The sequence below is a fragment of the Salvelinus alpinus genome, chromosome 1, assembly GCF_045679555.1.
Source record: "Salvelinus alpinus chromosome 1, SLU_Salpinus.1, whole genome shotgun sequence".
In the NCBI taxonomy this organism is placed as follows: Eukaryota; Metazoa; Chordata; class Actinopteri; order Salmoniformes; family Salmonidae; genus Salvelinus; species Salvelinus alpinus.
The window spans coordinates 56,710,888-56,966,255 of NC_092086.1; the positions used below are offsets into that span (position 1 = coordinate 56,710,888).

General features: G+C 42.9%; 6 protein-coding genes and 1 long non-coding RNA gene across 18 annotated transcripts in view; 4 read left to right on the forward strand and 3 right to left on the reverse strand.

The window, feature by feature from the left end:
* Positions 1-11,261, reverse strand: part of LOC139581388 (26S proteasome non-ATPase regulatory subunit 11) — a 15,346-nt gene extending 4,085 nt beyond the window's left edge. Inside the window, exons 1-8 of the mRNA XM_071411107.1 lie at positions 11,102-11,261; positions 4,677-4,778; positions 2,472-2,668; positions 2,079-2,136; positions 1,635-1,829; positions 1,083-1,227; positions 754-877; positions 407-532 (exon numbers count right to left, since the gene is read on the reverse strand). Coding sequence (XP_071267208.1) covers positions 407-532; positions 754-877; positions 1,083-1,227; positions 1,635-1,829; positions 2,079-2,136; positions 2,472-2,668; positions 4,677-4,778; positions 11,102-11,192 — 1,038 coding nt within the window. The 5' untranslated portion in view covers positions 11,193-11,261. The remainder of the gene's footprint in view (positions 1-406; positions 533-753; positions 878-1,082; positions 1,228-1,634; positions 1,830-2,078; positions 2,137-2,471; positions 2,669-4,676; positions 4,779-11,101) is intronic.
* An 11,508-nt stretch (positions 11,262-22,769) lies between these two features.
* LOC139581397 (putative nuclease HARBI1) lies at positions 22,770-26,482 on the reverse strand. Of its 9 annotated transcripts, XM_071411192.1 has the most exons (10): positions 26,104-26,482; positions 25,754-25,824; positions 25,490-25,666; positions 25,338-25,399; positions 25,169-25,255; positions 25,040-25,081; positions 24,798-24,971; positions 24,683-24,718; positions 24,030-24,584; positions 23,635-23,748 (listed from the first exon to the last, which is right to left on the reverse strand). In XM_071411192.1, the coding sequence occupies exons 1-8, from the start codon at positions 26,259-26,261 to the stop codon at positions 24,683-24,685; spliced, it is 807 nt and encodes a 268-aa protein (XP_071267293.1). In that variant the 5' UTR covers positions 26,262-26,482; the 3' UTR covers positions 23,635-23,748; positions 24,030-24,584. The 9 variants fall into 9 exon arrangements, with proteins under 9 accessions (XP_071267239.1, XP_071267274.1, XP_071267258.1 ...); XM_071411183.1 differs by having other exon boundaries at positions 24,030-24,971; XM_071411138.1 differs by adding exons at positions 22,770-23,542; positions 23,845-23,960 and having other exon boundaries at positions 23,637-23,748; positions 24,030-25,081; positions 25,169-25,399; positions 25,490-25,824.
* Positions 26,483-27,608: 1,126 nt separating this feature from the next.
* LOC139581436 (cyclin-dependent kinase 5 activator 1-like) lies at positions 27,609-33,107 on the forward strand. The gene is made up of 2 exons (XM_071411198.1): positions 27,609-28,011; positions 29,167-33,107. Exon 2 carries the CDS (start codon positions 29,287-29,289, stop codon positions 30,226-30,228), a length of 942 nt encoding a protein of 313 aa, XP_071267299.1. The 5' UTR covers positions 27,609-28,011; positions 29,167-29,286; the 3' UTR covers positions 30,229-33,107.
* A 1,516-nt stretch (positions 33,108-34,623) lies between these two features.
* On the forward strand, positions 34,624-65,168 carry LOC139581441 (vesicle-fusing ATPase-like). 2 transcript variants are annotated; one of them, XM_071411218.1, is made up of 22 exons: positions 34,638-34,792; positions 47,469-47,554; positions 53,366-53,465; positions 53,668-53,707; positions 53,951-54,117; positions 54,360-54,467; positions 54,783-54,858; positions 57,830-57,985; positions 58,234-58,433; positions 59,088-59,253; positions 59,431-59,505; positions 59,661-59,848; positions 60,037-60,132; positions 60,289-60,445; positions 60,577-60,710; positions 61,083-61,149; positions 61,393-61,472; positions 61,641-61,775; positions 61,988-62,101; positions 62,328-62,383; positions 62,840-62,883; positions 64,053-65,168. In XM_071411218.1, the coding sequence occupies exons 1-21, from the start codon at positions 34,781-34,783 to the stop codon at positions 62,868-62,870; spliced, it is 2,244 nt and encodes a 747-aa protein (XP_071267319.1). In that variant the 5' UTR covers positions 34,638-34,780; the 3' UTR covers positions 62,871-62,883; positions 64,053-65,168. The 2 variants fall into 2 exon arrangements, with proteins under 2 accessions (XP_071267313.1, XP_071267319.1); XM_071411212.1 differs by lacking the exon at positions 62,840-62,883 and having other exon boundaries at positions 34,624-34,792.
* A 7,871-nt stretch (positions 65,169-73,039) lies between these two features.
* On the forward strand, positions 73,040-207,112 carry LOC139581451 (thyroid hormone receptor alpha). 3 transcript variants are annotated; one of them, XM_071411232.1, is made up of 10 exons: positions 73,040-73,342; positions 139,534-139,971; positions 157,066-157,350; positions 167,292-167,353; positions 169,798-169,919; positions 170,367-170,514; positions 170,644-170,849; positions 179,610-179,756; positions 180,500-180,758; positions 181,053-184,830. In XM_071411232.1, the coding sequence occupies exons 3-10, from the start codon at positions 157,295-157,297 to the stop codon at positions 181,301-181,303; spliced, it is 1,251 nt and encodes a 416-aa protein (XP_071267333.1). In that variant the 5' UTR covers positions 73,040-73,342; positions 139,534-139,971; positions 157,066-157,294; the 3' UTR covers positions 181,304-184,830. The 3 variants fall into 3 exon arrangements, with proteins under 3 accessions (XP_071267333.1, XP_071267350.1, XP_071267342.1); XM_071411249.1 differs by lacking the exons at positions 73,040-73,342; positions 139,534-139,971; positions 157,066-157,350 and adding exons at positions 165,633-165,735; positions 199,662-199,676; positions 206,272-207,112 and having other exon boundaries at positions 181,053-181,297; XM_071411241.1 differs by lacking the exons at positions 73,040-73,342; positions 139,534-139,971; positions 157,066-157,350 and adding an exon at positions 165,633-165,735.
* Positions 207,113-216,500: 9,388 nt separating this feature from the next.
* prl (prolactin) lies at positions 216,501-219,591 on the reverse strand. Its single transcript, XM_071411257.1, has 5 exons — positions 219,496-219,591; positions 219,293-219,405; positions 218,087-218,194; positions 217,372-217,554; positions 216,501-217,211 (listed from the first exon to the last, which is right to left on the reverse strand). Exons 1-5 carry the CDS (start codon positions 219,533-219,535, stop codon positions 217,023-217,025), a joined length of 633 nt encoding a protein of 210 aa, XP_071267358.1. The 5' UTR covers positions 219,536-219,591; the 3' UTR covers positions 216,501-217,022.
* A 19,720-nt stretch (positions 219,592-239,311) lies between these two features.
* On the forward strand, positions 239,312-248,929 carry LOC139581475 (uncharacterized). Its single transcript, XR_011676224.1, has 3 exons — positions 239,312-239,475; positions 247,928-248,035; positions 248,653-248,929. It is a non-coding gene; the product is annotated as an uncharacterized lncRNA (long non-coding RNA).
* The last annotated feature ends 6,439 nt before the right edge of the window (positions 248,930-255,368 follow it).

Consider the following 255,368-nt stretch of genomic DNA (forward strand, 5'->3'; position numbering starts at 1 on the left):
TGACCTATAGACCTTTATATTTATACAGTCCTTACCAGTGCTCTTGCTGTGCTAATGTATTGGATTCATGCTATGCTAATTTTGTACAGCCTATTCATTACTGCTTATCTTACAGATCCACATCCTTCCCAATACTATTCCCTGTCTGCTGTGAGTGTGTACAGCAATAAAGTTCCCTTGTGTGTAACTGAGGTTGCCTCATTCCCCTCTTACCGGGGGAGGTGCTAGCGGGTGACAGATCAGCCCAAACGGAGTCGCTCTCTTTCAAGCATACTACTTAAAAACACAGAAATTCGGGTTTTTACAGACTTCACGAATTCTTAAGGAATTTTACAAGAACAAACACCTAGTCCTGGACTGGAAAGCATGCCCCCACCCTCCACAAAACGCTCAGCTGTAAGCTCACCTGTACCCTGGAGAATGGCTCGATGACACGGATGAGGTTCTGTTCAAGCAGGTTGTCATAGAGCGTGGTCAAGTGTGTGCTTATGATGGGGTCATCTCTCAACTCACCTCTGTACTCTGTCAGGGCCTGGAGAGGGGGGGAGGTAGAGGTGAGAAATGGGTAAAATAGAATGATATAGATGGGAGGGGAGAAAGTAAAGATGTAGCAAAAGAGGGGGATATAAATAGAGGAAGAGTAAAACAGGTGTTGAGGAAACAACAATAGGGGCTAAACAACGCAAGGGATAAAAACAGCATCTGTTCATCGATGTTATTCAGTGCTATTCAGTTCACTCAACATGCCCTTACCTTTTCAAAATCCTCCAGCGACCGGTTCTTGCTGGCTTGCGCCACGCATTTCAGAGAGTCTGTCTGTCTCCCGGCGTGCCGCAGGGCTAGCTTTCCACTGACGAGACCCTGGACCTCCTCAGGACTACAACAAGACAACAGGTTACTCATCCAAGACATCAACTTTCCTCTAAAGCTCTTATCATCCACACATAACCAACTCCATAACTAACTGTTGTGCTGCATATTTACTCAAATTCCAAAGTTGTATATTGCGTAAGTATAATATAGTGATTACACATCGATCATGATAACACACAACATAAAGAGTTGAGCGCTCAGCTGCTTACAGGTTGAGCATGATTTTGCAGAGCAGCATGTATTTGAGAGAGGTGATCGCTCTGGGGTGGTCGATGGAGTCGTAGCCTTCGAAGGCCTCGTAGAAGTAAGAGTAGGCCGTCTTCCAGTCCTTCTCCTCTGCTGCGTGGATGATCCCTGTAGGAGGTTGAGGTTATCAACCAGGGATACTCAAATCTGGACCTCAAATCCTGTTGCAATGCTGATTGTCATTCTTGCTCTCTAATCAGGGACTGATTTAGACCCAGGGCATCAGATGAGTACAATGAGGTAAAAATTTTAATCAGATGTACAACTGGACTTAATAGCTCAACAACACAGCATGGCCACCTCTGCTCGACCAGAAAACGCCGTCGAGTTAGGATCCAGGCCTTTATGCTTGGTGGATGTGGAAGAGCTGGCTGATGCCCTACCACTGTAAAATGCTTTAAAATGACAGATAAAATGTTCAAAAATTTAAAATGGCAGAGGTCGCTCCTACACAGTGGACATACGACTGAACTAGTGGTGGGTGTTGTAGGGGAAGAGGATGGAGGGTAGCAGACCTGACTGCATGTCCAGGGCGGCCTGTAGCTTGGGCGGGCAGTAGATGCCGTTGGCGGTGGTGCGTGCAGAGGTGAGGGCGGCACGGGCCTTGGGCAGGTTGCTGAGGCCGTGGTACGTCTTACTCTCCAGCAGCTGCACCTCCACCAGCAGGGCCTTGTCATCCATCTTCTTCAGCTCCTGGAGTAGCTGGGTGCCTGTGGGAGAGAGGGATGGAAGGAGGAAGAGAGGGAGAGAGACATGAATGAGTACACCAAGCCAGAGTTGGCACATATGCAGGGAATTTTTTTAAGTACTTTAATTGGGACTGGTCAACTGAAGTGTATAAAACGGAGTTAACATGTATCTGATGTGCACCTATTAGGAATGCCAACTGTAATCATATTCAGCTCTTTTTGCTGTGATTAATATTTCCAGTTTCTATACAAACAAGCAAATCAACGCACCTAGATGAAGCGCCTCCTGATACCGCTTTGTGTCAAAATACAGAGAGATGAGACGAGCCTGGAGAGAGAGAGAGAGAGTAGACAAAGGATACCACCACCTCTGGAACCATCTTTAACATAAAATGGACCTCTGGTGGTGATGACTGAGAAAAATATCAAAATTGTTCAATTGGAATTTCAACTTAATTCCCAAATTGAAATGTGTCATCAAGATCCACCAATGGCCCTTGCAGCAAAGGCTGCAGCACTACATACAGCGAAATAGACTCAAGAACCCTAAGACGGGCTTGATCTCCATCCACTGTAAACCATCTAGTGAGGCAAACCAAACCCCTCATGTCAGTGCCTCCCCCTCAGCTCCCTTCCAGTGGGGTCCCCTCTCCCACTACTCACCTCCAGGGCCTGTCTGAGGAATGTCCTCTTCTCAGCCTTGGCCCACTCGATGCACTCCAGACACAGCTCCACCTCCTGGCCTGTAGCTGCCTCCATGTCCAGAAACAGGTCCAGTAGCGAGCGCACCAGCCGCGCCGCCTTGGCCTTGCTGATGGAATTCAGGAATGGCCGAACATACTTCAGGAGACCGCCCAGCTCTGAGGGACACAGACAGCAGGTTGGAGGGGGATCAGTTTAAGCAAGCCAAGGTGAGGAGCAGAAAACCTAATGTTGATCACAACGACTAGGTATTTGGGATGCAAGGTGATTTGTAGATCAGTAATTCTGGGCAGTCCGCATGCAATGTAATCAATCTCAAACTTGCGCACAGTCAAGGAGAAACTCGTCACCGTCACTCTCACCAACATTATAGAAAAAGTTCATTGTCACAGCATTTGTCAGCAATTTAGTACGCTTCGCGTTTTGTTTCCTAGCCATACTGAAGATCATGACAACACTAGTCAGTATTAGTGTTGGACGGTATACTGGTACCACAGTTAGTATCATGGTACCAAAACATCATGATACCAACCTTTTACAATACCGTAGTACCATTTCATATGATACTACTGACTTTTTCAGCCCTACCGATCGAAAGAACCTGCTGGCGCCTGTTATAAAATGTTTATAAAAGTCAGCTTTGTTAATAAAATCAGTTGAATTGAAGCAACAGCCACTAGTCTCTTGTATGGGCAGGTCTAATAATATCCACTTCAATTTCATGCGCACATCACGTGTGGCAGCTGTAATCAGCCAGCACCATCCCCTAGACCCTACCGGCCCTCACTCACCTGCTTCTCTCCGCCCGCTTTTCACTCACATCTATTCCTCCATCAGTTTTTTTTGTTATAGAATTTCACCGTGATAGCGAGCAGAGATGCAGACCCAGACCCTGATGAGTCTTCTGTTAGATCGGTACATTTATTACATTGGAGCAGCGCGCAAAGCGAGCAATGTTGATATCATTTCATCGCCTGTTGTAACCAAGAGCACAGACCAGTCCGAGTAGACTTTGCAAGTTCACTGTCATGCAGCCTCAGTGTCAGAGAGGGGGAATGTAGCACCGCTTCGCGACAGGCATGCTTGCAGCTTTACAGCAAAGAAAAGGCTCGTCTCTAGCCTAAACAGTTAAAAAAATACGACCCATATTACTAGAGATGTCTTTTTTCCTTTCTAACGGGATTTGCCGAGATTTTATATAATTTCACAAACCATGTCACGGGCCGTTCTAATCTAATCCCAGGTCGCAAATTATTGATTTGATAACAAACAACGTTCAGTAATGTTACCTAAATAGCTAACAACCTGGTAACTTGACAGTAGGTTTAGGAAAATTGGATTGGCACAGGAAGAAAAAGGGTCTGCTACTCATGAAATGTGCATCAAAAAAGGTAGGACACATATAGGCCTAATGTAAGCCTAAACTACATCAAAAATCTATTTATTTTTGGTGCTCCTTAAAATCGGTTTGGTGCCTAATGTTTTAAAAGTTGGGAGTAGTGTCTATGTGTGTGTTTGTGAGTGAGGGACACAGTGTGTGAGGAAGGGAGGGATTGTGTGTGTCAGTGTTAACTGAAGAGTAGAGGTTTCATGCAGTGTTTTCCCCTTACTGACACAATGACATGCAGATCATTATGTATGTATATCCCAGGAGGTTGGTGGCACCTTAATTGGGGAGGACGGGCTCGTGAAAATGGCTGGAGCGGAATGGTATCAAACACATGGTTTCAATGTGTTTGATGCCATTCCATTTGCGACTTCCCAGCCATCATTATGAGCCATCCTCCCTTCAGCAGCCTCCACTGATGTATAATCCTTCCTCCCATTCCTCCAGCCAAATCACAGGTAGGGCTTTGCAAATCAGCCATTCTATGCAGTATTATATTATACACCGAACAGTGCGAAGTTAAATTCAAATGTGTTGTATTGAGTAGAAGTGTGAATTTCAGTGACAGGTTTTTGGGGGACGGGGCTAACAGGATGCTAGGCCACAGATTTTATTTCACCATGGTATTGCGATACTACTCGGTATCGTGATACTTGGTATTGTATTGTTTGCAAAATGTTGGTATCGTGACAAGCCTAGTAAGCATAATTCGCTAGTAGAGGTGATGTGTCTACTCAATGTGCACTTATCCAGCTGAAATCGGAGGAAGGATATGTCACCTGCAGCCTGGCCCGTCTTAGCCAGCAGACCACCCAGCTCCAGGATGCTCTGCTCTTTGACACGCACTGCCTCCTCATCGCTCTCCTGGATGTCCCGCTTTACTGGAACAAAAAATTGAAAAATTGTTGACAACCTTTTACACGTAGACCTAGCTTCATAGATGGCAACATCTAGGCTATATGTGAGAGAGAAAAATAATCAGTTGTCAAATCAGTGGGGATGCTAATCTATAAATCACTGCTTTCAGTTGACAGCTAGCTGGGGAAATCATCCCTGGGTCCAACATTGGACCTAGTTCACTAGCAGTCAATGTAACAAAGGCTCAGCCACTATCTGTGGAGCTTCTGCTGTCAATAATTTCAGTAATGTTCGCAAGCTATCTGGCTAACTTTAGCTAGCTATATAAGGTTAGAAAAGGGCATTTGTCAGATAGCCATCACATTCGCTAACATTTAGCCAGATTTTTTTTTATTTATACAGGTTTTTCTCATTGAGATAATATCTCTTTTCCAAGAGAGACCTGGTCCAATAGCAGCAGGGGGTACAACGTTTCAGACAAAACAATTTACATACACTAACACAACATTAAATAAAACACACATTACAACAAAAACACGAAAGTCTTGACTAAAAACAGCTGTCCTAAAGACAATTACACTCTTCTATGATATATACAACAATCAAGTGTTTAAACTCCAACGAAACTAGATCAAATATTTAAATAAAATGTGTAAATCAAAAGAAACTAAAAGAAAAAAGCATTTAGCTAGCTAGATGATTCAAATGTTATACATTCCGCTACAGTAAAAGGTTGGAAATGCCTTTTACTTAGATTAACACAGCTGAGCCGGCGTGAGATATGGCTTGGAAAACGTACCTCAATCAAGGGATATAAATGGCATTGTACTCAGAATTATCCCACCTACTACATAAGACTGAACGCCTGCTAATTTTAAGTAAACTGACATTTTTGTCCTAATGCTAGCTAACAGTAGCCACGAAATAATGCATTTTAGCCTATTCTTTAGTTGAAATTACCAGTCAATGTAGCGCGAGAGCTTCTGACACCGCTCAAGCAGCTTTAATAAGCCCAATCAATTTTCAACAATTCTAAAGACAATTTGTGTAAAATATATAGAATTTAAAAAACGTTAAAAACTGGCCACGATTAAACATTTTTTTCTCAAATTCTCTCTCAACTGGTAATTGAAGTACGCTTCCCATTCAAGTGCATGGCAACTAGGCAGGCTTCAGTGCGTCACACACCACTTCAATGAGCTGGAGGCAGTATGCATTTCGAAAGCATACTTAATTGTTTGAAGCCAGAACGTTTCACGACATGAGGCATGTCTTACCTTGCTTCAACGTAGCCTAGCCAAAATCCAACCAAATGTGCAGGCAATCATTTTATAAAGACTTCCATATGCCATTGAAACCAATAGCCTTTTTATTTTATGTTCTATTGGTTTTCAAATCAAATCCTTGTCCAGTAGCCAAAGGCCAATGGTATAAAGTACTTAAGTAGTACTTTAAAGTATTTTTACTTAAGTAGTTTTTTAGGGCATTTAACTTTTACTAAACTACATTCCTAAAGAAAATCACGTACTTTTTACTCCATGCATTTTCCCTGACACCCTAAAGTACTCGTTACTTAGCAGGACATGAAATTGGTCCAATTTACACACTTGAAAAGAACACATGATCATCCCTACTACATCTGGCAGACTCATTTGTAAATGATGTCTGAGTGTACCCCTGACCTTAACTTGAGTAACTTTCTATTAAAAAGGTATCTATACCAAAGTACGACAATTGCATTTTTTTTTTACACCACTGCCAAAGACACCTTCCTAGTCATAAACTCATAAAAATAAATGTATTCTCACTGTCAACTGCGTTTATTTTCAGCAAACTTAACATGTCTAAATATTTGTATGAACATAAGATTCAACACACATGTGACTAACAGAAATGGAATAATGTGTCCCTGAACAAAGGGGGGGGACAAAATCAAAAGTAAGTCAGTACCTGGTGTGGCCACCAGCTGCATTAAGTACTGCAGTGCATCTCCTCCTCATGGACTGCACCAGATTTGCCAGTTCTTGCTGTGAGATGGTGGAAGAGTGGGGTAACAAGGCAACAAAAAGTTCCCAGACATTTCTGGGGGGAATGGCCCTAACCCTCACCCTGCGATCCAACAGGTCCCAGACGTGCTCAATGATATTGAGATTCGGGCTCTTCGCTGGCCATAGCAGAACACTGACATTCCTGTCTTGCAGGAAATCACGCACAGAACAAGCAGTATGGCTGGTGGCATTGTCATGCTGGAGGGTCATGTCAGGATGAGCCTGCAAGAAGGGTACCACATGAGGGAGGATATCTTCCCTGTAACGCACAGCGTTGACAACAAGCTAAGTCAGATGATGCTGTGACACAGCGCCCCAGACCATGACGGACCCTCCACCTCCAAATTGATCCCGCTCCAGAGTACAGGCCTCGGTGTAACTCTCATTCCTTTGACGATAAATGCGAATCCGACCATCACCCCTGGTGAGACAAAACCGCGACTCGTCAGTGAAGAGCACTTTTTGCCAGTCCCGTCTGGTCCGTTGACGGTGGGTTTGTGCCCATAGGCAACGTTGTTGCCGGTGATGTCTGGTGAGTACCAGCCTTACAACAGGCCTACAAGCCCTCAGTCCAGCCTCTCTCAGCCTATTGCGGACAGTCTGAGCACTGATGGAGGGATTGCGCGTTTCTGGTGTAACTCGGGCTGTTGTTGCCGCCATCCTGTACCTGTCCTGCAGGTGTGATGTTCAGATGTACCGATCCTGTGCAGGTGTTGTTACACGTGGTCTGCCACTGCGAGGACGATCAGCTGTCCGTCCTGTCTCCCTGTCTTAGGCGTCTCACAGTTTGGACTTTGCAATTTATTGCCCTGGCCACATCTGCTGTCCTCATGCCTCCTTGCAGCATGCCTAAGGCACGTTCACGCAGGGACCCTGGGCATCTTTCTTTTGGTGTTTTTCAGAGTCAGTAGACAGGCCTCTTTAGTGTCTTAGGTTTTCATAACAGTGACCTTAATTGCCTACTGTCTGTAAGCTGTTAGGGTCTTAACGACCGTTCATCAGGTGCATTCTCATTAATTGTTTATGGTTCATTGACCAAGCATGGGAAACTGTTTAAACCCTTTACAATGAAGATCTGTGAAGTTATTTGGATTTTTACGAATTATCTTTGAAAGACAGGGTCGTTTCTTTTTTTGCTGAGTTTATTAGCCACCAATGCTAGTTGTTGCATAGGCCTATTTAGAGGATATCTACATATCTGTCACATGAAACCGCACACAATGCTATTTTCCCGCTAATTGCACTATGGAACATACGGTTCAATGCAGTGTCTTAGAGTAGGCCTAGACTACAGGAAATATCAGAGCCTACATTTCTTCACACAGGAAAAAGTAGGCCCTTTATAAACATTTCATGCAATTCTACGCCCCTTTAACGGGACATTTGCAATATGACGTCCACCTAACTTGGAGAAAATCACTGTCCAAAAACAAACAAAATAGGCACTGACTCAATGATAAAGAATATGGCCTATGTTCTCCGCTGATGCATTTAATAAAGTTTAGAATTTTGGTAACTAAGACTGATTGGAGACCCCTTGACTTTTTCCACATTTTGCTACATTACAGCATTATTCTAAAATTTATTAAATTGTTTCCCCCCCTCAGTCTACACACAATACCCCATAATGACAAAGCAGAAACAGGTTTTTAGAAATTTAAATATCACATTTACTTAAGTATTCAGACCCTTTACTCAGTAAAGAAGCACCTTTGGCAGCGATTAGAGCCTTGTGTATGGCACTACAAGCTTGGCACAACTGTATTTGGGGAGTTTCTCCCATGGGCTCCCAAGTGGTGCAGAGGTCTAAGGCACTAAATGTCAGTGCTAGAGGTGTCACTACAGACCCTGGTTCGATTCCAGGCTGTATCACAACCGGCAGTGATTGGGAGTCCCATAGGGCGGCGCACAATTGGCCCAGCGTCATCCGGGTTAGGCCAGGGAAAGCAGTTATTGTAAATAATAATTTGTTCTTAAATGATTTGCCTAGTTACAAAAAAATTGGATGGGGCGCATCGCTGCACAGCCATTTCCAGGTCTCTCCAGAGATGTTCGATCGGGTTCAAGTCCGGGCTCTGGCTTGGCCACTCAAGGACATTCAGAGACTTGTCCCGAAGCTACTCATGTGTTGTCTTGGCTTTGTGCTTAGAGTCATTATCCTGTTGGAAGGTGAACCTTCGCCCCAGTCAGAAGTCCTGAGCGCTCTGGAGCAGGTTTTCAATCAAGGATCTCCCAGTACTTTACTCCGTTCATCTTGCCCTCGATCCTGACTAGTCTCCCAGTACCTGCCGCTGAAAAACATCCCCACAGCATGATGTGGCCACCACCATGCTTCACCGTAGGGATGGTGCCAGGTTTCCTACAGACGTGACACTTGGCATTCAGGCGAAATAGTTCAATATTGGTTTCATCAAACCAGAGAATCTTGTTTTTCATGGTCAGAGTCCTTTAGGTTCCTTTGGCAAACTCCAAGAGGGCTGTCATATGCCTTTTACTGAAGAGTGGCTTCCGTCTGGCCACTCTACCATAAAGTTCTGATTGGTGGAGTGCTGCAGAGATGGTTGTCCTTCTGGAAGCTTCTCCCATCTCCACAGAAGAACTATGGAGCTCTGTCAGAGTGACCATTGTGTTCTTGGTCACCTCCCTGACCAAGGCCCTTCTCCCCCGATTGCTCAGTTTGGCCGGGTGGCCAGCTCTAGGAAGTCTTTGTCATTCCAAACTTATTCCGTTTAAGAATGATGGAGGCCACTATGTTCTTGGGGACATCCAATGCTGCAGACATGTTTTGGTACCTTTCCCCATATCTGTGCCTCGACACAATCCTGTCTTGGAGCTCTGCGGACAATTCCATCTACAGTCTGAAGGTACAAACTCTGCCTTCTTGGCGGGTTTGGTGGGAGCAAATCAAGTGCCCTATAGGCCTACCACTGGCCAATCGGACGGCTCAGATTACCGTGTTTGCAGTAACTTAGCAGGCGTAAAATAAAGCTACAACAAAGTTGATACTGAGAGATTTCAAAACCATGACTAGAGACTCAACGAATACAACAAAGATTGAGTTCAGTTTAAAAGTTTTTACTAACACTTTCTATTCAAAACTTTTATAAGCAATAAAATGTGCATTCTCCCTACTTCCATTCACACTACAACCAGCACTGCAGTTGCAATGAATGAGTAGGAAAGTGTATCGATAGGCTTGCATTGTTATTATTAGGGGCTTAAGAATTTTTTTTATATCAAGGAATATTTCACTTTCTCTGGTCATAGGAGTAACAACATGAATGTGTGCGGTGCGACTCAAGTTCAGCCATCAGCAGGAAGACAGTGACCCTTTTTGGTCAGTGGCAGTGGAGAGCGGAGGGATGTTGAGGCAGACCCTCACTCTGTTGCCTTCTCCCTCCTGAGACTGACCATCAGAAACAGGCACCATCAGCCCAGTAACACTGAAAAAAAGGTCATTCTTTAAATGTATGCTCTCTCAGCTGTGCTTCAGGAGTAGTACAACTGATATATTACCAGTCTTAATCATATAGCCTCTCGATTTTTTTATTTTTTATATAATTTAAAAAAACTGGTCTGAGAAGAACAGTGTATTGGCAGGGCAATTCAAGTAAAGCCAAAATGCCTTGATAATGTTTAGGTCCTATAGCCTACTGCACATAGTTAAAAACAAAAAACATTAGGTAGATGTGTATATTTATAAAATACTTAATAGGTACATTTTGCATAGGCTAACTTTTTTAAAGTCATGTAAAAAAAATCTGAGCGGTAGATCTCGGCAGGAATTTTGACTCAAAGTGATCTTGACCCAGAAAATGTTGTTGACCACTACTATAGTCCACACGGGTCTGTGTAGCAGGCGTCCCTATTCTCACACCCCAAATCCCGGTCTGGTCTGTCGAGTCTGCTTCGGAAGCGTTCCCGAAAGTCCCACGATGTTGTGTCGATGGGTATAAGGTTGGAATCACTTCTGTCTGTGTCCGAATCTTCTACCATTTAGCTAGCTAGCTAGTTATTAATGCAATGCGCAAGCAAAAGGGTAGCTAACTAACGTTACCTAACTAATTGCACATAGCATGTTAGCTACTGGTCTCCCTGCTGCTGACTCACTGTGACCAATGGGGATAGGCCGGTAGCCCGGTACGGTCATTGAGCTAGAGAGTACGGTAGCTAGCAAGCTACTACTAGCTAAATTAGCTAGCTAACTGTTCTAACCCATGGACAGGGACTGTTTTAGCGATAATCTACACGTCCGAGACACTTGGATACTACAAGTTACGTTGCAGCTATATACTTACCTATTGAATGTAAAATATCGATAGATGCATTCCGGTCTGAACTGAGAAGAGACTGGGCTCTTTGAAACTCAGCCACTGCCGCGGCTGCCATCTTGCCTCCTCTCAATGACAGCTTGTTTCCGGTCTGTCAATCAACGTTCCTCTTCTTTTCCTTTGAAGTTAAATGGTGGTTGCCGCCACCTACTGGACTGGAATATGTAGCCTATGTTTCACAGACAGAGAAGGAACCTTGGTACCCACTAATGTTGTCTCCTAGGCTAGCAGACTGGTTTCACGAGGCTAGTTATCGCCCTAAAATAAAAAACTAAATGTAAACCTCCTAACACAGGTTCTCATTGATCTGGGCGCTACAATTCACTTGAAAGGCAAGGGACTCTGGGAAATATGCAAATACAGCTTTACACTAAGCAATGTGTTAATTTATTACTGAAAAGTGTGGACCCTATAGACACTGGACCTGTGTTAAATTTAACAATCTCGGTGTAGATTTAACACTAGCGAATTGTCTGTGTAGTTTAAGAGCGTTGGGCGTTTCCTATGATTTTCAGAGACAAAGGAAGGAACAAACCCCGATTACATTGTTTAATTGACTCCAATTAACTCTTCCCCATGTCGTTGCTGTGAATAAGAATGTGTCCTCAGTCAACTTACCTGGGAAAATACGGGTTAAATAAAATCCAAAAGCTGAAGAACATACACACTTCCAGGTATTTTCCGCAGGCGCTGGAGTTGTAGGCGAACTCATGGAAAACAGAAAGGAAAATGCAGCACGCTGCTCATGCTCCCAGGTGATATTTATTTACAACAACGTTTCAACCCTTATGTCTTCATCAGGCATCCATATCCCAGGTGGGGGTGGAAGGTCCTAAATATATAGGGCCAGTACTCAGTGACATCACTTCCTGAAACAGGAGTTAAAAAATATATAACATAGTTTCACAATATTAATATGTATCAAAATATATGACCATATGTAACAGTATAACTTTAAACCGTCCCCTCGCCCCGACACGGGCGCGAACCAGGGACCTTCTGCACACATCAACAACTGACACCCACGAAGCGTCGTTAACCATCGCTCCACAAAAGCCGCGGCCCTTGCAGAGCAAGGGGCAACACTACATATTGGTTTCAGAGCAAGTGACGTAACTGATTGAAATGCTACTAGCGCGTACCCGCTAACTAGCTAGCCATTTCACATCCGTTACACTCACCCCCCTTTCAACCTCCTCCTTTTCCGCAGCAACCAGTGATCCGGGTCAACAGCATCAATGTAACAGTATAACTTTACGTCGTCCCCTCGCCCCGACACGGGCGCGAACCAGGGACCCTCTGCACACATCAACAACGGTCGCCCACGAAGCATCGTTACCCATCGCTCCACAAAGGCCACGGCCCTTGCAGAGCAAGGGGCAACACTACATATTGGTTTCAGAGCAAGTGACGTAACTGATTGAAATGCTACTAGCGCGTACCCGCTAACTAGCTAGCCATTTCACATCCGTTACACATACACAGGGAATATGATCAATATTTACAGTAATATACATACAATATTAAATTAGGATGAAAAAACACAATTTGGACATATTGAAACTATAAAAATGGTTTCAAGTCAAACTCCTCGTTAAAGCAAAGAAGAGAGTTGTTGAGCCTGTGGATCCAGAAAGATTCCCTTTGAAGAAGTTTCCTCTCAATGTCCCCTCCCCTGCGTGACATCTTGACTATTTCTACTATTTCTAACTAATAGGATGTCCACCTTGTATAAAATGAACAGCAACCTGCTTATTTGTCTCACCTGTCCGTATATGGCTGCGGTGCTCACTGATCCGTGTCTTAAGGCTTCTACGGGTTGTCCTGGGATGTTTTTTTTGTTACTTACAACCTCATGCTAATCACATTAGCCTACGTTACCTCAACCGTCCCGCGGGGGGACACCGATCCCGTAGAGGTTTAAGGCTTCTACGGGTTTTCCCTATGTAAGACAGACCACAAGGACATTTCAACATGTAAATAACATTGGTGGACATGCAGGTAATCAGGCTCTTGATGTTAAATCTTTGTCCTGTGCAGGAGTGGGTAAATGAGCTGCATTTGAACGTGAAGCTGCATTGATAAAAAAATAAAGACTTCACACTACTAGTATAAAACAAAATTGGTTTTGGAAAAACAGACAACAACAAATGGGACAATATACACAATAACAGAACATAAAACATATTGCACATTGCTGAGGTCCAGAATGGGTAAATGACAAGTGCTGTTTATGCTTATGCTGCATTCATAACCAAGTGGGAGGTGGGAATTTACCCGTTGTGAAGTCATAAATACCAGTTGGATGCATTCACGTGCTTTGAACTTGTTGAGAAACGCAGATTTGCTAATGGCTAACATTTGCTTAAACCGTGAACTAAAAGTACAACTATCATGCTTTTAAACAAATTTTAGTGTTCAAAAACCATATTAATAGATTGCTTTTTATAAATTATGTTTTGTTGTTGCATTTATCTGTCGAAAATGCTGTTATCGATGTAATTTCCTTAGTAGGTGATGTCAGAGGTCAGCATGTGGGATAAGTGGGAGTTCAGGATGATCGACGAGTTTCCCACTAGTAATTACCAATTCAAGTGGATTTTTCCCAGTCATATGTGGTAAATTTCAGAAGGAATGTAGAAGGAATAATTAAAGTATTAAACATAAGTCCAATTAGGTTGGACTGGGAGAGAGAGAAATGTGTGTGCCTAAGAAAATACCGAAGAACAATTAAACTGTGTTTGAACCGACCTGGCTAGGACTGAGAAACTTATGATGACAGGGAGTACTTCTCAAGGTTCCCCTAATCTCGGGGGAATGGAACTGTCGGCTGGGTAGTGATACACAGTGGTGAGAACTATGGAGAAGGATACAACTCACCTACTGTTTGTGTGTATGTGTCACGATCGTGTGGAGGAGAGACGGACCAAAACGCAGCATGTGGAAAATAAGCCATCTTCTTTTATTTTACTACGAAGATGAACATGAAACGAAACACTATTACAAACTATACAAAACCAACAAACATTCCCCATGTCACACCCTGACCTAACCAAAATAATTAAGAAAACAAAGAATACTAAGGCCAGGGCGTGACAGTATGTATGTGCGTAGGATACCTACTGTTTGTGTGTATGTATGTGTGTAGGATATCTACTGTTTGCGTGAAGGTATGTGCGTAAGGAGCCAGTATAAAATTGATGTTTTTGTACAATGGAGTAGAACGTTCTCTGAATAAACTGTACTAACCTTTTGCATAAATCTGAGTCTTTGCCTAATTATTATTATACCCATGGTCTTAAAAACCTCGGGGATTGGTCAAAGCTATTGATTCATAGTTATTATCATTGGGATTGAAAATTCTCGAGACAGCTTTGTCCTTCGAGACGGATTTCAATACCTGTTTTCTGTCATCCCATGGGAGCGCCGAAAACCATGCACGGACGGATCAGAGATCCGTAAGTTAAAGACCTGACCTCTGGAAATTGAGTTTCCATTTCAGGCCGGTGGCAAACTGGTACGCGACAGAAAACGGTGACGAAATCCAACCAACATTGAATTGTCAGCTGCAAGATAAGGTCAGTGATCTTTATTCATTAGTTTGGGGTTAAATTCTAAACTTACTAAAAATGGACTTAGAATGGACTGGATTAAATTCCTATAAAGCATTGGTCAAGATAAATGTGAGGGAGGATTTTAACTGTAAAACTAACAGTAAGTAAGATTTGTATCGGGTTTACCGTCCATATAATCTAATGTAGAGAAAGTTTAAGACAAAAGTATATATGTTAGTGTTGGCAGCACTGGGTCACAGATCTAAGTAAGACATTTCGAAGTAAGTATCTAACAGTAAGACCTAAAAGTAAAACTGGTTGAAATACAGTAGCCGGAAAACGTAATATAGAAGGCAAAATCAAGTAAAGTAAGTTACGTTAGTCTAGGACTAACGGGAGAAAGTGAGATTTAAGTATAATAACAGATTATAGAAACACACACATAGATTGTGAGAATTGGAGCTAATATTGAGACCTAAACGATAACTGGTCAATAATATATTAGGCGGAAAACGTAATGTAGAAGGCGAAATATAATAATAAAAATTATAAGAAAGTAGGTCAGGGACATAATTTGTATGAATATAGATCGCCTGTCGAAATGAATTTTTATAGAGGATAGTCGAGATCTACCGGAGGCGCGCAAAATAGGTCTGATTATTCCAAACAGGAGGAAGGAGGTTACACCCATAGAAAGTGAGAATACATATTATAAAATAAATGTAGTAATTGAGTAAGTACACATAGATTGTGAGAATAAGCATAACAGTAATTGAATAAACATGGGTGGTAAATCCTCAAAGGAGGTCCCGGAATTAACCAGGGACAAGAGGTATATGCAGTCTGAGGATAAGAGGAATGTGTATTATGGTCCGAAATGGAGAAAGAAATACGGGTGTATGGGGCGTCTAGATGTGGACAAGCTGGAGGTTATAATAAAACAGATGAATGAAACCTGTGGTAATAACATCCAGAGACAACAAGCAGAAGGTTTGGATACAGCCAGGGTGTGGCTGTCAGAGGCCCGGAAAAGAGTAGAAGGTAATAATAAAAGAGCAAGTGAAAAGAAGGAAGAGCCAAGTAGGATTAGAGAGAGAGAGCAAAGTATTCAGGAAGAAACAATGAAAGATAGATTGAGAACAAGGGAAAGAGAGAGAGAGAGAGAGAGAAAGATATGAACACGAACAGAGAGAGCAAGCCATAGCCAGGGAGGAAGGAAGAGCCAGAACCAAGAGAGTGCTGAGGGAGGTTCAATCAGATTGGGAAGAGGATCAGTGTCCTCTCATAGAGCTTCCTAATCCTAGGGCAGGTGAAGCTGACCAATCGGAAACCTTACAAGTGTATCGACCCTGGACTCAGAGAGATGTAGCAAGAGCAGTTGAGGGAATAGTACATCCCAAAACAGGAATAGAAGGGTTTAGGAGAGATATGGAGGGACTGACCGAGAGTTTTAAACTAAATACAGGAGAATTGGAAAGGGCTGTCCGACAGATATTGGGGAAAGACTGGGCAGCAGTGAGGGGAGCCTGGGTTCCAGGGCAAGGAGGAGAACCAGTTTTACCATGGGCAGGAGATGGGGATTATGCAGACAAATTGACACAGCTCTGTAATAACCTTAGGGACTATTACCATAGACATGCAGACTTTTCAAAGATACATGAGTGTAAACAAGGGGATGGGGAAACTGTTAGCCAGTATTTAGAGAGACTGAGAGACCTGTTCAATGCTAATAGTGGACTGGGAGATCCTAGACAGGGAGACGACGGACCTTACCACCAACAGTTAAAAATAGCCTTCTTGAGTGGTATGAAGCCTGAAATTTGCCAAATCATAAAAGAGACTCTGATAGGGTGGGGAACAGCCACATTAGCCGAAGTAAAGAGGTATGCTATACATCATGAGCATAATGGTAAGGAAAAGAAAAGTAAGAAAGAACAAACAGGAGCAGAATATTTGATCGCCACTCTTGGGGAAATTGCAGGAAAGAGCAGGAAAGATTTTAAAAAGAAAGGGGGAAACAGGGAGAGTAGAAAGTGGATAGAACCCGAGGACAGAAAGTGCTACAACTGCAATAAAACAGGCCACATGGCAGAGGATTGTAAGGCCCCACCAAGGAACAGTAGACAGAGACAGTTTAGGGATAGACAGAAGAGGGAACGTAGGCGAATGAGAGAGCGAGAGGAGTCTGAGGATGAGGAAGAACAGGCATGACTAGATGAGGGGAATGACAGGGAGGATTCAGAGGACACAGAAAGGAGGACAGGATTTGGCAACCTTATTGAGAAAGTGGATAGAGGTAGAGAAAGGGAGAAAGTCGAGAAAAGTGGACAGTCAAGAGAAAGGGGGAGATAGATGCTTTAACTGTCACAAACCGGGTCATTTAATGATCGGAGGGAGTACAATGGAATTATCATTATTATTAGGTTTTGTTTGTAGTCAACGTTTGGGTTTCTGAATCGGTGTAGTATAATGAAATGCTGACCAAGAGGTTGTGTGTTTTTTTTCTGGGAAAGGGAGTGCTTCATTGTCTCTCTTTGGAATGATATCTTAAAGGGGTACACACACACATGATATTTTAGAAGTTTTATTTTCTGATTTTTAATTAAACATGTGAATTCTTTTGATAAGGGAATGTTCTGGGAACCTGGGATACAACATGTAGAAAATGTTTGACGTTTTTTCTTTAATTTGTCTAATATAGTAAGAAACACTTCTTTGAAAGGGTGATATAACTTTTGACCTCTATCATAGCTCTCCTGTGTGGTCTGATCAGCCTCATGGGAGGGCCATTTGGATAATGAATTTAAAGTCATTTGTAATACTGATTTTAATGTAATTTGTGTAATTGATAATTATGATGGAGTTTATAGTTCTTTGACATATTTGCAATTTGAACCAATAAGAAGAAAGAAAGTGTCACGTTTGTCGTAATATGGAAGAGAGGAAGACCAAGGCGCAGCGTGAAGTGAATACATTCTTCTATTCATTTAAGAAGAAACACTAACCAAACTAATACAAAACAACAAAACGAACGTGACGCTATATATAACAGTGCAGACACAGGCAACTAACACATAGACAATCACCCACAACCCACAATGACAAAACAGGCTACCTAAATATGGTTCCCAATCAGAGACAACGACTAACACCTGCCTCTGATTGAGAACCATATCAGGCCAAACACAGAAACAGACAAACTAGACATACAACATAGAATGCCCACTCAGATCACACCCTGACCAAACAAAACATATAAACATACAAAGCAAACTATGGTCAGGGCGTGACAGTAAGAGCATAACCTTTGACTAAGGGTAGACTTCCTTTAGTCTCTCTTCCTATGGCCATAAGGGTACAATATTTTTTATTTGTGGAGGGTTTCAGAGTAGTAATTCTGATCTGATTATGTTATTTGAAACTTTGTTTTATCTTTAGTAGTAGGATTTTTTTTTTTACAATACTCTCATGGAGAATTATGGGATAGAAATGGGGTGAAGGTGGGTTTATAAAAAACTGTCATAAGGTTATTTTGAAACCCCCACTATTTTGGCTTAAGTAATGGTTAGTAATCTAGCAAAGTTTTATTTTCCCTTCGGTAATTAGCTGTTGTTGTATGCAGTGTAAGAAATGTAATACAACAAGGCTGTGAAATTGATATAATAGTATTATTATATTTTGTTGTTGAACAAGGTTATAAAGTTAGCAAGAATAAGTTTAATAATGGTAGACTTATGTTAAGTATTTAGAACATATTCTAAGCCAACAGGACAGGGATATATGACATCTGTGGTGATTCAGGATCATTGAGAGTATATATCGTAGAGTATTGTAACGAATGTCGTCTGGAGAAGGAGAAGAGGACCAAAATGCAGCGTGGTAAGTGTTCATGATAAATAATTTAATCAAAACTGAACACTACACAAAATAACAACGAGGAAAAAACGAAACAGTTCTGCAAGGTGAACATACACCAAACAGAAAACAACTACCCACAAACACAAGTGGAAAAACAGGCTACCTAAGTATGGCTCTCAATCAGAGACAACGATAGACAGCTGCCTCTGATTGAGAACCATACCGGGCCAAACACATAGAAACAGAAAACCTAGACCTACAGCATAGAATACCCACCCACATCACACCCTGACCAAACTAAAAATAGAAACATACAAAGCAATCTACGATCAGGGCGTGGCAGTACCCCCCCGGCCGCAAAACCTGAACCAATAGGGGAGGGTCTGGGTGGGCATTTCACCGCGGAGGCAGCTCTGGTGCGGGACGTAGACCCCACTCCACCTTAGTCTTGGCCCCCTTATGTAGCGCCTCTGGAGTGGCGACCCTCGCCGCCGACCCCGGACTGGGGACCCTTACAACGGACCCCGAATAGGAGGGACAGGCGGGAGGCTCTGGCAGTGCCGGACAGGCGGGAGGCTCTGGCAGCGCCGGACAGGCGGGAGGCTCTGGCAGCGCCGGACAGGCGGGAGACTCTGGCTGCTCCGGACAGGAGGGAGACTCTGGCTGCTCCGGACAGGAGGGAGACTCTGGCTGCTCCGGACAGGAGGGAGTCGCTGGCTGCTCCGGACAGGAGGGGGTCGCTGGAGGCTCCGGACTGGAGGGCGTCGCTGGAGGCTCCGGACTGGAGGGCGACGCTGGAGGCTCCGGACTAGAGGGCGTCGCTAGATGCTCCGGACTAGAGGGCGTCGCTGGAGGCTCCGGACTAGAGGGCATCGCTGGAGGCTCTGGACTAGAGGGCGTCGCTGGAGGCTCCGGACTAGAGGGCGTCGCTGGAGGCTTCGTGCCATGGATCATCACTGAAGGCTTCGTGCCATGGATCATCACTGGAGGCTTCGTGCCATGGATCATCACTGGAGGCTTCGTGCCATGGATCATCACTGGAGGCTTCGTGCCATGGATCATCACTGGAGGCTTCGTGCCTTGGATCATCACTGGAGGCTTCGTGCCATGGATCATCACTGGAGGCTTCGTGCCATGGATCATCACTGGAGGCTTCGTGCCATGGATCATCACTGGAGGCTTCTTGCCATGGATCTTCACTGGAGGCTTCGTGCCATGGATCATCACTGGAGGCTTCTTGCCATGGATCATCACTGGAGGCTTCGTGCCATGGATCATCACTGGAGGCTTCGGGCCATGGATCATCACTGGAGGCTTGGCTCTGGGAGAAGGCACAGGACTCACCAGGCTGGGGAGACATGCAGGAGGGTTAGGGCTTAGCACAGGCACAGAACTCACCAGGCTGGGGAGACATGCAGGAGGCCTTGTCCTTGACCGAGGCACCGGATGCACTGGACCGTGGAGGCGCACTGGCGGTCTCGAGCGCAGAGCTAGCACAACTCGTCCTGGCTGGATACCCCCTGTAGCCCGGCAAGTGCGAGGAGTTGGAGCAGGCCGCACTGGGCTGTGCTGGCAAACCGTGGACACCGTGCGTAGGGCTGGCGCAGGATAACCCGGTCCGAGGAGACGCACTGGAGGCCTAGAGAGCAGGGCTGGCACACTCCGTCCTGGCTCGATGGATGCGAGGAGCTGCGATGTAACGTACCAGGCTATGAACACGTACTGGAGACACCTTTAGCTCCACCGCATAGCGCGATGCCTGACCAGTACGACGCTCGCCACGGTAAGCACGGGGAGTTGGCTCAGGTCTCCTACCTGACTCCGCCAATCTCCCCATGTGCCCCCCCCAAAAAAGAAATCTGGGGCTGCCTCTCGGGCTTCTTTGCCAGCCGTGTTCGTGTCACCAACTCCATTCTCCGGTATCCCTCCTCGCACTGTTCCAGAGAATCCCAGGCGGGCTCCGGCACTCTCCCTGGGTCGACCGACCACCTTTCTATCTCCTCCCAGGTTGTCTCATAGTCCACATAGTGCTGCTCACCTGTCCAGGAGTCCTTTTCACCACGGTGCTTGGTCCTTTGGTGGTGTGTGGTTCTACAACATAGAATACCCACCCACATCACACCCTGAAAAATAGAAACATACAAAGCAATCTACGGTCAGGGTGTGACAAGTATATATAGTATACATCAAGATAAACTTTATCAACTAGGTAATAATCTTAGAGATTACTACCATAGACACATTGATTTTTCTAAAAAATCCATGAGTGCAGACAGGGAGACAGTGAGACATTTAGTAAATATTTGGAAACAACCCATATTTGATACTGACTGTTATAAGAAAGAGCGACAGACAGATAGTAGAAAAGGCAGACGGAGAAGGGCTCCCCCGCCCTGTGCTGGGCCCTAAGGTGACCTTGATGGTTTGGGAGTATTAGGAGGAGGGGGGGGGGGGCAGGAAGTGAGCAAGATAGAGAGAGAGCAGAAGGAATTTGAGGAGAATGAGAGGGAGAGACTGGGAGTGATACGAAGGTTAGAATCTCATAATAAGCCAGGATTGAGAGAAGATAGAAGTGACACAGAATAGTTAGATGCCGATGAGAAGATACCCCAATTCCCACTCATAACCTTACCCAACCCCAGAGCTGGGTACGGAGCATAACCAGACACGATAGAAGTCTATAGGGCATGGACACAGAGGGATGAGGCAAGGGCGTAGCAATGGAAAATTCTTGTGACATGGTTACTGAAACATTTTACTTGTTAAGACTGTGATATGTTGTTGTTTATCTACCTTAGTTGAATGCATTGCCACTCTGGATAAGAGTGTCTGCTAAATTACCAAAATGTAAATGTATATGTGAAAATGAACAACTGCAAAGCACACTGGGTATTTTCATTGGCCTTGTTACAAGCAGAGCTTATTAGAGTAATACTCAGCATGCTTTGCCATGATTCATTTTTACATATACTGTACATGTATATTTAGTTCATTTAGCAGATGCTCTTATCACACCATAGGGCCATCATCATTTTGATACCAATGTAGAGGGAAAGGGGGCCACAAAATTGTGAACAACTATAAAGAAATGGTATAGAAAAGTATTTTGTATTTTGAAAATACAAATTACAGCTTTCAAAAGTATCTTGTTACAAAATACATTGGACTGTAGTTCAGCCCAGTGTAATACAACTGTCACGTTCCTGACCTGTTTTCTGTTGTTTTTGTATGTGTTTAGTCGGTCAGGGCGTGAGTTGGGGTGGGCATTCTATGTTATGTGTATCTATGTTAGTTAATGGGTTACCTGATATGGTTCTCAATTAGAGGCAGGTGTAATTCATTTCCTCTGATTGAGAACCATATTAAGGTAGGATGTTCTCACTGTTTGTTTGTGGGTGATTGTCTTCCGTGTCTGTGTTTGTCGCGCCACACGGGACTGTTTCGGTTTGTGTAGTCTATTCCTGTTCTGCGTGTTTATGTAAGTTTTTCCAGTTCAGGGGCCTGTTGCACAAAACTAGGATAAGGGATTAAGCCAGGATATCTTGGTGATCCTGGCTCAATTGATCCGTAATCCGGTTGCACTAAAGATGGATAGGGGGCAGGAGGATATGTTATGGTATAAATTACCATGGAGATTTATTCTGTGGAGCTAGCCTGCTCCAGACCAGGCTAAATTCCAGGATCTATTTAATCTCATCCCTAATGTCAGTCAGCAGTCACCACAAATGGAAACCAATAGTTATTTCACTGCTCACTATACATTGTTATCACATATAACTAGACCCACTGTTATTATTTAAACGTTTGTGATCATTAATTTCAATGATTTTGGATAAAAAATGATTTTTAGATGATGTTGCTATCATTAGATAATTTACAGTTTCCCATAGACTATAAGGCTATATATAAAATGATAGAATATTAGGGCCACAGAGGGGAAAAAAACACAAGTCATAATATTGTAACCAGTTGTTTTAAAGGAGGACAGTTGTTAAAATGACAGATGTGGGGCATTTCGTGAAATTGTACTTCAGTATGGTTTCATAAACAAAGACATGCTGATGTGCCAGAATATTAAGTATCACATTGTCATAAGTATCAAAACTGTAAAAACAATATGTAGCTTTTCTGCAGAAAGAACCAGCCTCATAAATTTATGACTTTATCCTTTTTCTTCAGTGTGGCCCTAGTACTCTGTCATATAAACAAATACACATTCCATATGAATATAAAAACACAATGTGTAACATTATGTTCCTTTATTGAATAAGGACAAAACAAAGCAGGTAAACCATCAGCTCCTTTCGAAACTGAAGTCACAGTGACTCTACAAGATGGAAAGCACAGAATCCAAGCATATTATACAAAATGATACATACACATTCAAAGGTCTGTATATAACACACCCTGCATGTCTGCACACTAAAATAAATGCAGGACAAATCCATACACATCAACTGAACAGACAAATGAATGGATGCAGTAGCCTCCCTGCAGCCTTGTATTACACACAGTATACCGCACAAACATCATAAGAGGCCAAATTCGTCAAAAAACGAACCCAAAAAAAAACAAATTCCTCTGCCACCGCAGGACATATTTAACCAAAATTGAAAGCACACATACTAACTAAAATAATTCAACGCATATTGGTCCCTCAGCAGCCGACCACTGTCGTCATCAGGGAAGATTGCCGGATTGTCCCAGTCCATGGCTGGTGGCACTCTGGGGGCCCTCTCCTTCCTCAGGCAGGCCACATTGTGGAGGACAGCACAAGCCACGGTAATATCACATGCCCTAACAGGGCTGACCCTTAATTTGTGAAGGCAGTGAAAGCGTGCCTTCAGGAGGCCAAAGGTCATTTCAACTCTGGCCCTGGTCCTGGCATGGGCATGGTTGTAGGCCTGCTGTGCTTCCTGGGGGTCTGTGAAAGGTGTCAGGAGAAAAGGCTGGCAGCCATACCCCCTGTCTCCCAGCAACACACCAGAGAATTCACCTGTCAACACAAAATCTCATCATTACTACCTCATAAACACAGTGATATTCTTGACACAGCCATGATGGTTATAAATAGGGGTTGTGTGGCTTACCTTGTGATAGGCACTGATAGATTTCAGAGGCCCGAAAGATTCTGGAGTCATGGACTGAGCCAGGCCATTTTGCCACAACATTGCTGATCACACAGTCAGCATTGCAGACCATCTGAAATCATAAGATGAGGAATATTACACCAATCAATGCACATCACTGGCAATGCAGAGTGTTCGTCAATGGACAATATCAAAAAGTTATGTTCACCTGAACATTAATGCTGTGAAAGGATTTCCTATTCACAAAATCGGCCTCATGGGCACCTGAGGGGGCTTTTATCCTTATGTGTGTGCAGTCCACTGCACCAATGACATTGGGGAAACCTGTCACACAAAGTAATGAGTATCCTACTATGTGTTAACAGTTGTCCTGTAATTTGTAGATCCTCTTACCTGCAATCCTATAGAACTCCTCTTTGATGTCACAGAGTCTTCTGTGGCCAGGGAAGGAGATGAAGACATCTGCTAATGCTTTGATAGCCAGACACACACTCCTTATTGTGCGGCAAATTGTGGCCTTGTTCAGCTGTTCTGCATCCCCCACTGAGTACAGGAAGGCTCCACTAGCAAAAAAGCGCAAGGCCACACAAACCATTTGCTCCACACTCAGTGCATGGCTCCGTGCAGTGCGGTGCTTAATCCTGGGACCCAGTAGTCTGCATAGATACCTGATGCCATCTGCAGAAAACCTGTATCTTTCATATAGATGGTCATCAGGGAAGGCCAGTGGGTCCAACCGGTCCCTGAAGACCCTTTCTCGCCTGAAGGCTCTCCTCAGCACAAGTGCTTCTTCATCCACCACATCTCGCACGAATGGGCATGCCATTGTCAGAGCAGAAAGGAACACACAATTTTGGGCCTTCATATAGGCTAGTGGCCACACCTGGTGCTGGGGGGGTGGGCAAAAGAGGGCGATGCCTTATAACGATGACTTGGTTGTACTGATTGCTGGGAAAATAAAAAAAACCTTAGAAAGATGCCACCGTCCTGTGTGCTCACAATAAGAGCTCATATGTCATGGCTCACTTGACTTTACGAGAATATACCTAATTTTTATTTTGAGCTGTGTCATCTTCTTGGAGCTGGGGGAGGAAAGAAAAATAATGATTAATACATTTGTGTTACAGTTAGCATACAGTGTACATTGAAGGCATATCTCACCTCCCTCTCAAGTTTTTTTATTTCAAGGTCCAGTTTCCTAATTGTCCTCTTTTTTATTTCGGACTCCAGTGCAAGATTTTCCATCTTTTTCTTCTTGTACTGAATGTCTATGTCTGCCAGTTCTATTTGGCGCCGGAGGTGGTTGCCATACAACTTTCTGATAGCTTGTGAGCTCTGTGAACACAATACAATTAGCGCAGCTGGAATTTGGCAGGATGTGGTGTCCTTTTATTAATACGCACTATGTTGCCAGGCTGGTTTTCCCACTGTATAGCATCTGGGTCCTGTAAAAGAAATTAGATTTTTTGATTTTGATGAGGACTCCTCACCATTGTAGAGTAAATAGTACTTTCACAGTCTTAACATGATACCTCATGCCTTCTGGAATCCAGAGAGATGGTCTCCTCCTCATCATCGTCTCCATCATGTGCTGTTGCTGCTGCACTGGGGCCTTCACCCTATCACATTTAATCGGATTCATATTGAAGCTAGTAGACAAGACATGCCAGGCCTACAGTATGCCTTTGATGGAGTACTCACTGGATCAGCATCGTCTGGTGCTTGTGCTGGTGGCTCTAACAGGAACACAGTGCTGCCAGACACTGCAAGGCAATAGGTAAACCAAAGTCAGACAGTCCAAATTGATTCAATATGAATGTGGTTGTATCCCATGTAGAGATGGAAGGACATACCTTGAATGAAGCGGGTGGCATCTTGGGAGGAACCTATGCTCGTCTCTTTCCCCCCAGGGATCCCCTCTAAGACGGGCCTGCCTTTATTTAGCTCCAAGGCCATGTCCTCTGCTGGGGTAAGGTCAGCCTTTGGTGACCCACCACCCGTGCCTTGTCTGTGGGTATTCTTTTTCACTGCTAAAACAGTACAGACAATGTGTGAGCAGGCACCTTCTGGGTACAATATATGCTTGTGCTTTGTTAAATATTAGTCAGGGACCATACCATTCTGCAGAATGTTCTTGTATTTGATTTTGACCTGCTGCCATGTCCGTTTTGGCCCGTTCATGTTTAATCTACACACACACACACATTTAATGGAGTCACACTGCAAAAAATTACTTGGTATTTTTGTCTTGTTTTCAGTAAAAATATCAAAAAATTTATCATAGCTTTATACAGTGTGATGGAGTTACTTTACACAATTTCACTCATATCTGCAGTGCATTTCAATTAAAAATTTAACCGTTTCATAATTACAGTACAACTGCATTTTTGGAGATGTGAATTAAATATTTGAATTGTAATTGTGATGTTTCAGCGGAGCGGTGAGTGTGTAATTGTGCACTACTTACGCATTCAGGCGGTCTGCAATACTTTGCCACGCTTTTTCTCTTTGCTTTATCACTGTGGCGGTGTTGCCTTTCTTCTTAATTATATCTTTTACCTCCTCGTATGCCTCCATGAGGATTTGTGCTTCCGACGGGGAAAAGTACGCGGCTCTAGTTGCCATGGTAAATCAGTTAATCTGTGATCTGTGGCGGGGTCTATTTGAGTGAGCCGTGAGCGCGCACCTATCCAGGATTGGTTTCACCTGGCTTAATGAATCCGTGTCTGCTCATCCTGGCTTGGTCTTTGTGCAACCAATTAAGCCTGGACGCACATGTTTTGGCTTCATTGAGCTCAGCTGAGTCATTTATCCCGGATGTCTTAATTCTACTTTTGTGCAACAGGCCCCAGGACTGTCTACGTCGTTTTGTTATTTTGTTAATTATCAAGTGGAGTTCGTTTTCGTCTTGTTCAATAAATTCATCATGTCTTCATTACCCGTTGCGTCTTGGTCCAATCTCTCTCCTCAAGACGATCGTTACAACAACATACAAAATACTCAGAAATAATTCAAATACTTATTTCAAATCTATATAACATAAATACTTCCCATCTCTGATCGTAGATCAATAACCAAACATCAACAACCCAACCTGGCTCTGACAAAGGATTGTGAAGTGACCCAACTGCTGGCTCAAAATAACCCAACATATGTGTTCTGTTCAATATCTACCCAAATTGAATTGTTTTTAACCCAGCAATTTTTTGGTCCATCACCCAACCATGCGGACACATGTTAGAGATAGCTGCCCGATGAAACACAAACATAATTCCATAATTGAGCATGCATTGGAGAGATTAAAGGAAAAAGCTAATGGCCTAAATAAATGACGGTGTATAGTGCTCTTTATTCCCTTGTAATGGGGACAATGTCTAAATTATCCTTTTTGACTAAGGATTTCAAGTGTAGTCTATTCCGCAATGTTAAAACCCCCTGTCCACCGGACATGCACGATGCAGAATTTCAGAATAAGTTACAAACGCATGTTTATCTACAATATATAGGCCTACGGAGAATCCTGATCTGCCAATGGGGTTTGAGTTTACATGAGGGTATCCAACTAGTTTGTATGGCATAACTGTATTGGTTGTCAGTGGAGTGAAGGGCACCTCTGGATACAGCGGATTCAGCACCATGGACCGAGCACCCAGCGGTTGGCTACCCACACATCCACAGACAATACTGTTTCTAGCGCTACGATTGCGAGAGCGACATAGCAGAAACAGCAGCCTACAGCGTGGACCAATAGGATGGCTGCATATCAGGTTCACAGCCAACCCGAATATCTGCAGATGCCTGCATCAAAGCGTCGAGATTTTTGCTGGGTTGCTTATTATGGATAAGCCCTCTATTTTTAGAATCTGTAGTATACATTTTATCGTTTAATTTTCAATGTTTAAATCTTCCTTTTCTTCTTTCTCGACTTTCCCTACGGCGTGTTTGAGAGAAACACCCCCCTCTGTCTGCTTCGTCGCGAGGACTGCGATAACAGCCGTGCTATTGATTTTTGCTCTTCAATGGAATACATTTTTATTCTAATAGCGAGTGTTGGCAATACATTTCGCATCTGCTGTGTACCGGTATTGCCCTCTATGAGAAAGAGACTATTCCATTACTCTTAGCTGAAGATTGAGACAACACACATAGACACAACAAGAACCGGGAAACGTTCATTCATAGAGCCTTGTCTTGCTCCTAGATACCCCAGGACCGTGGACAGCGCTTGTGCCAGTGGCCGCAGCTCGGTGTGAAAAAAATCTATTAGGCCTATCGGTTAATCACAATCATAACATTATACTCAAGAATTGACTAAAAGTAAAGATTACAAGCCGTGATTCTATATGGATTAAACCAGAAGACTATTGATTTGAAGGTAAGACATTGTGACGTTATGAGCAGTTGTTATTCTGCCGCTTGTGTCACCATCATTATCAAGTGATTTAATCAACATGCTACAAACAATACAGTATATTCGGTTTCTTTATCATTGCACTGTATTTGTCTTTATTGGGCACAATTAAGAAACCATTCCATATCTTGGTAACGGAGAGTGGAAATGTCTTCAATAATGGGTCATGTGTCATCAATAAACAATATTTATCGATATCCCAAATAAAAAATATGTAACATCAACAACTATAACATCTATATCTATATCAAAGCTGTCTTGTGCTAAAGTGGATGGTGTTTTCATTCAAGGCTTCCATTTTGAAGCTAAGATGGATGCTTGTGCACATTTCTTTATCATGCTTCGGTGGCCCTATCTCGCTCCTTATATAAAATTCATAGTAATGATGTAATGTTTTGCCTGGTTAGATTCATTCAAATTTGCATTCGAAATTAGAGATATGGAACATAATCCATCTTATAAATTATATTATTAACATCACGATTGAAATGAATATTAAAACCAATCCTAATTTCAAAATTGTATAGTGAATGCTGCGAGATTTGGCCGTTATGAAGGGGCTGTCTCTGAGGGGTTTTATATAGTCCCAAGGTCTATTCATTCATCTGTGACTAACAAAAAAAACAACATGCAACTATGAATCTCCTGTAAACACAGGCTATTTAATAAACGTGATAATTATTCATAGCCCAATTAACACACATATAAGGAACTGATTGATTAATCTAAACCAAGCTGTAAAGGAATTTGATTTGGTTATAAGTTGGACATTTTTGATTATTTCGGTTTTAAAAGATAGGAAGTCAGATTTGCGTCTGATGTATATCAGCTCAACAAACTAAAAACCATGTGTTTGAAATGAACACGAAATATTAATACTATTCAAATGTAATATCTAATGTATCTAATGCCTTCCAAATAATACAAATTACTTTACCTCCTGCATTTTCCAAGATCAACAGTTGTTGTTTTAAATAACTGTTGAAAATGCATTCAGTAATCAATGTACAGCTCACCTTCAATACAATTGTCACCCAAATACCAAATGTATTACCATGCACAAAACGCTGCAGCATACATACTACTTTGTAATGCACTTTCTCTTTTGTTTATCGACAGGTACCATTTCCCCTCTCAGAGAACAAGCATCTTTGGTTCTTCCCATTAAAAACACTTTTGTCAGATCCCCCAGAGAAGAGAACCAACACTCCATCCATAACTCTCTCCCTCAGAGGAACCATGGGTACTGTACTGTCCCTCTCCCCCAGCTACCGGAAGGCGGCCCTGTTCGAGGATGGCCCGGCCACTGTGGGCCATTACACGGCCGTCCAGAACAGCAAAAACTCCAAGGACGCCAAGAGCCTCAAGCGCCAGTCCCTCATCAGTGTGTTGCCATGGAAACGCATTGTGGCAGTATCTGCCAAACGGAAAGGTTCCAAAAAGCTCCCGCCCGACGACGGGCAGAAGGTCAGCACTGAGCACACCATCACCAACAGCCAGAAGCTGAAGAAGTCCCAGTCCTGCGCCAACTTGTCCTCTTTCACCACGCAGGAACCCACCATAGCTGCCACCATCCCCACCTCCAAGACCGTCTCCAACGTGGCCGCAGCCACCAAGAAGAACTCGCTGACCGGTTCCACTGGGGGCCAGGCAACGAACGCGGGCACACCCAAGCGCGTGATCGTCCAGGCCTCCACCAGCGAGCTAATGCGTAGTTTGGGTGAGTTCCTGTGCCGGCGCTGCTACCGGCTGAAGCGCCTGTCGCCCACCGACCCAGTGCTGTGGCTGCGAAGCGTGGATCGCTCCCTCCTCCTCCAGGGCTGGCAGGACCAGGGCTTCATCACCCCGGCCAACGTGGTCTTCCTCTACATGCTGTGCCGTGATGTGGTCTCCTCCGAAGTGGCCAGCGAGAGGGAGCTGCAAGCCTCTCTGCTCACCTGCCTCTACCTGTCCTACTCCTATATGGGCAATGAGATCTCCTACCCACTCAAGCCCTTCCTGGTGGAGGCTGAGAAGGAGGCCTTTTGGGACCGCTGCCTGGAAATCATCAACCGCATGAGTGGCAAGATGCTACAGATCAACTCCGACCCGCACTACTTCACCCAGGTGTTCGCCGACCTCAAAAACGAGAGCAAGAAGGAGGAAGAGAAGACAAGGTTGTTGATAGGCCTCGACCGATAAGAGGAACCATGGGAAGATGGTAAAGGGAGGAACAGGGGAGAAGTGGGACGGGTGGGATGTGGATAGGGTCGGGGTGACACGCACGACTACAGAAAGAACACAAGTGTTGTCTGGTGTTCCCATCTTGTATTAGTAGGAAATTGATTTAGCTGGAGGCCCATAATGGCCAATCAGGAGGCTCTGGTGTCATATATCATGTTAACAAGGCCAGTGTTTGGGCATTATAGTACTTACAGACAATCACACAGATAAAATGACTGATAACCTTTATGTTGAGTGAACAGTAAAACACTGCCTTCAGGACATTTGATAACAGAGATGCAGCTTGGTCTAGGGCTGGACACATATTACATATTACTTCAACAGCAGCCAAACCTGACAAGATTACATTGATAGAAAATGATGACCCATCACAAACCCAAAACAGGTAACCAAATGTCAGTGACTTGAGTAAAAAGATGAATGGCTGAGTAAAAAACAGATACATTTTATGTGTCCAGATTCAGAGTCAAGAGAATCACTTTAGGGACTTCAGAAAGCTGTGAGGCCACTGCATCCCTTTTCCCCCTCTCCAAGCTGCATCGGCATCCTTACTGACCCTAAATATTAACACAGACAGTGGAAACACCAGACAACTTCACTGTAGTAGTCTGCTCGTGTACTGTACATACTTAGGGGGGGGACGAATAAACTATAAGAGAGTCATCAAAGCAACCAAAAGCAGAGCTAAGGAGAGGATCCGTGTGGATTCAACAAGGCAATGTGGGGGCACAAGAAACATCATGATTCCACTACGCATGAGATCACGTCCCATGTCATCACGTGTCCCCTCTAGTTCTCACGCCTTCACACGTCTTCACACGTCCTCTCACGTCTTCTCACGTCCTCATTTCCTAATGTCCTCCACACGACCACCAATTGCCAATGCCCCCTACCTCACCACCAACAATAGCCTGCCCAAGTCTACCCCCACAGCATTGCACTTCTTCCCACAACAAGCATGCCTGGTTTTATTTCACCATTTACAGATAAGAGTGGAACATTGCCAAACCTCATCCCCCACCACAGGCCTGATTTGTGTTTTGCTGCGGAGAGGAGGCTAGAAAGTGATATGGAATGCCAGTAGAACATACTGCTGAGTTGATTGACTTCCAAAACAACACTCGTCGAGAACTACAGGAGACTGTTATTGTGGCACTTCATGTGATGTGTCCACCTGCTTAGTTTCCATTGAGGACAGAACAAAATGGATTCTCCATTCAGTCATCACCCTTAAAGAGACGCTTCCCTCCCCACTGATGGTTATTTATGTAACGACTTGTGTTGACATGCATGTGTGCTTCTATGGGTTCCTAGCATGCTGCTTTGTGTTCGCACACCACGGCTACGTCCTAAGGGGCACCTTATTTCCTATGTAATGGGCTGCTCTGGCCAAAGGTAGTGCACTACATAGGGAATGGGATGTCATTTGGGACATAGCTCCACATTATTTTAGACTGAGAGTAGTATGCTGCAATGCTGCCCTTACCTTAAATAATTATGATATTATGATTACTGATTAAGTCTTCGTTTTGATGAAAACCCACCTCCTGCAAGGTTGGGATTTCGAGAGTCCTGTGCCATATCGTTCTGAAGATTAGGATTTATAAAAACAACAACCCAAGTCTTGGATCATCATGCAGAACAAGAAAGACTTCTTCATGCAATCATCCTATACATTTCATTAGTTATTATTATATTATTGTGTATGTATGTTGGAGATGACAGAGCCAGTGACTTGTGTTCTACCAATGTAACTCAATGGCCACATGTAACAAGAGAAATAGGAATTATCTGTCCATTTCAGAATCTCCACTGACTTGGCTACGTAGCTCTCAATTTAAACTGCCATTGATATTATCAACGGTCTCAAACCTAATGAAAAATATGCATATGAAAATCAGATTGCAAGAGCCTGCGTACATATTCTTCCTGTATGATGTGTTTAGGATGGATTGGACGGTAGATAGCTGATGTATAACTTTCAGATAAAATTGGAATTATAATTATCAAGACATTTTCTTTGCTGTTGCTGTTCAACTCAGCGAAGGGCAAGTCGCAAAGAACAGAGGGAAGGAAACAAATGTTTGGAATGGAAGACCCATCCATTTCGGAATGGAACACCCAGCCTGTTTGGAATGGAACACCCAGCCTGTTTGGAATGGAACACCCAGCCTGTTTGGAATGGAACACCCAGCTGTTTGGAATGGAAGACCCATCCATTTCGGAATGGAACACCCACCCTGTTTGGAATGGAACATCCAGCCTGTTTGGAATGGAACACCCACCCTGTTTGGAATGGAACATCCAGCCTGTTTGGAATGGAACACCCAGCCTGTTTGGAATGGAACACCCAGCCTGTTTGGAATGGAACACCCAGCCTGTTTGGAATGGAACACCCAGCTGTTTGGAATGGAACACTCAGCATGTTTGTAAAGGAACACCCAGACTGTTTGGAATAGAACATCCATCCTGTTTGGAATGGAACACTCAGTCTGTTTGGAATGGAACACAGCCTGGGACTCTATGGAACTCTATGGAGAGGGGTGAAGTTCACCCTGTATCCTCTTCTTTCTTTGACTAAGTCATAACTATGTGCCATGTTTTCACTTGCAACACAAACAAGACAACACATTTGTACAATACAAAGTTAATGGGGTTATTTAATTGTTTTCCTCCTTTTCATTTGTGAATCATATTGTGTGCAACTTTGTTGAACAATTAAAGTCAAAAAAGTGTTATTAGAGTAAAGATGAGGCAATCTGTGACTAATGTATGTGGATGTATGACTATGTATGTGAGTGAGACTTTATATTAAAAAATATACATTTGCAAGCCTTTTGAAATGTTCTGTTTCTTTGTGACTGATCTTGTGAATGAATGTTGAACATTGAGGCAATAGGAACTTCATCTTACACAGATAGGCTTGGTGGAATTTTCATTGTATTGGATAGACCAATCCTGTCCCAGGGACCTCACACTATAAATCCATCATGCAGACAGGCCAAATGCTTTCTACCTCCTAGCCATATAAAGCACTGTATAAACAATATGAGGGGGGAAATCCCTTCGTCTGTAGGCCTGTTGTTCTGCCCCTGAGCAAGGCAGTTAACCCACTGTTCCCCAGGGCCCCGAAGACGTGGATGTCGATTATGGCAGCCCCCCGCACCTCTCTGATTCAGAGGGGTTGGGTTAAATGCGGAAGACACATTTCAGTTGAATGCATTCAGTTGTACAACTGACTAGGTATCCCCCTTTCCCTTTCCATGGAAGCCCCCCCCGTAAAAGGAACTTCACTTCCCATGAGCCTGCGTTAGCCAGTCTAGCCACAATGAGGCAGTAGAGAGTTGCTGCTCATCATAAGGAATGCTGAGCAACTTGCAGCTTGGAGATTTGAGAGGATAGATACTGTATCTAAGTACGATCATGGACATTGCTTCACCTTTCCATATGATAGGCTGGATGGAATGTTGAATTAGAGAGGATTCGGTTGCTTAATATGTCTGCCAAACTATAGCCTATGTCTGCTGTGAGGCTGCTGAGGTAGCCTCTACTATCCATGGCAGGCCGACTTGAGATGACTACATTGCAGTCGAACTGCGGAGAATCACAGATCTCCAAATAACCTTGCCTTCCAAATAACTACTTACTATGTGATTAAGATGAGCAATTTTGCACCTTGTCTCGCTCAAAGGGAACCCCCTTAAAAACACTGAGAGCGCTTTGCCTTGCTCAAACGCTAATCTGCAGCCGGGTGGGCAACTGCAGTTCCGCATGGCCTTCTCTGAAGTGGTGGAGTGGTTAGGAGGAGCTGTCCACAGTTGGTGGTGCTGAACGGGCAGCCAGCTGTTTGTACGTGTGAGGACCGCTGTCCCTGGTCCTGACCAATGTAGATGCGCTGCCTGCAGAGCTGAAAGGAGCGCCGTCGCAAGATCCCACACACCCAGCACAGTTTAGAATCTAGATTCTAGCTGCTTATTCACAATTGCAGATCACAATATCAATCTATAAACTCCAATAGCTACATTGTGTGCGTAATTCGTTAGCACATATTATTTACTGGTAAGCTAGGCTACATACAATGTCACGTTTTGGTCATAGCTTGGTTTAATAAAAAGATTTTATTGAGAATACTCAACATTAAACAGAGAATAGGCTACATGGATAAGAGTGTGTGAGAGTGGGAGGAGGGACACACATGGGATCAGGAGGGAAGCCATTCCCTAAAATTGCCAGCCTATCGTGCAACGTGAGGGACGTTCATTGCAACGAGATCATTGACGAGGAAGAAGAACGTTAATCTAGGGCTTCCTCTGAATTCGGCCAATCAAAATCGAATGCGTTGTTCTCGTCGGTGTAGTGTGCAGTGCGTGAAGCGTTGGTTCCTCCTGCGCAGCTAGATAGGTAGGATACAGTCCATCTGCCTCTGCCGTCTCCGTCCGCTTTCAGTGCTGCCGACTGCCATATTAATTACCATTCAGAGCTGCACCTCTGAACATCACCAAACGCGAAGATGGCGGCCCGGGTAAGATATTTTATCTCGGTTGTTCAATATCTCCTTGTCAAAATAAACATTTTCTTTCGTTGTAAATAGAATACAATGCCGAGTGTGATGTATGGCTTCCAGATACGCGAAGGAAGGAGGTTGCCAGCTGTCAAATGGCAAGAATGTAGCTGCAGCAACGTCGCACCTGAATGTCAAGTTCGACGTCGGCTCTGCAATTTCAATGCAGAATGTTTTTTTACGCCCTGGCGTTCAGCTTGATAGGCACCCGCACAATCTGGTTTTGACGGGTCGCAGAAATAATTTATCTGTCTTGTAGAATCATCCTACAGTCAGCGCTAGGAAGCTTTAGGCCTCTACAGCTAGCCACTGCATTAGCTGAGTGAATCGGTTGAAGCTAATCCTGGATTTTACTTGCCCTTTAGCCGACAGGATGCTTAAAGGGGCAATTAAAACCTTTTTATAGGATATCTGTGCAAAAAGTGCTTGTAGTAATTTTGTGAAAAGCATATCACCGCAGCGCACGCAGGCTTCCTTGTCCATAGCACGACCTCCTTGTCCATAGCACGATTTATATACAGTAGCCTATGGCAGTTTTGTGAGTCCGGAGTATAATCTATGCTTTCTTGCATTAGCACAAAAATAGCTTTCTATCTAGATCATGGTTTTGCAAACCCCCTTTTTGTATGCCCACGGATCAATTTTCAAAAACATATATTTTTTGGGGGGAACTCAGTCAGGGTCAATTTACTGTTGAGAGTTAGAATGGTAGAAGAAACAAGGTGTAATTTCAACACGTGGTTGTGGATCATCAGCAGTTCCCTTGTTAGGTCTATGTCAGTCACTGACAGTCACTTCATTAGCCCGTGTCCGCTTTCATTCGTTTGGTAAATTAGTCTTACCAGCTATCTAAACGTGTAGTAATCATGGTCGAATTACCGACCTGGTCTCCCCATTGATTTTGTTAGTCACTCTCACTCAGATATCATTTTAAAAACTGCAAACATTTCTCTCCACTCCATGGCAAAATGTGTAGAATTGCACAAAATTACCTGTAAAACTGCTAATTTATCTCTCCGCCCCATTGCAAAATGAGTAGAATTGCAGGAAATTAACTCTAAAACTAAAAAGGTCCCCAAAAAATAACTTATGGCCACCATATTTCTTCTAGGCCTCCACCCCAATCAATATCGCCCTTCGCCTAATTAAGACGAAGCAGTGCATGACAAGCAACAATCTGTCGCCGATAGAGATGCATTCCAGCCAGGCAGCCACAACCTATAACAGGGGTAAACAGCCCTGCCGCAGGTATATATGCTATGCTCAACTTGAACAGACAGCACCTGGCTGATGCATTACGTAGGTTAGCTATGCCCTGCCTGGCCTGCTGATATGGACTGATGCCAGTGTGCTGACAAATTCCTATTGGAAATATCCTATATCACTGGATTTTAATCACAGGATGGAGCACAGTTTAGAGCTGGTCAACTGTCAAGTTATGCACCGCACCTTGTATGTACTGTATGTAGGCCCCTCACTAATGCTGATTGAAGCTCTTCTCCTGTCTCTCCCAGTGTAAAACCATGACATGTTGTGGAGATCTAAGCTTGCCCATTGAATTTACATAGCTCAAGGCGAAATTGTAATATAGGTGGGGCATAATAGCATGAGATTTTCAAATCAAGGCCTATTTCATTGGTTGATGTTGTTGCCCGCCTGCATTATTCAAACTTGTATCCAGAAGACAACATTGGCAATACCCCTCTGTGGTTTGAGAATAAGGACTGAAAACTGAAACCATGAGGAACACCTTTCCATTCTCAGTGGATTCTCTGTTGAAATATAGGCCTCTATATTTACAACAAGACAGCTTTGATTTGTCAGCAGGGTTTGCATCCAGCCAGGGCACCGTGGGCACACAGACAAGACCAGAAGTGCAATTTGTCAAAGTCGGACTAGAGCTATTGTGTTCTTTTTAAACATATCCGCCAGAGGTGTCTGTCACAAATTCCAGGGCCCTATGCACTGCTGAGTTACATGACAAGGCATTTTTTGGTTGAACAAAATATTTTCCCCTCCAGTGCTCTAGTATAATGGCCCTAATGAAATTACAAGACTGTATTGAACATGCAATCTTTACACTATGAAAATAACAGAAATTACATTCTTTAAGATAGTATTCTACTCTTTCTTGCCATTAAGTGTCAAGGCAATGATTAGCTGTTGTACATTAGTGTACTGGACTCAGCAGTTCGTTTCAGTCGACAGACTTGTTTAAGGCAGCTGATGATACATTTTTAGTCAGTCGCAAAGCATGAGTCAACTGTGTCCACTGGCATTGGTCTCCCTCCTTCCCTCGCCCTTGCAGAGTGCACTGCACATTGTTGCTGGGCCTAGGGTGTCAGAGCTGCCGAGAGGGACATAGACTGGTGGTGACGGTATCACAGACTGACAGCACACAGCGGACATTTTACAACAGAGGGAAATAGCCTACATGAATACCCCTTACAAAATGTTCTTACTAAGAGTGAAACATAAGAAAGGACGCAGATTCACTTTGAGCAGTCGACCTAGGGAATGTATACCGTAGATGGCTGTCAGAGAATGACCTTCGTTTGTGTATAGTACCAGTCAAAAGTTTGGACACACTACTTCAAGGGTTTTTCTTTATTTTTACTATTTTCTACATTTTAGAAAAATAGTGAAGACATCAAAACTATGAAATAACACATATGGAATCATGTAGTAACCAAAAAAGTGTTAAACAAATCAAAATACATTTTATATTTGAGATTCTTCAAAGTCGCCACCCTTTGCCTTAATGACAGCTTTGAACACGTGGGATTCTCTCAACCAGCTTCATAAGGTAGTCAGCTGTAATACATTTCAATTAACAGGTGTGCCTTGTTAAAAGTTCATTTGTGGAATTTCTTTCCTTCTTAATGCGTTTGAGCCAATCAGTTGTGTTGTGACAAGATATACAAAAGATAGCCATATTTGGTAAAAGACCAAGTCCATATTATGGCAAAAACAGCTCAAATAAGCAAAGACCCAGAGTTACCTCTGCTGCAGAGGATAAGTTCAATAGAGTTACCAGCCTCAGGAATTGCAATCCAAATAAATGCTTCACAGAGTTCAAGTAACAGACACATCTCAACATCAACTGTTCAGAGGAGACTGCATGACTCAGGCCTTCATGGTCGAATTGCTGCAAAGAAACTACTACTAAAGGACACAAATAAAAAGAAGAGACTTGCTTGGGCCAAGAAACAGGAGCAATGGATATTAGACCGGTAGATATCTGTCCTTTGATCTGCTGAGTCCAAATTTGAGATTTTTGGTTCCAACTGCCGTGTCTTTGTGAGACGCAGAGTAGGTGAACGGATGTTCTCCACATGTGTTGTTCCCACCATGAAGCATGGGGGTGTGATGGTGTGGGGGTGCTTTGCTGGTGACACTGTCAGTGATTTATTTCGAATTCAAGGCTGGAAACTATAGTGAGCCTTGCCTGGGCAATTGTAACGTGATGTCGAGGAGTACGCAACAAAAGTTAAGGTTTTCCCAACTCCCGCCCTGTTCACGCTCCCTCGCCCAACGGTTCCCGCCCACTTTGCTTCCCTACATTGAAAATGAATGGGGTTTCGTTATTTCAACACCCCCAACGTGCTAACTGGATTTCTGCCGTTAGGTTAGATCAGGGGTCTCCAACAGGATCGCTTGATTGGCAAGCTAGCTACCAGTACCTAGCTCGCCAATCAATTCTGAAAGTACAATACAAGCATTTTTTCATGTGTTCGATCGCAGACTGTCATAAACATAAAACTCCCGGCTACTATCCAATCAAAGTCATATTGACATTATCCCACCCCTGGTTAGCCACTATTGGCTTGAAAAGTCAAATGTAACACAATATCTGCAAATTAATTCCCAGCAATATTGCCCCCTGTCTGTCTGTTTGGTGTGCACGTTTGTCTATCACTCTCTATGTAGCCAGTTAGCGATGCTAATGATAGCCATCTTGTGAGTAGACAGACTTTCCCCCAAAACCTTCTCAATGCAAAGTAGGCTTACCTGACAGAACAACTGTATATCAGGATTATTTGTATCAATTGGGTGGCGATTGTTTTGCAAACTTTGCCATGACATGTGCTGCAGCAGTAGGTCTAACGGCAGAAACATTGCTAGACCTACAAATTCATCTCTTGCTAGATGCACAGTTTTAAAGGGAATTACACAAAGATGAGTTATTTTCAGACCTAGAAAATGATCTTCAGATGTGATTTAAGCATTGACATAAAAAAATGTCACGACATGTTTCATTTTTGAAAAGTAGCTTTAACCATGGGTTAGATACACACAGACCGCATAGACCACATGAGGAATGTACACAACACAACGACGAGAGAGAGGGATAGAGACTGTTTGTGAAAGTATGCCTAATCTACGTTGAAGAACTAGTAAAATGATAACTCTGCAGCATACTTAGGCAGGCTAGCCTAGCTTAGCTTAATAGGATGACTAAAGACAGTACAGTATGGAGAGAACAGAGAGAACATTGTCTGGCTGCTAGAGCAGAGATGAAATGATGACTTGAAGGAATACAAATAATAAAGTTATCAAATAAAAACTAAGTAATATACACAATTGAAATATTTTATTATTTCATAGTAATTTCCTATTTTATCTACCCAATGTCTACACAATGTGGACCTGACCGAGACAATGGAATATTTTAAATGTTTTGGCAATTCCCATAAAAAATCGCAAATTATTTTTTATGTCATTATTTTTTTATGCATTTAATATGAAAAAAGAAAACAGAAATCATAAAACTGGGATAATATTTTTCATAATCGAACCGAAACCGAACCAAGACCAGTTTAAATATAAAAAACATGAACCAGAGGAGGGTTTAATGATGAGAGCATTCTAGCTCTCCACAGGCCCTTTATAAAGAAAATGGGTAATTCATTTAGCTAGGCTTCTGGTAAACGAATTATCTCAGAACAGCGTAGTGTCAAACATCAAACATCTCCCTCGCTGTTAGTCACGTGTTCAGTAATACACAGCACTGTTGTATATGACATATAAATTGGTCTCATTTAATTATTCAGTCTGCAGCCATGTTTTTTTAACATCAGATATGTCACACAACAAAAACACTAGTCTCACTAATATTTCTATAGGCCTATGTTTTTATGATCTTATGCACCAGATATCTCTCTGCATATATTGAAAATGTTATAGCAACATGAGTTGTGTGTCTTTATAGCCATATCTCCGCGATGCGTCGTGCCTAAGAACAGCCCTTAGCCGTGGTATATTGGCTATATACCACACCCCCTCATGCCTTATTGCTGAATTATAGCCACATCTCTATATGTATATGTTATGTGCCTATATACACATATACATGTGTATGAGTGTACAGTGTGGGTGTCTGTGTAATCTCTGTGTTGGTGTAGGGTCTTCATCTGTGTGAGTGTTGAGCTGCAGCTATATTTAGAGAGAGTGCCACTATGTGCCGCGGGGGCATTGCAGTGGACCAGGCTTGAACAGTTCAATCACTCTTTTCATCAGACACACAATTCATCTGATAGTTGTGATGGGATTATGCTTAGACTGTACAAAACAAGAAGACCTCGTAGTTGAGTTGAGGTTTTCTCTCGGATTCTGAGCAGGGTGATGATCAGGGTGTTTTCTCTAGGACAAGAGCGACCTTCAGATGTGTCCTCTTGCCCTGCTGTGATGCGTTCACTCGCTAAGCAGTGGTGTGTTCCTCTATCTCTGCTGGAGGCGTCAAACAAAGAGCATGTGGCAGAATCAGCCAATGAGGACAAAGCAAAATATAACTCATGTGAGTTTAATTGTATTGGAATGTAACCAGAAGGCATAGACATCCTTGGTAGCAACATTTGCCTGATATATTTAGAAAAGCTTGAAGCTTCATTGCTGGCTGGACAGAGCAAAAAAAGGATATAAAAAAGTATAATAATCAAGTTACAATTATCTTTCACATTTGGCAGCTATATTGTGTCACTCAAAAATAGGACGGGAAATTCCCTACCGCACAACGTAGCCAAATTGCACAGAACAAATACAAGCGCATGACCTTTTTGAATCTTCATCTACAAAACATAACATACCCTGCAAGTGTGATGTGTCTGCATGGTCTCTCCCTGCCATTAAATCTCTCCAACTTCAATGTAATTACTTTCCAGTAGGGCAAGACAGCCAAGAACTAACTTAAAGTGATTTTTCTGAAACAGAAAAAGGAATTGGCTTTCAAACCTACCATATTAGCTCAAAGTCTTTAGCTGCTTCTGAATTCATAACACATACAGTTGAAGTCGGAAGTTAACATACACTTAGATTGCAGTCATTAAAACTCGTATTTCAACCACTCCACACATTTCTTGTTAACAAACTATAGTTTTGGCAAGTCGGTTAGGACATCTACTTTGTGCATGACACAAGTAATGTTTCCAACAATTGTTTACAGACAGATTATTTCACTTGTAATTCACTGTATCACAATTCCAGTGGTTCAGAAGTTTACATACACCAAGTTGACTGTGCCTTTAAACAGCTTGGAAAATTCCAGAAAAGTATGTCATGGCTTTAGAAGCTTCTGATAGGCTAATTGACATAATTTGAGTCAATTGGAGGTGTACCTGTGGATGTATTTCAAAGCCTACCTTCAAACTCAGTGCCTCTTTGCTTGACATCATGGGAAAATCTAAAGAAATCAGCCAAGACCTCAGAAAAAGAATTGTAGACCTCCACAAGTCTGGTTCATCATTGGGAGCAATTTCCAAACACCTGAAGGTACCACGCTCATCTGTACAAACAATAGTATGTAGGTATAAACACCATGGGACCACGCAGCCGTCATACCGCTCAGGAAGGAGACACGTTCTGTCTCCTAGAGATGAATGTACTTTGGTGCGAAAAGTGCAAAATCCCAGAACAACAGCAAAGTACCTTGTGAAGATGCTGGAGGAAACAGGTACAAACGTATCTATATCCACAGTAAAACAAGTCCTATATATCGAAATAACCTGAAAGGCTGCTCAGCAAGGAAGAAGCCACTGCTCCAAAACCACCATAAAAAAGCCAGACTACAGTTTGCAACTGCCCATGGGGACAAGGATTGTACTTTTTGGAGAAATGTCCTCTGGTCTGATGAAACGAAAATATAACTGTTTGGACATAATGACCATCGCTATGTTTGGAGGAAAAAGGGGGAGGCTTGCAAGTCGAAGAACAACATCCCAACCGTGAAGCACGGGGGTGGCAGCATCATGTTGTGGGGGTGCTTTGCTGCAGGAGGGACTGGTGCACTTCACAAAATAGATGGCATCATGAGGTAGGAAAATTATGTGTATATATTGAAGCAACATCTCAAGACATCAGTCAGGAAGTTAAAGCTTGGTCGCAAATGGGTCTTCCAAATGGACAATGACCCCAAGCATACTTCCAAAGCTGTGTCAAAATGGCTTAAGGACAACAAAGTCAAGATATTGGAGTGGCCATCACAAAGCTCTGACCTCAATCCTATAGAAAATGTGTGGGCAGAACTGAAAAAGCGTGTGCGAGCAAGGAGGCCAACAAACCTGACTCAGTTACACCAGCTCTGTCAGGAGGAATGGGCCAAAATTCCCCCAACTTATTGTGGGAAGCTTGTGGAAGGCTACCTGAAACGTTTGACCCAAGTTCAACAATTTAAAGGCAATGCTACCAAATACTAATTGAGTATATGTAAACTTCTGACCCACTGGGAATGTGATGAAATAAATAAAAGCTGAAATAAATCATTCTCTCAACTATTATTCTGACGTTTCACATTCTTAAAATAACTTACCTAAAACAGGGGATTTTTACTAGGATTAAATGTCAGGAATTGTGAAAACTGAGTTTAAAAGTATTTGGCTAAGGTGTATGTAAACTTCCGACTTCAACTGTATCACTGTGCTGACTCTAAATGCCCTTCAAAATCTGACCTATGGCCTTCTTGTTGACTCGCTTACAATGGTTTCAAGTAAAGATTGGTGTAGGGAGAACTGATCCCAAATCAGTTTGTGAAATAGATTGTGTATGCACTTTTTTCTGGTGCTGTTATGGAAATAACTGATTTGTAGACATAGTATACTGGTAAGATTGTCAAACTACCATGGAAAAAGTAACGCCTCATTTTAAATTATTGCATAAATATTGTGGTTTTGTAAACATAAAATATAGGCCCGCAGGCATATATAGTATATTCACATACACTGAGTATACCAAACATTAGGAACACCTTCCTAATATTGAGTAGCACCCCCCATTTGTCCTCAGAACAAACTAAATTCATCAAGGCTGTCACGTTCCTGACCTATTGTTCCTTTTTCTGTTATTTATTTAGTTGGTCAGGGCGTGAGTTGGGGTGGGTTGTCTTTGTGTGTTTTGTCTAGTCTAGGGGTGTTGTATGTGTATGGGGTAGAGAAGAGTGAGGTTGTCTAGTTATGTCTATGGCTGCCTAGATTGGGTCTCAATCAGAGACAGCTGTCTTTCATTGTCTCTGATTGGGAGCCATATTTAAGGCTGCCATAGGCAGTAGGCTTTTGTGGGTAGTTGTCTATGTTGAATGTTTGTAGCCTGTGTGTGTGTGCACTACGTTTATAGCTTCTTTGTTGTTTTTGTATAGTTTGTATAAGTGTTTCGTTTCATGTTCATCTTCGTCGTTCTAATAAAAGAAGATGGCTTATTTTCCACATGCTGCGTTTTGGTCCGTCTCTCCTCCACACGATTGTGACAAAGGCATGGACTCTACAAGGTGTTGAAAGTGTTCAACAGGGATGCTGGCCCACGTTGACTCCAATGCTTCCCACAGTTATGTCAAGTTGTCTTGATGTCCTTTGGGTGGTAGACCATTCTTGATACATACAGAAAACTGTTGAGCGTGACAAACCCAGAAACTTCACAGTTCTTGACATAAACCGGAGCGCCTGGCACCTACTACCATACCCTTGTTCAAAGGCACTTATATCTTTTGTCTTGCCCATTCAACCTATGAATCGCACGTATACACAATCCGTGTCTCAATTGTCTCAAGGCTTAATAATCAATTCTTTAACCTTTCTCCTCCCCTTCGTCTACACTGGTTGTAGTGGATTTAACAAGTGACATCAGTAAGAGATCTTAGCCTTCATACTGGATTCACCTGGTCAGTCTATGTCATGGAAAGAGCAGGTGTCCATAATGTTTTCTATACTCAGTTTAATAATGTTTCTACTGTATACATCATTGGGTGAACCTGATGCACTAGCTGGCTATGAGCCATAGGTGAATGGCTCCTCCTACTGGCTGCATCCATACATATCGATCTCCAGCACAGACATCTCAGTGGATACCTCCCCCAGGACTCTAGCTGATGGAATATTGAAAAGGGATTCCTGAAATAAGGCAGGAGAAAAAGCCTGGAATATTCTGTCCTACGAGACTGCAGGGCTGGGCGGGGCATCAAGATTTAGGATTGTGTGCGGTGTGTATATACCGCAATCATAAGACGGATCACTGAACACCCTCTATTCTTAGTCCTGAATGCAGCATACTTCCACCAATGAGCCATTTGTAATATATGTTTTGAATACAGTCTTCAGGGTTTGTAGGGCGTGACAACTTTGAATCCAAATGGTGTCTCATTAAATGCCTTGAGTTCTGTTATGAATTAAGGTATTTAGTTAAGGGTTTAATTCTTACTACATTTTCAAAACCGTGTAATGTCTTGCTTGTTTGTGCATAATACAGCTCCTATTACCATTTTAATTAGCCATACATGACAGTAACCCTGGGGTTCCATCCATTCATCACATAAACTCAGCAAAAATACGAAAGATTTCTGCTCTCATGGAAATTCATATTAGTTCTCACATTAAGACAATATTTTCTGTTTACAATGTGAAGAATGAATCTCTTCCTTATGAATCTCTACATAAGACTGTTAAGCATATATGACTGACAAATGACAATACTACCAGATTTGGGGTATAGTTTATAGTAGACGCTTAGCTTGCTAAAAACTCACATTTCAAAAACAAGACTCTAGCCACAGACCAATTTATTTGGGCAGTGTAAATTCACTGACGTCAAAATGTCCACATGCTTTGGTGCAGTTCAGGACGGGAACAAAACTAAAGTGAGTGAAATGATAAGAATGACCCCAACTCTGCCCCGCTCTGCATACGCTTGCCACTTGCCACTGTCAAAGTGGAATTCCTTCGATTGTGAATCAATGCACCCGGTGCTGCTTCAGCTCTCTGACAGACAGTGGTCCTGGCTGTCTCAATTCTCTGTCTTATGTCCTCCTCTTCCCCTCCCTCTTTGCTTGCGTACGTTGGCCCCCAGGTCGTAATATTTTTCAAGGTATGTATGTAAGTCATTTCCTCATGTATGACCTCCCACGCCACCCGCTAAACGTCTAATAGCTTCATTGGACAGTCAGTCGGCTTTACTGAAAGTAGCTTTATCCGCCTCGTCAACTCCCAAGGTCTTACGAAAGCTCCCCCCCCTCTGCTGCCACTGCCGCCGCTCTCACCCCTGGTAGTGACTGTCTCAGGAGAAACCATATACATATGGTACATATCATCTGCCATTGCAGACCCATTGACGGAGTTGCAATGCAGAGAGGGAAGATGTTTGATTGAGTGCACAAACAACTCATTATCATCCATTACTCCTCCACTGCAGTTTCACTAAGAGTGTTTAGACCTACTCTTGAGCCGGGATCAAACAGAAAAGCTTTAGCCTATTTATTTGTCTTCTGGCTGAGCGAGCGCTGGCAGTATGGTAGATGAAGGGGTAAACTAGACTGCATGTGATGATTTTAGAAGTGGGGCAGGGCAGTGTGCCAGCACTGCAGTGCAATACGCACCTCTCTATAACTTGCCACAACCCAAGCATTCCCTTTGCTCCCAAACATTGCGACTCCCAACACCCGCTGCCCTTGCTCTTCGCTCTCCGCTCCCCAGCCGCCAGCGCTCGAATGTCAGACAAGCAAGCGTACATGGCAGGCATGTGTCTAGCTATGAGTGAGCTAAATCAGAGATGGCTATGGCATGCATATCTTCACAGGGTACGTTCACAACCAACGTATAGGATTGTATAAAATCTAACTGAAATGAATGGCGATTCGTCTCCTTGTTATGTCATCAATTAAATATTAAAGACCCAGACTAAGACCTCAAGACCCAGACTAAGACCACACCTTCTGACACCCAGACGAAGATGCAACCTATTTAGACCCAGACCTAACCAGTTGTTATTTTAGTCCAACTTGGCTCTGACAAGTGATGGACTTGCGTGTTATTTCACTCATACATGGCCATATAACTGACAAGATGGTCTTCAAAGATGCATCTTGACATCATGAGTTGAAAATCCACGAAGGCCGCGGTCTCATCATAGACCATGAGCCCGGACCCAGACCTCTGGCACTGTGGCCCAGACCAAGACTGTTTTTAAATTATCTAGACTAGTCTTGAGATAGGGGGTTCTTGGGTTCTCAATCTCCCCTGATTTGTCTTAAAAGCTGGAATAGGTATTGCATCATTATCCAGATCCCTTTCTGTCTTGACCTGAAAAGTGTATTTGTCGTCACAACAACCTTTTTGTAACATGGCCTTCTCTGGGATTTTTAATTGGAACAATAGGTTCTTGCTTTTTCTCAACTTTTCTCTTTTACCGAAAGTGTTTAGAGGTTTGTCTTGTGTACCAAAGGGAAGGCTCTGTACTGCATAGCGTCCTTGGTATGTTATGACAGTTCACAGGCGGTCTGGAAGCTATGCTCTTAGCAACAAACAAAGGTGACTCTAACCTTTTCACTCAGTGAATTGTGCGAGCAGAGCTATGGAAGAGAATGTCAATGCCGTAAATCCGTGCAATATTCTGACATAAGAATGTAGAAACTCGCCAACAAGAATTGTGTTTAGATAAGTTACCGCGACTAAGAAAGAAGTGTTCTTTTTGTTTTAATATTTTGTCTTTTGAATTTGTCTTTGGTTTCATTGTATTTTGTACGTCGTTCGTTCATTCGTTCATTCATTCGTTCACAGTTTTGTAACGACTGTAACAGATCCTGACAAATAAACTAACTAGCTAGCTGTATCTGCTGCTTGTTGCTGCTCTCTGGCGTTGTCTGTTTCAAGGCTGGATTATATATGCATTTGACTATCTTGTGATGTTGGACAAACATTGCTGTTGCCTATGAGTTGAAGTATGTTGAATTTGCAGAGAAACTAAACATGATCAATGTTCCACCCAAAGAAATGCTGTGACATATCTACAGTATACTGTTGCATTGCTACAAAGTTGAATGGTTCATTATTTACCCAAACACCATAGTGTGAACTACCAGAATTTAACTGGATGTTTCTTAATGATTTTTGATGAAAGTCAAGAGGTCATCATGGGTGTGTCTCCTGGTTGTTTCTTAGCCTCAGTCTCAACAAGGAAACCCAAGTTGCTTGATGATGCTACTAAATGTAAAATTAGTTTTCCTTTGGGAAATGGAAAGGAAATGCTGCATCACCACTCATCTACTAGAGTAATATCTCCCCTTCAACTTATCCCACTTCCTTCTTCCCTCCTCTTCTCTCTGTTTGTCTATCTTTTCCTCTCTCTCTCTCTCTCTCTTCTTTCTTTCTGTTCTCCACTGCAGACGATGCAAGCGGCACGATGCCCGACAGATGACCTGTCGTTGACAAACTGTGCTGTGGTGAGCGAGAAGGATCTGCAGTCTGGACAGTGAGTAATCACACTATACAGTGTAGCCCTCTGTAGTCTGGAAAATCACACTACATCAGGGTTCCCCAACTGGAAGTTTTCTGAGCTTTTTTAAATATCTTTTTTTCCACATAAAAGACTGTAAAAACACCAGAAAACCAGCTCCAAGTGATTTTCAATTTGGAAATCTGTTCCCAAGTATTCCTACGCATAATAGAGAGACACGTGAATGGATACAAATGTAAGCAACGTTTGAAATGATTATATTTTAGTCAAATATTATATATTTTTGGGCTTCTTGCGGTCAATTTGCAGTCTACAAATTGTAATGTTCCGGGCCCCCAAACGATCCGCTCAAGATAAAATCAGCCCATGGCTGAATCTAGTTGATGATCCCTGGTCTACGTGCTATAGTCTGGTGTAGCGTTTACCACTTGGGACCTCACATGCCTTACAATAATGTATGTACGAGCCCTGTTTGAGCACAGTTTTGGCCACTCTGTCTTTGCTTCTCTGCACTGTCACACTATCTTCCCAATGTACCGTCAATATATTTGTTTAAATATCAAAGGAGATCAGGTGTTTGAAAATGTTGAAAATTGTGCCTTAGCATTTATTTCAGTGTTCTCCCTAGATTTATTCTTACTTTAGGTGGAGTCCAGGGAGCAGATAGGTGTGGCTAATGTTGCCTAAGTAACAACAGGAGAAACGCTGTTCACATCGACTCTGTAAGGGCATTTACAAATAAGACATTGAAAAAGAGCACAGGTCCTTGCCGTGTATTGATATGACGTACTGAGATAGGACGTCACCACGTCAGTAAAGGAATGTGAGGGATTACACGGATAGTGATGGAGTAAAGACATGAGTCTGGTTGATTTAATTCAGTATAATATTTTAAATTAGCACGAGTTGTAAGTATACGATTGAACAATTGCGACAAGGATAACGTTTGAAAACGATAGTTAAATCTGAAAAGTGAGTTAGTGTCGTCGAGATGGAAAACACTGTGCCAAAGTTTGACAGCTAACGTTACAGTGAGCCTGCTACACTAGGTGGTTGATGGCGTTTGAGATGTTCGCGGGTGGTAAAGGATTACTGTCCGGTGACGCTGATCCGGTTACAAAACAACGGAGGAGAGCTTTGTTTCTACGTCATGCTGGGACAGATGTGCAGGACATTTTCTTCACACTCGCAGACACCGGAGAACCAACGGACTACGTCATGCTTCGAACACATCGACAGTGTCTTGCGCAAAATAGAACGCAGCATCATCTGGATATGTGTGCAACAAAAGTTCCACATTCACCACCTGCTACCATTTCTGTCAAGCCGTCCACGCATACAGTTTGAAGCATACGTTCGGTAAATCCAAGGTATGCACCACACCGAATGTACTGCAACTGCAACTGCAACGCTGCAAGGCAAACGCAGAGTTTCATAGGAAATGAATAATTCTGGCGTACCAAAAATGCAAATACACTGTCGGTGTGACTGTCGGTGTGTTCGAAGCGTCAGGGCTGTGGTTGCGTTAAACGCATACTTCGTGCCACAGGTGAACACAGCGTTCGCGTAACAGGGTTGGTTATGTTTCCACTTGCCTCTAAAGAAATGTGTATTTGATTTTATACATGTGTGGGTATATGGTACCTGTTAGGGATTGAGGGGCTTTCTGGGCTGTCGATGGCAAAATCTGTAGCATGAAGACAACTGTGTTAGCCGTGGCTTATGTGGAGCGATGGGTAACGATGCTTCGTGGGCGACCGTTGTTGATGTGTGCAGAGGGTCCCTGGTTCGCGCCCGTGTCGGGGCGAGGGGACGCCGTAAAGTTATACTGTTACATTCGCGAGACAGACATTTTATCAACTGACACAGAAAACTGGTGAGACAGTTCAGCAATTTGTTACTCGTCTTAGACAAGCAGCTAAAGACTTTGCTGGAGATAAGGACAATCAAATTATAGATGCCGTACTTAGCAAGTGTAATACTGAATATGTGCGACGAAAACTATTGGAGGAGGGCCCTCGGCTAACATTAGCACAATGTGAAATAATTGAAGTGCAAATGGCCGCCATGCATGTGAGTACAGATGCTAAAGATAATGAGACCTGTGCATCATGTTTACAAAAAGGATAGGAAATATCACAAAAATGGGCTGAGACAGAATGCAGAAGGAAAAGGCCAGCAAATGAGAACTGTAACTGACAGCATCCCGTTCTCAGTGGGAGGGGTCAGTTTATTCATGCTAATTGACTCTGGGGCCACGAGTGATATAGTAGATGAGAGCACATGGGAAATGTTGAAAGCCAAGGAAATAAAGTGCCGTTCATCACCGGACTGATAAAAAGCTATATGCATACTCATCAAGCGAGCCATTATCAGTAAAAGCGGTTTTCACATGCCAAATAAAGATAGGCAAGCACAGCACACAGGCTGAGTCCACATAGTTCACTGTGACATGTGGATGCAGAGTACCATTGCTAGGTAAAGAGACTGTCATTAAATTGGGTGTGCTAGAAGTGGGTGTTGACATAGCAGCAGTGACAGATGTAAAAACTCAGATAAAACGGCGATACCCCAGGTTGTTTGAAGGGGTGGCTAAGCTAAACACAAAGCAGATCGACCTACATGTTGATCAAATGTGACACCAGTAGCACAGGCCGTTCGGTGTGGACCATTCCACCTGAGAGAAGCTGTGGAGAAAAGATGGAGGAACCACAAAACATGGACTTAATGGAGAGTGGAAGGTGCCACACCACGGGTGAATCCGGTAGTGGCGGTGCCACACCATGGGTGAATACGGTAGTGGCGGTGCCACACCGTGGGTGAATCCGGTAGTGGTGGTGCCACACCGTGGGTGAATCCGGTAGTGGTGGTGCCAAAACCGGATGGTGACATAAGACTGTGTCTAGACATGAGACAAGCGAACACAGCAATCATTTGTGGCAGGTACCCAATCCCCACAGTAGGTGAACTTTTGCAAGGCATGAATGGGCCTGTCATGTTCAGTAAACTGGATATTAAATGGGGCTATCATCAATTGGAGTCGAGAGGCATAGCGACGTTTGCAATGCATAATGGGATATACTAATATAAAAGACTCATATTTGGAGTTTCTTTGGGGAGTGAGCAGTATCAACATGAAATCGCAACACCACTGGCAGGCATCGAGGGGGTGGAAAACATCGGATGGCATCATCGTCCACGCCCCAGACAAGGAGACCCATGACCAGCGGCTACATGCTCTCAACTCAGAGAAATGTCAGTTCAACATGGACAAATTGGTGTTTATGGGCATGTTCCTCTCACAGAAAGGCGTAAGGCCCACAGCTGAAAGAGTGAGAGCAGTGGTCGAGGCCAGGGAGCCTGAGACGGCATCAGAGGTTCCTAGCTTTCTAGGTTCAGTGGGCTGGGGCAGTAGGTTTATTGCCCAGTTCTCTACACTCTCAGAGCCTCTGCGGAAGTTGACCAAGAAGGAAACAACATTCCACTTCGGACAGGAAACAGGAAAAGGCATTTCAGACGTTAAAAGAGTAACTGGCTGAAGCCGCGACACTCGCATACTTTGACAAAGACGCGCCCACAAAAGTAATAGCAGATGCAGGACCAGTGGGCCTAGGAGCTGTTCTTGTGCAAGAACAACAAGGATAAATGGTTCCAGTCTGTTATGTGAGCAAGAGTTTGTCAGAGGGTGAACGTAGATATTCACGAACTGAACGTGAGGCCCTTGCATTGGTTTGGGCTTGTGAAAGGCTTCACCCGTGTGTTGACACGGCAGGGAACTTGATCTAGTGACTGACCACGAGGCGTTAGAGGCTATTTACAGTCCTCGCTCAAAGCCATGCGCTCGCATCGAACGGTGGGTGCTGAGACTCCGACCCTATGACTTTCGAGTTGTCCACATACCGGGGGAAAAACAACATCGCTGACCCTCTGTCTCGTCTAATTGGGAAGACTGCAGTGAAAGACTCACACGCACATAGAGCAGAGGACGATGTAAGATTTGCGGCTGTGAACGCAACTCCAAATGCAATGACCACAAGGGAAGTGGAGGAAGCATCAGCTGCAGATGAAGAGCAAAGAGAAGTGAGAGATGCTATTCAGAATGGGTGTTATGAGACACGCCAGGCATTTGCACCCATAGAAAATGAACTGTGTGCAATCGGACAATTAGTCCCATGGGGAAAGCTTCCAGATATAGCGGAGTGACCCGGAGGCACGGGACAATGATGTCGACCAGAAAGGTAGATCCAAGATCGATGCAGACAGCCGTCGCAGAGCCAAACCCTCCGACGTGTACGTAGGAGATGAGGTTCTCCTAAAACAGGAGAAAACAGACAAGTCCACAACAACTTTCAACAAGATACCACACACTGTGGTCAATAAAAAGGGAAACTGTGGTTGTTCAATCTCCAACTGGGGCCAGGTATTCAAGGAATACAACATTCGCTGAAGAGGTACGTATTTGAGGAGCCGGATCCACAATCAAAGGACCACACACAACTGAAAGAGACTGTGGAGCAGAGTCCTAATCTGGGACGGTACATAGAATCCAAACCAGAGACCATCTGTGAGGGATCACCACAAAGATCACAGACACCCAAGCGAGTCAGACCTCACAGACAAATTAAACTGCCACAGAAGTTAACAGACTTTGTAATTAAATAATGATCCTGTACTGAAAGGGGTAAAGAAAACCAGTATAAACTGAAAAATGACAAATATAAATGGACTAATGCGAAGACTCTGAATGTTTGAGTTATGTTGTGAAAAAAAAAAGGTGCAGAATGTTTTGTTACCAAAAAATTAAGAAAAGTCCATTAGGAGAACAGAAATAATAAGACATTGAACAGATTTCAGTTGTTTATTAATAACATAAAAGTTGCTATACAGATATAGAATAAGTGCTGTTGTGTATGTCAGGTTGACATTGAAGTTCATATCCAAGTAAAGGGGGATGTTGTGTATTGATGTGACGTACTGAGATACGACGTCACCACGTCAGTAAAGGAATGTGAGGGGTTACACGGACAGTGATGGAGAATAGACATGTTGACGTTTACCTCTGAGTCTGGTTGATTTAATTCCGTATAATATCTTAATTTAACACGAGTTGTAAATATAAGATTGAACAGTCCTAGCATTGAACCTTGCGGTACTCCATATTATAACTAGCTGTTGAATAATAAATAGGAATCAATAAATAGTTGAATTCAATAGCAGCTTTTCCCACCTGATCTCTCTTTGTCTCTTTTCTGCTCATTGTTAGGGACCACACAGAGTATAATCTCTTGCTAATTTGAGATCAGTCCTCTAGCCATGGAATCCTCTTGGTTCTCAAAGGGGGAAGGGAGGGAGTGTTGTTTAGGAACATGTTGTTGATTTGGACCTATAGCCCTGCCACCTACCCTCTCCTCTATTCCTGGGAAATGTTGGATTGATTTCTTTCCTCCATGGCTGTTCTACCCAAAATGAAATATAAATATGTTGTTTTGAGCACTATAGTCACTCCGTTACAGTAGGATTTTGACTGAGATTGGCATCTCCTCTGTTTCCTCTCTGCAAAACTAGTACACAGCTATCTAAATATGTGTATTAATTTTTTTTATTGTCATATAATTAGTGCACGGTTTTTGCTGTGAAGGTACTGTTTTTTTGGGGATTTCATACTACAAACTATACTCTATAATCATCATTCTAAAAAATTGTTAGCAGAATAGCTGTTAGGTGAAAAAAAAAAGTATTTGTAAATATGATGTTCTATTGAGGTCATGCCGTTGCCTGCATATATGGAACAGATGTCCACAAGTCTCTCTAACCCTCTCTCTACAGACATGTGACTGTGAAGACTACGCCAACTCACAAGTTTGTGTTCACCACAAAAACCCACCACGCCATAGTCCCTGGCACTATCGCTTTCAGTCTGCCACAGGTAAAACACACACCTAGTCCAGATCTGTATATTATACTGAATGTTCAATCTATTGTACAGTATATACCCATAGATCTATTTCTAATCTTAACTAATTTCTCCAAAACTACAATTCTAATATTTGATAGCATACATGTCCCTCTTCTCTCTGCTTCCCTGCAATTATTGGCTGACTTATCTCTCTTCTCTCTCTCTCTCTCAGAGGAAATGGGCCGGTCTGTCCATTGGACAGGAGGTGGAAGGTAATTCACTCCATTTCATTAATGAGTCTGAGGAAAAGAAAACTATGACCACAGCGCAAAGATACTGCCTCGTTTACACTGCACCCTGCACAGTCCCTAATACACTGTACCGTCACACCTTGACCACAGCCCATAGCTCACCTTAACATTCAGTACCTATTTCATTTGACAGTACAGTATTTCTGCGAGTACAAATTATACAGTCTTAGATACATATCTGACATGAGTCCTCTCCCCTCATAGTGGCCAACTACAACTTTGACAAGTCCCAGCAGTGCATCGGTGCCATGACTATAGAGATTGACTTCCTCCAGAAGAAGAGCACGGACACCAGCCCCTACGACTCAGACAAGATGGCCAGCGAGTTCATCCAGCAGTTCAACAACCAGGCCTTCTCTGTCACCCAGCAGGTCAGTCAGAACAACAAACAGTCCAGCCGGTCACAACTCTTCACACTTTTCCTGCACATTTCCCTTCCCTGGAACAACAAGGAAAAAGACTGGTGGCTTAAATCAATCAAATGCTTTTAGATGTGGGTAGGAGTGCAAACTTGGGAGAATTGGGATGTAACCTCACACAGCCTTCCTCTCTCTTCTCATCCTCCTCCTTTCTTCTATCATTCTTCCTGTCGTCGCCCCCCCCCCCCCCACAGTTGGTGTTTAGTTTCTGCGACAAGCTCTTTGGGCTGGTGATCAAAGACATTGAGGCCATGGACGCCAGCATCCTCAAGGGAGAGCCAGCATCAGGCAAGAAGCAGAAGGTACCCAGAGTTACCATTGTCCTACTGCTGTAACAACTCAACCCTTCATGATATGGGCCCCCGTCGGAATTACCCCCCTTCCTTGAAGTAATCCATGATTAGAAATGACTGGACAGGTGAATGCCAAGTGGTGGAGCCCTTGCTTTCACCTGCACCTTCATTTTGAACGGGGTCTCTATTTGACGAGGGACCGTGCTGCTAGGGTGCTGGTCGAAGTCCAAAAGGAACTCTGCAGAATTGTACGAGTTTATTTGGAACAGTTATTTGTAATAACCAGTAGTTAGTAATAATTCCAACAATTCCTGTTTTCCTTAGATTGACATTGGCCTGCTGGTGGGGAACAGCCAGGTGGTTTTCGAGAAAGCAGAGAGCTCCTCCCTCACGTTAGTTGGTAAGTTACAGAGGAGTCCATACAGAATACAGGTAGATTATGTAGGAGCTACAGTACCAGTCAAAAGTTTGGACTCACCTACTCATTCAAGGGTTTTTCTTTATTTGTACTATTTTCTACATTGTAGAATAATAGTGAAGACTTCCAAACTAGATCACCTAACCGACTTGCCAAAACTATTGTTTGTTAACTCTGTTACATTTCTGGAGTGGTTGAAAAACAAGTTTTACTGACTCCAACCAAAGTGTACGTAAACTTCCTACTTCAACTGTATGTGATATTTAAGTTTTAAATTTTTTGTAAATTTGCACATTTCTAAAAACCTGTTTTTGCTTTGTCATTATGGGGTATTGTGTGTAGATTGATGAGGGGGGAAACGATTTAATACATTTTAGAATAAGGCTGTAATGTAATAAAATGTGGGAAAAGTCAAAGGGTCTGAATACTTACCGAATGCACTGATAACACTCTTTCTGTGTCCATGGGAGAGCCTATCTTCTGCACCATTAACTACCTTGAACTACAGTGGACTATGTACGAACTGGAAAAAACATATCCATTTATTGTAGTATGGAACTTTATTAAAGGAAATCTGAGGAAAACACTTCTGAAATTCTATCGACACATCTGTGCTTCAAACACAACACGGACCCTGGATCATTGCTACTCTCCCTTCCGGGATGGCTACAAGGCCCTCCCCGCCCTCCCTTCGGCCAATCAGATCACACCTCCATTCTGCTCCTCCCCACCTATCGGCAGGAACCTAAACAGGAAGCTCCCCATGGTAAGGACTGTTCAACGTTTGTCTGACCAATCGCAATCTATGCTTCAAGATTGTTTTGATCATGCGGACTGTGAAATGTTCTGGGTCGCCTCTGAGAATAGTATCAACGAATACACTGACTCGGTGACTGGGTTCATCAGGAAGTGCATAGAGGATGTTTTTTCCTACTGTGGCGATTAGAACGTATCCAAAAAACATGGATAGGTGGAAGTATTCTTGCAAAACTGAAAGCGCAAACCACTGCATTAAACCATGGCAAAGTGACTGGGAACATGGACGTGTACAAGCAGACCAACTACTACCTCCGTAAAGCAATCACAGAGGCAAAACAATAGCACAGCTAGATAGTGGAGTTGCAATTCAACGGCTCAGACACGAGACAAATGTGTCAGGGACTCCAGACAATCATGGATTATGAAGGGACACCGAAACCTCACTCTCAGACGAGCCAAACACCTTCTTCGCCCGTTTGGAGGAAAACAACATCGAGCTGCCGACACGGGCACCTCTGTACCCAAGAAAGCAAAGGTAACTGAACTAAATGACTAAAGGACTTTGAGAGGCTAGTTAAGGACCATATTACCTCCACCTTACCCTAGAATCACTATCATTTGCATATCGCCGCAACAGATCCACGGACAATGTAATCGCCATTGCATTGCACTGCACACTGCCCTATCTCACCTGGACAAGAGAAATACCTATGTAATGATGCTGTTCATCAACTACAACTCAGCATTCAACATCATAGTGCTCTACAAGCACATCATTAAGGTTACACCCGTGTTTCTCCCTGTGCAACTGGGTCCTGGACTTCCTGAAGGGGCCGACCCCAAATGGTGAAGGTAGGCAACAACACCTCTGCCATGCTGCCATCCTCAACACGGGGTCCCAACAGGCGTGCATGCTCAGCCCCTCCTGTACTCCCTGTTCACCCATTACTGCGTGGCCACACACGTCTACAACTCAATCATCAAGTTTCATGATGACACAACATTGGTAGGCCTGATTACCAACAACGATGAGACAGCCTACAGGGGGAGATGAGCGCCCTGGCAGAGTGGTGCCAGGAAAATAACCTGTCCCTTAACGTCAAGAAAACGAAGGAGCTGATTGTGGATTACAGAAAACAGCAGAGAGAGCACGGCCCCATCCTCACCGACGGGGTTGCAGTAGATGGGGTTAAAAGCTTCAAGTTTCTCATCGTGCACATCACTGAAAACCTGAAATGGTACATTCACACAGACATCGTGGTGATGAATGCAAACGGCGCCTCTTCAACCTCAGGAGGCTGAAGAAATTAAGATTCGCCCCTAAGACCGTCACAAATTTCTATAGATGCACCATTGAGAGCATCCTGTCAGGCTGTATCACCGCCTGGAAGGGCAATTGCACTGTCCGCAACGCATCGCTCCGGGCACACTGCCTGCCTTCCAGGTCATCTACAGCACCCGGTGTCACAGGGAGGCCAGCCACCCTAGCCACGGCTTGTTCACCTCGCTACCATCTAGAAGGCGGAGACAGTACAGCTGCATCAAATTTGGGACCGAGAGACTGAGAAACAGCTCCTATCTCTAGGCCATCAGACTGTTTAACAGTCACCACTAGCCTTAGTCACTGTTCTAGCCAACTACCACCCGGTACCCTACTCTGCACCTTAGAGGCTGCTGCCATATATACATACAGTAGATAGTCATTGGACACTGATCGGTTTAATAATGTTTACATACTGTTTTACCCACTTTATATGTATATACTGTATTGTAGTCATGTCTCATTCTATATAACTACTGCTGTACACACTCTTTCTATTCATATATATTCCGGTCTCTGACTTTGCTCGTTCTGATATTTCTTAATTTCTTTATTTCTCTGGATTATGTGTGTGTCGTTCTTTTTTCATTGTCACTGCTAGGTACTACTGCACTGTTGGAGCTAGTAACACAAGCATTTACCTGCGCCTGCTATACCATCTACAAATGTGTCTACGCAAGCAATAAACTTGGATTCGATTTGTCAAAATAAACATTTAGACAAAGTTGACCAAGATTGATCAAATCCTTCAAGCACGGGGAAATAACCAGTCTTTATCCATTGTTACACTTTTTTTTCATTGTACAGTCTGTTTGAGTATTGTTTATAATGCATTTTAAATAAAGTTGTGTTTGATTCCTCTCTGCCCACTAGGCAAGGCCAAGACCAAAGAGCAGCGCCAGTCCATCATCAACCCGGACTGGAACTTTGAGCGCATGGGCATTGGTGGTCTGGACAAGGAGTTCTCCGACATCTTCCGCCGAGCCTTCGCCTCTCGTGTCTTCCCTCCTGACATTGTGGAACAGATGGGTAAGGCTCCCCACTCCTTCGTCTTAGTTAGATCATGCAGTACTACCTACAGTTGCGGGCACAACAAAGTAAGGTCGAGCCGCGGTATTGGCAGAACAATTGCCGCATTGGATGTGCAACATGGCGCCTCTCGGTGCCTCCTAGTGATAATTTGTCACAAACTAAATTGTCTGTGTACACAACTGGAGCATGCTGTGCATTCAAATATTCAGAGGTCTATAGACAGTCGTTGTTCCATTGACACCCAGGTTGTAAGCACGTGAAGGGAATCCTTCTCTTCGGGCCTCCTGGTTGTGGAAAGACTCTGATGGCCAGGCAGATTGGCAAGATGCTCAACTCCCGCGAGCCCAAGATCGTCAACGGCCCTGAGATCCTCAACAAGTTTGTGGGAGAGTCTGAGGCCAACATCCGCAAGCTCTTCGCAGATGCAGAAGAGGAGCAGAAGAGGGTGAGTGGCCAGCCACCATCTTTTATTTGATGACCAGAAGTAATTAATCAAACTAAAAAATCCATCCACGGCCTCCTGGGTGGCGCAGCGGTCTAAGGCACTGCATCGCAGTGCTCGAGGCGTCACTACAGACCCGGGTTCGATCCCAGGCTGTGTCACAGCTGGCCGTGACTGGGAGACCGATGAGGCGGCGCACAGTTGGCCCAGCACCGTCCGGGTTAGGGGAGGGTTTGGTAGGCTGGGATGTCCTTGTCCCATCGTGCTCTAGCGACTCCTTGTGGCAGGCAGGGCGCCTGCAAGCTGACCTCGGTCACCAGTTGTACACTGTTTCCTCCGATACATTGGTGCGGCTGGCTTACGGGTTAAGCGAGCAGTGTGTCAAGAAGCAGTGCGGCTTGGCAGGGTCGGGTTTCGAAGGATGCATGGCTCTCGACCTTCGTCTCTCCCGATTTCTTACGGAAGTTGCAGCGATGGGACAAGATTGTAACTACCAATTTGAATATCACAAAATTGAGGAGAAAAAGGGGTAAAAAAAATATCCATCCAAGAGGTTAAAATCACAAACAAATGTTATACGTACATGCATGACTGACTGTCTCCCTCTCTTTCTCTTCATCCACTCATCCCACTCACCCCTTTCTCCTCTCGTCCTAGCTGGGTGCTAACAGTGGTCTGCACATAATCATCTTTGATGAGCTGGATGCCATCTGTAAGCAGAGAGGTACTGGGCAGGGCAGTACAGGAGTCCACGACACGGTGGTCAACCAGCTGCTGTCCAAGATAGACGGAGTAGAGCAGCTCAACAACATCTTGGTCATAGGTAGGTGGTAGTACACTCTTCTATAACATACTGGTCATAGATGGTTAGATTTGAGGTATAGATACCAATCTTACCTTAAGCCTCTCATAGCACTAGAGATGAATGCATGACTCTGGTTTAACTAGTAACCCTATCTTTAATTTTGCATCCCCATTTCTCTCTTTCTCTTTCCCACAGGGATGACCAACAGGCCTGACCTGATAGATGATGCGCTGATGAGGCCTGGCAGGTTTGAGGTCAAGATGGAGATCGGTAAGAATCCCACATGTTCTCTGTGCCTTTTTTGTTATCTCCTGGCTTGTTTCTTTTCATATGTTTCCGCCACCCTTTATTGTATTATTGTAGTGACTTCTCTCCCTCCCTGAATGCATTTTTACCACTTTCTTCCTTCCCTCCCTCCCTCTCAGGTCTTCCGGATGAGAAGGGGCGTGTTCAGATTCTCAACATTCACACTAATAAGATGCGTGACTTCGGCCTGCTGGCTCCTGATGTGGACGTGAAGGAGCTGGCTGCCGGAACTAAGAACTACAGTGGTGCTGAACTGGAGGGGCTGGTCAGAGCTGCCCAATCAACAGCCATGAACCGCCACATTAAGGTTAGAGTCCAACCAATCAACAAACATGAACATCCATGATACGGTTAGACTATCCAGTTGACACCTTTGAACACCCATGACATGGTTAGACCACCCCTTAGCAAGGTGCTTTTAGGGGCTAACTCTGTCCTTTAAGTCTACTGTATACCACAGTCAGATCAGACTGCTATTTCTTTCTGTGTGTCCAGGCCACAGCCACAGTGGAGGTGGACACAGAGAGAGCCGAGAAGCTGCAGGTCACCAGAAGCGACTTCATGGGCTCCCTGAACAACGACATTAAACCAGTAGGTATCTCTCTACTATATGTGTATTTCCGAAGGACAGTAGGCAAAGTGAATAGTGTCATTTGAGATTGACCCTGAGACTATCATTCCAATCCTGAAAAGTTCTGCCCGCTCCCCCTCTTCTTTATCCTCCTCCTCCCCCTCTTCCTCCCCCAGGCATTTGGTTCCAACCAGGAGGACTACGCCAGCTACATCATGAACGGCATCATCAAGTGGGGCGACCCGGTGACCTGTGTGCTGGATGACGGGGAGCTGCTGGTGCAGCAGACCAAGAACAGCGACCGCACACCGCTGGTGGCCGTGCTACTGGAGGGTAGGCCTGACCACACACACACACACACACACACACACACACACACTTAAGCGCACACACACAGTTGAATAACAGCCCCCCCCCCCCCACTCTCTCTCTAACAGTCTTTATTTGTCCATCTGTCCTCTTAGGACCCCCTCACAGTGGGAAGACGGCCCTGGCTGCCCAAATCTCGGAGAGCTCAGAGTTCCCCTTCATCAAGATCTGTTCCCCGGACAAGATGATCGGTTTCTCCGAAAACTCCAAGTGCCTGGCTATCAAGAAGGTGGGTGTGAAGCCCGGCACCATGAACGAAAGATAGATACCTACACACTGTTGAATGCTCCTGCAGTTTTATGAAGTGTTTTGACCCCAATGTCTTTGTAAGGCTGGCACCATGCCCATAGAAAGAGATGCTGTGCCAGAATCTGGTCGAATGGTAGACTAGTTGTAGCATTGCTGACTCTGGACCACGATTTGCCCCATCGAGTTAGGGGTTCGATCCCTGGGTCTCTTTACTAGCAACTTCTCCGCCCTTTTCCTATCTGACAATAAAAACTAAGAGCAGGAGAAAGAGATTATTACCAATACTTCCTGTATGGTATTATTATGCAGTCTTGTTGTGTCATTTAACTCTGTATCCCCTGCCTTCCCTCAGATCTTCGAGGATGCCTACAAGTCTCAGCTGAGCTGTGTGGTGGTGGATGACATTGAGCGTCTCCTAGGTGATTCTCAAACCTCCTCATTCCGCTGAAACCTCATTCTCCATTTAGTCTAGCGGACCTCCCCGATCCGTCTCTAGTGGAGCAACAAACTCGTATCTCTCTTTTTAAAACTTTCCAGTGAGGCCGCAGATAAACTAAGCACTGCGTCTAAAGCCAAGGCCCGGTCTTAAAGGAATCAGCGGCAACACTAGTGGGTCCGGTCCGAAGTACTGTTCTGATTTCTTTGTGCTCCACTCCTTTTAGACTACGTCCCCATTGGACCTCGCTTCTCCAACATGGTTCTCCAGGCCCTGCTGGTGCTGCTGAAGAAGACTCCTCCGAAAGTGAGTGTTCACTGTTCAGTACAACGCTGGCATGGCTGCATTACCTAATGCAGGTGTTGCGTTATGCTAATGTGTTTATTGACGCCAGCCTGTGTGTGTGTGCGTAGAAGTGTGTGCATGTGCATGTAACGTGTGTGTAACTCTGTCTGTGCTTTACTCTGCCTACAGGGCCGTAAGCTGTTGATCATCGGAACCACCAGCCGTAAGGAGGTGCTGCAGGAGATGGAGATGCTGGACGCCTTCAGTACCACCATCCACGTCCCCAACATCTCTACTGGAGAACACCTGGTGGAAGCCCTAGAGGTGTACACACACACACACACACACACACACACACACACACACACACACACACACACACACACACACACACACACACACACACACACACACACACACACAAACAAACAAGTGAACACACACAATATACATATTGATGAAGAGTTTCAGTAGTTAATGCTGCTGTCTTGTCTTGTGTGCCATGTGTTTACTCATTGACATTGTATCCATTGCAGCTACTGGGAAGCTTCACGGACGCAGAGCGGGTCACCATCGGCCAGCACGTCAAGGGAAAGAGGGTCTGGATTGGCATCAAGAAGCTCCTGATGCTCATCGAAATGTCTCTGCAGGTCAGTGGCAGTCAGCGCTCCTCCTCCTCCTCCTCATCTTTCAGCTGCAGAACAGTCGACCACAAGTGTCATCCAGTAGCTATGGTCGCCAGAAAGGTTTCGTGCCTCAAGAAGTGGCGCAAATGGTTTTCCACGGTAGAGCCTGCGTAATGCCACATTTGCACTGTCAAAGTGTCAAAGCACTGGTGTTAATATTTGGTTCCCTGCTTTTTTTTTTCTCCTCCAGATGGATGTGGAGTACAGAGTCACTAAGTTCCTGCAGCTTCTTAGAGACGAGGGGGCGTGAGTACTCCCCAACCCCTCCCGGCCTTTCCCACCCACGCAATCACCCTCACCCTGCCTGCATGCGACTCAATCACAGCCACCCAACCGCTTCCTTTCTTTGACTTTATAACCCTGCTTTCCTCCCCTGCGTATCCATTATTACATTTCTATCTCTGTGAATATTACAACAAGGATACACAACCACAGGCACAAGGCTAAAGTTTTTAAAAAAACACGATTTACTATATTACTAGTAGTATAACTAGTATAGTAGTAATACTAGTTTATCAGTATTACTTATTTGACTGACACAAATGGGATCCTATGAACATGAAACACTGTATCACGCTTGTTTATGTTCTGGAAGAGGGGTATGAATAAAGTTGTCACACTATCACTTTACCTGCCCGCTGGCTGCCAATGCAGTCAGAGTATCAGTCGTTGACCGGTGTGATCTCCTCTTGTCATCACCAGGTTGGATGACGCCAACCACATCCGAATTTAAGCTGTCGCTGAGGGTAAGGGCACCAGTAGAGGCTACGGGGCTAGCTACGAGGCTAGCTACCCAGACATTTAACTAGCTTCCCTAGCTACCTCCTCTAGCTTTAGGGAATAGCTTCCCTCATTCAGCTTCATTTCAATGATACCAACGTTTTTTCTAGAAGCCCCTGCTAACACTTCTGAGATCGTTCCTGTGTCTATTTACCTTTACAAGAAATACCCTCTGGTCGACTTGTGCTGTGAGCGACCAAATTCTACATCACATCACCCAATGACATATCAAGCATATGCAGTTGCGGTCAAATATATCAGTTTATGGAAACTGATTTAACACTTGTCATTAAAGATAGCTATTGTTTAGGTGAACTGACATCAGCTGTCCAGACATTTTCTAACATCTCTTATGTCATTATAATGACCGCGTTATGAGGTTGTTACGGAAGACTTATATGCATGACGTACCTGCCTACTCCTGTGCATCAATCATGTCTATGTAATAGAAACATTACATAAGACTACCTTATCATCATTCCCTCCCTATGTCATATGACCTACCATGACGTATTGTCCAGATGCTGCTTTGACCCTACTGTGATAGTCTCTGACAAGTTACACCGCTTATTACATATCAGTGGTGCATAGCCTCAGTCCTCAAGCCCCTTGAGCTACAGACTGACTTCTACCTGGGAATCGGTGACGTTGAGTACCAGGGAGAAACAAAAGCAGCAAGACTGTGGAAGAACGTTAGTTCTTCCACAGTTGTGCACCCCTGTCCTAGATTGCTGTTTTTTTGGGGGGGGGGGTTTCGGGAAGTTTCTCTTTACGAATAGTTCTGAAGCATTTTTGCCAGATTTGATGAAAGCTAGCCGACAAGATGAAGAAGTCTTTGCTTTCCTTTTGAATAGACATTCTACGCAATTACCGTATATTAGAAAGGTCATTTAAAGTGCTAAAATTACTGTTAACCATAATGGTGAACCATATATTTCTTTCTTCTTGTTTTATAGCATATTAAGTCCTGTTCAACATTTTGTTTCTGTCATTTTGTTGTTGTTGTGGAAGTACATGCTGTAGTACAGTCGAATGTGGTTTACGATATGTCATGTGTTTAAGGTGGGGGACACTGGTAAATCATTGTCACCTGAATCCGTTTTATCTTCATCTCTCTACATGTCTGTCTCTCCAGTGAACGCACCGACCGCAATGACCGCAGCTACAAGTTCGACTAGAGCTGAAGGAGCGTCTGACCAAGAGACAAAAGGAGGAGAGGAGGACGTCCTCTGTTCGCCATCCATTCTCATCCAACCAATCGGAGAGGGAGAAGAAGTCGCCCCCTCTCACCCACGCATGTTTCAGTGGCAACTGCTGTCATCATCCATCCACCCGACACGATCGACATATCACGTCACAGAAACCTATTGAAAATCGTACCGTTCCAATATGTTATCTGTATGAAACGCAATATGGATTGCAAAGTGCTGTCTTGTGCATTGTGCGTATATTTAGCCATGTATGTTTTAGCTTTCTGTATTTCCAGTACTGTGTATCTGTCTCGCTATCTATATTTATGCAGACCAGTAGATATATCAGTCTTGAAAACATGATATATGTATTATATATACACATAGATTCGTATGAAGCGCAAGTCATCGCAACTATTTGAATATTCAGATGATAACATAGACACTGTAGTGGAAGTGAGAAGTGTCGTTTTGGGTGTAAATGTATTTCCCTCCACCCCTATGTTATTTATTTTCTGTACATAGTATATATAAAATACAGTATATCATGAATTATTTCAAATCATTCTATTTGACTATTATTGATTAATATATATATATCAGTATTGTTGTTTATCTCACTCCAAACTTGAAGATTGTGGTGTTGGATTATAACTTGGTTGTAGTCTGTCTAATATAGATACCGTGTGTGTACGAGACCAGTGTTAAACAATTCAACACTTTTGAAATGGTATATGTAACAAAGAAACCTTTATTACTTATCAAATCAGCTCTACGTGTGACTGTGATTTGAATATTTTTTGTGTGCATGTGTGTGTATGAACAAGCATTGCTTCTGTGTATGCCTGTAAGAGTGAAGTGTGTTTTGTCTGTGCGTAAGTACAGTATGTGTGTGTAATTTAATCCAAATTTTACCAGTCTGTTGTTGTGATGCATTTGTTAATTTATTGCTTTATGTGAACAGTGCTTGTTGTCAAAAGCTATTTTTCTGTTCTGTGAATTGACCAACATGCAGATGTATTATTGCAATTAAAGCACAGATACACAAGGTTAAAACAACACCTACCTCTAGTCTCCATTTTTGGTTTAGTTGTTTGTGTGAAGAAGGTTAGTTGTCAAACCAGCTCGAGCTGTACAGTGCTGTTAGCAGTTGATGTTAATCTTCAATAACGCAGACCCCAAAGCTAGTCAGGGGGAGGAAAATAAGTTTATTCAAAGAGGACAAATCAACGCTTGGACGTAGATGGTAAATGGTCATTTCTTCCCTGTCCTCTGTGATTCTCTCCAGTGGTTCTGACAGTCTGCCTGTAGTGAGGAATTCTTCTTCCGTTCCACTGGTTGATAAGGACTTCTCTAATGAACATTTCACCGGTAATCTTGTATCATGTCAAGTACAGTCCTTAGATTAAGGTATATTGCTTCAGCTTCAGACAGTAGATTCTCACAACCTGTAACTAAAGAAACAAAAAAGTGAAAGTAACATGTCCAGGTTTCAAGAGAAATGTATATTTAACATAGATTTCCCTAAGTAAGCATGTCCCAATTTTCAGGAAAACGTTGGACATTTCACCGAGATATCCCTAATACGATGACTGAAGTGTACAACATAGAAGCTTATCAGGTTCCGATCATCTTACTATGCCTCTTCACCCGAGACTGGCCCCCGATTGCTTATCAATCAGTTCTTTGTGCTCCAGGCTCTGCTTTGTCATCAAAATGGACAGCCTTGCAATGAGTGACATGTATCCATCGTGATTTTCCCTGGACCTTTACTGCTGACATCGTTATGAGCAAAACTTGATAAGGACCTTCCTGTTTTGGCCCTAATGTGTCTGTTACATTTTTTTTTTACCATCACCCACTGTCCTGATACTACGTCACGTCTACCCTCGGGGGTTATTCCCCACGCCTCTTTTACTTGCCTTTCTGCTTTCCCTACTGCATTAGAGAGTTGTATGCAATAGGTAAGCATTGTGTCACTCATAAAGTGAATGTCTGCTTTTCTCAAATCTAACGTGCCTGTCACTATCACATTGCCTTCCTCACACCCCCCTCTACAATGCTTGAACCGTCTGTGTATGAGATAGACTCAGGGTTTTCCAACGGATGACTCTTAATAAACCCATCAGAGAGCTGGTCCAAAACCAACTCACAACAGTCGTGTTCAAGTAATGTGGTATCTGGAGGAAGCATCAGATTAGCTGGATTACATGGCGTGCCATGATGCATGATGTTAGGAGCCTCCAACACAGTTGACCATTTGTTCCAACGAGCAGCTGTGACCTGTGCAGCTCGATTCATTGTCAAAAGAGTATGAACGACATGTCGGCAGAATCTTTAATCACTACGTTAGTAGCGTCCATAGCTTCCTTGCTAATGGGACGTTGTTTTGTGCAAGGTGGGGCAACACCTGTCAAGCATGCTGGTTCCATATCCAAAGTTCCACACTCATCTTTCTTCGTAGTCCAAATAGCATGGTTCTGAACTGTAGATCCCCGGAGTTGTCTAATTTGCCACGTCACCTTCCCTTCAGAAATGTTCAGTGTAGAGTCAAGTTGCGTGATAACATCAAGGCCTAAAATAGGTTGTTCAAATGAGCCTATCCACATCCCTGCATCAATCTTCATTGGACCAATAGAAATTGATAATGATTTGGTCTGTTTCATATCTGTCTCTGTCTCCCCCCACTCCTGTTGCTCTCATCTCTCCCCAATTGGTGGTTGCATTGATCAAACCCTAGAGATAGGCATCCCGTTAGCGGGACACCAGCCGACAACATCCGGGGAAATTGGAGGGAGCGCGACTCAAATGAATATTAAACATTCATGAACATACAGGTATCTTATATAATTTAAAAGCTTAAATTCTTGTTAATTTAACTGCGTTGTCCGATTTCAAAATATTTTTCAACCAGCACAGGCTTCATAAAATCACAAATAGCGATTAAATAAATCACTTACTTTTGAAGATCTTCCTCTGTTTGCAATCCCAAGGGTCACAGCTACAACATGAATGGTCGATTTGTTAGATAAAATAGTTCTTTATATCCCAAAACGTCTGTTTAGTTGACGCCATCGATTTCAGTAATCCACTCATTCAACATGCAGACAAAGGAGTCCAAAAAGCTACAGCTAAACTTCGTCCAAACAATTCAAACAACGTTTCTATTTCATCCGCAGGTACTCTAAAATGTAAATAAACTATAATATTTCATACGGGAAGTAGTATGTTCAATAGGAAAGCAAAATTAGTATGGCACGCCCTCTCCCTCGCGCGCCAAAAGACTGATATTGTTCCGGTGCTCTTCTCACCAAAACTCCAAATACTTGTTCATTTTTTCAAACAACAAGCCTGAAACCTTGAATAAAGACTGTTGACATCTAGTTGAGGCCATAGGAATTGCAATCTGGGAGACAGATTTACATAGGTTTCCATAATTAGAGCCTGGGACCTCAAACAACAAATTCTGGTTGGATGTTCTTCGGATTTTCGCCTGCCATATCAATTCTGTTATAGTCTCAGAAATTATTGAAACAGTTTTAGAAACTTCAAAGTGTTTTCTATCCAATGCTACCAAGTACATGCATATCCTGCCTTCTGGGCCTGAGTAACAGTCAGTTTACTTTGGGCACATCAGTCAGGCGGAAATTCAGGAAACTAGACCCTATCTCTAATTAAGGAAAACATGTATGGCTCTCCATCCATCGGCCACATCTTGCTCTTCACCACCCACAGCTCTATAAACCTTTTCTTCAAGTATACCATGTTCACGGTTGTTCAAAACAAAGGCTAATAACTGGAACCCATCATAATTGTAGAGTTTTGTAGAGTTTCTTATAACACTTCAAATGGTCTCATGTTTTCATGCCCACGTCTCGTGGACGTTTCAACATTTTTGACCATTCATCCTACTGTTTTGGAGATGCTGATTTATGCGTGATTACTGTCACTGGAGGTTTGTCTTTACTTCCTTTTACAACCTGTGTTCTGGTTGGCCTAAGACATCATTCATCACCACTATCAGTATCTGTTGACTCAAAGCCAGGCAGTGCTGACCAGATGCTTGAAACCTGATCATCTTGCGCAACTCAGCCTGAAGGTAGATTGGGGGAGCAAAGGGTCCACAGGTGAGGGTCAAGTCTGCCACCCTTGCCTCCTGTAATTGTTGAATTTCACCTTTCTGTCAGGTTTTGGCCAGGACTGTTCTGTTTTTTTGTCACTAGATGTCCCCATTGCACCTTTTTTGTACCTTTTGTTTTTCCCTTGCTCTAATTATTGTTTGCACCTGTATGTCGTTCCCTTGTTAGTATTTAATCCCTGTGTGTTCCTCAGTTCCTTGCTCAGTGTTTGTATGTTAGCACCCAGCCCCAGCCCAAGCCTTGTTGTGAACATATATTTTTCTCTTGTTGGATTTTCCAGAGGTTCTCTGGTTTTGTTCTTTTGTATTTTGGATTAGTCTTTTGAGGTTTGTTTTTCCCTTGCTGTTTTTACCACTTTGTGGATTTTCTTTGTATTTTGGAAGATATCTATTTTTTATTAAACCACCATCTCTAGTACTGCTGTGTCTGCCTCATCTTCTGGGTTCTGCCGATTTAGTGACTGTTTCTCGCACCGGGTCCTGACACTTTCAAGGTTTTTATCTGTTCACCAAGATCTTTCATACTATCTTTATCTTCTTTTTTTACCTTTATTTAACTAGGAAAGTCAGTTAGGAACAAATTCTCATTTTCAATGACAGCCTAGGAACAGTGGGTTAACTGCCTTGTTCAGGGGCAGAACGACATATTTGTACCTTGTCAGCTCAGGGATTTGATCTTGCAACCTTTCGGTTACTAATCCAACGCTCTAACCACTAGGCTACGCTGCCAGACACTGCAATGTCCTATCACGGTTATCAAGACAGAATTTCTCATCCCTCTTCCTTACTTCAGCTAATATCGTTAAAGACCGTCTTGTTTTTGTCAACTAGTTAGACGTTCTCTGTATTTTCCCCCAAGCTTTTTGTATATCAGACAGATTTCATATTCCATCTTTGTCAACAATGATGGAATATTTATTTATCTCTTGCCTACACTTCTCTACTTTGAAATGATTCTTTATATCAATAGACAGGGAATTTAAAATCTCTTTCATGCTCCCATCCGGAGGAGCTGTTACGCCCTTCTCCAGAATGGTTTTCTCACTTAACAATGGCATTACATTAACTTAAAAAGTTGTATAATATATATCTATATGTTTATATATTTATTTAACCCCAAAAGACAACCTCTTGAGGACTCAAACCTCCTATCTATAGATCACAAATTGTTTCTGTAGGGCCTGGTTACCCATAAAACTTGTGTTCACTTCAAAAGCTTGTTGAAAGCTTACATTACCCACACGTGTAAAAATTGCTACTTATCTAGCAACTCACTTCTATGCAACAAGAAGGTTTCACAAAAATGACTCTAACCTTTTAATTGAGGACTTGAACCCCTATAATAGAGATTTAACAAACAGAACAAAGGACTTGAACCTTATAACAGAACAAAGGACTTGAACCTTATACATCACAGATATGTATCACTCATTGCACACACTCATTTTAACCTGATTTGCTTCTTTTAAAATGATATTGGTCTAGACTCACTCAGCATTTATGCCATCAATCAGGAGATTAAGAGTTGACTCCCAAAGTGGGTTGCGCTCAGCCTTCTCTCTTTCTTCTGGATCAACACACAGTTGATGAGTTTTCTTGTTGTTGTTCACGACCAATTCATCCGGGTCACGGCACCAAGTGTTAGCAGTTGATGTCACTCTACAATAACACAGACCCCAAAGCAAATCAGGGGGAGGAAAATAGGTTTATTCAAAGGGGACAAATCATGCTTGGAAGTAGATGGTAGATGGTCATTTCTTCCCTGTCCTCAGTGATTCTCTCCTGTGATTCTCTCCTGTGATTCTCTCCAGTGATTCTCTCCAGTGATTCTCTCCAGTGATTCTCTCCAGTGATTCTCTCCACAGAACAAAGGGACAGAATGTAGTTTAATATCCTGCCCTAGCCTGTGGTTGACCAATTAGAATTCCTTGCAATAAAACTGGGCCAATGGCAAAATAACAAGTATCCTATTCTAGGTTCAATGTATAAACAATTTGAACCAATGAGAACTTGCCATGTAGCTATGAGTCCTGGACTGAAATTCCTCCCATGTCTCTGACCCATTGATCAATAATTATTACAGAAAAAACACTATTTCCATTGATTCTTAGTACTCTATTGACCCCTCGTCCTCTGCGTTGTGTATTTATCTTCAAAATATTCTTACAGTGCCTTCAGAAAGTATTCACACCTCTTGACTTTTTCCACATTTTGTTGTGTTACAGCCTGAATTTAAAATGGATTAAATTGAGTTTTTGTGTCACTGGCCTACACCAAATACCCCATAATGTCAAAGGGGAATTATGTTTTTTTTTTTTTTTTTTTTTTTTTACAAATTAATAAAAAATGAAAAGCTTGAGTCAATAAGTATTCAATACCTTTATTACGGCAAACCTAAATAAGTTCAGGAGTAATTTTGTTTCTTATTAACAAGTCACATAATAAATTGGATAGAATAAAACTGTGCACAATAATAGTGTTTAAAAAGTCATCTACTGGTAGAAGGGTAAGAAAAAACAGACATTGATTATCCCTTTGCGCATGGTGAAGTTATACATTACACTTTGGATGGTGTAACAATACACCCAGTCACTACAAAGATACAGGTGTCCTTCCTTACTCAGTTGCCGGAGAGCATGGAAACCACTCAGGAATTTCACCATGAGGCCAATGGTGACTTTAAAACAGTTACATGGTTTAATGGCATTGATAAGAGAAAACTGATGGCTCAACAACATTGTAGTTACTCCACAATACTAACCTAAATGACAGAGTGAAAAGATGGAAGCCTGTACAGAACAAAAATATTTCAAAACATGCATCCTGTTTGCAACAAGGCACTAAAGTAATACTGTAAAAAATGTGGCAATGAAATTAACTTTATGTCCTAAATACAAAGTGTTATGTTTAGGGAAAATCCAATAGAACCCTGAGTACCACTCTCCCTATTTTCAAGCTGCATAATGTTATGGGTATGCTTGTTAACATTAAGGACTAGGGAGTTTTTCAGGATAAAAAATTAACTGAATAAAGCTAAGCACAGGTAAAACCTTAGAGGAAAACCTGGTTCAGTCTGCTTTCCACCAGACACTGGGAGAGGATTTCACCTTTCAGCAGGACATAACCTAAACACAAGGCCAAATCTACGCTGGAGTTGCTTACAAAGAAACCAGTGAATTTTCCTGAGTGACCGAGTTACAGTTTTGACTTAAATCTGCTTGAAAATCTGAGGCAAGGCCTGAAAATGGTTGTCTAACAATGATCAACAACCAATTTGACCGAGCTTGAAGAATTTTGAGAAGAATAATGGGCAAATTTTGTACAATGCAGGTGTGGAAAGCTCTTAGAGACTTACCCAGAAAGACTCTCAGCTGTAATCGCTGCCAGCTACCAGGTCTCAGAACATACCTACCAGCTGGGCAGTAAGTAAATTAAATCTTGCTATATGCATTTGTTTGTGTAATAACTGGGTATTTGTGATAGGTTCTTCGATGTTTCATAGTTCTCTCACTACATACTACACAACAAGACCCATACATTCCAATGAGTTCCACATTCAGCAACGTTGACAACTTGTAAGAGAGGATACAGTTGAAGTCAAGACCTAGGCCGGGATTCAATCCGACAACATGTTGTTGACAATGCAACTTTTAAAGGCAATGTTCCCACATTCGCAGGGAGGTCTCATTCACGCTGCATATGTCGGCTCAATCGGAAATTGCCTTTTAAAACCGCATTGTCAACAACCTGCAGACGGTTGCTACAATGTTTACATTGTTGTACTGTACAATATACATTGTCCCAAATGTTTGTGTGAAGGTAATCTCTTCCCAATAACCGTAACTGAGATTAAACAAACATTTGGATATTGTCAAATTTAAACAAAGTACTGACACAAATAAACACCCCAAACTTTCACAGCACAGTTTAGCCTACACATGACCTTCAGGGACAAAGCACTCATCTGGAGAGGTGTACACTGCAAGGGCATGATTTTATGCCATTTTAAATGTGCCCCACTAATAAAGGTCCTTTTAGAAACACTGACCAACTTTTTCTTTCCTACCCTGTCACACTTTTGTTTAAAGGCAGTCAAAAACGTGATATTTCTGTGTTTTATATATATTTCCACAATTGTGAAAATTATGATAATACCCTTTTAGTGTAAGAGCTGTTTGGAAAGACCACCTGAAATTGCAGCCTGTTTTGGTGGGATGGAGTTTTGGCCCACCCTGGTGACATCACCAGGCATTGAATTAGTTAATACACCAATAAGAAAGAGAGATCCAAATCTCTCAGCCAATAACAGCTAATTAGTTTCAATTCCCACCTCCCCACTCAGACCACTCCCAAGACAGTCCTAGCAAAATTCTTGCTTGAAAATTTGCTCTTTGCTAAGAAGCTATTTTTGTTTCTTGTTGACTAGTTTAATAAAACATTTTTTTTTACAGTAATGTACATAATTGTTACTCAGAAATTATTTGATTTTGAGATAAAACGGCTGCAGGGTTTCCCGAACTCTGTCCAGGGGGGCCCCCTGGGTACATATTTCAAATAGCCAACTCATCACCAAACCTTGATTATTTTAATTAGCTGTGTAGCGCGAGGGCAAAAACCAAAACGTGTACCTGGGGGGCAGGACCGAGTTTGGGAAACCCTGCTCTATAGGGTTGACCTATAGCTATAGGGTTGAACTGCAGCTTTAACATTGCCCTATAGAGAGCGGTAGACATTTCGATAAAACTCTCTTGGCTGCACACTGCACGCACCCATACTTTAAAGGGGAGGGGCCTATGTAGTATTGCTGTCTGTTACATTTCCCAGTCGTGGCAGTGGAACGTGCTAATATTTCCAGAGTGGAAAGCTCGAGTATTAAGCGCTCATTTACTCCGTTTCTGAAATGGTCTGCTCAACGCAGCATGTTTACAGATGGCTGGTTAACATTTGACGTCTGATAAGTTCTAAACTGCGCTGTGCGTTAAATTCCTAACGGTGAGCTATCGTACGACTACCGCCGGTAGCCAGGGACTCTGGTTGGATTTGACACTTGTATCCGTCCGACTGTCACGGAGAAGGCACCTATTCGTCTGCGGCAAGGTGAGTGCTGCTGTCCTCATGTCAACTCGAGCTGTAAAGCCCATACGAATGGTGTCCGTTCATTACTATTACTCCATTTCTTAGTAGCAAGGTCGGTCTGTGCAGTCAGACATAATCTGGAATGCGAGGCAACACTTTGCTAACACAGTTTGGCCTCGTTTTGTAGCCATGTGAATTGAGCTCTTAATCACTTGGTAGCAATGCAACTTGCGTAGCCACTGTAACATTGTGAAACTGTTTTGTTACAGGGGGCGTGTGATCTTGCCATAGCCGTAATGAGAGTTTTAGAAGCCTAGTTATTTTTGATGCAGTACTTTTCATATTAATGTCTTCCCAGTGAAATGTGTTTCTGGTTTGCGCGGTCAAAGTAAACATTCCTTTGGAATGACATCCGTAGTTTTGGTATTTTATTAGGATCCCCATTAGTTGTTGCAAAAGCAGCAGCTACTCTTCCTGGGGTCCACATGAAACATTACATATTACAGAACATTAATAGACAAGAACAGCTCAAGGATAGAACTACATTTAAAAAAAAGTTTTGCACGTTCACAACAGCCATTGGGGTTGTTATGAACGTGGAAAGCCCAGGTACTCATATAAGAACAATGTTAGCCTACACGAACTGCCCCCCCCCCCCCCAAAATAAAATTTATATTATTCACGTGTCTATTATTAGCGTAACTAGAGGCCTATAATAGCTTACAAAAAGGCCTATGTGGAATTATAGGCATATAGCCTAAATCTCTCTAGCCTACATTTCTAAGTTAATTTAGCCACGTTGATTGTCATATGGTTCCTTTCAGTGAAGGCTCCTCAGTGGAGTGAGAGGACTATCCTCAGTGAATTTCATAAATATTGGAACATTTAAAAAGAGGGATGTTATGTTAGCTTGCTGGCAATGTCTATCCAACACTAGAACTCTTCCAAGTCAAGGTAAGCTTTTGGTTTTATATGTTTTTTTGCCACCGGAGGCCTGCCCTAAGTGTACACTATACTGCATGATTGTAACGGGTTTACTAGCGTTAGTGTCAGTAGATATGTTGACTATGAGGTGACCATGATGTAGTCTGTGCCTAGCGGTTAGCAGTCATGATAGTTTGGCTTGGAAAGGTTTTTTCGCCTGGTCACAGAGAGCTGATGTGTTTTGCACTGAAGTCCACAAGTGAAGGGAAAAGGTGAGAGAAGGAGAGCATGTAGATAGTTGCCAGAAGGAATTATATGTATATACAAGGAGCAAAGTGATCATGCTGTTTTTACATGGCTGCTATGAAAGTGAACTGTGTTTGACTAACGTTGTAAACTTTAATTCATGGACTAGGTTGTAGCAACCCCATGACGGGTACAGGGAAAATTCGAATATCACGCAGTAGCCTAAACCTATCAATGTTACAATGAGCTGGGTGAATGGAAAAGGAATGACAGTCATCCAATTTGCTGTAATAGAAGTAAGGCCATGCTCATTTGAAAAATACATCCTCCTCCCACATCTTAAATGGCACCGACCGCCACTGGTTTCTTTAAATATTTGCTAGTTCCCCAAACACTGAATAGCCAGCCCACAGTTATTGTTCTGCAAAAACACTGTTCAAAGGTAAATTACACTGCCAATAAGTAAGGCTATAATTCACCTTGTAGGGTTATAGTTTGTACAGCTTATAAAACATCTAAGAAATTACTGTCCATTGGAACTTTTCCAAGTAGCCTATATAGGTCTACTATCACAAAAAATACATTTCTGATCAAATGTTATCCTACTCTTTATAGTAGAAAAAAAACAACGATTTTCTCTTTGAATTGAAAGAATATGACTTTGAATGAGTATCCTATTATTTAAATGAATGAGTTTTTGTTTTTATTGGACTAACCAGTGGGAAATGAAAGAGTTCAGTTGTTGTCCCAATAGTCTGCATTCATTGCACCAGTTATGTCAGAAGCTACAAGGCAGCAGGTTAACCCTGTCTGCTCAGGTCAACACTGCACCACCAATGCATAACTTTAGCCCGATATGTCGCGCATGGCAGTTCATCAACTGAGAAAAAATATAAAAATATTTACACAATAGTGTGAGATTGAGGCCCACAATTCGGAATGCCCCCCCCCCTACCCCTCAAACATCCTATATGTTCCTGCATGAATGCCCCACCCCTCGAGCATGCCATCTTCATGCTTGTGTGACAGTTTTGATATTTCGGGTTTCCCCTGATTGTCTATGCGGTTAAAATGTGTGTCAAAAGGGAAATAATAGTATTATCAGAGTTTTTCGGGAAGGAGGACACTGTCCTAGCTAGCTACCTATCCCGCCTGCTGTGTACCGGAGTCCTAGCTAGCTAACATAGTATCCTTTGCTCCCGCCTGCCGGACACCTGCTCTCGCTGTCGTTAACAGAATTGCGGGAAAGCAGTGCCCAACAGGCAGGGGTAAAATACACTGTCTACCGGTATCCTAGCCAGCTAGCTACCTTTGTCGCCTCATCTTCTTCTGTGGGGTTTATCGGCGGTTGGCATGCAACGTTATAGTGCATTACCACCACCTACTATACTGGAGTGCCCTGCCTCCCACCTGTGTACTGGAGTCCCTTGCTTAAAAATGGACCAATAGAAGTATAAATTGCCCACATGCAGGAGTACCCCAAATTGTAGGCCATAATTACACCCTTCTCAGTTTATATGCATGGTATAGCCGCTATAGACAGGGAACAAGGTGTAATAAACGGTAATGACTTCATATAGAGTGTAGTGCCTATGTTATAAATAGTATTGGTTTCAAATCTATTTTTAAATTACCTTTTTTTTCTTCTCATAGTCGTCCATTTGGGAGCGATTGACCGTTAAATCATCATATTAACCCGACCCTAAACAGGGACATTGACCTATTTCAAATTTGTTACCATGGTGATCTTATAAATAAGCCTTTCTGGCTGTTTTAAAGGCAATGCCCCATTTTTAGACCTTGACTTCCAGACATGATTGCAAACACAAGCCTCTGACAAAGTTCTAGTATGCTAGGGGTTCCTGTAGACTTCTGGTAATTGCGTTAGCGCTAGTTAGCATTTCCTTGTGAAACTACCTCTTAATAACTTACTTCATACTGGACGTGGATACATAGAAATGGTATCCATACGTTCATCTGACTCTTGTTAATTATATACAGGGCTTCATTGCCAAAATCCAGAACTATCCCTTTAAGGCTGGATCAGTAATAACTCTGAGGACTGGCATTGTTTTGAGGGAAAGCCAAGGCAGGCAAATGGGGAAACCCCCACATCAGTGTTGTGATGGGACGGAGGACTTAACAAGCTGGGAGGGCCGTCAGGCGTGGCCCACGTGAGAAAGTGGCCTGTCTGCCCGGGGAAGACATTAAAAGACGCAGTCAGCCGCTCCACCACTAGCAGTGCTATAGGAGCTGAGGGCCAATTCTCTAGCTCTCTTTCTCCTCTGAAGGATACACTTGATCGCTCCACTCCTCATGGATTTAAAATTGAATGGCTGGCGAAAGAAGCATGGTGAAAATAAATTCTCATCATGCTTACACAGATCCAATGCTGTCCAGCTTCTCATGTACAGGGTGAACACAGGGACAACTGATCCCAAATCTGTTGTTTTGCATGGAAAGTAATTGGAGTGGAGGAAATCTCTTGATTGGGTAAACCCTGTTTTCCCCGCTCGGCTTGCCCAGCTTATATCGATTCAAGCCAGGTCATCAGAGTTAAAGGAGTTGTTCACTATTTTACAACTTGATGTTAGATGGTTCCTCACTCTGAAAGTAGTCTATGGGCCAGGGGAAACTGAAATCCATAGTTCGGTTCTCTTTAAACAGTCATTACAAACTTCAGCTAACTTTAGCCACCTCTAGCTAAAAATCAATGGAAGTGAGGTAAGCATGTTTAAAAAAATAAAATAAAATGTAATGTCCAAATCACCTGAAATCAACTCTATGTTTGATGTTACTTAAAGCTGCAATATGTAACTTTTTGGGCATCTCGACCAAATTTCCCATTTGAGTGATGTCAGAATTCGCTCACTGTCCCAAAATGTATTGTTATGCAACAGGACAGTTGTATGTATTTATAAAATTTTTATTTAACGCGTCAATTCAGTTAAGAACAGATTCTTATTTACAATGACGGCCTACTGGGGTACAGTGGGTTAACTGCCTTGTTCAGGGGCTGAAGGACAGATTTTTACCTTGTCAGCTCGTGGATTCGTTAACCTGGGCTGCCCTCAAATCAAGGCACTGCCTGCTAATTATCTATAGATTATGTATTAACTTGTCAACCACTAGCAGTGCTATAGGAGCTGAGGGCCAATTCTCTAGCTCTCTTTCTCCTCTGAAGGATACACTTGATCGCTCCACTCCTCATGGATTTAAAATTGAATGGCTGGCGAAAGAAGCATGGTGAAAATAAATTCTCATCATGCTTACACAGATCCAATGCTGTCCAGCTTCTCATGTACAGGGTGAACACAGGGACAACTGATCCCAAATCTGTTGTTTTGCATGGAAAGTAATTGGAGTGGAGGAAATCTCTTGATTGGGTAAACCCTGTTTTCCCCGCTCGGCTTGCCCAGCTTATATCGATTCAAGCCAGGTCATCAGAGTTAAAGGAGTTGTTCACTATTTTACAACTTGATGTTAGATGGTTCCTCACTCTGAAAGTAGTCTATGGGCCAGGGGAAACTGAAATCCATAGTTCGGTTCTCTTTAAACAGTCATTACAAACTTCAGCTAACTTTAGCCACCTCTAGCTAAAAATCAATGGAAGTGAGGTAAGCATGTTTAAAAAAATAAAATAAAATGTAATGTCCAAATCACCTGAAATCAACTCTATGTTTGATGTTACTTAAAGCTGCAATATGTAACTTTTTGGGCATCTCGACCAAATTTCCCATTTGAGTGATGTCAGAATTCGCTCACTGTCCCAAAATGTATTGTTATGCAACAGGACAGTTGTATGTATTTATAAAATTTTTATTTAACGCGTCAATTCAGTTAAGAACAGATTCTTATTTACAATGACGGCCTACTGGGGTACAGTGGGTTAACTGCCTTGTTCAGGGGCTGAAGGACAGATTTTTACCTTGTCAGCTCGTGGATTCGTTAACCTGGGCTGCCCTCAAATCAAGGCACTGCCTGCTAATTATCTATAGATTATGTATTAACTTGTCAATTTTATATGATTTTCGAACAACCGTTTGAAATGAGGTGCATTCCGTCTCACTAATTCACATAGAAGTAGCCTATTTCACTGTGGCGGACATTTTTACGTTTGAGGCATGTTATGCTAATGTAAGGCAAGGAATAGCTAGATGAGCCGGACAAACTTCTCTCTTCGATGAGAGCTCAAGCACTCCCCCAGTGTTACCTCAGGCCAAGTTTGCAGACATTTGCACATCTCCAGTTAGGACAACCTGGCCGAACTTTCCACCCAGACGCATTTTCCGGCTAGCGCCTGCGTTGTCTTCATTGTTGTTTTCCTTACTAATATTTACTGTGTGCGTTCTTATTAAAGTGCCTTATTACCTTTATCGTAATACAGTTTATGTATATCGTGTTATGTCTTTTTCTATTGTAGCCCCCCTGTATTTGTGTATGGAGCATAATGTATTCTGCGTCTATTCCTTTATAACCGTGGACACGCGAGGTACTGATTTTCATAATGGTGTTATGCTCAATTGTGCTTATCTAGTTACATTTTTCTATTACTTCTGTAAAACATTGCTAATGGTGTCAAATAAGTATTTAGCTTGTGTCGTATCCTTTTGAAGCTGCCCTGGCCCTATCATGACCATTGCGTTGGCCTGTGTATTAACTTAGCTTCTTTAGCATAGCTCTGCCCGGCCCTCTTGTGGAGCGCTTCAGTCATGTTACTTCATTGTAACAGTGTATTATTGCTATATCCTGATTTTTATTCTAATGACTAATACATTCTCTTTATTCTGTACTTTCAGAAACCACACACACACACAGTATTGAATATAACTTGCCAACATCATAGTTGGAACTGGACATATTTCTTCCCTGAAATTGATGACTGCTTTTGCGTGCTAGCAACATACTGTTTGGAGAGGGATGAGGGAGAGGAGAGGCTTAATATGACTGCTTGTGTTGGCTCCGTCTACTCCGTTAGCGCTAGGACTAATGTAGCCTACGTTTCCCGATTTGGATGAGAATTGTGTTATGCTGTTGCTACTTCTGTGAATGTCTAAACATTGCATCCAAAAGTAAGCTGACTCTCATTGAGGACATCACTTTGTACATTTTGCACAACGCTTGTGAGGGGGGAAAAAAGTGGCCAGCTCAAACGCTGACTGTTGCGTCGATTGTAACTAGACGTTCTAATCACTGCAGGCACCACAGTAGAATGATCACACTTGTGTGTTCGTACGCGTTAAAGTGGAAATGACAAACTTTTAGAAACCTTTTATAACCTTCAACAAGATACAAGTTTGCATTTTCTGTTGTGCAGGAAACATCCTAAAACTACAGGATGATCACATTTTAAGATGCGGTAGCTGTGCCTCTGTTCTCCACAGGGCTTGGTATAGCTGAGCCTGGCTGTCACTGTCCCAGAGTGCTCAGTGGTGTAAATGCATGGCTCTTCTCCTCTCCTCTCTTGTGGAGGATTAGTGGGGCCTGTCTGTCGCAGATGGCTGATTAGTATAGGCCTCCTCCTGGAGCTGTTCCCACAAACAGGCCCTTGGCTCTCTCTGCCTTGCTGCAGTCACTGTGATGTAACTCCAAGATGCACGTATGCATCAGGCAGCACTCACACACAAATGATCTTTATCATGTTTGGGTCTTTTTGATTGTTGATTTCTATTTTCTGGTTATGTTTTCTGAAGCCGAGCTGAACAAACAAGACATAATCATTCAAATGAGCTCTCTGCAGCGTGTAGCCTAGTAGATGGATGATTTGGTTGATGTGATTAATGGTAAAAGGATATTCCCAATCAGCAGATGCAGGACCAACAGTACTGTGTCCCTGGACACCGATAATGAAGGGGCAAACCTCCACTAATGTCGCCGTGTAATGGCTTCACTTCCTGTTTAGGGTGGGGTGAACACCTGATTGGTCAGCGGCAGGGCTGTACATTTCTCAAAGCTTTAAATTGATGCATAGCAGTAAAATGTGCACAAGAGCCAAGCAGCCACTCTTGACTCCATTCCAAGGAATAAGGTGAGTCTTTTTTTTTTTTTTTCATGGCGCAGATGAAAAATTGTTATTCTGAAGCTGTAGCCTATTGTTTTGTTTAAATGTGTATGGATTTTTTGAAGTTTCTGCACACAAGGGCGTTGGCTATGCATTGAGTTTGGCCAAAATTGTGGGTGTTTTAAAATCGTTTACCTCATATTTACTACCCAAAGACGAGGAGGGTTAACTGTTTTGATGTGTGTGTGTGTGTTCAAGCTCATTTGTGTGTGGAAATATGTTTACCACAGAATGACAGCAGTAAGCAACATTCCATCCTGAATTATGTTTTGTTTAAGAGCCTGTTCTGGCAATGTACAAGATGTTGGACCCTGGGAAACGACAGCATGCTCCCTCACACGACATGTACAGTACCAGTCAAAAGGTTGGACACACCTACTCATTCAATGTGTTTTCTTTATTTAAATTTTTTCTACGTTGTAGAATAATAGTGAAAACATCATGATTCCATGTGTTATTTCATAGTTTTGAAGTAACCAAAAAAGTGTTAAACCAAAGGAAAATCAATTTTATATGAGATAATTCAAAGTAGCCACCCTTTGTCTTGATGACAGCTTTGCACACTTGTGGCATTCTCTCCACCAGCTTAACTTGAAAAGGTTTTACAACAGTCATGAAGGAGTTCCCACGTATGCTGAGCACTTGTTGGCTGCTTTTCCTTCAATCTGCGTTCCAACTCATCCCAAACCATCTCAATTGGGTTGAGGTCGGGTGATTGTGGAGGGCAGGTCATCTGATGCAGCACTCCATCACTGTCCTTCTTTCTCAAATAGCCCTTGCACAGCCTGGAGGTGTGTTGGGTCATCTTCCTGAGCGGTATGATGGCTGCGTGGTCCCATGGAGTTTATACTTGCGTACTATTGTTTGTACAGATGAACGTGGTACCTTCAGGCGTTTGGAAATTTCTCCCAAGGATGAACCAGACATGTGGAGGTCTACAATTTTTTTTCTGAGGTCTTGGCTGATTTCTTTAGATTTTCCCATGATGTCAAGCAAAGAGGCACTGAGTTTGAAGGTAGGCCTTGAAATACATCCACAGGTACACCTCCAATTGACTCAAATTATGTAAATTAGCTTATCAGAAGCTTCTAAAGCCATGACATCATTTTCGGGAATTTTCCAAGCTGTTTAAAGGCACAGTCAACTTAGTGTATGTAAACTTCTGACCCACTGGAATTGTGATACAGTGAAATAATGTCTGTAAACAATTGTTGGAAAAATTACTTGTCATGCACAAAGTAGATGTCCTAACCGACTTGCCAAAACTATAGTTTGTTAATTAACAAGACATTTGTGGAGTGGTTGAAAAATGAGTTTTAATGACTCCAACATAAGTGTATGTAAACGTTTGACTTCATACATACATACATACATACCGTACCAGTCAAAAGTCTGGACACACCAAGTTATTCAATGGTTTCGTTATTTTACTTTTTTCTACATTGTAGAATAATAGTGATGACATCAAAACTATGGAATAACACATGGAATCATGTAGTAACCAAAAAACTATTAAACAAATCAAAATATGTTTGAGATTCTTCAAAGTAGCCACCCTTTGCCTTGACAGCTTTGCACACTCTTGGCATTCTGTCAAACAGCCTCAAGAGGTAGTCAGCTGGAATGCATTTCAATTAACTTCTCTAGGGTATGTGGGACGGTAGCGTCCCACCTCGTCAACAGCCAGTGAAACTGCAGGGCGCCAAATTCAAAACAGAAATCCCATAATTGAAATTCCTCAAACATACAAGTATTTTACACCATTTTAAAGATACACTTGTTGTAAATCCAGCCAAAGTGTCCGATTTCAAAAAGGTTTTACGACGAAAGCACACTATGTTAGGTATGAGCCAAGTCACAAAAAGACAGCCATTTTTCCAGCCAAAGAGAGGAGTAACAAAAAGCAGAAATAGAGAAAATTAATCACTAACCTTTGATGATCTTCATCAGATGACACTCATAGGACTTCATGTTACACAATACATGTATGTTTTGTTCGGTAAAGTTCATATTTATATCCAAAAATCTGAGTTTAGGCGGGACGCTACTGTCTCACTTGGCAAAAAGCCAGAGAAAATGCAGAGCGCCAAATTCAAATGAATGACTATAAAAATCTAACTTTCATTAAATCACACATGAAAGATAACAAATTAAAGCTACACTGGTTGTGAATCCAGCCAACATGTCAGAATTCAAATAGGCTTTTCGGCGAAAGCAAACGATGATATTATCTGAGGATAGCACAATAGTAAACAAAGGCAGAGAAGCATATTTCAACCCTGCAGGCGCGACACAAAACGCAGAAATAAAAATATAATTCATGCCTTACCTTTGACGAGCTTCTGTTGTTGGCACTCCAATATGTCCCATAAACATCACAAATGATCTTTTTGTTCGATTATTTCCGTCGATATATATCCAAAATGTCAATTTACATCAGAGGGTTTTCTATCCAAATCTACTAATAATATGCATATCTTATCTTCTGGGGATGAGTAGCTGGCAGTTGAATTTGGGCATGCTTTTCATCCAAAATTCCGAATGCTGCCCCCTACCCTAGAGAAGTTAACAGGTGTGCCTTGTTAAAAGTTAATTTGTGGAATTTCTTTCCTTAATGGGTTTGAGCCAAGTGTTGTGACAAGGTATACAGAAGATAGCCCTATTTTGTAAAATACAAAGTCCATATTATGGCAAGAAGGCTCAAATAAGCGAAGAGAAATGACAGTCCATCTACTTTAAGACATGAAGTTCAGTGAATTCAGTCAGTAATGATGGACTGTTGTTTCTCTTTGCTTATTTGAGCTGTTCTTGCCATAATATGAACTTGGTCATATATTTTCACTTTGTCATTATGTGATCTTGTGTGTAGATCTATTTAATAAATCTATTTAATCCATTTTGAATCCAGGCTCTAACACAACAAAATGTGGAACAAGTCAAGGGGTTTGAATACTTTCTGAAGGTCCTCTGTAATAGCCTACTGATCATCAACAATTTCATAGGAGCATCACTCCAGCATGTCACGCCTGTATGGAAGGACATCATTATAGGCACTGCTCTTAGTTTGAGAATATAAATAACATCAATGCGAATGGGTCTAATTTGTGATCACGGATGTTTTTAAAAGTAGTATTTTTAGTCACCTTCTGTGATCAGGATTATATATTTTTTTTGCTGTCAGGACGCATCTCTTAACCTCTTTGGGCTAGGAGGCAGTATTTTGACGTCTGGATGAAAAGCATGCCCAAAGTAAACAGCCTGTTACTCAGGCCCAGAATCTAGGATATGCATATAATTAGATTTGTAGATTTGTATAGAAAACACTCTAAAGTTTCTTAAACTGTTAAAATAATGTCTGTGAGTATAACAGAACTGATATGGCAGGTGAAAATCTGAGGACAAACCATCCCCCCCCAAAAGAAATTCAGCCTACCACTGTTTCCAATGGTTGTCATTTTTAATATGAGGTGAAACCTCACAGATTGCAGTTCCTAGGGCTTCCACTAGATGTCAACAGTCTTTAGAAAGAGTTTCAGGCTTGTTTTTGGAAAAATGAGCTAGAATTTGTAGTTTTTCTAAGTGGCTCCCATTTTGGCTGTAGTGTTTTCATGCGCGTGGATGAGAGCGCGTTCTTTGTTGTTTATCTCCGGTAAAGACAATAACGATTCTCCTTCTTACATTTGATCGGTTATTTACGTATTAGGGTACCTGAGGTTTGATTTATAAATGTTGTTTGACTTGTTTGGAGAAGTTTATTGGTAACGTTTGGGATTAATTTTGTATGCATTTTGAAGGAGGGAAACCGGTGGATTATTGAATGAAGCGCGCCAGCTAAACCGAGTTTTTGGGGATATAAAGGACTTTTTTAAACAAAAGGACCATTTGGGATGTAGCTGGGACCTTTTGGCGTACCAACAGAAGATCTTCAAAGGTAAGGCATTTATATTATCGCCATTTCTGACTTTCGTGGCGCACCTGCCTGGTTGAAAAATGTTTTTAATGCTTTTGTGTGCGGGGCGCTGTCCTCAGATAATCGTATGGTGGGCTTTCGACATAAAGCCTTTTTGAATTCCAACACAGCGGCTGGATTAACAAGAAGTTAAGCTTTATTTTGATGTATGACACTTGTATTTTCATGAAAGTTAAATATGACTTTCTGTAATTTGTATTTCGCGCTCTGCATTTTCACCGGATGTTGTCGAGTTGGGTCGCTAGCGGAACACCTGCGCCAGAACTCAGCTGCCAAGACGAAATTCAAAACAACTCAGTTGGCTAGTTCAGCTATCTGTCAAGAAATGGGCAGGTTGTTACTTGATCCTACTGCTACAATTGGTAGAGTGAGGCTGTAACTCAACTTCCTTTCATATCTCTCTCCATTGCGCATATCGCTTGTTGCTGTTTACTGCTACTAAGAGAAGTTGACCCCTGACCCCGCCCCCTCGTCAAGATTAGCTCAATGGTGATGATATTTGCTATCAAGCCATAAATGTGCATAACATCTAACAGAACGTGCATCATTTAAATATATTTTTCCCTACCTTCGCTCTCCTTGTTAGATATTGCACATTCCTGGCTGTTACGTTCCCCAGTTTCTGTGTTGTATTTGAGTGTGTGTGTTTCAGGAGATGGCTTCCTGGAAGCCTCCCCAACCAGCTGATTGGTCGACTCAATGGCTAATGGATGATTAGAGAGCTGACCCCGCCCCCTCGTCAAGATGCAGCTGTATCCAATTAGACTCCTGAAGCTATATAAAAGCCAGTGTTCTGTTCAGGAGGAAGAGGAGATTGAATATTTTGGAGAGATTAGAGAGAGAGAGATTTTTGCTGGAGAATTTGATTGTGATAAAGTGTTGGTTGTTTCTCAAAGAGATTTGGTATGTACTATGTAAGTTGTTGCTGAGGGAGCTGATTGGTTATGTCTGTTATGTGTTATAGGACGCACTGTTTTGATTATTGAAATTGATTGTTCTGTTTTATTTGTTCCCAGGGGGGAAGGAGAAGGCACTTTGGGAGTGCTTAGGCAAGAAGCCCGCGGGCATACATATACCCGTAGTATATTTACTGTCTAGGCACACTAGGTAAGACCTGGGCGGACCACCCCCTGTATTTTGGTTAGGGCACCCGGTGGTGCTAAGTTAGGTAAGTTAAGTGGATAGGCAGGTTAGATAGGAGAGGGGAAGCTTTGATATTTACTTTCTTTGCTTTGGTTCCGTCCATCCCCTTTTCCCCATATTACCGTGTAGGAAATAAATCCTAGTAAACGGTAAATTCTGCCTTTGTCGTCCTTTCTCCCACCTACAGTTCATACCTCTTTTGCTTCACGGGGAGTTGAGTTGCAGCAGGGTGTTGCGTTCCCTCTTCTCAGAGGCGTGCGTAACACTGGCTTGTTGAAAACGAACACTTCAATAAAACGACGTCAATAGTAATTGTTGATACATACCTTAGTCTTATTGGGCAGCAACATGAAAACTGTTGGAACCATGTCCCCCTCCTGCAACCTGTGAATGGTGTACACCTGGCTGAACAAAGGAGGGGTTGTCTTGAATGTTCATCTACAAACCGGTCCTTTTGAGTCGCACAGGTACTCCACGTTGCGTGTAGTTGTGAAGATCAGAATTATGTCTCGCCCGAGTTCAGAGAGGGATGTAGGTACAGGGGGTGCCGTGTTCTTTTGTCGATGCTTCTGCAACATCTTCCTGTTCTTCAGAGAGGGCCTTTCTCCCCAAATAGACGCAGGAAGCCATGTGTACCACAGTCCACAACTTGGTTGGTTTCTTCCTGGGTCTCCAGGCTTCTCTCTTTCAGGTCATTCATCACCTTTCAGATCAGAATCAGAGCGTTGTCCGGGGTGTGGTTGTGTTCTCCAGTGAGGGTTCTGCGACCTCATCATTCGAAAGCATATCTGGTGCGCTTCCAGAAGGATTTATTTGTGAACTGTCGGTGTAGCCTTCATGCGCCAGAATATTTTTTCCATGCGCAGAGAGCAGCGTACATTTGCATTCATTCTGTTAAATTTCTTAAAATAGCTTACAGTATACTCCTTCTTGTGCAATGTATAGCATACTGTACTGTTTGTCTGCCTGTCTTGGTGAGAATCTTAAGTTAATCAAATACTAAAATAGTATTTTTTGTTTGTTTGTGTGCTTATTATTTTACCTTTCAAGTATGACAGAACTAGAACAGTCTCCCGGTCATCATGGGAAAGTAAAATGTTAATACTTTTGAATAACATTTGACTTATCATATGAAATCAAACACTGTTCGATCCTTGTATTAATGGCAGTGTTTGCCTATCAATATAATAAGCATTTATCTGTGAAATTAGACATTGAACTTGAACCGTTTCAACAATCCTCAATGGCTTCAACTGAGTGTCCTTTCCAGCCAGGGTTGGGCATCACTTTGAAACATTCCAATGTTATAGTCTTGTGAATCTCTTATGCACATTTCTTATTGAAAGTGGGGACAAATGGGAGAGATGGAGTGATACTGATAATTTAAAAAAAAATATATATTCTCATTCATTTTATAAAGACACGAGGTAAGTATACTTACACGAGGTAAGTATATAATAGTTTTAAAAGATGCCCTTGCCTTAAAGTTGCTCCTCGGATAGAAACAAATGTTATTCTGTTCTTTTGAAATAGCCAGAATATTCCACATCATAATGAGACTAAATAAAACGACACAGGCAGAGTTGCAAAGAAAAAGCCAAATCTCAGACTGGCAAATAAAAAGAAAAGATTAAGACGGGCAAAAGAACAGACACCGGACAGTTCGCCTCTTCACTGTTGACGTTGAGACTGGTGTTTTATGGGTACTATTTAATGAAGCTACCAGTTGAGGACTTGAGGCGTCTGTTTCTCAAACTAGACACACTAATGTACTTGTCCTCTTGCTCAGTTGTGCACTGGGTCCTCCCACTCCTCTTTCTATTCTGGTTCGAGCCAGTTTGTGCTGTTCTGTGAAGGGAGTAGTACACAGCGTTGTAGAAAATCTTCAGTTTCTTGGCAATTTCTGGCATGGAATAGCCTTAATTTCTCAGAACAAGAATAGACTGAGTTTCAGAAGAAAGTTCTTTGTTTCTGGACATTTTGAACCTGTAATCGAACCCACAAATGCTGATGCTCCAGATACTCAACTAGTCTATAGAAGGACAGTTTTATTGCTTCTTTAATCAGGGCAACAGTTTTCAGCTGTGCTAACATCATCGCAAAAGGGTTTTCTAATGATGAATTAGCCTTTTAAAATGATAAACTTGGTTTAGCTAACACAACGTGCTATTGGAACACAGGAGTGATGGTTGATGATAATGGGCCTCTGTATGCCTATGTAGATATTCCATAAAAAATCTGCCGTTTCCAGCTACAATAGTCATTTACAACATTAACAATGTCTACAGTGTATTTCTGATCAATTTGATGTTATTTTAATGGACAAAAAATGTGCTTTTCTTTCAAAAACAATGACATTTCTAAGTGACCCCAAACTTTTGAACGGTGGTGTACATGTCGGCTGTTTTGCTCTAGAACGCCCACAATACTGAGCAAACATAATAAACGCAACATGCACAATTTCAATGATTTTACTGTTAGTTCATATAAGGAAATCAGTCATTTAAAATAAAATGGCCTTAATCTATGGCCCACCCACTGGGTAGCCAGGCCCAGCCAATCAAAATTAGTTTTTCCCCACAAAGGGATTGTATTACATACAGAAATACACCTCTGTTTCATCAGCTGTCTGGGTGGCTGGTCTCAGATGATTGCTCAGGTGAAGAATCCAGATGTGGAGGTCCTGGGCTGGTGTGGTTGTGAGACCGGTTGGACGTACTGTCAAATTCTCTAAAATGACAATGGAGGCGGCTTATGGTAGAGATATTAACATTAAATTATCTGGCAACAGCTCTGGTGGACATTCCTGCAGTCAACATGTTTACTTGAGACATTTGTGGCATTTAGACTGCACATTTTAGAGTGCTTTTATTGTACCCAGCACAAGGTGCACCTGTTTAATGTTGTTTAATCTGTCAGGGGGTGGATTAGCTTGGCAAAGGAGAAATGCTCACTAACAGGGATGTAAACAAATTTGTGCCCAAAATTTGAGAGAAATATGCTTTTGTGATGGAAAATGTCTGGGCTCTTTATTTCAGCTCATGCAACATGTAAACAACACATGTCGCTTTTTGTTTAGTGTATATACTGAATTCGGAAAGTATTCATTCCCTTTCCCTTTGTCCACATTATGTTACGTTTCTGCTTTATTCTAAAATGGATTTAAATACATGTTTTTCCTCATCAATCTATACACAATACCCCATAATGGCAAAGTGAATACGGGTTTTTAGAAATTTGTGCACATTTTTAAATAAAAATATATATGAAATTTTGCATAAGTATTCAGACCCTTTACTCAGTACTTTGTTGACGCACCTCGAAAGGCTACTGCAATGACTCGTGGCACAACAGCTGCTTCATGAAAACTCATAATGTAAGCATTAGCTGGTAGCAGTAGCTTACTATCTAGATTTTGTTGAAAGAGTCAATGTGCATGTGTGTGTGTGTGTGTAGGGAGCTGTTTGTTAGCAACATCATTTCAGTGACTGGCTCAGCTGGCAAGGTAATGGACAAGTTTATGCTAGCTTTCATGCCTATAGTCAAACTTCAGAAATACTGTTTATTGAAGCACAGTAATCCTTAGCTAGGTTTAAAATGGGGAAAATAAGACTTCCTCACCAACAAAACATGAGTGACACAGCCTGTGTATTGTTTTAGCTTAGATACATTTTGACTGTTTTAAGGGAGCATACGAAGTCACCTAGGTAAACATTTCAAATGTTAGACTGCGCATTTGTAGCTGAACCAGGGATACTTTAAGGAATCTGTGGCCGGACTTCTTCTTTTGCTCTAGCCCATTACTCTTTGCAAGATACGAGACCGATCAGTGCAGGCAGAATCGTTTCACTGTCTGACGTAAGACAATGTAATATAAGTGTGGCGCAGCGGGTGGCGAGTGGCTCCCCGTCTAATGCATCGCATCTCAGTGCTGGAGGCATCACTACAGACCCTGGTTAGATCCCGGGCTTTATCACAACCGGCAATGATCGGGTGTCCATAGGGCGGCGCACGATTAGCCCAACGTCGTCCGGGTTAGGGGAGGGTTTGGCCGGGGTAGGCTGTCATTGTAAAATAAGAATTTGTTCTTAACTGACTTGTCTAGTTAAAAAATAAAGTTATATAAATACACTGAGTGTACTAACATTAAGATCACCTGCTCTTTCCATGACATAGACTGACCAGGGGAATCAGTGATCCCTTATTGATGTCACTTGTTAAATCCACTTCAATCAGAGTAGATGAATGGGAGGAGACAGGTTAAACAAGGATTTTTAAACCTTGAGACATGGATTGTGTATGTGTACCATTCAGAGGGTAAATGGGAAAGGCAAAATGTAAGTGCCTTTGAACTAGAGGTCGACCGATTAATCGGAATGGCCGATTTTAATTAGGGCCGATTTCAAGTTTTCTTAACAATCGGTAATCGTCATTTTTGGATGCCGATTATGGCCAGTTACATTGCACTCCACGAAGAGACTGCGTGGCAGTCTGACTACCTATTACGTGAGTGCAGCAAGGAGCCACGGTAAGTTGCTAGCTAGCATTAAACTTATCTGATAAAAAAACAATCAATCTTAACATAATCACTAGTTAACTACACATGGGTCATGATATTACTAGTTTATCTAGCTTGTCCTGCGTTGCATATAATCGATGCGGTGCCTGTTAATTTATCATCGGATCACAGCCTACTTCGCCAAACAGGTGATTTAACAAGCGCAATTGTGAAAAAAGCACTGTCGTGGCACCAATGTGTACCTAACCATGAACATCAATGCCTAAAATCAATAAACAAGTATATATGTTTAAACCTGCATATTTAGTTAATATTGCCTGCTAACATGAATTTCTTTGAACTAGGGAAATTGTCACTTATCTTGCGTTCTGTGCAAGCAGAGTCAGGGTATATGCAGCAGTTTGGGCCGCCTGGCTCGTTGCGAACTGTGTGAAGACCATTTCTTCCTAACGAAGACTAATTCATTTGCAAGAATTTTACATATTTATGACATAACATTGAAGGTTGTGCAATGTAACAGCAATATTTAGACTTAGGGTTGCCACCCGTTCGATAAAATACGGGATGGTTCCGTATTTCACTGAAAGAATAAACGTTTTATTTTCAAAATTATAGTTTCCGGATTTGACCATATTAATGACCTAACGCTCGTATTTCTGTGTGTTTTTATTAATATGATTAAGTCTATGATTTGATAGAGCAGTCTGACTGAGCAGTGGTAGGCAGCAGCATGCTCGTAAGCATTCATTCAAACAGCACTTTACTGCGTTTTGCCTGCAGCTCTTAGCAATGCTTTAGCCACAGCGCTGTTTGACTTCATGCCTATCAACTGCCGAGATTAGACTGGCAATACTATAGTGCCTATAAGAACATCCAATAGTCATAGGTATATGAAATACAAATGGTATAGAGAGAAATAGTCCTATAATAACTACAACCTAAAACTTCTTAACTGGGAATATTGAAGACTCATGTTAAAAGGAACCACCAGCTTTCATATGTTCTCATGTTCTGAGCAAGGAACGTAAACGGTAGCTTTTTTTACATGGCACATATTGCACTTTTACTTTCTTCTCCAACACTGTTTTTGCATTATTTAAACCAAATTGAATGTGTTTATTAATTTGAGACTAAATTGATTTTATTGATGTATTATATTAAGTTCAAATAAGTGTTCATTCATTATTGTTGTAATTGTCATTATTACAAATATATATATCTTGGCCGATTGTAATTGGTTTCGGATTTTTTTTGGTCCTCCAATAATCGGTATCGGCGTTGAAAAATCCTGTTCGGTCGACCTCTAGTAAAAATGCATGTTGTGAGTATGGATGTGGGTATGCAGATCCGCGAGCAACTGCGGCCCCTCATGACGAGTTTGCGCTTGAGTGCAGGCGGGTGTTTCCAAGTGTGTGTGCGTACGTACTGTATGTGTGTCGTTGTCCACAAACTGCAGAGGAGGAACTTGGTTTGTTGAAACCCCCAACATCATTACAACATTCCTGCTGGTCATTTTCAATCCCAGTTACACAGTAATATGGTATTCCATTATCCACTCATATGGCTTGAATTACAGCATAGAGATTTGCCTTGAATTTCAATGTGTTCTTGATCTATTTAGTACTAGTACCAGCCAATGTGTACACACATCACTCATAAAGACAGACATGATAATGATGGTACCAGCATACTAACAATCAACTAAGTCAAATGTGTTCTTGAACCAACAGATTGACAAACCAACAGATTTAGCCTTTTTTAGGGAATGAATCTGTATATTTTCCTTTTTCGGGAGGTGGGTGTGTTAATTGGTTGTTGATGTGGTGTTTAGTTACCCCCATAGACAACAACTATCACTCTTGAACCTAATGAAAAAGCACCATCTGAAAATAATAAATGATCCATCAATGTGTGTGTATAGTTGCCCTAAAAGCCACAAACCATATCTTTTCCTGCCATTTTAATGGTCACTTCAATTTGATTCTGAAGAGTGGGTCTATAAACTAGCCTATGCTTTATGTGCTTAGTAGGAATGTCATACCCTATCATAACACCAAATCTTTAGGTTGTAGGATATTACGCCGTTGTTTTGAGTCTTTTGCAAGCGAATAATGTATAGGCCTTTTCAAATACGGTTTCAAAATAGCATGCCGATCTAATGTCAGTCCTTGCATCACTCGCTCAGTCTACAAATTTGAGGGTCGTTCTATTTCCCAGCAATGTAGCCTAGCTCATTCTGTTTCAAACCAAGTGGTGGGGGCTGCTGGCTGCATTTGGACTGAAACACAGACTACAGATTGGAGCTTTAAATAATGACACAGTAATGAGCCCTGTCCCTGTGTATTTTCGCTGAATTAGAGAGTAGGTCTACATGTTGGACCTTCGCCCAATGCTTTGACAATCAGATCATTTGGGGAGACCACTAGACATTTTTTTCAAACACTCCATTCTGTTTTCTTTATCAAACTGCATGATTGACAGGTCAGAGTGTCTATTACAACACAGAAGGCGAACCCACATTCCTTGCCCACAGTTCCTTGTCACAAGGAACAAGCATTGGACATTTCCTTTCTCTGTGACATCACCGACATGTCCATGTGCCCATTGTCTTACGAGACACATCAGATATTGCACGGATCTATCTCACAAAGGGTAATGGGATTGATCAAAAGTTGTCCAGCTACAATGCGCTGCCATAACATTAGAAAATATTACCTAGGTGACATTGTCTGCTGAATGCCATTCCTGCCTCAACTGTCTGAATTAATCCATGCTAAAAGTAAGTCAATGTTGAAGTTTTTTGGGGAGGACATTTTAGTCGCCACCTTTTTCCATCTAGCTAATCAAGGATTCTTCTTCATTGAGCAGTGTTTCTGAAATTTGACTTGCTGAGCCAGTCACTGAAATAATCTTTGACTGAACAATGCTGCTAACCAACCAGCTACCTACTTAGTGCTGCACACGCAATGTTGAATCTTCCAACAAAAGCTAGCCAGCAAGCTACTGTAGTTAGTAGTGCTAATGCTTACATTATTATGAGGTTTTATGAAGCGGCTGTTCTTCTGCCACAAGTCATTGCAGTAGTCTCCCAAGTCAACTGCTTTGCTCAGCTGACCCAATGATATGATCACGAAGAAACATGCTGATCTACGGACTGAATTCTGTTAACAGTTAGTTCCTCTTAATTGTGTCCAACTTCAGGGTAATTTTAAACAAGCTAAGCAAGCTTTTTATGTCATTGTTGGAAGAGCTAGCTGACTAGCTATAAAAAGCATCTGAAAAGATTTGGCATGTGCCATCACATCCTCATAACGTTCTACATGCCAAATCTTTTCAGATGCTTTTTATAGCTAGTCAGCTAGCTCTTCCAACAATGACATAAAAAGCTTGCTTAAAATTACCCTGAAGTTGTAGACACAATTTAAGAGGAACTAACTGTTGCGTCAGGGCTTGGTACATCACTAGGGCCGAGCTCCCTGCCATCCAGAACCTCTATACCAGGCGGTGTCAGAGGAAGGCCCTAAAAAATGTTGAAGAATCCAGCCCCCCAAGTCACATGCAGTAGGCATGGCAAGCGGTACGATGCACCAAGTCTAGAACCAACAGGCCCTGAACAGCTTCTACACGTAAGCCATAAGACTGCCAAATAGTTATAGCTACCCGGACTATCTGCATTGACCTCTTTGCAACAAAAAGACTCATTGGACTCATCACATATGCTGTATTGTATTAAGTTAAAAAAAAGTGTTCATTCAGTATTGTTGCAATTGTCAATATTACAAATATATATATTTCTTAATCGGCCGAATTTAATCGGTATCAGCTTTTTTTGGTCCTTCAATCGTTATCGCCGTTGAAAAATCATAATCGGTCAACCTCTAGTAAAAACATAGCCAAATTGATTGTATGGGGGTATAATTGATTTATTAATGCATACAATTGCTGTCTCCAAAAAAAATTGATATAAAAAATGTCTAATGGAATGATATTTAATTCAAAAGATGCCCAACGATTGAACAGAGCATTAGCTGAGTTTATCTGTTTGGCTCAAGTGCAATTCTGTGACTTTGGCTAATATGCCTTTTTTTGCCGTGGTATTGTTTTCGGTATCGGGATACTAAACCTGTTACCGAAGTAAAAATTCTGGTATCACGACAGCACTACTCCTATGAACTTCACGTTGCAGCTCATGGGTCCTTTTTTTAGATGGAAATGCCCTTATCCAGTTTTCACCCCCCAGCTCAGTGCACATGAAGGTGATATGAGGCTACTTTAGGTCATTAAAATGCAGCCGTGGTACCACTACCAGTGTTTTGTGCTCTATGGTGGGATAGGACAACCCTGTAATAAGATGCAGTTACACAGTGCAAGGTTTTCCTTTGGGCTGGCTGGTGAAGTGAGTCCGCTTCCCCATCTTTATAGCTACTGCTCTATATCTGAGTAGTTACATTTAGGGGCTCACGAGATGGACTGAACTCACCTCCGCTGCCAAGTGAGTGGCGTTTTTGAGGTTGTTATCGCGTCATAAACGGTCGGATGACCTCGTGCAAACCCAGGACACGTTTACCGCTGTCCCAGCAGGACTCGTTGTCTGGATTAGTTATTCTGTTAGCTAAATAGGCCTATATATTCTCTGTTTGACAAGTGTCATTTACATAAAGTACTGGATGCTGCTGAGAACCGATAGCTTACGATGTGAGATTCTAATGGCTTTAGTTATTGTACTTTCTGCATGGCGCCACTGGTAACGTCTGTCTGGTTTCGAGAACACGTTGAGCGGTCAGTTGACGAATCTTCTGAATGAGCCACTTTTGTACATTTTGTTCGGAATAAGATGTTCCATAGTAGTTTCCGGGATGTTCAGCAAATTGCCAGAAATGAAATGATAGTTGACATGTTTCTGGAAAACTATGTATCTCTCCATTGTAAATGCTTCCTCGCTCTTTTCCCTTCCCTCGCGGCAATGGCAGCCAAAATTGGATCCGCATGTCCTCCTGCCTACACACAAAGAAGGGACAAATACTCCAATATCCTGGTGAACTAACCACCTCCCCCCCCCCCCCCCCCTTCCCTCGGGCTAGAGGAGATGAGACATTACTCTTTGTGAAGCTAAAACGTATCATAGATCATAAGGAGGTTTTAAATACAAGAACGTTTTGTTGAAGCTAATCAAAGGAATTGTGGTCGGGCCATCTGGAGATAGCCCAATCAGCAAGGGGCTATTTTGATCTATGCTTTCAGGCACACTTTGTTACTTGATGTAATCAAGTCATATGCACTTCATTTAACTGTATTTTCTTCTTCTGGACAGAAGTAATTTGTCATTATGGAGGCATGTGGCGTTTCTTATATACGTTTATTTGGTCAGTGTGATGGGGTCAGTAAAATGGTGCTCCATGTAGTTGGGTGTCAAAGTTGGTAGGTTAGGCTATTTGTTGCTGCATGTGTAGCTACGTTTTTGGGCTTTGTGCTTTTTTGTCCATTTCAGACTTGTGAGACACGTCAAACCGACTGAAATGTGGCACTGTCTTTTGGAACGAATATACCAATGTTTTACACTGTTCAGTTACAAATGGATAGGGCCGAAATCTAACCTAAAACTAATTTGTACTTTGAACATTCACAAACGCATCTTTACACTCTGATGCTAGGCCGTGTCATGCAGTGTCCATATGAATTTGACATGGGCTTTAATGGTTTTAAGTCATCTGGTTTGAGACATTTCTTTGTCCCGCTCCTGCCTGCACCCTCAGCTTTTCATACCGCACCCGCTCCTGCTGGCTTTTCTCTCCGACTCCCACCTGCTCCTTCAAGAACTGGTCCCGAAACCAACCGCAGTCCCGCAATGTTATTTTAGGCGTATGTGACACAGCTCACTTCGGCCATGTCCATGGTCCCAGCAATTTTGCACCCTATAGGCAAAATCAAAATGCGCAACAATAACCTAAGAAATGGGCCCATTATATTAGGCTTGGCTATATCAGTATTACTGGACTATATCAGCCAATAGGCTAGACATACAGTAGTTTGAATAGAGTACAGTTGGAGAGAGCGTGGACGGACACTTCTTTTTAGCTACCTTTTTGCATAGTCTACCTTTTTTTTAAGGAGCGTGACGATTTTCAGACTGAGACAAATATGGGTGATCAATATTTATTTCTATGCAATGTAGTCTATAGCCTAATCACATTTGGGAAGTTAATTTAATTGAAACGATAACTGCCCCGTGCTTCTCCGCCCATGCATAGCTATAGCCTACTCTATTTAATTGAGACCACATGCGCACCTGATCTCGCATGCCAAACTAGGAGAGGAGAGGTATGGCTACTGAACTTAAAGCAGCATGAATGCTGAGGGCAGACACTTGCACTTTCTCTTGAGCTATGTTTTGCATATAGGATATAGCGTAAATCTTAGGAGCCGGACGATTTGCAGGCAGTGGGTTTATTGAAAAGGAATAGGCGCAACACTTGCTTACCAATGTATGCGCATTGCACATTTTTCCTGTTCAATGGTCACACTTTTTTTGTGCACCTCGACTCATGTTGGTTCAGCGCCCTCCACTTCTTTCCGTTATCGCTATTTATTTACAGACACTCAAGTAAACTATAGCCTAATCATATTGAAGTTAATTTCCTTGGAACGATATCTGCCACGTGATTCTCTGCCCATGCATAGGCAGCCTACTCGATTTCATTGAGACCACAAATTTTACCTCGCACATCCAACTCGGAGAGGTAGGCTACTAGACTTGAAGCAGTGAATTCTACGGTGTGTGAATAATGCAACAAAGGTGTACTTTTAATACAATAGGTAGGCAAACGCATACAAAGCAGAACGATGACAGTTTCTACTCCCCCAAAAATGCATCCTAAAGTTGTCTCTGACCACCCACTCCTGCAGTATGAAAAATGACATCCATGCTGCGATCTCTGTTTGGAGCCGCAGGTCCAGCAGATGCCCTCTAGTGTGAACCCCATGGAGGTCCAAGGTCAGGATCCACTACTGTTGCCACCCAGACTGAGACTGTGGTGAGGAGCAGGGCATGTGCACAGAGGCCCTCTAGTGTGATCCTAATGGAGGTCTGAGGTCAGGATCCACTTCTGTTGCCACCGAGACCGATACTGTGGTGAGGAGCAGGGCAGGTGCACAGAGGGAGGGACACACTCCAACACGTGCGTGCGTGCACACACACACACACACACCAACCCATCTACTTCTGTCTGGAGCAGGATTCTGTAAGCAGGATTCTGTCTCACTCCTCACTCAGGAACGGGTACACTGCATGGTATCACCTTTCATTATCCCCCCCCACTACACACACATTCCACCACTACCAATAGTAACAAAATAACAGACGACTCCTCCCATGTGCTCAACTCAGTTTGTTCTCATTCGGGAATGTGCAATAGTGGATTGTGAAATGTATGTGTGGCCTTCGTGTGTGTTGGTACAAACGGTCATCAAAGTTGTTAAAAGGTTCTAAAAACAATTCTAAGAAATGCAACTGTTGGACAATGGATGAATACACTCCAAACATTTTTACTGGCACGGACAAATAATGAATGGTTTTCAAGTATTCAAATTATTGCCAAGTTGCACTTTTTTATGCACACATATTTTCTAATGGTATCTTTTAAAAATATTTTGTGTTAAAATAAGTAATTTTATGTGCCTTTATTAGCATAAATACACTGGATGTATTTTCATTGGGGCGGCAAGGTAGCCTAGTGGTTAGAGCGTTGGACTAGTACCGAAAGGTTGCAAGTTCAAATCCCCGAGCTGACAAGGTACAAATCTGTCGTTCTGCCCCTGAACAGGCAGTTAACCCGCTGTTCCTAGGCTGTCATTGAAAATAAGAATTTGTTCTTAACTGACTTGCCTAGTTAAATAAAGGTTAAAAAAAAACTTATATATGAAAAAAATATATATATGAATAGATTAACATAAAGGGGTGTTACAGTGTTTTGCAAACACCAAAAACTTGCTCTGTCTAGGCCTAACCTGCACTCACCTGCGCTGTCTAGACTGACTCATTTAATTGATGTTGTCACGTTCTGTTCCATAATGCGATTTGTTAATCTGAGGGCATCCTGCTATTTACACAATCAATATGCTTGGCTCTAGATTACACCTACGTTACGTTGTTTGCGAGTTCAGACATAATATCACTATAATCCGAAGTTTCTTTCGTTTCAGCGTATCTAATTTGTAAACTTTTCCATTGTATTAAAATAGTACTTTTTTCAATTCCACAAAAAATGAACACCCAACAAAACAAAGTTATTTTTTTCTCTCTTTATTGTCGATGAGGCATTAAATCACAGACGAGGCGTTCTTATTGATTCAACGGAAAGACAATGTATTCCATTTAGCCCATTTCAGCCATTACCTGGATGTGTTTGACAGGTCCATTAAAAACATTTCCGCAGTCGTAACATTAACTGGGAAAAAAAATTTATGGGAACATGCAAGAGTATGAAAGAGTCGCTGGAGTAAAATGAACGCAATCAATCAAGTGAGATGTAAGTGACAAGGTTTTGCGCCCCTCAAACACAAGAAATAGAGGCGGAAAAATACATTCTCAGATGAGGGGGCATGCGCTTTACTAATGTTGGTGAATATGTCCTAATGTGTAAGCTGTTATCTTTACTTGCTGATAACTATACTTTTACATAGCCTCAGAAGAACACCTATTGGCTGATGAAATGATGCACGTAGCAGGATATAGGCCTGCCATAGGGCAACAGCAGAGGTAGTACATAATTCACAAATTATTTGTTAGAAGTTTACTCTTTTCTTTCTTCATTTGTCATCTAGCAGACGCTCTTATCCAGAGCGACCTTACAGGAGCAATTAGGGTTTTGTCTTGCTCAAGGACACGTCGACAGATTTTTCACCTAGTTGGCTCGGGGATTTGAACCAGCGACCGTTCATTTACTGACCCAATTCTCTTAACGGTGGCTACCATCAAGGAGCCATTCAAACTGTTGGTTGGTTGGGTGACGGTTAACCAGCGAGCTCATTGTATCCTGGGTAGAGGTCGACCGATTAATCGGAATGGCCGATTTAATTAGGGCCGATTTCAAGTTTTCAGAACAATCGGTATTTTTGGACACCGATTTGCCTATTATTATTTTTTTTACACCTTTTATTTAACTAGGCAAGTCAATTAAGAACACATTCTTATTTTCAATGATGGCCTAGGAATGGTGGGTTAACTGCCTTGTTCAGGGGCAGAACGACAGATTTTTATCTTGTCAGCTCGGGGATTCGTTTTTGCAACCTTCCGGTTACGAGTCCAACGCTCTAACCACCTGCCTTACATTGCACTCCACGAGGAGAATGCGTGGCAGGCTGACTACCTATTACGTGAGTGCAGCAAGAAGCCAAGGTAAGTTGCTAGCTAGCATTAAAGGTATCTTATAAAAAAACAATCAATCTTAATATAATCACTAGTTAACTACACATGGTTGATGATATTACTAGTTTATCTAGCTTGTCCTGCGTTGCATATAATCGATGCGGTGCCCGTTAATTCATCATCGGATCACAGCCTACTTCGCCAAACAGGTGATTTAACAAGCGCATTCGTGAAAAAAGCACTGTCGTTGCACCAATGTGTACATAACCATGAACATCAATACCTAAAATCAATACACAAGTATATATTTTTAAACCTGCATATTTGGTTAATATTTCCTGCTAACATGAATTTCTTTGAACTAGGGAAATTGTCACTTCTCTTGCGTTCTGTGCAAGCAGTCAGGGTATATGCAGCAGTTTGGGCCGCCTGGCACATTGCGAACTGTGTGAAGTACATTTATTCCTAACAAAGGCCGTTAGGAATAAATGCCAGGATTGTACATAATTATGACATAACATTGAAGGTTGTACAATGTAACAGCAATATTTAGACTTAGGGATGCCATCAGTTAGATAAAATACGGAACGGTTCCGTATTTCACTGAAAGAATAAACGTTTTGTTTTCGAAATGATCGTTTCCGGATTCAACCATTTTATTGACCAAAGGCTCGTATTTCTGTGTGTTATGTTATAATTAAGTCTATGATTTGATAGAGCAGTCTGACTGAGCGGCTCGTAAGCATTCATTCAAACAGCACTTTCGTGCGTTTGCCAGCAGCTCTTCACAATGCTTCAAGCATTGCGCTGTTTATGACTTCAAGCCTATCAACTCCCGAGATTAGGCTGGTGTAAATGATGTGGAATGGCTAGTTAGTTAGCGGGGTGCGCGCTAATAGTGTTTCAAACGTCACTCGCTCTCAGACTTGGAGTAGTTGTTCCCCTTGCTCTGCATGGGTAACGCTGCTTCGAGGGTGGCTGTTGTCGATGTGTTCCTGGTTCGAGCTCAGGTAGGAGCGAGGAGAGGGACGGAAGCTATACTGTTACACTGGCAATACTAAAGTGCCTATAAGAACATCCAATAGTCAAAGGTATATGAAATACAAATCGTATAGAGAGAAATAGTCCTATAATAACTACAACCTAAAACTTCTTACCTGGGAATATTGAAGACTCATGTTAAAAGGAACCACCAGCTTTCATATGTTCTCATTTTCTGAGCAAGGAACTAAAATGTTTTTTACATGGCACAAATTGCACTTTTACTTTCTTCTCCAACACTTTGTTTTTGCATTATTTAAACCAAATTGAACATGTTTATTTATTTATTTCTGACTAATTTGATTTTATTGATGTATTATATTAAGTTCAAATAAGTGTTCATTCAGTATTGTTATTGTCATTATTACAAATAAAAAAAATGGCCGATTTAAAAAAAAATCGGTATCGGCTTTTTTTTGGTCCTCCAATAATCGATATCAGCATTGAAAAATCATAATCGGTCGACCTCTAATCCTGGGTATTAACATCGAGGTGCTGGTTGGCTGAACGCTCCACAAGGGTCAGCAGTATTTCTGTTCCTGTCCAATGGAGGTCATCCCAGGCGAGGTGTCGCTCATCTGTCCGGCTATCTGACCCACAGCGGCCATGTCGCTGGAGTTGGTAGCCATGGAGACGTTGATGTACATTCCGTTGAACATGGCTGCCCCCATCGTTGGTCTGTTGCTGCTGTGTGAACTTGGGCGGAGACTGCTGCGTACTGAACATAATCCCCTGCGGCAGCCAGCCGTTACTGTCAGGCGAGGCCTGGAAGGCGGTTTGCCCTGGCCCTGCTGTTGCATCGTGGGTGTGGGCCATCCTGGGGGACAGCAGGGGACTCTTGGGCATGGCCTGACCCACAAACCCTACGTCAGGCTGCTTGAGTTTACCTGAGTTTGGGAACTGAAAGGTACGTTTCTGCTGTATATAATGTGGGCTGACTACAGCCGCAAACTGTCCTGTGCCCCTCATCTCCCCCAGCATCATCTGGGAGGAGGAGGTAGACCCATGCATGGTGGGGGGAGAGAGGAGGGCAGGCTGGGGGAGAAGGGGCTAGTAGTAAGTCAATGTAAGGCTGAAATTGCACCTTATATAATGCACTACCTTTTGATACGGGCTCTGGTCAAAAGTAGTGCACTATATAGGGAATAGGATGCCATTTCGGACTCATTAAGTAACTCCCTGGGCCCGGTTTCCCAAAAGTTATGAAACGTAGGCTTATGAGTGTTTTAATGATGTATTGTTCCTACAACGGTCGTAGACGTACTATAGGCCAAATATGCCTTTCCAAAAACAAGACGCTGAGAGAATGTTCGCTATGTCTGGCGTTGGAGCATGTGTTGATTCCAGGGCTGTCAAATGATTAAAATAATGGATCGCGATTAATCACATTATTTTCTGTAGTTAATGCAATTTAATTTGCTCAAATTTGGCCCTAAATAAATAATTTTCCATTTTAAAATAGAAGTGCATTGAGTTACAGGCATACTTTGATTGTAATGGACAGAAACACAAAATAGTATATCATAATGTTTAACACAAAATCACTGTAACATACAGCTATTAACACTCCCAATGTTTAAGTAGGCTTATTCTCTCTTATGGATGTTCTTAAAGTTGAACACACACACACACACACACGCTCAAGTACTGTTAAAGCTTCAGGCACTATAAATGAGTGTTCTCCCAATTTATGATTGGAGGGTTGACTATTGGACAAAATAACTGAATCTATCGATACAAAGAGCTTTTAAACCTATCCAAAAATGTTATGAATTCCACAGAAGACAATAACAGATCAGCCAGGTGTGAGTTCATGTAAAATATTGTATAGTTATTAGATCTAGCCTACTTATCCATGTTCTTCAACATGAACTAGTCATAAACTGCTACTAGAATTGGGATAATCTACTTAAATCTTTTTACCTGAGATCTACAACATAATCTGTAGCTAAATGCAATGGATGTCCTGTGCTGCTTTTTAAAATCATTGTGAGAAATTTGAGTTGAATCGAGGCATTTAGACATGGCATTGCTACCCAAAACGAAAATGTTTGCAATGCCATGTCTAAATGCCTCGATTCAAACATTTTCGTTTTGGTTAGCTAGTTAGCATAACTACCTAGCTACTTCTGTGCAAATTACATGTTTGCTGTTACTAAAGAAACGCCTGGGAATGTGTTTATGGTTTAACTTTCTGCAAGGTTTCTTTCAAAAGTATTGTGGAAACCTGTGCGCATAGTGTAGAGAGAGAGACCGTGTTACAAGAGCACTGAGCTACAGTACCAGTCAAAAGTTTGGACACACCTACTCATTCAAGTGTTTTTCTTTATTTTTACTATTTTCTACATTGTAGAATAATAGTGAAGACATCAGAACTATGAAATGACACATATGGAATCATGTAGTAACCCAATTTTTTTTAATCCAAATATATTTAAGATTCTTCAAAGTAGCCACCCTTTGCCTTGACAGCTTTGCACACTCTTGGCATTCTCATTCTGACTGGTACTGTATATACCCGGTATGAACGGACAGCCAAGCGTGTTGTCACCTTAACAGTATTTTAACTTTGATACCAGGTTTAGTATCACGATTCTCAATACCATCACGATACTTAATACCAAAACGATACCACAGCAAACAAATAAGCCATGTTAATCGAAGTCACAGAATGGCACTTGATCCAGACAGAAACTTAGCTACTGCTCTGTTCAATTATTGGGCTTCTTTTGAGTTCAATATCATTACATTACATTTTTTTACGTCAACATTTTTCAGTTGGCCATGTGTGCATTAACAAATCAATTATACAGTCATACAATCAATTTGTTGTTTTTACCAAACTACATAACATAATTGTAAGCATTTATTTGAATGGTACATCTCTATCAATAAACTGGCTAAATGAAGATGTAGCCTAGGTCTATTCACAATACAGTTGAATGCATATTCAATAGTTTTTTTTGCATGCATTGAGTTATTGATCTTGTTTTGGCTGATATGATGGGGCTACAGATGGCATTCTGTTTCCCTTCCATTTGGGACTAAATTTATTGTACTGATCAACAACATTTGCATAGAAGATGCTTATTTTGTAAAAGTGCGGGCTGCCTCTTTAACCAGTAATGACGTCATTCACGAGGCAAAAGGACTATTTACAGACCGCCGGTTCGCTGAGGCAATAAAACATCTTTGGGAGACACGTGAGAGAGAGAGACCAATTTTAAAAGACCGAAACGGTTGCTGGTTCGAAACCCTAAACTGACTAGGTAAAATATCTGCTTCTGCCCTTGAGCAAAGCACTTAACCCTAATTGCTCCTGTAAGTCACTCTGGATTTTAAAAAATTATATAAAAAAAAAAAAAAAAGTCACACAGGATAAGATGGTCTGCCAAATGGCTTAAATGAAAATCAGCATTTTTGCGTTATGGTTGGTTATCACAAACAAAACACTATGAAAATCTGGGAAACCAGGCCTGCTATTCATAGTGGACTTTGAAAAGGCTTTTGATGAAGTACGACTGGAGTTTATATATAAATGCTTGGAACATTTCAATTTTTGAGAATCTCTTATAAAAATGGGTTATAATCATGTATAGTAACCCTAGGTGTAAAGTAGTAAATGATGACTGCTTTTAAACTGTCAAGAAGCGCAAAACAAGGTTGTCCACTATCGGCATATCTACAGTTGAAGTCTGAAGTTTACATACACTTATGTTGGAGTCTTTAAAACTCGTTTTTCAACCACTCCACAAATTTCTTGTTAACAAACTATAGTTTTGGCATGTCGGTTAGGACATTACTTTGTGCATGACACAAGTCATTTTTCCAACAATTGTTTACAGACAGATTATTTCACTTCTAATTCACTGTATCACAATTCCAGTGGGTCAGAAGTTTACATACACTAAGTTGACTGTGCCTTTAAACAGCTTGGAAAATTCCAGAAAATGATGTCATGGCTTTAGAAGCTTCCGATAGGCTAATTGACATAATTTGAGTCAATTGGAGGTGTACCTGTGGATGAATTTCGAGGCCTACCTTCAAACTCAGTGCCTCTTTGCTTGACATCATGGGAAAATCAAAAGAAATCAGCCAAGACCTCAGAAAAAAAATTGTAGACCTCCACAAGTCTGGTTCATCCTTGGGAGAAATTTTCAAAAGTTTAACAATTTTAAGACTATGCTACCAAATACTAATTGAGTGTATGTAAACTTCTGACCCACTGGGAATGTGATGAAAGAAATAAAAGCTGAAATAAATAATTCTCTCTCCTATTATTTCACATTCTTAAAATAAAGTGGTGATCCTAACAGACCTAAGACGGGGAATTGTTACTACGATTAAATGTCAGGAATCGTGAAAAACTGAGTTTAAATGTATTTGGCTAAGGTGTATGTAAACTTCTGACTTCAACTGTAGATTCTGAAATAATTGGAAAAGATTTTTGACGTACCGATTCCATGGCACATGGTTTATGAACTGATACACAAAACAACGCCGGATTCAAAACATATAATTGTTCAATTTAAAGAGTATAGAGTTCTTGCAACCAACAGAATGTTATTTGTATGGGGGATACAACCTTCCCAGCTCTGCAGATTTTGGTGCGAAGAGGCAGAATCATTTGTTTTGGTACTTTCCATATGTAGCTTGTTTTTGGTCCCAGGAATGGCTGAAGAATTGCAATATTTTCCTGGAGCTAACCCTGCAAATGATAAACTTGGATTAGCTAACAGTGTGCCATTGGAACACAGGAGTGATGGTTGCTGATAATGGGCCTCTGTACGCCTATGTAGATAAAAATGTGCTTTTCTTTCAAAAGCAAGGACATTTCTATGTGACCCCAAACTTTTGAATGTGTGTGTGATGGGAGATTGGAAGTGATGCAGACGATTACATTGTATTTTTTAGGGGTAGTTCAGCTTTAATATTGCAGATATATTGTAGCTTCCATCAAAGTACTATGGTAGTGAATTGATGTTAGTTTTAGCTGTAAGCTACCAAGAAAAGTTAGCCTACAATGCTGGAAGCTACCGTTAACCTTCTAGCAGTGTAGTGTTCTAACCTATATGGACATTGTTTTGCGAACAGTAATGAACCGTTTCAAAATGTCTACGTGCCTTGTTGCATTATTCTAGTGTGTTAACTTCTGTGAGGCATGAGTGGGGAGCTAACATGATACAGCTCAGACTCCCAGTGGAGGCTAGGTGGAGCAGGCACGGTGCTTTCGTGCCATATGGGGGGCATCGGCTGCGCTGATAGAATTTTTTCAAATGTATTTTTAAATATCGTTCCAAACCATGTTCTAGTCTTGAAAAAATACAGATGTTTCCGTATACCATACAACACTAACGTGTTGTGTGTTGCGCTTAAAATGGTCAGTAAGGTGAAAAGAATGGAGATGTGATTGATGGTGGCAATTTTTTTTATGCCGTTAGATTTAACGCATTATTAACACGTTAACTTTGACAGCCCTTGTTGATACTGATAGGATAGAAACAAAGGCAGCGCTGTACTCGGATCAGCTTTCTCTATTCAAATCTTTAACATTAGAAATAGCGGTTTTATCAAGTAGGCCTAGTCTTGAAGTCGTCTCCCTCACTTTCAGTCACTGGTCTATTTCATCCCTCCATGTTTCTCCCTTATGGGATTAACTTTAGTTAATCCCATAAGGACATGAACCCAACCAGACCGTTTGACTGAACTCTTAACCAGGAAAAACCTCTTAACTCCCTCCACAGTCATTATAGGTGCGTTCCCACTCCCTCCAAGTCTCTAGATTCTGTTTCCATTCAACACTGACCAAGGCTACGTCCCAAATGGCACTCTATTGCTTTGATAGTGCACTATAAATCAAACTTTATTGGTCACATACACATGGTTAGCAGTTGTTAATGCGAGTGTAGCGAAATGCTTGTGATTTTAGTTCCGACAGTGCAGTAATATCTAACAAGTAATCTAACAATTCCCCAACAACTACCTAATACACACACATCTAAAGGGGTGAATGAGAATATGTACATTATAAATATATGGATGAGCGACGGCCGAGCAGCATAGGCAAGGTGCGGTAGATGGTATAAAATACAGTACAGTGGTTCCTGCTTTAAAAGTTGTGAGCTTGTACCGCGGGACTTAGATGTACCCAGCGCCACGGCTTCATTGCTCCAGACCACCACAAGGGGGAGTTAGAGCACGCATTATGCGTTTGGGTACCAAGGTTTTTATATGACCAATCATATTGAGTGGTTCCAATGACGAATTTGAAGCGAGCCACCCATCCCTGGGGCTTTCTTCAACAAAGATGGCTGACAAAACATTACGGTGGAACCAAATGTAAGTAGTTATAATGTCATAAGCTAAGCAAAAAATTTACAATTGAGAGGAATATGTCAGTTAATGTGGAGACAAACGTTTGTGCATATTTTTTTGTCAAAGTTAATTTATGAAAATTGCTATTTATCAAGTTAGCTGACTAACTAACATTAGCTAGTGTTATGACAGGAGAATGAATTTGTAATTCGTGTTGTTTAATGTTTTTGGGACTCCTGAGAGAACCAGCAAACCAGCCTGTCATCTTGTGAAACAGTGGATGTAAAGATTCTAGCTAGCTAAAGCATGTACTGCAAATTGAATGTACAATTGTGTAAGCTTGCCTTGCAATGCAGCTGAATTAACATAGCTAGCTAACTATTTACTTGCTTATTGTGTAGTGGAGGATAAAAATAACTGTATGCCTATGGATGTGTAGCTAGCTACAGTATGTAGCTGATCTGTGTATGGACCCTAAAACATTAGGTTCTGAACTAATATACATACCAATCTATGAACCTCAGCTATCATAGTTGTTCTATCAACTTCAAGTCTGAATGGCATTTGGATAGAGCCTATGGATAGAGTAAAATATAATAACTTTATTGTGCCAGAGATGGAAGTCCTATATACATATACTGTAGTTATTACCACGCATGAGATTTCCACATTGTAGCCTGTACATTGAATATATTCACTGATCATGTATTCTTCCTTGGCAAATAAAGGTGCAGTTCAGGTATGAATCTCTGAAACATTATTTTTCAGTCATATCAAACGCCATTATTTGAATGATGCCATGTCTTGTAAACTCAGCAAAAAAAGAAACGTTCTCTCACTGTCAACTGCGTTTTTTATTTTCAGCAAACTTAACGTGTAAATATTGGTATGAACGTAACAAGATTCAACAACTGAGACATAAACTGAACAAGTTCCACAGACATATGACTAACAGAAATTGAATAATGTGTCCCTGAACAAAGGGGGGGATCAAAATCAAAAGTAACAGTCAGTATCTGGTGTGGCCACCAGCTGCATTAAATACTACAGTGCATCTCCTCCTCATGGACTGCACCAGATTTGCCAGTTCTTGCTGTGAGATGTTACCCCACACTTCCACCAAGGTAACTGCAAGTTCCAAGACATTTCTGGGGGGAATGGCCCTAGCCCTCACCCTCCGATCCAACAGGTCCCAGACGTGCTCAATGGGATTGAGATCCGGGCTCTTTGCTGGCCATGGCAGAACATTGACATTGCTGTCTTGCAGGAAATCACACACAGAACGAGCAGTATGGCTGGTGGAATTGTCATGCTGGAGGGTCATGTCAGGATGAGCCTGCAGGAAGGGTACAACATGAGGGAGGAGGATGTCTTCCCTGTAACGCACAGCATTGAGATTGCCTGCAATGACAGCAAGCTCAGTCCGATGATGCTGTGACACCGCCACAGACCATAATGGACCCTCCACCTCCAACCCCGGTGTCCTGGCTAAATTCCCAATCTGGCCCTTAACCATCACGGTCACCTAATAATCCCCAGTTCACAATTGGCTCATTCATCCCCCTCCTCTCCCCTGTAACTATTCCCCAGGTCGTTGCTGCAAATGAGAACGTGTTCTCAGTCAACTTACCTGGTAAAATAACGGTGAAATAAATAAATAAATAAATAAAATCGATCCCGCTCCAGAGTACAGGCCTCTTTGTAACGCTCATTCCTTTGACGATAAACGCGAATCCAACCATCACCCCTGGCGAGACAAAACCGCGACTCGTCAGTGAAGAGCACTTTTTGCCAGTCCTGTCTGGTCCAGCGACGGTGGGTTTGTGCCCATAGGCGACGTTGTTGCCGGTGATGTCTGGTGATTTAATGAATTACAGTGCTACCCTAATATTCTCTCAGTTCATCACAATTGTGGTGTCTCCTAACCAGCCTTGGGCCCCCAGTTGGCCCGAAGGTTATCTTAAGAGCGGGTTAGGTGGCAATGACGGGACTGAGTTCCTCTCTCACATCAAAACATACCTTCAGACGAGAGACCGATGGATTGAGAGAGAACATGATTAAGCCTGGTTTTTATTCTAACACGGTCAGTCATCATAATCATCAGGAGGTGAAATGCAAAACTGACCTTGGATCAGTAACTCTGGGACTTCTACATCGGTCAGTATTTCAATGTAAAGCATCTCTTTAATAATACTTCCTGTTGATCCGACCAAGGGACCTCTCACCTATGATCATGCTGTGCCCTCTGTCAGCCAGTTCAGATGCGGGAGGGGTTCACCAAAACAGCTGATATAACTTAGAGGTTTTAGGCGGGAGAGGGATGAAGTGAAGAAGAGAGACTGTTCTTGTGTGTGTGGTCTCACCTGGTGTCCACACTAAGTGGCTGCAGAGGACTTTATGCTGAAAAACAGACACATGAGGACAAACAATAGAAGATGTCCATGGCAGATACTGTATGTGACGCAGACACCTATCGGAGTGTACCTGAAACATTTAAATATAGATGGCTATGTGTCTCACCACTTGGTTATTGCAAGGCTAACCCACAGGGAAATCATGACTTGGCAGCAACCGATAGTCCAGTGAAAAGGGCTTTGTTTACGTGGTGTAAATCTGAAAATTAGCAGCTGACATCTTAAGTTATTTTAAATTAATACATGTGTGAAAGGTTCCATGTACAACAAGACAGGCAGCGGATGAAGAGAGAAAAGGAACACAGAACAGTTTAATTTCCTCTAGTTTTGGACACTTTTTCCAGCAATGAAGCTTCCACGGTCTGTTCCTCGGACAGTTCCTCGGACAGCTCCCTCAATCTAAAGCAGCAGATGTCATTTTCAAGCTTAACACCAGACTGGCATTGTGGTTGTTCATTGGGTGATGGGAAATATGCAATGATACCTGCACCATCTACACGTTGCAAAGACTCCCTAACTCTTTGACAGACATATTGTGTTTTCATCCTTCTGTAAAAAAAAGCTAACCGTTACACTGTCATGAAATATGATTATATATCGACTATGAAACAAATGACATGGCCTGCTTATGAGTTGCCATGAAAGAAAGTTTGATTAATTCAACTTAAAATGGCGTTTGTAGCTAAATGCTTTTGGTTAGCTTGAGAATAATAATTGCATGATTTATCATTCTACGTTGCATGTATGTAATATAGTAGAATGCTATGAACTGACACTGAATCGTAGGAGCTATGTAAAAGATGTCGGAAGAACGCCCAGTGCTGCTTACCTGAGATGCCATCATCACACGGTCCTTCTTCGTAGGTGTCCGCTATGACTTCCTTTGTGTCAGGAAAAAAGTTGCTTTCAGAACAATTATTTTTGATTGAAAAAGTTTTGCTCTCGACAAAGACACAAATGTGCCTCCATAGTATATAACAATTTGCCTGTGAATAACCACACCTTCATACAAATGTGTATGCAGAATTCTTGATGCACAACTGAAGATGCTGCCATATCCTGCCAGCACGCCCACAAGCGAGACACTCAGGCGCAGAAGGATGACGCTTGGAAGAGGGAAAAGAACGAGATTGGAACAACAACAATTTGTTGCAAGTTGGGGTGGGTCTAATAGCTGAACAATAGACTTCAACCTTTACCCCAATCACAGACCAGATTTTCCCTAACGACCAAGGGGTAGCTTGCTACTCAATGTAATAAAGTGATGACTTTTCAAAAAAGTTACCTTACACGTTATGTTGGCTGACAACTTGTTAGCTACGCTGTCCATACGAACCATATAGCATATTATTAGTATGTACCGGTATGTTAGCTAGCTACCTGATGTTAGAAGTTATACATCAAACTTGCCAGTGTATTAACTATAGGCTATCTAACTACCCAACATTTATTGAATTGATTATTCCCGTCATTCTTAGCTTAGCTTAATGGTATAGTTGTTGTGCGTTCTCAATGGACATTTGGGCAGTAACAGAAAAATTGCTGACAATTTAATGACGTGCCACAGAATTCTGCGGCAGCACACAAGGTGTACCGCTGTTGCGCCTTCACCACACTGTCTGTGTGGGTAGACCATTTCAGTTTGTCTGTGATGTGTACGCCGAGGAACTTAAAACTTTCCACTTTCTCCACTACTGTACATTCAATGTGGATTGGGGGGGGGGTGCTCCCCCTGCTGTTTCCTGAAGTCCACGATCATCTCCTTTGTTTTGTTGACGTTGAGTGTGAGGTTGTTTTCTTGACACTGCACTCCGAGTGCCCTCACCTCTTCCCTGTAGGCTGTTCGTCGTTGTTGGTAATCAAGCCCATTACTGTTGTCATCTGCAAACTTAATGATTGAGTTGGATTCGTGCATGGCCACGCAGTCATGGGTGAACAGGGAGTGCAGGAGGGGGTTGAGGACACACCCTTGTGGGGCCCCAGTGTTGAGGATCAGCGGAGTGGAGTTGTTTCCTACCTTCACCACTTGGGGAAGACCTGTCAAAGTCCAGGACCCAATTGCACAGGGCGGGGTTGAGACCCAGGGCCTCCAGCTTGATGATGAGCTTGGAGGGTACTATGGTGTTGAATGCTGAGCTGTAGTCAATGAACAGCATTCTTACATAGGTATTCCTCTTGTCCAGATGAGATGATGCAGTCGCCATCACACTGCCCCATCTGTGGACCTGTTGGGGTGGTATGCAAACTGAAGTGGGTAAGGTGGAGGTGATATGATCCATAACTAGCCTCTCAAAGCACTTCATGATGACAAGTGAGTGCTACGGGGTGGTAGTCATTTATAGGGTGATCTTTGCCTTCTTGGGTACAGGAACAATGGTGGCCATCTTGAAGCATGTGGGGACAGCAGACTGGGATAGGGAGCATTTGAATATGTCTGTAAACACACCAGCCAGCTGGTTTGCGCATGCTCTGAGGACGCAGCTAGGGATGCCGTCTGGGCCAGCAGCCTCGTGAGGGTTAACACTTTTAAATGTTTTACTCACGTCAGCCACAGAAAAGGAGGGGGGCGCGCAGTCCTTGTTAGAGGGCCGTGACTGTGGCACTGTATTATCCTCGAAGCGTGCAAAGAAGGTGTATAGTTTGTCTTGAAGCGTGATGTTGGTGTCCGTAACGTGGCTGGTTTTCTTTTTGCAGTCCGTGATTTCCTGTAGACCCTGCCACATACGTCTCGTGTCTGAGCCATTGAATTATGACTCCACTTTGTCCCTGTAGTTTAATCTGAGAAATTTAGATGAAGATTGCACTCAAATTGTCAATTTTTAAATGATAGGATTCATATAATATAGTACCTAACATTCAATTTGGACAAAACTTATTCTCTAACGGTGAGTTAGACAAGAAATTATTAGTCCATTTATAATTCTGGCTATAACAAAACAAAAATGTCTAAGTCAAGGGGTATCAATACTTTATGAAGGCACTGTAATTGTATGTGTAGGGTACAGACATGAGAATAAAGTCAGCTTAAACACTTATTGCACACGGAATCCTTGGAATTTATTGTGATTTGTTTTACTTATTTGCCGTAACAAAGGGGCTGAATACTTATTGACTCAAGACATTTCAGCTTTTTATTTTAAAAGTGTATATACAGTGGGGAGAACAAGTATTTGATACACTGCCGATTTTGCAGGTTTTCCTACTTACAAAGCATGTAGAGGTCTGTAATTTTTATCATAGGTACACTTCAACTATGAGAGACGGAATCTAAAACAAAAATCCAGAAAATCACATTGTATGATTTTTAAGTATTTAATTTGCATTTTATTGCATGACATAAGTATTTGATACATCAGAAAAGCAGAACTTAATATTTGGTACAGAAACCTTTGTTTGCAATTACAGAGATCATACGTTTCCTGTAGTTCTTGACCAGGTTTGCACACACTGCAGCAGGGATTTTGGCCCACTCCTCCATACAGACCTTCTCCAGATCCTTCAGGTTTCGGGGCTGTCGCTGGGCAATACGGAATTTCAGCTCCCTCCAAAGATTTTCTATTGGATTCAGGTCTGGAGACTGGCTAGACCACTCCAGGACCTTGAGATGCTTCTTACGGAGCCACTCCTTAGTTGCCCTGGCTGTGTGTTTCGGGTCGTTGTCATGCTGGAAGACCCAGCCACGACCCATCTTCAATGCTCTTACTGAGGGAAGGAGGTTGTTTGCCAAGATCTCGCGATACATGGCCCCATCCATCCTCCCCTCAATACGGTGCAGTCGTCCTGTCCCCTTTGCAGAAAAGCAGCCCCAAAGAATGATGTTTCCACCTCCATGCTTCACGTTTGGGATGGGTTCTTGGGGTTGTACTCATCCTTCTTCTTCCTCCAAACACAGCGAGTGGAGTTTAGACCAAAAAGTTATATTTTTGTCTCATCAGACCACATGACCTTCTCCCATTCCTCGTCTGGATCATCCAGATGGTCATTGGCAAACTTCAGACGGGCCTGGACATGCGCTGGCTTGAGCAGGGGGACCTTGCGTGCGCTGCAGGATTTTAATCCATGACGGCGTAGTGTGTTACTAATGGTTTTCTTTGAGACTGTGGTCCCAGCTCTCTTCAGGTCATTGACCAGGTCCTGCCGTGTAGTTCTGGGCTGATCCCTCACCTTCCTCATGATCATTGATGCCCCACGAGGTGATATCTTGCATGGAGCCCCAGACCGAGGGTGATTGACCGTCATCTTGAACTTCTTCCATTTTCTAATAATTGCGCCAACAGTTGTTGCCTTCTCACCAAGCTGCTTGCCTATTGTCCCGTAGCCCATCCCAGCCTTGTGCAGGTCTACAATTTTATCCCTGATGTCCTTACACAGCTCTCTGGTCTTGGCCATTGTGGAGAGGTTGGAGTCTGTTTGATTGAGTGTGTGGACAGGTGTCTTTTATACAGGTAACGAGTTCAAACAGGTGCAGTTAATACAGGTAATGAGTGGAGAACAGGAGGGCTTCTTAAAGAAAAACTAACAGGTCTGTGAGAGCCGGAATTCTTACTGGTTGGTAGGTGATCAAATACTTATGTCATGCAATAAAATGCAAATTAATTACTTAAAAATCATACAATGTGATTTTCTGGATTTTTGTTTTAGATTCCGTCTCTCACAGTTGAAGTGTACCTATGATAAAAATTACAGACCTCTACATGCTTTGTAAGTAGGAAAACCTGCAAAATCGGCAGTGTATCAAATACTTGTTCTCCCCACTGTATATATTTTTAAAGAAAAAATAAATAATTTGGTTTGACATAGGGTATTGTGGGTTGGCCAGTGACACCAAATCTGTTGAATCCCTTTTTAATTCAGTCTGTAGCACAACAAAATGTGGAAAGTCAAGGGGTGTGAATATTTTCTGAAGGCACTGTGTGTCGCTTATGCCTGGAACCGGCCCTGACCATGGAAACAAAGTCATGCCACCTAAGCAAAAGTGTTTATCATTCCGGTCATAGACGATTCAACGAGTCACGCTGGGTATATAGGTTGTCTTCCTCTTTTTGGGTTTGTTTATTTAAATTAATGACACCAAGCAGGAATGTTTTTCTTAGTTACTAGTCGGTCACTGTGTGAGCTGTGGCGAAAGGGACTGTAGCCCAGCTAACATATTTTGGTTCCCAGAATTTTCTGGGTATGTCAATTTTTTGATGTTGTGGGAATGTTCCCTGAATGGTTTCTAGTGATCTGGAGGCAGATGACCTCCACTTAAGTGCTGCGTTAGATCACAGGTTAAAGGTCAAAAGGGTATTTTTACCATGGAGACCAAGCCATCTAACTTTCCTCAACAACCTACTGTACTGTAGAAAAAAAATAAAATAAATCACCGTTATTTAATTAGGCAAGATGCCAGAGTCAAAGGTAAGGAAGTCAGACAGCTCGTTTTGTCTGGCCCGTACGATTAAATGTATATGAAAATGTCATGTATATTGCTATGAAATCTACTTGGTTGCGGTTTCTCTATTTTTCAATTGAAAGTTGAGCAACGGGTCAGTTGGGTTCAATGGTAAGGAGTCACAGTGAATCTGTGAGAGAGTTGTCCTGATCATAAACCTTATCATTAGGTTATAATACAATGCTTTATAAAACGGTCTATACAGGCATACCAGGGTAACATTTAAAATGTATAGTGCACAGTAAGTTGCAGGATAGGCTAACCTACATTTACTTTTAGGAGTAATCCGAAGTTGCCCTTAGGTGATCTAAGCTCAGTTCTTCTCCCTCTGAGGGATAAAGTGAGGAATTTAGTGAGTGTAATCTGATCCTAGATCTGTGCCTACGACTAGCCTAAATCCATCTTCTGCCAGGACAAGTGTAGAATGTATGACATAGCAGAGTATGATTTAATGAGAAGGTGGTCTATAAAAACAGTTAACCTCTAAAAGTCTAAACCGCGGGGGGGTACAAAAGTGACATATGGAATTGTTTTAAGAGATCATACCATGAATCATTTAGCTATTTGATTTAGAGTTTTAGGACCCCTTTAGGTGTCCAAAAAAGAAATACAAAAAAAAGATAGACCTTGGCCTTTACTACTATAGCCCATAGAAACGCATTGAATAATGCATATAAAAAAGCTCAGGAAATTGTTTAGTTTTTTTTGGACACATATAACCCCCTAATTCTTGTTGCCACAAAACTACCTCCATACTTCCATTCGCAGACGAGTCCCGTGACACTTGTGGGGTGTCGTAGAGCAAAACGGAGAACACTGTCGCGTTCGTGAGAGTTTCCACCACAGATGTGGAAGGCCGACATAGGCGGGTGCAGTGGATTGAGACGCAGCCCTTGCAACAAAAAAAAAGTAGTTTAAACTGACAGATTTTGATGGCAATTTTTTGACGCACGGGATAGACTGTTAAGGATTAAAGACTCTGGATAGCATTGAAGTTGTATCATCGATATACACTGCTCAAAAAAATAAAGGGAACACTAAAATAACACATCCTAGATCTGAATGAATGAAATATTCTTATTAAATACTTTTTTCTTTACATAGTTGAATGTGCTGACAACAAAATCACACAAAAATTATCAATGGAAATCAAATTTATCAACCCATGGAGGTCTGGATTTGGAGTCACACTCAAAATTAAAGTAGAAAACCGCACTACAGGCTGATCCAACTGATGTAATGTCCTTAAAACAAGTCAAAATGAGGCTCAGTAGTGTGTATGGCCTCCACGTGCCTGTATGACCTCCCTACAACGCCTGGGCATGCTCCTGATGAGGTGGCGGATGGTCTCCTGAGGGATCTCCTCCCAGACCTGGACTAAAGCATCCGCCAACTCCTGGACAGTCTGTGGTGCAACGTGGCGTTGGTGGATGGAGCGAGACATGATGTCCCAGATGTGCTCAATTGGATTCAGGTCTGGGGAACGGGCGGGCCAGTCCATAGCATCAATGCCTTCCTCTTGCAGGAACTGCTGACACACTCCAGCCACATGAGGTCTAGCATTGTCTTGCATTAGGAGGAACCCAGGGCCAACCGCACCAGCATATGGTCTCACAAGGGGTCTGAGGATCTCATCACAGTACCTAATGGCAGTCAGGCTACCTCTGACGAGCACATGGAGGGCTGCGCGGCCCCCCAAAGAAATGCCACCCCACACCATGACTGACCCACCGCCAAACCGGTCATGCTGGAGGATGTTGCAGGCAGCAGAACGTTCTCCACGGCGTCTCCAGACTCTGTCACGTCTGTCACATGTGCTCAGTGTGAATCTGCTTTCATCTGTGAAGAGCACAGTGGCGAATTTGCCAATCTTGGTGTTCTCTGGCAAATGCCAAACGTCCTGCACGGTGTTGGGCTGTAAGCACAACCCCACCGGTGGACGTCGGGCCCTCATACCACCCTCATGGAGTCTGTTTCTGACCGTTTGAGCAGACACATGCACATTTGTGGCCTGCTGGAGGTCATTTTACAGGGCTCTGGCAGTGCTCCTCCTTGCACAAAGGCGGAGGTAGCGGTCCTGCTGCTGGGTTGTTGCCCTCCTACGGCCTCCTCCATGTCCCCTGATGTACTGGCCTGTCTCCTGGTAGCGCCTCCATGCTCTGGACACTACGCTGACACACAGCAAACCTTCTTGCCACAGCTCTCATTGATGTGCCATCCTGGATGAGCTGCACTACCTGAGCCACTTGTGTGGGTTGTAGACTCCGTCTCATGCTACCACTAGAGTGAAAGCACTGCCAGGAAGCATAGGAACTGAGAAGTGGTCTGTGGTCACCACCTGCAGAACCACTCCTTTATTGGGGGTGTCTTGCTAATTGCCTATAATTTCCACCTGTTGTCTATTCCATTTGCACAACAGCATGTGAAATGTATTGTCAATCAGTGTTGCTTCCTAAGTGGACAGTTTGATTTCACAGAAGTGTGATTGACTTGGAGTTACATTGTGTTGTTTAAGTGTTCCCTTTATTTTTTTGAGCAGTGTATACACACACACCACGCAAATGGACACGGAGACACAGATATAAACATGCATGCGGACACGCACACTAGTGATGCATGGTCAGCTGTTTGTTCCGCCCGTAATTGCTAATAACCCAGCCGCAACTGCCCGACCTATATGTGATAAATTGAAAATGTGAGGTCCGCACCCGACCGTAACCCACTAATATAGTCAAAGATGGCATAAAAAAAATTGACAGGCAATTTTAGATATGCATATGTTTCTGCTTATAATTTCTTTACATTTTGGTAGGCTATTTGTTTGTCTAATTAGATACGCGCAGCTTCTCTTTTGTCATTACTCGTTACCCTTGAAGACTAAATAAACCCTTGCTCACCAGAATGTCACAAACACAAGCATTTCGCTACATCCGCAATAACATCTGCTAAATATGTGTATGTGACCAATAACATTTTATTTTATTTGCTAAATCGATTGAAGCATTCATTCAATCTGGTTGACATCAGTAAGGTTTGTTTTCTTTTCTCTTTCATCTCTGCTTCGCTCATGCAGCAAAGACTTTTAGGGACCGGGGTGAAAATGCAATAACTCAACCAAAACCAAAAAAACAGGAAATATTTTCAGTGTAAAATCACCAAATAACATCAGTTTCAACGGTTTGAAGGAAATTAAAATCTATCAAACGACCCAATTTTTTTAACGATTTCAGATTGTTTTGGATGCATATTTTATGTTTTGAAATACTACTATCAGCTGTTAAGATGCTGACAGAGCACCGCACATTCATTTTCTCAAGATGCTGAAAGAAACAAATCATATTTCTCTACTCCTGTTCCTGAGTCAATTCACATTTGGTGTATCATTTTACTGCAAGAAATGCTTAATTCTGCAGGGGTTAATATTATATTAGGCTATGTGAGAGGTTGTAAGACCTACAGTTCAGATTTCAGTTAGGCTACTATTCCATTTAACCCATCTGAACAGTACAGTTCCCTTGACGTGCAATTTTGAAGTCCCCAGTGCTGGCACTGCTATCATCCTATTTTGCCACTTCACCAAATATTTTCCAAATATTAGACTACTGTTCTGGCTTTCCCTTCTATTTATTTTCAGCTCTCCATTTCGCAGCTTTTTTCTTCTTGAATTAAACTCCGACATTGTCCTTTTTGACTCAGTGGATCAGTTCACTTTTTCTACCGAAGTTCCCAAATGCATTTAGCAATTGCCGTGTATTTGGTGCGCTACAGTTAGTGCATAGCCTAAGCTTACACTAACTGCACCATAATGATATTTTTGGCGTATTTAAAAAAATATATAATAATTATTTCATGGCCCTAAGCCCACCCGCCCTGTGGATATACCTGTGTTTCACTAGTGCACACACACACACACACACATGGACACATGCATGAACACACACTCACACACACATGCTCCTTCTCCTCCTTTCTCTTGTCTTCAGCTGGGCTTTTGGTTATGCTTAGTTGCCAATATTGTGTAACTAAAGGGTAGCCGAAAATGACAACAGCCCTCCCTCCTCCTGCGGTTGTTTTTGCCCGGTGCCCACTTGGACTATCGCCACAGCAGCCAAGGTCAATCACACATACCAGGCCCCTTGATGTGCCATCTGGGGCGACGTGTGTGTACTGTATGTTTTTGTGTGTGCGCACGGTGATGCTCTGTATTGACCATGGAGAGGCTTTGAAGCCACCGATTGGAAATATTGGCAGTCCTCCATAGGAATGAGTGGAATCCTACAGTTTTTCAAAATTACAAGTATTTGTTTTGTTGTGGTGGGGGACACTAAATTTAGTAATCTAAAAAAATATATTTTCAGGAATAAAAAAAAAAAGAAGTATATCTTAGATAAAATAATTTAGAAGTATTAAGGCAGGGATTATCAACTACATTTAGCCACGAGGCAATTTTTTTCTTGAATGGATAGTCGGGGGGCCAAAACATAATTACAAATAATTTGTGGACTGCAAATTGACTGCAAGAAGCCCAAACACACATAATATTTGACTGAAACATAATCATTTCAAACCGTGCTTACATTTTGTATACGATCACGTGTCTTTATATTATGTTTGGAAATATTGAACAGATTGCCTAAATTAAAATAACTTGCAGCTGGTGCTTTTATAGTCTCTTATGGCCGATAATAATACACACAACAACAACAACAAAAAATATACCAGTCAAAAGTTGACACACCTACTCATTCAAGGGTTTTACATTGTAGAATAGTGAAGTGATCAAAACTATGAAATAAGACATATGGAATCATGTAGTAACCAAAAAAGTGTTAAACAAATCAAAATATATTTGACATTCTTCAAAGTAGCCACCCTTTGCCTTGACAGCTTTGCACATTCAGGTGTCTGTAATATAATAAATGGGCAAAAACGAAATGTAGACATTAATAAATGCATTTCTATTGGTAATTTAAAAAAATACGTGGGGCGGTGTCAAGATGGAGGCACAGTGGCTTTACAGTACCCTTTACAGTACCCGCCCCCCCCCCCCCCGTTAGTGTGTGTATGTGTATATATATATATATATATATATATATATATATATATATATATATATATATATCATTGGTGTGTCGCTCTGCATCTTTCTCTTTGTGTGTGTCTCTTCTTTCCTCGTTTGCATAACACACCCGAGGCCACCCCCATTGAACTCCCTTATCGCCTCACCCATCTGCAAAGGCTTCGCACTCAGCAAACACTTTTATCAGTGACCTCTAATCCACTCGCTGAGTTAGTGTGTGTATGTACACGCTGTCTGCATCTCTTAGTGCCTCGGAAAGGACATTATGTACTCGTGTTCACCCCTCATAAATGTGTCAACCACTTCACTTTCTGTAGTGTAAATTCAGTGTAATTGTCCTTTTCTCCCTTTACACTACACCAGGGGTTCCCAAACTTTATTGCTTTTGACACACACCAGTTGAGGTGTCTATTGATTCGCGACCCACCATAATGGTTGAGTGGCGAAAGAAATGTACACAGACCAGAAATAAGTAGAAAATATAATCTTGGCAGCGAAGAGAATGTTGTTCCAAAAGTAATTTCCTGCAATTCCACACATCCTGCCATGGAGCTGAAAGAGAATTGTGCCGTTAAGCTTAATTTCCTAAAATGTAACACATTTTGACAGAGGCTAATGCTGTGTTCTTAGGCTCAAACATAAATGGGGGCCTGATTGTCTAGCTTTTATTTTGTTTGTAAATTCTCAAAGATTATAGGCTATTATTGAAAAAGATTATACTGTAGGTATATTGTCTTTTCTACATACTTTGTTTAAGTTTACACTGAAAGCATTTTCCCATACTGAAAGTTAAATAAATAATATGCTATTCACAAACTGTCATGTTAATTGTTCAGCAGTCTTATGGCTTGGGGTTAGAAGCTGTTAAGGAGCCTTTTGGTCCTAGACTTGGTTCCCCGGTACTGCTTTCCGTGTGGTAGCAGAGAAAACCGTCTATGACTTGGGTGACTGGAGTCTTTGACAGTTTTGGGGGTTTTCCTTTGACACTGCCTAGTATATAGGTCCTGGATGGCAGGAAGCTTGGCCGCAGTGATGTACTGGGCCATACGCACTACCCTCTAGTGCCTTACGGTCAGATGCCGAGCAGTTACCATACCAGGCGGTGATGCAACGGGCAGGATGCTCTCGATGGTGCAGTTGAATAACTTTTTGAGGACCTGGGACTCATGCCAAATCTTTTCAGTCTCCTGAGGGGGAAAAAGGTGTTGTGCCCTCTTCACGACTGTCTTGGTGTGTTTGGGCCATGATATTTTGTTGGTGATGTGGACACCAAGGAACTTGAAACTCTCGACCCGCTCCACTAAAGCCCCGTCGCTGTTAATGGGTCCTTTTCCTGTAGTCCACGATCAGCTCCTTTGTCTTGCTCACATTGAGGGAGAGGTTGTTATCCTGGCACCACACTGCCAGGTCTCTGTCCTCCTCCCTAAAGGCTGTCTCGTCATTGTCGGTGATCAGGCCTACCACCGTTGTGTCATCGGCAAACTTAATGATGGTGTTGGAGTTGTTTGGCCACGCAGTCATGGGTGAACAGGGAGTACAGGAGGGGACTAAGCACACACCCCTGAGGGGACCCAGTGTTGAGGATCACCGTAGCAGACGTGTTGTTGCCTGGGGGCGGCCCGTCAGGAAGTCCAGGATCCAGTTGCAGAGTGTTGCGTTTAGCCCCAGGGTCCTTAGCTTAGTGATGAGCTTTGTGGGAACTATGGTGTTGAACGCTGAATGTAGTCAATGAACAGCATTCTCGCATAGGTGTTCCTTTTGTCCAGGTGGGAAAGGGCTTCGGCTCTGTTGGGGCAGTATGCGAATTGGAGTGGGTCTAGGGTTTCCGGGATGATGGTGTTGATGTGAGCATGACCCGCCTTTCAAAGCAATTCATGGCTACAGACGTGAGTGCTACGGGTCGGTAGTCATTTAGGCAGGTTACCAGGTTACCTATGGTGGTCTGCTTGAAACATGTAGGTATTACAGACTCGGTCAGGGAGGTTGAAAATGTCAGTGAAGACGCTTGCCAGTTGGTCCACGCATGCTTTAAGTACACGTCCTTGTAATCCTTCTGGCTCCGGGGCTTTGTGAATGTTGACCTGTTTAAAGGTCTTAATGCTCTCGGTAGCCGATGTGAGTATCACACAGTCATCCAGAACAGCTGGTGCTCTCATGCATGCTTCAGTGTTGCTTGCCTCGAAGCGAGCATAAAATGCATTTAGCTCATCTGGTAGGCTTGCGTCACTGGGCAGCTTGCGGTTGGGTTTCCCTTTGCAGTCCTTAATAGTTTTCAAGCCCTGCCACATTCGACGAGCGTCAGAGCCGGTGTAGTAGGATTCAATCTTAATCCTGTATTGACGCTTTGCTTGTTTGATGGCTCGTCTGAGGGCATAGCGGGATTTCTTATATGCGTCCGGATTAGTCTCCCACTCCTTGAAAGCATCAGCTCTAGCCTTTAGCTCGATGCAGATGTTGCCTGTCATCCATGCCTTCTGGTTGGGATATGTACGTACGGTCACTGTGGGGACGTCGTCGTCGATGCACTTGTTGATGAAGCCGATGACTGAGGTGTACTCCTCAATGCCGTTGGATGAATCCCAGAACATATTCCAGTCTATGCTAGCAAAACAGTCCTGTAGCGTAGCATCCGCATCATCTGAGCACTTCCGTATTGAGTGAGTCACTGTTACTGCCTGCTTTAGTTTTTTCTTCTAAGCAGGAATCAGGAGGATAGAATTATGGTCAGATTTGCCAAATGGAGGACGGGGGAGAGCTTTGTATGCATCTCTGTGTGTGGAGTACAGGTGATCCAGAGGTTACATTTTTTTATTTAATTATTTCCCCCCCCTGCTAGTTGCACATGTGACATGCTGGTAAAAATGTGTTAAAATTGATTTAAGTTTGCCTGCATTAAAGTCCCCGGGCCACTAGGACCGCCTCTTCTGGATGAGCATTTTCTTGTTTGCTTATGACCTTATACAGCTGGTTGAGTGCGGTCTTAGTGCCAGTATCGGTTTGTGGTGGTAACTAGACGGCTACGAATAATATAGATGAGAACTCTCTTGGTAGATAGTGTGGTCTACAGCTTATCATAAGGTACTCTACCTTAGGCGAGCATTACCTCGAGACTTCTTTAATATTAGACAACGCGCACCAGCTGTTATTGAAAAATAGACACACATCCCTGCTCCTCGTCTTACCAGATGTAGCTTCTCTGTCCTGCCGGTGCATGGAAACTCCCGCCAGCTCTATATTATCCGTGTCGTTGTTCAGCCACGACTCAGTGAAGCATAAGATATTAGATTTTAATGTCCCGTTGGTAGTATAATCTTGATCGTAGGTCATCCATTTTATTTTCCTATGATTGCATGTTGGCCAATAGAATGGATGGCAGCCTACAAATTCTCAGAAGGCAGCCCTGTCTTTCACGCAAATTATGTGGATTTTGACCCATACCCGAGAAAGCAGAATGTCCTTTGCGTCGGGCTCGTAATTTTTTTTTTCTTCTTCTAGTTCAAGGTGAGTAATCGCTGTTCTGATGTCCAGAAGTTATTTTCGGTCATAAGAGACGGTAGCAGCAACATTATGCACAAAATAAGTTACAAACAACGTGAAAAAACTAACAAAATAGCACATTTGGTTAGGGGCATGTAAAACTTCAGCCATCCCCTCCGGCACCATGTTGTTTTAGGTACTAGTCTGTAAAATATTGCGATAAATGCCACATCAAGTTTCGTGCAGATTGGTGATTTGGTGCTAGAAGAGTAGTGTTTTTCACAAAATTCAAAATGGTGGAAAATCCATAATGGAGAACTTTCATCAGGCCAATCAGTGTAATTTTGGAATTGCTCGCGCCGCTCGCTCTCTGTGTTTGTGTGTGCGCCTAGTCTTTAGCAGGGAATTTTCTGACATAGTTGTCCCGAAAGAAATGCTTAGGCGGCACATCCAAACAATTATTTTTATTATACATTTTTGGGATGGAAAAAACACTTTCAGTGTAAATTCAATAGACTTAAACCAAATATAAAGTATGTAGAAATTATAATGGACCTATTTTCTTTATAATATAATCTTTGCGAACTAACAATCACCTAAATAAAAGCTAAACAGTCAGGGGAATTGTAAATTCCAAAACAATGAATTTAATAGTATTGCTTTTGTTCTTAGGTTTGAGCAAAATAAGTGTTGGCCATGGTAAAATGCATATAATTGCAGGAAATTATCTTTAAAAAAGCTACATTATCTCAGCTACATGGCAGAAATTTGCTTTTAAACTGCAACATTTTGTCTAAGCTCCATGGCAAAATGTGTAGAATTGCAAGAAATGTACTTTAAAACTGCAAAAATTGCACACAACTAAACAAAAACAAGATGGGTGCCAAAGATTTTGTCTCCATGTTCTCTAAAATGTTGCTATGCATGCCATGCCCTAAGCCACCCAATCAGCTTTTTGATTGAGGAAAACCCCCTATATATCAGTCTGGTGTCTGCTCCAAACTTGGGTTCAAATACTACACTGATTGTACAAAAGATAAGCAACACCTGCTCTTTCCATTACATACAGACCAGGTGAATTAGGCTATGACCCCTTATTGATCTCACTTGTTAAATCCACTTCAATCAGATGAAGGGGAGGAGACAATTGAGACATGTATTGTGTATGTGTGCCATTGAGGGTGACTGGCCATGACAAAAGATTGAAGTGCCTTTTGAAGGGGGTATGGTAGTAGGTGCCAGGCACACCAGTTTTCAAAAGGGGGTGCTACTTAATATTACGAAGGTGTTCCTAATATTTTGTATATGTCAGTGTTGTAGTTGAGTCACTAAACCTCAAGGTCGAGTCCCAAGTCCCCTGTGCTCGAGTCCGAGTAGTCATGAGTCCTTTTGGCAGAAGTCCGAGTACAAGTCAGTCACCAATGGTTGAGCCATACCGCCACCAGATTGCAGTATAGCGGCACGCCATCATAAAATTAAAACAAATGTACTATTCATCACTACCTCAAGTTATACTCAAACGAATGGTAAGTCAGCTACTTTTTTGTATGGCTCGAAATTGCCAAGGACCTCTCGATACAATATTATCACGATATTTAGGTGCTGATACGATATATTGCTCTTCTCATGATTGTATATGTATTGCGATTCGATACTTAGGTTTTTATTGCAATTTCGATGTTCCTATCATTGCTCACCGTATGTCTGCTGCAGATGGACGTGAGAAAACAAGTTTTAATCAGGCATGGAAATAAGTGCCGAAAACAAAGTGGTTTGCTTTTTAAAAAGATGGAGAACAAGCTATGAATGAAAAATACTGGAGTTTTGTTGGAGGTACAGCCAATAAGCGCAAAAATTATATTGTGATATTGTCAAAACTTTGAGATATATGGTCAAAAATAATATCCCGATATGTAACTTTTCTTCTTCTCCCATCACTACTTTTTTGTAATCGCCCACTGATTTGTGTAGTTTTTTAAATTTTTTATTGTTGAGTGAAACATTGACTTTGCAATGGGATCCAGGGGGGAAAGCCTACTTCCCTATACTTAAGGGGAGAAAGAGACAAATAGCTAGACTGTTGTTTTAAAGTTAAACTCAATTCTAGTATTGTTTTCAATTTCGTAAAGCAGTTTGTTTATTAACCAGGCAAAGCTAAATAGTAGGCTGGTGACTGGTAGTTACGGGAAAGCAAGAGCGCTGCTTGTGCGACGTGTAGCCTATGATCGGAGGCAAAGCTGGAGCAGAGCCTGCCTGTCTGCCCACGATCATTGCTTGCCCCCCCGCAGCTCACCAGCTTATGTAGGCTGTGTGTGCCGGGTGTGGCGCGTCCTTCCCACTGCTATAGAACAGAACCCTCGCTGCTCTGCGCACCCAGTGCTGCTAATATTCTGCATACAGTGGAGGCTTCTCAGGGGAGGACCATCCTCCTCAGTAAATGTTATAAACATTTAAATAGTGAGACATTTAAATGATCCTTTTTATATAAAAATATATTCACATGTCACCAAATAATTGAATAAAACACTGTTTTGCGAAGGTCTACAGTAGCATCAACATTACTTTGTAGGGTAGCACCAATGTGTAGCTGGAGGACAGTCATCTTCTGTACTCCTCTGGATACATTGACTTCAACACAAAACCTAGGAGTCCCCTTCCATAGGCTTACACAGTAATTATGACAACTTCCGGGGGATGTCCTCCAACCTATCAGAGCTCTTGCAGCATGAACTAACATGTTGTCCAACCAATCTGGTGGAGAATGAATCTGGTATTGAATGCATAAGCTACAGCTAGCTAGCACTGCAGTGCATAAAAAGGGGTGGGTAGTTGACTCAAAGAGAGACAATAGTTGAACAATTTTGAACAACTTAATTTCTTTAAAAATGAAGGGGAAGAGAGACTCAGGGGGAGAGAGAGAGAGAGCTAGGGGCCTGCCGGTGTAACTGCTAAACTGCTTGCTGTACACTACTGCATGATGTAGCGGGTTTACTAAAGTGTTAGTTCTAGTAGCTATGTTGATTATGACATTAGCTAATCTGGTGACAATGATGTAGGCTGTGTGTAGCGGTTATGGTATGAAAGTTTAACTTGGAAAGTTTTTTTTGCCTGGTCACAGACAGCTGATGTGTTGTGTGCTGAAGTCTATAAGCGAAGGGAAAAGGTACAAGGAGGGCAGCGCGTAGTTGCGAGAAGGAATTATACAACGAGCAAAGTGATCATTCAGTTTGTATATGGCTGCTATGACAGTGAACTGTGTTTGCGGGTGAACAGGGGTGTATTCCTTCCACCGATTCTTAAATGGAAGCAAATGGAACGAAATGGGAATAAACGTACAACAGTCAACTGTTGGACTAATGATTACACCCTAGATCAGCTAGATGCAGGCAACAGTGTGCAAAGCTCTATTGAATGCGTCACTGTCGGTCACCTTGATTACTACAATTTTTCTCTCGACCTGTGTGCACCTACGTTGTAAACTTTCATTCATAGCCTAGGTTGTAGCAACCTCATGATGGGTATAGGGAAAATGTGGCTATCATGTTTGTAGCCTAAACCTTACATTGAGCTGGGTGAATGGAATATGACTGACAATCATCCAATATACTGTTATAGAAATTAGGCCACGCTCTAAAAAAAAATAAAAAAAAATTGTCCTCCGTTATCTTAAATGGCATCGACCACCACTGTCTGCTTATCGTAGTAGCCTGTCCAAGTGCAAATACAAAAAGTGCACGAGTCACGAAGACGAGATCAAGTACGAGTCACCAATGGTCGAGTCACAAGTCAGGAAAATTGGGGCTTGAGTCAGAGTCCTGGACTCGAGTACTACAGCACTGCTATATGGCATCCTTTTAAAAACTTTAGCTGGGATTGATTGTGCTTGTATGGTGTAATGGAACCAATAGAACAGTCGTAAAACTGTAACCCCCCCGCCCATACAGCACTCCAGGCATGTTAAAACAAACACTTAAACTATTTAAAAAATGTCCAATAGAATTTAAACCCAGATCTGTTCTGCTCTTCTCTGCTTTAGAGATCTTCAATAAATTTACCTTATTAGCATGAAACAAAAATGCTTTAGGCTATGCAGCGCAGTGATCGGTTCCACATGGTTCTCTCAGCTGTAGTTACATAATACCGATGACAATCAAACAGGACCGAACTCAAGGGATTTTTGGGTCTCGGGTATTTAGGTTCAGTGGACCCACGAAGACCTATTCTGCTCTAGAATGTCGCCCGAGAGGATGGCTGACATTTTACATGCTCCTAACCAACTGTTATTATTATAATTTTTTGCGTTGTTTGTAAATATTTTTTTTTACTTACTTTGTACATAATGTTGCTGTTACTGTCTCTTATGACCGAAATATAACTTCTGGACATCAGAACAGCGATTACTCATCACAAACTGGTAGAAGCTTTTTGGAGGGAGGGGGGTGCCGAGAGGGAAGATGTACACAATGTAGGTTAGATGCAGAGTTCCACCCTAGTCGTTGCTCAGGCAGGCCTCTGTGCTTTGACTGGCTGACTGGGTTAGGTTTAGTACTGACTTCTCCTTTCCTCATATACCCTCAGCTAACCAATGAAGCAAGGGGCCCCTCAGGGGTGCTGCTGCACAGAATGCGTAGTCACTCACTCTGCCGTAGGCTCCCTCTCGCTTCCTTCCTCCTCCTCTCTCAGCCTGTCTTATACCTTCTCTTTCTTTTACTCTCTCACACTCTAACTTTCTCTTCCTCTCTCTGAAATTCTCTCACACTTCTCTCTCTCTCTTCCTGCTATTTCCCTCTTCAACTAATCTATTTTCAATGTCTCATGTCTGGTGCCTTTCTTCTTCTTCCTCCTCTTTCTTTCCTTCTTTCATTCTTGGCTCTCTAGTTGTTCCTGGCCTCCTCCCTTCTCCCTGTTCTTTCAGCGGTAAAGGAAGCTGTCAGTAACTACTGACCAATATCTGATGTGACATCACAGCAACCAGTAGCATACTTACAGTATATGTCCTGGAAGCAGTTGTCAGGTTGGGGCATGTAGAGTGGATGTGCTGTTCTTTTACTGCTAGGGTACATTTGGTCGGTACACTGTTGAGTTTAAATCTGTATCACTAATCTCTAGGCTACACAATCGATGCGCCATCGCTGTGATAGTTACTTTAAGCCACAGTCAAATGGGCCCATCAACAAAAATGTCAACAATGGAGCAATACTGTAAGGTGCAAAATCCACCCCCACACACTTGGCTGTGTAATGATTATGCTGTTGAAGCACCTTTGGCAGCGATTGCAGCATCGAGTCTTCTTGGGTATGACACTACAAGCTTGGTACACCTGTATTTGGGGAGTTTCTCTCATTCTTCTCTGCAGATCCTCTCAAGCTCTGTCAGGTTGGATGGGGAGCGTCACTGCACAGCTATTTTCAGGTCTCTCCAGAGATGTTCGATTGGGTTCATGTCCGGACTCTGACTGGGCCACTCAAGGACATTCAGACTTTCGAGCCACTCCTGTTGTTCAGGGTCGTTGTCCTGTTGGAAGGTGAACCGTCGCCCCAGTCTGAGTGCTCTGGAGCAGGTTTTCATCAAGGATCTCTCTGTACTTTGCTCCTTTCATCTTTCACTCGATCCTGACTAGTCTCCCAGTCCCTGCCGCTGAAAACAATCCTCACAGCATGATGCTGCCACCACCATGCTTCACAGTAGGAATGGTGCCAGGTTTCCTACAGACGTGACACCAAAAGGCACTTAAAGGACTCTGACCATCAGAAACAAGATTCTCTGGTCTGATGAAACCAAGATTGACCTCATGCAGGCCAAAGAGGTCAATCTTGGTTTCATCAGACCAGAGAATCTTGTTTCTCATGGTCTGAGAGTCCTTTAGGTGCCTTTTAGCAAACTCCAACCGAGCTGTCGTGCCTTTTACTGATGAGTGGCTTCCATCTGGCCACTCTACCATAAAGGCCTGATTGGTGGAATGCTGCAGAGATGGTTGTCCTTCTGGAAGGTTCTCCCATCTCCCCAGAGGAACTCTAGACCTCTGTCAGTGACCATCGGGTTCTTGGTCACCTCCCTGACCAAAGCTCTTCTCCCCCGATTGCTCAGTTTGGCCGGACGACCAGCACTAGGAAGAGCCTTGGTGGTTCCAAACTTCTTCCATTTAAGAATGATGGAGGCCACTGTGTTCTTGAGGACCTTTAATGCTGCAGACATTTTTCGGTACCCTTCCCCAGGTCTGTACCTCGACACAATCCTGTCTCAGAGCTCTACTGACAATTCCTTCGACCTCATGCCTTGGTCTTTGCTCTGACATGCAGTGTCAACTGTGGGACCTTATATAGACAGATATGTGCCTTTCCAAATCATGCCCAGTCAATTGAATTTAGCACAAGTTGTAGATACAACTCAATTTTGAGTCCCATATCAAAGTGTCTGAATGCGTGTCTGAATATTTTTAATACATTTGCAAAACATTCTAAACCTGTTTTTGCTTTGCCATTATGGGGTATTGTGCGTAGATGGATGAGAAAAAAATATTTAATCTATTTTAGAATAAGGCTGTAATGTAACAAAATTAGGAAAAAGTCAAGAGGTCTGAATACTTTCCAAGTGCACTATATTACCATCAGTATATTGCCACAAGTATTTCTATATTCCTGCTACAAGTCACTTTTCAGCCCTGTTTACGTTGCTCTATTGTTTACTATTATTATTATTTATCCACTGAGAGAGCGAGAAGGGGGGTAGAAAAAGAAAGAGGGTGTAGGGAGGGGAGAAGAATAGAAAGGGAGAGTTGTGTATGTGTGTCATGACAGCTGCAACTCTTACTACACTACTTGTTTGCCAAAAAGGGATATCAACAGAAGGCCAAGGGCACGGAATATTCTCACTTACTCTGAACTCATACCAGTTCAGCTCGCTAAATAGTGAGACACAGATGAGTCCAAGGGCACACGCAATGTCACCTCTTGGCCTGTGGATGAACCTATTGTTACCATGGGGATTATTATTGGTCATTAAGCCCATTTATTTTGCAACGCATAAAAAGTGCCTTCAAACTATTTACCTCCCTTGACGTTTTCCACATTTTGTTACAGCTAAATTTAAAATGGATTAAATTGAGATTTTTTTTGTCACTGGCATACACACACAATACCCCATAATGTCAAAGTGGAATTTTGTTTTTGGAAATTTTGAATAAATGAAAAGCTGAAATGTCAAGCCTAAATAAGTACAGGAGTAAAAATGTCCTCAAGTCACATAAGTTGCATTGGCTCACTCTGTGCAAAAATAGGGTTTAACATGATTTTTGGATGACTACCTCATCGCTGTACCCCACACATACAATTATCTGTAAGGTCCCTCAGTCGAGCAGTGAATTTCAAACACCGATTCGACCACAAAGACCAGGGAAGCTTTTGAATGCTGTACAAAGAAGGCCACCTATTGGTAGATGGGTGAAAATATTGAATGTACAATCCATGTGTGGATAGCTCTTGGAGACCTACTCCGAAAGACTCACAGCTGTAGTCGCTGTCAAAGGTGCTTCTACCAAGTATTGACTCAGGGGTGTCAATACTTACAAAATATATACATTTACATTTTTCATTCTCAACACATTTTACAAACATTTTCTAGAAACACTTTAACCTTCTCATTATGGGGTATTGTGTGTAGATGGGTGAGGAAAAAAACATATATTTAAATTCAGGCTCTGACACAGCAAAATGTGGAATAAGTCAAGGGAGGTGAATACTTTGAGTGTACAAAACATTATGAACACCTGCTCTTTCCTTGACAAATTGTTGAATACAGGTGAATGCTACACTTCAATCAGTGTAGATGAAGGGGAGGAGACAGGTTAAAGAAGGATTTTTAAGTTTTGAAACAAATTACACGTGGATTGTGTGTGTGCCATTCAGACAGCGTGTCAACGGGCAAGCCAAAATATTGAAGTGCCTTTGAATGGGGTATGTAGTAGGTGCCAGGTGTCAAGAACTGCAACGCTGTTGAGTTTTTCACACTCAACAGTTTCTCATGTGTATCATGAATGGTCCACCACCCAAAAGTCATACAGCTAACTTGACACAACTGTGGGAAGCATTGGCGTCAACATGGGCCAGCATCCCTGTGAAACGCTTTCGGCACCTTATACGGGCCACGCCCTGAGGAATTAAGGCTGTTCTGAGGGTAAAAGAGTGTTCCACTCAATATTAGGAAGGTGTTCTTAATGTTTTGTACACTGTGTAGATATACTCCTAGCTAAAGGTTGTTTGTCAGGGATATCACTTTTCAAGTAAAAAAACTAAATAGCTGGAGGGGATCTTTAAAGGGGCAATCAGCAATTGCTACATCTACTTTTGGACTTATAAATTCACTATGTACCCATTAAAGAATAAAACTTTGTCTTATGAGCTTTGTTCAACTGTTGTAACCCGTTAGAACCCAGAATATAAGCTTGTGGCCACCAGCTGCATTAAGTACTGCAGTGCATCTCCTCATGGAATGCACCAGATTTGCCAGTTCTTGCTGTGAGATGTTACCCCACTCTTCCACCAAGGCACCTGCAAGTTCCCGGACATTTCTGGGGTGAATGGCCCTAGCCCTCACTCTCCGATCCAACAGGTCCCAGACGTGCTCAATGGGATTGAGATCCGGGCTCTTCGCTGGCCATTGCAGAACACTGACATTCCTGTCTTGCAGGAAATCACGCACAGAACGAGCAGTATGGCTGGTGGCATTGTCATGCTGGAGGGTCATGTCAGGATGAGCCTGCAGGAAGGGTACTCCATGAGGGAGGAGGATGTCTTCCCTGTAACGCACAGCATTGAGATTTCCTGCAATGACAACAAGCTCAGTCCGATGATGCTGTGACACACCGCCACAGACCATGATGGACCCTCCACCTCCAAATTGATCCCGCTCCAGAGTACAGGCCTCGGTGTAACGCTCATTCCTTTGACAATTCATGTGAATCTGACCATCACCCCTGGTGAGACAAAACCGTGACTCGTCAGTGAAGAGCACTTTTTGTCAGTCCTGTCTGGTCCAGCGACGGTGGGTTTGTGCCCATAGGCGACGTTGTTGCTGGTGATGTCTGGTGAGGACCTGCCTTACAACAGTCCTACAAGCCCTCAGTCCAGCCTCTCTCAGCCTATTGCGGACAGTCTGAGCACTGATGGAGGGATTGTGCGTTCCTGGTGTAACTCGGGCAGTTGTTGTTGACATCCTGTACCTGTCCCCGCAGGTGTGATGTTCGGATGTACTTGTGGTCTGCCACTGCGAGGACGATCAGCTGTCCGTCCTTTCTCCCTGTAGCGCTGTCTTAGGCGTCTCACAGTACGGACATTGCAATTTATTTCCCTGGCCACATCTGCGTGAATGTGCCTTAGGCATGCTGCAAGGAGGCATGAGGACTGCAGATGTGGCCAGGGAAATAAATTGCAAAGGGACCCTGGGCACCTTTGGTGTTTTTCAGAGTCAGTACTAAGGCCTCTTTAGTGTCCTAAGTTTTCATAACTGTGACCTTAATTGCCTACCGTCTGTTAGTATCTTAATAACGACCGTTCCACAGGTGCATGTTCATTAATTGTTTATGATTCATTGAACAAGCATGGTAAACAGTGTTTTAAACCCTTTACAATGAAGATCTGTGAAGTTATTTGGATTTTTACAAATCATCTTTGAAAGACAGGTTCCTGAAAAAGGGCCGTTTCTTTTTTTGTTGTTGCTGAGTTTAGTAAGTAATCGGCCCTGCATCATTACATATCTCTCTCTTTCACACACACACAGACAGACCGAGCGGCCCAGAATAGGTGTTGTTAGTGTAGAGCCTTCTCACAGATGGGTGTCTATTGCCACTCACTCTCTCTCTGAGGGAGAATCAGATATTCCTTAATACTCCATCCAACCCTTAGATAAGAGGTAACCAGATCCCTACATTTTACACTGAACATTTTTATTTCATCATTGCGAAGCAATTGCTTATAAAATGCCTAGTGTTCCCTTTAGGTATCTATATACTGTCTTATTTTTTATCTATCTTTAAAGAGGAATGCATTACAATTGTATTACAGTATCAGGTAAAGTTAAACTAATTTTGTGTATTTTTTTATGATAAAAGTAAAGCACGAGACAATGCAGAAGAAAACAGCGTACAATGTTGTCCAAAGCTTATCAAAAGCACAAACACAAGGTCACCTAGGGTCATATTGTCTAGTCAAGAGGAGCATCTGTTTTACAGCGTAGAGGTTACAATGACAGCTGTTTCACACTCCAGGCTGTGTGTGTGTGTGTGCAGTATATACGTTTCATTAGTAGTATGTACAGGATACACATACAGTACTATTCAACGGTAAGAATGCCAACAAGTAAATGGTTCAGTAGAATAAACATTTTATAATAAGTATAATACAGGAAGGCATAATTTATAGAACAATATTTACATGTGTTTTGGGGAAGGTGCGTGTGTTCATGCGTGTCCCACCCCATGATGTTCCTTCCTAACATCCTTAAGGGACTCTTCATTTAACAAGTCAATACTTTGTAGAAGCACCTTTGGCGGCCAGTACAGCTGTGAGTCTTTTTGGGTTTGTCTCGAAGAGCTTTGCACACCTGGATTGTACAATATTGACTCATTATTCTTTAATCAATTCTTCAAACTCTGTCAAATCGATTGTTGATCATTGCTAGACAGCCATTTAGATTTTTTGAAATACATTTTCAAGCCGATTTAAGTGAAAACTAACTGGGCCACTCAGGAACATTCAATGTCGTCTTGGTAAGCAACTCCAGTGTAGATTTGGCCATGTGTTTTAGGTTATTGTCCTGCTGAAAGGTGATTTCGTCTCCCAGTATATGTTGGAAAGCAGACCAAGGTGTTCCTCTAGGAGTTTGCCTGTGCTTAGCTCCATTCTGTTTATTTATTTTATCCTGAAAAACTCTGTAGTCCTTAACGATTACAAGCATACCTGTAACATGATGCACCCACCACTACGCTTGTAAATATAGAGTGGTACTCGGTAATGTGTTGAATTGGATTAGCACCAAACATAACACTTTGTATTCAGAACAAAAAGTTAATTTCTTTGGCACATTTTTTGCAGTATTACTTTTGTGCCTTGTTGCAAACAGGATGCATGTTTTTGAATATTTTTATTCTGTACAGGCTTCCTTTTCACTGTCATTTATGTTAGGAATGTGGAGTAACTACATTGTTGATCTATTCTCAGTTTTCTGATCACCATTGGCCTCATGGGGAAATGCCTGAACAGTTTCCTTCCTCTCCGGCAACTGAGTTATGAAGGGCGCCTGTATCTTTGTAGTGACTGGTTGTATTGATACACCATCCAAAGCCTAATGAATTACTTCACCATACTCAAAGGGATATTCAGCATCTGCCAATCGATGCCCATTTTTGCGAGACATTGAAAAACCTTACTGGTCTTTGTGGTTGAATCTGTGCTTGAAAATCACTACTCGATTGTGAGACCTTACAATTATCTGTATGTGTGGGGTACAGAGATGGGGTAGTCATAAAACCACAGAATGAGTCCAAGTAACTTATTTATGTGAGTTGTGAAGGCCATTTTCACGCTTTAACTTATTTAGGCTTGCCATAAGAAAGAGGTTGAATACTTATTGACTCGAGACATTTCAGGTTTACATTTTATATTAATTTAAAAAATGTTCTACAAACAAAATTTCACTTTCACGTTATGGGGTATTGTGTGTAGATCAGTGACACAACATCTAAATGTCATCAATTTAAATGCAGGCTGTAACACAACATAATGTGGAAAAGGGAAAGGAGTGAAGGCAGTCTGACAGAGAAGTCTTGCCAATGCCATATGTTATTTTCATCCCTCCTTGTCAGTGTGTCCTTGGCAGATAGTCACTGATTGCTAACATTTTAATTAAATTAACTAACTAATTGATGTTTTGTCTATGTGATTGCGCTCCCTCTGTCACTCTTTCAAGCGCCAGGGAGTCCATCTGAGTCACCCTCTCCTTGTTTTGTTCAATGGCTAAAAATCACTAGGCCGTTACCAAAGTAACACAGTGAAAATATGTCCTTGCCTTAAACAGTTTTGAGTAGGCCTTCCGGGCTGGGCTGTAAGAGTACTGGAAATGAGTTCATGCTGTTAATAATGTCTCACAGAGGAGCTGGGTACGGGGGTTTTTGATGCTTGCTAGCTGAAGCTGGAGGCCTGTAATTCACAAATAATGATAGAGCATGAAGTAGTCTTGAATGGCACATTTCCCCCCAGAGTACTTATTTTCTTTATTTTACGATTGCTGTATCCTCAATTCCACAGTAGAGGTGTTAGCGCCGCCGGTGGCCACTACTTACAGTTAGGGTGGCGCATTTTGGGGAATATTCAGAGGTGGGAATATATGGGAATTAACGGAAATATATGCAAAATAATATTAATACCATTTAAATGTAGGTGTTTTTGGCATTGGATATATTTACCATATCATATGGAGACCGAAACATAAACCTTTTACCTGATCATAAGTAGACATAATTGCAAATTATTAAATCCTTTCAATAGAAAAAACAACTATTTAGTCAACTCATTTTAATTAAAGTTAAATTTGTGACTCTTCACATGGGATGATTTCACTGAACAACAAAAGGGAATATTGAATGATCCCCAATGATCCATCGCATCTCCCAAAAACGTTTTCAACATCTGTAAAATGATAGTCCAGAAACTAAAGGGGAAAGAGCCTCAGATCCACAAAGTCCCTTCCACCAGGTTGCTGATGAGATATATTGGCACGACTGCCACATTGCATCTACATCCCAAAGCCCTTGCTTGGAATTGTACTTCGACAGACTGCCAAGAACCTTGCCCTCATCCAGGCCAAGGTGGCGAGACACGGTAGCGATGACACCATAGGCCTTGTTGATCTCTGCACCAGACAGGATGCTCTTGCCAGCATACTTGGGGTCTAACATGTACGCTGCGACATGTATGGGCTTCAGGCAGAAGTCTTCATGCTTTTTGATGTATTTCAGAACTGTAGTTTCCTCTGCTTGGAGCAACAGTGAAGAGGGCAGTACGGATTTATTATCTTACATCTGCAAGCAGAGTCTGAACATCAGATGGTATTGTCTCCCTCAATCAGTGCAATGGCTACTGCTATAGGTTTAAGGAGTTTCAGGCTGCTTACCACTCTCTCCCAAAATACATCATCCAGGAGGATCCTCTTGATGGGGATGTCCATATCAGCAGACTGTTGGTGGGTGGAGATAATGTAGTTAATTATTCCTTGTCCACGAACGTTCGACCACCCATCAGAGATGATTGCAATAGTCTGCTTTCTCTATGATTTGCTTGACCTTCACTTGAACTCTGCATCCAGCAAATTAGTAGATAAAGCATGTCTAGTTGGAGGGGTATATGCTGGGCGAAGAACATTCAGAAATCTCTTCTAATACACATTGCCTGTCAGCATCAGAGGTGAACCAGTTGCATACACAACTCGAGCAAGACATTCATCAGCATTTCTCTGACTACGTTCCTCCATTGAGTAAAAAAAACCTTCTGATTCCAGGAGGACCATGAGCTGTTGCTGTCAATAAGGTGTCTGATAATTTTCACCTCGAATATAACTTTTGTCAGAGGTTGCTTGTTGTGAGCGCTGAGGGAACTTTATGCACTTGGCCAGATGATTCTGCATCTTTGTTGCATTTTTTCACATGATTTAGCACAGTATTTGCAAATGTACACAGCTTTTCCTTCTACATTAGTTGCAGTGAAATGTCTCCGTGTCAGATAGTGCCCGTGGCATTTTCCTGTAAAGATTAGGGAAAAAATGTGTAAAAAAAACAACAAATGCAATTCCATGTACAGATAAATAGTTAAGCAGTTAGATTAAACAACTCCTTTGTAAGATAAATGTTTTAAAATGAAATGTATGGAAACAGGTGAATTAACACTCCTCAGTTAGCAGGCTCAAGCAAACTAAAACCCACATGGTAGCAAAAACTAACTAGCAGAAATTGTTAACAAGTTAGAAATTATTTAAACACACTTTCCTGTAGGCTACTATTTACTAGTTAACAAAAAATATTGTATGTCATATAAAATATATTAACCCCACCCAGTATTGCAATCAAAACATACCAGAAAGCATGTAGTCCTTGCCTCAGACAGTGTAGTAGTGTGGGCTCAATAGCATCTCATTCCTGTGCAAGATCTTGAGAATCAGCTGTACATGTGATGGAAGAGTGCACTGTGAATGCAGAGGGTTGCAATTCCATTGAATTGGGGATAGTTTAACCAAAACATGCCACAAGACCTAGAATACACCTTGCCTTAGGTGTATTCCACAAAAGCTTCACTGTTATAAACTAACATTTTTGATGAATTTAAGCAAAATTCCCGTGCTTAACCTCCCTTGGATTTCTTCACATTTTGTGTTAAAGTGGGATTCAAATAGATTTCATTGTCATTTTCTGTCAATGATCTACACAAAATACTCTGTCAAACTGTAAGAAAAATTCAAACATTTTTTAAAGATGAATACAAAATAACACATATATACCGTATACCTTGATTTAGATAAGAATTCACCCCCCTGAGTCAATACATGTTAGAAACGCCTGATTTGTAGATGTGAGTCTTCTTGGGTAAGTCTCTTAAGAGCTTTGCACACCTGTATTGTGCAATATTTGCCCATTATTCTTAAAAAAAAAATGTTTTTATTCTTTTCTTTTCTTCAAGCTCTGTCAAGGTGTTGGGGATCATGGCTAACAGCAATTATACAGTATTTGTTTTTTTTTATTCTGTGCCTTGTTGCGTACTTATGCTTGTTTTGGAATATTTTTTTTTCGTAAATTTGTGTTCTTTTCACTCTGTCATTTAGGTCATTATTGTGGAGTCACTACAATGTTGTTGATCCATCTTCAGTTTTCTCCCATCACAGCTATTGAACTCTGTAGCTGTTTTAAAATCACCAAAGGCCTCATGGTGACATCCCTAAGCCGGTTTCCTTCCTGTCCTGCAGCTCAGTTCAGTAGGATGACTGCATCTTTGATGTGTCTGGGTGGTTTAATACATCATCCACAACATAACTATTAACTTGACCACGCTTAAAGATACAGTGCATTTGGAAAGTATTCAGACCCCTTGACATTTTCCATATTTTGTTACGTTACAGCCTTATTCTAAAATTGATCGTTTTTTCCCTCATCAATCTACACACAATTCCCCATAATGACAAAGCAAAAACTGGTTTTTAGAAATGTTGGCAAATGTATTAAAAATAAATAACTTTATTACATTTACATAAGTATTCAGACCCTTTACTCAGTACTTTGTTGACAGCGATTACAGCCACGAGTCTTCTTTGTTATGACGCTACAAGCTTGGCACACCTGTATTTGGGGAGTTTATCCCATTCCTCTCTGCAGATCCTCTCAAGCTCTGTCAGGTTGGATGGGGAGCGTCGCTGCACAGCTATTTTCAGGTCTCTCCAGAGATGTTCAATTGGGTTCAAGTCCGGGCTCTGGCTGGGCCACTCAAGGACGTTCAGAGGCTTGTCCCGAACCACTCCTGCGTTGTCTTGGCTGTGTGCTAAGGTTTGTTGTCCTGTTGGAAGATGAACCTTTGCCCCAGTCTGAGGTCCTGAGCACTCTGGAGCAGGTTTTCATCAAGGATCTCTCGGTACTGTGCTCCGTACATCTTTCCCTCGATCTTGACTAGACTCCCAGTCCGTCATGCATCTCTGCATCAGACCAGAGAATCTTGTATCTCATGGTCTGAGAGTCCTTTAGGTGCCTTTTGACAAACTCCACTTGCATTGGGCCATAGTAGGCTATTTCCTACTTGCAGAATAGGCCATTTCCTACTTGCACTGTATGTGAAACAAAGTCTCTTGAGTTAGCAATTTATAGATTTTCTAAAATGCTATTCTCCCTACTTGAATTTGTCCTCAAGTAATACCTCTCTAAAATAATGTTGTCCTCAAGTAATACCTTCCTAAAATAATGTTGACCTCAACTCCACAATACCACAACAGCAAGGCAGACCAAACTCATAGACACACCAGTAAAATCCAGGCTTTGACTGTTTTTACAGTATCTACCCTGTCAGTTTGTCTAGGCTTAATCTGTGTTCCGGAAACCAGTCCTCTGATTTATCTACCCTGTGAGTTTGAAGGTGTTTTGTACTCAGTTGGCTTCTCTGTGTTTATGTCGAACCCTTCTGTTCTGTGTGTGTCTTACAGGTGCAGGCTGACTGATCCACTGGAGAGCACCTTTTTGGGAGGTAGACCAGGACCGAGCAGTGGAGCACGTCTGAGGCTTTCAGACCCAGGGCTAGCCGAGCTAGCGAGTTGCTGCCAAAAAAACAGCACGGAGAGAGCCTGAAAACAGTTTGCCTGGGTGGCAGCATCACATTGTCAGACCCTGGAAAATGGCCCACCTGGGAGGCAGTCAAAACCAGAAGGCTGCATGCTTGGGGGTCAGTTACTTACATTAAACAGCACAGCGGCAAGCCTGAATGGTTTGGGGACCCTGAGAGCAGCGCGCTGCCTTAGGGGCTGAGAGGGACTGAAAGGGGAGCCTGGGCTGCATCATCAGCCGATAATAGCCCGCCAGGTGGCAAAGGCTGTAAGAAGAACAGTAAGACCCAGCAGAGCCAGGGTGAGAAGAACAATCCACAGGTGAGTTCTCTGGTTCCTTCCCACTCGGCCCCTTCTCTCCGCCTTATGATGCAGTGGGTGAAACAACAGGAGTAGTAAGACTGGGGCCTGATTGGATAGCTCAGCTCTTTTATATCCATATCTGCACATTGAATTTGAGAAGGCGAGGCAAGGTTATCTCAAGGCTAAAGGTATAGATTTAGGGTGCTCTTAAGGTGGTCTTGAGTCAAGGAATTGTTCTATATGTGGTCGACTAACTTATTTCCGAACATGAGTAACCAGAGTAAACCACTGCCTCTTGTGTGTTGTCTGGCTGTGGCGTTAATCCACTGGAAGCTCCGTGTACCTCTGACCTTTTGATTGGCTAATCCTCCGTGACCCGCCAGGTGGCGTGAGGGTTTCTGGGAGAGAGAGTCGAAGTGGAGGAGGGAGCTAGACTGTCAGAGATCGAAGTGACTGATCCAACTGAACAGGGCCCATGTTAAAAAAGCATCTCAGAGTAGGAGTACTCATGGTGGATCAGGTCTTCCTTTTCCATATGATCCTATTCATTAGGATCTAAAAGGTTCAACTGATCCTAGATCAGCACTCTTTATGAATACAGGACCTGGTCCTTGGCCGAGCCCTTTTCTATATGCCTTTTTAACACGACTGTGCTAGTGCACTCCGGATTGTTTGACTGTGGGACTATGGCTATATCCCACTGCTGACACCAATGTGGCACATTTGGTGTGGACACACCTCGGGGTTGATGTTTGACTGTTGTGCTTCATAGTCTAAGATGAGGATCTCCCTCCCTGTGTGTTTAGCTCAAATAAGTCTGGATCAAACAGATCTCATGTCCCCTTTTGAACCCCTTGATCTATTGTCTTCCATTATGATGCCTGAGGGGTAAAGTCAGGATAGAATCAGTCCTTGTGTTTCAATGGGATTCTGGGTTAGGAACGTAGCTTAATACCGAAAGTGCTGATATTTGTCCTGTTTCACACATGTACAGGTGTGTAACAAGTGTGTTTTTTGTTGCACATCCCCCTCCCCTAAGACACCAGCGGAGAGCGGGGTCACGGCTAGGGACACTGGAGCAATTAAGGTTTAAAGCCTTTGCTTACGGGCAGATGGACAGATGTTTTTCACCTAGTCGGCTCGGGAATTCGAATTAGCAACCTTTTGGTTGCTGGCCCAATGCTCTAACCGCTAGGCTACCTGCCGCTCCCATGGCTCCATTCTTAATTTGACATAAACAATGCTAACAATACATATTCCTCATCGTGTGACAAAATGCTAGGATCTTTGACCCCGTCCTCAGGGACTTCACTTTTTATTTTTCTCAGCATTCCATACTCCCTCCCTCTGCTGTGAAAATGTCACTTGTAATAACTTATATTGATAATTGTCTCACGTGTCATACTAGCACCCATAACACCTTCCCCTTTCCTGCACTTTGTGTTGCCATGGTAATGTCCTCCCTTCCCTGCACATGCTGCACGGGAACAGCTGAGCAACAGGTTGATGTATAGAAACCAGAACCCCAGGCCGACCAATCAGAGAGGCTCCTGCCGTGGAGTGCACCTTACGGAAAGCTATGTGCTTGTGTGAGTGTTGGTGTGCGTGCTAGCATGCGTGCGTTTGTGTGTGCTCTGTACGATACTTGTTAGTATCGTGGCGAGGAAACAAAACACGAAGCGGATTTAACTTCATTAGGAAAACAGCCCTGATGTTGGAAACGAATATAATTTATGTTGTCATCCAGAGTCACATGTATTTATTTTCCAAGCTATATCACACTATTTTACAGGCAGCAGGTTTTTAAAGGACCAAGAGAGCTTCGTATTTACATTTTTGCCATGGAAGAAAATATTGTAACACTGGTATCGTCAAAACTGGTGTGTGCCTGCGTGCCTCCCTCCCTCCCTGCCTGCTGAATCTCCGCGTGTGTCCAGACTACAGAGTGCAAACAGAGTTGAAGGTAGATGCTTTCATCATGCAGATCAATATGTTACCAGTCAGACGACACGCAAGGTCGGCTGGAGAATCTATGACTCTTGCCTATAGCCCTATAACTAATGTTGCCACGATACCAGCATTTTGACTTGAATACCGATACCAGGTTTATTATCTCAATACCAAAACGAGACCACCCAAAAAAAGAAGGTGCATTAGCCAAAGCCAGAATGGCACTTGATCCAAGCAGATAAACTCAGCTACTCCTCTGTCATTACATTTGAAACAAATGTTTATGCATTATTTGAATCAATTCTACAAGAAATGTTACTTAGATTTTTACCAATCAAACTACAAAACAGCATAATGGTAAACATTTATTTGAACGGTAAGTCTCTATTGATAAACTGAGTAAAGCAAGATGTAGCCTAGGTCTGTTCACAGTACTTTACAATACAGGTCAATGCATATTATTCTATAGGAGTGTGTGCATACATAGATTTTTATTGAGCTTGTTTTAGCTGATTTCATGGGGCTACCCCTTCCATTTAGGACTTAAATTATTGGAAACTTTTAAGAAACATTTTATTGTACTGCGTAACAACATTTACGTAAAAGAAGAAATCTCTCTTTTCCAAGTGGCCGTGCAGAATGTGGCTGTGGAATCTGACTTTGTGGCTATGGAATCTAGTGGGAAGCAAAGGAAGACAGAGGTGCATTCGTTTTTGGTGGTGAGGGAGACTAAGTGAATCAATACAGTTTTTGGTAACAGTCAGCTTTGAAATCAGCGTGTTTGCAGTTTCAAGAAATAGATAAGAAATAAAAGTAACAAATAATTAAAGAGCAGCAGTAAAATAACAGTAGGGAGGCTATATATACAGTGGGTACCAGTACAGTCACTGTGCGGGGGCACCGGTTAGTCAAGATAATATATACATGTAGGTAGAGTTATTAAGTGACGTGTGCATAGATAACAACCGAGAGTAGCAGCAGTGTAAAAGAGGTGGGGGGGGGGGCATTGCAAATAGTCTGGGGAGCCATTTGATTAGTTAAGTAGTCTTGGGGGTAGAAGCTGTTTAGAAGCCTCTTGGACCTAGACTTGGCGCTCCGGTACTGCTTGCCATGCGGTAGCAGAGAGAACAGCCTATGACTAGGGTGGCTGGAGTCTTGGACAATTTTTAGGGCCTTCCTCTGACACCGCCTGGTATAGAGGTCCTGGATGGCCGGAAGCTTGGCCCCAGTGATGTACTAGGCCATACGCACTACCCTCTAGTGCCATGCGGTTGGTGGCCAAGCAGTTGCCATACCAGGCAGTGATGCAACCAGTCAGGATGCTCTCGATGGTGCAGCTGTATAACTTTTTGGGGATCTGAGGACCCATGCCGAATCTTTTCAGTCTCCTGAGGGGGAATTGGTTTTGTCTTGCCCTCTTCACAACTGTCTTGGTGTGCTTGGACCATGTTAGTTTGTTGGTGATGTGTACACCAAGGAACTTGAAGCTCTCAACCTGCTATAGCACCGTTGATGAGAATGGGGGAGTGCTCGGTCCTCCTTTTCCTGTAGTCCACAATCATCTCCTTAGTCTTGATCACGTTGAGGGAGAGGTTGTTGTCCTGGCACCACACGACCAGGTCTCTGACCTTCTCCCTATATGCGGTCTCGTCGTTGTTGGTGATCAGGCCTACCACTGTTGTTTCATCTGCAAACTTAATGATGGTGTTGGAGTCGTACAGGGCCGTGAACAGGGAGTACAGGAGGGGACTGAGCACGCACCCCTGAGGGGTCCCTGTGTTGAGGATCAGCGTGGTGGATGTGTTGGTACCTACCCTTACCACCTGGAGCAGGCCCGTCAGGAAGTCCAGGATCCAGTTGCAGAGGGAGGTGTTTAGTCCCAGGGTCCTTAACTTAGTGATGAGCTTTGAGGGCACTGTGGTGTTGAACGCTGAGCTGTAGTCAATGAATAGTGTTCTCACATAGCTGTTCCTTTTGTCCAGGTGTGAAAGGGCAGTGTGGAGTGCAATAGAGATTGCATCATCTGTGGATCTGTTGGGGCGGTGTGCAAATTGGAGTGGGTCTTGGGTTTCTGAGATAATGGTGTTGATGTGAGCCATGACCATCCTTTCAAAGCACTTCATGGCTACAGACGTAAGTGCTACGGGTCGGTAGTCATTTAGGCAGGTTACCTTGGCGTTCTTGGGCACAGGGACTATGGTGGGTCTGATTTGAATGTACATAAGTATTACAGACTGGGTCAGGGAGAGGTTGAAAATGTCAGTGAAGACACTTGCCAGCTGGTCAGTGCATGCTCTGAGTACGCATCCTGGTAATCCATCTGGCCCTGTGGCCTTGTGAATGTTGACCTGTTTAAAGGTCTTACTCACATCGGCTGCGGAGAGTGTGATCACACACGGAACAGCTGATGCTCTCATGCATGTTTCAGTGTTACTTGCTTCGAAACGAGCATAGAAGTAATTTAGCTAATCTGGTAGGATTGTGTCACTGGGCAGCTCTCGACTGTGCTTCCCTTTTGTAGCCTGTAATTGTTTGCCAGCTTTACCACATCCGACGAGCGTCCGAGCCATCGTAGTACGATTCAATCCTAGTCCTGTATTGATGCTTTGCCTGTTTGATGGTTCGTCGGTGGGCATTATGGATTTCTTATAAGCTTCCGGGTTAGAGTCCCGCTCCTTGAAAGCGGGAGCTCTACCTCTTAGCTCAGTGCAGATGTTACCTGTAAAGCATGGCTTCTGGTTGGGGTATGTACTAGTGATGCACCAATATGACATTTTGGCCGATACCGATATCCGATATTTTGCGTACCAAAAAAAAACGATACCGATCACCAATTTTTACAATTTTAGCTGCCTTTTTAAGCATTCTACTACAGTTAAATAGTTAACACAGACCACTACGTCCATGTGTGTGTAAGGCACTGCATCTCAGTGCAAGAGGCGTCACTACAGTCCCTGGTTCGAATCCAGGCTGTATCACATCCAGCCGTGATTGGGAGTCCCATAAGGCGGGGCACAGTTGGCCCAGCGTCGTCCGTGTTTGGCCGGGGTAGGCCGTCATTGTAAATAATAATTTGCTCTTAACTGATTTGCCTAGTTAAATAAAGGTTACACACATACCACACTGACCAAAAAGTCATTTTGTTGACATTTATGTATGTCCCCATTACCAGAAAAACATAAGCAAAACCTATTTCTTTCACTTACTTGCTGTGCTGTTTCATTCTTCATTTGTTCAGTCGTTTCATTCTCATCCAGGATTTCTGTGGAACACCGTTTGGGTCTATTTAACGTGTCAAATAACAATATTTGACCAATCAGGCCCTGAATATGACTGCACGTCACATAATAATTTAACACATTCATTCATTTTTTACCTTAGTTATTACACATTGATTACACTGTCACTCGTATTTCATATGTCACAACGATTCATTGATACGTATGCTATGATGCTGGTAAAGTTGTCTTGCGCACCTACAGTGCTGGTCATTTAAAAAAAGAAAGCTAGCTACCCCATGGGTGCAAACAATGTTCTTCCTCAAAAACATAGCCAAACGACATTTGTTTCAGTAGCTAGAGTTAGCTAGCTAACTATATAGCTAGGTGTCATCTAAAATAACCCTAATTTATAAGACAGTTCATATTTGATAAATAGTGGACTTTGCGGTTAGCCTTTAAAATAAAAGTATGGCATAATTCTACTATTTGCTAATACTTACAAGGACTCCTAAATCATTGCTAAGAATAATGAAAATGACTGCGGTTTTTACTGGTCATTGTTTTCAGGCTGGTTGTATTGGTGCTAGCTAGGTACCAAGCTAAAGCTAGCTACCCCAGAAGTTGCAGTCGAACAAATTATGCTTTATTACCAACACGGTATTGTAAACACACAGGTGTTTGCTGACTTTTTTAATACATATTTGACAGTGCTACTGTATCTTTTTTGACACGCAAAGACCCAAACGGCGGTTCCATAGTGTGTATGTCGTGAAGCTAATAGCAGTGAAGCTTACTGTGTAACTCCGGTAGGGCAACATCGGAAAAATGGCGCACTTGGTAGTGTTAACCGGTGCTCGACCAGTCGGCGAAAGCCAACATCACCCACGACAGAGAACGGTTGATTGTCAATGGCAATGAGTTTCATTATCTTGGCTTTAATGGATTTTGCCTTTGTTGTCTCGCTGAAATTTTGCTACTCTTTCAAATTACTGCTTGACTTGTTGACTGCTCGATCCACACAGCTGACATTGTGTGCTAGCTTAGGAATTCTGGGTTGCACGTATAGCGCAAAATTTTACGTGGCGTCATTACGTCATGTACCTCGTTATATAGGTATGCACGTCAGCTTTGACATTGGTTTTGCACATCGGGCGTTAAACTAGACATCGGCTGATTCTGATATGTTCACTGACTATCGTGCATCCCTAGCATGAACCTAGCACGTACTGTGGTGTACTCCTCAATGCCATCGGAAGAATCCCGGAACATGATCCGCTCAATCACTTGAGACACATTTGTCAGAAGTACCGAATGTGATCAGCCCAGTCCATATTTGGTAGAGTGTTCTGGGGAAGGAATGTGACAGCCTGCCTGGGGCCAGATGGAGATTGTTGTTGGGGGTGTGGGGGCCTTGTGGCTTGTGAAAAGAGGGCATGGTCTCCAACTTTTTAACTCTCCTACCCTACCTAGGCTCCCTCCCTGTATATTAGATACACTGAGTGTGTTCTGTAGGGGGAGTGGGTGGATGGAGGACGAGGCATCATGGAGGCGCCAGTGAGGTGTAGACTGCTCCCAGATGGACTGCATCAGGTTGAGATCAAAACATTCTTAACACTTCATAAATCCCACCTGGGGCCTACTGCCCTGCTGCTGGTGGGGAGTTCCAGGCCAGACACACTCCGTAACACTCCGGAACCCTGCGGAACGTTCCGCCCACCACACCACTGCTCTGGAATAATACTGACTAGCCCTGGTCTTGGCCACGAGAACTGAGTTGTTCCACAGGTAGACATACAGTATTGATAAAGTATACCTTCATGCTCCATCGCGACCTTTGCCCTGTTGTCAGTCAGATTCCGGATTTAAAGGAACAATTCTCACAAAAATGAACGTTTTATTTATTGATGTTGTTGCTCAAGCCCTGAAAGTGGTCAAATGTTTGAGATGACTCTATGGCATGACCCATGTCATCTGTCGTATAGATGTAGCTGGATGTCTTATGTCATCATTTCGGGTGGTGCCTTTCTTTCCCATTTATTTGGGATTGAGGCTTATAGCTGGATATACACAACAGATGGTGTGGGACTCATCTCGACATTTGACCATATTTGAGATCCTAAAACGTCTGGAAAAACACGTTGATTTTGGAGTGGACTATCCTTTTAAGGAGCCATAAAGGGACTTGAGATATTTGCTGGACTTCCCCGTGAGTGTCAGCCTCACGTGGCAGGCTTCAAGGCTCTGTCGACTTGTCAGACAAGACGGATGGATGCATGGAGAACAAGAATTCACACCCGCACAGTATATCAAGTCTGAAAGCAGCCCATTTTTTTAATAACAGGCCTGGTCTTTTTAGCACCAGCCAAAAGGTCTAGCTTACTATTCCCTCCAAGCCCCAGATCCATACACATCACACATGCTAAACTTCAGCTTCAAGTTAGGAAGTCTGCAGTTGATGTCCAGTTGTTGTGTCCACAGAACTAGAAGTATTCCACAATTGTAATGACATGCAGACCCCCCCCCCTCCCCCCTAACACATACAAAATTGGCAATGCCTTTCCTAAAGTCAAAGCTAAACGACTAACACTGTTTTTATTCCCTTGGTCATCATTGTACATCATTACACGCACAATTGAACAGCAGCGTATGTACTACCATCTTTTTTTATGTCACTGAATGCTCAAAAAACAACAACAAATGCACCTGGGGTGACCAGTGACTCTTTCTTATTTTACCTTCGCGGATCTCCGCTTTAAATGCCTTTTAGTAATGTCTCAGCTTTATACAGTAAATAAAGTTGGATTGATACAGATACAAAGGCCTGTCTACTAACCTGTCCTTAATTCTCACTGATAAATACTGGTAGAAATTAATATATTGTCTGTTCTGTGTAAGGATTACCCAGTCTCCCCCCCCCCAATGAATAGCAGGGATTCTCTGGATGGAAACACTGCGTTGGCCAACTGATTTACAGCTTGTTACCGTTCCGACACACCGACGGTGGGAGGTGTGATCCCGGCCTGTAGTCTGGGGCTTTAAACTTTAACCCATTTGGAATGCCTTAACAACTTGTTGTGTTAGTTTATTAAAAGGTTGAGTACTCAACTACAAACATGCATACATACACACACACACACACACATTCCACCTCTGCCTATCTGTGTGGATGAGATGTGGAAGGCAGACCAAGTGCAGTAGAGAATCTGAGACATGGTTAGGCTCACGTCAACACTTTATGACTGGACCTGGGGGGATTGGGTGTTAGAGGTGTGTATGGGTCAAGTTTGAGCGTTGTGGTTCTGTTTTTTTCCCAGAGACCTGAGAGAGAGAGACCATGATTTTTAAAAAATCTATTCACCGTTAAAGGGTTTCTTTCACATGCACGGTTACCTCCGAGGTCTGGTGTGCTTTCTGCTTCCCATACTGGAACTTGGGTGTCTCCTCACACACCTATCACCATATTCCTGCCGTTATTGCTTTTGCAATCACTGTGTACCCTTAGGGTCTTTCATGTTCATTGATATTGTAGGGGGGGGCTCGGTTTTACAGGGGCCCTAAAGAAGGCCAGCGCGGCCTCGCCTTTTGAAGTACATTGTTCGCAGTCACGCAAGATTATGGCTAAAAGGAAACCAGAGACCCTCCACCACCCCACCTCTGCCCCTCCTCTCCCAGTCACCTCTCCCTGGAGAACAATACAGGTATCTACCGTAGACTGTCTGCATCCCAAATGGCACCCGAGTTCCTATATAGTGCACTACCTTTGACTAAAGCTCTATGTGCCCTGATCAAAAGAAGTGCACTATAAAGGGAATAGGGTGCCTTTTCGGACGCAGGCCCGTCTGTCACTCCCCATAGGTATGCTCTGTGTTGCTGTTTTAACACTGCGGCCTTTCTGAAGCATTCATTACAGTAACAACCGTATCTTATGCGATTTCACAGCACGTTCAACAGTCCAGCTTCCTTTTTCACGAGAGGGGGAGGGAGAGCTTTTCATTTCCTTTCTCAGCAGCATCATTGATCTCCGTCTCTGGTTGGTGTATATGAAATGTTCTAATTTTTGATGGTGTACTGTGAACACTGGAATGCAAATTCAGTCCGCCTCACTGCAAAGGGAAGTGTGCGTGCGTATCTGTGTAGCACTCTCACCTTGGGCTCCTACTCTTACCTGAGTGCTTGTGGCTCAGGGCCCGCTTTTGTCACACACTCTCAAACACACGCACACAAACACAGTACACACAGACACTCTGGTTGCAGCTAGGGGAAGAGGATTCCCTGTGCTGTGTGTTTTGGGTGGTGACGCAGCCAGGCAGGGGTTTTGGGCATGCCCGTTCATGAAAGCTGCCAGGCATGCAGGCTGAGTGGACTGACTAGCCGCCAAACCAACCCCTTGGCCAGGGCAGCTGCCTGGGAGTCATTGCTCCTGTTCCGGAGGTATTAGGAGCTCTGTGACGAGTATGCTCCATCAGAATTAACACTAGACTTCCCACTTGTGGCTTAACGCACGCATGCAAGTGTATGCAGGAATGCACACACAACACACACATTCGATCTCACACACACAAGCGTGTACCTGTGAGGAAGCACCTGGTAGAAGTAGCTAGGTCTTTATGTCCTATCATTTTGATTGAATCGAGCCCCTGTTTTTAGGCAGACCAGCAAAACACAGGGCCAAAAACACCACCTACATGCGATGTACAGTAGATGTAACGTGAGACCGTTAGTATGAAGATAGCTGGTGCTTAAGCCACAGACTTCCCACCACGAGCAGATGGCTGCACCACATAAAGCTTTACATTACCATTCTACACCCCCCCCCCCCCCCCCCACACACACACACCCACACTCTAATATAGCTCAACATATAGAACATGACTGCCCTCTGGTTATAGAGAAGGGGGAGGGGGAAATACGATGAAAGTAGAACTTCCATCTTTTATAGAGTGTTGATGTGAGTGGTTCCACTCCCTCTAACCCCCCCCCCTCGATCCTCGCTTAGGAGGACATGCATCTGCCGCTTTTACAATCAAGACCCCTTCCTCTCCTTCTGCTTCTCGTCTACCCTGCCGCCGCCTCCTCCTCCTTATCGCATTAAACATTTACATTTTAGTCATTTGACAGACGCTCTTATCAAGGGCGACTTATCGCCTTTTCTTTTCCTTTCCCCACCGGGGAATAAAGCCTCCGTGTTTCTATTAGATGGTTTTGGACAAAGAGTTCTTCTCGGAGCTGAGCAACCAGCGACCGTTAATAATATAACGTATATCATTTGAGTCAGCTCACATCCATGACTCTTCACTTGTACATATCCATTTGACACATTTGAAGCGAAAACATTGCAGTTATTGATCGTGACATCTTTAGAAATCAGTGATTCAGACAGCTTTGTAGGCACATTCTTACAGTTCTGTGAATAATCTTTATCTGCACAGCTGGCTCATTTGGTTGTGTGCTCTACATCACTATGAACATGTTGTGATATTGGGCATGCTACAATTATATTTCATACAGTTATGATGGTAATGAAAAATTGATCTAATAAGACCCTATTGAGTTTTTTTTTTGTTGTTGTTATTTAACTAGGCAAGTCAGTTAAGAACAAATTGTTATTTACAATGACGGCCTACACCGGCCAAACCCTAACCAGGACGACGCTGGGCCAAGTGTGTGCTGCCCTATGGGACTCCCGATCACGGACGGTTGTGATACAGCCCGGGATCTATTCAGAGTCTGTAGTGACGCCTCTAGTACTGAGGTGAAGTGCCTTAGACCTCTGCGCCACTCGGGAGCCCAAAAAGTGTTTGGTGGCCATATTGAAAAAAGGCTTCTGTGGGGTTAATATGTGAATCCTGTGATGGCCCTGTATCTTCTTCCATCTTTTTAAAACCCCGTTCTAGCAGTGTGTGTAAAATGTGGTGCCTCCATCAAAGTTACAATCCAAAAACATATCTGCCCCACTACATAGAATTCTGTGGCTAAGCTTCAAGCATTCTAACGTAAATAGTACAATATGGTCTATTTTTAAACACTAGTTGTAGCTGGTGCTTTCAAAGTTGGTTATATTATATATAATTTCAAAGGTAAATTCATGACCTTTCAGAACCACTTGTCAAACAAAGATGAATGTATCAGGGTTTCCTTTTTTAAGTGATTTCTACCCTAGAGGTCAAAGGTCAAGGTTCTGTTGACTTGAACATTCCAAGAATGTCTCATGGCTAGCTGTGAATGTAAGCTTTCCATTGATATATTAGAGGGTATACAGTACATTCAGAAAATGGACAGACTTCAAAATGTTTGCAAATTTATAAATAATGATTTACAGAAGAATTTAGACCCTTTCCTATGAGACTTGAAATTGAGTTCAGATGCATCTGGTTTCCATTGATCATCCTTGAGATGGATCTACCACTTGATTGGAGACCACCTGTGGTAAATTCAATTGATTAGGAAAGGCACACACCTGTCTATATAAGGTTCCACAGTTGACAGTGCATGTCAGAGCAAAAACCAAGCCATGAGGTTGAAGGAATTGTCCGCAGAGCTTCGAGACAGGATTGTGGTGAGGCACAGATCTGGGGAAGGGTACCAAAAAAATGCCTGCAGCATTGAAGGTCCCTAAGAACACAATGGCCTCCATCATTCTTAAATGGAAGAAGTTTGGGACCACCAAGACTCTTCCTAGAGCTGGTTGTCCGGCCAAACTGCGCAATCGGGAGAGAAGGGCCTTGGTCAGGGAAGTGACCAAGAACCCGATTGTCACTCTGACAGAGCTCCAGAGTTTTTCTGTGGAGATGGGGGAACCTTCCAGAAGGACAACCATCTCTGCAGCATTCCACCAATCAGACCCTTATGGTAAAGTGGCCAGATGGAATCCACTTTTCAGAAAAAGGCACATGTCAGCCAGCTTGGAGTTTGCCAAAAGGCACCTAAAGGACTCTCAGGTCATGAGAAACAAGATTATCTGGTCTGATGAAACCAAGATTGAACTCTTTGGCCTGAATGCAATGTTAAAAAAATTATATTAGAATTGGATTTGTTTGACTTTTTTGGACTTAGAAAACTGTTGTGACCTTTTTTGCGTTGGTATTTGTGGTACAATGTATAATATCTAATCAAATAATAATAATTCTGAAATAGATAAGTACAGATCCTAATCTCAGCGATCCAAGAGGAAATGTCTTGAAAAATGACACTTGAGAATGTTTAGGTCAAATGTCAGTTTTGTGAGAATGACCCACGTGCATTAGAGGGAGGCCTAGGTGCCCTGTTCAAAGACCATTCCATTAAGCAATAACCAAAGAGAGAGAGCGCTACACGGTAAGACAGAATACAGAGTACAATATTAGAGCGAGAGAAATATAGAGCTACACAATCAAGAGACAGACCAATGCTATATATATATATAAGGGAGAGAGCAGTAGAGTAAGACGCACAGAGAGAATGCAATTAAGCAGGAGAGAAAAGAGAAAAATGAGTTATTAATCAAGTCAGAAAGATCAGCAGCCAGAAAATGTATGAAATTTCTGCCTCAGTAATACTTAGTAGGCTAAATTCCCTGCCCCGAGGCATGTACACCGAAAGATTAGTAATTGTCTCCGCAATAAATCACAGCATAGTAATTGAGAGGAGCAAGAAATGTGAACAGAAGAGAGACATGTAAAGGCTAGGGATTAATGAAAAGAAAAGAAAATAATTGAGAAACAATAGCCAGAAAGGCTAGTGTAGGAAAATAAATTGTTGAGTTTATTATTTTAATCATGCCCACAGCTGGCAGCACCCAAGTAATCATCAATTCGGAGCGCAGCTGCATGCAATCAGATCTTAATACCCATGGTCAATTTGGTTAGATATTCGATATCCCTATGGGGCTATTTAGGACTATCAGTATTACCCAACGTACATGGGACAAGGTCAATATCGCAATTTCTATGACTTAAAAACTCAAACCAACTATAAAGTGTTTGAATACATATAAAACATATAGAAATAATTTAATGAGGCAACTAAAAGATGTGCAACATAAAAATATTGTCCCATTTACAAGCTAGCTAGCGAGGCAGGCTAGCTAATGTTTTAGCTAACGTTAGCGTAGCTAGCGCTAGCTACCTCATTACAATTTAGGTCGTAGCGCATACAAGTTTGTATTGTCTAGATACTGCTAGCTAGCTTACAGGCTATGCCATGTTGGCTAGATAGCTAACATTAGCCTACAAGTTGGATTTGCAAGTTAATTTGTAGTTTATACAAGTGTAATCTGTATTGCCTAGGGCAAAACAAAATAATGGTGGCAGTTAACTAATGTTTGAGTCTGACTAATACAGTGAACTAGGAGCAACAAACTGTAACAATCTGGAGCTACAGTCAGTCTACATCTGTAACGCATAGAATGATGGTTTCCACTAGTTGCCACACCCGCATAGTGGCTATATTGTAAACATTCATGAAAACAAAAAGGAGCTTTTTGGTCTTAATTTAAGGTTAGGCATCAGGTTAAAGGTTAGTAGTGTGGTTAAGGTTAGGGTTAAAGTTTAATAGCTAATTGTAGAAATAGGTGCCCTGTATGACTTTTGTGGATGTGGAATGAAGTGATGACCTAGAATTAGCTGCCAACTCTCACGCATTGGGTGTGAGACATGCAATTTGACCCTCTTCTCACACTCATAAGCCACACCTCTTATTTATCACGCATTGAAAAAAGTACTGCTATCATTTTCAAATTAATCCAGTGCGTTACCTTTTCAACTGTGCCTCCAAATCGTAATCATAACCAACATTTATAATGCAATCAGTGCTCTGTGTTTGTGTGGTTCCAACCAGTATCATCAACGTTCGTCGATGGGAAGAACAGAATTAGGTAGGTTTAGTCTGAACTGTTCAAACTGTTTGTTTGTCAGATATCACCTATCCTAACTGCCATTGGTAATAGAACAGCGGCAGTGTATGTGTTCACAGATGCATCTATGGAGGCAGCACATGGAGACTTGCAAGATGATGTGATGAAGTCCAGACTGACAGATGGTCTTGATACTGATGTCTGTAAATGGAGAGAGTCCTGCACTCGGCATTAAAATTTTACTAGACACAACTTACTTGTATTGTGTTTACTTATTTTTGAACTGTCCAAGTTCCCAAATGCATCTGGCAATGACTCTGATACAGTTAGGCCCTAAAGCTTAGGCTTAGGCAACGCGCTAACGCCAGATGAAAGAAAAACCTCCAATGTAGCCTACAAGATATGAATTGCACAAGACTTATACATTTATCGATTTTTAATGCATTTTTATTTTATTCAACCCGCCCGCCAACCACCCGTCCTTCATCCACAAAATATTTCATGACTTAAACCCGCCGGCCCCGCGGACATTATGAGTCAAACCCGCGCATCGCTTGTGTGTGTCAGTGTTTCCGTTAGTTGGTAAATGGCAGCTTTTGGCCAGAAAAAAAATATGAAAAGCCAGTAAATAAAAGTGTTGCCACATTAAATGGGAGAAAAAAAAGAGTCCCATTGCAAAATATTACTTTTCATTCGCTGATGGAAATACATTTGATGGTCATACTTATCGGTCTATAGGTTCATTTGCATAATTTAGTGGAATTAAATTGGCACTTGTGTATTTTCATTAGTCTTCATGTAGTAAAACATTCAGGTTTCAAACAATTACGTCTTTGTTTTCAAAATGCATAGCTTTCTGCCTCCAGCCCACATTAATGTGGTGGGAGACGCGCTGATAGCCTGACTTCTGTTAAAAGTAATTACCATAATCTAAATGTGATTGATGACATTCCGAGCACCGTGAGTAGACGCCCCCTAATGGGTTACGCACCCAACGAATATGGGTCCGGTAAATTTCTCAAATTAACAGTCAATTCAAATGTTCCTTGTAAAGAACTGCCGGGAGAGAGACATCATGTGCTATAGAGCGTGAGCAAGGTCTGACCTGAAATCACACACGCGCCATCTACTGTCAAAGCAACAGAAGTGAAGTGATTACTGGGGAAAAGGTCTGTTTTCTGTCGCTCTGTTTAGTAGAGCTGTACAGGCTGTCCTGACCAGTACTCTCATTGCAACATTGATACAGTAGAGATCTACTCTATACATACATACATACATACATACGTATGTACGTACATACATACGTTTGGTCCAGTGTACTCAATGAACCTGTCTTGCCACATCCCCCTTTTTCCATTCCAGATGTTTAATCTATTTCAAAGCATTGATTAAATTAGGTATAGGTCACTAAACATTAGCTTGTTCAGAGACTCTGTTCAGTGTTTGACTAATGCATTGATCAGCAATGGAGCCATTGGATATTGAGTCGACGTGTGATGTTGCACAATACCTTGATCCTAGATGACACAAGTCTGACCGTGGCTCTGTATGCAGGCTAACCAGTTTACACACACAACACAGGCAGGACACGCACTTAACATAGGTTAAAGGGGCAATCTGGGATATTTACTGCTGCTCACTGGTCATTTCAGTTGAAGATACAAACCCATTGATTCTTGAAGAATATAACTTATTAAAGTCACATGAGCTTAGTTCAACTGTGTAGTTTTACTCCAGGTTTTTTTTTGTAATTTGAATTTGTGTAGAAACTATGTATAGCTTTTAAAATATTTGTATTATCAAATTGATTTCATGAGCTATCAGTCCTTGGATCCATAGCTCCATCTATGAATGTTAACCAGGTTGAGGGACTGCAGTTGGGCTGCTACACAAACTCAGAATTGTGGCTTTTTGAGGATAAGCATTTATAAATCCATTAGCCATGGGCTAGCCGCTCACTCAGGACGCTGTTCCTAGAAAAGCTCAAAGGAAAACATTCCTAGACAAATGGTTTTGAGAACATTCTCATACACACATGACCTGCACTGTGTCACCAGCTTTTAGTCACACCTCCTGTAACTGAGTTGTAGCTATACTGAACAGAAATAGAAACGCAACAATTTCAAAGATTTTACTGAGTTACAGTTCATATAAGGAAATCAGTCAATTGAAATAAATTCATTAGGCCCTAATCTATGCATGTCACAAGACACAGGGCACAGCCATGGGTGGACCTGAGAGGGCATAGGCCCACCTGCTGGGGAGCCAGGCCCAGCCAGTCAGAATGAGTTTTAACCCACACAAAAGGGCTTTATTAGAGACCGAAATGCTCCCCAGTTTCCTCAGCTGTCCGGGTGGCTGTTCTCAGACGATCACTCTGGTGAAGAAGCCGGATGTGGAGGTCCTGGGCTGGCGTGGTTACACGTGGTATGTGGTTGCGAGGCTGGTTGGACCCACTGCCAAATTCTCTAAAACGATGGAGGCAGCTTATGGTAGAAAAACTACATTAAATTATCTGGGGAACAGTCCTACAGTCAGCATTCCAATTGCACGTTTCCTCAACTTGAGACATCTGTGGCATTGTTGTCTGACAAAACTGCACATTTTAGTGGCCTTTTTTTGTCCCCAGCAGAAGGTGCACCTGTGTAATAATGATCATGCTGTTTAATCAGCTTCTTGATGTGCCACACCTGTCAGGTGGATGGATTATCTTGGCAAATGAGAAATGTTCACTAACAGGGATGTAAAAAATGTGTGCACAAAATGTGAGAAGCTTTTTGTGAGTATGGAAACATTCTGATATTTTATTTCAGCTCCTGGAACATGAACAACACTTTACATGTTGCGTTAATATTTTTGTTCAGTATATTTAACTAGAGGGGACGACAACAACAACAACTGTCATGAATTATTTATTGCTCTCCAAAACATTTAAAGCCATACTTTCAGTTGAATGATTTCAGTAGAATTGATCAACAGCTATTAATAAACCTTTTAGATATAACAGCTATTATGAATTCATAAAGGTTACCAGTGGTCTCATAATGCATTTGTTCCCTACTATATGTTGTATATTTTATGTCTCTAATTTCTCTGTTTGTCCCCTCACAGGTTTCAGCTGGGTCTCCTCTCTTCTCAGCACATCACGTGCTAGCCTCTAGAACCAGGGGTGGGCCTGCCCCACCGATGTTCCACACAACCATCTCCGGGGAACGCTTCACCGCTGCCGTCCATCGATGGCCGTCGTTTGACGGGGCCAACTGCGAATGCTGAGCAGGCTAGTGAGGTTGGGGCCCGCCCTCAGTCTCCGCTCATTGGCCGCTGGATGGAATTAAGGTGAATGGAGCCCATTTCCAACGTCGAGGACCCCAACTCATCAGAGGGAGATGAGAAACGGTCAGTCCATGTTCGTCCCTGTTCCCTGGTGTGTACGAGGGGGATTTCTGTGTGTGGGTTTGTAACATCGTCCGTAACATTTCAGATACACAATACAGCACTTAGTTCATCCCAAATAATTTTTTAACACTGCCTCTGGGGGATTGCATAACAGTGTGTCATATGTACAGAGGACGAGTTAGACGTTATATAATGCAATTTCATGTATAAATCTAGAGACAAAGCAAATGTCTCACCATTGTCGTTGTACAGAGACGTTCTACACACCAACACTGGCGTGGACGCACCCACACCATAGATCTATCGCAAACACAATGTAAAAATGAGGGCAGGAATGTAGAGGGAGTTCTAGGAAAGCACTGCCTCTTGCCCAACACGTGCGCTCACATGCGCGGCGCCTTCCTTCTCATTAAATGTGAAGATGCTGAATTTATCCAGCGAATTGGAGTCACATTTTTAAATGAGCACAGACAGCGGTAGAGAAATACACACGTTAGATTTGAAATCTGTGTGTGTCGAATGTACTGTATTTTATATGTTAGTGAAGGGATGTATTGGTTATAGGCCTATACTACAGAGGATGTGGTGAAGGTGTATGGTGTTTATGTGTGCATGTGTGTGTCCACTGTGCAGGGATTAACAGAACAGTGTAGGATTAGGAGTGGGGGCAGATGGAATGGCAGGAAAGCAAACTCAGGACAACTCAGGACACATCAATATGTGACGCCAGCAAGGGATTGTCTCTGGTATGTCGCTATTTATGTCTGTGTTTGTTTGTGTGTATGTGAGAGAGTTGCTGTTTGTTTGTGTGCATGTATGTGCATTTGTGTGTGTGGAGGATGTCTGTGCACGTGTCCTTGTGTGAGCTGCCTCATGCATCCCCCCTCCCCCCGTGATCTCTGAGTCACTCAGCTCTTTGGTCTCACACACACACACACACACACACACACACACACACACACACACACGAGCCCTGGGGCAATCACAGCGACGCGGCTACTGTGTGTGCCCATGCGTGTGTGCACATTAGGATTAACTCTAGAGAGCAGCAGTCTAGAGTTCTCTTCTCAGGGAGGTTTGGCGCCCACCACATCAATTCACTTACCAGCTTTAATTTAATAAGGAGTGTGAAAAAGAATGAAGCGGTTATGAATTCAAATCCATTCAGGGGCCTTGCTTATCCACTCTGAAGATCAACAGCGGAACCAAAGAGAGTCCTCAAGCTGTTTCAAATTCAAACCTTTATTATTCATTAACTTCAGGTACAAGTGGACATTGATTTTAGGGTCGGTATCTACAGTAACTTCATGCATTGATCAATATACTGTTACAGTATCACTTTAGATCAGGGCTCTCCAACCATGTTCGTGGAGAGCTACCCTCCTGTATGTTTTCGCTCCAACCCCAGTTGTAACTAACCTGATTTTCAGTTTATCAACCAGCTAATTATTAGTCATGTGCGCTAGATTAGGGTTGGAGCAAATACCTGCAAGACGGTAGCTCTCCAGGAGCAGGGTTGGAGAGCCCTACTTTAGATAATGCATTATCGAATATTCATATCTATTATCTAGATAAGTGAAGTAAAATAATTACATTTCTCAATACTCTAGTTGCCTTCCTAGACTGTGACCTTACGTGTCCTGTAAAATGGGGTCAGTGTTTAACTTGATGCACACAACGTGTGTAGACATAGAGCATGTCCCCAGACATGACTGTAGATAAGATTGAACATTTCTCTATATGTAAGCTGTTCCCCAACCTGATCTCACAGCATTTCGGGATTATTCTGTACTTAAATCCAACACACTCCATTTAGTATCATATGGTATGTATTAATTTTTGGATGTTACAAATTACAATTCGTATTAGACTGTACATTATGTTACGAATGTGCAAAATGCAGAATAAGTTGCGAATTTGAAAAACGTATGATATGTTACGGATTCTAGCTAGGTGGCTAACATTAGCTAGGCTAGGAGTTAGGGTTGTGTTTAGGAGTTAGGTTAAATAATTAAGGTTAGGGGAAGGGTTAGCTAACATGCTAATTAGTTTCAAAGTAGCAAGTCATTTAAAAGTAGTTAAAATGCTGAAGTTGTGTGTGATGAGATTTGAACTCGCAACCTTTGGGTTGCTAGACTTTCGCGTTATACGCCTGACCAACCACCCTCCTTTCGTTTTGGCCTTAAGATACTATCTGTCTTAATTAACCATGCCAAATGTAACATATGGGCTATACGGATTTACTTACAGAATAATACGAAATGCTCTGAGACCAGGTTGTCTTCCCAACAGACTCTGTCCTCAAACACTATGTTCTGTCCTGCAACAACAAGCCTGTTTATTATTCACAAGCGTTTTCCTGCAAGGGTGACGTCCTAGCACCGTGTGTGTGCGCGTGCATATGTACACGTACGTGCACATTTATTGACAAATGTTTGGCCTGATGGGCTGGTCAGTGACTGAGAGAATATTGTAATGTTTGCGCGTGTTAGTTTACTAGATGGTTAACATAGTTGACTTTATCGCAAAGCACAGTACTTCTAATCACGGCCAGATAGTGACATCAGCTACTAGTCAGATCAGTGATGCCAGTGTGTGACATCACAGCCTTGATTACTGAAAGCTATGCAGTCCAAGAACCCAGCCGAGTTAATAGGCAGACACACACAAAGCCGGAGATAGTATTCGCCCATAACGACAGCTTTCCAGTAGGCAATAACAGGTCCCTCCACGCGCCTTCCAGAAAACCTAAAATGGGGGACACGTCATTCCAAGAGGATGCATTATATCTCAGACCAAGATAATCAACTCATTTCTCCTCTCACTTCGTCTTGACATCTAGGGGAAGGTGTATGACGTGCACGTATAGTCATACGTATCATGCCCATTTATAGGCAGGCCCTTGAACACAGCATCGATTTCAGACTTTCCACTTCCTGGTCAGAAAGTGTGCTGCCAAATGAGTTGTGTTTTACCCACAGACAAAATTCAAACGGTTTTAGAAACTAGAGTGTTTTCTATCCAATAGTAATAATAATATGCATATTGTACGAGCAAGAATTGAGTACGAGGCCGTTTAAATTGGGCACATTTTATCCAGGCTACTCAATACTGCCCCTATAGCCCAAAGAGGTTAACCTGATCTCAATGTAATGAAAGGTACAGTAAAGAAACAAATTATGTTTGGCCAGTCAGTCAGTTGTCAAGACGTATCAAACATCTTAAGCCTTGACTAGACCCACTACATACAAAGGTATCTAAGCAACCGTAAGGCCTTAAAAAGGATGCCCTGTTCCCTGATGTGGTTTATATCTACACTACATGACCAAAAGTATGTGGACACCTGCTCGTCAAACATCTCAATCCAAAATCATGGGCGTTAATATGGATTTGGTCCCCCCCCCCCTTTGCTGCTATAAAAGGCCCCACTCTTCTGGGAGGCTTTCCACTAGATGTTGGAACATTGCTGCAGGGAGTTGCTTCCATTAAGCAACAAGAGCATTAGTGAGGTCGGGCACTGATGCCTGGCTCCCATTCGCCGTTACAATTCATCCCAAAGATATTCGATGGTGTTGATTTCAGACCAGTCAAGTTCTTCCACACTGATCTCGACAACCCATTTCTGTATGGAACTCGCTTTGTGCACGGGGGCATTGTCATGCTGAAAGAAGAAAGGGCCTTCCACAAACTGTTGGCACAAAATTGGAAGTACAGAATCATCTAGAATGTCATTGTATGCTGTAGCGGTAAGATTGCCCTTCACTGGAACTAAGGGACCTAGCTCAAACCATGAAAAATAGCCCCAGATCATTATTCCTCCACCAAACTTTAAAGTCAGCACTGTGCATTCAGGCAGGTAGTGTTCTCCTGGTATCTGTCAAACCTAGATTCGTCCAGATGGTGAAGCGTGATTCATCACTTCAGAGAACGCATTTATGCTGCTCCAGAGTCCAATGGCGGTGAGCTTTACACCACTCCAGCGACGCTTGTCATTGTGCATGGCGATCTTAGGCTTGTGGGCGCCTGCTTGGCCATGGAAACCCATTTCATGAAGCTCCTGACAAACAGGTATTTTGCTGACGTTGCTTCCAGAGGCAGTTTGGAACCCGGTAGTGATTGTTGCAACCGAGGACAGATGATTTTCTTTATGCGCTTCAGCACTCGGCACTGCACTGTGTGAGCTTGTGTGGCCTACCACTTCGCTTCTGAGCCGTTGTTGCTCCTAGACATTTCCACTTCACAATAACAGCACTAGCAGTGCAGAAATTTGATGAACTGACTTGTTTGAAAGGTGGCATCCAATGACGGTGCCACGTTGACAGTCACTGAGCTCTTCACTAAGGCCATTCTCCTACCAATATTTGTCTATGGAGATTGCATGGCTGTGTGCTCGATTTTATACACCTGTCAGCAACGGGTATGGCTGTCATAGACAAATCCACTAATTTGAAGGGCTGTCCACATACTTTTGTATATACTGTCCATTCGGAAATTATTAAGACCCCTTGACTTTTTCCACATTTTGTTACATTACAGCCTTATTCTAAAATGTATTAAATAAAACATTTCGCTCATCAATCTACACACAATTCCCCAAAATGACATGGAAACAGGTTTTTAGACATTTTTGCAAATGTTTTAAAAATAAAAAAGATGCCTTATTTACATAAGTATTCAGACCCCTTGCTATGAGACTCAAAATTTTGCTCTGGTGCATCCGGTTTCCATTGATCGTCCTTGATGTTTCTACAACTTGATTGGAGACCACCTGTTGTAAATTCAATTGATTGGACATGATTTGGAAAGGCACACACCTGTCTATTTAAGGTCCCACAGTTGACAGTGCATGTCAGAGCAAAAACCAAGTCATGAGGTCGAAGGAATTGTCCGTGGAGACAGGATTGTGTCGCGGCACAGATCTCGGGATGGGTACCAAAACATTTCTGCAGCATTGAAGGTCCCCAAGAGCACAGTGGCCTCCATCATTCTTAAATGGAAGAAGTTTGGAACCACCAAGAGTCTTCCTAGAGCTGGCTGCCCTGCCAAACTGAGCAATAGGGGGAGAAGGGCCTTGGTCAGGGAGGTGACCAAGAACCTAATGGTCACTCTGACAGAGTTCTAGAGTTCCTCTGTGGAGATGAAAGAACCTTCCAGAAGGACAACCATCTCTGCAGCACTCCACTAATCAGGCCTTTATGGTAGAGTGGCCAGATGGAAGCCACTCCTCAATAAAAGCTACATGACAGCCCGCTTGGAGTTTGCTAAAAGGCAACTAAATTACTCTTAGACCATGAGTAACAACATTCTCTGGTCTGATGAACCCAAGATTGAACTCTTTGGCCTGAATGCAATGTTAAAAAAAAATATTAGAATTGGATTTGTTTATTACTTTTTTGGACTTGGAAAACTGTTGCGGTAATGACCGTTATTGCATTGGTGTTTGTGGTACAATACATAATATCTAATCAAATAATAATTATGAAGGAGATAATTATGAAATATATTGTTGTACTGCAGCCTGAATTTAAAAAAAGCAGAATGTAATAGTGGAATTATGTTTTTCTTAGTGTTTGAAAAGTAATAAAATATCAAAGCTGAAATGTCAAGTGTTCAACCTTTGTTATAGCAAGCCTAAGTAAGTACAGGAGTAAAAATGTGCTTAATAACAAGTCGCATAATAAGTTACATAAATAGTGTTTAACATGATTTTTGAATGACTACTTCATCTCTGTAACCCACACATGCAATTATCTTTAAGGTCTCTGTCGAGCAGTAAATTTCAAACACAGATTCAACCAAATCATTGGTTTTCCAATGCCTCGCAAAGAAGGGCACATATTGGTAGATTTTATTAAAAAGCAGACATTGAATATCCCTTTGAGCATGGTGAAGTTATTAATTACACGTTGGATGGTGTATCACTACACCCAGTCATTACAAAGATACAGGCATCCTTTCTAACTCCGTTGCCGATGTGGAAGGAAACCACTCCGAAATTTCACCATGAGGCCAATGGTGACTTTAAAACAGTTACAGGCTGTCAACAACATTGTAGTTACGCCACAATACTAACCTAATTGACAGGGGGAAAAAGAGGAAGCCTGTACAAAATAAAAAATATTCCAAAACATGCATCCTGTTTGCAACAAGGCACTAAAGTAATACTGCGAAAAATGTGGCAAAGCAATTAACTTTTTCAAGCATAGTGGTGGCTGCATCATGTTATGGGTAAGGACCTGGGAGTTTTTCAGGATAAAAAAAGAAACTGAATGAAGCTAAGGTCAGGCAAAATCCGGTTCAGTCTGTTTTCCACCAGACACTGGAAGATGAATTCACTTTTCAGCAAGATACTAACCTAAAACACAAGGCCAAATCTACACTGGACTTGCTTACCAATAAGACAGTGAATGTTCCTGAGAGGCCATGTTAGTTTTGACTTAAATCTACTTGAAAATCTATGGCAAGACCTGAAAATGGTTGTCTAGCAATGACCTGGATTGTCCAGGTGTAGAAAACTCTTAGCCTTACCCATAAAGACTCACAGATGTAATCGCTGCCAAATGTGCTTTTACAAAGTATTGACTCGGGTCATTTGCATTTTCATTACATATTTTGATTTGTTTAAGATTATTTTGGTTACTACATGATTCCATATGTGTTATTTCATAGTTGTGATGTCTTATCTATTATTCTACAATGTAAAAATAAAGAAAAATCCTTGAATGAGTAGGTGTGTCCAAACCTTTGATGGGTACTGTGTATATACACACTGAACAAAAATATAAACGCAACATGTAAAGTGTTGGTCCCATGTTTCATGTGCTGTTCCAACGCACAAAAAGCTTATTTATCTCAAATCAAATTTTGTGCACAAATTATTTTACATCTCTGTTAGTGAGCATTTCTCTTTGCCAAAATAATCCATCCACCTGACAGGTGTGACATCAAGAAGCTGATTAAACAGCATAATCATTACACTTGTGCTGGGGACAAAAAAAGGCCACTCTAAAATGTGCAGTTTTGTCAGACAACACAATGCCACAGTTGTCTAAAGTTTTTAGGGAGTGTGCAATTGGCTTGCTGACTCTGATTGTCTACTAGAACTGTTGCCAGAGAATTGAATGTACATTTTTCTACCATAAGCCACCTCCAATGTCAATTTAGAGAATTTGGCTGTACGTCCAACAAGCCTCACAACCGCAGACCACGTTTCTGGCATTGTGTGGGCGAGTGGTTTGCTGATGTCAATGTAGTTAACATAGTACCCCATGCTGGCGGTTGGGTTATGGTATGGGCAGGCAGGCAGGCATAATGGACAATGAGCACAATTGCATTTTATCGATGGCAATTTGAATGCACAGAGATAACCTAACGAGATCCCGAGGCCCATTGTCATGCCATTCATCCGCCTCATCACCTCATGTTTCAGCATGATAATGCACGTCCCCATGTCGCTAACTAACTCTATGCAAAGGAGATGTGTTGCGCTGCAGGAGGCAAATAGGCACTGGTTTTCTGATCTACGTCCCTTCCTTTTTTTTGAAAGGTATCTGTGACTAATAGATGCATATCTTTATTCCCAGTTGTGTGAAATAGATAGATAGATTAGGCCCTCATTAATTCATTTCAATTGACTGATTTCCTTATATGAACTGTAACTCTGTAAAATCTTAAATTGTCACGTTGCGTCATATTTTTGTTCAGTGTATATATAAAAATCTGCTTGTTTCAGTTTGTGGTTTCTCTAAATTCAACCCGGCAGTGAGCTTCAAAACACTGAAAAAGAAGAGCCATTGATTAAACCCATTGATATTATTGATCAATCAAGCATATTTACCTATTTTATTTTCCTTTGTAACACCATTAAAAGACAATCACTGGAATACTTACCTGGTGTTCCATAATAATGTCACAACATGTTAGCTGTGGGTCCCATTGTATTCTACAATCTCCATGATTATATAAGCAAAGCCTCTGTGATTTGGGATTGAAGATCAAGTCATTCTGAGGAGGACGACGACTGAGGGATTTTGAGAAGGGATGGAACAGGGAGAGGTGTCTTCTAAAGCTCTGTCACATGAGGTGATAGTTATCACTAATTGCCTGTCATCGGGGGGGTCGTCAACAGATGAAAGCATGAGAGAGAGAGAGAGATGGAAAGAGGGAGAGGGGTTGGGAGAGTGAAAGCAAAGTAACGTACTCCCTGCCAGAAAAGGAGAGGGAGGGAGTGTGAGAGAGTACTGAGGGCTGAAGCACCCAGCGAACATCACAGCATCCCAGATACTGTACCGAGAGGATCGCTCTGGAAGGATATACTATACAGATCTCTCAGGGGGAAATACAGACTACAGCCATGCATATTCTGCAACCCTATTGCATCAACAGGTGTGTCTCTCTCTGTCTCTCTCTCTGTGTCTCTCTCTCTCTGTGTGTGTGTGCATATGACAGCCAAAGCCAAGTTGACCAGTGTATTTGAAATGTAGTTGAACGTTGTTGCTTTCAGCGCACCTTTACTGTGAAAGAAATGGAAAACAATCTAGCATGCATCATCACATTTGAAAAGGAGGAGAGACCATTTTGGGATTAACATATCTCTGATGGAGAAGGGGGGAGAGGGGGAACCGGGAGAGAGATTGAATGGAGAAAAGGGGTAGAGAGGGGACAGGTAGAGGGGGATAGAGGAGAGAGGACGGAGAATCTCTATCACTGAACTCACATTGAAGGCAATGTGCTAAGCCAATCATAATGACTCTCACTTCAACTGCAACTTGATGTTATGTAAAGATAGACCAGTCATTTAGATGAAGCACATTTTAAGAGGATTCTTGACGGAGGTTGATCTGTAAAACTGTCATACATGGATGAATGATGGTGTCAAGGGAATTAGTCTCTTGTGACGCCTGTACGTGCGTGTGTGTACGTGCGTGGTTAAATGAATGTCCTGGCACTGTACCCTCCACATAACCACAGAACACTTGAGGCTGGGTGAATGAGAGGCAAAAACAAATGGTGTTGTTAGGGAGTGACCGTATCATATTGACCATGTCGGAGAGGATATGCGTAGAGAAGGACACGGGGACTCGTCCAGCACAGTGAAAGAGGTCTCTGATTCCAAGAGAACATGTCCTTATGAAACCAGCCTGATTCCGCGATTTAGCTTCTCTTGTGAAAGGAAGCGTGAGTGCAGTGGTCAGCCTGCTTGACCAGGCTAAAGAAAGGGGAGCAGCAGCACACGTCAATGACTTTGATGTTAAAATAAAACCGAAATACCCAAATAGATGTGTTGTAACATTGGGTATCAACTGATGGTAATGTGTGTAGCGTGTGCTAGCAAACCTCCGATTTCTAAGTGGAAGTGACCTTTGAGGACTTTTGTGATTCAATTGCACACCTTTCTCTTTCTAGCTCTCCCCTCTGTTTCTACGGTCTCTCTCGCTAACACTCTCTCCCTCCCTCAGTACCTCTCCCTCAGTACCTCTCCCTCATGTCTTTTCAGGCTGTAGTCCAGATGTTGTATGCCTGGTGTATGTTTTGTGAGGTTACTAAAATGGTCATGTCATGTGGATTACATATAGGAACCAGGTTACTGTGAGCCTAGTAACTGAATAACATTAGGCAATTTTCAGAATAATATGTTCGGGGGATGGGAGGTAGTTTGTCCTGTCAATGAAATGGTAAACGGCTTGTGAAGAGATTTGTATGGCTGCCCTGCTTTGTAGTTGTTTTGATAGTGTTTTTGGGTGTGGTGGGATTTTTGGTTACAGGGCAGTTGGGGATTGGGGATTGGTTGGTGGAATGTTATTTAAAGGTGCTGGTTGTGTGTTCGAATGGAAAAAGTGACATTCTCCGTTTCTCTCTTATCTATCCCCCTCTCTCTCTACCCTTCTGTCTGTTTCTGTCTCTCTATGTTTCTGTCTGTCTCTCTCCCTCCCTCTCTCCAGGTGGCCTGATGGCCCAAAAAGGAAGAGAAAGAACAGCACATGTTCGGTGAAGAGCATGTCTGGTAAGTTCACGTGCAAGCCATTGGCCACCATTCCTCAGTGAAGGACAAGTCGATGCTCATTTACAAATGGTTGTATCATGTAGCTGTTCTAAGCACTTACTCTCTAGCCACTCAGCCACATGCTTTTGATACCCTTCTATAAAGCTTTTGTTTTTATGAGGGGGGGGACAGCATTCCTAGGTGGTTAGGTGGTTAGTATTTATTTTCTCTACTTACTCCACATACCATATGGTTTATCTGCCAAATTGCTTTCAGTGTTTTAGACAAAGGGCATGCGTTTCAGGAGATGAATTGGAGAGACAACCATTTTAATTTAAGTAGATCGTTTGAAAAGAGGGGACTCCAAGTTAGAATTGTCAGGAATAAATATGTTTCAGCTGTGTAGTCTTGGCACCGCCATGCGGTAAATGTGGTTCTCTACTCTGAAGACTTTAGGTGGTGAGTGACTTTAGGATTTCCCCTGGAGTGATATTAGGTCAGAGTGGTGTGGGTGGGTAGATGTGTATATGGGAGTGTGTGTATACTGTACAGTTGAAGTCAGAAATGTACATACACTTAGGTTGGAGTGATTAAAATTAGTTTTTCAGCCACTCCACAAATTTCTTGTTAACAAACTAGTTTTGGCAAGTCGGTTAGGACATCTACTTTGTGCATGACACAAGTAATTTTTCCAACAATTGTTTACAGACAGATTATTTCACTTATAATTCGCTGTTATCACAATTCCAGTGTGTCAGAAGTTTACATACACTAAGTTGACTGTGCCTTTAAACAGCCTGGAAAATTCAAAGAATGGATGTCATGGCTTTAGAAGCTTCTGATAGGCTAATTTACATCATTTGAGTCAATTGGAGGTATACCTGTGGATGTATTTCAAGGCCTACCTTCAAACTCAGTGCCTCTTTGCTTGACATCATGGGACAGTCAAAAGAAATCAGCCAAGACCTCAGAAAAATAATTGTAGACCTCCACAAGTCTGGTTCATCCTTGGGAACAATTTCCAAACGCCTGAAGGTACCACGTTCATCTGTACAAACAATAGTACGCAAGTATAAACACCATGGGACCACGCAGCCTTTATACCGCTCAGGAAGGAGACGTGTTCTGATGAAGTGCAAATCAGTCCCAGAACAACAGCAAAGGACCTTGTGAAGATGCTGGAGGAAATGGGTACAAAAGTATCTATATCCACAGTAAAATGAGTCCTATATCGACATAACCTGAAAGGCCTCTCAGCAAGGAAGAAGCCACTGCTCCAAAACCGCCATAAAAATGCTAGACTACGGTTTGCAACTCCACATGGGGACGAAGATTGTACTTTTTGGAGAAATGTACTCTGGTCTGATGAAACAAAAATATAACCGTTTGGCCATAATGACCATCGTTATGTTTGGGGGAAAGGGGGGGGAAGCTTGCAAGCCGAAAAACACTGTTCCAACCGTGAAGCACGGGGGTGGCAGCATCATGTTGTGGGGGTGCTTTGCTGCAGGAGCGACTGGTGCACTTCACAAAATAGATGGCAGCAGGACAATTATGTGGATATATTGAAGCAACATCTCAAGACATCAATCAGGAAGTTAAAGCTTAGTAGCAAATGGGTCTTCCAAATGGACAATGACCCCAAGCATACTTCCAAAGTTGTGGCAAATGGCTTAAGGACAACAAAGTCAAGGTATTGGAGTGGCCATCACAAAGCCCTGACCTCAATCCTATAGAAAATTTGTGGGCAGAACTGAAAAAGCTTGTGCGAGCAAGGAGGCCTACGAACCTGACTCAGTTACACCAGCTCTGTCAGGAGGAATGGGCCAAAATTCACCCAACTTATTACCCAAAACTTTTGACCCAAGTTAAACAATTTAAAGGCAATGCTACCAAATACTGAGTGTATGTCAATTTCTGACCCACTGGGAATGTGATGAAAGAAATAATAGCTGAAATAAATCATTCTCTCTATTATTCTGACATTTCACATTCTTAAAATAAAGTGGTGATCCTAACTGACCTAAGACAAGGACTTTTTACTAGTATTAAATGTCAGGAATTGTGAAAAACAGAGTTTAAATGTATTTGGCTAAGGTGTATGTAAACTTCCGACTTCAACTGTGTGTGTGCCCACACAGGAAACACACAGACCTAATCAAACACACGCATACACACTTCTACTGTATATGTGCTTTTGTTGCTCCTGTGTTAACACTTCTCTTCTCCTTCTCTTCTTCCTTGCTCTCTCCTCCTTCTCTACTCTCTCCTCCTTCTCTTCCTCCTCGTGTACTCCCTCTTCCTCCCTCCTCTTCATCCTCTTAATTTCTCCTCCACTTTGTCTTTCCTCCTCCTTTGCTTCCCCTCTCCTGATCTCCCTCTACCTCCTCTACTCCCTCTTCCTCTACTCCCTTTTCCTTTCTCCTCCACTTCCTCTCTCCTCCTCCTCTCCATCTCTCCCTCAGCACTGAGCCTCTCTGTCCAAGGATACATCCCCAGCTACTTGGAGAAGGATGAGCCGTGTGTGGTATGTGGAGACAAGGCCACCGGCTACCATTACCGCTGCATCACCTGCGAGGGCTGCAAGGTGAGAGACATGGCCCATGACTGGCCTGTAGGACTTCAAGGACTGGTTTGGTCAAATTTTATATGACCTAGGCATTCCACAGTAACTACTAGGGAGTAACCTGATTTTCCTTTGTATATGCATTAATTGAGTTCGTGTTATTTTTGATTTAACTATCGAGAATTATTGCAAAATTATTGACATATTATACTAGTGACATTTAAAAAAAAATTATACAATTGTGTCCAAATAGCATATATTGTCACCCTTGCACTTTTCTTAAAGAAAAAAGGTTCCCTATTTCTTCTAAAATTGTTCTCCACACATGGGATTTTCAACATTGCAGAACCAGTTGTATTTTTGTAAACTTAGTCCCTAAGCTAAAAAACTAGCAACGTGGTTGATACAACGTCATTATGTTGATAACGTACTTTGAAATAACGAAGTTGATGCAACCAATGTCCACAGGGTTTCTTCAGGCGCACTATCCAGAAGAACCTTCACCCGGCTTACTCCTGTAAGTACGATGGCTGCTGCATCATCGACAAGATCACAAGGAACCAGTGCCAACTGTGTCGCTTCAGGAAATGCATTGCAGTTGGCATGGCCATGGACCGTGAGTGACACACACACACTCCATGAGTGTCAATCACACCTACCTTCTCACTGCTTTACACTCCCATTACCTCTACATTTAGTACTGAAATACAGTAGGTTCACAAAACAACTCTGTTTGTGTCCTTAGTGGTGCTGGACGACTCTAAGCGGGTAGCCAAGCGGCGTCTGATTGAGGAGAACAGGGAGAAGAGGAAGAAGGACGAGATTGTGAAGACCCTGCAGACGCGTCCGGAGCCCGACAGCTCGGAGTGGGAGCTGATTCACCATGTGACAGAGGCCCACCGCCACACCAACGCGCAGGGCTCCCACTGGAAACAGAAACGCAAGTTCCTGGTGAGATGCTAGGCTAATCTAAAGTTGGCTAGGCTAGTGCTAAGTGAGACTAAGTTATTGCCAGGCAACCAGGCAAATTCAGCTCAGTATGAAGAGTTTTATTGTTGAAAGTAAAGTTGATGTGGATCTGCTCAGAATGGATTGATCCAGTGCATATCTGAGGTGTTGATAACCACAGCCTTGAAAACTCACTCACTCACTCACTCAGTCGGTACATCACCTCATTCACTCACTCAGTCGGTACATCACCTCATTCACTCACTCAGTCGGTACATCACCTCATTCACTCACTCAGTCGGTACATCACCTCATTCACTCAGTCGGTACATCACCTCATTCACTCAGTCGGTACATCACCTCATTCACTCAGTCAGTCGGTACATCACCTCATTCACTCACTCAGTCGGTACATCACCTCATTCACTCAGTCAGTCGGTACATCACCTCATTCACTCACTCAGTCGGTAACTCAGTCGGTACCTCACCTCACTCAGTCGGTAACTCACCTCACTCAGTCGGTAACTCACCTCACTCAGTCGGTAACTCACCTCACTCAGTCGGTAACTCACCTCACTCAGTCGGTAACTCACCTCACTCAGTCGGTAACTCACCTCACTCAGTCGGTAACTCACCTCACTCAGTCGGTAACTCACCTCACTCAGTCGGTACCTCACCTCACTCAGTCGGTACCTCACCTCACTCAGTCGGTACCTCACCTCACTCAGTCGGTACCTCACCTCACTCAGTCGGTACCTCACCTCACTCAGTCGGTACCTCACCTCACTCAGTCGGTACCTCACCTCACTCAGTCGGTACCTCACCTCACTCAGTCGGTACCTCACCTCACTCAGTCGGTACCTCCTCACTCAGTCGGTACCTCACCTCACTCAGTCGGTACCTCACCTCACTCAGTCGGTACCTCACCTCACTCAGTCGGTACCTCACCTCACTCAGTCGGTACCTCACCTCACTCAGTCGGTACCTCACCTCAACTCAGTCGGTACCTCACCTCAACTCAGTCGGTACCTCACCTCAACTCAGTCGGTACCTCGCCTCAACTCAGTCGGTACCTCACCTCAACTCAGTCGGTACCTCACCTCAACTCAGTCGGTACCTCACCTCAACTCAGTCGGTACCTCACCTCAACTCAGTCGGTACCTCACCTCAACTCAGTCGGTACCTCACCTCAACTCAGTCGGTACCTCACCTCAACTCAGTCGGTACCTCACCTCAACTCAGTCGGTACCTCGCCTCAACTCAGTCGGTACCTCGCCTCAACTCAGTCGGTACCTCGCCTCAACTCAGTCGGTACCTCGCCTCAACTCAGTCGGTACCTCGCCTCAACTCAGTCGGTACCTCGCCTCAACTCAGTCGGTACCTCGCCTCAACTCAGTCGGTACCTCGCCTCAACTCAGTCGGTACCTCACTCAGTCGGTACCTCACTCAGTCGGTACCTCACTCAGTCGGTACCTCACTCAGTCGGTACCTCACCTCACTCAGTCGGTACCTCACCTCACTCAGTCGGTACCTCACCTCACTCAGTCGGTACCTCACCTCACTCAGTCGGTACCTCACCTCAACTCAGTCGGTACCTCACCTCAACTCAGTCGGTACCTCACCTCAACTCAGTCGGTACCTCACCTCAACTCAGTCGGTACCTCACTCAGTCGGTACCTCACCTCACTCAGTCGGTACCTCACCTCACTCAGTCGGTACCTCACCTCAACTCAGTCGGTACCTCACCTCAACTCAGTCGGTACCTCACCTCAACTCAGTCGGTACCTCAACTCAACTCAGTCGGTACCTCACTCAGTCGGTACCTCACTCAGTCGGTACCTCACTCAGTCGGTACCTCACTCAGTCGGTACCTCACTCAGTCGGTACCTCACTCAGTCGGTACCTCACTCAGTCGGTACCTCACCTCACTCAGTCGGTACCTCACCTCACTCAGTCGGTACCTCACCTCAACTCAGTCGGTACCTCACCTCAACTCAGTCGGTACCTCACCTCAACTCAGTCGGTACCTCACCTCACTCAGTCGGTACCTCACTCAGTCGGTACCTCACTCAGTCGGTACCTCACCTCACTCAGTCGGTACCTCACTCAGTCGGTACCTCACCTCAGTCGGTACCTCACCTCAACTCAGTCGGTACCTCACCTCAACTCAGTCGGTACCTCACCTCAACTCAGTCGGTACCTCACCTCAACTCAGTCGGTACCTCACCTCAACTCAGTCGGTACCTCACCTCAACTCAGTCGGTACCTCACCTCAACTCAGTCGGTACCTCACCTCAACTCAGTCGGTACCTCACCTCAACTCAGTCGGTACCTCACCTCAACTCAGTCGGTACCTCACCTCAACTCAGTCGGTACCTCACCTCAACTCAGTCGGTACCTCACCTCACTCAGTCGGTACCTCACCTCACTCAGTCGGTACCTCACCTCACCTCACTCAGTCGGTACCTCACCTCAACTCAGTCGGTAACTCACCTCAACTCACTCACTCAATCGGTACTAGAGGTCTATCGATTATGATTTTTCAACGCCGATACCGATTATTGGAGGACCAAAAAAAGCCGATACCGATTAATCGGACGATTATGTTTTTACATTTATTTTAATAATGACAATTACAACAATACTGAATGAACACTTTTCTTTTACCTTAATATAATACATCAATAAAATCAATTTAGCCTCAAATAAATAATGAAACATGTTCAATTTGGTTTAAATATTGCAAAAACAAAGTGTTGGAGAAGAAAGTAAAGGTGCAATATGTGCCATGTAAAAAAGCTAACGTTTAAGTTCCTTGCTCAGAACATGAGAACATATGAAAGCTGGTGGTTCCTTTTTACATGAGTCTTCAATATTCCCAGGTAAGAAGTTTTAGGTTGTAGTTATTATAGGAATTATAGGACTATTTCTCTCTCTACGATTTGTATTTCATATACCTTTGACTATTGGATGTTCTTATAGGCACTTTAGTATTGCCAGTGTAACAGTATAGCTTCCGTCCCTCTCCTCGCCCCTACCTGGGCTCGAACCAGGAACACATCGACAACAGCCACCCTCGAAGCATCGTTACCCATCGCTCCACAAAAGACGCGGCCTTTGCAGAGCAAGGGGAACAACTACTCCAAGTCTGAGCGAGTGACGTCACCGATTGAAACACTATTAGCGCGCACCCCGCTAACTAGCTAGCCATTTCACATCAATTACACCAGCCTAATCTCGGGAGTTGATAGGCTTGAAGTCATAAACAGCTCAATGCTTGAAGCACAGCAAAGAGCTGCTGGCAAACGCACTAAAGTGCTGTTTGAATGAATGCTTACGAGCCCGCGGCTGCCGACCATCGCTCAGTTAGACTGCTCTATCAAATATCAAATCATAGACTTAATTATAACATAACACACAGAAATACGAGCTTTTGGTCATTGATATGGTCGAATCCGGAAACTATCATTTCGAAAACAAAACGTTTATTCTTTCAGTGAAATACGGAACCGTTCCGTATTTTATTTAACAGGTAGCATCCCTAAGTCTAAATATTACTGTTACATTGTACAACCTTCAATGTTATGTCATAATTATGTACAATTCTGGCAAATTAATTACGGTCTTTGTTAGGAATAGATGGACTTCACACAGTTCGCAACGAGCCAGGCAGCCCAAACTGCTGCATATACCCTGACTGCTTGCACGGAACGCAAGAGAAGTGACACAATTTCCCTAATTATAAGAAATTCATGTTAGCAGGCAATATTAACTAAATATGCAGGTTTAAAAATATATACTTGTGTACTGATTTTAAAGAAAGGCATTGATGTTTATGGTTAGGTTTGGTGCAACGACAGTGCTAAATCATCACCCGTTTGGCGAAGTAGGCGGTGATTCGATGAGAAATTAACAGTCACCGCATCGATTATATGCAACGCAGGACACGCTAGATAAACTAGTAATATCATCAACCATGTGTAGTTAACTAGTGATTATGTTAAGATTGATTGTTTTTTATAAGTTTAATGCTAGCTAGCAACTTACCTTGGCTTCTTGCTGCCCTCGCGTAACAGGTAGTCAGCCTGCCATGCAGTCTCCTCGTGGAGTGCAATGTAAGGCAGGTGGTTAGAGCGCTGGACTAGTAACCGGAAGGTTGCAAAAACGAATCCCCGAGCTGACAAGGTAAAAATCTGTCGTTCTGCCCCTAAACAAGGCAGTTAACCCACCGTTCCTAGGCCGTCATTGAAAATAAGAATGTTCTTAACTGACTTACCTAGTTAAATAATGGTGTAAAAAAAAAAAAACATCTGATTAATCAGTCGACCTCTACTCGGTACATCAACTCATTCACTCGCTCGGTACATCAACTCATTCACTCGCTCGGTACATCAACTCATTCACTCGCTCGGTACATCAACTCATTCACTCGCTCGGTACATCAACTCATTCACTCGCTCGGTACATCAACTCATTCGCTCGCTCGGTACATCAACTCATTCACTCGCTCGCTCGGTACATCAACTCATTCACTCGCTCGCTCGGTACATCAACTCATTCACTCGCTCGCTCGGTACATCAACTCATTCACTCGCTCGCTCGGTACATCAACTCATTCACTCGCTCGCTCGGTACATCAACTCATTCACTCGCTCGCTCGGTACATCATCTCACTCGCTCGCTCGGTACATCATCTCACTCACTCGCTCGGTACATCATCTCACTCACTCGCTCGGTACATCATCTCACTCACTCGCTCGGTACATCATCTCACTCACTCGCTCGGTACATCATCTCACTCACTCGCTCGGTACATCATCTCACTCACTCGCTCGGTACATCATCTCACTCACTCGCTCGGTACATCATCTCACTCACTCGCTCGGTACATCATCTCACTCACTCGCTCGGTACATCATCTCACTCACTCGCTCGGTACATCATCTCACTCACTCGCTCGCTCGGTACATCATCTCACTCGCTCGCTCGGTACATCATCTCACTCACTCGCTCGGTACATCATCTCACTCACTCGCTCGGTACATCATCTCACTCACTCGCTCGGTACATCATCTCACTCACTCGCTCGGTACATCATCTCACTCACTCGCTCGGTACATCATCTCACTCACTCGCTCGGTACATCATCTCACTCACTCGCTCGGTACATCATCTCACTCACTCGCTCGGTACATCATCTCACTCACTCACTCGCTCGGTACATCAACTCACTCACTCACTCACTCGCTCGATACATTACATTTACATTTAAGTCATTTAGCAGACGCTCTTATCCAGAGCGACTTACAAGTTGATACATCAACTCACTCACTCACTCACTCGCTCGATACATCAACTCACTCACTCACTCGCTCGACACATCAATTCACTCACTCACTCGCTCGGTACATCAACACATTCACTCCCTCGCTCGATACATCAACTCACTCACTCACTCGCTCGATACATCAACTCACTCACTCACTCGCTCGATACATCAACTCACTCACTCACTCGCTCGATACATCAACACATTCACTCCCTCGCTCGATACATCAACACATTCACTCCCTCGCTCGATACATCAACTCACTCACTCACTCGCTCGATACATCAACTCACTCACTCACTCGACACATCAATTCACTCACTCACTCGCTCGGTACATCAACACATTCACTCCCTCGCTCGATACATCAACTCACTCACTCACTCACTCGCTCGATACATCAACTCACTCACTCACTCGCTCGATACATCAACTCACTCACTCACTCGCTCGATACATCAACACATTCACTCCCTCGCTCGATACATCAACACATTCACTCCCTCGCTCGATACATCAACTCACTCACTCACTCGCTCGATACATTACATTTACATTTAAGTCATTTAGCAGACGCTCTTATCCAGAGCGACTTACAAGTTGATACATCAACTCACTCACTCACTCACTCGCTCGATACATCAACTCACTCACTCACTCGCTCGACACATCAATTCACTCACTCGCTCGGTACATCAACACATTCACTCCCTCGCTCGATACATCAACTCACTCACTCGCTCGATACATCAACTCACTCACTCACTCGCTCGATACATCAACTCACTCACTCACTCGCTCGATACATCAACTCACTCACTCACTCGCTCGATACATCAACTCACTCACTCACTCGCTCGATACATCAACTCACTCACTCACTCGCTCGGTACATCAACTCACTCACTCACTCGCTCGGTACATCAACACATTCACTCACTCGCTCGGTACATCAACACATTCACTCACTCGCTCGGTACATCAACACACTCACCCACTCGCTCGGTACATCAACACACTCACCCACTCGCTCGGTACATCAACACACTCACCCACTCACTCACTCGGTACATCAACACACTCACCCACTCACTCACTCGGTACATCAACACACTCACTCACTCGGTACATCAACACACTCACTCACTCGGTACATCAACTCACTCACTCACTCTTTCACTCACTCGGTACATCAACTCACTCACTCACTCTTTCACTCACTCGGTACATCAACACACTCACTCACTCTCTCACTCACTCGGTACATCAACACACTCACTCACTCTCTCACTCACTCGGTACATCAACACACTCACTCACTCTCTCACTCACTCGGTACATCAACACACTCACTCACTCTCTCACTCACTCGGTACATCAACACACTCACTCACTCACTCGGTACATCAACACACTCACTCACTCACTCGGTACATCAACACACTCACTCACTCACTCATTCACTCACTCGGTACATCACCTCAACCACACGGACACACACACACACAGACATAACAGGCTGCACTTATGAATACATACAGTACCTGTCAAAAGTTTAGACACACCTACTCATTCCAGGGTTTTTCTTTATTTTTACTATTTTCTACATATGTAGAATAATAGTGGAGACATCAAAACTATGAAATAATACATGGAATCATGCAGTCACCAAAAAAGTGTTAAACAAATCTAAATATGTTTGAGATTTAAGGTTCTTCATAGTAGCCACCCTTTGCCTTGATGACAGCTTTGCACACTCTTGGCTTTGATTGAGCCAGTCAGTTGTGTTGTGACATGGTAGGGGTGGTATACAGAATATAGCCATATTTGGTAAAAGACCATGTCCATATTGAAAAGAACCGCTCAAATAAGCAAATAGAAACAACAGTCAGTCAATGCGGGAAATTTCAAGAACTTTGAAAGTTTCTTCAAGTGCAGTCGCAAAAACCATCAGGCACTATGATGAAACTAGCTCCCATGAAGACCGCCACAGGAAAGGAAGACCCAGAGTTACCTCTGCTGCAGAGGATAAGTTCATTGGAGTTACCAGCCTCAGAAATTGCAGCCCAAATAAATGCTTCAGAGTTCAAGTACCAGACACATCTCAACATCAACTGTTCAGAGGAGACTGCGTCAATCAGGCCTTCGTGGTCAAAGTTCTGCAAAGAAACCACTACTAAAGGACACCAATAAGAAGAAGAGACTGGCTTGGGCCAAGAAACACGAGCAATGGATATTAGACCGGTGGAAATCTGTCATTTGGTCTGAGATTTTTGCTTCCAACCGCCGCTTCCAACCGCCGTGTCTTTGTGAGAAGCAGACTAGGTGAACGGATGATCTCTGCATGTGTGGTTCCCACCGTGAAGCATGGAGGAGGAGGTGTGATGGTGTGGGAGTTCTTTGCTGTTGACACGGTCTGTGATTTATTTAGAATTCAAGGCACACTTAACCAGCATGGCTACCACAGCATTCTGCAGCGATATGCCATCCCATCTGGTTTGGGCCTAAGAGGGAATATAATTTGTTTTTCAACAGGACAATGACCCAACATACCTCCAGGCTGTGTAAGGGCTATTCGAGCAAGAAAGAGAGTGATGGAGTGCTGCATCAGATGACCTGGCCTCCACAATCAACCGACCTCAACCCAATTGAGATGGTTTGGGATGAGTTGGAATGCAGAGTGAAGGAAAAGCAGCCAACAAGTGCTCAGCAAATGTGGGAACTCCTTAAAGACTGTTGGAAAAGTATTCCAGGTGAAGCTGTTTGAGAGAATGCCAAGAGTGTGCAAAGCTGTCATCAAGGCAAAGGGTGGCTACTTTGAAGAATCTCAAATATAAAATATATTTTGATTTGTTTAACACCTTTTTTGGTTACTACATGAATCCATGTGTTATTTCATAGTTTTGATGTCTTCACTATTATTCTACAATGTAGAAAATAGTAAAAAATTAAGAAAACCCCTGAATGAGTAGGTGTGTTCATACTTTTGACTGGTACTGTATATTTGAAAATACAGGTATTGGAATGTATTTGGAAATACACTTGGAAAGTATTGACATGTATTTGAAAGTACTCATATACATTTATTTTCAAGTACAAATATTTAAATAATCCATGCATTTGAACCCAGGTCTGTTTGGTCCTAAGGTTTTTTGAAAAAATGTATTTGGAAACAAGTATTTAAAAAATATTTTAAATTATTTCCTATAAATAGCTTACTAATTGAAAATAGTTTCAAATACTTCAAATAGAAGTAGTTTATTTCTGCCACATTATTTGAAAATACTCAAATGCACAGAAAATAAGTATATAAATACAAAATACTTAAATGCGCATACATTTGAACCCAGGTCTGGTGAGTGGATGTGGATGTTGGTTGATCTGATTGTTTGCCTGGTGGGACTATTCATTAGACGCTATCTTTGTGTCCCCAGCCTGAGGACATAGGTCAGTCCCCCGTGGCTCCCACCCCGGATGGAGACAAGGTAGACCTGGAGGCCTTCAGCGAGTTCACCAAGATCATCACCCCTGCCATCACACGCGTCGTCGACTTTGCCAAAAAACTGCCCATGTTCTCAGAGGTGGGTTTAAAGCACTGTGCATTTGTGTGTGTGAGTTCCTGTGTGTCTCTGTCCTGTGTCCTCATTTGTCCCTGTGAGTCTCTAATGGGGCTCATCAACACACACTTGACTGTGCTTACCTCCTCTTTCTCCTCCTTCAGCAGAACTGTTTGTCATGGTGTCTGTCTGTTCGTTCCTGCGTGCGTGCTTGTGTTGTACTGTATATTCACCACTGCCTCCTGCAATATGACTCAATCTGCTCTATAATGAGGACATAATGCTGCTGTTTCACACTCACATACACCCTCTCTCACTCACTCACTCACTCACTCACAGAGAGTACTCAGACTAGGGTGCACAGAACTCACCTTCATCCACGGTCCCCGACAGACAGTCCCGAAAGATTGTGATTCACCAGTTATGTAATCTGTAGCTGGATTATCATTATAAATAAACATCAACGCAGTCTCACTGGCCAGCAGAGGAATAATGTAGCTAACTGTTGTGGTAGCTGCTAGAATTACTGGATATTTGGTAACATGATCTTTCAGTTTGTTCCCAGGCTATGTGTGTATAATGTACATATGCCCTATAGTTGCCTTGTGAGTACTGCAGTGTGTGTGTCTGTATATCTGTGTGTGTGTGTCTTGACCTTTAGTGCTGACTATAGGTTTCCTCTCAGTCCCCTCACTGCCATGGGATGACCTCATTGTGTTTATTTGTTGTACACTCTTAACAGTCTCCCTCTCCTCTCCTCCCTCCAGCTGCCTTGTGAGGACCAGATCATCCTATTGAAAGGCTGCTGTATGGAGATCATGTCGCTGCGTGCCGCCGTGCGCTACGACCCAGAGAGCGAGACGCTGACCCTGAGCGGCGAGATGGCGGTGAAGAGGGAGCAGCTGAAGAATGGCGGGCTGGGCGTGGTGTCGGACGCCATCTTTGATTTGGGCAAGAGTCTGGCACAGTTTAACCTGGACGACTCGGAGGTGGCCCTGCTGCAGGCTGTGCTCCTCATGAGCTCAGGTGAGGAGCCAGGAGGCTGTGGAAAGGTTATAACAACTCTATGGGCAGACATAATATCTTAATGAACAGACATAGCAGCTCTATGAACAAACAAAACAGTCAATCAATGGAAGGACATCAGGATCATAACCACTTTAAGAACAGACATAACATCTTTATGAACAAAGAACAGCTGTATGAACACACTGAAGGTCTCCCTATGTTGGTTAAATTTTATGAACAAGCTTCAATATCTACCATTTCTCTAGTATTATTATTGGTCTTTAAAGGTATGTATTTGTGCATTCCACTCAGATCGCTCGGGCCTGACGTCAGTAGATAAGATCGAGAAGTGCCAGGAGACGTACCTGCTTGCCTTCGAGCACTACATCAACCACCGCAAGCACAACATTCCCCACTTCTGGCCCAAGCTGCTGATGAAGGTGACAGACCTGAGGATGATCGGGGCGTGCCACGCCAGCCGCTTCCTCCACATGAAGGTGGAATGTCCCAACGAACTCTTCCCTCCGCTCTTCCTGGAGGTCTTCGAGGACCAGGAAGTATGAACTGACTTCTGACCTGGAAGAGATGGAAGAGAGAGGGGGGAATTATTAGGGGAAAAGAAAAGGGGTAAAAAATTGGCCGCTTTCTTTGTTTTGTGAAACACTATCACCACCACCAGCAACACGGATAGTCACCAACAAAAAAGTCTCAGAGAAAAACAAAGGCTTTCTTTTGCGTAGCCGTTTTGATGATTAGTTTCTGGCCGCACTTAGGGCTCTTGTGGCTGCTGGGCCCCACTTTGAGTTGGGGTGTGGGGCTCCCCTCTAAAGTGGGGTTCTCTGGCTGCGCTGTGTGTCTGTATCTAACAGAGAAGCTAGCAGCCCTGAGCGGTGTTCTGCTCCTGTGTTGTTATACCAGGTGCACATGTATGCAAACCCAAACCCCCGAGGTCTGGTTGGAGTACTGGTACTGGTGGAGCTCTGTGTTAGTGGGAGGCAATCGCTCTGAGAGGCAGACAAACATACACACGTACATTCACAAACCTTTACGAAATCAAACCTCACACATAAAGCCACTGATGTACATCTTACATTCACCTAACACACACACACTACTATAGACAAACATATTCCTACATGGGACTGACGTAGCTTTTCAGAGCCGCCCGTCACTCGAGCAGGACAGATAGCTGCTGTATTTTGTCCCACAATCGAGCTTCCATCAGAGCCTCCCCCCTCCAACCTGCTCCCCTCTTTGGCCTCCTCACCGTCCTCCACTGGGACAGTTACCAAGTGTTCCCCCACACTTCTCCCTTTTGAACTCTTCCCTTCCTCCCCCTGATGTGCAGCCAAGACGTTTACTTGTGAACCTACCTCCCTGTACCTTACATACCTCCCTTACACAGAGTTACACATACATCTCCCTTTAGGACAATGCAAACACACACACCTATTTATGGATACAAACAATATCCAATTTGTTGTGCGAAGGTGCAAGTGTACCTTCATGTATATACACAACCCTTTACCCTCATACATACAAGTACTGTATACCTATCTTACTGCATGTATACAGTACACCGGTCTACCTGCATGCACATATACCTCTGTACCTGCGTTATATACCCACTGGTTTACCTCCATGTACTTCTCATCCTATACATACCTGTCTACCTGAATACAGCCATACCTCTTTAACCATATATATATATATACAGTAAACATAACCTTCTGCCTGTGTATATGGGTACCTCTCATCTATACATACCTCTCTGTGTGTACACACACAACAATAGTTTGCTGTTCTTTTACCTCGTATGACAGTTGCTCCTCACCTAGGTTGTGTCATTCCACCCGTCCCAAACATCCACTACATCTCCCGATTGGACTGCACTGCACTTCCTGGTTGCAGACTGTGTGTCTCCTTTATGTTGCCCTGCCCATCACACAGGACTCCTGCCCCCTCTGATGTGGGATTGGTTGAGGGACGGGGAGAGGTGTCGCTTACCTCGCCGGTGGTTACACCACAGGCCCCACCTCCAAACTGACAGATTCTACCTCGCCTCTCTTATCAGTGTAGATGCCCCTCTGAGTGCAAAACACATATACTTCCACAGTTGCCAATATGGACTTGTTTGGTCCCCCTACTACCCTGTTCAGTATGGTTATATGACCCCATGAAATGGGAGAGGCTGCAGAACAACATGCATAGCAGTCTTTATCTTTTACACTTTTCTTTTTGAAGTATTTTTATCACACAGGACCAAGTCTCATAATGGATTCCCCCATCTATCTATGTTCAAGACAAACAACAAACCCACTGGCGGTATAAAGATTCTGTGTCTGACAAACTCAAAGGAAACTTTCTTTCTTAGGAAAAGACAGACCGTACACCTTGGAAGCCAACTGAGCTCGATGGATGGGCCAAAGCATTGTTATTGTAGACGTTGTTATTGTGGTAAACAAACCCGAAAAATACTCTAATCTCTAACTCAGTTCAGTAGTATTCACCTGTGGATGGATACCCTGGTTCTCAATGTGGCAGGTCCAGAGACGAGACAAGAATGAGAGGCCCAGCCAATGCAACCTGCCACATAATGTACTTTTTACAGCACCGTTCACAGTAGCAACCCCCTTTCTCCTAAAGTGTGGAGAAAGGGTTGCCCCAGAGAGCCACAAAGCCTTTGAGATGATTCTCTGACTGTCCTCTCCACACATCCAATCCTACACCCAGCCAGCTCTGCGCTTTCTCTACATGTCCCCCCTCCTCTCTCCTTCAAAGCCATTGACAGTTGTTTGTTTTGCACTAAAGGGATGTCTCCCCCTGTATTTTCCCTATATATGCGCCGTGTTGCGATACAATCCAGATCACCACCGCTCCTAATACAATACCTCCCCTCTCCTGCAGTCTTACCCTAATCCCTAGCTTCAGCCCGGTGCCTAACATTCTGTCACAACACACACACACACACACACACTCTCTCTCAGTATTACCACAAGGGGATTTAAAGGAACCTAGATGCTCTTAACTGTATGGAAAATAGGATGTCATTCAAACACATGCGCGGCGATTGAAAAAGAGATGCCGATCTCAATGTGACTTTCCTACTTAAATAAAGGATGCATAAAAACAGAAAATATGCAGCATAATGATAATCAACTCTGTCACTGTGACTGTCACTGTCACTGTGAACGAGCCAGGCTTTGACCAGACGGTTTTGATAAGGTGTAGAAGAGGGTTTGCTTTTTAGCTGTGAACGACATGGGAATGTTCCCCAGAGGGGTCGTGATTAACAACATGTCGAAGAAAGGGGAGCTTTCCCACACAGCTAGTGGTCCCTAGACTACTGACAATCTCACACAGAATCACTCACCAGCACCGCAGAGCACACTGCCTTCAGACACCATCAAATCGCACCAGCACAGCAGATGGATCCTCAGGCTCTCGCTAGCCATCCTCGTGTCAGGAGAGTGTGTATACAATCAACCGACAAATGTTAGCTTAGGTATGTCCTTCCACGCTACCACCACACCTCCCATTCTCCACACTGTTCCTATTGCACCACCTTAACTAACCACACTACTAAACCAGGGATATCATGTACATTCTGGAACTCAACACGTTTCTTCCCTGACACCCATTCACTTCTTTAAATGGAGACTCTCCATCGAACATGCTTCTTAGTCCAGGACTAGACTTCATCTGGGTCCAGGAAACTAGCCCCAATCTCCCCCTCCCCGTTATGGCAATCCCATGCTTTGCCCTCACTCGCTTTGAACCTCCCCATAACCCCTTCCTCCCCACAACATGGCTGTCTCGCTCCCCTCTGAACATCCAATCGAACCCCAACCAAAAGTAGCACTTTGAGAACTTCGAGGAACGGAAATCCCAGGTACATGAATGATATGTCGTTGTGAGGAATGTAAAAAAAAAAAAAAAAAAAGACTAAATGAAATGGAGAAGTCCCAGACTGAAAATGTTGTGCACTAATAAGTGTCGTTCTGCATATTTGTGATGTCATACTTCTGGGTTGAAATGCTGTTTGTCTGACCGATTGGTCTCAATAAAGGTTTTTTTTTGTTTAGAAAAAGAGACTCAGGACTGAAAACCCAGAAACGGAGGGAAAGATAAGACGACTTGGATAATTGTTTTTTGATTCTTTTAATAATTGCTTTTTGTTTAGCATTTGATTTAATTTCTAAGTTAATGTCTGTGGTGTCGGAGCTTGACTGATATGATGCTTTACTGTGTAAAACAAACAGCTGTAGACACTTTCTGAACGTCTGTGCAGTGTAGGGCTGCGTCCCAAATGACCCCCTATTTCTGACGCAGACTAGGTCTTCATGAAACTTCACTTTGATCTCAGCTGGTTTGTACTGTTCGCTCCAGGTGGAAGACGCCCCTAACTCACTGATCTGTGTTCTGCTTATACTCTACCCAATCTTAACCTTGATCTATAGATGGGTTAAAGTAAAAAGGACCTGAGATGAGAGCTTGGTGGAAACGTCACCCATGAATTTGCCGTCTGTCTGTCTTAATGTAAACAGGAATATTATATATGTTTTATAAGAAAAAAAATCTAAAAATTACATAGCAGAAACCAAAAAAATAGATTTAAACAACTGTTCATACCTCAGAAAATGAAGTTGAAACAGAATGAAAAGGAGTTGTGATTCACATGCATGGATAGCCAGCCGCCGTATCGTACGCTCACATTGTTTGTGTGAAGCTTCTTGACAGGAACTGTATATAAAACGACACCATCTTAAATTCAAGTGGTATTTTAGGCTTTTGACAATCGCTCTGACATCATGCAGTTTCTCACAACCACTTAATCCAATAGGCTCAGATAGACTCACAGGATCAGGAGATGTTTAGGTGAGGTTCCCTCCACATAGTGTGTATTGGGATGTTCTGTCCTGGCTCAGTATTAAATGTAGCTCAACAAGATCTATGTCTATAACTCTTGTTTATGTCCCTCATAACTGCCTAACCAAGCCTGGTCCCAAACTCCTATGGTCATTATCACGGTTGGCAAGACGGCACAAACCGGTCTGGAGGCAGGCTATGTCAGTACCCCTGTAACGCTAGACAAACCATATAGACATTGCTGCTCTGCAGAATGCAACAGTGGCACTTGCGCTCAGACACTCGCCAATCAATTACTTTTGGTTTTATAGGTTATGACAAAAAAAACATACATCGATATATGGTGGCATCCCAGAGCTCTTTATTTGTGTTGTTAAAAAGTTACACTTACTTACGTCAAACACTGTTAATGTCCAGTTTCTTACTTGGGTACGTTTCCCTTCCTCAACCTGCTCTTGAGACAATTCTTTTTCTGAAGTCGGCCATTGAACTATGTCCAAACCATCTTAAACGGTGTGCTTGCTCTTCTCTCAGCTTGCCTTCATGAACACTGATCTGAAAGGACAAAGATAAGTGAAAGCAGTCTGGTGGTAACGCATCCATTTCCTGTCAATTTCCAGTGGTAATCATTAGTCAAGTAGGGCATATAGAATGGGAGATTGTGGGTTAGCTGGGAGCGAACACAGGATAGGCAGAGGGAGTAGTCCATGAACTACTCCTGAGTTTCTCAATCCTGGTCTTTTGTGTTGACAAGGTAAGGGTATTGCCCCTATTATTGCTGACAAGTGAATGACCCTGTTGAGTTTTCAGTTGAACAGTTGTCTGCTCTTCCCACCAGTTGAATGTGTACCTGTAGAGCATGTCTGATTGGAGATGGGATGGTAAAGTTTCTAGACTCAAGGACCAGGATTGGGGAACCACTTTTATGCACCATATTGGTTCTGATAAAAATGAAAAACGTCTGGAATTTCCAGTGAGAGAAACTGTGTCGACGTGTTAACAAATTCACTCAGGTCTGACTCAATGTTATGTAGAGTGGTGAACGGAGGATACAGAATTCTGTGTTTGTGGGAGGTGGTTGTGACCACTTGTTACATTGCTCCTAGACATAAATGTGATTTCACTGGCTTTTTATACACCCCCCAGCACATTGTATTCAAACATGCCATATGTCACACCAACAGGTGACAAATAGTCTAAATATTTACGATGATGCATGAAATTCCCCAGGTAGATCCAAAATGGAAGTCCATTCTGAATGTCACTTTGGATAGCGTAGAAGGCATGACCGAAATATGGTGACAGGGGCATTTGGAAGGTCCCATCAGCAAAGTTATCACGTATAGACACACCAAGCGATCTAAAGTATAGGCCAATCTATTTTCAGAGAATTTATCCTAGTAAAAGAAGACCATTTGGAGCCTGAACACAGACCCGTGCACACTTTCACATGCAGTCATTGCGGAGTGGAAAGCAGCAGGAGGGGGTTGAACTCAGGTATATAAGAAAACAATGATCTTTTCACTTTAATAAATTATTATTTAGACTCAAACCATTGTTCATTCACGCGTCTTTGACTGTCTGTGTTTGTGCCTTGTCTTGGGCAGATGAGAGATAAGTGGGTGTGACAGTGTTGATCAATCGGATCAATCTAGTGTCGTGATTGGCTCAAGCTGTGGTAAACAAGACATGTATACTATTTTGTCATATTGACGCAGTAAGCTCTGTCTCACTGCAGTATCAGATCTCCAAACCCTGGTCCTTAAATGTCCAATTTCAATGGTTAAATAGGCATTCAATTTGAATTTAAGTTGAGGGTTATGGTTTGACCAATCAGATCTTTTGCCACTAATTTGGCAAAAGATCAGAATTGGTCTGCCTGTGCTAATTGAAAAGCCTGCGTACATAAATCATAGTCTTGTGATTTCAGTCTACTGACAGGGTGACGAAAAAGAAGAAACCTGCACACTGCTCTTGCTGGTATCACTGCTCTTTATTAAGCTTTACTTATCGGCCTCGAGGCCTTTGTCACCTCTGACGAAGGCCGATACGTAAAGCTTAATAAATAAAGAGCAGTGTGCGGGTTTCTTTTTTCTCATCTTATTCAATTGTTACCATGCACCTCCAACAAAGATAGCTCAGATGTGCGAGTGCCTTTTTGAATTTTGAGTCTACTGACCGGGAACAAAGGATTTCTTTTCTCCTAAGTGATCATGAGAGGCCGGGGGTTCGGGATCAGGAAATCTGCTTCATTTGACATATTTAGGCAGTGTGGAGTCCCATTTTGAGACCAAGGTGCCTTTTCCAAGGGAGCCCGGCATGACAAGCAATTACACAATCAAGGCAGCATAGAAAATACAAAGAATCAAAAAATATATTAAAAAAATAAAATAATTGAGGCACAAACTCACCAATGATGAAGTAAGTGAAGCCTGGGCTGGGATTCTGGGAATAGCTTCACTCACGGTGGATGGCAGATGCGCTCCGCTGGTCGCTCAATATTGGTAGCCTATTGGTGTTGGTAGCCTAACTACAGACAGATTCGAGTCTTCTCTTTTCAGCCATAACCATTTGATTTCAAAACTGTTTTGAAATATAAGGCCAATGTGGCGCTGCGGCTGTCAGGAAACAGCAGGTAAAAATCGGCGGTTTGATAATAAGCACACTGCTATGCTCGTGATTAAAGCAATTCACTGCTATTTTTTTTAAAGAAGATCTTGATACTCTGTCTACATTATCCTCTCTGGTGTAGTATTTTGAATTGTTTTATTTAGGCCTATGTACAAACAGGACTCATTGTTTAATTTTGGCTAGTTTAATAATTATTTGATTTTGGCAATTTACCCGTTGATGCTGGAGCACGTCCAGCACTCCTACTTCCCACGGCTATGGTCATGTTCCTAACGAAGGCACAAAATGGGAGATACTGTTTCAAAAATCGAGGTGGCCTAAAAGAATGACTTTTCAAATATGAGTTCTCATTTTGGTTTTCCCTTAGAAAAAGGTTTTGATAGTGAATGGGATGGGTAGGTTGTCAGGTTATAGATTCAGTACCCCTCAATTTGTTTAACTTAGCTTATTTTCAAGCTTTATTTCAAGAGTTTTAGAAATGACAAGGTGATACAGAGGTGGAGGAGGTTGGAAGGGACAACTCGGGGGTTGAACCCAGGTCTCCGGCGTGCGTTGAGTGTTACTGCTACAGAATATCTGCCACTTAACTGGGCTTTGATACGTGCAAGATGGCCGACAAATCATAACGTTTGGACAGATAATCTCTTCATATGGTATTATTGCTTGAGACAAGCATCTATTATATCTATGCAAGTTGATGCACAGTAGTGGTTCTTCATCTTTTTCCCCCCCTCCATTTTGATGGCCGCTTGTTGACACTTTTTCTCTTTATAAAACCGCAGTTTTAGCTCAAGTGAAAGCACCGGGTGCCTCTGTAAACTGGTCATCTCTGTATTCCCGTCGCAAGACCCACTGGTTGTTGCTTATTTTTTGTGTTTCTGGGGGAGTGTGTGTCTCACTCCCCCAGAAACACAACCTCATGCAGTAATCATCAGGGTTTCACAGCCTAGGTCTTACACGTATTAGTTATATAAACGTTACTGTTGTTAACCCATGTGGCTATAATGTGCCAAGGTTCTCAGTCAAATAAAAATTCAGGGGTTTTGTCAGACTAAAATGTAAAAGAAAAATAAAAATAGTATTGATTTGTACAAGCAGTGTACTACTACGACACAAACACACAAGACAATTCAGGAAATGTGATTGCGGTCACCAGCTGCTCAAGCCAGTATTCTGTTCACGTTGCATGGTGTTATGTTATGTCCGATATGTGTTGGGCTGACTGGTCCAAACAATCAACCAGCGCAGTTGTAAAAAATTGGGTTTTGAGATTAGTGTTTATTGTTTTAAAATAATATATTTGTATGGTAGTTGTGGCTAGTCTATTCGCAATATATTTCTCTAATAAAGAGAGTATGTATTTATCTGTCTTGGTACAGGTTCTGTTTTGAACTTGAACCTGACTAAGTACAGCACTGTGAACTCGGTGTGAGTTTGCTTTAGATTTGTTGTGGAGGAGATGATGTCATAAAGGCAGTCTTCCTCTCCACCAATCACCAGCCTGTCTTTCCCACCTCGCTCCCTGCCCTTGTTCACTGTGCAAACAGAGCTGCTCTCTCGGCTGCTCTCCGCGTCAGACAGATTGCAAACATCTGAGTTCACAGAGTAACGCACACACACACACACACACACACACACACAGGCTGACGGACTCACTCAGACATCCATTACAGATTTTTCTGCTCAGGAGAGGAGAGTGCTTGCATAACCACAAAGGCACAAAAATAGCGCGCACACACACACTTTCACTCTCACATACACACACTCATCAAATTGCATTACATTAAAAAAGTATACTACTTAGTGCTCAAACCCACACTTAGAAACCTTGTAGATACTGTATATGAGACTGTCGTTAAAATTAAACGAGTGTTTGAGTAAAGTGAAGTGTCCATGGCATCAATACAGTGTTTGAGCACGTGCCTGGGCACAGGTTAATTCAAGCACGACTTCCTTCACCCTGCAAATCTAAATAGCTTGCCGTCCACGCGTCATACAACAATACCGCCCAACCCCCTCTACACACACTCATGCAAAACAGTGTTACGTAAGCAGTAGCGGTGCGTGGATATAATCACTGTGGAAGCCGAGGCCATATCTGTTGTGATAATTGTGTTTGCTCTATAACATGTTAATTCATATGCCTTGTCACCGTGATATATACTGTAGGCCTAAAGGCCGAGACAATAAGAAGACACAGTGGCAGAATAAATTCAACCACACCTTTTTGTTTTATCACGCCATATAGCAAACTCTGTCCAGTGAAGTCCACAAAGCATATTGCAGGTACAGTATCAGACAGTTACATGACCTACAGCGAGGTCAAGCAAGTTAGTGTTTCCAACATTTTCAGACCACTAAACAAATTGATTTAGAACCACAGTTTTTATTGAACCTTTATTTAACTAGGCAAGTCAGTTAAGAACAAATTCTTATTTACAATGACGGCCTACCAAAAGGTGAAAGGCCTCCTACGGGGATGGTGGCTGGGATTAGAAATAAAAATAAATTCAATAACAATATAGGACAAAACACACATCAAGAGAGACAACACAACATAGAGACCTAAGACGACAACACAGCATGGCAGCAGCACAAAACAGGGTACACACATTTGCTGGGCGCAGACAACAGCACAAAGGGCAAGAAGGTAGAGACAACAATACATCACGCAAAGCAGCCACAACTGTTAGTAAGAGTGTCCATGATCGAGTCTTTGAATGAAGAGATGGAGATAAAACTGTCCAGTTTGAGTGTTGTTGTTTTTTGCAGCTCGTTCCAGTCGCTAACTGCAGCAAACTGAAAAGATGAGCGAATCAGGGATGTGTGTGCTTTGGGGACCATTAACAGAATGTGACTGGCAGAACGGGTGGAATATGAGGGCTGCAGTAGATATCTCAGATAGGGGGGTGTGAGGCCTAAGAGGGTTTTATAAATAAATAAGCAACAACCAGTGTGTTTTGCGACGGGTATACGGAGATGACCAGTTTACAGAACAGTATAGAGTGCAGTGATGTGCCCTATAAGGAGCATTGGTGGCAAATCTGATGGCCGAATGGTAAAGAACATCTAGCCGCTCGAGAGCACCCTAACCTGCCGAGCTCTATAAATTACATCTCCATAATCTAGCACGGGTAGGATGGTCATCTGAATCAGGGTTAGTTTGGCAGTTGGGGTGAAAGAGGAGCAATTACGATAGAGGAAACCAAGTCTAGATTTAATTTTAGCCTGCAGCTTTGATATGTGCTGAGAGAAGGACAGTGTACCGTCTAGCTATACCCCCAAGTATTTGTATGAGGCGACTGCCTCAAGCTCTAAACCTTCAGAGGTAGTAATCACACCGGGGGGGAGAGGGGCATTCTTCTTACCAAACCACAACCTTTGTTTTGGAGGTGTTCAGAGCAAGGTTAAGGGCAAAGAAAGCTTGTTGGACACTAAAAGGAGAGTTTAAAACAAAATCCGGGGAGGGGCCAGTTGAGTAGAAGACTATCATCTGCATATAAATGGATGAGAGCGCTTCCTACTACCTGAGCTATGGTGATGTATATGTATTTTTTTTCACGTTTTCAAACAGTTATTTACATTTTCCAACGGGGTGATACTTTTGGGTGAGTTTTTTTTTCTCGACCTGTGTAGCCTCGTTTCACTGCCTAAAATAATCTAGTGTTCAGCGAAATAACACAATGTCAAATACAGGTAGCCTAGACAAATAATTAACATCAATCACATTAACCGTTACTCTCTCGCGGGAATTTCACTAACGGTCCTTATGTAGCCAAACGTAGCTGCTGCTCATTCCGTTTGCTCGAAAAGGGATAAATGGTTAAGAAAGGCTTGCGTCCATAGAGACACAAACGAGCTCTACTGGTAGTACTGCCACTACCAGCAGTACTGCACCTGCACCTGTCGACAACACAAGTTGTTCTGCTTCCACAAGCACATCCAATGCTAGCATCAGTAATTCTACATTTGTTGTTAGCCCAGCTAGCATGGACACTGACAGTTGTGAATCTGATGCAGCCGAAGAGCTACTGCCCCCTTACCCAGGAAAGCACCGAACAACAGACAGGGACATTGGACCATCGGAGAGGCACAAATATCATGAGAACTACATTGATTTGGGGTTCACTTATATTGGGAGTAGTGCCTTTGCTCAGCCACAGTGTGTTATATGTGCGAGAGTACTATCTGACAACTCGATGAAACCTTCACTCTTGCGTAGACATTTAGAAACAAAACATGCCAATTTGAAAAATAAGCCACGGGAATTTTTGGAGCGAGAATTAATGACTTTTGAGTAGTAAGACACGTATAAAAGCAACAGATAACATTAATAAGAAGGGGCTAGAAGCGTCTTATATGGTGAGCTACCGAGTGGCTAGGACAGGCAAGCCACATACTATTGTGGAGGACTTAATTCTTCCTGCTGCCGGCGGGAAATGGCTTTTACAATGCTGGGGGAAAAGGCCAAAAACAGGATACAGACAACGCCTTCATCAAACACTGTTTCATGACGCATCAGTGACATAGCAGGAGATGTTTTGAAACAATTACTGCTTCACATTCAAGCCAGTGAATTCTATGTGTTACAGCTGGATGAGTCAACAGACGTGGCTGGCCTGGCACAGCTCCTGGTATATGTCCGTTACGTTAATGGGGGGTCAATTAAGGAAGACATCCTCTTCTGCAAACCACTGGAAACCAGGACAACAGGAGAGGATATTTTTAAAGTACTGGACAGCTTTGTGACATCAAATGGTCTTTGGTGGTCAAGATGTGTTGGTATCTGTACTGATGGCGCAAAAGCCATGACAGGGAGACATAGTGGAGTGGTACTGTAATGCGTGTGCAAGCAGTTGCTCCCGATGCCACGTGGGTACACTGCAGCATCCACCGAGAGGCTCTTGCTGCCAAGGGAATGCCTGACAGCTTGAAAGTCGTTTTGGACACTACAGTGAAAATGGTTAACTTTGTTGAAGCAAGGCCCCTGAACTCTTGTGTATTTTCTGCGCTATGCAATGATATGGGCCGCGACCATGTAAAACTTTTACAACATACAGAAGTGTGCTGGTTATCAAGGGGCAAAGTATTGACATGTTTTTTTGAATTGAGAGACGAGCTAAACGTTTTCTCTACTGACCATAATTTTCACTTGTCTGACCGCTTGCATGATGAGTTTCTCACACGACTGGCCTATCTTGGTGATGTTTTTTCTTGCCTGAATGATCAGAATCTAGGATCAAATCAAATCAAATCAAATTTTATTAGTCACATACACATGGTTAGCAGATGTTAATGCGAGTGTAGCGAAATGCTTGTGCTTCTAGTTCCGACAATGCAGTAATAACCAACAAGTAATCTAACCTAACAATTCCACAACTACTACCTTATACACACACACAAGTGTAAAGGGATAAAGAATATGTACATAAAGATATATGAATGAGTGGTGGTACAGAACTGCATGGCAAGATGCAGTAGATGGTATAGAGTACGGTATATACATATGAGATGAGTACTGTAGGGTATGTAAACATAAAGTGGCATAGTTTAAAGTGGCTAGTGGTACATGTATTACATAAAGATGGCAAGATGCAGTAGATATAGAGTACAGTATATACATATGAGATGGGTAATGTAGGGTATGTAAACATTATATTAAGTGGCATTGTTTAAAGTGGCTAGTGGTACATTTTTACATAATTTCCATCAATTCCCATTTTTAAAGTGGCTGGAGTTGAGTCAGTATGTTGGCAGCGGCCGCTAAATGTTAGTGGTGGCTGTTTAACAGTCTGATGGCCTGGAGATAGAAGCTGTTTTTCAGTCTCTCGGTCCCTGCTTTGATGCACCTGTACTGACCTCGCCTTCTGGATGATAGCGGGGTGAACAGGCAGTGGCTTGGGTGGTTGTTGTCCTTGATGATCTTTATGGCCTTCCTGTGACATCGGGTGGTGTAGGTGTCCTGGAGGGCAGGTAGTTTGCCCCCGGTGGTGCGTTCTGCAGACCTCACTACCCTCTGGAGAGCCTTACGGTTGTGGGCGGAGCAGTTGCCGTACCAGGCGGTGATACAGCCCGACAGGATGCTCTCGATTGTGCATCTGTAGAAGTTTGTGAGTGCTTTTGGTGACAAGCCGAATTTCTTCAGCCTCCTGAGGTTGAAGAGGCGCTGCTGCGCCTTCTTCACAACGCTGTCTGTGTGGGTGGACCAATTCAGTTTGTCCGTGATGTGTACACCGAGGAACTTAAAACTTTCCACCTTCTCCACTACTGACCCGTCGATGTGGATAGGGGGGTGCTCCCTCTGCTGTTTCCTGAAGTCCACAATCATCTCCTTTGTTTTGTTGACGTTGAGTGTGAGGTTATTTTCCTGACACCACACTCCGAGGGCCCTCACCTCCTCCCTGTAGGCCGTCTCGTCGTTGTTGGTAATCAAGCCTACCACTGTAGTGTCATCCGCAAACTTGATGATTGAGTTGGAGGCGTGCATGGCCACGCAGTCGTGGGTGAACAGGGAGTACAGGAGAGGGCTCAGAACGCACCCTTGTGGGGCCCCAGTGTTGAGGATCAGCGGGGTGGAGATGTTGTTACCTACCCTCACCACCTGGGGGCGGCCCGTCAGGAAGTTCAGGACCCAGTTGCACAGGGCGGGGTCGAGACCCAGGGTCTCGAGCTTGATGACGAGTTTGGATGGTACTATGGTGTTAAATGCTGAGCTGTAATCGATGAACAGCATTCTCACATGGGTATTCCTCTTGTCCAGATGGGTTAGGGCAGTGTGCAGTGTGGTTGCGATTGCGTCGTCTGTGGACCTATTGGGTCGGTAAGCAAATTGGAGTGGGTCTAGGGTGTCCGGTAGGGTGGAGGTGATATGGTCCTTGACTAGTCTCTCAAAGCACTTCATGATGACGGAAGTGAGTGCTACGGGGCGGTAGTCGTTTAGCTCAGTTACCTTAGCTTTCTTGGGAACAGGAACAATGGTGGCCCTCTTGAAGCATGTGGGAACAGCAGACTGGGATAAGGATTGATTGAATATGTCCGTAAACACACCAGCCAGCTGGTCTGCGCATGCTCTGAGGACGCGGCTGGGAATGCCGTCTGGGCCTGCAGCCTTGCGAGGGTTAACACGTTTAAATGTTTTACTCACCTCGGCTGCAGTGAAGGAGAGCCCGCAGGTTTTGGTAGGGGGCCGTGTCAGTGGCACTGTATTGTCCTCAAAGCGGGCAAAAAAGTTGTTTAGCCTGTCTGGGAGCAAGACATCCTGGTCCGCGACGGGGCTGGTTTCCTTTTTGTAATCCGTGATTGACTGTAGACCCTGCCACATACCTCTTGTGTCTGAGCTGTTGAATTGCGACTCGATTTTGTCTCTGTACTGGGACTTAGCCTGTTTGATTGCCTTGCGGAGAGAATAGCTACACTGTTTGTATTCGGTCATGCTTCCGGTCACCTTGCCCTGGTTAAAAGCAGTGGTTCGCGCTTTCAGTTTCACGCGAATGCTGCCGTCAATCCACGGTTTCTGGTTTGGGAATGTTTTAATCGTTGCTGTGGGTACGACATCGTCAATGCACTTCCTAATGAACTCGCTCACCGAATCAGCATATTCGTCAATATTGTTGTTGGACGCAATGCGGAACATATTCCAATCCGCGTGATCGAAGCAGTCTTGAAGCGTGGATTCAGATTGGTCGGACCAGCGTTGAACAGACCTGAGCGCGGGAGCTTGTTGTTTTAGTTTCTGTTTGTAGGCTGGAATCAACAAAATGGAGTCGTGGTCAGCTTTTCCGAAAGGGGGGCGGGGGAGGGCCTTATATGCGTCGCGGAAATTAGTATAACAATGATCTAGGGTTTTTCCAGCCCTGGTAGCACAATCGATATGCTGATAGAATTTAGGGAGTTTTGTTTTTAGATTAGCCTTGTTAAAATCCCCAGCTACGATGAATGCAGCCTCAGGGTGTGTGGTTTCCAGTTTACAAAGAGTCAGATAAAGTTCGTTCAGGGCCATCGATGTGTCTGCTTGGGGGGGAACAGGGACTCTCCGCAACTATTCAATGTGCGGGACAAAATTAAGGCTGTGATTAAGAAGTTGGAGCTCTTCTCTGTCTGCATAACAAGGACAACACACAGGTCTTTCCATCATTGTATGATTTTTTTTGTGTGCAAATGAACTCAAGCTTACAGACAATGTCAAATGTGATAAAGCGAAGCACCTGAGTGAGTTGGGTGCACAATTAAGCAGGTACTTTCCCGAAACGGATGATACAAACAACTGGATTCGTTATCCCTTTCATGCCCTGTCTCCAGTCCACTTACCGATATCTGAACAAAGAGAGGCTCACCAAAATTGCAACAAGCGGTTCTGTGAAAATTGAATTTAATCAGAAGCCACTGCCAGATTTCTGGATTGGGCTGCGCTCAAAGTATCTTGCCTTGGCAAATCAATCTGTTAAGACACTGATGCCCTTTGCAACCACATACCTATGTGAGAGTGGATTCTCAACCATCACTAGCATGAAAACAACTAAATACAGGCACAGACCGTGTGTGGAAAATGATTTAAGTCAGACTCCAATACAACACAACTTTGCAGAGTTACAGTTGAAGTCAGAAGTGTACATACACCTTAGCCAAATACATTTAAACTCAGTTTCACAGTTCCTGACATTTAATTATTGTAAAAAATCACTGTCTTAAGTCAGTTAGGATCACCACTTTATTTTAAGAATGTGACATGTCAGAATAATAGAGAATTATTTCAGCTTTTATTTCTTTCATCACATTCCCAGTGGGTCAGAAGTTTACATACACTCAATTAGTATTTGGTAGCATTGCCTTTAAATTGTTTAACTTGGGTCAAACATTTCGGGCAGCCTTCCACAAGCTTCCCACAATAAGTTGGGTGAATTTTGGCCCATTCCTCCTGACAAAGCTGGTATAACTGAGTCAGGTTAGTAGGCCTCCTTGTTCGCACATGCTTTTTCAGTTTTGCCCACAAATTTTCAATGGGATTGGGTCAGGGCTTTTGATGGCCATTCCAATACCTTGACTTTGTTGTCCTTAAGCCATTTTGCTACAACTTTGGAAATATGCTTGGGGTCATTGTCCATTTGGAAGACCCATTTGCAACCAAGCTTTAACTTCCTGACTGATGTCTTGAGATGTTGCTTCAATATATCCACATAATGTACTTTCCTCATGATTCTTTTTCCTCCAAACATAACGATGGTCATTATGGCCAAACAGTTATATTTTTGTTTCATCAGACCAGAGGACATTTCTCCAAAAAGTACGATCTTTGTCCCCATGTGCAGTTGCAAACCGTAGTCTGGCTTTTTTATGGCGGTTTTGGAACAGTGGCTTCTTCCTTGCTGAGCGGCCTTTCAGGTTATGTCGACAGAGGACTCATTTTACTGTGGCTGTAGATACTTTTGTACCCGTTTCCTCCAGCATCTTCACAAGGTTCTTTGCTGTTCTGGCACTTTTTGCACCAAATTACGTTCATCTCTAGGAGACAGAAGGCATGGTGTTTATGCTTGCGTACTATTGTTTGTACAGATGAACGTGGTACCTTCAGGCGTTTGGAAATTGCTCCCAAGGATGAACCAGACTTGTGGAGGTCAAGCAAAGAGGCACTGAGTTTGAAGGTAGGCCTTGAAATATATCCACAGGTACACCTCCAATTGACTCAAATGATGTCAATTAGTCTATCGGAAGCTTCTAAAGCCATGACATCATTTTCTGGAATTTTCCAAGCTGTTTAAAGGCACAGTCAACTTAGTGTATGTAAACCTCTGACCCACTGGAATTCTGATACAGTGAATTGTAAACAATTGTTGGAATAATGACTTGTCATGCACAAAGTAGATGTCCTAACCGACTTGCCAAAACTGTAGTTTGTTAACAAGAAATTTGTGGAGTGGTTGAAAAACTAGTTTTAATGACTCCAACCTAAGTATATGTAAACTTCCGACTTCAACTCTATGTGCATCCTTTCAAGCACACCCTTCTCATTAACCTGTGCTGAGTTATTCACAATTTTCGATGAACAAATAAGGTTTTATATGTAAGATGGCTAAATATAGAGCAAAATTATCGATAGTTATTATTTGTGCCCTGGTCCTATAAGAGCTCTTTGTCACTTCCCATGAGCCAGGTAGTGACAAAAACCCACACTCATTCTTATGTTGAATAAATGTACCATATAGCGTGTGTGTGTGGCAGGCTTACAATGATGGCAAAAAAAACTACTTTTGAGAGTGAGCTGGAGGTTGAATGTTTTAAGGGGTTCGTGACTATAGAAAGTTTGGGAACCACTGGTCTACCGTATCAAAAGCTTTGGCCAAGTCAATAAAAATACCAGCACAACATTTATTAGAATCAAGGGCAATGGTGATATCATTGAGGACCTTTTAAGGTTGCGGTGACACATCCATAACCTGAGCGTACCAGAGAGAATACTATAGACATCAAGAAAGCCAGTCAGTTGATTTATTGACAAGTTTTTTTTCAACACTTTTGATGAACAGGGCAAAATCGAAATAGGCCTATAATCCCCTATAAATAAAGGACTAACCATGGCTGCCTTCCAAGCAATGGGAACCTCCCCAGAGAGGTTACAGCCAGTCGCAAAGAAACCAGGAGCTGCCTCCACTATTCCAACACCACTTCAACTTCATCAAATCACCTACAGTGGGGCAAAAAAGTATTTAGTCAGCCACCAATTGTGCAAGTTCTCCCACTTAAAAAGATGAGAGGCCTGTAATTTTCATCATAGGTACACTTCAACTATGACAGACAAAATGAGGGAAAAAAATCCAGAAAATTACATTGTAGGATTTTTAATGAATTTATTTGCAAATTATGGTGGAAAATAAGTATTTGGTCACCTACAAACAAGCAAGATTTCTGGCTCTCACAGACCTGTAATTTCTTCTTTAAGAGGCTCCTCTGTCCTCCACTTGTTACCTGTATTAATGGCACCTGTTTGAACTTGTTATCAGTATAAAAGACACCTGTCCACAACCTAAAACAGTCACACTCCAAACTCCACTATGGCCAAGACCAAAGAACTGTCAAAGGACACCAGAAACAAAATTGTAGACCTGCACCAGGCTGGGAAGACTGAATCTGCAATAGGTAAGCAGCTTGGTTTGAAGAAATCAACTGTGGGAGCAATTATTAGGAAATGGAAGACATACAAGACCACTGATAATCTCCCTCGATCTGGGGCTCCACGCAAGATCTCACCCCGTGGGGTCAAAAGGATCACAAGAACGGTGAGCAAAAATCCCAGAACCACACGGGGGGACCTAGTGAATGACCTGCAGAGAGCTGGGACCAAAGTAACAAAGCCTACCATCAGTAACACACTACGCCGCCAGGGACTCAAATCCTGCAGTGCCAGACGTGTCCCCCTGCTTAAGCCAGTACATGTCCAGGCCCGTCTGAAGTTTGCTAGAGAGCATTTGGATGATCCAGAAGAAGATTGGGAGAATGTCAGATGAAATCAAAATATAACTTTTTGGTAAAAACTCAACTCGTCGTGTTTGGAGGACAAAGAATGCTGAGTTGCATCCAAAGAACACCATACCTACTGTGAAGCATGGGGGTGGAAACATCATGCTTTGGGGCTGTTTTTCTGCAAAGGGACCAGGACGACTGATCCGTGTAAAGGAAAGAATGAATGTATCGTGAGATTGAGTGAAAACCTCCTTCCATCAGCAAGGGCATTGAAGATGAAACGTGGCTGTGTCTTTCAGCATGACAATGATCCCAAACACACCGCCTGGGCAACAAAGGAGTGGCTTCGTAAGAAGCATTTCGAGGTCCTGGAGTGGCCTAGCCAGTCTCCAGATCTCAACCCCATAGAAAATCTTTGGAGGGAGTTGAAAGTCCGTGTTGCCCAGCAACAGCCCCAAAACATCACTGCTCTAGAGGAGATCTGCATGGAGGAATGGGCCAAAATACCAGCAACAGTGTGTGAAAACCTTGTGAAGACTTACAGAAAACGTTTGACCTCTGTCATTGCCAACAAAGGGTATATAACAAAGTATTGAGAAACTTTTGTTATTGACCAAATACTTATTTTCCACCATAATCTGCAAATAAATTCATTAAAAATCCTACAATGTGATTTTCTGGATTTTTTTTCTCATTTTGTCTGTCATAGTTGAAGTTACAGGCCTCTCTCATCTTTTTAAGTGGGAGAAATTGCACAATTGGTGGCTGACTAAATACTTTTTTGCCCCACTGTATGCTTCGTCTAACACAGTGACGACTAAAAGATACCAAAAACTATTTAGACCAATCAACATGGGCGTGTTTAACTATTCTTGTGGGGACCAGCAGTCCCCACAATCATAGTACACAAACAAACAATTTGACCAACTGGGGGCATTTTCTTAGTCCCCACGAGGTCAAATGTATAGGGGGTTTTGGGTTAAGGTTAGAAATAGGGTTAGGGTTAGAATTACGTTAAGGGTTAGGAGGTAGGGTTAATTTTAGGATTAGAAGCTAGGGTTAGGTTTTTGGGAAAGGGACCATTTTAGCTAGCTGGCTAGCTAGCCACCGGAGGACAAAAACACAACAATTCAGCCTCCCGGGTGGCACAGTGGTCTAGGGCACTGCATCGCAGCGCTAGCTGTGCCACCAGAGTCTCTGGGTTCGCGCCCAGGCTCTGTCGCAGCCGGCCGCGACCGGGGGGTCCGTGGGGCGCCGCACAATTGGCCTAGCGTCGTCCGGGTTAGGGAGGGTTTGGCCGGTAGGGATATCCTTGTCTCATCGCGCTCCAGCGACTCCTGTGGCGGGCCGGGCGCAGTGCGCGCTAACCAAGGGGGGCGGGTGCACGGTGTTTCCTCCAACACATTGGTGCGGCTGGCTTCCGGGTTGGAGGCGCGCTGTGTTAAGGTTGTGCTTTGGAGGACGCATGACTTTCGACTTTCGTCTCTCCCGAGCCCGTACGGGAGTTGTAGCGATGAGACAAGATAGTAATTACTAGCGATTGGATACCACGAAAATTGGGGAGAAAAGGAGGTAAAATTAAAATAAAATAAAAACACAACAATTCAAGTTTTTCTGTCAGTGACATATGCTCTCAATGGGATTTGATGGCAGTGATGCAAAAATCCAAGCTGGCTTCCTTTGACATTTTTTTTGTTGTTGTTGGTACACCAAGACCATTCACAGTTGAACTCGCTCAGTTTAGTTCAACACTGATTGGCACTTTTTTTATACTCTTTTTATCAAGGGAGGCTAAATGCTCGCTGGCTTTCCTTGCCTTCAATGCTAGGGGCGGCAACAATGTCATACTCGTTTGGACCAGAGAGCTTCAGATAGATGGCCTACACGTGGAGAGACAGAGGGGCACTGTTTTGCTCGCTCGGATGCTTTCTCCTGTGAGATACATTGAGTTTCTTGCGAATTGAAAGAAAATTGTGCAACACAGAGAGACGAAAGCTAAATTATTGTATTTTCTTTCTTCTTCCCTTGGTATCCAGGAATACACGCCACTGTACATAAGCATATTACCCTCTCATTCACTAGCCTAGATGTGTCCTCAGCTCAACTTTGAGGCTCAGGGGAGGACAGGGAGAGGGAGAAGGGGGGCCTCTGGGAGCACACCCACACTGACCCTGCCTGTCAGAAACACACACACAAATAGAGCTTTCCCCAGGTTTAATAAGAGACTTGCTAAAGACTTTGGCAGGAAGAAGTTGGGGATTTGTATGAAAGAGGGGGGAGGATGGAGGGAGTGTGGGAAAGAAAGGCATTGTTGTGTTTAAGTCAGGAGGTAAAGAAAAACTGAACTGAATGAGAAAGAGAAACCATCGAACATTAATCTCATCTCACCATCGAACATTAATAATTCTTAATGATCGGCTATGAAAAGCCAACTGACATTTATTCCTGATTATTATTTGACCATGCTTGTCATTTATGAACATTTTGAAAATCTTGGCTCTCTCTAATTCTCTCCTTCTCTCTCTCTTTCTCTCTCTCGGAGGACCTGAGCCCTGGGACCGTGCGTCGGGGCTGCCGGGCGTGATGGCTCCTTGCTGTCCCCAGTCCACCTGGCCTTGCTGCAATTCCAGTTTCAGCTGTTCTGCCTGCGGTTATGGAACCGCCACCTGTCCCGGACCTGCTATTTTCAACTCTTGATGATCGGCTATGAAAAGCCAACTGAAAATTATTCATGATTATTATTTGACCATGCTTGTCACTTATGAACATTTTGAACATCTTGGCATAGTTCTGTTATAATCTCCACCCAGCACAGCCAGAAGAGGACTGGCCACCCCTCATAGCCTGGTTCCTCTCTAGGTTTCTTCCTAGGTTTTGGCCTTTCTAGGGAGTTTTTCCTAGCCACCGTGCTTCTACACCTGCATTGCTTGCTGTTTGGAGTTTTAGGCTGGGTGTCTGTACAGCACTTCGAGATATTAGCTGATGTACGAAGGGCTATATAAAATAAACTTGATTTGATTTAAATCTATACATATGAAAACTGATGAATCAAATGAGCAATAAACAATAATATTAGCAGTGAGTGACATAGTTAAAAAGAGGATCTATCTGTGGAAGGTCATTAGGAATTTCAGTTCTCAGCAGTGGTTTGTTGCTAGTTGGGGAATGAAACTTTGGTGTAGGGATAAGAAAGCACATGCACAGTAGGGAATTTTACAGGTGAGAATAACATTGAGCATGTGGTTTCAGTTGGTCTTGGATGTGATAGGGATAAGGGGTTGTAAAGTCAACTCCAGACAGTCATTGGCTAATTTCTGTTTCTTGTCTCTTCCCCATCTAGTAAGCTGTGAGAAAAAGATCACAGCTCTGCTGTTCTAGGATCGGTTTTGCCTTTTAAATCATAATGAATAAGAAGGGGCATGTAATCGGTGTCAGAGTATGAGAGCTGATCTAGGATCAGTTCCCACTTTCAAGTAATCATTTGTATTATTATTATCTAAAAGGCAGAACTGATCCTAGATCAGCACTCCTCCTCGTAGGCGCTTTGTGAATCAAATCAAATTTTATTAGTCACATGCGCTGAATACAACAGGTATTACTGTGAAATGTAGACCTTAGTGAAATGCTTACTTAGGAGCCCCTAACCAACAATACAGTTTAAAAATGAAAAATAAATATGGATAAGAGTAACAAGTAATTAAAGAGCAGCAGTAAGATAACAATAGCGAGACTATATACAGGGTGGTACCGGTACAGAGTCAATGTGCGGGGGCACCGGTTAGTTGAGGTAATGTGTGCATGTGGGTAGAGTTATTAAAGTGACTATGCATAGATGATAACAGAGTAGCAGCGGTGTAAAAGAGGGGGGGGGGGAATGCAAATAGTCTGGGTTGCCATTTGATTAAGTGTTCAGTAGTCTTATGGCTTGGGGGTAGAAGCTGTTTAGAAGTCTCTTGGACCTAGACTTGGCGCTTCGGTACCTCTTGCCGTGCGGTAGCAGAGAGAACCGTCTATGACTAGGGTGGCTGGAGTCTTTGCCAATTTTTAGGGCCTTCCTCTGACCCCACCTGGTATTGAGGTCCTGGATGGCAGGGAGCTTGGCCCCAGTGATGTACTGGGCCGTTCACACTACCCTCTGTAGTGCCTTGCGGTCGGAGACCGAGCAGTTGCCATACCAGGCAGTGATGCAACCAGTCAGGATGCTCTCGATGGTGCAGTTGTTGAACCTTTTGAGGATCTGAGGACCCATACCAAATCTTTTCAGTCTCCTGAGGTGGAATAGGTTTTGTCGTGCCCTCTTCACGACTGTCTTGGTGTGCTTGGACCATGTTCGTTTGTTGGTGATGTGGACACCAAGGAACTTGACGCTCTCAACCTGCTCCACTACAGCCCCGTCGATGAGAATGGGGGCCTGCTCGGTCCTCTTTTTCCTGTGGTCCACAATCATCTCCTTTGTCTTGATCACGTTGAGGGAGAGGTTGTTGTCTCTGACCTCCTCCCTATATGCTGTCTCGTCATTGTCGGTGATCAGGCCTACCACTGTTGTGTCATTGGCAAACTTAATGATGGTGTTGGAGTTGTGCCTGGCCGTGCAGTCATGAGTGAACAGGGAGTACAGGAGGGGGCTGAGCACGGACCCCTGAGGGGCCCCTGTGTTGAGGATCAGCGTGGCGGATGTGTTGTTACCTACCACTACTCTGAGACGCTTTGTGAATACAGGTCCAGTTACCCTCATCCTACCCTATTCCTGAGGGTATGCAGGCATTACAGGATTATCAGCAGAGCCAGCCCCAGACCAGTTGATACAGACAGAACACCAAATGTTGTCCAGCCTGATAATCTGCTGCTCACATATCAAATTCATTTATATAGCCCTTCTTACATCAGCTGATATGTCAAAGTGCTGTACAGAAACCCAGCCTAAAACCCCAAACAGCAAGCAATGCAGGTGTAGAAGCACGGTGTCTAGGAAAAACTCCCTAGAAAGGCCAAAACCTAGGAAGAAACCTAGAGAGGAACCAGGCTATGAGGGTTGGCCAGTCCTCTTCTGGCTGTGCCGGGTGGAGATTATAACAGAACATGGCCAAAATGTTCATAAATATAAAAAATAACGACAAAACTAAATAAGAAATACTATCTGTAATTTCTGGTTTCTTCTTTCAAACAAAACAGGCAATTAAACAAACAGCTAAATAACAGTTTGACTATGTTCAGTTCGCAAACTATTACATCTGAGATATAATATGCAGCTGCTCTTTTACCATCTTACCACAGCACCCTCACCAGGACAAATTGATGAATGTCCCAAATTAGTTAATTTACTTACTGCCCTCTGCTCGTCTCCTCCCCTTCATCTGCAATGTTTGAAAAATTGCGGGTGACGACAACATGGTGGAAGCTCATCATTAGGCTAGTCCCAAATGGCACCCTATTCCGTTGACCAGAGCCCTATGGCCCTGTATCATGAAAAGAGAGAACAATCACAGGACCTTGTTTGGGACCAAGTGCACGGACCAGTGTTTGTCAGTTAAAGGTGAGCTTCTGTGCCCACAAGAACCGATATGTACACAGTACTTACTTTGCATAAAGATCCAGTAATGGAGAAAAACATGACAATGACGTGCAGATACAAAAATAAATGCATTTCTGTTCATATTTTATAGCCTACATACAATAAGACATACATCAAAATTGTACATTTAATATCCAGTACATAGGTTAACTACATAAGTCTCTAACTAAAAAGTAACCAAATATCTGGCAGTGTTTACCATTCTTGCAGTGTTTACATCGTAGAACGTAAAATAAACTGTGAATACAGTGAATTGGCTAGATCATTAATTTGGTGTTTCACATGATCTGTGTTACCGGCAATGGGAAGCTCACATATGATAGAACAGATGGGATTGGGAGGACTGTCTGTCATACAAACGATTAGCCAGGGGTCTTAGTTTAGTCCTCATGCCCTGTGTGTGTGTGTAAGAATATAGCATGATCTCAGTAACACTGTGGGCCTCACTATGTTAACCATCACACAGTTTCTCATAAATGTGCAACAAAAATACATGCTACAACAAAATGGGAACTATTTCTCTTTTAGACACTTGATGGAACAGGAGGAAAAGTAAACCTGACAGCATAACCATTCAATGGTTCGCTAGAAATCACCTTGACGAGTAGATGGAAGCTCCACAGCACAGAGGCTAGACAAGACTGGCAGTGTGACTGACTGAAGGAATTGGGTCAAGGTTGGATTGAGAGAAGGTAGTTGCTGAGAGACGGAGGCGGAGTTGTAGGGATGGTAGCAGCATTGTTCCTGAGTGCGAGGATTCACTTGTATACAATGCCTGTCTGAATAGAAATCAAAGGACAAGTCATGCTTGAACCAGCCTACAAAACAAGGATGGCAGTCAGTGAATGTGTGTCTCTGTGTACATCTACAGGTACATACTTTTCAGGTGTCCTGAATACCTACACACTTTCACGTGTCTGTTTATTTGTATATACTTGTAAGGTACGAGAACAAGGGAAAGAAACAAAGAAACCCCCCTCCGCCCAAAACTGGAATTGGTTCTAGAACTTTCCTTCGGCCGCCAGCGTCTCATTGAGGCGACACAGCTGCCGCAGGAAGCCGTCATTAGGGTTGATCTCTCTCTTCAGTCGTACCATGGACTGTGCGGAGAGAACATCCATCCTGTGGCGCAGCATCAGGTATGCGATGACCAGCTTCGGGGAGCGGCTGTAGCCCTCTCTGCAGTAGACATACACTTTACCTGAGGGACGTGGAGAGGGGCTAGAGGTCAGAGAGAACGGGACACAATATAGGATCAACTAATAGGATGCAATATTGCAACAAATAAGGATAAAATATTACATCAAATACTGGGATAAAATGTTGCATCAAAATGTATTTCATTTATTTCTAAGTTGAGACAATTCTGCATTTGAATTCAACTAAATTTCCAGGTCCTAAATGCACGATGCCAAAAATCTATTAAAATAGAATTGATTCTTCTGAAGTCGACTCTGCAACCATCCCTAGTGTGATCGTGTTGAAACTGGGTCATCCCATTAGACCACAAAAGCCCCTTTTTCATCATCTTAGCGCGATGATGTCATGTACTGTGATTTATTGTATTATATTCCACTGATCTCATCCAAAGGCTGACAACCGCAACAATACACTGTTACCTTACCCTTCCCATCTTTGTTTTACATTAAAAGAAAGAGGTGGCTAGACACTCGCTCTAAGTGTTTTGTTCCGTCGGCCTGCACTTCACCGACTCGTGTGCAACAAAGTACCGTAGGTGTCATAACTGTTACAAACCTGGAGTGGTACTGTATACAGGCATATACAGTGCCTTCAGAAAGTATTCATACCCCTTGACTTATTTCACATTTTGTTGTTACACCCTGAATTAAAAATGGCTTAAATAGATTGGTTTCTTGCTAATTTATTCTAAATGAAATATCTCATTTACATAAGTATTCACTCCCCTGAGTCAACACTTTGTAGAAGCACCTTTGACAGTGATTACAACTGTGAGTCTTTCTGGGTAATTCTCTACGAGCTTTCCACACCTGGATTGTGCAACATTTGTCCATTTATTTATTTTTATCCTTCAAGCTCTGTCAAATTGGTTGTTGATCTTTGCTAGACAACCATTTTCAGGTCTTGACGTAGATTTAAGTCAAAACTCAACTTGGCCACTCAGGAGCATTCACTGTCTTCTTGGTTAGCAAGCCCAGTGAAGATTTGGCCTTGTGTTTTATGTTATTGTCCTGCTGAAAGGTGAATTAATCTCCCAATGTCTAGTGGAAAGCAGACTGAACCAGCTTTTCCTCTAGGATTTTGCAATTTTTATGTCACCTTTATTTAACCAGGTAGGCCAGTTGAGAACAAGTTCTCATTTACAAATGAGACATGGCCAAGATAAAGCAAAGTAGTTGTCCACATATTCTAAGTCAGAACCGTCCAGAGTAGTGATGCTAGGCGGGTGGGCAGGTGCGGGCAGCGATCGGTTGAAGAGCATGCATTTTGTTTTACTTGCATTTAAGAGCAGTTGGAGGCCACGAAAGGAGAGTTGTATGGCATTGAAGCTCGTATGGAGGTTTGATAACACAGTGTCCTAAGAAGGGGCAGATGTATACAGAATGGTGTCGTCTGCGTAGAGATGGATCAAAGAATCACCCGCTGCGAGCGACATCATTGATATATACAGAGAACAGAGTCTGCCCGAGAATTGAACCCTGTGGCACCCCCATAGAGACTGCCAGAGGTCCGGAGAACAGGCACTCCGATTTCACACTCTGAACTCTGTCTGAGAAGTAGTGAACCAGGTGAGGCAGTCATTCGAGAAACCAAGGCTGTTGAGTCTGCCGATGAGAATACAGTGATTGACAGAGTCGAAAGCCTTGGCCAGGTCAATGAAGACGGCTGCACGGTACTGTCTTTTATCGATGGCAGTTATGGTATCTTTTAGGACCTTGAGCGTGGCTGAGGTACACCCGTGACCAGCATAGAGGAGAAGGTACGGTGGGATTCGAAATGGTCGGTGATCTGTTTGTTCACTTGGCTTTGGAAGACTTTAGAAAGGCAGGGCAGGATGGATATAGGTATGTAACAGTTTGGGTCTAGAGTGTCTCCCCCTTTGAAGAGGGGGATGACCGCGGCCGCGTTCCAATCTTTAGGAATCTCAGATGATACGAAAGAGGTTGAACAGATTAGTAATAGGGGTTGCAACAATTGCGGCGGATAATTTTAGGAAGAGAGAGTCCAGATTGTCTACCCCAGCTGATTTGTAGGGATCTAGATTTTGCAGCTCTTTCAGAACATCAGCTGTCTGGATTTGGGTGAAGAAGAAGCAAGGGGGGCCAGTTGCTGCGGGTGGTGCAGAGCTGTTGGCCGGGGTTGGGGTAGCCAGGTGGAAAGCATGGCCAGCCATAGAGAAATGCTTATTGAATTTCTCAATTATTGTGGATTTATCAGTGGTGACAGTGTTTCCTAGTCTCAGTGCAGTGGGCAGCTGGGAGGAGATACTCTTATTCTCCATGGACTTTACTGTGTCCCAAAACTTTCTGGAATTAGTGCTGCAGGATGCACATTTCTGTTTGAAAAAACTAGCCTTTGCTTTCCTAACTGACTGTGTATTGGTTGCTGACTTCCCTGAAAAGTTGCATATCGCGGTGACTATTCGAAGCTAGTGCGGTACGCCACAGGGTGTTTTTGTGCTGGTTAAGGGCAGTCAGGTCTGGAGTGAACCAAGGGTTGTATCTGTTTTACATTTTTTGAAAGGGGCATGCTTATTTTAGATGGTGAGGAAAGCACTTTTAAAGAACAACCAGGCATCCTCTACTGACAGGATGAGGTCAATATCCTTCCAGGATACCCGGGCCAGGTCGATTAGAAAGGCCTGCTAGCAGAAGTGTTTTAGGGAGCGTTTGACAGTGATGAGGGGTGGTCGTTTGACCGCGGACCCATAACAGACGCAGGCAATGAGGCAGTGATTGCTGAGATCCTTGTTGAAAACAGCAGAGGTGTATTTAGAGGACAGGTTGGTCAGGGTAATATCTATGAGGGTGCCCATGTTTACGGATTTGGGGTTGTACCTGGTAGGTTCCTTGATCATTTGTGTGAGATTGAGGGCATCTAGCTTAGATTGTAGGACGGCAAGGGTGTTAAGCATATCCCAATTTAGGTCACCTAGCAGTACGAACTCTGACGATAGATGGTGGGCAATCAATTCACATATGGTGTCCAAAGCACCGCTAGGAGCTGAGGGGGGTCTATAACAAGCGGCAACAGTGAGGGACTTATTTCTGGAGAGATGGATCTTTAAAAGTAGAAGCTCGAATTGTTTGGGCACCTGGATAGTATGACAGAACTCTGCAGGCTATCTCTACAGTAGATTGTAATTCCGCCCCCTTTAGCAGTTCCGTGTCTTGACGGAAAATGTTGTGATTGGGGATGGAAATTTCAGAGTTTTTGGTGGCGTTCTTACTAAGCCAGGATTTTTTATATATATTTTTTTTCACATTTATTTAACCAGGTAAGCTAGTTGAGAACAAGTTCTCATTTACAACTGCGACCTGGCCAAGATAAAGCAAAGCAGTGCGACACAAGCAACAACACAGAGTTACACATGGAATAAACAAGAGTACAGTCGATAACACAATAGAAAAAAGAAAGTCTATATACAATGTGTGCAAATGGCGTGAGGTAGGCAATAAATGGCCATAGTAGTGAAGTTATTCACAATTTAGCATATTAACACTGGAGTGATAAATGAGCAGATGATGATGTGCAAGTAGAGATACTGGTGTGCAAAAGAGCAGAAAAGTAAATAAAAACAATATGGGGATGAGGTTGGTAGATTGGGTGGGCTATTTACAGATGGACTATGTACAGCTGCAGCGATCGGTTAGCTGCTCAGATAGCTGATGTTTAAAGATAGTGAGGGAAATATAAGTCTCCAGCTTCAGCTATTTTTGCAATTCGTTCCAGTCACTGGCAGCAGAGAACTGGAAGGAAAGGCGGCCAAAGGAGGTGTTGGCTTTGGGGGTGACCAGTGAGATATACCTGCTGGAGCGCGTGCTATGGGTGGGTGTTATTGTGACCAGTGAGCTGAGATACGGCGGAGCTTTACCTAGCATAGACTTATAGAGGACCTGGAGCCAGTGGGTCTGGCAACGAATATGTAGCGAGGGCCAGCCGATTAGAGCATACAGGTCGCAGTGGTGGGTGGTATAAGGGGCTTTGGTAACAAAACGGATGGCACTGTGATAGACTGCATCCAGTTTGCTGAGTAGAGTATTGGAAGCTATTTTGTGATGACATCGCCAAAGTCGAGGATCGGTAGGATAGTCAGTTTTACTAGGGTAAGTTTTGCGGCGTGAGTGAAGGAGGCTTTGTTGCGAAATAGAAAGCCGATTCTAGATTTGATTTTGGATTGGAGATGTTTAATATGAGTCTGGAAGGAGAGTTTACAGTCTGGCCAGACACCGAGGTATTTGTAGTTGTCCACACATTCTAAGTTAGAACCGTCCAGGGTAGTGATGCTAGTCGGGCGGGCGGGTGCGGGCAGCAAACGGTTCACACACGGCTAGGACATCAGGGTTGGCGGAGTGTGCTAAAGCAGTGAATAAAGCAAACTTAGGGAGGAGGCTTCTGATAACATGCATGAACCCAAGGCTCTTACAGTTGCAGAAGTCAACAAATGATAGCGCTTGGGAACACAGGGCCTGGGTTAACCTCTACATCACCAGAGGAACAGAGTAGGATGAGGGTACGGCTAAAGGCTATAAGAACTGGTCGCCTAGTGCGTTGAGAACAGAGAATAAAAGGAGCAGATTTCTGGGTGTGGTAGGATAGATTCAGGGCATAGTGTACAGACAAGGGTATTGTAGGGTGCAAGTACAGTGGGGGTAAACCTAGGCATTGAGTGACGATGAGAGAGGTTGCATCTCTGGAGGCGCCAGTTAAGCTGGTTGCGGTCTCCGCATGTGTGGGGGGTGGGACAAAGGAGCTATCTGAGGCACGTTAAGCAGGACTAGGGGCTCCGCAGTAAAATAAAACAATGAGAGCTGCCCTAAACAACAGTATACAAGGCATATTGACATTAGAGAAAGGCATAAAGCAATCACAGGTGTTGATTGGGAGAGACAACAATGAGTAAACAGCTAGGACAATAACAACGGGTATATGGCGATGAATGGGCAGAGAGGGTCAGTTAGCTACACACAGGGCCTGAGTTTGAGGCTGGGGAAGACAACCAAAATGAAGTACTGTGTTAATGGACAGTCCAGCAGGCATTGGCTGTGTAGCCGAGTGATCATAGGGTCCAATGAGCAGCACTAGATGAAACAGGGAACCGTCCTGTAGTCGATTACTACGTTGAGCAAGCGGAAGACACAACGTTCAAGGAGCTAGCAGGCCGGGGATAGCAGATGAATCATCACCAAACATTCACGACGCAACGGCCGAGTTTCGTCAGTAGACCAGCAGACCAGTCGTGATGGATCGGCGGGGCTCCGTGTCGACAAAGGGTTCAGGCCAGTTGGCAAGAGAAGTGTTGTAGTTGGTGTACTTTGTTTGCTAGCCAGGAGATGGGGATATTTCGAGGATAACTGGTGCATGCTTCTGGACAAGGGCGTTAGCCACAATAGCTCCTAGGTAGCAACTAGCTAGCTGCGAAGATCCGGTGTAATGGTCCAGAGCTTGCGGCAGAAATCCGGTGATGTAGTGGAACAAAGCAGTCCGATATGCTCAAGGATGGTATCGCGCTGTGCAGACTGGCAGGTATTATCCGGGCTTTCCAGGCTAGAGCGGCAGGCGTCTGAGCTAAAGGTAAAGACCGCTAGCAGAGGCTAACAATGACTAAATAGCTAGTAGCTAATTAGCTGGCCAGCTGCTGATGGAGGTTCCAGTTATAAGGTCTAAAAAAAATTGCTGATCCGTACCACGTTGGGTGAGACGTGTTGCAGGAATGTATATTTATTTCGAAAATGGAAAAAAGAGATTGAAATGTATAAAAAAAAAAAAAAAAAGACTATTTACATGGGACGAAAACAAACACGTCTAACTGCTGCGCCATCTTGGATTTACCTGCCTGTGCTTTGTATTCAAGTTAATTGCTTTGCCACATTTTTTGCAGTATTACTTTAGTGCTTTGTTGCAAGCATGATGCATATTTTGGAATATTTTTTACTCCATACAGGCTTGCTTCCTTTTCACTCTGTCAATTAGGTTAGTATTGTGGAGTGACTACAATGTTGTTGATGCATCCTCAGTTTTCTCCTATCAGACACAGTAAACTCTAACTGTTTTACCATTGGCCTCATGGTGAAATCCCTGAGCAGTTTCTTCCTCTCCGGCAACTGAGTTAGGAAGGACGCCTATATCTTAGTAGTGCCTGGGTGTATTGATACACCATCCAAAGTGTAATTAATAACTTCACCATGTTCAAAAGGTTATTATTCAATGTCTGTTTTTTTTACCCATCTACCAATAGGTGATCTTATTTGCATTGGAAAATCTCTGGTCTTTTTGGGTGAATCTGTGTTTGAAATTCACTGCTCAACCGAGAGACATTACAGATAATTGTATGTGTAGGTTACCGAGATGAAGTATTCATTCAAAAATCATGTTAAACACTATTATTGCACACCGAGTGAGTGTATGCATCTTATTATGTGACTTGTTAAGCAAACTTTTACTCCTGAACTTATTTAGGCTTGCCATAACAAAGGAGTTGAGTCAATACGTAGTCAAGACATTTCAGCTTTTCATTTATTTTCATTTTTTTGTACAATTTTGGTACAAATTTCTAAAATCATGATTCAAATTTGATATGGGTTATTGTGTGAAGGCTAGTGACCAAAAATCTCAATTTAATCTATTTTAAATTCAGGCTATAACACAAAATATGGAAAATGTCAAGGGGTGTGAATATTTTCTGAAGGCACTGTAAAAAATGTCATTACTGTAAAAAATGTGCAGTGGTATAAGGTTGTACAGGGATGTGTTATTAGGTGTGCCATTACCAGTGGTGATTTTAGCATGTATATTTTGGTGGGGCAAACAAAATAAAAAATGTTTTCGATGCATGCAAGCAAAGCCACAACACTAAACAATACATTGAAAGCACTATAACAGTGACAAACAATGGCCACAAACATTTGGGTCCTACAAAAAGCTGTCCCAACAGCAGATCTTTCTTATCAGCAACATGGAATGAATCCTTTCCACTGCTACACCTGGCTGTCAGTGGAACCTTGTCTGGCAGCGAAACAGTTCATTCAGCCTCATTTACTGCCTTTTCAAAAAACATAGCTGATATGGCTGACTTGCTTAAACAAAAGTGGTTTCTACTGACAATTGAGATGTACAAACTATGGCATAAGGCGATGGCGAGCAGATACAGTAAGAGGCAATCTGTAATTTTGATTAAGACATTATTGAGCGAGCTAGGACGGACGTAATCAATAACTATTTGTTCAGCACTTTTGAAATGTACAGGATAAATAAAGGGGGCATATAAGCAGACAATTAAAACTTTTACAATATTTGATTATTACATTTTTCTAAAACAGGCTATAGGTTACATGTGCACCACCAACAGCTAACAGCTTACTACACAACATACACTTAGTATTACTTTCTTAACTACAGTATACATATCTCCCTGGCATATTACATAATTTATGCAGCAACATACAAAACCATTTTGGACTCACGTTGTTGTGCTGTGCTCACCTGAACAGGAAGGTGGTGCTGCGGTCCTTCATGGGCAAATTTTGTCATCAAACTTTGTCATCAAAGTCTGGCATTCTCTGGTTTTATGGTGCTTTCAAGACAACTGGGAACTCGGGGGGGGGGGGGGGGAAACAAGGTCGGATCATGATGTCAGTGATCTTCAGATCGGAGCTCTAGAAAGAGGACTGAGTTCCCGAGTTGGATGAACTCCCAGTCGGAGTTCGTTTCTTGCAGCGTTCCCAGTTCTCTCGAATTAACTGAAGTCCCAGTTCTGAGTTTCCAGTTGTTTAAAACACGGCAGAAGTCATGCTCGATTGACAGCATTGCCAATGTCGAAAGCTTGGAAAAGAGACTCTTAAACCCAGACTTGGACCACACACCCACTATAGCAGGCTAGTGATTGCTTTGTAATGTTTGCAGTTTGCCACTGATTCCTTCCAAACCACTCATTGTAGAATTTGCGATTTCCAACTTGTTGTGTAATGTGTATGTCCAATGGCCCAATGAGCACCGATACATTATCTATAATTTCTCTTCATCATTTCTCTTCAAATGACAAGGATTGAAAAGGATTTGCCAATAGATTGTTGACTTGATTCATGATGATGACTGCTAGCTTAGATTTTGAAAGTATGACGTTGACATGATCAGTCCAATTAAAGCTCCGGTAGATATAACGTGATTTGATGTCATATCTGTGGCCAATGACCTTGAGCCTTCTTAGATAGGCACTTCTAATGTAACTCTATGGCAGCACCCAAGGGCCTTGAATTTCCGAGCTCTCCCTGTATATTTTGCGGTGGCGTAGTGTCCCCATGAGTGACAGAACACTGAGCCAATCACGGCACAACTAGGGAACATTACGAACCCCTATGCTCTGTATTTTCTGGCTGCCCCACCAAACACCACAGAAAGCACTGAGCTAGGCGGAAACACCTGCATTTTGGAGCTACCTCACTCAAGAAAGCAAAAAAGAGAATGTTTGTAAGCGGCTTTATTAACTGAATTTTTTTTTTTTACATTGTTTGCAAACTGATATGTGGCACTGAAGCGCGTGTGTCTGTATCTGTGTGTGTGTGTTCACATCCACACAGATTGTTCACCCAAATAGAATCAGTCTATTCAAGGTGTGGGGGTGGGGGGAGGTGTGTATGGTAGATTCAGGTAGAGAGCATGCATGCCCTCAAATTATTAAAATTTTGCCTTATAGTTTAGTTAGGGAATAAGTGTCAGCCTATTTTAAACTCTTTTGTCTCTCTGTTCCATCATAGACTATCTTAAGTGATATGCTAATATTTAAGCCATCTAATCAGTTTTGTTTCAGTATGGCTTTTGTCAACAAATGTTTCGTAAAAAAATCAGGATGATAAAAGTAAACAAATAAGTTATTTTCACAACATAGGCTACAGTAGTTCTATTGGCTATCAGAAGTAACTACTGTACACTGAGTGTGCAAAACATTAGGACCACCTTCCTAATATTGAGTTGCACCACCTTTTGCCCTCAGAACAGCCTCAATTCATAGGTGCATGGGCAAGGTGTCAAGTGTTCCACAGGGATGCTGACCCATGTTGACTCCAATGCTTCCCACTGTTGTGGGAAGTTGGCTATATGCCATTTGGTTGGTGGACCATTCTTGATACAGACAGGAAACCATTGAGTGTGAAAAACCCAGCAGCATTGCAGTTCTTGACACACAAACTGGTGTGCCTGGCATCTACTACCATAACCTGTTATAAAGGTACTTCAATCTTTTGTCTTGCCCATTCACCCTCTGAATGGCACACACAATCCAAGTCTCAATTGTCTCAAGGCTTGAACATCTACACTGATTGAAGTGGATTTAACAAGTGACATCAATACGGGATCATCGCTTTCATCTGGATTAACCTGGTCAGTCTGTCATGGAAAGAGCAGGTGTTCTTAATGTTTTGTACAATCAGTGTATATGACTTAGGCCAGTGGATTCACTTAGGCTATACTCCATTTTGATATCATAATAGTCATATTTACCTTCAGATAAGTGTTGCCAAGACCAAAGTTGATCAAATAGCCTTATACCTGTCTATAAAGTTTAGAATGAACATTTCATTGACACATTGAACCCAAGCAAATGAAACTCATACGTTTCCAACATATCTCCTGGGGAACACCTTGACGACATGGTGCATTGGCACGCTGTAGTAACCGTCACCGTTGGCACACAGATCACTGAGCTGCTGCACTGACACTTCATAGTCTGACATGTCGACTCGCGCTGGCACGGTAGGCTGCTTGGCTGTGCTCTGGTTTTGCTTCATCCTCTTGAGTAGAGCAGAGCTGTCAAATATGGCGAGCAGGTGTCAGGTTACAGAGCGGCCAAGAGAGGAGTCAGGTTTTCACCCGGCTGTTGCATATCTCTCTATATATAAAATTCTCTCTCATCATATACCTACAGTATGTTACCGTACAGTAATAACAATGTATATGAGGACACACGGAGTGCCTGCATAAAGTTTGAACCCGGTTTCACATTTTAAAGTGATCTACAGCTCTGGTTGGACTGCAAGTAATCATGTTTTATAATGCAATAAAGAGTTTTATTTGGTATTTAGTGAAACAGTACATTGTGTATAGTATAAGGGAAGTTCGATAAGTGACTTGAGAAATCATGTTCTAAAATGCAAATGTTATCATGATGGTCATTGGTCAACTATCAACATAGCCCTCTATCTACTAAGAATGACTTGGAGGGATCCTTTGTTATCTATGTAAATCATTGAATATGATTATTCAATGATTATAAGTGCCAATATTAGGTTGCATATTGTTGATGAAATGCATTACAGAACTTAAACAATAATAAAACCTTAAGTTGTATATTACACTGGTAAAATGTGGTTCAGATGACAGGTTGAATACAACGTATAGTCTATGAATATTCCAAATGTAATGTAGATGGCAGCATTAGTCATGTCACAAAATCAAACTCAACAAACAATCCCCTGAATTCTCCTTCAAATGGCTACCCCATTTGGACTCTGTATCAGTTTGAAAATGGAACAATCCAGAAACAAAATGCCTGCCATTTTCTCCTAACATGTTTCTGGTCGCATTTTGGTAGCCCTGCATCGAAGGACCTTAAGGAAACTGTCGATTTTGTGGGAGTCCCTGCGGAAGCAGGACATGAGGAAGTGGAAGTTGATGAGGCGGGAGGTCTTGTCATTGCCGAGGTTTCCACCCTTGAAGGGGATTGAAGAAATGTACTGGGAGGAGGGGCCCATCTATAGAGAGAGAGAGACATTTTATTTTAAAGCAGAAGATAGTGCCAAAAGGTTGTCACCTTGGACACAGTGTTCAATTGTTGAACTAAACCCACTAATACATATACAGTTTGGTATGCTTCACATAAAAACACACAGATGCACAGCGTCAGTCACCCACCTTGTTGACCATTATGTCCAGTCCATCTCCCAGGCTCTTGGAGTAGTCCTGCAGTTCCCTGATCTTACTGCTGATGTCGCCATTGGAGGGGTGTGGCAGAGTGGGCGCCTCCGAGGAGAGCAGCAGCAGGGGATCGTTCCAGGCCAGGAGGAGGGAGCGAGCCAGGGAGATCAGCTCATTCTCCTGAGGAACACAATGGGTAAAGCCATGAAGGAAAGACAGATCCGGCACACTGTAGAATGCTCCTGCAGTTTTACTGAGTGCAACGCTCCAACACAAATGTCTTAATCAAGCTTGACGAAGGGGATTAGGAGTAGCGATTGGGGGTTTAGTCAAGGAAGGCCTTGTGCAGGTTGTTAAATGCGCTGCTTTTTTAGAACGGAGTGAATACTAACATAGATACACCATAGGGATGAGACAAACCTAGAGCGAGAGGAGAGGAAGGGTACATCTGAGTTAGGAGGCTTCCTCTCCTTGTCTCCTTTCCTTCATCTCCGCGACTCCACTAATCTAAGACTGCTGGATGCATATTGCTCCCAGCTCTCCAATCCTCTCAGATCTGTGCCTAGGTGCTAGAGGTTGTTGCAGTACAGGGCTGTAGATTGGATCAATGAAGTACTCAAGCAGGTAGATTGGGAAAAGAGAGAAGGGGGAGAGATTATAACTAATAGAGAGATGAAAGAGATGAGTGAGGAGAGCACAGAGCTTTACTGACCGATACTTTGAGTGCTTGCTCCTTGTCCTTGGGTGTCTGGAGTGAGGAGGTGTGACACATAGACGGGCGTGGCATCATCACTCGTCCCATTGGTGGAAAGTGAGAGTCCTGAGAGAGAGAACGGCACAAAAGTGGTTATAAAGTTAACTCAAGTTGAACATGCTCTGACACAATACTCTGAACATAATTTAACGAACGATACATACATCTTGAACACAAACAGACCAGGTATACACACAGATACACATATGCGCACAGACCCAAGTACACGTGCATGGTTGTCCTATGGTTATTAACCTTCTCACAACTTTCTGGGAATGGTACAGGATAGTTGTTTGGCTTTGGAACATTCTCAGCACATTTAATTAAGGAACTTGACAAAAAAACATGAATTTCTTGGTATTTCATTACTTTAACAGGACGTTTCCTAAAAGTTCAAACGTGGTTACATTTCATTTTCATTTTTGAAATGTTCTATCGTTCTTAAACTGGTTTGGCATTGAGAATATTCTCAAATAGTTCAGAGAACGTTCATCTCAGTTCTTCAGCATAACGTTTCCTACAGGTTTCCTCATGGGTCTATTTAAAATCATGTTCAGGTGGGTTGGCTGCGCGTACTAATTGGCCACGCCTGATCTTAATGAGTGCTTGTTTCCTTTAGAAATGGGTTCTGTTTGAATAGACTAAAATTAACAGCTTTGTATGCGTAAAATAAAACGTGGCATATTATCCCCATCCTGGTGGTGCAGTGGACGAATTCCAAGGATAGAGGAGTCACATAAAAAAAGTTGCATGATGAATGCCAAAGGAAATGCATTTCCATGTGCCACATCTGTGATTGGAGCTCAAAGTTTACCCAAAATAATCTGAAAGTGTTATTGAAATATTCAGTGAAAGTTTTAAGGAAGTTATTCAAAATCCTCCAAATAACCGATCATTTTAGTTCTCAGAGCGTTAATAAAACCTCCCAGGAAAACTTTCCAGGAACCAGAGTAAAAGGTTCTCAGAACATCCCTGCAACCTAAAGATAAATGTTCCCAGAAAAGGCAACATTTTCACTTCTGTTCTCAGAACATTTAAAAAGCGTTCAGTTTTACCGGTCAGGAAACGTATGACTTCATTCCCACAACCAATGTGAAACCAAAAACATACGTTCCCACAACTTCCAAGGAACCAAATGTGCTAGCTGGGAATGTTGTTACTGACCAGGTCCTTGGTGAGGGAAGTGCTGAGTGAGTGAAGCTTGTCTGATCGCTGGGAAGCTCTCTCCATTAGGTCACTAAGGCCAATGGCATGACAGGACACAACTAGACACAGAACTAGAGGGGAGAGAGAGAGAGCTTTGGCTTTAGTCAACTTGCCTCCATCAAAAACTCACACACGGACTAAACACACACATTTCATCTCACCTGCTAAGTGGAGTTTGGTACCCTGGGATCGGCGAGCCATCTTTCTTTCCTTTTCTGTTCTCGCCTTGTCTTCTTGTCCTTCCTCCTGCTTTTTGGCTGTCGTTCCTTCTCGCCCCCCCTTATATAATGCCCTTGTCTTTTTAATTTGTGAATGCATAAGTCTGGTGACTGTGCGCATTGTTCAGAACTAGTTCTCTCCTGATCACTAATGAGAAACATTGTTTTTTTTTGGGGGGGGGGGGGTCTGTCCCTTAGGCATGTACTCATCAATACCCATGGTATTTTTTAAGGTGAGATAGTGAGGTGGACAAAAGCTATTGGAAAAAAGAGAGGGGGGCTGGGGGGGTGGTTGAAGGGCAATTAGATTCCATTTAATATGAGTTTTGAATGGAATCATTTGACTCGTCCTACAAGGTGGGATCTACTGTATTTGTGTAACTTGAAGATACAGTACACGATGGAAGTTTAGTTACTGATCATTTCTGTCAAAAATTCTGTACAGCCTCTTTAACTGTCATGTGTTACTCCCAGATTTGAGAGAACACCACATCTTGTCTTTTTCCTGTTGTTAGCTGTTTATTTGATAGTGTTGTTAGCTGTTTATTTGATAGTGTTGTTAGCGGAGTATTTGATAGTGTTGTTAGCGGAGTATTTGATAGTGTTGTTAGCGGAGTATTTGATAGTGTTGTTAGCGGAGTATTTGATAGTGTTGTTAGCGGAGTATTTGATAGTGTTGTTAGCGGAGTATTTGATAGTGTTGTTAGCGGAGTATTTGATAGTGTTGTTAGCGGAGTATTTGATAGTGTTGTTAGCGGAGTATTTGATGGTGTTGTTAGCGGAGTATTTGATGGTGTTGTTAGCGGAGTATTTGATGGTGTTGTTAGCTGAGTATTTGATGGTGTTGTTAGCTGAGTATTTGATGGTGTTGTTAGCTGAGTATTTGATGGTGTTGTTAGCTGAGTATTTGATGGTGTTGTTAGCTGAGTATTTGATGGTGTTGTTAGCTGAGTATTTGATGGTGTTGTTAGCTGAGTATTTGATGGTGTTGTTAGCGGAGTATTTGATGGTGTTGTTAGCGGAGTATTTGATGGTGTTGTTAGCGGAGTATTTGATAGTGTTGTTAGCGGAGTATTTGATAGTGTTGTTAGCGGAGTATTTGATAGTGTTGTTAGCGGAGTATTTGATGGTGTTGTTAGCTGAGTATTTGATGGTGTTGTTAGCGGAGTATTTGATGGTGTTGTTAGCGGAGTATTTGATGGTGTTGTTAGCGGAGTATTTGATGGTGTTGTTAGCGGAGTATTTGATGGTGTTGTTAGCGGAGTATTTGATGGTGTTGTTAGCGGAGTATTTGATGGTGTTGTTAGCGGAGTATTTGATGGTGTTGTTAGCGGAGTATTTGATGGTGTTGTTAGCGGAGTATTTGATGGTGTTGTTAGCGGAGTATTTGATGGTGTTGTTAGCGGAGTATTTGATGGTGTTGTTAGCGGAGTATTTGATGGTGTTGTTAGCGGAGTATTTGATGGTGTTGTTAGCGGAGTATTTGATGGTGTTGTTAGCGGAGTATTTGATGGTGTTGTTAGCGGAGTATTTGATGGTGTTGTTAGCGGAGTATTTGATGGTGTTGTTAGCGGAGTATTTGATGGTGTTGTTAGCGGAGTATTTGATGGTGTTGTTAGCGGAGTATTTGATGGTGTTGTTAGCGGAGTATTTGATGGTGTTGTTAGCGGAGTATTTGATGGTGTTGTTAGCGGAGTATTTGATGGTGTTGTTAGCGGAGTATTTGATGGTGTTGTTAGCGGAGTATTTGATGGTGTTGTTAGCGGAGTATTTGATGGTGTTGTTAGCGGAGTATTTGATGGTGTTGTTAGCGGAGTATTTGATGGTGTTGTTAGCGGAGTATTTGATGGTGTTGTTAGCGGAGTATTTGATGGTGTTGTTAGCGGAGTATTTGATGGTGTTGTTAGCGGAGTATTTGATGGTGTTGTTAGCGGAGTATTTGATGGTGTTGTTAGCGGAGTATTTGATGGTGTTGTTAGCGGAGTATTTGATGGTGTTGTTAGCGGAGTATTTGATGGTGTTGTTAGCGGAGTATTTGATGGTGTTGTTAGCGGAGTATTTGATGGTGTTGTTAGCTGAGCATTTGATGGTGTTGTTAGCTGAGCATTTGATGGTGTCGTTAGCTGAGTATTTGATGGTGTCGTTAGCTGAGTATTTGATGGTGTCGTTAGCTGAGTATTTGATGGTGTCGTTAGCTGAGTATTTGATGGTGTCGTTAGCTGAGTATTTGATGGTGTCGTTAGCTGAGTATTTGATGGTGTTGTTAGCTGAGTATTTGATAGTGTTGTTAGTGTGCTGTTGGCTCTTTCTTCCCTTCAGTTTGGCCAGTGTGACCAGTGTTCACGGAACCCTGTAGGTATATTCAGCAGCTAAAAGCATTTGCTAAATTACCATATTTCTTATCATACCATTATTACACTGTCTCATTCTCTCTCACTAAAACCACTTTCATCGCAGTGCTTGAGGCGTCACTACAGACCCGGGTTCGATCCCAGGCTGTGTCACAACCGGCCATGACCGGGAGTCCCATAGGGTGGCACACAATTGGCCCGGCGTAATCCGGGTTAGGGGTCAGTTTGGCCGGGGGGGGGCTCATTGCGCTCTAGCGACTCCTCGTGGCGGGCCGGGTGCCTGTAGGCTGACTTTGGTCGTCAGTTGAACGGTGTTTCCTCCGACACATTGGTGCTTCCGGGTTGAGCGGGCGGGTGTTAAGTAGCGCGGTTTGGCGGGTCATGTTTCGGAGGACGCATGATTCGACCTTCGCCTCTCCCGAGAGTTCGAAATTGGAGAGAAAATAAAAAAATGTAAATACAAATTAACCACTTTCAATGAGCCTCGGGTTGGCCACACTGCCACCCAGTTTGTAATCCACGCAAGTAATCTTTCCACATTGCCTGGACTGGGGTGGTTTGGTGGTTAACACCACTGCTATCAGCACGAGTATGCTCGTGACCGCATGTGGTGGGGTTGAATCCAGGAATCACTGCTACCAGCTCCTCTCTTCCCTTCTATATAGTGTCTACTCTCTAGAATTAAATATCTGAAAAAACATTAAACAGAGGAAAGTAACCTTTCTATTGTCCTCTGGCAGACTACTATGTGTGGTGATGTAATACCTTCCATTACTGCCACTGATGATCCAAGATCTGAACCCCAGTCTCCCGCTCGGTAACTAACATCTTAACCAATAGAGCATTGGTAGTCAAACTTTTTCAGGAGGGACCCCTCCAACCCCACTCCAAATCGAATGACACAACCTTTTATTAATTGCATTATCATCTCTTATCAAATTGAAAAGAAACCTATAAATACCTTGACTCAATAAAATGACATTTGTCAAATTATCTTTCTCGAAAACGTTTGTATATTGTCCCATACAATAGTCTGTACTGTAAATGTTTTGTTTCCAAAATAAATAAATACATTTGGCAACCCAATAGCAGGGAACCCGACTATGAATGCCAATGCATTAGATGGTGACACTGGTTTTGAAGTCGCAGGCAGGGCTACCTCATCACGAGAACGTGAGTCCGACTCACCTCCGCTACATTGAGAATGTTCTAAGAATATTCCAGAAGGTTGACTACGATATTGGATCCTGGTCTTGATCTGGAAGCTTCTTCATGACTGTTGAATAAGTCCCACCAATCACTGGTGACTTACACAAACTTTCCCACAGCAATGTAACACAAACTCCGCTCAACAATCCTTAGATTGTGCAGGCCCACATACAGGCAAACCTGGAGACTGGGGTTTAATCATGGAGTTCAAACCTGGGATTGAATCCCCCTCTCCACCTTTCCCAAATTTGTCTCCTAATCTGTCTCCCCCGTTGATTCTAAATCTTACCCGTCTAATTAAAAGCAAAAATGCCCTTACAAATGTATACAGTACCAGTCAAAAGTTTTGACACACCTACTCATTCAAGGGTTTTTCTTTATTTTTACTATTTTCTACATTGTAGAATAATAGTGAAGACATCAAAACTATGAAATAACACACATATAGAAGCATGTAGTAACCAAGAAAGTATATTATATTTGAGATTCTTCAAAGTAGCCACCCTTTGCCTTGACAGCTTTGCACACTCTTGGCATTCTCTCAACCAGCTTCACCTGGAATGCTTTCCTAACAGTCTTGAAGGAGTTACCACATATGCTGAGCACTTTCTGGCTGATTTTCTTTCACTCTGCGGTCCAACTCATCCCAAACCATCTCAATTGGGTTAAGGTCGGACAATTGTGGAGGCTGTGTCATCTGATGCAGCACTTTGCGCTAACATATGAGTTTCCTGAGTCCTGAAGACTTGTGTTATCTCCCTAAGCGAATGCCTAGACTTTAGCTCAACAGGCTAGCACAGTCTTGTTGCACACAGATTACCTGGGTTCAAACCTAGTTGCTCACACAGGCAGCTTAGATGACCCCATATGTGTTTAAAATGTTAGCCCAGACCATTATCTTTACAGGGAAAACCTCAAGTGTCAGTGCGTAATTCCAATCCTGTACGAACAAATGTGTACCATTTACTGTCTTCACACACATCCTATCAGCATCAATGATGCCAATGTGTCAATGAATGAGTAACATTACCGCTGTAAAGCACACCCCAGTTAGCACATAACATTCTGAGAACCATATGTTTCTTAGAATTTGGTGAGAGCGTGGTGGAAAGTAATGTTGTCAAATTGTTCAGAGAATGTTACAAACTATTTTCTTCTGTGGGAATTTCAGAACTTCAGCAATACATTCTCTACAAGTTTCCTCATGGTTCTATTTAAAGTCATTATCTCAGAACGTTAAGAAAACTTCCCATAAAAAAAGTGAAGAAAACCTTAGTAATGTAAAAAAAATGGTATTTAAAATATATATATTGCGTTCTCGGCATCAACAAAACACTCTCTATCCTCTATCTTGTTAAGTGTGTTAAGTTTGTCCATTAGTTGGCCACACCTGATCTTAATGAGTGCCTGTTTCTTTTGATACAGGGTCTGTGTGAATAGACTAAAATGAACAGCTTTTTATGAGATAAAAAAAAACATGGCGTGTTTTTCTGGAGGCATAGTGGATTAATTCCGTGGATAGAGAGCAAAAGAGCATATGTTCAAATCTCACTGATGCCATGCCACAATTAAAAAGACATGTGTTTTGCCTAAGCAAATGAATTTACATGTGTCGTACCTGTGGAGTTCTCAGAAAGTTATTTACAGTGCAATCAGAAAGTATTCATACCCATTGACTTATTGCACATTTTGTAGTGTTACAGTCCCAATTCAAAATGGGTTAAATAAATAAAAAATCTCACCATCTAAACACAATTCCAGATAATGACAAATTGAAAACATGTTTTTAGAAATCTTTTGCAAATGTATTGAAATACAGAAATATCAATACATGTTAGAATCACCACATTTATTGAAAATGAAATACAGAAATATCAATATCAATACATGTTAGAATCACCTTTGTCAGCAATTACAGTTGTGAATTTTTCTGGGTTACTCTCTTAAGAGCTTTGCACACCTGGATTGTACAATATTTGTGCATTATTCTTCAAATTCTTCAAGCTCTGTCAAGTTGATCGTTGATCACAGCTATTTTCAAGCCTTGCCATAGATTTTCAAGCTGATTTAAGCCACAATTTTAACTAGGCCACTCAGGAACATTCAATGTTGTCTTGGTAAGCAACTCCAGTGTATATTTGGCCTTGTGTTTAAGGTTATTTTCCTGCTGAAAGGTGAATTTGTCTGTTGGATAGAAGACTGAACCAGGTATTCCTCTAGGATTATGCGTGTGCTTAGCTCTATTCCGTAAAATGTTATCCTAAAAAACTCCCTAGTCTTTACCGATGACAAGCATACCCATAACATGATGCAGCCACCACCATGTTTAAAAAAATGAAGAGTGGTACTCAGTGATGTGTTGTTGGATTTGCCCCAAACAAAATATTAATTTCTTTGCCAAATTCTTTGCAGTTTTACTTTAGTGCCTTATTGCAAACAGGATCCATGTTTTGGAATAACACCATTGGCCTCACAGTGAAATACCTGAGCGGTTTCCTTCCTCCCTGACAGCTGAGTTAGGAAGGACGCCTGTATCTTTGTAGTGAGGGGTGTATTGATACACCATCCAAAGTATAATATAAATAAAATAAATAAATAATAAATAACTTCACCATGCTCAAAGGGATATTCAATGTTTGCTTTTTTTATCTACCAATTATGTGCCTTTCTTTGCGAGGCATTGGAAAACCTCCCTGGTCTTCGTGGTAGAATCTGTTTTCAAAATACACTGCTCAACTGAGGGACCTTACATATCATTGTATGTGTGGGGTACAGAGATGGGGTAGTCATTCAAAAATCATGTTAAACCCTATTATTGCACACAGAGTGAGTCCATGAAACTTCTTGTGTGACTTGTTAATTAAGCAAATTTCTACTCCTGAACTTACTTAGGCTTGCAATAACGAAGGGGTTTAATACTTATTGACTCAAGACATTTCAGCTTTTCATTTTTAATTCATTTGACATTATGGGGAATTGTGTATAGATCAGTGACATAAAATCACATTTTAATCCAGTTTAAATTCAGGCTGTAACACAAAATGTGGAAAAAGTCAAGGGCTGTGAAGACTTTCTGAAGACACTGTAATTCCTTTAAATAATCTGTAATTTCCGTTTTGAGAACGTTAAACGCCCACACCATTTAGAAATCCAAATTTCCGAACTAAAAGACGATAGCCAAAGCTTCCCCATGGAGTTGCACAACTATGTAAGTCAATAAGTCATCGTTTTAGTCAAAGCATGAAATATTTGTGCTTGAAGTGCCAAAATTGAAAGTGTGACTTCAGTTGGTTCTGTGAGTCTTTTCCTATAAGATGACGTGCAAATTATTTTCAGCCTACGTTTCGTTTCAGGGCTGTTTTTTGTTACATTTTTTATCATTTGTATTTTTTCTATTAAAAAAAATACAAATGTTGTCTAGAATTTTCATCCCATTGACATCAATTCATTATCTTCAATACATTATCTACATATGGCCTGGGGTGGTATAGCGGTTAGAGCTGCCGCTGTCAGTGCACCGATATACTGTGTCACAGTGGGCTCGAATCCAGCCTAATGGCACAAATTCTATTTCTCTTTTCCATACAAAGAAAAAATATGTCAGAATGTGGCCAAATGCATGGACTGGGCTTGAGTTGTTCAGGACTGGCACACCTTATTGAGCCAGCAGAGGCTGCTCTTCTCTCCAGATAGAGAGAGACCCAGGCTAGAATTCATGTGTTTGGTATTAGGCCTACACTTCACTGAAGTGCTCCTGTGTCCTCAAGAAATGGTCTCTGGTCTCCCTGGGTAACCATAAAACGGCCATTATTGGGGAATAAATGAGAACTCATAGAAAGCCATCAAGCCAGAGCATTGCTCCTCATGAATCTAGAGCAGTGTGTGTGTTTTGCATGAGAATGAATGTATGCTTGCTAAGTATGCTTATGTGTGCTATCTATGATAGTGTGTGAATTAAGGTATATAGCTTTATTTTATGTGTGTGCCCTTGTATAAGCATGTAACTTTGTTCCTTGTTCTTTTGTGTGTGTGTGTGTGTGTGTGTGTGCAGGCGTCTATATGCGTGGAGAGTAGACTATTCAGTGTATCGTTCACAAGTTGCTCTCCAGCCCTGTAGGTGGTGTTTATGGGATAAACACAAGGTCCTATATATGGGTTTTCAGTACACAAATTCAACATGTGTGGAACAACCGGTCTCACCGCATGGACGTTCACCATATAGATTACCCATGTGCCTCTGCTGCTGGCTGACACCCTCCCCCTACGTCCTCCTTTCACTGTGGCTGTTTCTCATCACACACACACACACACACACACACACACATGAAACACTCCTCCTCCCCCCCCCTAGTATGACCTATACATCTGACTTTAATTGTAATTTCCTTCCCGTTAGAGGTGACCCTGGAGTTAAGCAACTCCCACTGGCTGTCTCTCCTTACCAACCCTTTCCTTACCAACCCCTACTTGAACACAAAACTACTCCCAAACTTTTTTTCTCTTTCTCTTTCGCTCTCTCTCCTTAACAAACATTTCCTTACCAACTGCTGTAACACAAAATACAAAACTTCTCCAAATCTCTCTCTCTCTCTTGTCTTTTTCTCTCAATGTTCCACTGCTTACTGTTATTAAAACAATAATTGTAGGTGTGGCTGTATTTGTGCTGTGCTGGCTTGATGGGATGTGGAGTAGAGGAATGGGGGATGTGGCTTCAGGCCAGGGGTGTGGCTATGGATGATAGACTCAGATAGATGTGATCTCTGTAGGAGCCTGAAGAAGAGTTGGCCTGCCTGATCTTATGCAAACCATTGATGAAACCACAAATATGAGGAAAACAAAACGATTAGAGGGAGGGAGTAAAGAGACAACAAAGCAAGAGAGAGAGGGAGAGAGAGCGGGGGGGTAGAGAGAGCGGGGGGGTAGAGAGCGAGTGGGGGGTAGAGAGCGAGTGGGGGGTAGAGAGCGAGTGGGGGGTAGAGAGCGAGTGGGGGGTAGAGAGCGAGTGGGGGGTAGAGAGCGAGTGGGGGGTAGAGAGTGAGAGGGGGGTAGAGAGAGAGAGAGAGAGTGGGGGGTAGAGAGCGAGTGGGGGGTAGAGAGCGAGAGAGCGAGTGGGGGTTAGAGAGAGAGAGAGAGAGAGTGGGGGGTAGAGAGAGAGCGAGAGAGTGGGGGGTAGAGAGAGAGAGAGCGAGAGTAGGGGTTAGAGAGAGCGAGAGAGAGGGGGGTTAGAGAGAGAGAGAGAGAGAGAGAGAGAGAGAGAGAGAGAGAGAGAGAGAGAGAGAGAGAGAGAGAGAGAGAGAGAGAGAGAGAGAGAGAGAGAGAGAGAGAGAGAGAGAGAGAGAGAGAGAGAGAGAGAGAGAGAGAGAGAGAGAGAGAGAGAGAGAGAGAGAGAGAGAGAGAGAGAGAGAGAGAGAGAGAGAGAGAGAGAGAGAGAGAGAGAGAGAGAGAGAGGGGGGTAGAGAGAGGACCTGAAAAACCATCTGAAACATTCCTTCCCTGCCATAACGAAACAGTTCTTTGTCATGTCCTGCCCATGTGGAATCTAACCATGGTGCCTCTCTCTCTCCATCTTGTTCTCTCTCTCCCTCCTTTTCTTTCTCAAAGAGTTGGCTTTACTGTGCTTTTTTTCTTCTCCCTTGCTCATTCCCTCACTCACCTAAAATGGTTGGCAGAGCCTCTATCTCTCTCTGCACATATTATATCTCTCTCTGTCCTTCTCCCTCCTCTGCTCTCTCCCTCTCTTTCTAAAAGGGGTTGTTGCAACTTCTCTCAATTCAATTCAAGGGGCTTTGTTGGCATGGGAAACATATGTTAACATTGCCAAAGCAAGTGAAATAGATAATATCCAAAAGTGAAATAAACTATAAAAATGAACAGTAAACATTACACTCACAGAAGTTCCAAAATAATAAAGATATTACAAATGTCATATTATGTATATATACAGCATTGTGACGATGTGCAAATGGTTAAAGTACAAAAGGGAAAATAAATAAACATAAATATGAGTTGTTTTTACAATGGTGTTTGTTCTTCACTGGTTGCCCTTTTCTTGTGGCAACAGGTCACAAATCTTGCTGCTGTGATGGCACACTGTGGTATTTCACCCAGTAGATATGGGAGTTTATCAAAATCGGGTTTGTTTTTGAATTATTTGTGGATCTGTGTAATCTGAGGGAAATACGTCTCTCTAATATGGTCATACATTTGGCATGAGGTTAGGAAGTGCAGCTCAGTTTCCACCTCATTCTGTGGGCAGTGTGCACATAGCCTGTCTTCTCTGGAGAGCCAGGTCTGCCTACGGCAGTCTTTCTCAATAGCAAGGCTATGCTCACTGAGTCTGTACATGGTCAAAGCTTTCCTTAAGTTTGGGTCAGTCACAGTGGTCAGGTATTCTGCCTCTGTAATCTCTGTTAAGGGCCAAATAGCATTCTAGTTTGCTGTTTTTTTTTGTTAATTCTTTCCAATGTGTCAAATAATTATCTTTTTTTCCCCTCATGATTTGGTTGGGTCAGATGTGTTGCTGTCCTGGGGCACTGTGGGATTTGTTTGTGTTTGTTAACAGAGCCCCAGGACCACCTTGCTTAGGGGACTTCTCCAGGTTCATCTCTCTGTAGGTGATGGCTTTGTTATGGAAGGTTTGGGGAATCGCTTCCTTTTTAGGTGGTTGTAGAATTTAACGTCTCTTTTCTGGATTTTGATCATTAGCGGGTATCGGCCTTCTTCTGCTCTACATGCATTATTTGGTGTTTTACGTTGTACACAGAGGAGATTTTTTTCAGAATTCTGCATGCAGAGTCTCAATTTGGTGTTTGTTCCATTTTGTGAATTCTCTCTCTCCAGTGAAAGGGGTTGGCTCTGCTAAGTTTGTGTAAAGGAAATTCCACTACCTCCCCCAGGCACTCTATACGTATGGCACTCTATACGTTACTGTAGTGCACACACAGAGACACAGACACAAACACACAGACCCAAATGCAACACACCCCCTCTGTCCGTAGGATCACATTCACTAGTACTTTAGGAAACCTTTGAAATTGTTTGGAGGCTTCAGCATAGCAATTCCTCAATACACTTGCTGTCACACAAGACTACGATCAGACATCTGCACTGATAGGTCGGATTTAATACTTTTATACTGGGATTAAAGCTGCTCTGCGGTCAGTTTTGGCTCGATGGAAACTTTTATTGTGTGCCACGGTGATCTCTTTGTCTCTGGCCTATGTCATGTTCTTGCTATGTTGCTCATTGTGACGAGCAGAAGGCTTTGGATGTACAGAGGAAGAACGGCTATCGCCTACAGATGTAAAAGAGAAGATGCCCTGGGCATACACTTGAACAGCCATGCGCTAACTTCGAGCAAGTTTTTGTATGTTTTGTAAAAGCTGAGGCTACAAGGTGTTCTCATTGATTCAAACATATGTCAACAACATTGGGGATCTTATTGAAACAGCGGAAGTTCATTTTTTTATGCAGATGATACTGTTCTTTATTCAGGTGGTAGTAGTTTATCTTTAGCTTTTGATGATAAGCTGAGCTTCACTGTGCATGTAGAGAACTTGATAAGGAAGCTCAAGCTGAAAAAAAGATTTTAATACCGGCATAAGGCTTGTTTTTCTTTTGAGGCCAGGAAGGAGCTGGTACGATGTACATTACTGTCGGTTTTAGATTTTAGGGATGTTATATATTTGCGGGCCTACCCTGAGAGCACTTAATTCTCACTACGCTCACTACCTTAGAGCACTACCCTGAGAGCACTTGATTCTCACTACCCTCACTACCCTGAGAGCACTTAATTCTCACTACCCTCACTACCCTGAGAGCACTACCCTGAGAGCACTTAATTCTCACTACCCTCACTACCTTAGAGCACTACCCTGAGAGCACTTAATTCTCACTACCCTCACTACCCTGAGAGCACTACCCTGAGAGCACTTGATTCTCACTACCCTCACTACCCTGATTCTCACTACCCTGAGAGCACTTGATTCTCACTACCCTCACTACCCTGATTCTCACTACCCTGAGAGCACTTGATTCTCACTACGCTCACTACCCTGATTCTCACTACCCTGAGAGCACTTGATTCTCACTACCCTGAGAGCACTTGATTCTCACTACCCTCACTACCCTGATTCTCACTACCCTGAGAGCACTTGATTCTCACTACCCTCACTACCCTGATTCTCACTACCCTGAGAGCACTTGATTCTCACTACCCTCACTACCCTGATTCTCACTACCCTGAGAGCACTTGATTCTCACTACGCTCACTACCCTGAGAGCACTTGATTCTCACTACCCTCACTACCCTGATTCTCACTACCCTGAGAGCACTTGATTCTCACTACGCTCACTACCCTGATTCTCACTACCCTGAGAGCACTTGATTCTCACTACCCTGAGAGCACTTGATTCTCACTACCCTCACTACCCTGATTCTCACTACCCTGAGAGCACTTGATTCTCACTACCCTCACTACCCTGATTCTCACTACCCTGAGAGCACTTGATTCTCACTACCCTCACTACCCTGATTCTCACTACCCTGAGAGCACTTGATTCTCACTACCCTCACTACCCTGATTCTCACTAACCTGATTCTCACTACCCTGAGAGCACTTGATTCAGTGTATCATGCAGCCCTCAGGTTCATTTCAAATCATAAACGTATAACACATCATTGTGATCTCTACAGCGCTGTTGGCTGGTCGTCATTGACCTTGCTTAGGCTTAAACACTGGTATACACTGATTTATAAGGCCATATTGGGTAAAATGCCATTTTATCTGTTATTTTTTTGTCAGGTCAGTAAATAAATATCAATTACGGTCCCATTCTCATTTGCTTCTAACAGTACCAAAAATTAGAACAGGACATGGTAGAAATAGTTTTAGTTACTTAGACCCGTGTTCCTGGAATTCTCTCCTGAACATTTTAAAATGTGATGATCTAGTTTCGTTGGTGGAGTTTAAACACTTGATCGATGTATATATCATAGTAGAGTGTAATTGTTCTTAGGCCAGCTGTTTTTAGTCAAGACATTTGTGTTTTTAAATGTACAATGTTTTTGTCGTACTTTGTGCGTTTATAGTTTTGTTTAATGTTGTGTTTAGTGTATGTAAGTTGTTTGGTCTGAAACGCTGTTCTCCCTGCTGCTATTGGACCAGGTCTCTCTTGGAAAATAGATGTTGTCTCAATGAGAAAAACCTGTATAAATAAAGGTAAAATAAAAAAAATGAAAACATAGGCTATGTACATGTAACTCTAATGTCAAGAGGGTCTGACCGGTGCATTGCTGCAATGTGTAGTGTAAACCTACTGCTTTCAGTACATTTGTGTTCCTGTTCCAGTTATGCATTGAACTGAAGTCCCTGTTCATTCCGGTCAAATCCAGTCCCACTGCAGGACAAGGTAATTGGGTGGCATTTAATGGTAATTTAATTAGAACTAGAGTTGAGCCTCTCGTGGTGAATATGAATCTATAGGAGCTATTAATGGACATGCCCGAGGCTTATCTAGGGGAGACGGAGGGAAGTGGGTTGGGTGAAGGGGGGCGTCGGCAAAGATGGTATAAGAACATCGGCGATCTCACCATGGATGTTAGGTTCTCTCTTCAGTGTCCCCGTTTTTTTGTTGTTGCGAGCAACGTCACTTGTTGGGAGTTTGGACGTTAAATGCCCATGCTTTCTTTATATAGCATTATGCAAAGTACGGAACATGGTATAGTAATAGCTGTAGGCTGTGTCCAAAAGACTACGTTTACCAGACTCGAGTCATAGACCCCTTGTAATTAGTGATGGGCATTCCGGCTCTTTCCAGTGAGCCGGCTCGTTCGACTCAGCTCCCCAAAAAGAGCCGGCTCTTTTGGCTCCCAAACGGCTCTTTAAAAAATATATGTTTTGTATTTTTTCAAGTCAGTTTGCGATATGATTGGTGTTAAAACAATTCTAATTAAATTATTAAATGAAATCATACTCTACCTTAACCACAATGTAGTTAAAAATGCATTGGTTTGTTATTAAAAAAGAATGCTGTTAAACATTTGCATTTAATGTATAACGTTTTGAATATATATTAACAAAGTGCATATAAATGTAACCATTCAAAACGAATACAATCTGAACAACATAATAATAGAATATTGCACCATAGTAGAGGTTGTCTGGTTATTCTTTAAAAGTGCTTTCCTCACCATCTTAAATAAGCATGCCCCATTCAAAAAATGTAGAACTAAGAACAGATATAGACTCATATCTCCCTCACTAACTTTAAGCACCAGTTGTCAGAGCAGCTCACAGATCACTGCACCTGTAAATAGCCCATCCAACTACCTCATCCCCATACTGTTATTTATTGTATTTATTTTGCTCCTTTGCACCCCATTATCTATGCTTGCACACTCATCTTCTGCACATCTATCACTCCAGTGTTTAATTGCTATATTGTAATTATTTCGCCACTATGGCCTATTTATTGCATTACCTCCCTTATCCTACCTCATTTGCACACACTGTACATAGACTTTTTTCTATTGTATTATTGACTGTATGTTTGTTTATTCCATGTGTAACTCTGTGTTGTTTGTGTCGCACTGCTTTGCTTTATCTTGGCCAGGTCGCAGTTGTAAATGAGAACTTGTTCTCAATTAGCCTACCTGGTTAAATAAAGGTGAAATAAAATTCAATTTAAGAAAAATAAATAATATGCAAAACTGCAGCATCCCACTTAAAACATTAAACTGGTCCCTCTTTTCTCTCCTTTATTGCCATGTTATAACCAGCAGCACACAGCAATGCTGACCCTATTCTGCTTTTATGAGAGATTTGCATTCAGAAATGCAAGCTGCCTCACTTTTGAGGGGCTGATGCGGTTTCTTCTCTCAGTAATTATTTGTCCTGTTTTCGAGAAGACCCTCTCAGAGAGAACAGATGTGGGCACTATGCAGTCTCTCCCTGTCATGACTTTAGTAAGCCGTGGGTAGACAGAGGCCTTGTTCTTCCACCAGCTCAGAGGCTCTGCAGATCCTTCAAATAGGATCGGCCCTCCATTATGGCATCTGCTGAGGGATTCCTTCGTGCGCATCCCCAGTTGCTCTCTCGTCAAACAGCATCCAAACAGCAGACGTTTGTGGCACTACTACTGGTGCTTCTGCTCCATCTGCTCCCTCTTCTTCCTGTTGCCCTGGTGCCTGAGCCAGCTGACTGCTGGGGCTGTCCCTCCCTGCTGCTGAGGTTATTCTTTGATGAGCCTCATCAATCGCTCTGGCATCACTGAAGGCTAACTTAAACCTGGGGTCAAGTGCAGCGGTTTCTGATAGCACGTGATTATATTCCATTCTGTGAAACTTTCTGTCTATTCGTGAACATAGGGTGTCCATCAACTCTTTCACATGTCCTGTGGTTACATTTGCTTCTCTCTGGCGGCTGGCTGTGATGCACTGCAGACCCTTACACAGGAGTATCATTTTTGAGGATGTCACATAGCTGAAAAGAGATAACAGTAACTTATTAGTTCAGGTTCATGTTTTGTCTACTGATACTACATTCTCATCTACTGCTCATATACATATATAATACTGGATTAAATAATGATGTAGTAATAACTGCTTACTGTACCTCTCTCCACTGTTCTCCACAGCTCAAAGGGTTCCAGGACTCTGCACACCTCCTCCACCACCTCCCATTCCTCTTGGGTCAGAGCATCAACAGGTGCATTGACAATGGCCAGGGTAGAGATGATGGCATCCTTTGACTCAAGAAACCGCTTCAACATTTAAATGTTGAATTCCACCTTGTAGTGCAGTCTTGTTTAGGCCTCAGCTCAGGCATCCCCATCTGGCGTTGTGTAGACTCGTTTTTCAGCACCTACTGTGCTCCTGTGGAAGTATTCCACAGCTGCTTTCACTTTGTCCACAGTAGGCTTCATCACCTTCAGAGCATCTCTTACAATCAGGTTGATTGTGTGGGCAAGACATGGATAATTGGTCCATGTTAACATTTTCAGGGCTTTGGTTATGTTAGCTGCATTGTCGCTAACACAACAGACCACTTTTCCATCTACTTACCATTCTCTTGCCACTCTCAACAGTTTCTCTGCCAAGTTCTCTGAGGTGTGTCTGTTGCTGAACTCAAAGCAGTCCAGAAGACAGCTAGACATCGAAAAATCTTCAATGAAGTGACATGTAACCGACATGTAAGAAGTGGTTACCCTTGATGACCAGCAGTCAGTGGTAAGGCAAACTGCAGTAGCTTTTTGGACTCTTTCCCGCACTGAAGCCTGTGTGCTCTTGTACAGTTGTGGAATAAGTGATTTTGAAAGGGTTTTCCTGCTTGGAATTGTGTACATTGGATTTGGACTATTACTGTAATTTCTAAAACCTCTGTCCTCCACGATCGAAAATGGCTGGAAATCAGTGGCAATCATTTTAGCCAATGCAATATCAATTTGGCCTTGTTTTGCTACAGACATGGACTTTGGTATAAACTGGTCCATAGAAGACTGCGTTGCTTTGGGTTGTGGAGTAGGCCTACTTGACTGAGTGGATACATCTCCACGTGTGGAGGTGCTGGCTCCACCACTATCACTAGCAGACCCGCTAGTTTCTCGAAGCTCCGCTACAGCTAGCTTCACAGTTGGGTGCACAGTTCGCATATACCGGTGTAGGTTGCGCGTAGAACCGGCTTTATATGATAATATGTTTTGGAAAATTCTACACTGTGCTCTAACATTGTCTACATTATTAGAATGCATCCAAATGCTACTGTTCTCCCGACTCATTTTCCAGCTGTTGTTTTCACAGCTGTCCTTCCTCTCTCTCCTTGGCTGCTAAGTGTGTGACTATGACGACAGGTGAGGCTGTTATTCTGAGCAGACAGTCAGAAAGAATGTGTGTGCACTTGAGCATTTAGGCCTATATTATATTATTTCTTTTTTCGTTCTTTGAATTAGTTAATTCTATTCATTTAAATCTTTTGATTATTCATAATTTTACAAATATTTTATAAATAGATTCGGCTCTTCTGATATGCGAGCCGGCTCCCAACGTTCACCTACAAGAGCTGGCTCTTAGAGCTGACTCGTTCGCGAACGACCCATCACTACTTGTAATTGGTTGCTGGTGTGTTGGTGGGGATTCAAGGGTCTCGGTCAGGTAGCCTATAAAGCAAAGCCGATAGCGTTTGTTGATACTGACTACAGGGGGATCAGGTAAGACATCCTGGATGAAGGGTTGGGAAATGTTTGCGGTTTGACCTGTTTGCCTGAAATATGCACAAGTAGGCCCTAGACTTGAGATTTATTCGCCATTCCTCTTTTTTGAGTCGCGAATATTTCGGTTAAAAAAACTGTTAAATGGACTGTTTGCAAAAGGGTTACCTGTGCTCCATGTGCCACATTCCTGTGTTTAGGCTTTTGGTTTATGTGACTGGTCACAATGACAGCTGCCAAAATGCAAATGCTTGACAGTAAATTTATTAAATATGCGTTTCGAATTGTGTTGTAGCCTACATAGAGTCAATGCTATTAGCCTGTGTATTGTTAAAACGATTGTGGTTTTTGCTTAGCAGAATGTGCACACCCCGTGCAAAAATTTTATTTTTAGCTGTATGTCCTCCTTGGAGTGTAACATTTTAAGTAGTATGTTTGAATTAATTACGACAGTTAAAAAAAAATATGAACAATTAAAAATATATATATTAAGGGTTTCACAACAACAACGAAAAGTGACATGACAAATACAGAGTAATATAACACCAAAGAATTACAGTTTTATGAAAGTTTATCACGGAGTTTGAACACGAACTGAAATTAATTTCCGTAGTCTCCCCCACCCTGTACATGTATAGTCTACTTCGATATAGGCTACTCATCTAGATTTATTGCACAACCTTGCCCAGGCTCGATTAATATTACATGTGTTCGTAACCGTTCATGGTTGGGGAGATAATGGTTTGGTTACTTAATGTTCTATAAACACGTTTATGGTTACTGAACATTGGCTATCAAACTATGGCACTGACTTCTGCCGGTAGCCTTTGAAGATGACGGTTGTATGTCCGTGCCCTTGAGAATCCTATAGATCTGTTCATGCAAGGGCGCGAATTGGGCCTCACTGACACTGCCGCCTTTGCCGAGGAAATGGGAGCGTTCGAGCAGATCGCTTTTGTCTGGTCGGGGACCGTCGTTGGTAACCGCTTTTAAGTGCGTTGACATGTGGACTGCATGAGCTTTACAGAAATCATATGATCAAAGGTCATGAATATGTGACTGCAAGTTTCTGCACTTGTGTAACCGATGTGAAATGGCTAGCTAGGTAGCGGTGGTGCGCGCTAGCAGCGTTTCAGTCGGTGACGTCACTTGCTCTGAGACTTGAAGTAGTGGTTCCCCTTGCTCTGCAATGGAGGACACAGAGAAAACCACAGCTGTCTGTACGGACACTCACCATTTGTATCGGACTCCTCTTGTGGAGCGATGGGTAACGATGCTTCGTGGGTGTCAGTTGTTGATGTGTGCCGAGGGTCCCTGGTTCGCGCCCGGGTATGGGCGAGGGGACGGACGCAAAGTTATACTGTTACATTGATGCTGTTGACCCGGATCACTGGTTGCTGCGGAAAAGGAGGAGGTCGAAAGGGGGGTGAGTGTAACGGATGTGAAATGGCTAGCTAGTTAGCGGTGGTCCGCGCTAATAGCGTTTCAATCAGTTACGTCACTCGCTTTGAGACCTTGAAGTAGTGGTTCCCCTTGCTCTGCAAGGGCCGCGGCCTTTGTGGAGCGATGCTTCGTGGGCGACAGTTGTTGATGTGTGCAGAGGGTCCCTGGTTCGCGCCCGTGTCGGGCGAGGGGACGGTCTAAAGTTATACTGTTGCATTGGCAGCGCGAACCAGGGACCCTCTGCACACATCAACAACTGTCGCCCACGAAGCATCGTTACCCATCGCTCCACAAAGGCCGCGGCCCTTGCAGAGCAAGGGGAACCACTACTTCAAGGTCTCAAAGCGAGTGACGTAACCGATTGAAACGCTATTAGCGCGGACCACCGCTAACTAGCTAGCCATTTCACATCCGTTACACTTGTTCTTCACTAACTTCATCCTGCATCCATCACCTGCATTGTGGGAGGCTTTATTGTCAACCAATCATTAGGATGTGTGTTTGACCCAAGCGAATGTGACCAAAGACAAGACTGATACAGGAACCAACTTCACGTAGGCTATACAGTGGATAGCATATATACAAATTAATGTGATATTTTAGTCTCTCTCTGTCATTGATTGTACAATGCATACGCATACCAGTTCAGTTTGTGAGTGTGTGATATGGCGGCTGGAGCCATGTTTATTTCGACATTATAAAGAACAACTTTTATAAACAATGGCAAAACTGTCATGTTGGTCTGAGCCTTGCTGTTCGAAAACCACATTAGTGTCTGACTTTCGGACGTCTCACATGCACCTCCCTGACTTCACTCCTCGACTTTTGTCTGCAGTCGGTTGCTTTCGCTTTACCCCTCAAACACGCCCATTATGTTCAATAGCCTAAACATGCTTGATTTTTTAAAACTCCTGTATGTACTACTGAAAAACTTGTTTAAAGTTTAGCTATAGGCTAATTTTAGGAGTCGTGCTTTGCTTACCAACTGATGTATACGTTATCCATCATTATTTGGGGTGACCTTTTCAGGCATTACTACAGTGGGTGCGTCATTTCTTGAACAGGCCAGTAGGTGGCACTCGTCCATGGGTCGTGCAGGGATCCTTTTGCTTTGATGGATTTAAAAATGTTTCCTTCTGCTGCGCTCAGCGCTCCATATTCGTGTGCGCGCACGGGCCCCAAAACGTGCGCTTCTGTGGCGAAGTGCGCGCAAAAATATCACTTTTGCTTTGTCCGCTGCTTTAATACACGGTTGTTGGTATGGGTTGCCAACTGCCACATCGTTGGTGCATGAATTGTAGGCCTACATGAACATTAAGGGTATCCATCTGGCCTTTCATGATATTTGAAGTGTCATTTTTAGTCTATTGAACTCATCTCCACTCTACCCCATTTTTCCACTTGATTTGTTTTCCCTCTGAACTTTGTCTGGGTCACTAAGCTGACCCTTATTTTCACATGTGTCCTGCCCGGTTACATTTTCTCCCCTCCCCTCATGTGTTCACTTGCCCCTCCCACTAACACGCTCCTCTGCTCTCTTCTCTCCTCTCACTCTCTTCCTCTCTCTCTCTGGAACACTCAACCCACAGGCGTACAGAGGAGACACTCCCACACACGGCAACTCTACAGACATGTCAGACTCCGAGATCGCCGCTCCCGCTGAGGCCCCCGTCCCTGCCGCATGTGCAAGCATCAAGGCGGACCTGGACAAATGGTGAGTGTCCGTACGGACAGCTGTGGTTTTCTCTGTGTCCTCCATTGCCACCGGGACCAACGTCTCCGGGATGTCCATCCATGGCTTCCAACTCAATGGATGGACATGGCAAAGCCGCAGTGCTTCTAGTGCATTTCACTTGGAGGTTCCCAGTGTAATCCAAGTGTATTTAAGTGTCGAGTTATATTTATTTGAAGTCGCTAGTGGAATCCCCCCCCCTCACTTGCAGGTTTAGAGGCAGGCTATAGCGGTGCATGATGAGCTGATGTTGTGTGGCATCCTTGTGTTGCGCCATGATAAAATGGTGGAACAGTTGAGTAATGCAGTGCATGGTGATGGAAGAATTCCAATATTCTAAATGTAACTGAATTTAAATTGTCGTTAGGGGGGGTCCTATTGTAGTGTAATGTGGGGTCCGCACGTAGGGGTCTTGGGGGTCAAAGCACGGCAGAGTCTCTCGCACACGCCTGAACGAAGGCAGGGAATTTGCCTACGTCATGTTCTCTCCCGCTCGCTGCCCCCCCACCCCACCCCCCTCGTTATGTTGCCATGTCTGTCCCCGCTCAGCTTCCCTGGCCTTGCTGTGTCAACAGCGCTGAGTGTGAGCGTTAGCCGTCGCTAACTCACTGCTTCAGTGTCCCGACAGGTGTGGACATCCCCCCCCCCCCCACCTCTGTCCTCCCTCTGCAAGATTAGTGCAGAGTGAGATTATTAATGGTTTTATCTCTAGAAATGCGTAGACACAGGAAACCTGGATGGTTGTGTGTGTGTGAGGGCTCAATGACAGTGCAATGTCAAAGCCCGGTTCGATGGCTGATGTAACGTGTCTACTCTCGCCTTCGGCAGTTTTCAACTCTGTCAATTGTCACATTGACATTGCACCAAAACCAAGACGCATCTTGACCATTGGTGTTGTATTTTGATGTGTTGTTGCAGGGTTTGGAGCTAGGATAGGCTAGGGCTAGGCCCTGGAGTGTCCTAGGCTGTATAGGCCAGATACGTCCTGCCCGATGGGTGTGAGGGATGAGATAAGGGTTTAGAGGGAGGTAGGTTACAGGGCATGCTAGGGATGGGCTAGGTTGGCTGCTGGATGTAAAGTTTTGTTTTAGTAACATTTTCAGTGGGCCTATAGCGGTCTTGAGTCATGGTCAATTGAATGTCATTGAATTAAGTTCCCTATGTTTGTGGTATGGCACCTTTTTATGAATAGAGTGTAGTGTTGATGCACGTTGTAGGCCTCTACTATAGTTCACTTTGCATCAAGTGCCCTTTACCTCAGCATTTATTCTTTTATAATTTGTCAATTTTGCATTAGAAACTAGATGAAGGCTTTCTCAACACTTGGGTCAAGGGCATATATTGCATTTTCTTTTTATAATTATTTTTTTTGTACAGTGTACAGCACCTGGTCGATGCCACGGTAAATCACATCTACTTTGAAAATTAGTCAAGGGCCCTGTGCTGTATGGGTGCAATTTTTCAGGACACTTTGTTAATCCTACAGGCAACGGTTGTACTGTTAACCTACAGGCCAGGGTTCTACTGTTAACCTCGCGGTCCTTGGGGTTTTGTCATTGACGAGCTCAAATGGTACTGTATCCTGTAACCTGGTCCACGTGATGGCAGTGGACCTGCTGAAGGCAGCGTAGCTAGCTGTACCAGAGGGCTGACTGAGTAATGTATACCAGGACAATGTATTTCGAGCTTCCACTCATGAATCCTAAATAGTCACGCATGGATTGGTGTGTAAACGTCCAGGATACCATGTCCTGTCCTATGGCCGTAGATCATGATCATGTTGCCGACTTCCCTTGGAACTTGCAAACATACTGTATATATTTTTTAAACGGCATCACACGATGCACAGCTGACTGCGGCCATCTTGGCTGGCTTGGCGTGCCCTGACATGTCACCTAGAAAGACATGGATTAGTTGGAGGGGTCACCTTGACGGCTTCAAACTCAAACAAATGTCATGTTGTTGGTTACACCTGTATAACCCTTGGTTATCCATAAGTACACATGCCTTAGGGTCTAGGGGTCAGTTTGGTATTGGGCCAAACAAGTCCTCTGGAAAGCACTTTGAGCTCAGTTTGCGGCCCCCGGCCTTACCATTCTAGAACCTGCATTGACTGACCTTTGAACCTGGTATTTGTGTGTGCTTTGTAGGTGCCTTACTGACCTCCTCGTTACCCAGGGTATGTAGTGTATCTCATAGTCAGGACATGGAGACCTAAAAGTTAGACGTGTAAATGTATGACTCGGATAACTAACGGCCGCTTTGAACATTAAAATGTTAGAGGACGTCTACTACCTGTATGGGTCCTGCTGTGTACTTTGAAATGTGGTTCTGTGGTAACTTTGGGAGTCTTCCTTAACTGTGTGTAACTTGTCAGCCAACACTCTAGCCAGCCACACAGACCCTGGCCGATGGCTTGTATATAGACGTGTGTGTTTGCTCTGCTTGACAGAAAGTATGGTTTACTTGGATGGTATGCACTGTCAACGCAATTCGAGACCCCGTAGCTACAACAGGGTTCCAACTGGAAACCAACCAAGTCATTCGCAGTTATTTTCTTTATTTTTATCATAGCTTTGATCTATCTTCTCCTGCTCCATAGATAATTATTCTGTCCCAAATGACACCCTATTCCCTATATAGTGCATTACTTTTGACCAGAGCCCAGTGAACCATTTGAGACTCAGACAATGTTTGTATTGGTCCTAGAATGATATCCCTGTCATTGTGGGCCTTCCCTTAGTTCCCTCCATAGTTGTTCACTCGCAGGCGTCCCAATGCCATTGAACTCTTCACTGGGTCGTGACTTTAGGTCACTCTTAGTTCCCTACTCAGACAGGCCCAGTAACCAACTTCAAAGCTGTTTAAATGTTGGGCGCTGCTCACAAGCTGGATGATGTTGGTTCCGTGTCCCTACTCTCTTTTCTTTAGTGTACTGGTCTCTTTGGTGCCCTTTTTTAAGCATCCCTTATTTTCCATTAGGACAGCCTACGTTATATATACAGTTTGCACTCACTATTGAAGCCCAATTCAGATACTGTCGACCATATTATCTTTAATACTCAAAACTAGAGGTCGACCGATTATGATTTTTCAACGCCGATACCGATTATTGGAGGACCAAAAAAAATCCGATACCGATTAATCGGCCGATTTTTATGTATTTGTACTAATGACAATTACAACAATACTGAATGAACAATGAACACTTTTATTTTAACTTAATATAATACGTAAATAAAATCTATTTATTCTCAATTAAATAATGAAACATGTTCTATTTGGTTTAAATAATGCAAAAACACAGTGTTGGAGAAGAAAGTAAAAGTGCAATATGTGCCATATAAAAAAGCTAACATTTAAGTTCCTTGCTCAGAACATGAGAACATATGAAAGCTGGTGGTCTAATATTCCCAGTTCTTGAATATTCCCAGTTCAGAAGTTTTTAGGTTGTAGTTATTATAGGGATTATGACGCTTCGACTATTTCTCTCTATACCATTTGTATTTCATATACCTTTGACTATTGGATGTTCTTATAGGCACTTTAGTATTGCCAGCCTAATCTCGGGATTTGATAGGCTTGAAGTCATAAACAGCGCTGTGCTTCAAGCATTGCTAAGAGCTGCTCGCAAACACAGGAAAGTGCTTTTTGAATGAATGCTTACGAGCCTGCTGCTGCCTACCACCGCTCAGTCAGACTGCTCTATCAAATATCAAATCATAGACTTAATTATAATAAACACACAGAAATACGAGCCTTTGGTCATTAATATGGTCAAATACAGAAACGATCATTTCGAAAACAAAACGTTTATTCTTTCAGTGAAATACGGAACCATTCCGTATTTTGTCAAACGGGTGGCAACCCTAAGTCTAACTATTGCTGTTACATTGCACAACCTTCAATGCTATGTCATAATTATTTACAATTCTGGCAAATTAATTACGGTCTTTGTTAGGAAGAAACACAGTTCGCAACGAGCCAGGCGGCCCAAACTGTTGCATATATCCTGACTGCTTGCACTGAATGCAAGAGAAGTGACACAATTTTCCTAGTTAATATTGCCTGCTAACATGCATTTATTTTAACTAAATATGCAGGTTTAAAAAATATATACTGCTGTGTATTGATTTTAAGAAAGGCATTGATGTTTATGGTTAGGTACATTTGTGCAACGAATGTGCTTTTTTTCCGCAAATGCGCTTTTGTTAAAAAATGCCATAGATGTTTTGAGGGAGCGTACAATTGGCATGCTGACTGCAGAAATGTCCACCAGAGCTGTTGGCAGAGAATTGATTGTTAATTTCTCTACCATAAGCCGCCTCTTCAACTACGTTGTAGGAAATTTGTCAGTACGTCCAGCCGGCCCCACATCCGCAGATCATGTGTGTGGCGTCGTGTGGGCGAGCGGTTTGCTGATGTCAGCACTGTGAACAGAGTGCCCCATGGTGGCGGTGGGGTTATGGTATGGGCAGGCATAAGCTGCAGACAACTAACACAATTAGCATTTTATCGATTGGTAAGATGAATGCACAAAAATACCGCAATGAGATACTGAGGCCCATTTTGAGGCCCATTTTTAAAAATAAGTTATCTGTAACTAACAGATGCATATCTGTATTCCCAGTCATGTGAAATCCATAGAATAGGGCCTAATGAATTTATTTCAATTGACTGATTTTCCTCATGAACTGAAACTCAGTAAAATCTTTGAAATTGTTACATGTTGCGTTTATGTTTTGGTTCAGTATATTCCCTTGAAACCGATCAAACAGCTGATTTGGAGATTTTGCACAATCTTTCTCTTTTTTTTTAAATTGTATTTTCTCCCCGGTCCCTAAACATCTTTGCTCTGCAAAAGATGCAGAGATGACAGAACTTTACCAATGTCAACTGGATTGAAGCAATCATTTATTGATGTATGACATTCTGGTGAGCAAGGATTTATTTAGTCTTCTAGGGCAACATACAGTTGAAGTCGGAAGTTTACATACACCTTAGCCAAATACATTTAAACTCAGTTTTTCACAATTCCTGGCATTTAATCAGAGTAAAAATTCCCTGTCTTAGGTCAGGTAGGATCACCACTTTATTTTAAGAATGTGAAATGTCAGAATAATAGTAGAGAGAATGATTTATTTAAGCTTTTATTTCTTTCATCACATTCCAAATGGGTCAGAAGTTTACATTAATATTTGGTAGCATTGCCTTTAAATTGTTTAACTTGGGTCAAACGTTTCGGGTAACCTTCCACGAGCTTCCCACAATAAGTTGGGCGAATTTTGGCCCATTCCTCCTGACAGAGCTGGTGTAACTGAGTCAGGTTTGTAGGCCTCCTTGCTCGGCACACACTTTCTCAGTTCTGCCCACACATTTCTATGTGATTGAGGTCAGGGCTTTGTGATGGCCACTCCAATACCTTGACTTTGTTGTTCTTAAGCCATTTTGACACAACTTTGGAAGTATGCTTGGGGTCATTGTCCATTTGGAAGACCCATTTGCGACCAAGCTTTAACTTCCTGACTGATGTCTTGAGATGTTGCTTCAATATATCCACATCATTTTCCTGCTGCCATCTATTTTGTGAAGTGACCCGTCGCTCCTGCAGCAAAGCACCCCCACAACATGATGCTGCCACCCCCGTGCTTCACGGTTGGGATGGTGTTCTTCGGCTTGCAAGCCTCCCCCTTTATCCTCCAAACATAACGAGGGTCATTATGGCCAAACAGTTCTATTTTTGTCATCTGACCACAGGACATTTCTCCAAAAAGTATGATCTTTGTCCCCATGTTCAGTTGCAAACCGTAGTCTGGCTTTTTTTATGGCGGTTTTGGTGTAGTGGCTTCTTCCTTGCTTAGCTGCCTTTCAGGTTACGTTGATATAGGACTCGTTTTACTGTGGATATAGACACTTTTGTACCTGTTTCCTCCAGCATCTTCACAAGGTCCTTTGCTGTTGTTCTGGGATTGATTTGTACTTTTCTCACCAAAGTACGTTCATCTCTAGGAGACAGAACGCATCTCCTTCCTGAGCGGTATGACGGCTGCGTGGTCCCATGGTGTTTATACTTGCGGACTATTGTTTGTACAGATGAACGTGGTACCTTCAGGTGTTTGGAAATTGCTCCCAAGGATGAACCAGACTTGTGTGGGTCTACAATTTTTTTCTGAGGTCTTGGCTGATTTCTTTTGATTTTCCCATGATGTCAATCAAAGAAGCACAGAGTTTGAAGGTAGGCCTTGAAATACATCCACAGGTACATCTCCAATTGACTCAAATTATGTCAGTTAGCCTATCAGAGGCTTCTAAAGCCATGCCATCTTTTTCTGGAATTTTCCAAGCTGTTTAAAGCCACAGTCAACTTAGTGTATGTAAACTTCTGACCCACTGGAATTGTGATACAGTGAATTAGAAGTGAAATAATCTGTCTGTAAACAATTGTTGGAAAAATTACTCTCCTAACCGACTTGCCAAAACTATAGTTTGTTAACGAGAAATTTGTGGAGTGGTTGAAAAACTAGTTTTAATGACTCCAACCTAAGTATATGTAAACTTCCGACTTCAACTGTTTAATGACAGAAGAGAAGCTGCATGTATCTAATTACAGACAAGTTGACTAACAAATAGTCTACCAAAATGTTGGAAATTATAAGCAGAAACGTATCTAAATCGGGCAGGTTATTAGCAATTGCTAATAAACAAACCGCTGACCCACGCACAACTAGTGGCCCGACAGCCCTAAATAATTCACATCTTAATTTCATGATTGTAAAGGCAGTGTTTCCACCAGTCCAACCACCTGATCGGTCATCTTCCTCCCATACAAACCCAGCCCTTGCCACCCTATCCTACCCTCTTTAACTTGCTCTGTGATGCGCGCTAAAGTTGTCGGTGTCCATTGCCATGCCAACATGGGGGCGGTGCCGTAACGTGACTGATGCCCCCCACCCTCCTCATGTTGTGTGATCGCTATCACGGTGATGTCACCGTTCGCTGCCTTTGCAACCTCTATGATGCCCAGAGTTAACACTCTGCGGCAGATGACTCTTGCATGTTGATCACTCAATCCCAAGATTTTAACTTGAAACTAATATTTTTTTATGTACAGTATATTCAAACCCCAAAAGTTATCCCCTTGGTTCATTCACAAAGGATTCCCCCAATGATTTGTGTGGAGCTGAAGCCGGACAGACAGGGGAGTTTTGTCCTGTTCAGGCAGCATTACATAACGAAGCCTAATTGGTTTGCTTGGTTGACGAAGCCCCGGGCTACGGCAGAATGAATGTGTTTCTATCCATCCCTCTTTCCCTTCCCTCCCTCCATTACAGTTCAATGTCATTTCATTATTAAAATGGCTGCCTGTTTTGGATTTATCACCCCTGCTTCTCATAGTAGGTTTGGTCCAGTCATATCTATGTCTTTTAGCACTTCCTCTCTGTGGTAAAAGCAGGGGGTGTTTATGGTGGATGGATTATCTGGCCACACAGCCTCAGAGCCAGGTCCTCTGTGCTGCTGTTGGGTCATCTCTGCTGCCTCCGCATCACTTCCCCCCACCCTCCCCCCATGCCTCTGCCTACCGCACACACGTACACTCTTATGCATTCAGTGACTCACTTGACACACACACACTACAGATTCACAAACGACCCTTCTCCCCCCCCCCCCCCCCCTAGCAACCGGCTGCATAAACCTTTTTAATCTGCAGAGACCAGCTGTGAGTTACATCATTGAGATCAGCCCAGTGACAAGGGGATGGGGTGGGGGGAGGCATGGAACCAAGGGAGGGGGGGGGGGGGGTGCAGGTGCACCCGGAAATGCCCCCTGGTGAATGGTGAGGTAGTGTGGGGTTGCAGACAGCCATGTCAGTCAATCCATCCACTCCTGTTGTCTCTGCCCTCCTACCCATACTTTTCGTCATCCGTTTTGCGCCGTCACGCAATCACTCGCTCTCCCTGATGTCCGCCCTCCCTCACAGATGGGTTTATCCCTCTCTCTCTCTCTACCGCCTCCCTCCTCTCTTCCCTCGGTCCCTTTCGCCCCATCACCCTAATGCGTTGTGTCAGTGTCTGCCCGCTGTTTGGTGCCGAGTTCCTGAAATAATCTCCCTCAACCAGTCTGCCAACACTCTCTACCTATGTAACCAGTTCACTCCTTTTAGTGAGGGCAGTGTCTGTCTGTATGACCAGTTTGACTTGGTTCAATCTGAGGAATGCCAGCATTGCTTAGAAAAGGTCATACTGGGACAGGGTAGGACCAGGTTGACGCCAAAACATCTTTAGTTGAGTTGACAGGGATCATTTGGTGCTGAGCTCGATGCCAACCTATCTAAATGCTTCAAACATCTCTGTCAAACTGTTACTAGCATTGGAGGAGAGGATCCAAGGTCCCCCACCTCAGAGGTCCTAACCATGTGGTTGTGTTCTCTCTGCAGTGTGAAGGAGGGCGGTGACTGTAAGGATCTGATGGAGGCGTTTGCAGCCTGTCTGAAGAGTGCAGCGGAGGCGTCGTGAGGAGAGGAGGAGCTAGACTCACAGGAAATGTAAGTTCACATGCAGGGTCGCTGTGTCCTGATAAGACTCCTAAAACACTAAAGCCAACCTTTCTTTGTCCAGTAATGGACTTTCTGTAATGCCACAGGAAATGCTTCGCTGAATATTGGGGCACACTCATGGAATGTGAATTGAATAACACAGAGAGGCTGCTGCCTACATACAGACTTCAAATCATTGGCCACTTTAATAAATGGATCACTAATCACTTTAATAATGTTTACATCTCTTGCATTACTCATCTCATATGTATATACTGTATTTTATACCATCTACTGCATATTGCCTCTTGCCTATGTCATTGCTCGTCCATATATTTATATGTATATATTCTTATTCCTTTACTTAGATTTGTGTATTTGGTAGTTGTTGTCGGAACTAGAAGCACAAGCATTTCGTGACGCTCGCAATAACATCTGCTAACCATGTGTATGTGACCAATACAATTTGATTTGAATAGCCTGCAGGACCTGGCTTATGGTGTGCCAGCCAGTCTATCCACTCTAGCCAGGGAGGCAGATGTTAAGCCAGTATGACTGAAACTAATTTCTCTACCTCTTTTCTGTTCCTGCACACATTCTCTCACTCACTCTCTCTCTCTCTCCAGGCCCACTGCATTGAGTTCTCCATGTTTCCCAGTATTCCCTTCTGCACAACGAGCACTGGGCTGACTGATACTGGCGGTGTTCGGCGCCTGGCAGAAACCCTCCACCCCCCCCCCGAAGTTTAAATGGTGTCTTCCGATTTGTATCCCCTGCTCTGCTCCCACCGTGGCTGAGTACATCCATTGGTAGACAATTCCCGGAGAGCCTATGGGTTTTATGTAAATTGTCCACTTGAGATGCATACATTTAAAATGGAATAATAAAGTCTAAAAGAAATTGCGTCTTGCTTTGCTTCTCTTTTTAAATGTGATGTGAAATGTCATTCTGGGTTCTTTGAACAGTTTTGTAACCTCAATAGACAGGTTGGTTGTTTTGCAACAAAACCGACGCGTGCAAAACTATGGGGCAAAACAGACTTTGTTGGCTTAGATTGTTGACATGTAAACTATGTTTAGTCTCCAATGTCTATTGAAAATCTAATGTGCACTTGTCTCTTAAATACATCGTTACAGTTGCTGGTTAGCTAGCTAGCGAATTTGAGCCATATTAGCATAGACGTGACATCAGTTAAAACAAGACCACGGTATCAAGAACTAGCTGAAACGTGCCACTGACGATTCCCCACGTGGCAGCTTCTTGTCATAGTCACAACACACAGACTTCTTCCCCATTTGAAGCGTGCTCATCGTTTTCCTGACGTTGTCGGCTAGCCCGTCTCTACAGTTTCATGTTCTGAATTGGGCTATGGCTTTGGGTTTTTAGACCTGTTGCAGACCAGGGCCCCTATTTATAAAGCTTCTTAGGAGTGCTGATCTAGGATCAGTTTAGCCTTTTTGGCGCCTAATGAATAAGATTGGAGGAGGACATTATCCTACATCAGAACTCCTACTCTGAGGTGCTTTATGAATACGGGCTCAGACCATCAAAAGCTGGTGAATGTGTCTAATTTTAAGACGTCGTCTCTCTTTGCACTTTTACTTTAAGATTAAACTCTTTAATCCGAAAGCGTTTGAACCTGGGACTATTCTCTCTCTTTGTAATGGGTTTAAAGGACCATGAGATATTAACCCTTAATTTGACTAATGCAGTTAAGCCTTAATCTGCCAAATGCGACTGATGCACTCTTAACTCTCACTGATTACACGAACGCACTCTGAACTAGGCACACAGAGCCTGCATCCCCATTTTTCACCCTTCTACCAAACTGTACACTTGCTCTTTTGCATACGGATTGAACAATGGTGTAAACGGACTCCAGCTAATGCTTACACCAATCATATGCTTTTAAAAACATGATGGGAAACGTGCAAGTACACTTCTGGAAAAGGGTGTAGAACTGCGACTCAGCCACACACTGCACAGGATCAATGGGTCCTGACATTGAGGGTTAAGTGCATATGTGTTTGTCCTGTGGATTGGCTGAAGGCCCAGAGGTGGGTGAGGTTGGGTTCAAGGAGGTATGACACACACACTTTCTATGGTGTGTGTGAGTAGACTCCACGGCTAATCGGGATGTGAGTACATGAAAGTGTCAATCTACCCCACGGGGCTCCAGAATCAGACAGCTGATGGGCGAGGGAGAGAGAGATGGGACCGCGTGCAAGGAATATGTGTGCATGTAAGGAGGGTATGAGTGTGAAGGGGGCTGGGCAGTGGGACATAGCACAACACATAACTAGGAGCGCCACATAAGTGGACGCCAGACCATGAAGTCTTAAGACTATCGCTTGTAGTCGATTTGATATCTGTAAACGTGAGTTAAATGCTCTGTGAACTGAGTGTGTGAGAAAGGAGATACACTAGCTATGGATTAGGGTTAGTATGCATGTGTGGACTGTGTATGGGAGAGGAGATATTGCAATGTAGGTGGTGGTACTGTACGTGCATGTGAGGGATATAGGGTGTGTGTGCGTAACAACTACGTTCCTAGGAATGTTCCATGTGAAAGAACATACCTTTACCCCCTCCCTCCTGACACACAAACAAACCACTCACCCGAGGGATATCCTACAAAACAGGTTTGAGGAGTTAACAAGGCAACTTTGGTCAACTTGGAATAACCGGTCATGCGAAAGTGGCTCACCTTTTAGCCAGGTAAATTTCTATGGCAACAAATCCTTCCGAACTAACCAGCTCCGGGGCAGGCTAACTCCACTTACCTGAATGAAATGTCTGAACCACGATTTGAGAACCATTGAAATCAGATTGCCTCCCTCTTGCAAAGATTGCATCATCATCCCCTTGATTTGAGGAAGACTGATTCAATATTGTATAAATCAAATGTTTTGTGAATTAAAAAATAGTAATGTTACAATATATAACTTTGCAAATGTACTAATGACTGAATACATTTTAAACTTCACGCACAGTATGACTTAATAGGAGTGGGGGAAAAAAGGTGAGTGCATTAATAAGGACACCAAAGTCGGCATAAATGATAAGAAATAAAATAAAGATGGCACTAATAAAAGCATACTCCACACCATAGCTTGCTGAATTTGCAAGATAACTTTTCTTTCGTTTTAATTACGGCACAAATTAAAATGTGGCACTGACTCGCCCATGGATTGATGTTTCAGCATTGTCTCAACGAAGAGTTTGGCGTTTGATTAGCCATGTGCAACATGCTAGAGTTAGCGGCAGGTGGCCGCGTAATATCTACCGTCGTAGTAAGGATGAAGCCTGAATTGAAAGGTGAAGCTAACTGAAGCTGGTTAGCTTTAGAAAACCCTGAGTGGATCTAGCTTGCTTTGTATACCCCGCAGGACAGCGCTCAATCCAGACATATTTACTCTAACCTCACTGGACCCCTGGATCTTCAGTGGGACTCCTATGCCTGAATGGAATTTTGCTGAGGGAGGAGATATTTCGGTTCATCCCAGAGTTATGTGTCAGGGACGTTACTGGGAGGCATATGGAAAGGGGGCGTTGAGAAGGGGTGGGGTAGTCTATGTGGACGGGGGTACATACCATTTAAACTGCCCGCTGGTAAACTTTCCCCCGGGACTTTAAAAGGGATAGGGGTAAACAGTAGTACACTTGCTTGATTTGACTGGGGATAAAGACGCGGGGAGCCCACGTTACTGGGAGGTAGTGCTGGGCGATATGGCCAAAATATCATATCACGCTATTTAAAAAAAATAAAATACGATATTTTATGTTTTTAAACTATAACATTTCTAAAATGTATTTTTACTACTTATGTAGTGCATGACCTCAGGGTGGCAACACATACATTCTAAGTGATTTCAATGGGTCCTTCTCCATTCTTATTATTTTCTACTGTTCAATTCAACTTCAACCCAAAATATATATTTTTTGCATTTTCATAAATTTCTGCATTTTCTGCACTCATTTGAGATCATTTCCACACTGCCATGTAGGGCTGCACGATATGGGCAAACAATCTCAAACGTATTTTGAACCAAATGTTGCAATCGCGATTTCACTTGTGATTTAGAGCAAAACACTTCGGTGAAATGTTGGAATCATGGAAATAGAATGATTATTCTAATTCTATAGTTAGAATATGATAGTGGGCACTTTGAATAGTGTTTTTTGACATGAAAATGCCAGGGAGGAGTTATTGTGATAGGGTAGGAACCAAATGTTGATAATTGCTTCCTAGGGGACCCTATAATCTTTGGCTACATTGTGTGTTTTCTCTTGGCTAGTTCATGTAGCTAACACATGCATGCTTCTTGTATTCCTCTTTGATTTAGAAGGTACTGTAGCACAAACATGCCGATTTAGGTCTACACCATCACTGTTATTATCAGGCTGTATAAGTAATTATGTTTGCTCTGACTCAGTACATTTATTAGCTAGCTACCTAGCGATTAGCATTAGCGGCTAACAAGATTTAGGCCCAACTTGCTAAGAACAGACAAACTAGCTGTTTGCAGATGTAAGCAACATAAACTAATAGTGTAATTATAGAATACTACTGGATTTATATGAAGAGGCAAAGCGAAAACAACATTGTTTCAATGCGCTGCATTGACCATGCAGACTGAACGCAAGTGTATCGTGGTCAAGGAACAACACATGTGCTCATTGAGTGACAAGGGGCGGGGCTAGGTCTGTGTGGAAAGCGGCATGGAGGGAGAGAAGTAGCGAAGTAAAAGATAAAAATGGACGTTAAACGGCGTATCACATTTAACAAACCAAACATTCAAATACCGTTATAGAAGGTAAAGTAAAAACCCAAACCGATCCATGCATCAATACTGGTATATCGTAAAACACAGTATACCACTCAGCCCTACTGGGAGGTGGTAGTGTATGTGGTACATACCATTTTAAACTCCCCGCTGGTCTATTAAGGCACATAGTAGCCTACACCATAGTACTATACCTGCTTTTCTTAAACCTTTATTTAACTAGGCAAGTCAGTTAAGAACAAATTCTTATTTACAATGACGGCCTACCAGGGAACAGTGGGTTAACTGCCTTGTTCAGAGCCAGAACGACAGCTTTTTACCTTGTCCAGTCGGGGATTCGACCCAGCAACCTTTTGGTTATTGGCCCAATGATCGAACCACTAAGTTACCTGCTGCTTGACCTGACTGGTCAACAGTCTGAACTCTATCGGTTGTTGAGAAGGATTCGTTGTAAAGACACTAACAGGATTAACTTAATACTGTCTGTGGATATACACGGGATAAGAAGACTTCAATCAATTACACCAGTGGTCACCAACCTTTAAACATGACTTACATTTTATTTATTTGAACCTAATAAAAACAGTTCTGTAGGAATGAGGTTTGTGCAGTAGGCATAATACATTAATACAGCATATTGGCTATATATGCCAGCGATGTTCTTCTCAGACCATATTATATTTCAAACACAAGCTTTGTTAATAAAATAGATCAGTTGGCGTAGCACTTGCGAGGCATTGCTGAGCATAAATTTCAACAATTTGCTTTTTTATTTTACCGGACTGATGTACCTTGCGTCCTGATCATGGTGCTTTCAAGACAACTGGGAACTAGGGAGAAAAACGAGTTCAAATCATGACATCAGCGATATTCAGGTCGGGAAGTCGGAGCTCTAGAAGATATGCCTGAGTTTTCCGACTTGAAATTCCGAGTTGGATGACCGTTCAAAACGATTTATTCCCAGTCTGATCTCGTTTTTTCCCGAGAACCCAGTTGTCTTGAACGCACTGAAGTCGGAAGTAGGAGATTTACAAATTCGCAGTTTTGAACACCGCATTAGTCTAAGCGGAGGTAGGGAGATAGCAGCAGAGGGTCCGCCTCTAACGGTCACTGCTCTCTCCTTTGGTTCCTCTCCTCCCGTTAGACTGAGCATAGAGCGGACACCGTCTTAAACTCGAGCCGCATCTCATCTGCCTCATGCACAAATTCATGTTGTTCCTATGACCAGAGAAAGTGAAATATTCCTTGATATTAAAATAGACACAAGCTGCTAATAATAATAAAAACGCTGAGCTATCGATACACTTGGCTACTCATCCATTGCAGCTGCCGTTTTATATTTTGTAATAGTGATGAATAAAAACAGTGTTTACAGTGCCGAATCATAACTTACTCATAAAAACAGCAGCTATTTGATGTATTATTTTGACGGTCTCTCTGGTCATGTTTTTAAAAGTCATGAAATCTAAAGTTGGCTAGTATCAAACTTTGCTGTAGCCGGGTCTTCGAAGCTGTTTGCACGGTGATATGAGCTATCCAATTGGCCAGCACAGTAGGCGCACTCGATTTAGCCACAGATCTGCCGGTACGCCTGGTAGGGGGTGTTTGTGTTTTCAGACAAATGTAATGGTCCCAAATGTATACACTTTGCCTACCTGGGCTGCGTTTCAAACTCAAAGTAGACAGCCTTCGGACCTAAACCCTCAGCCCTTGGGGGAATCCCCGCGGCCATATTTGTCGTCGGTCCAAATGATTAGCCAAGCAAGGGAAGTTTGCAACGTAAGCCCCTCAGCCCTCGTTTTTAATGGAGTTTGCGAGTGTACAATTATTTTCTCTTCGGACCTGAAATGCCCCATAATTCAATTCGCGTTTGTCTTTTAAGTGTTTGGAATGCAGCCCTGGTGTGCAGGGCTTCTGAATCAATTGCAGATCGACCGTTTGGTGACCACTGAATTACAACTCCATGTCATCTGCCTGTTCATATAGTCTGACCCCTGGTGGTTATGAAGAAAACTCCAGTAAAAAAATAAATGTGCACCTACTGCCCGCTCAAATGTATACAGGCCATATAGTATCTGAAGGAATTTGATATAGTCAGTCCATTTCACACAAAGTATCATTATATTCACACACTATAAACGATCCACTGAATAAGCTTAGTGTCGTATAATAAGCCCATATATATATATATATATGACGCAAGACACTAATAATAAGTCCATCATATCAAATAATAATAATTGGGACAATAAATCTATCAAAAATAATCTCATTAAATCATGCAATGAAATTCATATTGTATGTTACTTTCTGCCAAGTCAGTTCTATGAACAAGTACTACACCCTTTGTACAAATGCGGAACTGTATGACGGTGTGGCAACATGCTATGCCTATTAGTCTATTATTAATGGCTATTGGTATCCATTCGCTAGGACTGTTGATGCATCTAATGAGAGAAACGAGACACATCAAAGAAATGACGTGAGATTAATAATATCTGTCTGATTTTACCAATCAATAGGCTAGATCAAGAGAGACATACTTTTAGTTAAAC

Excerpts from the sequence above, each read along its gene's own strand:
- LOC139581451 (XM_071411249.1), top strand. The coding sequence starts at position 165,704 with ATGCATATTCTGCAACCCTATTGCATCAACAG. Across the intron at positions 167,354-169,797 it reads TTCGGTGAAGAGCATGTCTG|CACTGAGCCTCTCTGTCCAA; the intron begins GTAAGTTCACGT and ends TCTCTCCCTCAG. Across the intron at positions 180,759-181,052 it reads TGTGCTCCTCATGAGCTCAG|ATCGCTCGGGCCTGACGTCA; the intron begins GTGAGGAGCCAG and ends CATTCCACTCAG.
- LOC139581397 (XM_071411138.1), bottom strand. The coding sequence starts at position 24,501 with ATGAAGGCCCAAAATTGTGTGTTCCTTTCTGCTCTGACAATGGCATGC. Across the intron at positions 23,749-23,844 it reads TTCACAGCATTAATGTTCAG|ATGGTCTGCAATGCTGACTG; the intron begins GTGAACATAACT and ends TTATGATTTCAG. Across the intron at positions 23,543-23,636 it reads CTATCAGTGCCTATCACAAG|GTGAATTCTCTGGTGTGTTG; the intron begins GTAAGCCACACA and ends TTGTGTTGACAG.
- LOC139581441 (XM_071411212.1), top strand. Across the intron at positions 57,986-58,233 it reads TGACATTGTGGAACAGATGG|GTTGTAAGCACGTGAAGGGA; the intron begins GTAAGGCTCCCC and ends ATTGACACCCAG. Across the intron at positions 62,384-64,052 it reads CTTCTTAGAGACGAGGGGGC|TGAACGCACCGACCGCAATG; the intron begins GTGAGTACTCCC and ends CTGTCTCTCCAG.
- LOC139581436 (XM_071411198.1), top strand. The coding sequence starts at position 29,287 with ATGGGTACTGTACTGTCCCTCTCCCCCAGCTACCGGAAGGCGGCCCTG.
- prl (XM_071411257.1), bottom strand. The coding sequence starts at position 219,535 with ATGGCTCGCCGATCCCAGGGTACCAAACTCCACTTAGCAG. Across the intron at positions 217,555-218,086 it reads AGCAAGCACTCAAAGTATCG|GAGAATGAGCTGATCTCCCT; the intron begins GTCAGTAAAGCT and ends TGTGTTCCTCAG. Across the intron at positions 217,212-217,371 it reads TGGACATAATGGTCAACAAG|ATGGGCCCCTCCTCCCAGTA; the intron begins GTGGGTGACTGA and ends CTCTCTCTATAG.